General features: G+C 39.5%; 8 protein-coding genes across 9 annotated transcripts; 4 read left to right on the top strand and 4 right to left on the bottom strand.

The window, feature by feature from the left end:
- The first annotated feature begins 8,137 nt into the window (after positions 1-8,137).
- Positions 8,138-37,817, top strand: LOC109430495 (glycine N-methyltransferase). The gene is made up of 4 exons (XM_019706560.3): positions 8,138-8,331; positions 22,959-23,348; positions 37,092-37,348; positions 37,423-37,817. Exons 2-4 carry the CDS (start codon positions 23,009-23,011, stop codon positions 37,690-37,692), a joined length of 867 nt encoding a protein of 288 aa, XP_019562105.2. The 5' UTR covers positions 8,138-8,331; positions 22,959-23,008; the 3' UTR covers positions 37,693-37,817.
- A 36,497-nt stretch (positions 37,818-74,314) lies between these two features.
- Positions 74,315-108,880, top strand: LOC109430431 (uncharacterized). The gene is made up of 14 exons (XM_062857449.1): positions 74,315-74,906; positions 74,966-75,035; positions 75,095-75,633; positions 75,699-76,041; positions 84,600-84,778; positions 93,897-94,091; positions 94,179-94,364; positions 94,439-95,065; positions 99,745-100,082; positions 107,084-107,276; positions 107,341-107,532; positions 107,597-107,782; positions 107,842-108,450; positions 108,510-108,880. Exons 1-14 carry the CDS (start codon positions 74,366-74,368, stop codon positions 108,863-108,865), a joined length of 4,554 nt encoding a protein of 1,517 aa, XP_062713433.1. The 5' UTR covers positions 74,315-74,365; the 3' UTR covers positions 108,866-108,880.
- Positions 108,881-120,747: 11,867 nt separating this feature from the next.
- On the top strand, positions 120,748-122,777 carry LOC109405777 (probable cytochrome P450 313a4). The gene is made up of 5 exons (XM_029874779.2): positions 120,748-121,064; positions 121,131-121,322; positions 121,396-121,581; positions 121,648-122,256; positions 122,317-122,777. The coding sequence occupies exons 1-5, from the start codon at positions 120,899-120,901 to the stop codon at positions 122,661-122,663; spliced, it is 1,500 nt and encodes a 499-aa protein (XP_029730639.2). The 5' UTR covers positions 120,748-120,898; the 3' UTR covers positions 122,664-122,777.
- Positions 122,778-147,030: 24,253 nt separating this feature from the next.
- On the top strand, positions 147,031-192,422 carry LOC109413826 (uncharacterized). The gene is made up of 12 exons (XM_062857448.1): positions 147,031-147,474; positions 147,541-147,732; positions 165,101-165,286; positions 165,345-165,859; positions 166,676-166,769; positions 166,831-167,171; positions 167,388-167,395; positions 177,606-177,982; positions 190,948-191,200; positions 191,259-191,385; positions 191,451-191,603; positions 191,791-192,422. Exons 1-12 carry the CDS (start codon positions 147,309-147,311, stop codon positions 192,373-192,375), a joined length of 2,997 nt encoding a protein of 998 aa, XP_062713432.1. The 5' UTR covers positions 147,031-147,308; the 3' UTR covers positions 192,376-192,422.
- Positions 192,423-212,082: 19,660 nt separating this feature from the next.
- LOC115268656 (cytochrome P450 4c21) lies at positions 212,083-214,258 on the bottom strand. The gene is made up of 4 exons (XM_062860941.1): positions 213,395-214,258; positions 213,263-213,332; positions 212,663-213,204; positions 212,083-212,606 (listed from the first exon to the last, which is right to left on the bottom strand). The coding sequence occupies exons 1-4, from the start codon at positions 213,933-213,935 to the stop codon at positions 212,260-212,262; spliced, it is 1,500 nt and encodes a 499-aa protein (XP_062716925.1). The 5' UTR covers positions 213,936-214,258; the 3' UTR covers positions 212,083-212,259.
- Positions 214,259-218,198: 3,940 nt separating this feature from the next.
- On the bottom strand, positions 218,199-218,780 carry LOC134290332 (uncharacterized). The gene has a single exon (XM_062857447.1). It carries the CDS (start codon positions 218,778-218,780, stop codon positions 218,199-218,201), a length of 582 nt encoding a protein of 193 aa, XP_062713431.1.
- Positions 218,781-221,666: 2,886 nt separating this feature from the next.
- On the bottom strand, positions 221,667-224,381 carry LOC115267638 (cytochrome P450 4c21-like). The gene is made up of 4 exons (XM_019706488.3): positions 223,696-224,381; positions 223,564-223,633; positions 222,961-223,505; positions 221,667-222,899 (listed from the first exon to the last, which is right to left on the bottom strand). The coding sequence occupies exons 1-4, from the start codon at positions 224,234-224,236 to the stop codon at positions 222,553-222,555; spliced, it is 1,503 nt and encodes a 500-aa protein (XP_019562033.3). The 5' UTR covers positions 224,237-224,381; the 3' UTR covers positions 221,667-222,552.
- A 5,035-nt stretch (positions 224,382-229,416) lies between these two features.
- On the bottom strand, positions 229,417-282,925 carry LOC109413823 (cytochrome P450 4C1). Of its 2 annotated transcripts, none has more exons than XM_062860940.1 (5): positions 282,584-282,925; positions 272,138-272,332; positions 271,886-272,071; positions 271,198-271,827; positions 229,417-229,764 (listed from the first exon to the last, which is right to left on the bottom strand). In XM_062860940.1, the coding sequence occupies exons 1-5, from the start codon at positions 282,744-282,746 to the stop codon at positions 229,418-229,420; spliced, it is 1,521 nt and encodes a 506-aa protein (XP_062716924.1). In that variant the 5' UTR covers positions 282,747-282,925; the 3' UTR covers position 229,417. The 2 variants fall into 2 exon arrangements, with proteins under 2 accessions (XP_062716924.1, XP_062716923.1); XM_062860939.1 differs by lacking the exons at positions 271,198-271,827; positions 271,886-272,071; positions 272,138-272,332; positions 282,584-282,925 and adding exons at positions 229,821-230,450; positions 230,505-230,690; positions 230,767-230,961; positions 238,309-238,678.
- Between the last annotated feature and the right edge of the window lie 5,433 nt (positions 282,926-288,358).

Here is a 288,358-nt window from a genome sequence, read left to right as displayed (position 1 = left end):
CATATGAAATGTCAATTAACGTCGAGAAAGAATTTTTAAATTGTTTTTTTTTTTTCTAATTGAAATAAATACATTTCTTCACATTTTTTTGGGAATTTTGCTAAAATTTAAAGAGATCTTTCCAAAAACTCGCCCGTATCTTGAATTTTATCAATCTGACGCAAAACCTGTATTCAGATGATCGAATGGTATTGTATTCAGCTTTTAATTTATGGAAAAAGTTTTGAAATTGGTTGAAGAAAACGCAATATATTTGAATTTTAGTAAATTACATATTTTGAAAAGTTTGGTCGTTGACAGAAGTTCACGGCTTTCGTTTTATTTTGTCAACTAGTGTAATCAATAATGTAGCGCTAGCGCGAGAGGGGCGGTGAAAGTTGTGTGGGAAATCACACTTTGTCGTTTATAACTTCGAATAGTCTGCCAAACTTGAGTCATGAATTCAATCACTGAGAGGCAATAATTGTGTTTTTTTTTTTCGAATATTAAGTCGCATAAGATGCCATATTACATCGTAATTCGTAATACGCATACGGCACTTATTCTGAATCTACCGATAAAAGTACACATAATATGGCCAAAAATTTCATTTTACGTGCAAATTTTCAGCAGGAGTTCCTCCTGAGATTATCTCTAGAGTTCTAGGAGTTTTTTTTCTAGGAATAGCTCCTGGGATAAGCTATGAAAACCGATCATAGTCCCGGTACATACAACATATTTGGTAAATTGAACGAAAAACTCTGAAAACTGTTTGGAGAAATTCCGGGAGGAACTATGAGCGAATTCCCACGTGGATTTCAAATAGAAATCCCAGAAAACTTTGTAAAAGTAACTACTGGAAGAACATTTGCTGAAACCTCGCAGAAATCCTAGAAGAAACTGTTAAATAAAACTACTTAGGAAATTCCTGAAGAAACTTTCGATAAACTTTAAAAGGATTTCCGGCGAAAAACTCTGAAAGCAAACAGGGAAAACCTCCAGAAGAAATCTTGGAAGGTACAAACGTACCTGAAGAGACTTCGTGAAAAACTCCTGCAGAAATCATGAGAGAAACTCGGGAATTGGAATCTCAGGAACAACTCTCAGAAATCTCAGAAGGATCTCTCGGAGCAAATTCGGGAAATTCTCTGGATGGAATCTTTAGAGAAACGCTTGACGAAATTCTAAAAAGTTCAAGGAATAACTCCGGAAGAAATCGCAGGAATAATTTTGTGAAAAACTGCGAATGAATTTAAATAAGAAATTGTGGCGCAAATTCGAAGAGGAATTCTGGAAGGGATTTTAAAAAGAATTCTAGATAAAATTTTGAGTGAGAAGCCTATAGAAATTTTAGAACGAATTCTGGATAGATTTTCATCAAAATCCTGAAAAAAAATCTTTTAAAGGATTCCCACAACCTGAAAAAGTTATTGGGATGACAATTTTTTTTTTCAGAGTTTATCCATCCTAATGGCGAAAAAATTCAAAACAATTTTACACGAATTATTCTAGGGGAAATTGTGTATTTTCGGTAGTTTTGTTCTCTTCGTCATGGGGTTTTTCTTGGAAGCTGTTGAACTCAAAGTTGGACCCAAATCTTTCCCTACCTAGCTGAGTTATTCGACCAAGTTTCAGGAAATTTAATCTTAAGGGTGCGCTACATCAAACTGCAATAACGGATCAAACTGCAAAGATTTCAGGAAAATCCTAGAAAAACACATTGAAAAATACGTTACGTTTTTTTTTTTTTTTAAGAGTAATCTCAGAGGACTTGCAGAAGGAATCCCCAGAGTAATTTCTGGAGGAATGATTACTTGTGCAGGAATTTACAGGAGAAATTTTGAAAACATTTCCACAGAAATTTTTGGAGACATTCCGAAAAATCCTCTGTGGAATCATTGAGGAAACTTTAGGAGGATTTCACGGGTCAATATATGGAGCCATTGTTGGAGTAATTTCCGGAGGAAAAAAATAAATTCTTTTAACTTCTTTAAAAAATCTGGAGGGTTGCCTTAAATTATTTAAGGAAAATTTGTAGAGGAAAAAATGAAAAAAATCATCGCTGATTTTTATGAGAAAATTCTCAAAGGAGTCTCCAAAGGAATTTCTTCAGAATTCCTCGGATGAACTTCTGAAAAAGTTTTCGAATAACTTTCGTTAAAAATTTGAAGCACTTCTTAAAGGAAATTTATAAACGATGTTTTGGGTAAATTTTTGGGAGAAATTCTCAAAAAAAAAAATTAAAAAAATCTGCGCAGAATTTTTTTGAGAATTTCTAGGAGGAGCTTTTTGAGGAATGTTTGGAAGATTTCCAGAAAGATTATATTGAGGAATCTTTTTAAAAATCCCTTCACAGGAATGCCTGATAGCAATTTCGAAGGAATTTATAGGGGAATCCTAGGAGAAATGTATAAATTTATGTCCATATAGAAAATTCTGGAGCAATTTAGAACAACCCCCGGTGAGATTATTATTATTATTGAAGACATTTTTGGGAAATTCTTGGAGGAATAAAATGATAAAATAAGACTTTCATTGAGGATTTTTCGTACAACTTTGGAGGATGTTTCAGGAATTTCTGAGGGAATCCTCGGAGATTTTTTTTTTTTAAATCATTGGTAGAATCCACGACGTTTTTCAAAGCTATTTTTGGACATACATTCAGTGAACTTTCGGGTAGATTTTGTTAATGCATCCTCGGCTGAATTACTGAAGATTTTTAATAGAAAATCTCTAGAATGAAAAAATGCTACGAGAAACGTTTGAAGATTTTGTTGGGAAAATTTTGGGCAAATCCTCGAAGTAATCCATGTAGGTATTATCTAGAAATTCTTACTGCAATATTCGAAGTAACTTCTGGATGAAACCTTAAACCTCGAGCGATCGCGCTGTTGTATTTTTAACAACACGTTGGAAAAACCTCGCTTTATGTGTTCGGCATTAGCGTGGTGCTGGCGGTGGTGGCCAACCGCGTGAGTTACGGAAGACTAAAATAAAACCTTGGATGAACTCTTAAACAAATCTTTGAATGAATTACCAAAGACATCATCTATGCGTTTCCTTGAGTGAACCTTACAAATAAAATTGGAAATACTTATGGGGAAGTTCTTGGGAAAACCTCAACAGAGTTGGAAAAGGACATCTTGAGTAATCTCAAAGAAATTCTTGGTAAACAAAGCTTATACGAATTCCAAGGGAAATCTTAGCGGTCATTCTTAACCCTCTAATACCCAAATTTTTGATTTTGATCTAAATATCATGTTTCGTCATCTAAAATCGATTTAAACATGTTTTGGAAGATGATTCTTTTTAATTCTCGATTTTGTGAATTTCAGTTTTTGATTTTTCCAATTTTTATTTTTGAACACCCCCACACTTTTATATTTTTCCTGGAAGCCAATTTGGGGAACGGATTTTTTGAGATGAAAACATTTTGAGATTTTATGATTATTGTTGAAATATTATTATTTTAATTTTTTTTCATACAAAATTTTATTTTCCGTGTAATTTTAAGGAAAATAATTTTAAAGTGTATTCGATTCCCTTAAACTATTTAACAAGGATAGAATGATTTGGGAAAAAATTAAAATATGTTAATTGTAGCGATTCAATACAAAATAAACAATGACTTCTAAAAGGTGACTAAAACATCAATTTTTCAATGATTTTTATAAAATGTAAAAACGTCTTAAAATACACCAAAAACCATTTTGAGATATACAGAACAGTCCTTAATAACAGCCAAAAATATAAAAAAAACTGATTTTCCACGAAACAAAAATTACAAAAATGCTCAAACTATACCCCGTCTAAAGGCGGGATTGGGTATTAGAGGGTTAAAGAAACTTCAGCCAAATCTGCCGGAGTTACTGAGTCAAACTTGTGAAGTAATTCATGGGGTAAAATCTGAAGAAGTCCTGATTGGAGGAATTTCTACACAATATCGAAGAGAAATTAAAAAAAAAAAACAAAAAAGCTGATAATGAGATACTCGAATTTCTATAGGCAACTCAAACAAATTCTTAAAATAATAACTTTTAAAGTTGGAACAACAAAAATGAATAGAATGATAAATCTTTAGGATCAGTTACAGAATGTATCATTAACTGTTTTTAAAGTTCTCAAAAAAAGTTTTCGGGAATGACCCGAAAATGTTCCTTTATTTTTAGAAAAAAAAATCTTAAAAAATCTTAAAATTGTGATATTCTAGAATTTTAATAAAAGTCTCACATGAATCGGCAACAATCTGCCATATTCATGTGAAGAACCTTTTCAACCTTATTTATTAGGAGTTCATCATAGATTCATTTGCAATTAAGACATTGCCAAAGTCCTCAGTAGAAGCCCAGATAATCGAAAATTTCCACAAAAAAAAAAGATTGTGAAATATTAACAATGAGTTTACCGAATATATATTATCAAGAAAAAATTGCTTAAGTTCAAGGATTTCTTCAAATTTATCGATAAACCTGCAGTGAAACATATCAACGAAAAGTAAAAAGTTTGATAATATAAGAGAAATATAAGGAATTAGGTTGAATTTGTCAAAAGGTTTTATTAGGAGCTCCGCTTAAATCTGATCCATGAATCCAGTTTCCAGAATGTATAATTTTCCGAAAATCGGTTGCGCGAAATGTCATTTGTGCAGAAGTAAATATCTCTTATTTTGTTTGCTTAGATATCGCGGAGAATGATCTCCTCAGGATGTATTTGGGTAACGTTTCTCCGTGAAATGGAGCCCTTACAAGCAGAGTTCTGAGTAATCGAATTCTCGAAAATATGTCACTATTTTCCACTTAGGGACCATTCATAAACCACGTAGACTTTTTGGGGGGAGGGGGGGGTCTGGCCAAAGTCTACGCTCCATACAAATTTCAAAATTTTTGTATGGACGAAAGTCTACGAGGGGGGAGGGGGGGGGTCTGAGATGGCCAAAATTTGGTCTACGTGGTTTATGAACAGCCCCTTATACAATATTTAATTTGTTTTGCTCCCCTCCCTTCCAAAATCCCAAAATATTGAAGGTGTGGGGGAGGGTTAACAGCATGACTGTTTATGGATCTAGTTTCAATGGAAAAATAATTTACAAGCAATACTGTTTCAAAAGTGAATACAATTTTTCATTTTTCAATACTTTTCTTATTTAAAGTTTTAGTTCTTTATTGATATTTCTCGCCCTCCACCTCGTATCATATGAGAGGGCTGGGACATAATAAAAATTTATAAGCATCGGTCTTATAAATTATTTTTCAGACATTATTCTAAAAAAACTAGAAACTTCAGTTTTTGGAAAAAAACCTAAAAATTTCTCCATGGAGAAAAAAATTGGAAAATTCAGAAATTCTTAAATTTTGCAGAAAATACTAGAACAAATTCCACCAGATATTCCTCTAGATGATAGTGGATGATAGTGGAACTTCTTCAGGAATTCTTCTTCAAAATACCCAAGTATGTTTTTCCTAAGGCTATGAAATCTTTCATTTTTTTGTTGAGGAATATCTGCCCAAGTAACACACTTGTCACCGAAGAGTCACGGCGGCGCAGCTTTTTGTTGCGCAGAAGTTACTGTGACTTACTTCTAGCAAGTAAGTGTTTATTTGTTAGAAGTAAGTCACAATGACTTATGCGCAACAAAAACCTGCGCCGCCGTGACTCTTCGGTGACAAGTGTGTTACATGGGTGATTTATTCAGGATGTAATTATTAGAATTTATCCAAAATATTTCCCATAAAATTCAACAAAAAGTACCATCACTTACTGCAAAGATTGTCAGCATCTTTACCTCGTATTACCGAGTGAGTTTACAACAGATGTGTCTCAAATGATATTTAGCAAATTTGACATCCTCTAGAAAATGTTCGTTCTCATTGTGGTAAATCCATACATACTTCTCTCGAAGATTCTCTTGGAAGTTTCACAATTTCTTCAAAAGATATTTTTCAAAATTTCCGCAGCCAAACGCTTTGATGTTTTCAAAACATCCTCAGAAATGCGTATTTTGACGTATTGTACGTCGAATACCTTGTCGAATACTGCAACCCACTACTTCATATGCAAAAGCCTTAATCAACAGTAGTGAACAAAAATATTTTTTTGAGAAATCCATAGTTTTCATTGAGTAAACCTTTTCATTTGAAGATGTAGTCCTATCATCAAACTAGAGAGGGCCTAGATATGGAATAGCTTTCGATAGATGGTAATAGATCCTAGGTAAAAAAGGAAATATTTGAAACATTCGTGGTCGTACAACGATACGGTGTGCAGAGAATTAAACAGTAAGATCTTACCAAGTTCCATGTCATAGGACGATCAAGGGTGCCATTTCTTACCCAGAAAATGTACCCATTGCCACTGAATTAAATTCCAACCATCGTGCAACAATAATGAACAATGTCACAATCAGAATTTGTTATGACAACCCAAACAATGCGGCAAAGGTTTGTCGCAACCTAACATGATAATAATCGTGCACAGCGAGTGAAAAAAAAATCAAGACTTGGTAAACATTTGCTTCAAGTTACTAGAACATTTGAAGGACAAGTAATTTTCTGAAATCTTCAAAGATGGCGAAATTGATATTAAATCATTAAAGCAAGATTTTTCTTCTTCTTTATGGCTGGATTTTCGCATTGGAACTTGGCCTGCCTCCAAGAACACTAAGTTGTTCTTAGAGCACTTCCACAGTTATAAATTGAATTGAATTATTTATTTGCCTGCCATTGCATGAATTTGTGCATTGTGTGGGCAATTACAATGATACACTATGCCCAGGATGTCGAGAAAACTTTCTCGACCGGAACGGGAATCGAACCCGCCGTCTCTGGATTGGCGATCCATAGTCTTACCCACTAGGCCAACTGGAGACCCAAAGCAATATTTAATGGATCTGAATATTAAAGCTTGCTTTACAGGTTTAAATAATATTCATAAATTTTAAATATTCGTCATGTTCAAACTCGCTTCTCTTACAGTAATGTGCAATACAAAGTAACTTATCCGATGATTGAAATACTGCAACAAATCATATCCATATATGGAGAAACTCAACATACAACTATGCCATGATGTTAAACTTATTTGCAACTATACCAATTGACTTCACAAATAAACAGCAATAACAAACTTGTGTCTATTACATGAAAACAAAGTCCCAAGAAGGCAACCCCAGTAAAAATACCATCTACATTGATTATCGGACCGCTACTCGTAGCACTAGGCTTCAGTAAGTAAAACAAATCGAATCACCTTCGGTATTTTCGAAAAACAAACGGTGCAATAATAAACACCCAAGAATTCCGCAAAGACAACAAATGTGCAATCACACTAACCTGTTATAACAACCTAGTTGTAGTTGTAGCTGTAGCTGTAACTGTAACTGTAACGCTAGCTAATACGACACTAAACATGTATTTCTCCGGACGCGGAACAACACGTTCAACAACAAATTGCAATACTTTTTTTATGATTGACTAGAGTAAAATTTATTATGTAATAAAGGAAACCCCAAATGCAAATAAACTTAGAAACAGGTGTTTCATTTCATCATCTTTCCGGAGACGAGGTTCCTCCTTTCTGCATGAAGATGTGTTATCAACGCGTCTGGAGCAACTAGGTCTTGTATGTTTTTTTGGGAGATCGGTTGAAAATGAGATTAGCACTGCGAAAACAAGTTGCTGGGCGTGAGACGATTATAATAGGGTTGTGCGATATTTAGAAAGAGAAAAAAAAACGGAAAACCATTTCATTATTCTATTATTTTCTACGATAAGTAAAAGCAATTTTACCAATAGTTTTGAATTTTCCAAAACATCAATTTATAAGATTTTGTCCTCCTATTTATATTCGGCTCAACCCAACTTTCCTATCGCACATCCCTACGGTAAAGTGAACCAACTGATAAGAGAACAGCGATGACTCGGATGAAAACCAAGCCCCATCCTTCGGTTTAGGAATCCGTTCCTTAATCAGTTCCCGATTAATAACCGTCGAACAGCAAAACAGCCTTATCATCGTGATGGGGCGATACCGTGGAGTCAGCTTATTTGCCGATCCCATACACATGTATGGGATTTCAGGACACAAGCTCACTCGATCCTTCGAAACAGTTCAGCATCCAGCTACGGTTTTGCAGATAGTACAAAACGGCACATTTTGGTCGCCTGAAACGACAATAAGCCGGAGGCAATAGCCGTGAATCGAACGAGATTGGGCGCGTGCGATCATACAGCAGAGACGTTTGTGCGAATATATTGTAATTAAAATTTTCGGGAGCCACGCAGCCAGTTGACGATCGCGTTTCCGCAGGAACGGTAGTTCTCCTCCATCAGGACAAAGTTGAATTTTTAAAGTAAGGTGAGTTGTGGTTTTTGGGAAAGGTTAAACTTTCTAAAAAGTTAAAAGAAGATATAATAGTGAGGTGGGTAATACGAGTAAAATGAATAACAGTGAAAACTTGGAATGTTATTTGCGCGATAAATGTAGTGCGACTTTCGTATTTGAAGTAAGAATGATGTTTATACAACAAAACTGTACAAGTGTAATAGTGTAATGTAATAACATTTCTCAACCATATCTTCGGCCAGGTTGGGATATTGGATCTTCCATAGTTCGGGTCAAAAAGTAGCTGCGGATATGCTTAAAGTAACGTACGCTGAAGGCTTTCGGATCCAATTTCGAGAAAAGGATAGTAAATTTTCGAAAAACTGTTGTTTTACTACTACCGTAAACTGTGAAGCTGCTTCTTGTTCAGTAGACAAAAAGAATCAAAATTTCTATTATTACAATTAGGGTTTTGACCAACCCTTAATAGGGTCTTGTACCATTTGGGCAGGTGTACCTATTTTGGGCACTTGCAAACCGATTGATTTGAAATTTTGTACAAAATTAGGCACGCACAGTATCTAACACTGTACAAAAATTCAAATCAATCGGTTTGAAATTAACTTAGTTATAGCGGCAAATGCCCAAAATAGGAACACCTGCCCAAATGGTACAATACCCTAAATGCTGGAGTTTGGAACCTCATTTAAAAAAGCAAAGCTCATCAGTTTGATTTTTGTTTTTGGAAACTCGGTCGCCATTTTGTCATAATGAACAATAAGAGCTGGATTGTAGTACTTGACATGGTTGGGTTTAGATCGAAGTGATTTTGAGCATGAAGATGGTTGTATATTCACGACGCTACTTGGGAGCCGTTCATAAACCACGTGGACTTTTTGGGGGGAGGGGGGGCCTGACCAATGTCTACGCTCCATACAAATTTCAAATTTTTTGTATGGACAAAAGTCTACGAGGAAAGAGGGGGGTCTGAGATTGACAAATTTTGGTTTATGAACAGCCCCTTACTGCTTACTTCAGTCCTGCGCACCCACGGTGATGCAGAAAGCCGAAAAAGGATCTCCGTCCTGGACGGTTGCACGCCATCGCCATGACCTGTGGCCAGGTCAAACTTATATCGGCTTTCGTCATTTCCTTGTTGAGACTGCACCGCCATGAACTTTTGGACCCGCCTCTCCTACGACGTCCTGCTGGGTTCCAGTCCAACGCTTTCGATTATATCGACGGTCGAGCTAGGCGTTTGAGATCCAACTATGAGTCGACCGTGCACGAATTATGTACCACAGGCATACATTGATTAGGACCTGCAGCTCTTGAGTGTTCTCCGCTGATACACAGCAGGTTTCATTGGCATACAGCAGCACAAATTTTACGTTTGAGTTGAGCATTCGGTTTTTGATGCGTCGACTAATCTGATTGCTCTTCCGTACATTTCTTAAACTCGCAAGAGCAGCCCTTGATGATAGAACCTGCTGCCGAGGAGTGATCATCGAGCTTCCTCTGCATATCAGAGCGCCGTTGAGCTAGGAGAGCAACGTCATCAGCAAAGTCATTTAGGTGCTCCATGGTAATGGGTGCCACAGCAACCCACGATCTGGTTCCCGATCAATCGCATCTACCAAGATCTCGTCGATTACGATGCGGAACAGTAGCGATGATAGTATATATTTTTGCCTCACTCCTGCAACGACCCCGTTATGCAGTACTCTGCATGAAAATGCCTTGTTCTGTGCTTCAATGAGGCTGAGGATTTTCTCGGGGACAGCTTTGCGCCCGCCAATTATCGCATACAGTCAGGTCACCCTTTTTGGGCACCTTTACTAAGACGCCTTGCATCCAGTCGGCCGGAATCGTCGCGCCCAGCTAACACAAAGTCTTATTTATGATGTTACATAAGATGCTAAAGTTGAGGCCATACGCGTACATGCTCCCATTTACCTGCGTGTAAAGTGTACGTATATCGCCTCCACTTTAGCATCTTATAGAACATCATATACGATCGTGTGTTTGCTGGGCGGTTTCCCATATGTTGCAGAAAAAGTGATGCAGCAGTTGAGCAAAGATACTACAGGGTCAGCTTTGAGCATCTCGGCTGATATGCGATCAACCCCCGGGGTTCTGTTCGATGTCATGCTACGGATAGCAGTCAGCGTTAAACAGCCCTACCCTAGTTAAGGCTTTAAAGCATAAATCTTCCATAAAAGGCCGACGATAGGTTTACATTGCTTCACAAGCTGGAAATGTGAAATCAACGAAATGGTCCACACACAGTTACAAAATTGTTCTCACGTTGTACACGCAATAACACTCGGTACCAAATCAACTTAATCAATGAAGAACGAAACATGCGAACATACCGCTATTTCCCACCATTAAACGAGATAGATGACCATTGTGTGCTGAAACGATTATCCAATGCAATCATATCAAAATCTTAAACTATAGAGATTGATTTGTTCCAGATACCCGGACTGATGAACATTGATAATATGATCAAGAGCAGTCTATGCTGGCAGTTGTTACATAGTTGTGTAGTCAAAGTGTCGTGCGGATATTAAGCTTGAACATGCTGAGGGTGACTGGTTACGACTCCCGGTCGGTCCAGGAAATTTCCGTAATGGAAATTTCCTTGCTTTTCTGGGGTATAGAGTATCTTCGTGCCTGTCACACGATATACACATGCAAAATGGTCGTTGGCAGAGAAAGCTCAGTTAATAATTGGGGAAGTGGTAATGTAATAGAATACACATTGATAAGCAGGCGTAAGCCAGGAATTTATTTAATTGATTTATTGATCAACGGGATAACATTGATCTGAGTGGGCTTTCAAATAAAATGTTCAAACGAAGCTTATTCAATTAACCCTTATGTGGCCGACAGGGTACTCGGGTACCCAGCACCCATTTAAAATACACGGTGTAGAAAAAAGCAAAAAATTTGTCGGACACATAACGGTTAATTAGTTTCTGCACACGAATAGTTTTTTATCATCTGCTATGCTACGAAATGACAGAATTCATTTGGAAAAAATTGAATATCCTGTGTTTTGGATGACAACAAGATACATTTTCAAACAATTTTATTTGGCATGAATGCTAGAAACAGCATGTGGTTGGAAACAGGCGTTTTGCTCAAACAGCATCAAATTAGGTAAGGGGCCGTCCATATACCACGTGGACAACTTGGAGGGGGGAGGGGGTTCGAGAAAAGTCCACGCTTGTCCACGGAGAGGGGGGTAGGGGTTCGTCAAATGTCCACGTGGACAACATTGCCATAAGAATTAAGAAACAAAGATTTACAAACGAAATCAATTATGTCGCATTATTAATGAGATTTTCTTCAACAACAGTTCTTTGCATTTTATATTACTATACATTGTTTTTTATTTGGACGTGACTTCTTCAAGGAAAAAAATCATGGTATTGACTCATCGACTAATTTGTTTAAAATTATCACAACTTCTAATTACTTACTTTGTTCATCGAGGAATAATCCGGAGATTTAAAATGGAGTATAGACCATGCAAATCTTGGTGTTTCCGTCAGAGGGTTTTCATTGAAGTTCTGTGTGAATTTCTCGAAGTTTCATATCAAATTTTGTAAACTTCTCCGAAGTTTCAAAATACATGTGAAGATTTGCAGGTTTATCTTGATCATTTTTTTGAGCTTCCTTTAAAATTTAAGATGTTTCTATAGGTTATTGAAGTCTAAATCTCAGTAAAATAATTAAGTTTCGACTATACTCTATGCATTTTTGAAAAGTTGCTGTAATTCTTGTTTTTGTAAGATATTGAGAAACATAATCTTATCTCAACAAAAATTAAAAAAAAAACTTTATCTCAAGTTAAGTTAAGATTCTTAACACAAAAAAAAACCTTTTAAAAACCACCGTCTTCAACCAGAGATTGAACAGACTGAGCAATCACTTACATTAGGCGATGGACATCACACGAAACACCCAGTGGGGAATTTTCCGATTAACGAAAAAAATTTCACCAACTGGAGCGGGAATCGAACCCATACTCCCACAAACATTAAGCTCAATTAAAAACAATGTTGAAAACTTGTAGCTACCTATTTTGTTCCTCTTTGAGAAAGACTTTAAAATGAAATCACTCAAAAAGTTTTCTTCCTGTTTTTTTTTTATTTTTTGATGTTGTTTGTATTTTATGTAACTCTATAAAATATTCGTTATTCTTAAAGTAGTTAATTATTGGTATTTTAGGCAATGTTTACGAAGAAAAAAGAAAACATTATTCAAAAAAAAACTTCAAAATGAATTTTCCGTTTATTTTAGGAATATAACAAAAAATCATTTTTTTTTTCGGAAGTCCACGTGGACATTGGGGGAGGGGGGTAGGGGTCAATGAAAAGTCCACGCTTGTCCACGGGGAGGGGGGAGGGGATCAAAAACCATGAATTTTCTGTCCACGTGGTATATGGACGGCCCCTAAGGATGCTTTACTGCATCATTGCAGAACGGAGTACAATTCTACTGTGCTGTTAAAGAAACAAGAAATGGAGAAAACAAGAACACAATTTTCCAATGTTTTGCTCAAACAGCATCAAATTAGACAAGGAATCATAATACCCACGGTTTTTCTACCATTTCTTAGCAGAAACGGAGAATTCACCTTCTCACCATACTAAAATTCAGCTCATTACTACAAATCTAGTGCTTCACCGATCGTTTCCTATTGGGAATCGTGAAACTCGCTGTTTGACCATTTTCAGGTAGCTTGAAAATGGCTCTTCCAGTCTTGACAAAAATCAAATAGGGTCAAGTGGGGCAAGATGCCATTTTTCAAACTTTCATCGTTTTTAATGATATTTAGCCTCATATGTTAGGCTTTCAAAGTGGTAACAGAAACTAGACAATATTTGCTCAATACTTCAGCAAAACTATTCACTAAACTATTGCATTTTCATCAATTTTTAGCGATTTCAAAAACTGGTTTGAAAAACGGAAGTGGTGCAAAAAGACCATCTGCCATGGGGTAAGATGCCACTTCATGAAAACATTCAAAAATTACGTTCCTCAGTTTTCGGGCATTTCCTACTCCTTTTCTCCCCTCTGCCCCGCTTCTTTTATATACTCAATGAACGGAGTGTTACCACACTCCCCGCAAAACGATGACCGTCATATTTGAATGACCCCTAACATGGAAAGCGTAGTCATCAGCAACCATGCGCCCCCATGTGTGCCTCAATCTCGTTGGAAACACTTGGCTGGTAATAAAATCACTAGAAAACCTTAATTGCAAGCACGAAAAACCGGAAGTTGCCAATTTTCACTGGGAAATCAAGAGATTTTTCGTGGGTTTGGTGGCCTAGCTTCTAGAAGAATGTTCGATGCAACCATATCTTGACACCATTCACCTATAGTAATGATCAAGTCCCATTCAGGAATGATTTTATGAGTTGGGCCATTTTACCCCACCTTGGCATTTTGGGCTTTGTTCCCCTACAGCTATTTAATCAGGACATTTTCAAGCTAAAATCTATCACAGTCGAATCCAAAAAGTGACATTTTCAGGTAGAGCCGTAGCGTAGCTTCGTGGCATCCTTGGCTAGCACCCAAATAAACGCCCTACATCAACTGACCAGCGGTTCTCAAACATTTCCAGCTTGCGACCCACTTTTAATTATAATAAACCTTGGCGACATAAGTTACGTAGGAAAGTGTGGACAAAATTTTGAATGAATACTTTTGATCGCTTATCCAATATTTGGTTGGTATAAGCTGCTTTACATCGAACTTATTCTTAGAAAGGTTGACTTTTTATTTACAGCACTTTTTTCGTATTTTGAAACAAGTCAAAACTCGATTCAAAAAAGATCGAAAAAGCTAATAGGAAGAACACGCCGCGATATAGGCATACCCCTATGAACGGAGTGCGAATTCCGAAAAAGCTACTGATCGATAGAACTTGTGATGAAAACAGAACAATACATAGGGGGTGCCTGAAACTTTTGCCAGTCATGGTAAGGTGGTATGAACTACCAAACAAGCCGACCTGTTTAAAAGCACAGTTCGTACGGCAGAAGTTTCACGCATTCGATGTATTTGTTCAATACATGGCCTACTTGCCTAATTTCACCTTCTTGTTCGCAACCTAGCGAATACTATCATATCTATGTATCAATTCATTATCCACTTTGATCTCTACTACCTTATACTATGAATAGAAAAAGACCGATATAGCCATAAAATTATCAAGTTATTAATAGAATACGGTCGATAAAACAGAAAGTAATTTTCAAGTAATTAGATTTAGTGGCTTTTCTGTCACTAATAAAAATTAAACCATTTCGGATCCACTATAGCACAAACCAGATTTCAGAAATTCTTCCACAGTTTTATCACTTCAAGTCATGCTATTTTTTATTCTTTTTTTTCGTGCATAAGATTTAGGATTTATCAAAAAGATCCAGCCCAAAGTGGGAACATTTCAAAAAGAAGTTTTATAATTCTAATAATTATAATTTTTAAAATTATTTTATCTGTATTTTATTTGAGTTACCGATTCAGCTGCTACGATTTCGGTAAAAGTTCAGATTACCGAAATTTAACTAAGATTTTGTCAAGTTAACTTGTATCTATAATTCGATAAAACATACAGATAATTCCGTCGAGAACAAATACCAAAGTTTATTGTTTTTTTTTTGTCGAAAACTGGTGTGATTTTTTGGCTGATTTTTGATATTCTTAGATTTTTACTAAAAGTGTAGCTACTTGGCTTTGCATTATATTTTGACCGTGTAAATCCAACTTAAAATACTCACTGATAGCACCACCTTGAGCTTATATTTTTTGAACATATGGGGAAATCCTCAAAGCAGACTGTCTCTAGACTTAAACTCATAATAAAAAAAAAGTTCGGATAGAACCAAGGAGAAACCTCATTTCCAGAAACAATTCTGCTGACTCCCTAAGACAATATTTGTAAATTTTGAAAAGAGCTGACAATATAATTAAATATAAGTTAAAGAAGATTGTTAATCGCTCAAACCTTCGCGATCTACCAGGGGGTCATGACCCATAGTTTGAGAAACGCTGGACTAATGCTCATTTTTTAAAAGTGTTAACACATTTACCTTTTTAAGTTTGTTCAAAATTTGTTTATCTGTGTTGCAAAAAAAAACAATTTTCCGGACTATTCTTTTTCTTTTCTTTTCCTTATAATTTTGCACGGCACTCGTCTAAGAATTATTCAAGATTTCGTCTACAGGCTGTTCATATTCTTGCAATGCCAAATTTGCTTAGATTTTATCTGTAAGATGGTCTAAAAATTCTAAAGAAATAATCTATTTTGTAGTTCTTAATGAAATCTATACAAAAAAAATGAAACAGTGTTTGTATATCAATCTGCAGCAGGCGAATTTGCTGGTATGCTTTTACTAACAGAGTTCACCCAGGCTATATACATGTATAACTATAAATTAATAATAAATAAAGGTTAAATCAACGACTATTTTAATATTATGAAAACGCATGGTCATTCCAGACTAGGGTAGCCCGCATTTATATGAAAAACAAAAAAATCTAGAAATACTTACCTCCTGAATTAGTTGCTTGAGACTCCGTGAAGCTACGTTCAAAATTTAAGCAAAATCGGTTAAGTCTAAGGGGCGCTCGACGAGCTTTGATATTCTTATTGGTGACTACAGTGAGGACCCGATTTTGTCAGCCCTCGATTTCGTCTACCCCCGATTTTGTCAGCCATTTTTGAAGTAAAAAAATAAAAGTGTTTTTCACTCAGCATTGCCGTTTTATAATTAGTATTAAATAATTTGATGTCTTTTGGCGTCATACAAAAATTACGTAATGAACAAATCTCCTGTATCTTTTGAAAATGGTCAATTTTTTTTTGCAAACTAACACATTTATGCCGTTTTAGCGCCCAATCAACCAGTATCGTTTTAAATTTCTGAAAAGTTTTTGCCCTTTCTCTTTTCTTGCCGTAGCGTTCCCACTGGGGCACAGCCTGCTTGGTGTTTTATAAGAACTTTCTCAATTATTAACTGAGATCCCCCACTGCCTATTTTGCACATGTAGATCGTCCTGCACATGTATGGTAGTGGAAGGAAGTTAAGCAAATTTCCACGATAAAGCGTTTCTGGGCCAACCAGGAATTGAACCTACCACCTTAAGCATAGTTTTGTTGCTTGCCCGTGCGCAAGAACATACAATAATTGTTGCCTGTTGGCCCGGCATCTTTGGAATTCCTCCATCTTTACTTATTGGGATTATGATGAGATTTATGTTGTAGGTTTGCTTGGATTGCTTCAAGAACTGCTTCAAGAATTTCGCCAGAAAGTCTTCCAGGAATTCTTCGGGGATTCCATAACGATCCGATCCGATATTTTCCTATAATATTTCTTCAGGCATTCCTCCTATGATTCCTCCAGAAGCTTTTCTTGGAATTCTTCCAAGAGCTCCTGCTGGGATTCCTCCAGAAATTCTTGCTGTTCTCCTGTAGGACTTTTTTCCATAAAATTCTGTATGAGCTCTTACAGCGGTGTATCTAGTGGTTTCTCAAAAGATTTCTCCAATAATTCCTCCTGAAATTACTACGTGGATTTATCCAGAAAATTCTCTAGGAATTTTCCCAGAAATTCTTTCGAAAAATCCTGCTGGGATTCCTTCATATATATCTGCTCTGATTATTTCAGGAATTTCTACGGGAGTTTCTCCAAGAATTTTTCTGAGAATTTCTATACGAACCGCTTCAGATATTTAACTAAGAATTTTTCAAGCATTCTTCCTGCATTAATTCCTACAGGTACTCCTGCTGGGTTCCTTCAGAAATTCATGTTGGTATTCCTGCAGGACTTTATCCAGTAATTTCTACAGAAGCTCCTCGTGCGATGTATTAAGAGATTTCTGTAGATATTTCTGCAATAATTCCTTTATATTTTTTTCAGGAATTCCTCTTAGGATTCCTTCAGGGACCCTTCTAAGAATTTCTTAAAATGTTCCTCTATGAATGCCTTTATTTATTACTCACATATTATTCAGAATACCTCTAAATATTTCACTAGGATTCTTCAATGAGATTTCTCAATAACGCATCCTCTATGGATTTTCTGGAAGTCTCTCTTGAAATGTGTCCTATACGAAAATCATTTGGTATTGCTTCTGAAATTCCTTTAGAAAATCTTGCTGGAAATTCTCCTTGAATTTATGCTGGAATTTATCATCTCATTTCTGCTGTGATTTATCGTTAAACTGCTCCATATTTCCCCAGTACTTTTTTCAGGAATTCTTCCATGGACTCCTCAAGGAGATTTCCTGAGAAATTGCAATAGGGATACTTTCAATAGTTTCTCAGGAAATGCTCCAGGAATCCCTCCAGGGATGCCTCCAGGAAATTCTACGAAGATTGTTGTAAGGTTTTTTTTTTTCAGAAATTACTATTACGAATTTTTTTCGGAGATCCTGTGAAGGTTTTTGCAAAAACTACTTACTGGATTCCTTCAGGAATGCCTTGAGGGTTGCATCCCGTAGTTCCTCGTGCAATTTCTCCAGGAACTCTCCCAAAAAATTTTTAAAAGGTTTCTACAGATATTTTTTAGAGATTAGGCTCTGACAATTAAAGTGGAAAGGCAGCGGAAACTTAGCCGATTTGGGCAGTATGAGTGTCTATACTTGTCAATCAGATGTAGATTCATTTTCATTCGTTGACAGCTAATGTTGGAAGTTATGACTGAAACTGCGCTAACCAGTTCCGCTTCCACTAGGTCTTTTGTATATCACAACTGCAGCAAGCTGGGAGAAGGCTGTGTTCTAGTAGGAATGTTATGACGAGAAGAAAATGAAGTAAAAGATTCGATAGTTCTACTGTAAAATGCAAAAAAATCATTATGTCGAAGCACTGAATGTTAACTTTAAAATCCCACTTTTTCTGTGTCTCTACACCCATTCAATTATTTGCCATAAAAGATTCGTTCAAATATTACGTCACGCAAAATTTGGCAACTTTAGACCCCCTCCCTCCCCCGGCAAATGTTGAAATTTTGTATGAAGCGTAACACAGCGCTGGACGCACTCCCTCCCTCCCACAAGAATACCGAAGCATTTTTAAATTGAACTCTTACAGCGCCACCTAGCGGCAAAAATCGAAATCTTTAAGATTTCTGCATACATTTGGCCAAGTTTTTCCATACAAACATCAAGCTCGCTGAGTGCCCCCTTAGACTTAATCGATTTTACTCAAATTTTGAACGTAGCCCCTGGGAGAGTCAAAAGCAACTAATTCAGTAGGTAAGACTTGGCATTTTTTTTTCTTTTGTTTTTCATATAATTGTGGGCCACCCTATTCCAGACGCACACTAATTGTCATAAGTGTAGGCTCACAAAAAGTATTGCAACAATTTTGCATCGACTCACCTCAATATTTCCAAAACCTGAGGACTTCCAAAGGACCGACTTGGCTGAAATTTTGACAGTCGCCATGGAGTTGCGTGAATTTTGATTTGTGTTCAATTGATTGAATTCCGTTCACAACATCAGAAGTTACAGATATACAAGACGACAAAATAATAGGACCAGTTTCTGATTGCCAGTACCAAAGGATATAGTAGTACAAATTCGTTTAAACGCACCAGATTTTTGAACGGTAAATTTTGCTTAAAGGTCATCCGTACTTTAATTGTATATATTTTGATAGTCAATCACGTAATACAATATCTGCAAAAGGAACGAAGAATTATTTTTAATTCATTTTATTTTTATCAGGAAATAACTGTCTCGTTTTTGGTGGAAAATTCGTTTAAACGCACTTTTTTTCGTTTTTTACATAATTGTTATTGACAAACTATTTCACAATTTTTTATATCAATATGCATTTTTACAAGTACTATCACTAGTGATACTCAGAGCGGTATTATCATAAATTTTAATATACAGCAACATAAAGATAATGTTTTGAGAAGTAGGTGCGTTTAAACGAATTTGTACCACTGTATGAGAGTATCCGATGATTGATGATTGATAAACTAGTGCTAAAATTAAGGAAGCCATTTAAACTTGGGCACACTTTTATTGATTTGAACACAAATAACCATCATTAAAATCGGGTGTCAGGCCATTCGGCCGAAGGTCATTAGGCCGAATGGCCATTAGGCCGAATGGTCATTGGGCCTTCTTCTTGCCGTTATGACCCCACTGAGACAAAGCCTGCTTCTCAGCTTAGTGTTATATGAACATTTCCACAGTTATTACCTGAGAGCTTCCTCTACAAACGACCATTTTGCATGTGTGTATCGTGTGACAGGCACAAAGGTACTTTATCGATGCCGAATCTACTGATATTTTACTCATGCATTTTTCCTACTTTTAAATGTAGGCTGTTCTTTCTAGTATCATTGCTAAAATTGTGTTTTATTCAATTCATAAATTTTTCCTTCTTTAAAACATAGGCTCAGGCTTGTTATTTGCTCCCACAATGTGCCTCAAATGAACGGTTTTGCTCTCTTTAGCTTTGTGCGTTCCTACCGAAGTCGTTTGTGCGGGAGCGATGCACAAAGAGAGAACGAGAGCGAGACAAAGAGAAACTTCGAGCCACTTGAATCAACACAAAGTGTAACTTTTTTGTGCCTCATTTTTTGAGGAACCCGATAAGTTGGTGGACTATTTTTATGGTGTTGTTCGCAGTATGAGCTCGCCGATCGGGTGGTATGTTATAATTGCACATATAAATATTTGTGCAATTGTTAATAAATGATTTGTTATCACAAACATATTCATGTTTACTCCCGGCGTACACAAAGTGCCTCAACTTTGAGGAAACGCACTTTTTTGAGCAATCAATCCGCACGTTTTTTGGAGTCACAAGCTACAAGCAGAAAGCTGAAACAAAACAAGAGAAAACGCTCTAGCTTTGAATGCGGGAGCGCGGAGCAGATTTTTTGTTCTCTTGTTTTGCTCTGAGGAGGATTCCATGCCTGCATAGGCTATTCTTTCTAGTTTCATTGTTAAACTAGTTTTTGGCAAAAATTGTTGGAAAAGGTAAAAACAACGGCTAACTTTCAATTCGTCCTGATGACCATTCGGCCTAATGACCCAGCATCGTTTTTTCGCATCGTATATCCCTCACGGCAGAGTTTAAAATTTCCATTTTCAATGAGTGAATTTCAACGTGAATTTTGAAGATTGTCAACTGAGGGATCAAAATAAAATTCATTTTGGTGAATGAATTTTTTCACCTATTCATTCATTTTTCTGTCACTGACAATTTTCACTAAGAAATATAGCTGGACCGTAACTCCCTATTATACTTCCAATTACCTCAAAACTTTTGTATAGTAGTTAATTAGAATATTAATTATATTATTAATTCTCTATTTGCCCATTAAGTCGGATTGTGCGTCTGTTAACAGAAATTGGGCATTTTACGACGTGCGAAAAAATATTCCTGACAAAGAATTGAATGAAAAAAGAGAGGCATTCAGCTGACAATGAATGTGGCCAAACACGAATGAAAACATGAGAATGTCAATCTTCACTTTCAATCTTCGATTTTTTTACTCTCTCCTTACGTGACGAACCAACACAAATGTTCTGTAGAGCAATAACGGTGTTGCTTTTTTTTTTTTCAACTATTTAGTTTTTGTTTTATGTGTTGTGAACTGATTTAATAGATGAATTATTGATTATACTTGCATGAGTTTAAGCAAACTTTTGTTTACTTTGCGTGTGAGATTAATCACAACAAGTTTAACAAAGAGTGAGCAAAAATGGTAAAATAAGAAAAAGTTTTATCTGTCACAACTTTTTTTTTCCGATTTATTTACGCATGAGCATGAGCATGAGATGACCGTACAATTCGTAGTTGTTACTCTGTTACTGACCAGAACAGTCAACATTGCACATGGGACCAAAAGGATGGGGCCTGGGTGAAGCTTTCCATCCTCAATGTGTAATTTTGAAGGTTCAAAACTTTGCATTGTCAGTACCGGCGCCGGCCATGTCCTTACGGTCATTCGGGAAGGGAATGTTAGTGTGACATCCGTTGCTACTAGAGACCGTCTGTACCTCCGAATCCCCACGTTTTTTTCCGATTTATTTACGTGGGCAAAACTAGAAATCGAAAGATGAAGAGTAGGTCTTCTAAATGTCTGAAAGTCTAAAGTCTGAGAGTTCAGAATAGCCAAAGTTGAACCATTTCTATGGAGATTTAATTTTTTTGCGCTCCGTCCCGAAACAGATACCTGTAACATTTGAAGTGGTGAATGGAACTCAATTTGATACAAATTAAAATTCACGTAATTCCATGTCAAGTGCCAAACTTTCAGCCTAATCGGTTTACTATAAATTAAGTGCCATATCATCAAACTTGCCAGTTTTGTATAAATTAGGACCGGGGGACTTATTGTTTTGTCCGACACTGTAAAAATAGTTAAACTTTCGTAATACAAATTTGAAAAAATATAGTCGTTTTGGTCCCACATTGTGAAAATCTTAAAAACTAATATTTTAGTCATATTTGCATTTAAAATTTTACTAATTTTATTTCGCGATATGAATTTTTTTTTAATTTAGAAATGATAATCTTCTTATTTGTTAAAACAGATTGCAAATCAGTTCCAAAATTATGTAGGTTTGAAAATTAAAAAAATTAGGATAGTCGTTTTTTGGACCATCGAATTATCAAAATGGCCACTCTAATGGCGATACAAAATATACGGGTTCTAATTATTTTTGGTATAGACCATTCCTACCGAATTTGAGCAATATCGGAGCACTTTTATTTCCGAGTGTATATTTTTTTTTTGAATCTTTATTTATTTTTCTGTGCTCTGTATCTTGTCTGTATAGAAGGTCAAAACCTGTATAATACAGATGCATCTGTATATCTGGCATCTCTGTGTTCATAAAAATAACAATGAAAGCCGTTTTATAAACGCAGCTGTAAATAAAATTGTCTGAATGAGTCTCCTCATCAAAGAAACCTCAACGATAGAATGCAATGGTAAACTTTTATAAATGCAAAGTTTAATTGGCATTTTATACAAACAATACTATTAGTGTCATAATTATCTTCATTTATGAGTCATTTAGCTGTTAGGCCATTTGTTTCCAAGTAAACCGTAATCACCTTTGACGTAACATTCGTACCAGACATTGTCAAGGCCTTTTGATGATTTCCATCTCAATCGCAGGTTTCCTTCAACTTGACCGCCACGGCACAAGACCACATACTGGTGGACCAGACTGGTACAAGAATAAAGAAAAAGCATTTGAGTTTGACTCCAATACTCTTGCCAGTATTGAATATTAAAAACTGCTGCTAAACATTCGAGCTTAGTAGAAGAAAAATCGTAATCAATGAAGTCTAATGAACCCAACTAATGTCGTTACACATTGAGCTCAATGTATTTCAATTGGGTTTCACACCCAGTAAGAAGTAGCCAACAGCTCTATTATCTGATGAATCAGTCTAATGCATACGCGTGTCTTAGCAAAACAACTACCCACTGCATTACTTAATTCAACACACCCGAGTTAACTATAATCTCACGCAAAACTTGTTTCCAACTCGGTCTTGACCCTCCCCGAGTAATCTACCGTTCGCTTGCGCTTGTAGTAAAACAATTTCAACCTCTCTTATCTCTCCATGTTCACACTCGTTCTTACAGCTCAGCCGCCGCCACTGCCGTCGTCGTCAATTAACCTATAGTCCAGCAAAATGCCGCAAGCAGACACCGTGTTCCAATCGCGCTCGGATGGCATCTCAGCCGAGGGAGTCCGCGACCAGTACGCCGACGGGAAGGCCGCCAAGGTGTGGGAGATCTTCATCGGGGACAAAAAGTCCCGCACGGAGAACTACCGCAACTTTTTGGTGGAAAAACTCCGGGACAATGGCTGCAAGCGTATTCTGGACGTAGCCTGCGGAACCGGCGTGGACTCCATCATGCTGTTGGAGGAGGGCTTCGAGGTGGTTTCGATCGACGCCTCGGACAAGATGCTCAAGTACGCACTGAAGGAACGCTGGAACCGCCGCAAGGAAGTAACGTTTGACAAGTGGAGTAAGTATAGTTGCGGAGTCATTGTTCAAGGCATGATTGGGAGCACGTGAAAGCAAGCTTATTATGGGCGGAAAATAGTAGGTTTGACACGGGTGGTGCTCGAGCAGCTTGCTCAATTACCGGGGCTCTCATCAATCAAGCTATCATATTGTAGTCTGTAATGAATCTTAAGTAGCATGAGTCGGCATAATAGAGACGATCGTTGTAAAACAATTTGTGAAACATCGGTGCTCGCGTGTAGAAGAGTCGTAGAAGATCTGTGCTTAGTAAACTTCCTGAGTTTATGATGTTCGAATTAAAATATTTTTTTAGAAAGGTTCCCACATAGCCACAGCTTCAAAGGCGTGGGTATTTAGCATGATTACGATGAGGGTGCAATTCCCGGTCGGTCGAGGAACTTTTCGAAGAGTAAATTTCCTTTACTTCCTTGCGCATAGAGTATCTTTGTGCTTGCCACACGATATACACGTGCAAAATGATCATTGGCAGAGGAAGCTCTCAGTTAATACTTGTGGAAGTGCTTATAGAACACTGAGCTGAGAAGCAGGCTTTGTCCCAGTGAGGAAGTTAAACCAAAAAAGAATAAGAAGATAGTGATCTTAAAATTGATTAAATGGTATTACGGAGGTTTCTGGGACGTTTCAGGGTGATTTTATTGCTGTTCAGGGTAGAGGTCTCCAGCGTTTAATAACATTTCAGGGGTTCTTCAGGGTTTTCATGAAGGTTTTTGGGGGTTTCTAGAGCCTTTTTATGGCATTCCAAGAGGCATTTCAAATTGTTTGGATTTAAAGGGCGTTTCAATGGGATTAGGAAGCTTTCAGAGGTGCTTTAAGGCATTTACGGAACGTTTCAAGGGGATTTACGTTTTAAGGGCTCTATTGAGGTCGTTTCAAGGGGTTTCTGGGTATTTCAGAGGGTTTTAGGGAGTCTCATAAAATATTTGAATGCGTTCAGGAGGATTCAAAAAAAAATACGGGGATTTTAGGAGTTCTGAGGACTGTCAGGCAGGTCCCCTTCAAGCACCCTTGACAGCACCAGATACTCCTTGAGACACCCTGGAACGCTACAGAGACCTGCACTGCCGTTCTACGCATAGATGCCCCATGTACATAGGGATTCCCATATAACATGGGACAATTATGTGTAGAACGGTTGTCCAAATACCCCTGGAGCTCCCTGAAAACAGTCGAACCAGGTCGAGAGTGATTTGGCGAGTGGTGGAATTGTTGAATCAGTCTTGATGGCGCTCCATTGATCTTCCACGCTTCAACCTTCTGGAATATCCGCAGCACGGTTCTCTAGCTCCTCGACGAAGAACCTTTTCAGAGCAGCGTCTTCCAGTTGGCGTGTGTTGAACCGGCACCCGATTTTCTCCTCATGTCGATGGATCCAAGCAATGCGCAGTCGGATCTCGCCGATTAGGAGATGATGGTCGGTGAGGAAAGAGCGATCCCCCAATCACCATGTCATTGTTGCAACCCATGCCACCAAACTCTGCAAACAGCTCTCCGTTTTCGCTCATTTCTTCGAGACCATGGCGTCCCATGACGTGCTCATATTCCGAGTTGTCGGAATCAACCTTCGCGTTGAAGTCGCCCATGAGGATCTTGATATCACCATTCGGAATCTTGTCCACGACAGCATTCAGTTTACCGTAGAAGTTCTCTTTATCTTGCAATTCAGCAGCATCGGTTGGCACATAACATTGGATCATGGTAAGGTTTCGAACCCGTGTTCTGAATCTGGCTACAATATTGGTTGATTTTCGACCGTCTTGATAATACAATTATCCTCTCATTAATAGGTTCCCACTTCATGAGCGCAGCGTGGGCGTGAGCGCTTAGCAGGAAACCAACTCCACGGAGCGTGTTCACCTCGTGTTCACCTCGTAGGCCAGAATATAGCAGAATTTGACCCAACGCCAATCTGAGCTCTCCAAAGTTCGGCCAACGGAGTTCGCTCAGTCTTAGGATCTCAAGCTTCATACGACATGCCTTATTGGCTAGTTGTGCCAGTTTATCCTACTGGGCTAGGGTTAATGCATTCCAAGTTCCAATTCGCGCTAAAAGTCGATGCCGTTGAACCAGTTCGTAATCTTTCATTTTCGTTTTCTGTAACGGTTTTTGGGTATTGAGAACAGTAGCTTGTTGGCCTAATGTCCCCGGTGGCGTGGTAGGGCTGCCAGGTAAGTATAGTTTCCGGTGGAGGAGCATTTCATACTTTGCTGCAGGATGCCAGAACAGACGCTGTTTGAGAACATCCAGAAGGACAACAGTGCCCAGGCTGCACTACCAGCTAAGCACACAACTCTTAACTTGCGGTCTTTGTCATCGCTTGATCCGTGGAAGCATGAGGTAGGAACTTGTGAGGACCAGAGCTATGTTGAACGCTCTCCTTTTCGTCTCACCGTTTTGCAGCCCTTTAAAATGTTAATCCTTTTGTAATTGCCACACTTCAGTCTGTGCTCTTTCTTGTAAATTGGGCATATGAGGTCATCCAACCAGCTAGTAGTCAATTCATCATCCTCCGAAATCTTTACAATAATCTGGTGCATTGATTGATGTAACTGTTCACTTCCGTTCTTAAGTATTTAAACCGGGATCTCGTCCATCCCATCAGCCATGCTGTTTTCAGCTCCTTATGGGTCTTCTTAACCTCATCCAGTATTGGAAGTTCCACCTGCTTGGCCGTCATCCATTATGGTAATCCTGTTTCTTGGTGCTACCTTTCAACTAATCTTTATTTTTTTATCTGTATTAACGAGATTTTTAGCCCTAGGCTAGTTCATCTCGGGACCCACGTTTTACTTCCCTTCCGAAGGAAGAACTCACATTTTTTGCGAGTTTGTCGGGAGTGGGATTCGATCCCAGGTCCTCGGCGTGATAGTCTTTCAACTAATCTTTGGAGTGCTCCTTCCCCCTGACTGCCACCATAGTTTTGTCTATCAGCAAATTTCCTGCCCGGTTATTGCACAACAACTGGCACAGTCTTGTGCCGCGCACCATTGGCAATAGCATAAACCTCTGCATATCGTTCCTGTCCATGCAATAATAGCGTAGCTGGGAATTTGGGGGCCCGGTGCGGTACCAAATTTGTGGGCCCCATGATAATTGCAGATATACATATGTTACAATGTTAAATCTATTCTTCTAACTCTCAAATAATCACGCCGTTGTATTTTGTACAAAGCGTTAAAAAAAATCTCGACTTCTCAGCATTAGCGTGATGCTGGCAGTGGTGGCCAACTGACTGACTGAAGGTTAAAAAATATTTTCTGTAGTCCTTCAAGAATTTCTTCGAAGATTTCTGCAAGCATACATCCCGGGGTTCCATCAATGAACGTAAATTTTTTACTAAGAATTATGACGATTTTTTGACAATTTATTTTTGAATTGCATCAAGTAATCCTTTATGAATTCTTTCAAAAATTGCTTTATCATTTTGTTTGAAAAAATCTTACTTGAATAATAATTTGTCTTCAAGAATGTTTCAAGTAATTCATGAATGGGTGCCATTCAATACTTCTCTAAACACTCTTTCATGTATTCTTACAGTGTTGTCTCCGAGGATGTTTTCAAAAGTACTATACCCAAGCAACACGACTTATTTCAAAGCCAGTAACAGCAACCTTAGTGCAATTTATTCACTGTCCGTATTATAGACGATAGAACACAATTGCTTCTTCTTTGAAACCCAAAAAGCGCAGATTCTGAATCGTTATGCAACTTGAGTTAGAGGAAATGATAAAAAATGGAAAAAAGATTTAGTCCAGATTCGAACCATGGACACCAGGAGTATTAACTACTCACCTTACATGCTACACCAAACGCTCTATGAGAAAGTTGCTGCTCAACACACCATAAAAGCTACTAAAGTGACTTGTTACTTCATTGCACCTTCTTTGTCACAAGTTGGAGAACTGTCAAAATGATGTTGCATGACTGTAACATAGCACATTAAATGCAAGCTGACTGTTTTATCACTTGTGAGAAATATGTAAGCTCCGCCTCCACGAATCGATGTCAAACACGAGGCATTTGGTGATTTCTATGAAACAAAGCCGAAACTTTATGAAATTCGGAGTTTAAATGCAACTTAGTTGACAAGATGGAAGTTGCATGTGCTTTCAGTGCAAGTCAATTAGACCAAAGCATATAAAGCCACATTTTGGATGATGTTGCAGGTGCTGCTTGGGTAGACTACTTCAAAACAATCTTTTTTCAACCATTCCTCCATAGTTTCTATCAGGAGTTCCTCCAAATATCCCCTAAACGATTTTTCCACGGATGTAAATCATTTCTCCATTGATTTATCCAAGAAGTTATCTTGGAATTTCCTCAAGTATTCATTACTTATATAGGCGTTCCTTTGAAGATTTCTTAAGAATTTTTCCAAAGCTTCTTTTAGAAAGGATTCCTTCAGGAATTTTTGCTAGCATTTCTCTAAGAACTCTTCTAAAAATTTCTATTGTGACTTTTGATCAGACTCCTTAGGAATTCTTACAAAAAATCTCTCATTCTCATTCTAAAAAAAAATATTCGAAGTTACCTTCAAGCATCTCAGTCAAGCATTTCTCCAGGATTTATCATTGATTCCTCCAGAAGTTACTCTCAAATTTCGTCCAAAAAAATCTGCGCCGATTGAAAACGTAATTTTTGTTATCATTCGTGCTCACTTCTAACAAAAATATAAAAATGCGCTTCATTCCTTTGCTTTCAGTAGGATGAAAATAGGAGCGCATATGCTTACATAATAAATGATTTGATAAGATAAAATCAAATGATTTCTTCAGAAGTTTCTACAAGGATTCTTCCTATGACTGTTTTGCCACTTTCTTCGAGAATTCTTTAAGAATGCCTAGAAGCGTCTTTTAAGTAATTAATGCAAGTTTAAGAGAATTCTTCAGTAATCGCTTCAAAAATTCCTACGAGATTTTTTTAAATTTTTCTTCTAACAAATCTTTCGGAATTTCTTCAAATATGTTAATAGGAACCTCTGCGAAGGTTTTATCAATCGGATAAATTATTCTTTGCCAGAATTTCTCCAAGGGCTCTATAAAAGATTACTTTTGGGCTTTTTGCAGGGATTGCTTTAGGAATTATACCAAGGATTTATGGAAAATTCTAAAAGAATTCCTTCAAAGATGTTTTTTTTTTGTCTGTATTAAGGAGATTTTTAGCCCTAGGCTAGTTCATCTCGGGACCCACGTTTTTACTTCCCTTCCGAAGTAAGAACCCACATTTTTTGTGAGTATGTCGGGAGTGGGATTCGATCCCAAGTCCTAGGCGTGATAGTCAAGTATTCTAAACAAAACCGCTCCACTCAAAGATGCTTTAGAAATTCATCCCAAACTTTCTTCAGGAGTTTTTCCAAAGATTTATTTATTAGTTCATCCAATCAATTCTCTTGCGATTTCCTTAAAGATTCAACTGATTGAAATAAAAAAATGAAAGAATTCTTTCAAGATTTCTCTCAGAAATTCCCCAAAGAACAGTGGTAAATAAAAAAATCTACTGGTATTCCTTCAAAAAAAAATTGTGTTTTTTTTAGGAAATGGTTTGTGAACTTCCTTAGATTTTCGAAAATTTCTTAGATAATTCGTTGAGATTTTCTTCGGCCGTTCCATTGTAAAGGCTTGTTTTTTTATTTCGCAAGAGTTTATCTCATAAAATCTTATAAGTAACAATAGACGGAAATCCGTAAGGAATTACCAAAGAAATTTTTTGAAAAAATAATGGAGGAATTTTCTAAAATTGCCGCCTCAATTTACAAATTAACTAAGGAATTTTCAAAGTACCTGCCTAATGAATTCCGAAAGGAACTATTGAAAGAATTACAAAAGTCAAGTATATTAGCAAAGGGACTGCCAGTGAAACTTCCACAGAATTGCTGAAGGGGATATTGTAGGGTTTGCCTGATAAATTTCTAGAGCTATTACCCAAAGAATTTCGAAAAGATGTATCGTAGATATCTTGAAAAATTAAAAACCTAAATCAATTTCGAATATTATTGCCCAGAAGTTTTCGAATGAGATACTGAACCAAATTTCAAACGAACTGCCGATATAGTTTTCAAAAAAAAAACAAAAAAACCCCAAAAATAATCTTTTAGCAATTTAGGATCAAATCCAATAAAATATCTAGAAGGGTTTCCAAAAGCTTTGTCAAAACAAAAACTTCGCCAAAGGTAATATTAAAGATTTCCACGGGGTAGCTCACAGGAAATTCGCCGAATGCATTTCCAAAGCAAAGTTCCAATAAAAAATGTAAGAGTTCTTTCAGGAATTATCAATAAAATTCGTCCAAGAAATTTTTTTGGAATTTTTTTCATGAATTCTTAAGGCATTCTTCCGAGGTTTCCATTTATTGATACCATTAAAGATTTACTTAGCGATAACACCAATTTCGTTCGAATTTTCTTCACGAAGCTTCTAAGATTTTTTCTAAGGATTTCATCAAGCATTTGTTCCAAATGAGGAACTCCAAGAACTCTTTCTTAGATATCTTTTACGATTCATCTAGGAATAACTTCAAGGACTTCTTTAGAAATTTCTCCAAGATTCGTTTCGAAAGTTGCTACAGCGTTTCTGAAGGAATTTCTGTATTCCCAAGAATTCCCAAGAGTTTCTTAAATATATCAGCAAACGATTCCTTTGAGGCTACCCCTTGAGCAAATTTCCCAGAGAAATTCTTTAGAAATTCTTTTAATATTTGTTTTTAGAAATTTCTGCAAGAATTCTTTTTGCAATGCCACAACTGGTTTTTCTTGAAGTCCTTTCAAGGATTTCTTACGAAGCATTGTTCAAGCATTTCAAAGATTTCTTCAGAAGTCTTCCAATAATTGCTGTATGAAATCGTCCAAAGATTCCTTAGGCATTTTTTTTTCAATTACCCTTTCACGATTCAATCATGAGTCCTTTAAGAAATTCCAGAGAAGACTTCTTTTTCTCCAAGGATTTTTTCAAGCTACGTTAGTTTTTTTAAATTTCTTCAGGGATATCTCAACGTTTTCCTTCAGATAACTCTGCAAGGGTGAACACATTCATTTCCAAAGGATTCCAACACAAATTCCCTCAGGGGATCTTAAAGAGATTCCACCAAGGCTTCCATCAGAAATTTCTCCACGGAAATCTATAGAAATTGTTTTGCAAATCCACATCAACGAATTTGAGAGGAATTCTTTGGGGTTATGTCATAGATTTCTTTGAAAAATATTCTAGGCATTCTTCCAAACATTCCTTTGCCTTCAAAATTTCTTCAGGAATCCTTTACGCGATTCCTCATAGTATTTGTAGTAGTTCTACTACTACTTCACACTACTGTAGTAATCCGTCAAGAATGTCATCAAACATATCTCCAAAATCAACCCAATGATTCTTTCCGAATACATCTTAGAATTCATATAGAAGATTATTCGAGGATTCCTTTGAAATTCCTGCAAAACTTCCTGCATGCATTTTTACAAGGATTCTTTCGGGAATTCTTCCAAAATTCCTTCAGAAAATCTCACAAGAATCCATTCAAGAGCCATACCTGATCAAGCATGATCTCAGAAATTCATCAAAGGTATTTTCCATGAGGAACTCCTGCAAGATTCCTTCTTGGAGAAGTCTCTCAAAGAATCTTGGAGAAATCCCTTAAGGTTCATCTGCAGAGTTCGTTGAAGGACTTCATGACATAATCCTCTAAGGACTTTATGAAGGGATCCAAAGAGGTATTCCTGAAGGAATTCTTGGAGGTGTTCCTGAAGGAATCAATCCAAGCATTCCAAAATCAATGCTTAGAAGAATTCCTGAAGCAATCCATGAAAAAGGTCTGAAGTAAATCCTAGAGGAATTTTTGTAGAAGTCTTTGAAGTTACTGCTAGAGCTAGATAAATCGTAATACATATTCCCGAAGGCAATCTCGCAGAAATTCTTCAAGGAATACATGGTAAGAAATACTTTATGAAATCGTTGGATACATTGCATTGATTTCACTTATTTTTCATAAGAAAACAAAAAAAATCGACAAACTATTTTTATAATTGTTTTGACCTGACATGTGTTCAGAACTTAATTTTCATAACTGCGGCCCTTGAATTTCAGCTGCTACCTTAAGCTAAGTAAACAAATATGTTTGGTCCTGTAATTAGGATACCAGGGACGTTTTCGCAATGCTCATGAATTTTACTTCCATATCGATACTGAATTTCGTAAAATTCAATTTAAATCCTAACACATTTTTCTTTTAATTTTGGGGCCATCTGTGTGCCCCATTCCAAAAAACTCTAGATAATCACGAAGGGGCCCCCACATACCCATTAAAAGTTCTGCGAAGTGTTGAACTTATAGGAATCTTTCGCTATTTAAAGTACAGTCGAGTCTCTTACTAAACGAATTCCTATTAAACGGACTCCTATTAAACGAACTCCTACTAGACAGGGGTGAGCGTTATAGGAGACTAAGAGCTTATGGGATTTCGGCATTTTGGGGGTGTGGCCTATTATCACGGGTGTGTTACGAGTTAACGCAATACTTTCTTCGGCAAAGTTTAAGGGCTTCATAAGATCTACCATTTAGAACTTTGGTTCAGATGATTGGTTGGCAATTTGGCCGCTAGAGGGACCATCAACAATTTGATGCTAAATTGCAGTACAGGAACCATATCAGGTTGTCAAGCAAACGTTACGATATGCGACAGCTCAAAACCCTGATAATTTGGAAGGATAGTGTCTTCGGGAAAGTTGTTAGGTCCGCCAATAACTTACTGACGATGAGTTGCGAAGTTCGAAATTCCTCCACTGGGCGGCGCTAGTGAGCAAGTGAATTTTCAAAACCTCATATCTCAGAATCCCGATAACTTAGGAAGATGGTGTCTTCGGGAAAGTTGATCAGTATGAATTAAACTTACATAAAAATAAACACTTGTTTCACAATTCTGCCACTAGGCGGCGCTAGTGAACATGCAAATTTTAGAAATCTCATAGCTCAGAATCCTGATAACTTAGGAAGTTGGTGTTTTCGGAAAAGTTGATCAGTATGACATAAACTTACATAAAAATAAACATTTGTTTCGAATATGCCACTAGGCGGCGTTTACCGGTTTTTTCGTCTTTTTTCGACTTTTTTATCGGTTTTTCAGCTTAGCAAAACTAGTGTCGCTCCCTCGGAAACTTAGAAAGTTGGTGTCTTTGGAAAAGTTGATCAGAATGACATAAACTTACGTAAAAATAAACACTTGTTTCGCAATTCTGCCACTAGGCGGCGCTAGTGAACATGCAAATTTTAGAAATCTCATAGCTCAGAATCCTGATAACTTAAAAAGTTGGTGTCTTCGGCAAAGTTGATCAGTATGACATAAACTTACATAAAAATAAACACTTGTTCCAAAATTCTGCCACTAGGAGCCGCTAGTGAACTTGCAAATTTTAGAAATCTCATAGCTCAGAATTCTGATAACTTAGGAAGTTGGCGTATTCGGCAACGTTGATCAGTATGAATTAAACTTACATAAAAATAAACATTTGTATCGCAATTCTACCACTAGGTGGCGTTTACCGGGTTTTTTCGTCTTTTTTCGACTTTTTTGGCGGTTTTTCGGCTTAGCAAATTTAGTGTCGCTCTCCCCGATAACTTAGAAAGTTGGTGTCTTTGGAAAAGTTGAACAGAGTCACATAAACTTACATAAAAATAAACACTTGTTTCGCAATTCTTTATTTTTTTAATTCTTTTAATTCGTCTAGTAGTTTCAGTAGTTTAAAAATTCCACGGAGGATTCCTTTCGAGTCTGACTGAAATCAAGGTATACAACTAATAAAATATGCATGCTGCCCAGGGGCAGAATTTCAAACCAAGCATCTCATCAATGAAGAATACAGTCTCTCCAAGATTGCAGAATTTTGAGCTATGAGGTTTTCAAAATTTGCGTGATTACTGGTGCCACCTAGAGGCAGAATTCTGACACATGTATCCAATTTTGTGCAAGTCTATGTCATACTGATCAACTTTGCCAAAGACACCAACTTTCTAAGTTATCAGCATTCTGAGCTATGAGATTTCTAAAACTTGCATGTTCACTAGCGCCGCCTAGTGGCAGAATTGCGAAACAAGTGTTTATTTTTATGTAAGTTTATGTCATACTGACCAACTTTGCCGAAGACACCAACTTTCTAAGTTATCAGGATTATGAGCTATGAGATATCTAAAGTTTGTTTGTTCACTAGCGCCGCCTAGTGGCAGAATTGCGAAACAAGTGTTTATTTTTATGTAAGTTTATGTCACTCTGATCAACTTTTCCAAAGACACCATCTTTCTAAGTTTCCGAGGGAGCGACACTAGTTTTGCTAAGCTGAAAAACCGCCAAAAAAGTCGAAAAAAGACGAAAAAACCCGGTAAACGCCGCCTAGTGGCATATTCGAAACAAATGTTTATTTTTATGTAAGTTTATGTCATACTGATCAACTTTGCCGAAGACACCAACTTTCTAAGTTATCAGAATTCTGAGCTATGAGATTTCTAAAATTTTCATGTTCACTAGCGCCGCCTAGTGGCAGAATTGCGAAACAAGTGTTTATTTTTATGTAAGTTTATGTCACTCTGATCAACTTTGCCGAATACGCCAACTTCCTAAGTTATCAGAATTCTGAGCTATGAGATTTCTAAAATTTTCATGTTCCCTAGCGCCGCCTAGTGGCAGAATTGCGAAACAAGTGTTTATTTTTATGTAAGTTTATGTCATACTGACCAACTTTGCCGAAGACACCAACTTTCTAAGTTATCAGGATTATGAGCTATGAGATTTCTAAAATTTGTTTGTTCACTAGCGCCGCCTAGTGGCAGAATTGCGAAACAAGTGTTTATTTTTATGTAAGTTTATATCACTCTGATCAACTTTTCCAAAGACATCAACTTTCTAAGTTTCCGAGGGAGCGACACTAGTTTTGCTAAGCTGAAAAACCGCCAAAAAGTCGAAAAAAGACAAAAAAAAACCGGTAAACGCCGCCTAGTGGCAGAATTGCGAAACAAGTGTTTATTTTTATGTAAGTTTAATTCATACTGATCAACTTTCCCGAAGACACCATCTTCCTAAGTTATCGGGATTCTGAGATATGAGGTTTTGAAAATTCACTTGCTCACTAGCGCCGCCCAGTGGAGGAATTTCGAACTTCGCAACTCATCGTCAGTAAGTTGTTGGCGTACCCAACAACTTTCTCGAAGACACTATCCTTCCAAATGATCAGGGTCTTGAGCTGTCGCATATCGTAACGTTTGCTTGACAACCTGATATGGTTCCTGTACTGCAATTGGGTTCTTTAGGGGTATTCAGATTATTTCATAATCGGAATCTCCATCCGAAAATTAGTCGAAATCCAAAATTTCATAATTTTTGGGGTCCGGGAACTATTTTTAAAATGCATTTAAAGTTTGTATGGGGAAATTTTTTTGTTCGGGGCGAACTGTCATTTTATCGATTGAACTGTCATTCTATCCACGGAAATTAAATTTGTTTTGTTTATTGCCCGTTTTGAAGATTTATAGATTCCGACGCAAATAAATCATTAGGCTCATTTTCAGCGTAGGTGCGTTATAAATGTTTGTTTACAATGCAAACCTATCACCACATGTGTACCTAACAGCACAGCGTGAAATATTCACCAGGACGCGGTCTGGTTTTATATCTGTGCCCACGCAAGAAAAATCCACGCAACTAAGTTTCGCGCAGGTGTCTAAACAGGTGGAATCTCCGCAATATTTAACCATCAAAACAAAGGAATTGAACCGCAATAAAATCTCGTTATACGCAGAAAAATGAGCTCTTTCGATTAGGATATACAAATCAGCAATATTTCATTTATTAAACAACCCAATTTAGCATCAAATTGTTGATGGTCCCTCTAGCGGTCAAATTGCCAACCAATCATATGAACCAAAGTTCTAAATGGTAGATCTTATCAAGCCCTAAAACTTTGCCGAAGAAAGTATTGCATTAACTCGTAACACACCCGAGATAATAGGCCACACCCCCAAAATGCCGAAATCCCATAAGCTCTTAGTCTCCTATTAAGCGGATTCCTGTTGCGCCCCCCGACCAGTGATCTTATAAGAGTCTCGACTGTAGTTTATTCAAACTAGTGTTAAAAAACCTTCCTTGATTTGGAGGCCCTCTGAAATCGGGGGCCCGGTGCGGACCGCACCCATCGCACCCCCTTGCTACGCCACTGCGCCACGCTCTTTGTGCTGCTGTGGATTCGTTTCTCTGCTGCTATTACCACCCTGTACCGCTCTCTGTTGAGCCGGGTACCGACCACTAGCATTCGACTTCTGGCTGCACTGGTTGGTACTCCGCAACGAACCAACCATTGCACGTTGGCGTCATTGAGCGGCACCTAGGTATCACCTCTTGCGCTGTTGTTGTCACTGCTTCATGGATAAACTTTTGTCATCTCCAGATCCGTTGGTCTCTCCTATTCCCTCGTCCAGCTCCTGATGGTACTGTGCAGCAATTCCTTCGGCTGATAAGCGTTGGATATTGAAAAGCATCGTTCTGTTGTATCTTGAACTCGCAAAATAAAACGAAAGCCTTGAACTTCTATCACCGACCAGAATTTTTTATGCATAATTATGTGGTGATATCAAGATCGTGCTTCGTAAAACTTTAAATAAATAGAACCATTTTGAGTTTTTCCTGAAAATCCTGCAGAGCTCAGAAAAATATGGAAATTACTAAAATATAAATATCTTGCGGTGCGGTCAAACAAATTTCAAATTTTTTATATAAATCGACAGCTGAATATAATATGTTTCGACTATCAGAACATATTTTTTACAATAAATTAGTGGGATTCGAGATATTGGTGATTATTTTGGCTAATATCCTTAAATTTGAGCAAAATTTCCTGCATTTTTTTTCAGTAAGAAAAAATCAATTGAAAAATTATTTCTCGACGAACATTTGAAATATTATATGTTAGCAAGTTACAGTCAAAATTTCAGCTCAATCGGATAAAAGATATGTATGAAGGAAAAGCAACTTTACTTTAAAACAAAGCAAAATAGATTTCAAATCGGCAGCCTTTAATGGAAAGTACAAAAAAAAATCCGCTCTACTGTATGTTTTTCCTTCACGTTTTCGAACTCAGGGCATGATTCTACACTAAAAATGATTATCAGCTTACCGAGTTCAAAAATGCTGTAAACTACTGTAATCACGTCCGAATTTTTGCTGTGAAGATATTGTACTAAATAAATTGGATGAACCCTACAATTTATGTGGTCATGTGCAACATTTAGTGGAACAACCAGGAAGCGTAACCATTACCAAATCATTTACTTAAATCCATTCTACATATTGATTATTATAATAATTAGGGTGACAATGAATATTATCGGCAGGTTTGTTCTCTTCGTCATGGGGGGTTTTTGTCAGCCAAATTGCCTGAAACTTGGCCATATAATGCAGCTCAGTTGGGAAGGATTTGAGACCAACTCTGAGTTCAATAGGTTTCAAAAAACACCCAAAGACGAAGAGAACAAAACGGCCGAGAATAGGTAATTTCCTCTATTTGGAATAACAAGTTTCCAGGATATGTATTACTCTGGTTCTTATCGGTGGATTTCCCCATTTGTAGTTCACTTACATGTCAATCTTTCCCCCCAGAACCATCCCATTATCTTTATCACATAACATAAATCAATTTGTTTTACACACCTTGCCGGTACCTAACCCCCTAATCAAACCACACATCTCCTCATCTCCTTTGCAGTAATTGAGGAGGCCAATTGGTTGACGCTTTACGACGACATCGAGCACCTAATTGGCGAGGGCTTCGACGCCGTAATGTGCCTGGGAAACTCATTTGCCCATCTGCTGGATAACTACGGTGATCAGCGCGAACAGATCCAAGCTATCAACAACTTTGAGAAGTGCGTTAAACCCGGCGGTCTGCTGCTGATCGATCATAGGAACTACGATAACATCATGGATACGGGCGCAGCCCCCGCAAAGAGCATCTACTACAATGTAAGTCTGGTCGTAAAACAACGGCGCATATTAACGCCGCCACTGAACTCTTGCCTCTTCTCATTATCATACAGAGCAGCCACACGGCAGACATCAAAACATCGGTCCTGTACGTCGCCAGCAAACCCACTCTGGTGACGATGGATTACGTCATCAGCACCGGTAGGGGCGACACCAGCGAGTTCCGTCTCTCGTACTATCCCCACAAGCTGGCCGTGTTCGAGGATATCGTGAGGACGATTTTCAAGGGTCACACCTCCTACGAGAAGTACGGCGACTTTAAAACCATGGACAAGGTGACCAATCCGGCCTTCATCATCCACGTCGTACAGAAAGGCAAATAGACGGGGTGACGCTGGCTCGCGGGGATCGACTCAACGGCTGTCTCATGGCTCGAATATATCCGATAATTAACAGAAATAAATACCGACATTGATTTTTTAATTGCGTTTATGTATTACTCTGTCTACTGGTTCATAGATACTGTTTGAGAAAAGTTTTGCTGTAGAGAACGAAACCCGATCTCTCCTTCAAAGAATTTAGTCGTTGAAATGAAAACTAGGGCACCTTCTATGTCACGTTAGATTAATTGATTACGGGGTTCAAGAAACTCACCGTTTGTATAGTCAGCTCCCGAGTGGCAGTGATTACTAACTGGCTGCATACTTTTCGAGAAAAAATCACCATACTGGCCTGGAGGGGGCTATTAAACATTTAGTTATACCTGAAAGATGTCAAACGTCTGTCGCCTGTAAGCTCCCCAATGGTGCTAGATACTAGTCTGATCCAAAGTCATTCGCTTGAACTTGAACTCATTTCCACAAAGTACAGCTAAGGTACATACAGTACAGTATAGCTATATAGTCAGAATCTTAGGCGGGCGTGTGACCAATAGCACAATTTATGCTAATCGGATTGATTGTTTCACATCGCTAATATAAACAACTAATTATTATTGCTCACTTAATCACCTGGAGCGGCTACAAAGAAGTGGTGGGTGAAGCATTGGACAGTCCATAGTTAGTACGAGACGTTGAAAATGTAATGAATATCTCAATAACCCCTGATCGTTCATCATGCTCAATTATCGCTCACGACATCTTAATGTATATGGAGCCAAAGATTTATTTCATATTTCAGGATGATTTATTTTGTTTGTTTAGTGTGAAGTACTTGCTAGATATTAAAGCATAAAATTATGTAATGTTCATGGGGTCAAGAGCTCATATAAAATATATCGTGAGAGTAAATTTAGACTAAGGCTTGAGTGTAACTGTTTTGAACTGCGTTGCGTTTGAAGGCAGAAAGTAGAACCCAAAACTTCTTGGGTTAAAGAGTTGATGCCAGGCTCTGTGAACAGGATGAAAAATTATTACATTATCACATTATTCAGGATTGAAATTATTTTTTTTTGTCTTTTTAAGACAATAATTGAAGAATTATGCAAACCAATACCAACGTAAGCAACGACGACGTTTTAGCAACAAAAAGGAACTTAAAAGTGGAAGCTTGGTACGTGAATCTCGATGCAGCTTTCTCAGCGTTCAATTTGGCTGGAATACAATCAATGCCGCCATTAACGCGGCCAAAAACACTGTCGATTACGAAATTTTACGGATCGTTTGGCTCGACGAGGGCTGCAGAGTAGTTTCGAAAGAGAAAAAAGCAGCGCGGGTGGTAATGCTGCAGGATGGAACCCGACAGAATGTGGGACGGCACAAACAAAAACGGAAGCACAGATCCATAACTTTCGGGAGAAAAAAAAACACCGTTCAGTATTTATGCGAGTGCAATAAGATGAATTTGCGATGCAGTTCACAAGAGGTATGCAAAAGCTTCATGCTACAAACCGAAATATGCAAGGCTAAACACGAGAAAGATAAGAGGTCGATATATTCATATTCATTAAATGGCAGACAAAGAATTGCCCTTAAAAAACTGAGAAAGTGCCCAAAGAACACTAAGTTGAAGAAAGGTAAGCCAAGTTCCAGAGGAAAACGGGAATGAACAAACCTCCTACGTTGAGGGAAGTGAGGATGCTATCCATCAGCTCATAAAGAACAAAGTAGCTGGTAAAGATTGCATCGCAGCTAAACTCATCAATATTAACGAAAAAACGATGGATCTCACAGTCTGCATTGGTTAATAGTCAATATCTGGTAAACTGAACAGTTAACGGATAAGTGGATGAACGGGTAGTTTAACTCGTCCACAAAGTGGCCATTCAGAATGCCGCCTATTCCAGATTATCACCTGAAGCAATAAATTGTATTCACAAGCCTATGTATGGGTCCTATATTTTTCACCTGGGGTATCGATGAATTTCTTCTGAGAAATCCCTAAAGATTCTTGAAATGGTTCCGTGAAGAATACCTTCAAAATACAAACATATTTACAAATGTTACAAGAAATTCCCCAATGAACTCAACCAGAAAATTTTACTTCAATAAGTTCAGAAAAAGCATACGGAAATTTAATTCTGTCCGAGACTCCGAAACAATAATTTCGGCAGATTTTGTACCAGGTATTTTAGAAGGAATGAACTCTCATTAATACTCCATTGCAGCATACCCAACAAACTTTTTTGCTGTATAAGAGTGAAACAAACCACTCTTAAGCTAACTTTAGCTTAAGAAACTGCTTTTAAGCTCGTTCTGTTACTTGGGAAGTCAATCCCTTTCTTGTATGCTAGCATTACGTGCCAGCTAGAACAGAACTTGCTTTCCAGTTGAATGAAAACTGGCTTTCTCCCAACTAGCAGTTTCAATCTGTAGCTCATACGTTAGGTATGGCTGCAAACCATACATAGTGTTTGTTCATCTTATTTGTAAATGTTTAACAAATCGGCTGTACTGTCGTGAAGCATGACGAAGCCAAAGCAATATGGCGTGCAAAATGGCGATGCAGGATACCGAATATAATGACTGATCGGAAGTGAACCATCTTAAAATATAAGCGAGTTGGTGAGTGTTAGTGAGTTGGTAAATGCATGAGTTATTACACTACCCGTCATTAGTACGGACTCACAAAAAGTATTGCAACAATATTGCATCACCCTCACCTCGATATCTCCAAAACCTGAGGACTTACAAAGATGCTGTCTTGAGGAAAGTTATTCAGAAGACCAAAAGCAACAACTTTTCTGAAGGCGGCATTTTTGTAGGTGTTCTGGTTTTAGAGATATCGAGGTGATTCAGGGTGATGTAATATTGTTGCAATACTTTTTGTGAGTCCGTACTTATGACGGGTAGTGTACATTTCTTTGGGTGATTGGAATGCTTGATTGAGTTAGTATGTCGGTAAGTGAGTGGCTAGGTAATCGCCTATTCTAAACTTGCAGCTTTCAGTTATGACCAAATATAAAGTACACTCTTGGGCGGGACCTGAACATTAAAAAAAACATTTTCTAGCACACAAAAGACGTATTTCAGCAGATGAGAGAAGTGTCTCCGACAATTTATTTTTGTTTTATGCTTCATTTTAAGGTCAAATAGGCACCGATTTTTATTGTGATATTTTTAAGATAGCTGATTTTGTTTTGATGATAGTTAACTCTCTACATATGTGGTAATCATCTTTTGTAGATGTAGTTGTGAGACTTGTAGAAAAACATGTGCACTCTTACCCCGGTTGTTAGTTTTATCATTATTTAGCCGTTTTACCCAAATCAATTGGGTAATATTTGCATATGCTATCTGAATAGCCTTTGAATTAGCGTTCATTTTTGTGTATGGAAAAATTCACGCTAGTGTTCGTGTGTTGAAACTAAAACGAACGAGATCGCATCGAGATAGGGAGTTATAGAGATCAGGGATGGCGTTTCGCACTGAAAATGTGCACAGTGCAGCTCATTTTCATATTAAAACCGCGCACACAACATTCCTTCCTCCTTGCACAATACAAAAATAGAGTCGAGACCTGATTTGAGCAGTGAATGAGGTGATTTACAAGTAAGTTGATGAGTGAATGAACTGATAAGTAAGAATCCGAGTGAGTGAATAGGTGACTTGGTGAGTGACATTTTATGAGTGAGTATATGGTGATAAATGAGTAAGTTGATAAACGAGTAAATTGATAAACGTGATATTTAAGTTTGTGGTAAAGTTTATGCAAAAATAAGTTCAAGAAAAAGTGAGTGTTGGTGAGTTGGTGTATGACTGAGTGAGTGAGTGCGTAGATATTGGTAAATGATGGGGTTCAAAAGTGAGGAAGTTGGCAGGTAGGTGATATCGTAAATGAGCGTCTTGCTGTGATTTTGTTCGAGAAATGGTTAAACTAATAGATTTATTTATTTATTTATTTAGTTTGGTTAAAATCATCTGACAAAATGTCTTAATGAAGTAATAATATTAAAAGTAATTTTATGCAATTCAGCATTATAATTTACATTTTATATAACTCATTTTGGTATCATAATGGCTAATTTTTCCGAACTGGTTCATTATGCAACTGAAATGAGTTGCATAATGAAAAATAGTTGTATAATGTTCATAATGCAACTCATTTGAGTTGCATTATGAACATTATGCAACTCAAATGAGTTGCATTATGAAAAAATCATCGCATAAAATTTTGTATGGAACTCGTTGCAAAACTCGATTTTTTCAGCACTCTTCGTATTTATCCAACTCGGCAAGCCTCGTTGGATAAATGTACGACTCGTGCTGAAAAAATCAACTTTTTGCAACTCGTTACATAAATAACTATTACTAACACTTACAACAATGGTCAATGAAACAATAGACAACCTAACATAATGCACATAAAAGAAGATTCATAAAAATAACATAACTAATGCAGCTGTCTACCCTCTTCACGAAAACTCCTGGAAATCCGCTGTTTGAAAGTAGTTATATTGAAGTCGAAGGCGTAATGGAATTCATTGAATCGTGCTGCGACGTATCGTGAAGGGTCATGCTGTCCATATCCAGTTGATCGGAGAGGGAGATATAGGAAATTTCTGATCCGCGGATGTCTTTCTGGGGCGAAGATTGTAAGATTGGCAAAAATTTCCGGTGAATCGATTGCTCAGTGCTAATTATAAAGATTTATCATTCGATTTAACCTTCCGTAACTCGCGCGGTTGACTACCTGCGTCAGCACCACGCTAATGCTGAGTACAAAAAGCGAGATTTTTTCAACGTGTTGTACAAAATACAACAGCGCGATCACTCGAGGGTTAAAGTATCAAATTTTATTTAATACGCAAACTTAGAAAATAATAACGATCTCGGTTTAATTTTTAACAGAATTCACTCGGTAATCAAAAAAGAACCGAAGAAAAGCAGTTTATTATTGTATAAAACCGATATTTCGGTTTCGCCGAACCAAATAACTCGGTAAATCAGTGATGTTTACACGTTCGGTGCACGAAAACCGAAAAAGAAACTCTGGTGAAACAAACTGGTTTCTCTTGAAGTATAAACGTCAAGAACGCTGAACTTCACGCTGGCTATTTTAACAGCTAATAAACTCTCTAACTCACTTGCTCACCCGTTCACTTACTGACAAACTCACTCACTCATTTGCTTGTTAGTTCATTACATTATTCACTACATTACTCACTAACTCATTCACTCACTCACTCACTTTCTCACTCATCAATCACTTCCACTATAATATCAACTCACTACATCAGTCACTAACTCAATGTATTATTCACTCACCAACTCACTATATTACTCACTATCTCACTAACATTCTCACTCATTAAATTATTAGCTCACTACAAAATTCAGTTACTCACTATTTTTGTTTTTTTTTTGTTATCCGTGAATTTTAGCTTTATTGCTAATTCTTAACACCCACTTATTCACTCTGCAACACAATCACTCACCAAAAGACTCACTCCCCCTTCCCAACTCAATAAATCTCTAGCTTACTCACTCCATCACTCACTAGTTCACCACAAGACTCACTAACCCTAGTAGCATCTGTAACTAACGATTTTTTTAGTAAAACAATAAAGGTTGCATAGCAGTTTCTTCGATTTTCGCAAGCATATGGGATGGCCGCAAGCAAAATTCATATTTTCAGTGATGAAAACTATTGCAAGTGAAATTCAGAATACTGATAAAATCCTGCACTTTTTCGGTTAAACAGCTGCAGAGATCGATGTTGCAGTCATTTTGAATCGACTTTTGCATTTATCGCATAGGAATTACCGTGATTTAGTTGTAAAAAGTGTGCTGCTTGGGAATCACTATATGCCTTCCTTATTTACTAACTCAGTCAATTACTCACTAACAAATTCACTAATTTACTCAATAGGTCACAGGTACACTCACTCATTTACTCAACAACAGGCTCACTCACTCACAAACTCACTCACTTGCTCTCACTTACATAGTCACTATCTCTCTAGCTCGCTCACTTTCTCACTAATTTACCAACTCACTCATTTTCTCACACTCTCTCACTTATTAATATATAAACTCACTCGTTGAACAACTAATTCATTCATTAACACCCTAATTTATCATCTCAATTATTCGATAATTCACTCTTTGACGGGCTTGGTGGTCTAATGGCTACCGCTTCTGATTCGTATACAGAAGGTCATGGGTTCAATCCCTGGCCCGTCCTTTTCCTCCTACTTTGTATCTTTCTATCCACTTTCTCTCTCTTCTCTACATATTCAACTCATGTATATTCTTATGTTCATAGCCATCGCTAGAACCAGAAACGAATTGAAAAAAAAAGTAGTTTCCCTCCCTTCCAACTTCCACTCACAGCACAGTGTATATATAACGCCTATAAGTTATGCAACCGAAGCGTGCTGTGCCGCTTGACCTTATTCACCTTATTCACCACACAATCTATCACGAACACTATAAATAACCCCTATCCACGGATCGCATCACCGACCCAACGGTGACTCCCAGATCTCCCATACTTTCCGTCTAACAAATACCCTAGTCCGTGCGGGTTGTGGGGACGCAGAGTGCTCTCGGTCTCTAGTAGCAACAACCAGTACACTCTAACATTCCTTTCCCTTCCCAGCTGACTATAAGGACTTGGCCGGCGCCGTAATTGATCAAATATGCATGAACTGCTAAAATTGCACTTTGAGAATAAGTGGAATGTCCCAGCCCCTTATTCAGTTGGATCTCAGTACAATTGGTACCAGTTCAGATCAATCACGGAGGAGCAACCATTGACATGTATAGTCAGAATTGATCGTGATCGTGATCGATCAATTATTCGATAATTCACTCTTTGACTAACTAACTGGTTCACTACTACACTTACAGGGGATGGCCAAAATGTTTGGGATAGGCAACTTTTTTTCTCCCACAAAAAAATTCAACATGCTATAACTTTTCATAGAGTGCATCAAAAAATCTCAAATTTTAGATGTTTGTCAACCTATTATATGTGCATCATTGGTACAAATTTGGGCTCGATTGATTAATTTTTCGCGAAGTTAGAACCGTTCGGGTAAAACACTATTTTTTAGACAACTCATTTTTGAGCTGTCATATCTCGGAAACCAGTGAACCGATTTGAATGAATTTTTTAACGTTTATCAACAATATATTGATACTTAATACGACGTTATAAAATGTAATATTTTCTCACGGCGAAATGAGTTATACCGGATTGAAATTTTTATCCATATAGAGGAAAATAAGTCAAATTTACAATACCACACAAAAATTACTAAATATGTTCTTCCTTCAATCTAAGTAGGCTCTAATATATCTGATTAGAAATAACTTGTGAACAGAAGTGGAAAATCTTTGGATATCAACACTAAAATTTATTGACATTAATGTTAAAAAACCCAAATTAATCCACCTAGAGGTGATAGTGCCTTTCTCGTCGTATATGTTCTCACGATCTTTCCGTCGACGTAAGTCAAAGTGTTCCTGAATCCTGATATTTTTTAAGAAAAGCAAGCATTTTATCAATGCCATCATTGAATTGACTTAAAACTTATTGATGGCACATACTCCGACGCGCTCCGACGTTGTGTTCAGCGTAAAAGCAGAGCTGAATAATATCAGATTTCTCAGTTGACTGCTTGAATACCTTCACTAACATTGGGAGCTGATCAATATCAAGACGATACTAACAAGCTAAGATATAACTTTTTACACATTCACAGATCACTTTGCGGTCTTCGATAAAGTTTTTTCTGCACATTCTAGGTTATATTTTATTGACCGTTAAAAACAAGAACGTAGTGAGTATAGTGAGACGTCTGTTTGTATGTGGGTTTAATATGTCAAGATTTTGTTCTCTTACACATCGCTTGCATTGATTTTATTTACTTTCGTAGTTCCGGCGAAGCATCAAACGCTGGTTGTGCAACCCTACCAGTAGTCTCTAATGTGGTATGAGCCTATTTTCTAGTTAACCGTTCCTCAGGTTATTAAAAAAGCCGTGATGTGATGTGTCGCATGGTACATTTGGTTACTTTCCGGTTCCGGAGCACCACCGGATCTCCCAAATATAGTCTGAGGCAATATCATTGCTAACGTACATCAGGTTTACCCAAAAAAAAACACGATTTGATTTATCTTATGCATAGGTACAAATCACTTTTACATTTGACCACTTCCAGTGGGACACCCAGAACTAGTTTCGGGACACTACCGGTTGTCTAAAATATGGTCTGAGGCTGTGTTCTTACACTGAGGATACTGTTCGTATGTTTTTCATAGTTGACATCTTATGAATCAGTTATTTTTATTTTTTTCATCATTTCATATTGTTCGTGCAGTTGAAAATCGGAATTTTTGACACGCGAAAATCGATGTTTCTCCTAAACCGTGTGTCGGACGTACGTCGGGCACAGTGCGCTGGATACAGGGCCAGGTCCGCTGTCCAGCGCACTACGTCCGACGTTAGCTTTCATGAACGGATTTTGAGAAAATTCGATTGTCGGGTGTGGGGAAACTTCGGGTTTCAACCGCGACGACAATAGTTCTCGTATGCTTTTCATACATTGAAAAGCGAAATCCATAAGACTTGTCGTATGAAAAATCTCATAAGCAGCATCGTTTGAAAATCATAAGATGTATTATGAAACACCATTGGGGCCTGTCCATAAACTACGTAGACTCTAATGGGGGAAGGGGGGGTTCTGGCCAAAGTCTACGGTCCTTACAAATTTCAAAAAATTTGTATGGACGAAAGTCTACGAGGGGGAAGGGGGGGTCTGAGATTGCCAAATTTGAGTCTACGTAGTTTATGGACAGCGCCTTGCTAGAAAACAACAAAACCTTTTATTGGCTTTTAACCACTTCAACTTCCGAAGCGTCGATGGGCGAATGAGTAAAGCACGCACTCGCCAACCTTAACGTTCCTGGTTCGATTCCAGGTTGCGATTTTTTAAAATTTGTGCAAAATATTTCATAAAAATATGTATGATAATCATAAGATATACACACTTAATTTTGATTACCGAGTTCGGTAATTTTTTGACGAGATTAAAACTGCTGAGCACCGAACTCGTTCAGCAAAAATGCATTGTTTACCTTTTCCATACGATTTTGACAGTTGTTTTACTGAGCCTCAGTAAAATCGATTACCGAAACTACCGAGATCGTATTATGTTTCCAGTTCAAAACCGAATTAGCGACATTCTTTCTTTGACTTCCGCTGCTTTTGCCTTGCGTTAAACACAATGTCGGAAGTGGGGCGCTGTATTGTACTCCTGGTGCTCTATACAGCGCCCCACTTCCGACATTGTGTTTAACGCAAGGCAAAAGCAGCGGAAGTCAAAGAAAAAATGTCGCTAATTCGGTTTTGAACTGGAAACATAATACTGCTGTTATAATCTCGTCAAAAAAGTACCGAACAGGCAATTCAGAAATAAGTGTGTAGTTTCAGTTTTTGTACGTTATAGGTATGATTTTCATACGTGAGTGTTATGAAATTTATACAGTAACAGTATGACAATAATAGTTGGCGCTTTGAATCCAAAATCATAGTTCGTAACTATGATTTTTGCAAGAAATTCTTGTGTCAAAAAATCATAGTTGGTTCGTATGATTTTCGGAGTTGCGGTATCCTCAGTGTCGGAATAAACCAGGCCCCTGACACGGTCTACACGGTGTTCAATAAGTTCGGATACACAGTGAAATTGAATTTATTTCCCATCTGTAATTCAGATTTTCAAAGTGAATGTATTAATTGAAAGCTCACATAATACTGATCAAATACAGTATATGTTTTGAAACAAACTGTCCTTTATCCTTTTGTAATAATTGCAAATGTGTCTCAAGATCCTTTCAGCCGGCACGCACGTCTGTCATTGGTATTTCGTCTAGTTTTTATTGAGTAATGGTGTTAAGTTAAATCAAATTAGGTTGTTGTCTTAAGCATTAGTGGTAGCAACTATGGCCATACGAAATAATCTGTAAAATTCAGATTGGGTGAAGTACGGACTCATTTTATTTTGATCTTTAAAATTGCTGAAATTGCCGCTGTACCTGTTTTAATGATTTTTGTTTTGTCAAAAAGCAAGGCTGCGTTATATCTCAGTTTAATCTATCATTATCTTTTCCAAAACTTGATTATATCCCTATTGTGGCAAATTTTAACCAAAATTGGCTTTATATAATGTATTTATGCCTTTTTCATAGATTTAAGCACATTTTGACTAAACTTGCAAATTTATCACCATATCATCACTGAAATAACAGTGTAATGCTTTTGTCTATTAATCTAGTTATTCTAATTTAGTATAGTGAGATGTAAACTCAAAAATCAACGTTTTAGACTTCTGTAGCTTGTGCAACTTATCGAAAATTATTCCAGCGTGCCGGAACTAACAAACTTTAGATACATCTAAGGCTAATAAAAAAAAGTAGAAAAAGACTTTATTCAAAACCATATGCTATATTTGATCAGTGTTATATGACCTTTCAACAAATACATTTACTTTGAAAATTTGAATTACAGATGTGAAATTAATTCAAGTTATATGCTGTATCCGAACTTATTGAACACCCTGTATATCAATGCATTGGAATCATGGTAGACAGGATGTCCTGGGCGCTAATAAATAGCGCCCACTGTCAAATGCGAAAACATCAACAATTTTTTGTTTAACGTTTATTTTGGTTAGTTGATCAGTTTTTGGAATCATTTTTTCCACCTCTTATGATCACGAAACACTTCAAACTCGTTTTTATATTAATGTACGGTAAGAGGAGCATGCGATTAGTTGAATAAAGCAACCCAACAAACACGCATTGTGAATGTGATTTCGTGTGTGGCTCACAACATCAAACAAAAGCTGCGTTTGTTGATTACACGCGCGTTTCAATTTGCATGAATATGAGTATAAGGCAGTTAGATGTTGGCTACGATAAATTTCATTCATGCCAGGGGCCTGGAATAAACGCAAAATTAGGATTCTCGAATAAATTTGTTACGCAAAATTAGAGCTTTCCATACTGAAATTACATAAAAAAAACCTTATCACTAACTAAACGTCGAACTTTACATCCTTAATTGAAGAAATAGGAAAAATAATCAGACCTTTGGCGACTTTTGAGTATAATTTACCCAAAAAATATGAGTCTTGATGTTGCGTGTATACGCTTGCAACATTGCGTGCAACTTCGAAGTTGGTTGGAATAACTTACATTTGATTGGTTTCGCGTTTGCGTGTATACTGTGCATACGTCACTCATGACGCCAACGTAAACATAAATATTGACAAACCGCGTTCCGCTAGTTTTTTTCTTTTATTTATAGAAATGTCGTGCAATTCTGTGCGGCTGCGTGCGTGCTGTAAGTAGTGTGAAAATATTAAAACGAGCTTTGCAAGTGAAGTGAAAAGGATGTCTAACGTATCCGAAGTGAAGCGGAACAGATTGTTATTCGGACCAAATTACCAGCAAGCCCGGTGCTGTGCTGCTGAGATATTTTTGTCAGGCAGTCTGTTGTCAACTGGTTGGTGTGCTGCGGGCGAATTCGGAGTCATCTAGGATGAGCAGAGCTTTGTCCTTTTAGTGCGTGTTTAGTTGTGGATCTCTTGAGCCGACGTAGTTCGGAGAGTATATCGGGGGAACGCGCAACGATCCGTCACAGTGGCAAGTGAGGATCCGAAAATTTGCCGAATTGGGTTCAACTTCCGCTGAGAACGTAAGTACTTCATTTTCTTAGCGTGACGTCCCAACTGGGTCAATGTCTGCTACTCAGCTGAGTGCTCCATGAGCACTTCCACAGTTATTAATCTTTCAGGACGCGCGCCTGTTTGATCCTTGGTGTACAAGCGAAGTTTTGTGGTAGTTGTGTACTTTTTACAACGGCGCGCGCCCTGAAGGGTCAACGAGAGCTTCCTCTGTCAATGACCATTTTCACGTTCGTATATTAGTCCTGTTCAACGACACAGGTTGAACTTGCTCGAAGTTGCTGCATCTTGCTCTTACCCATTTGTCATCAAACAGGTAAGAGCGAAATGCAGCAGCTTCGAGCAAGTTCAACCTACGTCGTTGAACAGGACTATTGTGTGGCAGGTACGAAGCTATTCTTTCGAGGAAATCGAGGAAAATTCCATTACGAAAAGTTCCTCAACCGGTCGGGAATCGAACCCATCACAGTCCGCATGTTCATGCACGTTTACCGCTTCGGCCCTATGGGCCCTAAGAAAACGTAAGTACCAATATGGCATGTAATTCATCTAAATTTTCAAACAAATAGTGTTAATTGGGTTCTAATAATGAATACACGTACACTGCCCCTATTCGCATAACAGTCCCATGTTTGCTGGGTTTCCTATTCACATGGGACTGTTGTGCCAATGGGGGCAGTACACACGATTATTTTTTTTGCATGGGTCGAATTTTTGCTATAACTCAGCCAATTTTAAACCGATTCTCATGAAATTTTGTACACATATCGGCACGATTGGTACTATCTGTGCACGAAAAGTCAGGTCAATTGGTTCAAAGTTGGAAGAGTTATAGAAAAAAAAATCTGCCACTGAAAAAAAAATCGGATGTAGTCTCAGAATTCATCGGAAATTTTTTATTGGCAAACGTTTTCTTGGCATAAAAATAGTTGTTCGAAGTCGTGGGAAGTAAAGGGTTAACGACATTTTTGTTAAGTTTATAACATTAACGAATGTTACACATGATTTAACAACAAGAACAAGATAATAATATTTTAATAGAAAGCGATCGTAACATTTGATGTTAACAACCGAAAAAAAAAAATAAGTTTTACAACTTAATGGCTCCTGTTATCGCTAATAATTTTCCATAGAATCACATTTATTATAATTAAATTAATAACTTTCGTTTATTAAAGAACTTGGCGAATCCTGTTTTGTTAAAAAAATATACCTACAGCATATTTATCACAGCTTGTCCTGTACAGTTCCAGTGGGCATTCCATTGAGCCCTGCGTCGCAATGTCAGAAATGTTTTTTGTGAGCGTAATTTGAAGTACACTGACATAAAACATTGATGAAATGAAAGTTTTTGGATGTGACAATGTGTTGCATTTTCTTTTGTTATAGTTTACAATTACGATAGTTTAAAACCGTTTAGATAATTATTGTATGATTGACAAAAAGATAACGGTGAATGGCAACCTTACGGTATATCACCTATGCACCGGTTCATTGCGGAACCGGCTAGTTAATCTGACTGATTATGATTGTACTTTAGCGCATTAATCACAAATGCTCAATAAACTGAGGCATGTACAGGGCGAAATAAGGAATAATCTTTGGCAGTATCCATAAACTACGTAGAGTCATATTTTGACCATCTCAGTTTATTCTCAAAGCAATCAAAAATCATGCTGTTGATTAAAACAAATATAACAATAATTATTTTGTTGTTGCTGTAGCACAAAGAATTAATGAATTTGAAAAAGTTATGTTTTTTTAATTAGTCTATTACATTAAATGGACTCGATGCAGTCAAAATGACTAAGGTAATTTAAGAGTTTTTGATATATTTCTTTAAAAAGATTAGCTGTTAGGGGGCATCTATTTAGTACGTCACGCAAAATCTGAGAATTTTCGACCCCCCCCTCCCCCCTTCGTACGGGTTTCTCGTATATCTAATGCATTGCTTGTCACACTTTCCAGAACCCCCTTCCCCCTCTGAGCGTGACGTACTTAATGGAAGCCCCCTTACTGTAAACTTTTTTTATCCTATATTTATGTGTGATTGCTTTCTTGATTTTTTCTTTTATAATAGAAAAGTTATTTTATTTCATAAACAGAAACCTGTGATCCAATATGTTTCCAAATGGATGGCGTCAGAGATGGAAACACTCTCATCGTGAATCAACTCGCGAGTGTAAAAGCAACAAACGGTTTACTCACGGTGCCGAGAGTAAGCCGTGTGTGAGTTTATTCGCACCCGCTTGCTTCACGAGTATGAAGCAAAACAAAAACAAAAACACTCATGAACTTTTATTCGCGAAGAACAAGTGGAGATGCGGGAATTGCATTTTAGTGCAATTTTAATAGCAAAACAAGCAGTTATCCATCAGATAGTAGTGTTTTGTGCTTTATTGTTCCTGAAAAGTTAATCTGTCGGCCGTGTAAATTCGTTTTTTCACAAAATTGAAAAATGTTCAGAGCTGCTTCGCGAATCAATCATGAGTGCGACCAGCTTCGTTAGCTCGCGAGTGAAGGAAGTGCGAATATATTCTGGCTTCTGTTGTTCACGAGTAGGATAGCTTTGCGTTTGTGTCTACTCAGCTGCATTCCTCACTGTTTTCCATCACTGGATGGCGTAGTGGCATTATTACAACTAGAAAAATCGTCCAAGAGCCGCCGGTAACAGATTCCGAAAGAAAGCTTCAGAATGATCTGTTCAGAAGTGCTGGTCGACGTTACTGGAACGTTACAGCAGACAGATCATCAGGAAAGAAGCTTCAGCAAAGGCAGATTCCAGGAAATTCCAGATTTCAAACAATCCATCTTCGGATTGTTACTATAGTCCAGAGTCGATAACGCTCGCTGAGAGATGTCGTGGGGCTAAGGAAGAAAACGTACCTCAGGATTTAACGGGTGAGTATGGCATTTAAATGATCAAAAAGAACATACTTTTTCTGTTCTTCCCGTATTGCGTTTTAGCTGTTTGAACTGCAACCATTTGAACGGATTCGTTGGTAGTATTATTTAGAAATATTTTTCCCGAAGGAATGATACGGTAGTACTACCGTGGGGTGCCCTAATTTCGCGCGGGTCCAAATTTCGCTCACTGATAATATTTAGATATCATAATCATGAAACTAAAGTGACATTTAGACAATTCAACAACTAGTTATATGATTATGATCTCTAAATATTATCAGTGAGTGACATTTAGACAATTCAACAACTAGTTATATGATTATGATCTCTAAATATTATCAGTGAGCGAAATTTGGACCCGCGCGAAATTAGGGCACCCCACGGTACTAGAAATATAATTGGAGTCATGATGATTTTTGATCCAGAAACGTGATATCCTCGATTTAAATAAGCTGAAGGTTTACACTAATTGTTATCTAAAACCGAACTATCTAGTTATTTTTAGTTAAAATGGTAAATTCTAAAATTGTTGTAAATTATTCGTAAAATATACCACAAAATATGAATACTCTGCTAATAACTAATTAAGGTAATCCAAAATTCTCTAATTAATAACTAATTGCAATTTATTTAGCTGAGCATGAGCATGAGCATGAGCATAGATGACCGCACAATTCGTAGTTGCTACTCCGTGATTGACCAGAGCAATCGAAATTGCACAAGGAACCAATGAATAGGGCTTGGGACTAGCTTACTATTCTCAATGTACACAGGTCGAGAGCTCTCAACTTTAATAAGGTCAATAACGGCGCCGGCCACGTCCTTACGGTCATCGAGGATGGAAGGGAATGTTAGTAAGACAAACGTTGTTAAAAAGACCGCGAATCGCTGCATCTCCACGTTTGTCTCAGGAAGGAATTTTTTGTTAGTAGGGTAAGGTACATTGTCAGTCCGGGAGTCACCTATGGTTGGTGATATGATTTGACAATGGATCAATATACACAAACCGCCGTTAACAACCGACCATTTTTCGACGCAAGAACTAGCCAAAAAGAAAATTCTATCGCGCGTCTCCACTCCACTAGGGAGCAGAAACCTTTAGTCTATTCCACACAGAAATACACTGAACGCGACTCACTTGTCGGCGCCCGGATTTTTTTCTCGACCGGCGAACCCGAAGTAACATTTTTCACTCCTTTGTGTAAATGCAAAAATGAAAGAAAATATTTATTATCAACTAAAAGTGTATTGGAAACTAGCGCCGAAGGGAAGCGAAAAATTCGGAACCGACTCGAACCACGGCGCGCGCACACTCGTCCCGTCGTCGGAGCCCCGCAGGGAGAAGAGAAAAAAAAAATCGCAAAAATCTAGCAAAGCCAGCGCGCGAAACTTTGCTGCTGCCGAACTACCGCACACTACTAACTGCTTGGCGTCCCGTCGTCGGAGCCCCGCAGAGAGAAGGGGAAAGAAAATCGCAAAAATCTAGCAAAGCGAGCGCGCGAAACTTTGCTGCTGCCGAACTACCGCACACTACTGACTGCTTGGCGTCCCGTCGTCGGAGCCCCGCAGAGAGAAGGGGAAAGAAAATCGCAAAAATCTAGCAAAGCGAGCGCGCGAAACTTTGCTGCTGCCGAACTACCGCACACTACTGACTGCTTGGCGCCCCGTCGTCGGAGCCCCGCAGAGAGAAGGGGAAAGAAAATCGCAAAAATCTAGCAAAGCGAGCGCGCGAAACTTTGCTGCTGCCGAACTACCGCACACTACTGACTGCTTGGCGTCCCGTCGTCGGAGCCCCGCAGAGGGAAGAGGAAAATAAAATCGCAAAAATCTAGCAAAGCGAACGCGCGAAACTTTGCTGCTGCCGAACTACCGCACACTACTGACTGCTTGGCGTCCCGTCGTCGGAGCCCCGCAGAGAGAAGGGGAAAGAAAATCGCAAAAATCTAGCAAAGCGAGCGCGCGAAACTTTGCTGCTGCCGAACTACCGCACACTACAGACTGCTTGGCGTCCCGTCGTCGGAGCCCCGCAGAGGGAAGAGGAAAATAAAATCGCAAAAATATAGCAAAGCGAACGCGCGAAACTTTGCTGCTGCCGAACTACCGCACACTACTGACTGCTTGGCGTCCCGTCGTCGGAGCCCCGCAGAGGGAAGAGGGAAATAAAATTGCAAAAATCTAGCAAAGCGAACGCGCGAAACTTTGCTGCTGCCGAACTACCGCACACTACTGACTGCTTGGCGTCCCGTCGTCGGAGCCCCGCAGAGGGAAGAGGAAAATAAAATTGCAAAAATCTAGCAAAGCGAACGCGCGAAACTTTGCTGCTGCCGAACTACCGCACACTACTGACTGCTTGGCGTCCCGTCGTCGGAGCCCCGCAGAGGGAAGAGGAAAATAAAATTGCAAAAATCTAGCAAAGCGAACGCGCGAAACTTTGCTGCTGCCGAACTACCGCACACTACTGACTGCTTGGCGTCCCGTCGTCGGAGCCCCGCAGAGAGAAGGGGAAAGAAAATCGCAAAAATCTAGCAAAGCGAGCGCGCGAAACTTTGCTGCTGCCGAACTACCGCACACTACTGACTGCTTGGCGTCCCGTCGTCGGAGCCCCGCAGAGGGAAGAGGAAAATAAAATCGCAAAAATCTAGCAAAGCGAGCGCGCGAAACTTTGCTGCTGCCGAACTACCGCACACTACTGACTGCTTGGCGTCCCGTCGTCGGAGCCCCGCAGAGAGAAGGGGAAAGAAAATCGCAAAAATCTAGCAAAGCGAGCGCGCGAAACTTTGCTGCTGCCGAACTACCGCACACTACTGACTGCTTGGCGTCCCGTCGTCGGAGCCCCGCAGAGGGAAGAGGAAAATAAAATCGCAAAAATCTAGCAAAGCGAACACGCGAAACTTTGCTGCTGCCGAACTACCGCACACTACTGACTGCTTGGCGTCCCGTCGTCGGAGCCCCGCAGAGGGAAGAGGGAAATAAAATTGCAAAAATCTAGCAAAGCGAACGCGCGAAACTTTGCTGCTGCCGAACTACCGCACACTACTGACTGCTTGGCGTCCCGTCGTCGGAGCCCCGCAGAGGGAAGAGGAAAATAAAATTGCAAAAATCTAGCAAAGCGAACGCGCGAAACTTTGCTGCTGCCGAACTACCGCACACTACTGACTGCTTGGCGTCCCGTCGTCGGAGCCCCGCAGAGGGAAGAGGAAAATAAAATTGCAAAAATCTAGCAAAGCGAACGCGCGAAACTTTGCTGCTGCCGAACTACCGCACACTACTGACTGCTTGGCGTCCCGTCGTCGGAGCCCCGCAGAGAGAAGGGGAAAGAAAATCGCAAAAATCTAGCAAAGCGAGCGCGCGAAACTTTGCTGCTGCCGAACTACCGCACACTACTGACTGCTTGGCGTCCCGTCGTCGGAGCCCCGCAGAGAGAAGGGGAAAGAAAATCGCAAAAATCTAGCAAAGCGAGCGCGCGAAACTTTGCTGCTGCCGAACTACCGCACACTACTGACTGCTTGGCGTCCCGTCGTCGGAGCCCCGCAGAGAGAAGGGGAAAGAAAATCGCAAAAATCTAGCAAAGCGAGCGCGCGAAACTTTGCTGCTGCCGAACTACCGCACACTACTGACTGCTTGGCGTCCCGTCGTCGGAGCCCCGCAGAGGGAAGAGGAAAATAAAATCGCAAAAATCTAGCAAAGCGAACGCGCGAAACTTTGCTGCTGCCGAACTACCGCACACTACTGACTGCTTGGCGTCCCGTCGTCGGAGCCCCGCAGAGGGAAGAGGAAAATAAAATTGCAAAAATCTAGCAAAGCGAACGCGCGAAACTTTGCTGCTGCCGAACTACCGCACACTACTGACTGCTTGGCGTCCCGTCGTCGGAGCCCCGCAGAGGGAAGAGGAAAATAAAATTGCAAAAATCTAGCAAAGCGAACGCGCGAAACTTTGCTGCTGCCGAACTACCGCACACTACTGACTGCTTGGCGTCCCGTCGTCGGAGCCCCGCAGAGGGAAGAGGAAAATAAAATTGCAAAAATCTAGCAAAGCGAACGCGCGAAACTTTGCTGCTGCCGAACTACCGCACACTACTGACTGCTTGGCGTCCCGTCGTCGGAGCCCCGCAGAGAGAAGGGGAAAGAAAATCGCAAAAATCTAGCAAAGCGAGCGCGCGAAACTTTGCTGCTGCCGAACTACCGCACACTACAGACTGCTTGGCGTCCCGTCGTCGGAGCCCCGCAGAGGGAAGAGGGAAATAAAATTGCAAAAATCTAGCAAAGCGAACGCGCGAAACTTTGCTGCTGCCGAACTACCGCACACTACTGACTGCTTGGCGTCCCGTCGTCGGAGCCCCGCAGAGAGAAGGGGAAAGAAAATCGCAAAAATCTAGCAAAGCGAGCGCGCGAAACTTTGCTGCTGCCGAACTACCGCACACTACTGACTGCTTGGCGTCCCGTCGTCGGAGCCCCGCAGAGAGAAGGGGAAAGAAAATCGCAAAAATCTAGCAAAGCGAGCGCGCGAAACTTTGCTGCTGCCGAACTACCGCACACTACTGACTGCTTGGCGTCCCGTCGTCGGAGCCCCGCAGAGGGAAGAGGAAAATAAAATTGCAAAAATCTAGCAAAGCGAACGCGCGAAACTTTGCTGCTGCCGAACTACCGCACACTACTGACTGCTTGGCGTCCCGTCGTCGGAGCCCCGCAGAGGGAAGAGGAAAATAAAATTGCAAAAATCTAGCAAAGCGAACGCGCGAAACTTTGCTGCTGCCGAACTACCGCACACTACTGACTGCTTGGCGTCCCGTCGTCGGAGCCCCGCAGAGAGAAGGGGAAAGAAAATCGCAAAAATCTAGCAAAGCGAGCGCGCGAAACTTTGCTGCTGCCGAACTACCGCACACTACTGACTGCTTGGCGTCCCGTCGTCGGAGCCCCGCAGAGAGAAGGGGAAAGAAAATCGCAAAAATCTAGCAAAGCGAGCGCGCGAAACTTTGCTGCTGCCGAACTACCGCACACTACTGACTGCTTGGCGTCCCGTCGTCGGAGCCCCGCAGAGAGAAGGGGAAAGAAAATCGCAAAAATCTAGCAAAGCGAGCGCGCGAAACTTTGCTGCTGCCGAACTACCGCACACTACTGACTGCTTGGCGTCCCGTCGTCGGAGCCCCGCAGAGGGAAGAGGAAAATAAAATCGCAAAAATCTAGCAAAGCGAACGCGCGAAACTTTGCTGCTGCCGAACTACCGCACACTACTGACTGCTTGGCGTCCCGTCGTCGGAGCCCCGCAGAGGGAAGAGGAAAATAAAATTGCAAAAATCTAGCAAAGCGAACGCGCGAAACTTTGCTGCTGCCGAACTACCGCACACTACTGACTGCTTGGCGTCCCGTCGTCGGAGCCCCGCAGAGGGAAGAGGAAAATAAAATTGCAAAAATCTAGCAAAGCGAACGCGCGAAACTTTGCTGCTGCCGAACTACCGCACACTACTGACTGCTTGGCGTCCCGTCGTCGGAGCCCCGCAGAGAGAAGGGGAAAGAAAATCGCAAAAATCTAGCAAAGCGAGCGCGCGAAACTTTGCTGCTGCCGAACTACCGCACACTACAGACTGCTTGGCGTCCCGTCGTCGGAGCCCCGCAGAGGGAAGAGGGAAATAAAATTGCAAAAATCTAGCAAAGCGAACGCGCGAAACTTTGCTGCTGCCGAACTACCGCACACTACTCTAACTAATTGCAATTTATTTAGCTATCGATAAATATAAAATCCAATAATGAGATTTGTTATTTATTTGTTATGGCATACCTACTTGATAACAAATTCAGCTATCGAACTAATGTACAATTGAATAATACGAATTTTTATTTTTTTTTTATTATTCAATACCTTTTGAATAACAAATGCAGTACTTGGTAGTGTGTTGGAAATTTTAGGTATGCATTCATTATTGAAATAATAAAACTTGTTATTTTCAAGGTGTTATTCATACAAAATTATGGTATTCGTTTTTGTTATTTTGCCTCTTATTACCACCTAATGAAGGGCATATCGAGGTATGGTAGTATTTAATATAAAATACCTTGACGTGTTATTCAGTTGTTATTCTTTTCTGCTCGGGCCACGTATTCATCACTCTTTAATAAGACACTTTTTAACTTGTACCCCGCTCATTCGAAATTTGTTGAATTAAAAAAATGATCAAATGCAAATCAAATGTCACAGTGTAATACACTGTAAATACGAACGATACGATATTGTGATGTTACTTACACCCGCAGCGGCTCCTCGTGCAGCTGCTACTTCCGAAAGTTCTAATTTGGTGCATTCCGACACCTGATCCGTTTGGTGATCAACCGCAGGGAAGCCAACAATCGTAAAATGTACAAGCTATCAATACGTACCACCACAATATCTGTAAGATTTGTGTTCAAAAACAAATCATACAATCTAAGCAAAACTAAAATAGAGTTAGTTTATCGAATTGAAAGTTTACACAGGTAATTTAACAGCAATCATTGTCGAATTAGCGTGGTTTTATGGTACGACACGCATGGATTTGATTCAATTTCATATTGACAACTTTCGGTTCACATTTTAACACTTACCGATTGTCCCTGATGTGGTCTTAGACTAGTTTCATGCAAATTATTAATCAGTTCTCCTAAAAAGTCGCAAATTGATGTAATGCATGTGTGGGTTTGGTTCATTCGTGCATTTCGCCAGTTCCGGCGAGGCACTCGAATCTGGTTCCGGAACACTACTGACCTGAGACCTGGTTCCGGAACACTACTGACCTGAGACTGACCGTTCTTCGCGTTATCGAAGAAGCCGTTATTTAGTGTGCTGCGTGTATGCGTTTGTTTTTTTTTTCTACATTTGACCACTTCCGTCGGGGCACCTGGAACCGGTTTCGGCACACTATTGGTTTTCCAAAGTATGGTCTATGATTTTTTTTGTTACCCGTTCATCAGATTACCTAAAAAGTCATTAAATGTGCCGAATTTATTCTCCTTTACATTTGACCACTTCCGATGGGGCAACCGTAATCGGTTGCGGAACACTACCGGTTGCCCCCAATATGGCCGCAAACTTTTTTTTGTTAAATCAAGATGCTTTAAAATCCGCGATTTGATGTGTCGCTTGCATGGGTTTGGTTCCCTTTTATATTTGGCCATTTCCGGCGGGACACCTAGAACCGGTTCTGGATCACAACCGATTCAGATATGTTCTGAAAATATTTTCCTGCTTACTGTTCATCAGGATATCAAAAAAGCCACGATTTGATATGTCCCTTGCATGGGTTTAATTAACTTTAATACTATGCCACTTCCGGCGGAACATCTGGCTGGAACCGGTTCCGATTTGGTCTGAGAATGCTTTCCTGCTTACTGTTCATCAGGTTATCGAAAAAGCTGTGGTTTGATATGTCACATGCATAGTTTTATTTCAATTTTATATTTGGCCACTTCCGACGGGACACCCGGAACCGGTTCCGGGACACAACCGGTTAAGATATGGTCTGAGAATATTATCCTGCTTACTGTTAATCAGGATATCAAAACAGCCACTATTTGATATGTCGCATGCATGGGTTTGGTTAACTTTAATACTTGGCCACTTCCAGCGGGACATTTGCAACCGGTTCCGGAACACTACCGGCTCCGATATGGTCTAAGAATGTTTTCCTGCTTACTGTTCACCACGTTATCGAAAAAGCCGCGGTTTGATATGTCGCATGCATGGGTTTAGTTCACTTTTATGTTTGGTCACTTCCGGCGGGACACCCGGAACCGGTTCCGGGACACTACCGGTTCAGAAGTGCTCTGAGACTATTTTTCATCAAGTTATCGAAAATGTGCCGCATGGATGGGTTTGTAGCGTTTTCATATCTGGCCCCTTCCTGGGGTACCGTCCGGAACACCTAAATGGCCATAACTCCGGAACGGCTGGACCGATCTGAACCATTTTCAATAGGAAACAATGGGACCAGATTCCGCGTCAAATAAACCGTCGGTCAATAAAATCGGTTGAGGTTTACTGCCAAAAAGTGATGTGAGTTTTTTTGTACACACACATACACACACACACATACACACACACACACACATACACACACACACACACACACACATACACACACACAGACATCACCTCAATTCGTCGAGCTGAGTCGATTGGTATATAAGACTTGACCCCTCCGGAGGCTCTATCAAATTTTCGTTTTTGGAGTGAACATATAGCCTTTCGGTACACCTTGGTGTACGACACGGTGTGTCTGGTAGAACAAAATTATTTTAAAAAAATCGGTATCGCTAAAACACCCACCAAACGAAAGCTGAAGGTCCCCTCTTTCATTTGAGCCTAAAAGAAGAAAGTTCTATCGGCGGGTCTAGAACAATTTTTTTTTTTCAAATATTATTATCATTGAGGCTTGTGTTTTTTCTTTTTTCAACCTTGGCTTGTATGAGGTCGCCCATTAGTAACGTGTCCTTTTAAAAGAGTAAACGGGTCAAATCAAAAATTAAAAATTTTCCTTACAAAATATTGCTTAAACATAAAGTGAAAAAAAAAATATTTAAGGCAGTTGAATAGAATTTCAGCAGTATCTGAGCATACACGAGTTAACGCCGAGCCCGCGCAATTATCACCAACTTGCACATCAGCAGACAACGCACGTGGACCAGCACCAGCACCAGCACCAGCACCAGCACCGGCACCGAGGTCAAGTTACACCCGTGAGTCGACAACAGATAGGAATGCCAGGCTAGCAAGTCTGTTAGGTAGCTCAGGGAACGTTAGGCCTTTGTAATAATTAATATGAGAAAATAAAATCAGTCTTAGTTCAACAGTGAAACGAAATAGTCGTTTTTTAAAAACCCCTTCCGGGACGAGTAACTGATAGTTGGCGCAGCCGTGCCGGATTCGGTTCAGTGATAAGCGCGTGTTTCAAGTGTAAGCCACCGCTAAAGGAAAATTAGCGGCTTGTGTGAAAATCGACAGTTAAGTGTGAGTGTTTTCATCGGCAAGCGCATCCTGAGGGAACATCAGGAGGAACAGCACTGACCCACAGGACTGGATCCCGGCGAGACGAACCCTCCCAGATCATCGGAATCGAGGAACACGATCATCGGTGGTCAAAGGTTAGTCATAGCTTAAGTTTAATTTAATCCATATTAGTAGAGAAAGTGAATATTATTTAGTTGAATATTGAAGTGAATACTATTTTTTTAAGTGACTCCTATTTGTGCAGTGCAGTGTAAGAAGAAATAATGCCGACAAGACAATCTACCGTCTCCGACTTGCAGGAGCAGATAGATAATCTCCTACGAATTGTAGAAGATCAGAATGTTAGAGCAGAGCGCACGAATGAGCTGCTACAAGCCCTTCAGGCTGCAGCTCCTGCTCAGCCAACAGCCCCCGCACCATCCGTGCAGTTGGCTCCGGCATTTCCAAAGATTCCGGACCTAATTAGAATGGTCCCGGAATTTAGCGGAAACCCACGCGATCTACCACGGTGGATCGACTCCGTGGAAGAAAAATTAACAGAATCAAAAAAATTTATGCCGCCACAGGATATTCCTCAAATTCTGCCCATTTGGACGGGCATAATTAGAGATAAAATCAAGGAGAAAGCAAGCGATGCCCTCTCCGCGAGTCACACCCCTTTGGAGTGGGATTCAATAAAGAATACCCTAATAGAATATTTTGGAGATAAGTCCAGCTTATCTACTTTAGTGTCGAAAATGACAACCTTAAAACAAGGCGGACAAACAGTGACAGAATTTTATCAAACAACGAAGTCACTACTGGCAGAAATCAACGCCAAAATTTTAATTACCAACAACACGCCAAACGAAGCAAAGGCCATAATGGGTACCTACGAGACCCTTATAGTTAATGCGTTCGTTGACGGGTTGCACGACGCGACATCGGATCTAACAAGATCCACCCGTCCCAAATCTCTCGCTGATGCGTACCTCGTTGCTTCCGAGCACGAAGCAGCGGTAAACAGGAGACGCGAAAAGATTACTAAACAACCAATGAATGTTTTCAAAACATATAAAGCGCCTGTTGCTACTCAGAATAGGCAGCCTACGTATGTGCCGCCGGCACAACCGAGGCCCTTCTTTCCACACAATCAACGATTAGCAAGACCGTTTGTCCCCAACCAAGGCTTAGCGATCAAACAGGAACCAAAATCGCATACTGGACTAAGGCCGCCCTTTAGGCCCGGGCATATCAACGTGCACGAACAGTACATCGATGAAGAAGGGCAACCACCCACTTCGTCGCAATACAATCTTGCATACGAAGAGGAAGCAGAATACGAGCCTGGTCAAAGCTATTATGGCGCCAGCACCAAACCGAATAGCGACGTTTTGACTAGCGACACTTTTCGACTAGCGACACTTTTTTTCAGTACCGGGTGGGGTGCGCTGTGTGCGTTCAATGATGCACTATCATATACGTCACTTCCGATGTATGTTGTAAACAACTCAAAATTAGCAAAAATATTTTTCTCAAAAAAAGTTTTTTGATTTCCAGTCGAATTCATAATATAACTTTCAACAAGAAGAATTAGCCAATCATGAACATGACGCAAATTTTTCTCCAGACTTAGAACGAAACCCCCCGACGTGATTAACAATTTCCTTCCTTATTTAGAGCTCGACACCAGTCTCGGTAAAATTCGTCTTCTCATTGACACTGGTGCGAACAAAAATTATATCTCGCCCAACTTAATTGATCCAAAACATATTAAATGTTTCCAACATCAAGTTAGAAACATCAAGGGTACATTTGATGTCGACGGGTACATCGAATGGAATCCATTTGAAAGTATCATAAGAAACTATGCTCTTCCAAAGCAAACGTTTTTTCTTTTCCGTTTTCATAATTTTTTCGACGGACTTATAGGATATGAAACTTTGCGTAACCTAAATGCCATCATCAACACCGCAAATAATTCTTTATTTATCGATGACAATGAAATACAAATGCTAAAAAAGTTCCCGAAAAAGTTATACCAACCCTTCAGGTTGTGTACCGTAACTATTTCAGCCAACACAAAAATTTTAAAGTGAAAATTTCACAAAAACAGCTGATCGACATTACGGCCGATGAAGAACAGGATTTGCTCATTGAGCAAACCCACGAATGCTCTCATCGTGGAATTAACGAAAATTATGACGAAATTTTGAGAAGGTATTATTTCCCCAATTTGAAGAGGAAAATAAGACAATTCGTCATTATGTGTGACACATGCAACCGTAACAAATATGAAAGGAAACCATATAAAATTAAGTTTGGCGAAACTCCGTTGCCGAAAGCCCCTATGGAAATCGTACATACCGACATTTTCATAGCGCAACCGAATATCTTCTTATCGTTTGTAGATAAATTCTCAAAGTATGCTTCTCTCATAGCTATTAAGTCTAGATCAATACCCCATGTAAAGAAAGGTTTGATCAAATATTTTTCAATACACGGATTTCCCAAACTACTTATTTCAGATAACGAACCAGCGATAAAATCTATAGAAATAAGAAGTCTTCTTTGCGAACTAAACATCCAACAATTTTTCACCCCTGCCAACCATAGCGAAAGCAATGGCACGGTAGAGCGGTTTCACTCCACATTGAGTGAGATATTTCGTTGTAATCGTGATAGGTTCCAAAACGTTTGTCAAAAAGAAAAGTATCTTTTGGCATGCACCATGTACAACAATGCTATCCATTCTTCAACGAAATTAAAACCCAGAGAGATTTTTAGAGCCTGTAAGGATGGAGAAGAAAGGCCTCTCGACATGGAAAAAATAATTGAAGCCAGAGATCAACTTTTCGACGAGGTCGCTCTACGAGCAAAGATATGCCAACAGAAACAGCTAGAGTGGCACAATAAACGAAGAGAGGATCCACCTCCTCTTGATTCTGGTCAGGATGTGTTAAACAGACGACAAGGAATCAAACAAAAAACGAGAGATTTGTTCGAAAACGTGGTAGTAGATACAGATCGCCATCAAACCTATGTAGATGGTGCAAGACGCAAATTGCATAAAGACAAATTGCGCCGCGTTAGGAAATAGAACAGGTCTCTCTCACTTTTACATGATTGATTTATAATATGCTAATACGTTCTCCTATCTTCCTTTAGGGAAAATGGAAAAGAAAGAAAAATTCCCCAAATTCAACAGTAATAACAAAATGATTAACCGAAAGAGGATTTTCGGCACTTTAAGGAGGGAGGATGCACCCTCTACCATTTCCAACTTTTGCAAGAAAAAGAAGAACAACCATTTTTTGTAAATATTAAGAACACTTTCGCAAATTGTGTCATTTCAATTTATTAGCGTAAACGTGTAACTCAGTGCAAAACATTTACTTCTTCGATTATTGTAACGTTGTTCAACCAATCAAATCAATTTATAACGAAACACGATCAATATTTAATTTTTCATAGAGTTAAAACGATTATAACACAACTAACATTAGCCTTAATTTTACAGATGTTACGTCTCACATTCATGTTATTCATCGCGTTTTTTATGACATCATGCGAGCCGCTACTACACATCATAAACACTTTAAACAATCCTATTGTTCAAATCAAAATAAGTGATTGCAAAATTCAAACAGGATCCATAAAAATAATACATCCAGTTAATTTAGGCACAATAGAAGAAACCATTGAAAGTCTTACAAACTCATTTTATAACAAACTAACACCTACTAACCCATTACACGAGGTCATAAAGTTCAGGATAAAAAAGCTCTATTCGACTCTATACGGGCTGAAACCTCAGCAATCACGTCGACATCGAAGATGGGATTCCCTTGGCACCGCATGGAAATGGATCGCAGGAACGCCGGACGCTCAGGACCTCCAACTCATCAACTCCACAATGAACGACCTTATCAACCAAAATAATCATCAATACAGGATAAACGACAACATTAATAATAGGATTACCCAGCTGACACAAACAGTTAATAATATAGTAAATTCGATCAACGTAAACAAGGCCAGCATGGACACAACAGATGCAATCACCACGATGCTGAATATCGACGTCATCAATGAATTATTGGACAACATACAAGAGGCGATCACCCTTACGAGAATATCCATCGCAAATCACAAGATACTGTCTACGCGAGAGATAAACGTCATCAAATCTACGCTCCAAGACCAAGGAGTAACTATCAATTTTCCCGACGAAGCATTACAATTCGTCACCCCGAAAATTGCGGTGAAAAACGGAGACTTGCTGTATATTTTACAAGTCCCACAGCTTGAGGAAACCACATCGACCATAATCAGGATCTTCCCGCTCATCGTCAACAACCAAATCATCGAAGCACACCCAAACTATGTCATCCGACACGGTACGAAATTGTTCACTACGGATAAACCTGGAGACTTTGTACAAAAATCATCAAATATCAAAGAGTTTAAGGACAATTGCATCCAACCGATCATACTTGGAAAGCAGTCAAGTTGCAGCTCAATTCCAAAGAACGAAACAACACAGCAGTTGGCAAACGAGAATACCATCATTATCTCGAATGCCATAAACCATACATTACAAACTAATTGCGGACCAACCGACAGAGTCATCACCGGAAATTTCATCATAAGATTTCAAAATTGCACAGTTAGCTTCAATAATCAAACATTTCGGAACTTGGAAACCACCCTTATCAACACAGAAGTGCTACACGGAGCATTTCAAGGCAGTTTAATTAAGTGGAATTTAAGCAAACATCATGACATCGCAATAATTGGAAATACAGCCATCGAAAACCGGCGGAAATTGGATCACGTTTATTTGCGACAAGACAGTCTCCACTTCAAACTTTGGACAACGTTCGGAGGATTTTCGCTGACAACGGTAACTTGCTTCATCGTCATAATTCTACTAGTGAAGAGCATCAACCCTTGTTTGCGGCTAAGACATCAGGAACCATCAAACACCGATCCGAGACGGCTCGAACTTAAGGAGGGAGGAGTTAACGCCGAGCCCGCGCAATTATCACCAACTTGCACATCAGCAGACAACGCACGTGGACCAGCACCAGCACCAGCACCAGCACCAGCACCGGCACCGAGGTCAAGTTACACCCGTGAGTCGACAACAGATAGGAATGCCAGGCTAGCAAGTCTGTTAGGTAGCTCAGGGAACGTTAGGCCTTTGTAATAATTAATATGAGAAAATAAAATCAGTCTTAGTTCAACAGTGAAACGAAATAGTCGTTTTTTAAAAACCCCTTCCGGGACGAGTAACTGATAGTTCACGTATACAAATAAACTTCGCCTTTTATACATGTGGAAGTAGTTATTGCGGCTGCAATTTTCTTATTTTTTATTGACAGTGTCTTATGATTTAACAGTTTAACGATCAAAGTAGGCCGAGTAATGTCAACAAAAATAGAACATACATCAAAGTAGCTCGGATAACGGGGCACAACCTTTGGAAGGTAATCCATTTCGGAAAACTTAAAGTTTCTTGATGATGCAATTTAAATCGTTCAAAAGCATGAATAAAACGATCTAGAACTCCACATCAATTTTATCAATGTGATGGTATGTCTTATATCCTTGTATGCCGTGGTTCGGTTAGAATTATCACATGCCGGTATTTGTTCAATTTGTGCACCTTTATGGTACCTAAGACTTAAACATTTTTAGTTAATTGCAGTTAGGTATAGCTCCTGCAGTTATTGCAGTTAGGTATAGCTACTTACTTTTAAAGAAACAACTACGACAAGAACCCCCTAAGTGACGAGGAAAACCAAACCAAAGAGTACGTTTTGTGTTTGAAGAAATGTTTTTCCGCCACAATTATCATCGAAAGCAGTTGATGTTTACTGTTTTAGATTTGTTCAGTAAAAAATATTGGTAACAGTATACCTTTGTGAACAGGTAGCCTTACTCTACTGACAAAAACAGAATAATTAATGCTACATGTCTAACGGTATATGTAGTAAGAACAATGTGCTAATCTGTCGGTTATCAATAGTTTGTTTTTTTGCTATTTTTTTTAATCTGTATTAACGAGATTTTTAGCCCTTGGCTAGTTCATCTCGGGACCCACGCTTCACTTCCCTTCCGAAGGAAGAACTCACATTTTGCGAGTTTGTCGGGAGTGGGACTCGATCCCAGGTCCTCGGCGTGATAGTCAAGTGTTCTAACCATCACACCAGGTCCGCTCCACATCTTCTGCTAGCATCATGGCATAATAGACGAGTTAGCAACTTTTCATTCATTTCTACAGCTTTATTGACATATATACATGTTTTACATTAAAGTACATATGTCTGAGCACATACATATTAATCATAACGGATTGAAAATGTCATATCTTGTTCTTGTTTCTACTTGCAGGTTGTTGATATTATGAAAACTTTTTTTCTGAAAGATATCAGAGATAGCAGTTAGTACTACCCCACAAAAAAGTTCGGACTTGCTCTTTTAAATTTATCCCATTCAATGGTGGCGAATATACCCATTAGATTTACTCTCTATGAGCTTACATATTATTTGAAACCTTCTACATGGAGTTGCGGCCCTTATTTGTGAAATATGTAGCTCTGCAAGAACTACTACTTCTCATAATGGGCAAACGTGGCAGATCTAGCGCTACTACCGATGACGCAGAAAGAAATTTCTCGTTGCGGTTGTGTTCTAGATGCTACAGGAAAATGATCAAAGGCAAGCAGCTTGTTTGCACTGAAGCTGAAGTACATTGAAACAGGTTGAACATCATTCAGACTTCTCATAAAGTTGCTGCGGTTGCTGAATATTTGCGGGTTAAACCCAGAGATCAGGCAGATCAGATGAAGCTCTCAAATATTCTTGAACTACCATCCAGATAGAAACCGGCGTCAACAAGTGACCTGAACAGTAAACCGATTTTGTTCACCGATGATTTGTTTTTGATAACGAAAAGTGCCCATAAAGCCACATCTGCAAAGGCGTGAGTACCCAGCACAACCATGCTGAGGATGACGGGTTCGATTCCCGGTCAGTCCAGGACCTTTTCGTGAAGGAAATTTCCTCGACTTAAATGAGCATGTAGTATTTTCGAGCAAGTCACACAAAAGTAATTGGCAAAAGAAGTTTTTAGTTAAAAACTGTGAAAGTGCTTGTAGGAGATAAAATAAGAAAATTTCAAACAAATCAAACAATTTCATTTATTCTTATTACATCTCCTACAGTGCTCATAGAACAAGCTAAGAAGCATGCGTTGTCCCTGTAGGGACGTTTCGCCAAGAAGAAGAAGAAGAAGAAGAAGAAGAAGAAGAAGAAGAAGACGAAAGAAAACATGTGTCTTGAGTACCAGACGCGCATTGAAGTTGAGAAGCTGTTTTAGGAGCATATATGACGAAGTCACACCCCGAAATTTCAAGAGCACAAATCTGAAGAACCAAATGACGGTATATGCTGTAAAGGTGGTCGATTGGTGACCTGCTGGTGCCAGTCAAATACGAGACCCTAAAGACGTATATGCATCTGTCATAGGATGCAAACACATTATTGGAATCTAGATTGGAAATCAAAGGAACTGCATATCACTCGATTTTATACTCAATGTTCTAGTACTTTCACCACACTGTCCATAAACACAAAACTGTCATCGCCTGGATTTCCCATTCACATGGTACTATTGTGCTTTCATGTGAAGAAAAATAAACATAATATAAAAATATATCGTCGGAAAATCATGCTTGCAATGGAAAAACAGTGTTTTGTCATAAATGTGTTCTTCGAAAAAAATGAAAAAATATCAAATTTTTTTCAAAAAAAAAATTGTTCTAGACCCGCCGATAGAACTTTCTCCTTTAAGTCTCACATGAAAGGGGGGACCCTTAGCTTTCGTTTGGTGGGTGTCTTAGCGATACCGATTTTTTTAAATTAATGTTGTCCACCAGACACACCGTGACGAGAAAGGCAAAAATGACATTTTTTCGAGAAAAATCCAAAAAGTGTCAATCCTTGATAATTTTCTTCAACGTTTAAAAAGCACCTATGTTTTAATAGTTTGTGAAGCATTCGCATATTGTTAGTGTACGTTCAAAATTTCATTCAATTCGGTTGACTGGTTTCCGAGATATGACACCTCAAAAATGAGTTGTCTGAAAAATAGTGTTTTACCCGAAAGGTTCTAACATTGCGAAATATTAATCAATCGAGCCCAAATTTGTACCAATCATGCACACATAATAGGTTGACAAACAGTCAAAATTTGAGATTTTTTGATGCGCTCTATGAAAAGTTATAGCTTGTTGAACTGTTTTGTGAGAGAAAAAAAAGTTGCCTATCCCAAACATTTTGGCCATCCCCTGTACTCTCACGGAACAGATCTCGCATACTAATTATCCGTCCAACTCACTTACTGTGACACTCACTGATCCACTAACTCATTCATTCACAAGTTCTTTCAATCTTACTCCCCAATTCTCTTACTAACACACGCAAATTCACGCTACAGCTCTCTGCTCTAAGCTCTTCAACATTTTAGTGTAACTGGCTTACTCACCATCTCACTCAATCTTGGGGCAGCTTACACTCACCACCACCTCATCACGCTCATCACGCTCATCACACTCATCACCACCAATGCACTAACTGACTTACTCATTCACCCACCTGATTCCTACTTATCCGATCATTAAGAATGTGTTAAAGTGTGAAACAACTATGTTATGTTGTTTTCTAATTCTCGTCTAGCTAAGCACAGACAAATAATGATCGAGTATATTCCTCGCATAATGCCTCATAGCCATGTCATGATAAAAAAAGAAAAAACTACAATTTCCTAAAAATAATAATATTAAATAATTGTCCCTCGAATTCTGTTTTCGTGTAGTCCACATCTACATCGGACACAACCTGAATTCATCTCCTGGCACAAATCCCACGTGACACAATAGTGTTATGGTTCATAGGGTAGACAAAAGCTATGATTTGACCGTTGGTGTTTATTCGAAATCCCGTCGAATCCTTCGCAATCCAATCACAGCTCTTTTGAGCAGAAAGCTTTTGAATTGAGATACAGGGGATGGCCAAAATGTTTGGGATAGGCAACTTTTTTTTCTCTCACAAAAAAGTTCAACATGCTGTAACTTTTCACAGAGTGCATCAAATATTCTAAAATGTTGACTGTTTGTCAACCTTGGTACAAATTTGATCTCGATTGGTTAATCTTTCGCGAAGTTATAACCGTTTTGGTAAAACACTATTTTTAGACTACTAATTTTTGAGTTGTCATATCTCGGTGACCAGTGAACCGAAATGAATGAAATTTTGAATTTTTATCTACAATATATTAATGTTTGAAAATCATTTAAAACATGGATACTTTTTAAACGTTGAAAAAAGTTATGATGGATTGACACTTTTTGGATCTTTTTCGAAAAAATGATTTTATTTTTAAATCAATGTCATTAAATTTTATTTTTGATATCCAAATATTTTCTACTTCTGTTCATAAGATATCTATAAAAAGATATATTAGAGCCTATTTGGATTAAAGGAAGAACACATTTTGTAATTTTTGTGCAGCATTGTAAATTTGACTCATTTTCCTTTCAATGGGTGAAAATGTCAAACCATCATAACTTTTTTCAACGTTTCAAAATTATCTATGTTCTGATGAATTTTCAAGCATTATTATATTGTTGGTAATCGCTCAAAATTTCATTTAATTCAGTTCACTGGTCTCCGAGATATGACAGTTCAAAAATTGATAGTCTTAAATATAGTGTTTTATCAGATCGGTTATAACTTCGCGAAAGATTAACCAATCGAGCTCCAATTTGTACCACTGATGCACATATAATAGGTTAACAAACAGTCAAAATTTGAGATTATTCGATGCACTCTATGAAAAGTTACACCATATTGAACTTTTTTTGTGAGAGAAGAAAAGTTACCTATCCCAAACATTTTGGCCACCACCTGTAGATGTAGGCTTGAGAATAACGACCAAATGATTTCAAATAATATTTTTGCCCACCAGATAATAATACGCTTTCACAGTGCATCGATAAAATCTCTTTACGACGTTGTGAAATACGATGTTTCGTATACAGAAAATCCACGCACACAGCATCATCTCTAGACGAAAACAACTTACACTCATTGCAGAATTATGGGTCACTCAAGGAACAATCATTTCATAATATGAATCGTTTTTCATGGTTTTTCATGGCCAATGGCGTTACTACTATTAATTTCTTTTTTTAGAATTTAGCCTTTTTTCAAAGATAAGCTGTTCTTTCCAGTAATGCTTTTTGGCAGTTGTTGACATTATTACTATATATTTTTAAATATATTTTTGCCAATGCAATGAATTCAACAAATAAGCAAACTATTTCAAATCATATTTTTATGTTAATTTTTTTATTTACTTTTTGTAGTAACATATTTACATCTATTGGCGTGACTACCATTATTTTTTCCTATATAATTTAACCTTCTTTTGAACATAGGCTGTTCTTTCTAGTAATATTTCAGGCGTAAATCATCGCGCTGCAGGTACTTGAATAAATTTGAAATCCGCATTTCGTACCTAACGAATCCTGGCCTTTCAGTTTTATTACTAACTACAGCCTTCGTGCCTTTGACCTTCCAACCGTCTTCCTCTCGACATTTGGCCTTGTTATTGTTTTTTTTTGACCTTTCGACCTTTTGACCCTTCGACCTTTCGACATTTTGCCCTAGTTATTTATTTGTTATTTCGACCCTTCGACCTTTTGACCGCTTGTCATTTCGACCTTTCGACCTTTTGTCCTAGTTATTTTTTTATTTCGACTTTTCGACCTTTTGACCCTTCGACCTTTTGACCCTTCGACCTTTTGTCCTTTCGACCTTTCGACTTTCGACCTTATGACCTTCGACCTTTTGACCTTCGACCTTTTGTCATAGATCCGTTTTTCATACAAAAATAATACTTTCATTATTTTTATTTTATATTCTCTTCATTGAAACTCCTTTTTACTGTTTTATATAAAAATCTGCTTGTAAAATTCACTTTAGGAGGTGAAAATTACTAAAATGTTGGTGAATAATGAAAACCACAATAATGGGTCAAAATTGGCTGTGTAACAATTACACTAGTTTACAGCATTTTTGAACTCGGTAAGCTGATGATCGTTTTAGGTGTAGAATCATGCCCTGAGTTCGAAAACGCGAAGGAAAAAAATACAGTAGAGCGGAAATTTTTTCGACTTTCCATACAAGGTTGATGATTTGAAATCGATTTTTTTTTCTATTTTTAAGGACAAACATCTTGAAATACCGCTTCAACCGTGCATCAGAATTTCAGACGCACTAATCTCAAGAAGCAAGCTTCAAACAACAGTGCATTTTATTATTCTGTTCTTGCTCACTTGTAATAAGCTTAAAATAAGAATTGCCACAGAGTTTTGATGGTGTGTGTATTGAAGGATGATTCAATAAGTGGATCTGGCGAAGTCAAAATTGCAAAGTGATAAAGAACAATTCGACTAGCAGCTGCCTTGATGCGGTTATCTTTGTCATACGCAAAACGAGAAAAAAAATACAACTCGTAGGTGGAGTGAAATTGAAACATTTAATTTCCCGTCATTATTCGATTTGCAGTCTATAGAGGGTGCTTTTTGAAAGTGTACATCTTCTTGCCTCCATCTGATGAGCCATTGGTAAAGATACGTTGGAATATCTGCAATTGTTGGTTATTTTCCGCCTGATATGATGGGAATTGGCGCATAAGACAAAGTGAATTTCTGCCCTATGTTATAACAGAATCTAACCATTTTTTTTATTTAACAAAAATAGAAGAGTAAAACCAAAAACGTGCATCATCAAGCGTGAAAAGGACGAGCGATTTTTATGGGACTGATATGCGTATAAGTTCAGCACTACTTTGCAGAAAGAAAACAAAACCGTTTTGTAACGATTATCTCGTTATTCTCAATTTCAAGTTTTTCAACATAGAACAATTATGCGAAGAACGACGGTGAGTATTTGTTACACTTTTTTGTGGTCTGAAAAACATACACTTGTAAGCCGGTCTCACTCAATTTTATGTTGGTTTTTTTTTTATTCTTAATCACTTAACCTAATTTACAGCTCTATTGTCCACTGGGGCACTACGTGAGCAATTTCAATTGACAACTGCACTTACATTTTGTACAGCGCCTAGATTCTTATTCTACTTTATCGAACTGGTGCCTTTCTGCTGCTTTCACTTTTTCTACTTTATGCCTAGTAGAATGATGAGCACAAGGATGATGATGGATGGCCGTTGTTCCTTTCCAGTCCGATTGGGGGTCCATTATGAGTAGCAGTTCGCCGATGTCCAGGTATCCGGGTCCGTTTGAGCCATGGGGCTCAGAAGAGGGTCAGTGCCAGTTGCTCTCGGGGGAAAAGCAACTGACGAAAAATTGCAAGTGCCGGGGCTGGGAATCAAACCCATGACCATCCGCATATGAAGCGAACGTGCGACCAACTACGCCACGGGCCCCGGCTATTTTATGTTGGTTGATTTTGAAAACTTTGTGAAAATTTTGTCTCAACCTACAGCGAAAGTATCAATAACTGATCAATTGTTAAATACTACATTGACGACGACTGCTTAGAAGACTTTCGAATAGTTTGAACTATCTTATAGTTTATAGGTTACGAAAAAAAAGAAACGTGCCAAACAAAACGTGTCACTGATTGAGCCAAACGAACACCTTAGAAGCGTTATGATACGTTGGTCGGTGTGTCATTAGTATTATGCGTTTACTTGATCCACCTGCCATCATATCGGATGAAATGGCACTTTCCACTTGTAACCGGTTCTAATTCCACCGGGGGATGATCGACAGTTTCCCTCCGAACCGTTTGAAACCCACCAGACGCCATCAATATGATTTGTGATGGAAAAGTTGATTGTTCGAGTTCTAGTTATTGGATTCGAAAGGGTCACTCTGGTGACTCTCCCCTAGAGTTTATATAAAACCTTCAACCTCCATCCGATTGTCGCACTTTCAAAACCGAGATTGCCCAAACGATAATGTTCCAATCCGTGCTGATCCTTGTACTGTCGCCAATCGTGCTATATCTGATACTGCGATGGAAACATCGTCGTTTCTATCGGATATCGTCCGAACTGCCCGGACCGGTCAACTATCCGCTGATCGGGTGCGGCCATCTGTTCATTGGAAAGTCCAACGAGGAGCAGTTTGCCATCCTGAACGATATCACCAAAACGTACCCGTCACCGTGTCGGGCATGGTTGGGGCCCAAGCTGTTTGTGTTCATTGACAATCCGGAAGATATGCAGGTGGTTCTGAATTCGCCAAACTGCTTGGAGAAGGCTGATTTGTATAGGTTTTTCCGTTGTGAGAAGGGACTGTTTTCTTCGCCGGCTAGCGTTTGGAAGGTCCATCGGAAGTTGCTGTCGCCGTGTTTCAGTCCGGCAATTTTGGCAAGTTTCATGTCAATTTTCAATGTGAAGAGTGGAATTTTGGTGCAGAGGCTGGAGAAGAATTTGGGACAAGGAGCGTTCAATTTGTTTGGAGATATTTCGAGGTGTACCTTGGACATGATCTGTGGTATGTTGCTGGATGCTGGATAATGATTGATTGTGTTGATAAGGATTCGTGTATTATAGCAACTACTCTGGGGACAAACATGGATCTACAAAGCAATGAGGGCACAGAGTTTATCAAATCTATTGAAGAGTATGTGTACAAGATTTTTTTTATTCTTTGTGATTATTTGACAAGTTGTTTTCTTTCAGTGCCTGCGAATTGATCAACTGTCGTCTTTACAAGTTCTGGCTACATCCAGAATGGATTTATCAGAAAACCAAATACTATAAAGAAGAAAAAGAATGCTATGATAGAGCGTACAAGATGTCTCGTAAAATTTTGGAGATGAAGCAAGGAGCTAGGAGTAAATCCAGAATCGCTCAAAACGACGTCAATTCAAAGCTGCCACAGATCTACATAGACCAGATTCTTCGATTAGCCGAAGAAACGGACGTTTTCGATGACAAAGCCATTAAGGACGAGCTGGACACCATTATCGTTGGAGGAAACGAAACTTCAGCGTTGACTTTGTCGCATGTAATGTTGATGTTAGCCATACACCAGGACGTCCAGCAGAAGGTTTACAACGAAATTGTGAACGTGCTGGGAAGCTGTGACCCTTCGATTCCAGTTCACAATGAGCACCTCGCGAAGCTTGTTTACACTGAAATGGTGATGAAGGAAACGATGAGATTGTTCCCCGTAGGGCCAGTAGTGGCCAGAACTTGTACTGCCCCAACTCGCATATGTATACCTAATCAGCCAAGTTTGCCATAATTCTCATTCATTCTCACCCACCCCCAACCCTTTCAGCCAAAACCACCATCCCGGCCGGTACCAACATTGTTCTCGGGGTCTACAACGTACATCGAAACCCAAAATACTGGGGACCCCACGTGGACCGCTTCGATCCAGATCACTTCTTCCCGGAAAGGGTGGCCGAGCGGCATCCCTACTCGTTTCTGCCGTTCAGTGGAGGACCTCGGAACTGCATCGGCTACAAGTACGGTCTGATTTCGATGAAGATAATACTGTGTCATTTGTTGCGTGCCTATCGGTTCCGATCGCCGCTGAAAATGGACCAGCTGCAGCTGAAAATGAGTATCACGTTGAAGATTGCCAACCGGCACATGGTGACGGTGGAGAGGAGGAACGAGTGAGTGGGTTTGATTAAGTGGGTTGCTATAAACTGTTAAAGTAATTATAGGCTACTAATGATTGAGATGATTATAGTATCTACTACACAATGTCCTTATTTGTTATTCCGAACGGAACATGGCTAAAAAATACCTACCTTCTTCTTCTTATCGGCGATACGTTCCAACTGGGATAAAATCCGGGTATCAGCTTTCTTACATTCATTAGAGCTTCGTCTACCAATAACCTGGAGGAATCCTGGCAGGAATTCTTGGAACAATCTCTGGAGAAATTCAAAGAGGAAATCCTGAAGCAATCCCCCTAGAAAACAGCTTTTCCACGCAAAAACTGAGGGCTTCCTTGGCCAATTACCTGGAGGAATTCCTAAAATAATCCATTGAGGAATCTCTGGAGGAATCCCAGGAGAAATTATTGGTGGTAACCCTGCAGCAATCCCAGAAGACATTTCTGAAGGAATTCCTGGAAAATGAAACCCTGGAGGAAACTCTCTTACTTCTGGAAAAAGTCCTGCAGGCATTCTTGGAACAATCCCTGGAGCAATTCCTGGAACAATCCCTGGTGGAATTCCTGGGGCAATCTCAGGAGGAAGTCCTTGACTAGATGAATCCCTTGGAGAATTCTTTGAGGAATTAATGGAAGAATCACTGGATAAATTTCTGAATGAATCTCTGAAAAAAAAACAACTTCTCCACAGTTATTAACTGAGAGCTTCTTCCGCCAATAAACAGGAGGAATTTCTGGAGTAAACTCTGGACATGAATTCATGGAGGAATTCCAGGAAGAAATCTTGGAGGAATTCCTGGAAGAATGCCAGGAAGAGCTCCTGGAGGGATTTCAGGAGGACTTCCTAGAGAAATTCCTGGAAAAATTTCTGAAGAAGTTTTTGCAAGAATTCCTGAAGAAAATCCTGGTGAAATACCTGAAAAAATCCTAAAGGAAAATCTGAAGGAATTCTTGGATGCTCCTTGATAGAATTCCTGGAGAAATCCCTAAAGCGAGTCCGGACACCCTGGAAGAATTCTTGGAAAAAAAACCTTGAGAAATTCCTGGACGAATTCCTAAACGAATCCCTGGAGGAGTCCCTCCAAGAATCCCTGGAGGAATTCCTGGATAAATCCCTCGGGGCATCCTAGGATAAATCCCTGGAGGAATCACTCTTAGTCCAGCAATGATCTGTAGTTATCCTACTAGCGCCAATTGTAATGCATTTCCTCATAGCTCACATGCGTGCGGTGTTTGTTTTCCGATGAACTGCAGTTCTCCTTATCATTCAAATTAATTCACATTACACACATTGTATGCCGCCGACACGTGCTTCAGCCCCTAATTGGAAAGCACATCAGGTATACTTACGGTAATCAAAGAGAGTAATTTGTTACAACGTATGTTCTAGCGACACCGCCGAGACTCTGATAATATACACAAACGATCGAAACGATAATTTAGCCGATCTGCGCTGACTTATTATGGTGATCAGTGCGAGCAACTACTACGCGTAATGCGCTAGATCCGGTGATCTGCTGATCTTCTCTATCACAGAAATGGGCGTAGGAGATTTATATCGATTGATATCGATAAGTTATCGATATTATCGATAAGATAATTGTGATCAAAAAATCGATCAAACGCTCAAATTTGACTATACATGTCAATGGCTGCTCCCCCGTGATTGATCTGAGCTGGTATCAGTGCTGTCATGGTAAAATCAGAGCTGGTTACTCAAGGTTTCCAAATTTCAGCTCCCCCTACACCAGTCCGCCCTGAGGAAATGGCTTCATAATTGCGCCTAATTAAGAATTTTCCGGGAAAACCCCTTCATGCATCAATGATGGCAATGCATCATTATCCAACGAAATTTATCTGTAATTTTCGAGCAAGGAACATTGTTGCTGAAATTTCTGAATTTTTAAAGAATCTTTCTAAAAGTTTCAAGAAAACTCTTCCCCTGAAGAGTCATACATTTTTTTATTTTGGGATTCTTTGAGGATTTTGTGGAACAGAAAGAAGATTCTCGCAGGATATCTTGGAATAGTTTAAGCATGAGAGATGTTTAGTATCACTTCAAAATGCATTGCTATCGGATTTCTTTGAAAATTGCTCCAGAGATTCTTTCAGAAATTACCCCAAGAATTTTCTTTGGCACTTCTTCAGGAGTTTCTCGAGAAATTTCTCAAAAAAATAATATTGAAACTGGTAATAATAGGAAATTTTGGAGTATACTATCGGAAATTCCTTCATGGATTGATAAAAGTTCGTGCTTGAGTTCCGTCATGTATTTCTTCAAACATATCTGGAAGAATTCCTTCAGAAATATTGTCAGATGTTTTCCAATAGTTTTATGGGAATCTTCCGAAAAATTTTCCAGAAATTTCTCCAGAAGTTTCTCCAAGAATTCATCCAAATGTTTCTTAAAAAGATTATTTTACAGGGATCCGAAGATTCTTTCAAAAATTCCTCTAGGGTTTTTTTTAATTCAGAAATTTTTACAGAAGCTTTATCAGAAATTATTGCTTGAGTTAGGTACTTCAGAGGTTCCTTCAGGTGTTACTCCATTCATATAAGGATTTTCTCGGACATTTATATGGAAGTTATTCAAGAAAATTCTCAAAAGGTTATCCAGGAAGTTCCTCCAGGTGTTTATCCGACAGTACCCTCCAGGCATTGCATTGGATTTCAAACCTTCAAGCAAGGATTCTTTCAGATATTTTTTCAATGGTTCTCTTAACAGTTCCTGCAGAAATTACTGCAAATTAATTGCAAAGAATTTGTCAAGCAATTTTCACAGAAATTTATATATGTATATCTGCAGAGGGTCCTTCAGTTCGCTTAGGTGTCATTCCAAAGATTCCCTCAAAAATTCATTCCTTAGTGGTCCTCTAAAGTATTCCTCCTGGATTTTTTTAAAAATCCTCCAGAAATTTTATAAAAAAAATTTCTGAGAATATCTTTGGCAGTTTCTCTAGAAGTTCTTACAAGGATTCATTCAGAGCATTCTCCAGGGATCCCTCCGAAATTTATTGAGAGATTACTTCAAGAATTTCACCAGTACTTTTAACTGTATTTTCTGCAGTCATTTTTAGGAGATTCTTCAAAAAAAAATTCTATGATTTTTTCCAGTAGGAGGACAGGACGATCAGGCTAAGGCCGGGGTGGCCTCTGCTGTACATAGTAGCCGTCTCCATTCCATTCGGTCCATGGCTGTTTGTCTCCAGTTCCGCACTCTACGTAGGGTCCGCAGATCGTCCTCCACTTGGTCGACCCACCTAGCTCGCTGCGCTCCACGTCTTCTTGTACCGGTCGGATGACTCTCGAGAAGTCGGGTTGCTATTCGACATCCTGATAACGTGACCCGCCCACCATAGCCTTCCGATTTTCGCGGTATGGACGATGGTTGGTTCTCTTAACAGCTGATACAGCTCGTGGTTCATTCGCCTTCTCCAAGTCCCGTCTTCCATCTGCACTCCACCGTAGATTGTACGCAACAGCTTCCGTTCGAAAACTCCAAGGGCGCGTTAGTCCTCTGCACGTAGGGTCCCTGTTTCGTGCCCACAGAGGACGACCGGTCTAATCAGCGTTTTGTAGATGGTTAACTTCGTGTTACGGCGAACTTTATTCGATCGTAGAGTTCTGCGGAGTCCAAAGTAAGAACGATTTCCTGCCACAATGCGCCTCTGAATTTCTCTGCTGGTGTCGTTGTCGGCGGTCACCAGTGAGCCCAAGTACACGAATTCTTCAACCGCCTCGATTTCATCACCGTCGATATGAATTCGGGGCGGCGGGCGCGGTGATTCCTCCCTGGAGCCCTTTGCCATCATGTACTTCGTCTTCGACACATTAATGATTAATCCGATTCGCCTGGCTTCACTCTTTAGTCGGATGTACGTTTCCGCCATCGTCTCAAATTTACGAGCAATAATATCAATATCATCAGCGAAACCAAGCAGCTGAACGGACTTTGTGAAAATCGTTCCACTCATGTTTATCCCCGCTCTCCTAATTACACCCTCTAAAGCAATGTTGAACAGCAAGCACGAAAGACCATCACCTTGCCGTAACCCTCTGCGAGATTCGAAGGGACTCGAGAGTGTCCCTGATACTCGAACTACGCACATCACTCAATCCATCGTCGCCTTGATCAACCGTATCAGTTTATCCGGGAATCCGTATTCGTGCATAATCTGCCATAGCTGTTCTCGATCGATTGAATCATACGCCGATTTGAAATCGATGTACAAGTTATGTGTGGGCACGTTGTATTCGCGGCATTTCTGCAACACCTAGCGGATGGCGAACATCTGGTCCGTTGTAGCGCATTCACCCATAAATCCAGCCTGATATTGCCCCACTAACTCTCTAGCAATCGGTGATAGACGGCGGCATAAAATTTGAGAGAGTATCTTGTAGGCAGCGCTCAGTAATGTGATCGCGCGGTAGTTCCCGCAATCCAACTTGTCGCCCTTTTTGTAGATGGGACACACGATACCTTCCATCCATTCCTCCGGTAATACTTCCTCCTCCGAAATCTTGGTTATGACCCAGTGTAGTGCTCTCACCAGTGCTTCTCCACCGTATTTTAGAAGCTCGCTTGGTAGTTGATTTGCTCCAGCGGCTTTGTTGTTTTTCATCCGGCCAACCTCCTCCTCAATCTCCTGAAGGTTAGGGGCCGGAAGTCTTTCGTCCTGTGCACATACTCCTAGATCTGTTACCATGCCACCTTCGGTACTTGCAACGTCGCCATTGAGGTGCTCATCGTAATGCTGCCGCCACCTCTCGACCACCTCACGCTCGCTCGTGAGAATATTCCCGTGATTATCTCGGCACATGTCGGCTTGTGACACAAAGCCTCTGCGCGAGCGGTTCAGCTTGTCGTAGAACTTTCGTGTGTCCTTAGCGCGATACAGCTCTTCCATCGCTTCGCGATCTCGTTCTTCCTGCTGGCGCTTCTTCATCCGGAAGACTGAATTCTGCCTTTTCCGCGCCTCTTTGTAACGTGCCTCATTCGCTCTCGTACGGTGTTGCAGCATTCTCGCCCATGCTGCATTCTTCTCGTTTTTCAACTGTTCACATTCGCCGTCGTACCAGTCGTTTCTGTGATTCAGAGTCGCGAAGCTTAGTGCTGAAGCCTAGGTACTACCTATGGCGGATCGGATGTCCCTACTGCCATCTTCAAGTGTAGGTACGCCAAGCTGCTCTTCCGTTGGTAGGGCCACTGCTAACTGCTGCGCGTAGTCTTGAGCCACTTCTACGTTACGCAGCTGCTCGATGTTGAGCCGCGGCGTTCGACTTCGACGCGTCGTGGTGATAACTGTCGAAAGTTTTGAGCGCATGCATACAGCGACTAAGTAGTGATCCGAATCTATATTCGCACTGCGGTATGTGCGGACGTTGGTTATATCTGAGAAGAATTTACCGTCGATTAGAACGTGGTCGATTTGGTTTTCTGTTTGGTGGTCGGGTGATCTCCAGGTGGCTTTGTGAATATCTTTGCGGGGGAAGAAGGTGCTTCGGACTACCATACCACGGGAGGCTGCAAAGTTTACGCATCGCTGGCCGTTATCATTCGATACGGCGTGCAGGCTGTTTCGCCCGATTACCGGTCTGTACATTTCCTCCCTTCCTACCTGCGCGTTCATGTCGTCGACAACGATTTTCACGTCACGCGGCGAGCAACCATCGTATGTTTGCTCTAACTGCGCGTAGAACGCTTCTTTCTCGTCATCGGGTCTCCCATCGTGTGGTTGATGATGCTGTAGTTGAAAAAACGGTCCTTAACTCTCAACATGCACATCCTTGCGTTGATCGGCTGCCACCCGATCACACGTTGTCGCATCTTGCCCAACACTATAAATCCTGTTCCCAGTTCATTGGTGGTGCCACAGCTTTGGTAGAAGGTAGCCGCTCGATGCCCGCTTTTCCACACTTTCTGTCCAGTCCAACAAAGTTCCTGCAACGCCACGATGTCGAAGTTGCGGGGATGTAGTTCGTCGTAAATTATCCTGTCACATCCTGCGAAACCTAGTGACATGCAATTCCATGTTCCAAATTTCCAATCGTAGTCCTTATTTCGTCGCGTGGGTCTTTGCCGATTGTATCGAGTCGTATTTTCTCCTATGTTATTTGCAATGGGGATTTTTACGGGTGGCTTATTGGGCCTACGCCAACACTCCTGTCTCGCCGGAGGGCCATCGTGCCAGTTTTGTTTAACGTCCCAACCAACACTGGGACGACTACGCTGATGGGGCTACCACCTTGGATCTATCTGGGCGTGGTGCAGCGTTTCTTACTCAGCCGCTGGATGCCAGAACAGACGCTGTTTGAGCCGCACCTCCTTGGTGAACAGACGCTCGAATCGTACCTCCTCAATCTAGCTGAAGTCAGAAGGACAACAGTGCCCAGGCTGCACTACCAGCTAAGCACACAACTCCTAGCTGGCGGTCTTTGTTATCGTTTGACCCGTGGAAGCATGTGGTAGGAACTTGTGAAGGACCAGAGCTATGTTGGACGCTCTCCTTATCGACTCACCGTTTTGCAGCCCGTTGTGAACCAACACAATGTTTAAATTTTAACTTATTTGATGCTATATTGGAAAAATAATCTAATCATCATAAATAATCATCATAAATTTTCTTCTTGATGATAATTTTAAGTTGAGTCAAAAGCTCATTATTCGGTACAATAGAAATTCGCGGCAAAATTTCTCAATTTTCGCGGGCCCACATTGCAAATTTCGCGGCACCATTTATACGACCGTGTCGTTGAAGAAAACCCCAGTTTTGAATGCTAACGCTAAATGCTAATTCAGTTGGATTTTGTGAGGCATAATCATAAATTTATAGACGCAGTAACAAATCTGATGAAAAATCAGAAAAAATAGATCACTGTCCGCAGTCCACGGAAAACTAGTTAATAGCATCTTTGAGCTCGGTAAGCTGATGATCGTTTTTAGTGTAGGATCATGCCCTGAGTTCTAAAACGCGATGGAAAAAAAATACAGTAGAGCGGAATTTTTTTCGGCTTTCCATACAAGGTTGATGATTTGAAATCTATGTTTGTTCTATTTTTAAGCAAAGTCGCTCACTTCACACACTCATTCTCCGTAATCAATGCTCCGATTGAGCTGAATTTTTTACTGTAACACGCCTACATATGATATGTCAAATAAATGTTGAGAAAAACATTTTAAATTGTTTTTTTTTTCTTATTGAAAAACATACATTTCTTCATATATTTGAAGAAAATTTGCTAAAATTTAAGTAGATCGTCCCTAAAACTCGCAAATATCTTGAATTTTATCAAAATGACGCGAAACCTGCATTCAGATGATCGAATAATATTATAATTAGCTGTTAACTTATGGAAAAAGATTCAAAATTGGTTGAACAAAACGCAAGATATTTGAATTTTATTAAATTCCATATTTTAAAAGGTTGTAAAACTCGATATTCAGCTAAAACTTAAAAACTGTTCTACTTTAAATTTTTTGAAGCACGGTTTCGAAATCAGCGCTAAATTATGCTTCAAAAAATTTGGTCGTTGACATAAGTTCACGACTTTCGTTTTATTTTGTAAACTAGTGATATTGGTTCCAAAATTTAGCTAATTGAATGAAAAATGGCCGAACTATGGAAAGTTGAAATTACCGTTCCCACTGATAGGGAGGCATGACATATCAAATAAGTTCTAGTAACAGCTCAAAAAGTGATAGGGAAGTGGAACCATCTTGGCAGGGCTTCTATTTTGGGTATATTTCCGCTGTGACATAGTCATTTTTAAACCGATTGACACATTATTTTGAACGCGGTAAAGAACGTATATTTCTAGCCGTGCATGAAATTTAAAGTTAATTCATTTGAAATTGCCTGAGTGATAACGGAAAAGTACCCAAATTAAAATCCCTGCTCCATAGTTATTAAATCAAGACCAACAATTGAAAAGGCCACATCAACATTTTGTAAACAAACATGTTCTGTCAACTTGAGACCTTTTGAACTCCACCCACACACCTCACCACTACTAACAGAAAGCGCAAACATAAAGCATTCTGTTATGCTGATGAGATGCGTGGGTGGATTCCAGAAGGCCCTAAGTCGACAGAAACGTGTTTGTTTACGCAATTTTGATGCGGCCTTTTCAATCGTTGGTCTTGAAATGAGAGCTTCCTTTGCCAATGATCATTTTGCATGTGTATATCTTGTGACAGGAATGAAGATACTCTATGCTCGAAGGTGTCTAGGAAATTTCCTTCACTCTCCACTTTCGAATTAAGTTCTTTATTCCGTAAATCGTTTCCCCACATCGTCTTCTCACGCATAACAGTAACCGTTGTAGTCTACCAACACTCGTTAAAATGACACTGGCAACGCAAATAATATATGCATGATCTAACGCGGAAAAGACCACATGAAAATCAGCATTCTGCAAAACCTATAAAACATTTGCATCCCATCGTCCGACTCGTAATGATCGGAAAGTATTTGCTCTAGCGGCATTAGCCTCATCGCGTACAACAAACAGCATCGTCGATTTCGTCGCTATAGTTAAACGGTTGCATTCGTAAAACGGTCGCGCCATGTGGATTGCGGCGGGCGTGTTTCTCGCCATCGTGGTGATCGTTTCGCTGGGATACTATCGGTGGACGCGCCGGAAAGTGATCGCCATGCTGGCCAAAATGAATGGACCACCGTCGCTGCCGTTACTGGGGCATACGCATATGATAAACGTATTCGGAAGTGGAGGTGAATTGAACAAAAACACAGTTGAGTGACAAATTATAGGTGGAAGGAAATGTGAAATGCAGTGAAAAATTGTAGTGCTTGTGATAGTTTGCTTGTGCAAAAATGACGAAATATAAGGGATATGAATTGCAGTGGTGAACCGATTTTTTCTGCAGCCCATTTTGTTTGTCCTCGATTTGTCAGCTTTCTAAAACAAGACCAGGGCCGGATCTAAGGGGGGGCTGGGGGGGCCCGGGCACATTTTAGGGGCCCCCACAAAAACCTTTTTTGTAATTGCGTTGCATATTCCTGTACTTTTCACTCGCGGTAAGGGCAATATAACGGCCTACTTTTCTTCACTAAAACAAAAGTGGCAAGCCTCGTTGGATAAATGTACGACTCGTGCTGAAAAAATCATCATTTTGCAACTTGTTGCATAAATAACTATTTTGATTGATATCATTAGCTTTATTTTTCATATTGCCCAAGTACTGTTCGAAAATAAGGAAAAACATTTTTGGTCATCTCTTCGAGGGGCCTCCACATCCGCTCGGGCCCCGGGCCCCCACAATCCTTAATCCGGGCCTGAACAAGACACAAATGTTTTCACTCACCATAATCTTCAAAATATGAATTTTAGTTGATGTCTTTTGGCGCCATATACCAAACATAAAACGAACAAATGTTGGAATCTTCCCTGCACCCCTAGAGAATCTTATGTGGATTTCTCCAGGATTTTTTTCTGAGGATCCTATAGGAATTCCTCTAGACATCATATAACAACTCCGGGAATTCTTTCGAATTCTTCAAGAGATTTCTCAATGGACTTCTCCAGGGAGATCAGGAAGATTTCTTCAGCTATTCTCTATGTATTTTTTAGGGGGCTGGGTTTATCCAGGAACTCTCTAGGGATTTCTCCAAAGATTCTCCATTTTTTTTCAGGATATTTTTCAAGAATTCCTGCCGAAATTCCTTCAGAAGATTCTCCTAGGATTAACCTATTTAATTTTGGCAGCTACTCCAGGTTATTTTCGATAGTCTTCTCAGGTAATTTCTAAATGGATTCCTTTAGGAATTCTTTCAGGGATTTCTCCAGGTATTTTCTATTTATATTGCCTACATTTTGGCGTTTCCCAAGCAGGAAAAATAGCTGAAGAATACCAATCTTAGGAATAGAAAACGGAATACCTACAACCTGAATGAGGTATTAAGAAGGCCTGCATAAGTGCTAAAATAATAACTGGTATGTATTCTGTGCATAACACGTCAATAATGACATAAGGTATGCCAATACCTAAATAATAATCGGCGATACCTGGATAACCAACCAATACCTTGTCTTGGTGTGATACCTGATTTTGGTATGCTGCAGTTATGTATCAGTTATTCGTTTCTGCTCGAGTTACCACGGTTTAGAGGATTTAAATGCTAATAACTCAAAAAGTACATGATTTGCAATAACTTGGGCAACACATTTCAAATCAGAGACCCCGAATTGAGCAAGAAAGGAGGTTTTCAATGCCCACGAACATTCTTCACTTGGGTGATCAATGTTACCCCAAATCAACATAATCGAAAATTTTATTCTAAAATCTATGTCATTAAAACGTTTCGGAATACTTTTCAAAGTAGCTCGCGCGTACTAATGAGAGCAGGAAAAAATAGCTGCAGAATACCAAACTCAAGTATGCAAAACCCACTGCCTAAGGACTGTTCATTTTATAAAAAGGACAACTTTGCAAGGCTATAAAAAGAAAACGCGTAGTTCAAATTTGAGCAGCCTTGGTTAGTTGTTCAGTACATTATATTAGCAGATAATAACAATAAATAAATTGGGTTAAAATTATTGAACTTCATAGAAATGTGGCAAAGTGTTTCGAGAGATCAATTTTCCAATTCCCAAAAACTAAAGATAAACACAAAATTTCTGCAAAACATCGGTGTATCGTTTTTAATTGCATAAAAGTGTTTGCCATGCTGCAGCAGTTTGAGTGATACATATTCTGGCAAAATATAAACCTAATCGGAATAATGGTTGTTGAGATATTAAAGATACAAGTTGGACTCGATTTTCAGTATAAATTTATTTGTTAAACAAAAATGTATAAAAATATTAAATTTTGAATGTTTTCAATGGATCTAGTCGAAAGTACTTATAATACAATTTCAAATGCAGAAAACCGCTTCTTGATAGCATTGTTGGCTTGGTTACTGTGCTTCATGGCAGTTACCGGAGATAAGTAAAACCGCTTCGTTCTTTGAAGGTTCTTCTAATTAACGATGTACTCTATTGCAAATACAACTTAACAATGATATCGAAAATAAACATTAACATGTAGTTATTTTCAAATAAGGTATATAATCACGTAGGTGCGGACCTTGCTGAAAATAAATAATAATAAGCTTCTCTAGAATCAAAAACTTGCATTTATGGAGCAAAAAATATGCAATTTTTCATTATGGCCATCATTACGTATTAAATTTATGATGAAGAATGTACTTTAAAGCATATTTTTCTTCGGTATCATTTAGAATGCGGTTCTCTTCTATACTGGACAAATTTTGAACTGATTCCGTAGTGTTATTGCATCACTGGACCTTAATAAGTATTTTTTATCAATTTCATTGATAACAAGGCCACTTACTATATCAAGCTGTATAATGCCTCTCTCCTCTTCTTGGCGTAACGTCCTCACTGGGACAAAGCCTGCTTCTCAGCTTAGTGTTCAATGAGCACTTCCACAGTTTTTAACTGAGAGCTTCCTCTGCCAATGACCATTTTGCATGTGTATATCGTGTGTCATACATACCTTGATCCATACTCTACATGTGCTTCATTATTTAATAAAAAATCAAAAACCAAAAAAATGAGGAAATGCTTCCAGTTTCGCCTTAAGAAGCCCTGCATATAAGGTAAAACACTAAAAATAATAATTGGTGTGTATTCCATGAATACTATGTGAGGTATTGCAGTACCTCAATAATAATCGGCCATTCTTTCATACAAATAGTGCATTTTCATAATTATATAATACCTCTAGCAGTCCTCAATACCAAACCAATAACTCGTTCATGTATTTCATCAAATACTAAAATAAGCTATTTTGAGTATCAGTACCGAGCAATACCTTGTTTTGGTGTGATACCTGACTTTGGTATCCTGCAATTATGTGTAAGTTGTTCGTTCCTGCTCGGTAAGAGGGCCAGTAGTTGTTTTAAAAATATAGAACATGTAACGTTTGCTTGTGTAAGGAAACTATCAAAGGAAGATCGAAAAAAAAATGATCAATGATACCCCGGATTACGGTACGTACAAATCAAATTATCTGCGGTGCGATTAAGGGAAAAATGAAGAATGATCGGTGAAATTTGAATTTCTTTGTAACAACTAAAATGATGTGTCATTAATTAGCTCGGTAGCTTAGTTGGTAAAGTACTTGTCTAGCGTACAACAGTCATGAGTTCAAATCTCACCTGAGTTTTTTATTTTTTTTTAACACAAAGTCAACAAGAGGAGCGAATCCTTTATTTGAGATGTTTTGTGTGGGAAAATTTAAAAATCGTCAAATATTCGGGGTCAAACCATGCATGCCCCCAAACTTGGTACCTACGTCTGTACATATCGTACGATGAGCTAATCGAAAATCATTTTCGTATTTTGGTTCATACTGCATTCAGATGAACTCCTAGAGAAAAAAAAATGACAAAATTCCTAAAAAGTTCTAGCCCGATAACGGAAAGAACTCGACGCTATTGACAAAACCTCCGCGGTTTTTTGGTGACAGTCTTTTTTTTTTTGTAGAAATCATTTATTGTTAACTAAATTATTGGAAAACTGGAGGTTTAAGTGTTCGACTGTATGGATGCACTAGATGTTGAATTTCTCGGCTATGCAGTCACCAAACTCCTTGGAACGACAACGGTTTTAATTCGTGCCTACGTTTCGGTAATGTTTATTGCCATCTTCAGGGGAAAAAATCATTTGGTTCTGTGTCTGTAGTCTTTGCTAAGCAGAATGTCTGTTTGGGATTTTTTGGTAGTCTGTACATGTGATTAGGTTTTTTGAAAAATATTTTCACTTATTTTGTTGATACTGTACTGGAGTATTCAATTAGGAAGTTTTTTTTCTTTTTTTATATTGGGTTAATATCTACAACATTTTCTTTCGGGTACTGAACTCTTTTTTGACGGGAAACATATGTGATGGGCTCTGAGGAGGATTCAAAAGTGTTTTTGAAGAAATTCTGGTGGAACTCAAATAAGGGTCTTTTCATGCCAAGTGTATGGCCGCGTGCAACCGACCTTAATCACAAAACATTGGAGAATGTTATGCCGTTTTATGATATAGGGGTGTTCCAGACAAAAGCTATCAAAAATCAACTTTCAAGGTTTTTTTTCTGATTACAAATGTGATAATTGCATATGTATCCTTTAATTTTTTTGGCATACGTTGTTCGGAAAACTTGCAGCAAACAAATATATCTTTCATCTTGTTTTATGTATGGTAAGTTTCAGTTGATTTTTTGAAGTTGGAAAATGACCATGAGCATGGGCATGAGCATAGATGACCGCACAATTCGTAGTTGCTACTCCGTGATTGACCAGAACAATCAAAATTGCACAAGGAACCAATGAATAGGGTTTAGGACTAGCTTTCTATTCTCAATGTTCACAGTTCGAGAGCTCTCAACTTTGATAAGGTCAATAACGGCGCCGGCCACGTCCTTACGGTCATCGAGGATGTGAGGGAATGTTTGTAAGACAAACGTTGTTATAAAGACCGCGAATCGCTGCATCTCCACGATTGTCTCAGGAAGGATTTTTTTGTTAGTAGGGTAAGGTACATTGTCAGTCCGGGAGTCACCTATGGTTGGTGATATGATTTGACAATGGATCAATATACACAAGCCGCCGTTAACAACCGACCACTTTTCGACGCAAAAACTAGCCAAAAAGAAAATGCTATCGCGCGTCTCCATTCCACTAGGGAGCAGAAACCTTTAGTCTATTCCACAAAGAAATACACTGAACGCGACTCACTTCTCGGCGCCCGGATTTTTTTCGACCGGCGAGCCCGAACTAACACTTTTCACTCTTTTGTGTAAGTGCAAAAAATGAAAGAAAATATTTATTATCAACTAAAAGTGTATTGGAAACTAGCACGACGGGAAGCGAGAAATTCGGAACCGACTCGATCCACGACGCGTCCACCGCACACTCACCGCCGCCGAAATGCTCACTTCGGAATACAAAATAGAAAGAGAAAAAATCGAACCACCGAAGCAAACGCGCGCGAACTGGCACCCGGACGAAATTCTACCATACACTCTTGATTTTTTGAAGTTGGTAAAAAGACGAAAAACACTAAATTGATTTGATGCACCTCTCAATTTCATTGGATTTGGCTGAAATATTGACCAGTTACTTCTTTTAGGTCTTTGAGTCACCGACAAAACACCTTACCGAGTTATTGGTTTGGTATTCAGGACTGCTTGAGCTATTATTCAATTATGGAAAAATCACTATTTGTATGGGGGAATCGTCGATTACACTGCTATACAAAATAAAACGAAAGTCATGAACTACTATCCACGACTAAATGTTATATGCATTATTACGTGCTGACTTCAAGACCGTGCTGCAAGAACTTTTTTATTGTGTTTTTATAGGAAAATCTTTTACAATTATTAGAAAATAATAAAAAATAATGATGATTTGTATTTTTTTTCTACAATAAGAGAAAACGATATAGAAAACTCTTTCTCAACGTATATTTGAAATAAATGTAAGCGAGTAACAGTTAAAGGGTAAAAGTTTGAAATCAATCAGAGCATTGATTACTTAGAATGAGATGTATAAAGTGAGTAACTTGACAATTGGGTTCCAAATAAATGAATTAGTTCTATTCTTGCTTCGATTCTACTGTATTTTTCCCCCAACGTTCTCAAACTTGTGTTCAATATTTAGGAATTTCAATACCTGATGTCATCATTCACGTGGTTTTCATAGGATACACCAGTAATTATTTTTATTAATATGACACGAATCCCTCCTGAAGGTAAAGTGTTTACTAATAATAAATAATAATAACCTGTAATTATTTTAGGTATCTTACCTCTTATGCAGGGCTTTTTAACCCTAGTCGTACATTCGGGTCATTATGACCCATGCAGGCACGCTGAGCATGCATCACGTAAGCGGGATGAACGCGGTTAATACCCTATTCAGGTTATAGATATTGAGTTTTTCATAGCTGTCTTTGGTATTCCTCAGCTACTTTCTCTCATTCGGACTATAGGCGTCCTAAATATTCTGCAAAAAATTCCCATGTCATTTGCATACATTCATTTATTTGCTCAACATCACATTTAAGATAAAAGACATAGCCAACAATAGTACGCCACAAAACTCGGTTTAAAGCTGCCACTCTCGTTCCATGATTTTCCATAGCTCTGCGCGGTCGATACTGTCGCATGCCGCATTGAAGTCGATGAACAGGTGATGCGTTGAGACCTGGCATTCGCGGCATTTCTGGAGGATTTGCCGTAGGTAAATATCTGGTCCGTTGTCGACCGGCCGTCGATGAAGTCGGCTTGATAACTTCCCACGAACTCATTCGTTTTGGGTGACAGACGACGGAAGATGATCTGGGATAGCACTTTGTAGGCAGCATTCAAAATAGTGATCGCCCTGAAGTTCTCACATTCCAAATGGTCGCCTTTCTTATGAATGGGACAGATTACCCCTTCCTTCCACTCCTCCGGTAGCTGTTCGGTTTCCCAGATCCTGACTATAAGCCGTTACAGATAGGTGGCCAACTTTTGATGTTGATATATCCTTGGAGAATTTATTATAAAATCATTCATATATTTCTCACGAGACTTTTGGTGAATTTCTTTGGGTTCTGCATGATCAAGGGTAATCAAAACTAACCCACGGCAAGAACCTTGGAAATTTATGTATCGATCGTTCGGAACTTAATTTTGCAGTGGTATTTTCGGATATTTTTTCGTCAAAGTGATAGCAGGGCTTTGATATGTCTCGCGGTGCACTTGTCAAGACTTTGTGGTGCACCGATCGCATCGCGGTGTACGATCTGAAAGCCCCAGTGAGATCATATATCCTCTTGCGTGCGCAGCTTTTTCTTTTTTCTTACTCACTCTCGTAAAGAGACACGAGAAAAAGAAAGATAAAAGTGGGTGCACTTGCCACCTCTTTTATCTCGCTCTTTCTTGTGTTTAACGAAGAGAATGAGCGAGAAGAAAGAAAAAGCTGCGCACGCTAGTGCATACACGCAAAACTCGATGTACACAGCGCAACGAGTAACTTTCACGCAGCGACCGAAAAGACAAAAGAATTTTCACGCAGATTTGTGTAACACCGGATCAGCACATTTTTTGTGTTGATCCAGTCGTACACAAATATGAGTGAAAAATCCTTTGTCTATTTGCTCGCTGCGTGAAAGTTACTCGTGCGCTGTGTTGTTTCATTTAAGGGTGTATGTCTTACTTTTAGATTATATTATTTGCCCATACACGGGTGATTCATTCTCTTGCCAGCGATTAACCAGAGCACATGTTTATGCCCTTTTCAAATGTGAGGTAGGTAGCAAAAACGGTTATGTGGTGATGCAAAAGCAAATCATTCACAAAATCAGCGTTGAACAAAATGTCATCCAAATTGAAAAATATCAAGTCTTAACTAGCATTTTTTCGTGTTTTGGACTGGAAATGGTCTAGGTCTAGAGAATCACGTTGTTATTTATAATATTAAAGTATTCCAAATAAGCATCAAATTACAAAGCTCATCATTAATATTAGTGCAACCTAATCGTGATGTCTATCCCAGCTATTAATTGAACTATTACATTCAATTATCCACCGACACACCCTTACACCATCAACAGAGTCAGATTTAAAAAGATGTGCAGATCGTTCCAAATGTTCTCCCAACAATTTCCATGTCATTCACATAGAAAATAAATTTTTCGGATTTCGTAAAAATTGTACCTCGACTGGCAATATATCATCCATAATTTGCGTAATTTCATTCGGCTACATCATTTTCCAAAAATTATCACACTCACCATGTACACCCTGGTTGTCACCGGAAAGTGTCAACAAACCCATTCCAGCAGATACCTAGAAGCAGTATCATATTTATCATCTGCCTTCTAACTCGGTGCAATAGCCAAGAGGTAAGGGAAATGGCTCACAATCGGCAGATCAGTGTACGAAACTATGCCAATATTTTACTTATGTATGATTCATCTATCGACCCGGTTCTAGCGATTGCTAGACCCACTTTCAAGCTGTGGCGGCTGGTGTGCTGCGTGGAAAGGATGTAATTTGTACATCAGTTTTACGACGCAACTGATGTGCAGCGAAAATGATGTGATATCACAAGAATTTTTTTGCTGTATATCATATTATGTCTCTTATGATACATGAGAATAGCTGAATAGTGAAAAATATTTGCTTCCATTAAATGCTTATGATTTTCAAGAAATTGTTCCACCCAAGCAAGGATCGGTATATTCGCCTCACTCCATTCATATTCACTCCTCTTTGCTGAAGCGAATCGAGAAAGATGCAGCAAACGGATCGTCGTGATCAAACACGCAACCCCATCACCAGTGGGAAGCGATGAACCATCTGCTTGACATGAATATTCGTTGCCATTCGTCGCAGTTTGGATCGCAAGCGAATGAATGAATGGCGAATGGTGAAGAATACTGGTGAGCGATCGAAGCGGCTATTATCATAAGTAGAAGAGAATTTCTGCATGTAATGCATACATTTTTACTGTATTGTCGCTGAAATGCTAGATTAGCAAAGAAAATAATTCGAAAACATCAATAATTCGTATGCACAATATCAATCGCATCCCTCACGAATCGCATTCGCTTGCGATGCGAATGTGGACGAATGAAAAATTTCCCAAGTGTGGCTTCCCACCCTTCCCACCGTTCGCCGGAGTTTGCTGTCGTCGCTGACAAGCACACACACGAACTCAAGCGACAACCGTTCGCTGCTGACTGTCTTCGAATGGGGAAGAAGATGAAAAGTGGAAATCAGGAACCCTGCACCCAAGAACCTGAAAAATTTTAATTATTTTTATGTTTTTTTTTTCCTTCCAGACAATATGTTCAACACTTTATTACGGTATGGTGAATTATACAGCTCCCCAATAGCAGTGTCAATGGGGCCACTAGCGCACATTTTCATATATTCGCCGGAGCAGATCCAATTGATACTGAATTCACCTCACTGCCTAGGAAAACCCGTGCAGTATTCATTCTTTTGGCTTGACAGGGGGATTTTTGCGGCACCAGGTAACTAAACTTAGGTAGACCGATTTGGTAGCATTTTCCGTTACTGGTAATCAAATTATGAACCAATGATTTCTGACCTATTTTCAGCTGATCTTTGGAAAATCCAACGCAAACTATTCACGCCGTCATTTGGACCAGGATTGCTGGGAAGTTTTGTACCTATCTTCAATGAGAAAAGTGCAATTATGGTGGAAATGCTGGCAAAAAATGTTGGAAAACCTCAACGAGACTACTCTCATGAAATTGTTTTATGCGCAATGGATACCATTTGCAGTAAGTGTTCAATCATCCATTTGTGGAAAATATAAATTGTCAAGCTAGCCATTAAATAATTGCGTTATTTTCAGAGACAGCATTCGGAGTCGATGCTGACTTGCAGCGTTCACCAATTGGGGCAAAGTATGTGGAGGCTCAGGAAAAGTACGTGGAAGGTGCTACAAATAGATTCTTCAGACCATTACATTATTTGGACTATATTTATCGAATGACAAACGCATGCAAAGCATTCAAAAAAGACTATTCACAATACATGTCGCAACTGTTGAAAGTAACAGGAATGGACAGAATAGAAAATAAATTTGAGACAGCTCCGCCAACAAACCACCATTACGATGACGACGAAGGAACCAAGAAACCAAAGATGTATTTCGAGAAACTGATAGAGGAAATTCAGAAGCAGGACAACATCAAACGAGAGGACCTGGATGACAACGTGCTAACGATGTATTTCGCTGGAAACGAAACCACTGCCACCACTTTGGGCTCGATCCTGTTGATGATCGCCATGCATCCCGATGTTCAGGACCGTGTGTACCAGGAAATTATGCTCGTTTGTCCGGACAATGGTCAACATGTAACGATGGAAGATGCCGCCAAGCTGTCCTACACCGAAATGGTTTGCAAGGAAACGATGCGACATTTTCCAATCGGCCCCGTCATTGGTCGCGTACCTGCCCAGGATGTCAAATTAAACGGTATGTTCACAAAAGTTTGTCTCTCTCTCTTTCTCGGACATTAAGTGTACTAAAAAGGGTATATATTTACAAAAAAAAACAATTTTTCGATAGAAAGTTCGGAGAATCAACTCACATATACCAGTCAACTCATTTCGACAAAGTATAACGATGTCTGTATGTGTGTATGTATGTGAGTATGTATGTATGTCTGTGCGTAATAAAAATTAACTCTTTTTAAGGCACTTCCCATTGGTCGATTTTTTACGGATTTCGGCACGAATCGTACGGATTTGTAGCTAGTAAAAATAATCCGGATCAAGGCTTTCCGGAGTGATGACCATTTTAATAATCCGGACCAGCACCGGTGGAACTGTTCGTGGTCATACATAAAATTCAACCAAACCCCATAATTTGACACATCAAATTACGCCGACTGTTGTAACCTTTAGCATAGTTGCCGAAGTTTGTGCGGAAATAACCAGTGGAAACCAGAAAATCCACGAGCCAAAATTCAAGATGGCGACCAACAATTCAAAATGGTAACTGTTTTACAGAGTTTTAGGTTCCAAAGCCTTGCAAAATGGGTATATTTGGTATGGGTTAGAAGTCTGGAGTTCAAAAGCAGCAATCAGAATAATCTTGGTGGATGCAAATTCAAGATGGTGGCTATTTTATGGAGTTTCGACTTGATTTCTATTTTTTTTTACGACCTTACACATTTAATAAGAATTGATATATTTTTAAATTTTGTAAGAAAAGTTTTATATATGTTATTGGAAATTACTCTTTCGCATGTTAAATATAAGAAAACCGTCTATAACTTTTTACGCCCTCATATCTATAGAAAAAGATACCTTTGTGGGTTGTGTAAAAAATCTGTGATGTTGGGACTTCTTCCAGGATTGAAGGAAATATATCAAGGATTCTATCAAAAATTCGTCCCGGGATTTCTTTGGACAATTATGCAAAGATTACCCACAAATCCATCTAGATATTCTTCTACGAGCTGTTTAAAAATATTCTAAAGATTCATTCGAAAACTTTTCGATGGATATATATCTGGCCCACCTTGGGAATTTTAGTAGTTTTATCACGTAGGTAATATCTACAAGTCTTAGCAAATTATTATTGGAATCTTGGCAAATTATTGGAACTTCCAATAAAAAATTGTCAAGATTTTGTAGAGATTATTTGATAAAATTAATAAAATTCCCAAGGTGGGCCAAAATACCTGTCCTGGGCCAAAATACGTCCACTACCCTATTCCTACGAAATTTCCCAATAGATTATTCTGGAAAATCTTGCATGGATTGCTTCAAAAATTCCTGCATGAAATTCTACAGAAATCGTATGAAGATAAATTCAGACATTTTTTGAGAGATTCCTCAAAAAATTATCAAGAGATTCAGATAGAAAACGATCCATGGAATGCTCCCGATATTCCTCCACGGATTCCAGTAGAAAATCCTCTAGGTATCAGAAAATATTCCAAGGAATTCTTAAGAATTTCTGAGAATCAGAAACTCTTCCAGGCATTTTTTTAAAAATGTATAGTTTCCTTTCCAATTTTCTACAAAGTTCCTACATAAATTGCAAAGTTAGATAGATTGAGAAGTGGATAAAATTGTAAAGTTACATACATCGACATTGCTGATGTCGCTACGTCCTTGCGAGCATTTTTGTTTCAAAACTCCAATCAACAATTTAGAAAGAGCCCAAACCTTAAACACCTTTCACTAGATGAGAAGATATTAAATAGAATTTTCTCCAAAGTTCTTAAACCAAGAAATTCCCTCAAAAACCTTCCTTGGATACCTTCCGAAATTACTCCAAGGATTCCTTTAAAAAATCCTTCGGGAACTCCATTCAGAAAGCCTTTATTCTTTTACATATTCTTTAAGGACATCTTCCATGGATTGCTTCAGAAATTCCTCTAGAATTTTCCTCAGAGTTTCTTTCCGAATTTCCTCTTGAGGATCTTCCACAAATTTCACAAAGAATTCCTCTAGAAAAGCTTCCATGACTTTCTCAGAAGTTCCTCCAAAGATTCGTTCAGAAAACCGTACAAGAAAAAGTCCAGAAAATCATCCACGGATTCCTTTAGCAATGCTTTCAGTAACTGCTTCTGAAAATTCAACAAACCAGGATCCCTGAAGAAATTTCTCCAAGAATTTCTTTAGAAAGTCATCCAATGATTCATTCTGAAAATCTTCCAGAAGTTCTATTAAACATTGCCCCATAAATTTGATTAGAAATATTCTATGGATTCCTTCGAAAATTGCTTCATGAATTCCTTCAAAAATTACTTCAGGAGTTCGGTCTTGCAATCTTCCAAGATTTCTGCCAAAAACTCATTCAGTAGTATCTTCAGAAAATGTTCCAGACGTTCAGGGTTCAGGTCTTCAGATATTCCCTTGAGAATTTCTACAAGAATCCTTTGGATTTCTTCTGAAACTCCGAAAGGGATTACATTTCTATGGATTTATTCAAAAAATCCTTTGAAAATGTTTCCGGGGATACATTTAGAAATTTCTACAGTGATTCCTTCAGAAATTCTTTTCAAGATTTGATTTACGAATTTTTCTAGTGGTTTCTTGAGAAAATCTTCTAAAGATTGTACAGGTATTTTCTTCAAGAAGACAACCAGAGATTTGTTCAGGAATTTCTCTAGAGATTCCATTAAAAATTCCCACACGAGTGTGTCCAGGGTTTTTTGTTCAGTGATTCATTCAGAATATCCAGTGAGAATTCTTTAAGATTTTTTTTTCATTTTTTTTTTCAGCGATTTATGCAGGAATTTCTCCAAAAATTTCTGCGGGAGATCGTAGAAAGATTCCTTCATAATTTCCTCCAGATAATTTTTCATGTGTTTACCCAGAAATTTCTCAAGAGTTTCCTCTTTGAATTTTTCCATGGATTCTTAACGGAATTTATACCGTTATGTTTCCATGGAATTTCTTCAAAAATTCCTTTAGTAACATCTCAAGACATTTTTGTGGGGATCTCTACAGAAGCTCATCAAAGCGTTTCACCACACCGTTTCTCACAAATACGTTCACAAATTGCTACAGAAATGCTTTCAGAAAATCCTCAACGAATTCTATTTCTTCAAAAATTTTCCCAAATAATCCTCATTATCAAACCTTTCTAAGAATCCCACCAAAAGTTTCCGAAGGAGTTTCTACAAAAAAATCTTCGCAAACTCCTCCTGGGATTCCTTCAAGAATATCCCTGTAATTTATTCAGATTTTCCTCTAGAGACTACTACAGGGATTCTTCAGAAATTCCTGGTCAAATTGCTTCGGAAATTCTGAAAATGCTTCTGAAGTATTATTTCTAAAATATCTCCTCAGAGGCTTCTTCAGAATTATAGATATTTCTTCAGAAATATCAGCAAGGCATGTCTTCAATGTTCTTCCTCGGATATTTGAGTTTCTTCTAAAATTTTCTCTAAAATTCTGCAATGATTCCTCAGAAATTATACCAACTGTTCTCCAAAGAATTTCTTGAGGCATTCCTTTATGGATTATATTTAAAAATTGCTCCTGCAGTTTCGCCAGAAATATTTCCAAATATTCCTTCAGAAATTCCTGCAGGAATTGCTTCGATATTATCCGAGGTTTTTCCAAAAAACTGCACAAATAATATCGGATGAATTCTTTGAAGGTACTCCTGTGGGATTTTCTAAAGAAATCCCTATAGAATTATCTGAAGATAACACTACTTGAAGGCATTCTTATAAATTTTCTAAACAAAAAATCCTGAAGCAATTTCTGAATTTATTTATATTTGCTGAACGAATGTCTGGTAGGATACCTGAATAACAAGCTCCTTTAAAAAAAAACATCACGAAACTACTGGAAGTATTTCCGAAAATTTTCTTGAGAAGCTTTTAGAGAGATTCTTGGAAAAATCCGTAGAAGAATTTTTGAAGGATCCTCTTAAAAAATGTTATAAGGAATCCCAGGGGAAGTTTTATGAAATGGTACTGAGGAAATTCTGTAAAATAATCCTCTGTGAATTTCTGAAAGCTGCCTGGAGGATTTTCTGAATGCATCCTTGGAAGAACTCCTAGAGATACCTTTGGAAGAGTTCTTTCAAAAAAAAAATCCTTATACAATTTTTGAATGGAAGAGCATACAAAAATCCCTGGAGAGAGAAAATTCTGACGGAAATCCTGCTGAAACAAAAAAAAAACCTTTAAGATGGAACCACTCAAGGGACTCAGGTGTATTGCAGGGGATTTGAAGGGAATTAAGGGAGCTTATAGTTTTGAAAGCACATTCTGAATTGAGATGAGCTTCAGGAAGATTTCAAAGGCGTTTTGAAGTGTTTCAGGAGGTTTCAGAAGGGCTTCCAGACGTTCCAGACTGATTACGCGTGTAGGTACGATGACCATCTTCTCGTATCCCTGTACAACTTAGGGAGCGTCCATAAATGACGTAGCTCTTTAGGGGGGAGGGGGCAGCCTGCGATTGTGTGACTATAGTCATAAGGTATGGTAAAATATGCTACGAGAGAGAAGGGTGAGTAAAAAATCTGCCAAAATAGTTCCTAGAAGCACTTTGAATTGAATTTGGTGTATTTTTAGCGGATACGTTAGAACCATGGGCTCAGAAGGATTTATATTGTAAAAATAATATGAACTTCGTCGACATTATATTACATCATCGTTCTTCCCACATTCTTCCTTTCAGACGATATAACTCTCCCAACAGGTTCTACTCTGATATGCTGTATCTACAATGTGCACATGGATCGGAAAATCTGGGGCCCAGATTACAAAAAGTTCAACCCGGACAACTTCCTGCCGGACCTGGTGGCCAGCAGGCATCCGTACTCGTTCCTGCCGTTCAGCGGAGGACCCCGAAACTGTTTGGGCGTTCGGTACGCGTGGCTATCGATGAAGATACTGCTGGTTCACGTGCTGAGACGGTACCGTCTGAGGACAACCCTAACGATGGACACGATAACCGTAAAATTCAGAACGTTAATAAAAATTATGGATGGGTGTGCCATCAGCTTGGAGGAGAGATGACGGCCTCAAGGTCTGCCGAATTGATTAGTTCCTAAAGAATTGTATTTGTGTGTATTTTGATTAGTTTGTTAAGTTGGGTACTCCATTTAAATGCATAATCGCCCAAATAACATTGGTCATTAAGCCTTGTAGAGGTTTAAGGAACCGTCATAAAACCAACAACCCTTTATATTGGATTTTTGATGGTTCCAAGAACCTTATGTAGTCTATTCAACTAAAAAAAATAACTTGTTTCTAAGTTTGTAATGTCTAGAGAAGTTTAGTTTTAGGAAACATTAATCTAATGCAGGTTTAGTAGTCGAGAGAAAATAATAGTTAGGTATTTCTATTTGAAAGACCCGGGGTATAAAACACTTCAACTTCTTCTAACGCCTATCGTTGATTTACAGAAAAAAATATGAGTATTGAGCACCTTTATTGATGAGAGCTAGGGCCCATATAGCCGAGGTGGTAAACGCACGGGTATTCAGCATGACCATGCTGAGGGTGACGGGTTCGATTCCCGGTCGGTCCAGGATCTTTTCGTAAAGGAAATTTCCTTGACTTCCTTGGGCATAGAGTATCTTCGTACCTGCCACACGATATTCATACATACATACATACATTTATTTGTTCCACATGATTAAGACAAGACATAATCAACAATAGTACGCCACAATACTCGGTTTGTGGCTGCCGCTCTCCATCCTCGGTCGCGCCCAATGCTCGCCAAGTCACGCTCCACCTGGTCCGCCCATCGTGCTCTCTGCGCTCCACGCCTTCTTGTGCCAACCGGATCCGTTGCAAACACCAGCTTTGCAGGGTTGTTGTCCGGCATTCTTGCAACATGCCCTGCCCACCGTATCCTTCCGGCTTTGGCCACCTTCTGGATGCTGGGTTCGCCGTAAAGTGCAGCGAGCTCGTGGCAGTGTTGGGAATACTCACTTGCGAAAAGTTATACTCATTTGCTTCTATCTCAGTCCAGAAGCATGCTATCCAAAAATGATGTTTGAAGGGCCTTTAGATTGTAGCTTAATCTAAAAGTTTGCCGAACAAAGTAAAGGTCGCAGACGCATACCAAAACCGTGAGAGAGCTGTGAGCACAAGGTGAGTATAAATTACACGAATTTTACTCACCTCGTACTCACAGCTCTCTCACAACTTTGGTATGCGTCTGCGACCTTTGCTTTATTCGGCAAACTTTCTGATTAAACTACAATCTAAAAGTTCTTCGAACATCATTTTTTTGATAGCATGCTTCAGGACTGAGATAGAAGCAAGTGAGTATCACTTTTGCAAGTGAGTATTCCCAACACTGGCTCGTGGTTCATCCTTCTCCGCCACACACTGTTCTCCTGCACACCGCCGAAGATCGTTCTTAGCACGCGTCGCTCGAAAACTCCGAGTGCTTGTAGGTCCTCCTCGAGCATGGTCCATGTCTCGTGCCCGTAGAAGATCACCGGTCTTATTAGCGTTTTGTACATGGTGCATTTGGTGCGTGGGTGAATCTTTTCCGACCGCAGTTTTTTCTGGAGCCCGTAGTAGGCCCGACTTCCGCTGATGATGCGCCTCCGAATTTCACGGCTCACGTTGTTGTCAGCCGTCAGTAAGGATCCGAGGTAGACGAATTCCTCCACCACCTCGAAAGTATCCCCGTCTATCGTAACATTACTACCCAGACGGATCCGGTCTTGTTCGGTTCCGCCTACCAGCATGTACTTTGTTTTTGAGGCATTCACCACCAGTCCGACCTTTGCTGCTTCGCGTTTCAGGCGGGTGTACAATTCTGCTACCGTTCCAAATGTTCTAGCGATAATGTCCATGTCGTCCGCAAAGCACACAAATTGACCGGATTTTGTAAAAATCGTTCCCCGGCTGTTGAGCCCGGCTCGTCGCATCACACCTTCCAGCGCGATGTTGAACACGATATACGCATGCAAAATGGTCATTGGCAGAGGAAGCTCTCAGTTAATAACTGTGGAAGTGCGATCTATGAGCTAAGCTGAGAAGCAGGCTTTGTCCCAATGAGGACGTTACGCCAAGAAGAGAGAGATTCGTGAGAGCTTTGTTTGCGAACAGAAATCTTTTTTTATATGCTTATCTCCTAGTAGACTATAACAATAAGGATTCCTAGACCTCATGTTAAGTAACAACTAAAAGGAAATCGTTTGCAATAAAACAATCAATTACAAATTACAAAATTCTGTTGATTAGAGATCCATGATCAATCGAGAACTGAAACTGGTCATCATTATCATTGTCATGCCGAATATCTGCACATTCATTTCATTTGAGCCGATGCAAATATTAAATTTGTTTTCATGTTTTATGTTCAGGTGTAATGTTCTGGTGATAATGTCCATGTCGTTCGCAGAGTACACAAATTGACCGGATTTTGTGAAAATCGTACCATGGCTGTCGATCCCGGCCCAACGCATTACAACTCCCAGATCTATGTTGAAGAGTAGGCATGAGAGTCCATCACCTTGTCGCAGTCCCCGGCGAGATTCAAATGAACTGGATAGTTCTCCCGAAACTCACTCATACGCAGTTTTGCACACCGTCCATCGTTGCTTTAAACAGTCTAGTCAGCTTCCCAGGAAAGCCGTTTTCATCAATGACTTTCCAAAGCCCTGTACGGTCGATACTGTCGTATGCCGCTTTGAAGTCGATGAAGAGATGGTGCGTTGAGACCTGGTATACACGGCATTTCTGGAAGATTTTCCGTATGGTGAAGATCTGGTCCGTTTTCGACCAGCCGTCGATGAAACCGGCTTGATAACTTCCCACGAACTCATTCGTTTTAGATGATAGACGACGGAAGAAGATCTGGGCTAGCGCCTTGTAGGCAGTATTCAAAATGGTGGTCGCTCTGAAGTTCTCACATTCCAAATGGTCGCCTTTCTTGTGAATCGGTAGCTGTTCAGTTTCCAGATCCTGACTATCAACCGGCGCAGACTGGTGGCCAACTATTCTGAGCCCAGCTTGAGGAGTTCAGCTACGATACCATCCTTACCAGCTACTTTGTTGATTTTGAGCTGATGAATGGCATCCCTAACATCCCTCAGCATGGAGGCTGGTTCATTTCCGTCCTCCGCTGCACTGGGGTCTCCGTTGCCGTGGTCTCCTGTGCCTATACGTTCTTCACTCCATTCAGGTGCTGATCGAAGTGCTGCTTCCACCTTTCGATCACCTCACGTCAATCCGTCAGGGGGCCTCTGTCCTTATCTCTGCAAATTTCGGCTCGCGGCACGAAGCCGTTGCGGGATGCGTTATGCTTTTCGTAAGGCTTTCATGTTTCATGGGAACAACACAACAGTTCCATTTCCTCGCATTCCGTTTCTTCCAGGCGGGGCTTTATCCCTTTAAAGAGGAGGGTCTGCTGTTTCCGCTTCTGTTTGTAACGTCCCACGTTCTGCCGGGGTCATTGCTGCAGCATTACCGCCCGTGCTATGTTCTTCTCCTCCAAAATCGCTCAACCTTTCTCGTCGAACCATTCGTTTAGTCGACTTCTTTCCACGTACCCGTTAGTGCTCTCGGCTGCGTCGTTGATGACTGCTTTCACTGTACTCCAGCAGTCCTCCAGAGGGGCCGCATCTTGCTTGCTCTCGTCTAGAAACGCTGCCACGAGATTCTGTGCGTATATTGAGGCGACATCCGGTAGCTACAATCGCTCAACCTTGACCGTGGCGATTGCCGGTACCGTACATTATTGACGACGGGAAGTTTTGGGCGCAGTTTAACCATCACCTGATAGTGGTCGATGAAGTCAAAGTTATCGCCACGATAGGTTCTGTCGTAGATAATGTCAAGGAACTGCGATTTGCGATTCCGTCTGCTGTGGTGATCCTTATTTCTGAGAAACTCCTGGTAGAATTCCTGAGAATCTCCTGCAGAAATTTACAAGAAACTCTTTGAGGAATTCCCATGGAACTCTTGGAAGAATTCTCATGCATTTTTAAGGTATCTCGAGGATTTCCTGGAGAAGCTTCCGTGAAATTTCAGGAAGTATTCACAAGGAATTCCTGGATAATTTCCCGAGGAGCTCCTGCATGAATTTCCTGGAGATATTCACAGGAAACATGGATGAATTTCTTGTGAACTCCTGGTGGAATTCATAAAAAAATCCTGGGAGTCTTCCTGGAGAAATTCGAGCTTCTGAATGTATTCCCGAAAAACCACTGGAAAAGTTATCGAGAAACTATTGGAGGTATACCCATAGAACTCCTGTTGGAATTTTCAAAGAATTCCTGGAGAAATTTCCCAGGATTTCCTGGAGGTACTTCCAACGAACTCCTGGAGGTACTTCCAAGGAACTCCTGGACATATTTCCAGGGAAGCTATGGATGAATTCCTTAGGAACTCCTTATGGAATTTCAGAGCAAGTCCTGGAGGAATTTCCTTGGAACTCATGGAAAAACTTCCGAGCAACTCCTGCAGGAATTCTCTAGGAAATTCGGAAGGTATTCCCGAGGAAACCCTGGAGGAATTTACGATGAACTGCTGAAGGATTTTTTAAAGAACTCCTCGAGGAATTCCCTATGAACTCCTGGTAGAATTCCCGTAAGGCTTCTGGGATTCCTTGATAATGTCCATGGAATTTCCAAAGATCTCCTGCAGAAAATCTTGAGGAAATCTTGAAGGGATCTTACCTAGTACATTTGACTAAAAAATATAACTTCCCGATGAACTTTTGGATAAACCTTTGGAGAAATTCCTGAGCAAGTTCTGCAGGATTTCCCACTGAACTTCTGGAGGAATTCCTGAGCAACTTCAAGAAGAACTGCTGGAGTAACTCTCGAATAACTCCTAAAAAAATCACGAGAAACTCCTGGAGATTTTTTTTTCTGGGAATTCCTGAACTATTATTACCGTCGTTGGGGGTGAGAATGGGTCAAAAAGAGATACTCAAAGATTGTTTGTTAAATAACAAATGCAATTGAAGTCGGGATAACTTTTTATTTGGTATGTATACTCTTCTATGTGGTAATGATAGTTTAGCAAGAAAGTATCACGTTATATGAATTGCTTACTAAACTACAAATGGTTGAAAATTGACCCAATTTCACCCCTTAGAGGGGGTGAGAATGGGTCAAAGTATTCGAAATCGCAAATCTAAGAATATAAGTTAATTGTATTGATCATATCTAGTAAACCTACTTAAAACACAATGCTATCATGACGAATAAAAACTTAGGTAATTTTAAAATATGATTAATCCACCTAAAAGGCCCAATACAATCAAAAAAATGGTTGAAATTTGATAAAATAACGTTTCTATGCTGTATCGCCATTTTTAGCCACCATAATCATCCTCATTAAGAGTTTCAACCTCCATGAGAGGAGGGGGGATTACAATTAGGGAGTGGCGCAATGAAAGATTGATTTAAAAAAATCATGATAGTTTTAGTATATTGCATAAGAAATGTTTAACCAAATCCTCCGTTATAAACTCTTATGTACATGATCATTGTCCTCTATATTGCTAAAGCAAATCACTCCATCTCGACATAGAGGAACGCTATTAAGTCTATTTTGTGAGCTTACGATATTGCAGTACTTTAAAAATTAGCTGATGATAAGAGGAAGTGTCCAAACGCATGGGTGTATTGTTATTAATGATTTTAGGCACTAAACGTATTAACACATTCGTTTGACACTTCTCGACATATTTTCGAAAGAAAGCGTGCTTTTAAGAAGATACGGTAAACATGGCACCACTCTAACGTCAAATGGGGACTGGATAACAAGTTGCATTTTTAGTTAAGGTTATGTGCACTCGAGAACTTGCTTGACCCAATCTCACCCCCATTCTTAATATTTAGACATAGGGTCAAAAATATTGAATTTTTAAATAAAAAGAGCAATGACATCCCGCTTTTTTCATTGCATCAACCAGGTAATACCTACAGCTAATCACTTCCAAGAAATTTTATGGTTAGGTACTTGTGTTAAACATTACGAAGGAGAATTTTTTTCAGAGTGATTTACTAGTAGTTTTATCATATAAGTTTAGCCACAAATTTAACAAAAAACGATTATTGCTAAACATCTTATTCTGCATCATGACATGTAAAAACATTCCCTCTTTAAAATAATATTAAGTTTTCAATATAAATGAGCGATAGTTGATGAGCTATTTCAAATTTTATGTTTCTCCGTTTTGACCCAATCTCACCCCCCCAGACCCATTGTCACCCCCATCGACGGTATTACTATATATTTACCACATAAGTGGCATTCGTGTCTGAAGGGGAATTCCTGAATGATATCAGTCTCCAGTGTTGGTGAAGGTGCTCAAGCAGTCAACTGAGAAGTCTGATATTATTCAGCCCTGCAATTCAAAGATGGTTTTGATAAAATGCTTGCTTTTCTTTTAAAATATCCGGATTCAGGAACACTTTGACTAACGTCGACGAAAAGATTGTTAGGATATATTAGACGAAGAAGGCACTATCGTTACTAAGTGGATTAATTTGAGTTTTTGATTTGACACTTAGATTTTGTTAACAGTAATGAGCAATTGTATTCGTAGTTTGAAAATAGTGACGCAGCAAATTTTGGCTCTATGGGGGTTAACCCTAAAACCCCCTCCGTGGCTACGCCAGTGAACTCCCTTATTGCTGAGTCAAAATCTACAATCCATCTATTATTCCAGGAGTTCATTCAGTAGACAGCTAGTCTGATGGGGCATTTAAAACCTCACTTTTCTCTAATTACCAATTTGTTTAGCGATAATTGAATATCTTTCTTGTATGAGAATGAACTTTTAGTGAGAGGTACGCTAAACATCACGCATAATGCTATCGCATAAATTAACCACGCACTTCAGCATATAGCTTTGATAATTTCATATAATTTCCTTACGGTGCTAAGCCACGCCATTGCGAATTCCCACATTGAAAGTGATGCTTGATTTAAGAAATACAACCAAACCAGAATTCCAGTTTATTTCCATTCGAACAGTGTTTTCGAGCTGTTGCTGTTTCGCCCTAAAACAAATCGGAAACAAGTGTTGATCTCCGGCGTTTGTTCTTTTCGCGAACATGTGGTTGCTTTTATTGTTGGTGTTCATTCTGACGGGCCTGACTTTGGTGTATTCATACGTTCAGTGGACTCGAAGAAAAATGTACGCCATGTTGGCCACCATGTCCAGCCCCAAAACGTTGCCAGTGATTGGACATGCTCATAAATTTTACAACTTATCGCCCAGTAAGTTTCAACCGTTCCCGTCAACAAGCCAACCTCAAACCAATGATCAATCCTTGATTCCCAGAGGGCATTGTACATACTCTACGATATTTCGGAAACTTTGCGTCACCAGTTTGCATTCACATGGGACCGTTGCCTCACGTCGGCATTTTCGACCCCGAATCGTTGCAAGTTGTCCTCAACTCCCAGCACTGTCTTCAGAAATCTCATCACTACTCATTTTTCTGGATTCCTCGTACGGTATTCGTCGCACCCGGTAGTATCAAAAATTGAATAAGATTCCCGATAGATGACACATATTGGTTCTTCTTTTTTACTAGCTGAAATGTGGAAAGAGCAACGCAAAGCATTCAATCCTTCATTCGGACCAGCGATTCTCGGAAGTTTTGTTCCAATATTCAACAAAAAATGTGTCATCCTCATAGATATTCTTCGACAACACGTTGGAAAACCAGAAAGAGATTTTAGCCGTGACATTGTTAAATGTACTCTGGATCAAATCTATGGTACAGCTTCTGAAACTGCACATGTCAACCCTAAATTAACAGTGTTTGTTACATTCTAGAAACGGCTTTCGAATGCGAATTCAATATGCAGTTGTCACCGGATGGAGATAGATCGATGGATCTATTCGAAGGCTACATGAGACTAGCATCTGAACGGTTTTTCATTGTATGGAAGTATCCTGATTGCATATACCGCTGGACGAAAGCATACAGAGACCAAAAGAATATAATGGCTACCTATTTTGAAACTGTACTGGAAAAAATAGTTCAACATGTGGATATTGATAAGCGAATTGATGACAAGAGTGATGTTGCAAACTCCGAACAACATCAGAACTTTATCTATTGCCTTTCAAAATATTTACGGACACAAGGGCCTACCCCTAGGGAAGACATTTTAGCACATTTTGGTTTCATGCTGTTCGCGGGCAATGAAACAACTGCAAAAATTATCAACTCCACTTTGCTTATGCTGGCCATGCATCCAGAGATACAGGAACGATGCTACCAGGAAATAGCATTTGTCTGCTCTGAAGAACAGCAATCCATTTCTGCAGAAGATGTTGCGAAGCTTACGTACCTTGAAATGGTAATCAAGGAAACAATGCGGCTGTTTCCTGTTGCACCGTTGTTGGCGAGAATAGCATCTAGTGATATCAAAATCAACGGTAAAGTTACAATAGTTTCTCAATATGCCTCAAATTTCGAAATACCTTTAACTTTTCAGATCGCCAAACAATACCGGAAAACGCTAGAATTATAATAGGGACATACCAAATCCACCGTGATCCGAAAATCTGGGGACCAAATGCCGACCGATTCGATCCGGACAATTTCCTGCCGGAAAATGTCGCTGAACGTCATCCGTACTCGTTTATTCCCTTCAGCGGAGGTCCACGAAACTGTATGGGGATTCGCTATGCGTGGCTGTCTATGAAAATTTTGATTGCTTATGTCTTGCGACAATACCGTTTGAGTACTTCGCTCAAGTTCCACGAGATAAGGGTGACTTATGGAGCACTGCTGACTATAAAGAACGGATGTCCGATGACGATTGAAAGGAGAGTCGTTCGATGCCAATAAATAAACACCTAGAATGTCTTGCATTACTCAATCAAGGCGCAAAAAAGTAGGGAACGAATAAACAAAATTTAAACGATTGTGTACCTCATCCATATCATATCAAGTAACTTGCATAATGCTCTGCCTACACGGAGAAAAAAAGTCCCCAAATATGAGTTTATTTCACCCAACTTCGGGATTGCTTGCCCAATTATGAGTTCGTGCAAACGATGTTGAAGTGTGGTTTTAACATTTGATCCCGAGCGTCAAATTACCTATTGGCTAAGTTTTTTTCACCCAACTACTAGTTCAAAATACTCAAATTAGAGTTCAATGTTGTTTACTTGATTTTGGCTTCCCGCACCGAACTGTCAAAGTTGGGTTGTTTTACACTTTTGATTTCGTCCTTCTCTCGAGCATGGTACAAGGCTCGCACGGATATGAAGGACATCTGGTTTTAGAGTTATATGCATGGTACATTTGGTCCAGCGGTGAATCTCTTTCGATCAACTATTTCATGCCTTTGAATTTCACGATTCATTTTTTTGACAGCAAGGAACACGAGGTACGCGTAGCTTGTCTTGCCACGCTTAGTTCAGATGTGATGAGTTTCTAAGTCGAAGGGAACCGCCTTTAGTTGGTGGCAATGTGGGTGAAAACACAAATAAGTGCAAAGTGTTCTAGGTCAGAGTTTCCACGTTTGCGGACGGACTACAGTACTCGCTAGTGCGAGGATACTTCACAGCAACCCTCGGTAGCCCACATAAACCCGCCGGCACCGGTTTTCACGAAACGGAGTTCAACCAAAGACAAGGCCCCAGCTTACAGTCAAAGACAACCACGGACATTTCTTCGCTACTCGGCTCATCTTCCATCAATTCGTTCAGTCGGAATGCATCGACTGCCGGACCGTGACAAGCACACCTGTATCGGATAAAACGCGTAGTTCACGTGGGCTGTGATTCCCGTGCAGAGAGTAAAAAAATCGAAGATTGAAAGTCTCCTTAGTCTTTCGTTACCCAACTCGCTAATCCGCCGGGTCGACTCCGGACCATCAGCGATCACCGGCCACCTCCGACTGGTACCTCACACCAGCCCACCCAGCCCACGTAGAAAATTTCCACTCCATAAACCGCCTTTAGGGAACCTAAGGATAGGACTACTCGCGTCGGCTCTCTAGACGCCTGCGCCTGCGCCGCCTGGGGCGTGGATGAACAGTACACCCCTATCGCCTATCGGCATACCCTGGATATAACCTGCCGGCGACACGACGGGCCAGATTCATGTTCCGGCTCTCCAACAGCAAGCAGCTGTACGACGACCCATTCAGGAAGCCATAAATTTGGAAGGTGATACGAATTATATTTTTTATGACAACCCCCACCGAAACCTTTCGATACTGGGAATATTGAACGCTCCCTAAAAGCTTTCTTGAACATCATCGAATGCTGGTACATGCATAACTTGTTTGATTTGATAAAATTCATGCTTGTAGAGTAAGGTAGCCCAAACTTATATGAAAAACAAAAATTTCGAAAAATGTCAAGTCTTACCTCTTATATCAGTTGTTTTGGACTTCCAGAAGCTACGTTCAAAATTTGAGCAAAATCAATTAAGCCTAAGGGGGTGCTCAAAGCGCTTGAAGTTTGCATGGGAAAACTTGGCCAAATGTATGCAGAAATTTTACGTTTTCGAATTTTACCGCAAGGTGGCGCTGTAAGCGTTCAATAACTAAACCCTTTGGTATTATTGTAGGTGACTATATGCTAAACAACTTTGTCGAAGACCGCAAAGTGATCCAACGTCTGTGAAAAAAGTTATACCCTAGGTAAAGTGAGGATAAACTTTATTGTTGTTTTTCCAATACACGTAAAGGAATAATATCAATAATGAAATCTCAATACTTTGCCTTACTTTGCCTAGGGTATAACTTTTTTCACAGCCGTTGGATCACTTCGCAGTCTTCGCAGGTTTATTTATTTAACACTTACAGCGCCGCCTAGCGACAAAATTCGAAAACCTAAAATTTCTGCATACATTCTGCCTAGTTTTCCCATACAAACTTCAAGCATTTTGAGCGCCCCTCTTAGGCTCAACCGGTTTTGGGGAGTCCAAAACAACTGATTTAGGAGGTAAGACTTGGCATTTTTCGAAATTGTTTTCCATATAAGTGTGGGCCACCATATTGTATAGCCTCACGCAAAACTATCTAATATCACGTGGTGAGTTCAAATTGGTTTGGGAGTCTCAAAGAGCTCCCATGAGTATAGATGATCGGATCTAATCAGTCTGGAATAGCTCGAGTCTCTTATGAAACCGCCTAAGCCGTTTATGAAACGCTTCAAAACGCCTCTGGAATCCTCCTGAAGCTCACCCAAGAGGCTAAGAGCAAAGTTCTTCGAATCTACAAGTGCATTCAGTCTGAAACATCTTTAAGCCCATCTGAACTTCCTGATGCACACCTGAAACCCTATGAGAACACCTAAAACTCTCAGTATCTTCTCTAAACCGTATGAAGTACATTGCAACTGCTCTAAAACTCCTCTGTATCTCTCCTGAAGTTCTCCAAAAAGCTTCTGAAACCATTCGAAAAGGCCCTGAAACACCCATGAAACTTACCTGTTCCTAATATCACCTCTCTAAAACCCCTTGAATTCCCAAGTAACAGGACTAGTTGGATATCAGTTTTTTAAGCTAAAGTTTATTGTACAGTAAACATGTTTGTTGGTATGCTTTAAAACGCATTGAAACGACTTGAAAAACTCTGAAATTCACAGAATCAATAAATCTTCTGATCAAATACCCACGAGGTGATGTGGGGATCGACCCACTAAAACCTCAATATCTGTCTTACCTTACCTTCACGGTACGTCCGTTAGGGATGACTTCGAAAAGGGAATGGCCGTACATCAGTTCTCTCTAGTAGTAAGCATGTCAGCACATTGATGGCACAATAGAGGAGAACGTGCCTCTGGAGCCAACCTATTGAAGCTTTCATATTGCTACCGCGTTAAGTTGTCCTTTATTCCCTGGACGATTGGGTCCTGGCTAACAGAAATTGTGTCAAGTGAAAATTCTTGTTCCTGGGCATTTGATGTTAAGGCGGTTTTCAGAAAGTTCCTAGAGTGTCCAAAAAAGGGAGGTTCCAAGGGGCTTCAGGAACGTTTTAAAGGGTTGTTTCAGGCGATTTGAGGAGTCTTTTAATGGCGTTCTGTCAAGATTTTTTGGCGTTTTAATGGGATTTTAACTAGGATTTCAGGGGCATTTTAATAGTATTAAGAGGGTTTTAGGTAGGTTTCAGAAGGCTTTAAAGGCAATTCAAGAGATCTTAAAGAGACGTTAAAAGGCGTTGCTATGGGTTTTGAAAGGCGTTTCAAGGCATTTCAGAGTCATTTAAGAGAGTTTCAGGGTGTTTCAGGATCATTTTTAGGGCGTTTCTAGAGGTTCTGGGGGCGTTTGATAGCATTTCTGGTTGAAGGGGATTTCAGGTGAGTTCCAAGGGGGTCTATGGCGTCCAAAGGGATTTCAGAGCCATATCATATTGATTATGATGATTTCAATAAGATTAGGAGGTTTCAGGGACGTTCAGGCGTATTTTAGGTCAGGGTCGTATCAGGGGATTTCAAAAACACCTTTAAATCAAAGAGTATTTCAGGGGCGTTTTAAACGATATTGGGGTGAGATCTCTAAAAATCCTCTGAAGATCCTCCTGAACCAATGTAACGCACCTGAGATGGTCTGGAACCCCCAAAAACTCCTCCATAACGCTTCCGTAACGCATCTGAATCCCGCCGAAAACGCTCTGAAACTTCCTGAAACTTCCTTAAACGCCTCTAAAATCTCCTTTAACCCTTTGGAGCCGGAGGGGTCATATATGACCCCGGCGATGAAACCAAGCATAACAAACGTGTTCGACACCAGCGAGGTTGCGAAAAAAATCGGCTACAAAAGGTTAAACCCGCCCGGACCCCATGTAACGCATCGGAGACCCTCCGAAGCCCCCAAAAAAGCCTGCGTTACGCCTATGACTCCCGCCGAAAATGCCTTGAAGCTTCCTGAATTTATGCAGGGCATAGGTGCACAAATTAAAAGTTCATAAAAATAACATGCATAAAAAGAGGTGTAAGTGCAGTGGTGCTCATCCTGCGGCCCGCGGGCCGCATGCGGCCCTCCAAGCCTTAAGATGCGGCCCGCGGAGTACTTTAAGACGAATCGAAATTTTTGAACGATTATTCGAAATAACTCGTCAAATTTATTTAGAAATCAAACCAAAAAAAATGCTGGTCAATTTCAGTGTTGAACACAAATTAAATGATAAATAAACAAAAAGAACAATCCGTTCTGGTGAGATTCGAAATCGCAACTCCGAAATATTTCGGCATTTCAGCTAAGTCACGAAGCCAGCTTATAGTTATATAAGTGGTACGAATCAAATAAAAGTTTGTTAAAAATATAATCTTGAATCATTTAAAAATTAGTTGCAGTTTTTAAGCGCAGTCAATGCAACGCTGAGCAAATATTTCATATTTCGCCTTTCCGAAGAACATAAAAACACAAAGCACGAAGTTTTTGACAAAACTCTCAACAAATCTCAACTTGGTTGTTAATATTGTTTAATGTTCACCGTTTGTTTAAATTTCTATTATGAGACTCACACATTTTTCGAAACAAAACTTACGAATCCAATTTGAATTGTCCAAGCGAAACTCTTGAACGAACTTAAAGAAAAAAAAATCTCAGGCGAGATTCAAAAAGCGTCTCCTGTGCCCTTTAGGAGAAACTTTTGGATACACTTTTGAAGAAACTCCAGGAAACATTATTAGAGAAACATTTAAGCAACTCTAAGCGAAATATATGATGGAGAAATTCAAATCATCCTGGAGAAAATAAACCTGAAGAAATTCAATGAGAAAGTTGTGGCGATACTGCGTGGAAATTATATGAGCATCTCCTGGAAAAATGTTCTGGTGCCACTCTAACAGAAATTTCTTAAACAACTTTAGAATAAATTCCTCGAGCAACAAATAGGGAAATTTCAGGAGTAACTACAAACAAGATTCCAGGAACAACTGCATCAAGACACAAAATATGCCTAGAACGCCTGAGGAAAATTTGAAAAATAAATATGAAGCAACTTGTGCAGCAACTTTAGAAGATAATGTTGAAGAAACTTCCGGAAACAATTGTAGAAAAACTAATTTTTGAAGAAATTGAATGATGAAGTACTTCACCAACTTTAGAAAAGACTTATGGAAAGAATTTACTAAAATCTTCAAGAAAGTCCTGGAAAATTTTCCGTAAAATCCAAGAACTTCTTGGAAACGATGAATGAGGAATTCCTGAATTACTTCGGGGCAGTTTCAAAGGCAAATCTAAGAGGAGTTCTTGGGGCTATTCCAAGAGAATTCTAGAAGAACTAAAAGAAACTTCAAGAAATTTCTCGAAAATCTTCTGGAGCAACTCCACAAGAAATTTCAGGAGAAAATCCAGCAAACCTTTTTGGAGCGATTCAAAAGAAATTCTTGTAAAAGCTGCTTGACAAGTTCTTGAAGTGGCTTCAAGGCAATTCTAATGACAACTTATTACGAAAAAATAGTGAAGCACTACAAATGCACATTGAATATCACATGTTGTAGTGGAACCTTATAAATGCGTAATAAATTAGGACATTACATTTGGACAAACACAACACAACACAGAACATGAATTTTGCCCTGTTATCCTATTGAATAACAATTACCAATCGCAGGATGACGAGGTTTCATTAATGTTATTGGTCCATCAGTCAATCCTGTAATCGTATTTCTCTGGCATGTTGCCTTTTGTTCGCAGCATTAAGTTGCTTTCATAGCTTGGGTTTGGTGTAGGAATTTCTTATCCTAAGGGGCATCCTGATTCGGGTTTCATCACTAGAGTTCTATAACTTGAAGTCTGTGCCAGGGAAAGGTTTACATCTCTAGTACTTAATCACGGTCCGAAATGGCCTGAATGTTGGCAATCGAAATAAGATTGTCATTGTTGGCCTCTATTCTGCCAGAGCCCTATAAATGTGCATTAATTCTAGGGGAATATTAACAAGTTAAAATAGCACATTTAACACAAAAATAAAACTTGTAATAAACTCCTAAATTGTTTGTTTGAATTTCAATTTGAAGCTCAAACGTTTTTCTCAACCAAACTTATGAATCTAAATTGAACAGTTCAAATTTTTAATAAATATGCTTTAGAATTGTTCATTTTGTTGTTTTTTGCATCGATGTTTTATGCGGCCCGCAGGTCTATCCCGAATTGCAAATTTGGCCCGCGGTATCCTCCAGCCTGAGCACAGTGTATTCCACCTGCTTGAAGCACGCTTCGTCCTCTGCCACCACTAGTGCATTGTACGCGCCTAACGCGTGCAAGCGAAAATGCACGAGTCCCTTCTCGCCATCCATTCAAATTTGCAATGAGTCGTCGACGGCGGAACATTTGCAGCGACATGTGCTACAAGTGGGCGGAGCAAACAACGCAGCGCAGCGAACGCTGTCCGTTTTTTATCTTTTTTTTTTCTTGAAGGCAAGCATATTATACAAGGAATCCCAATATAAGAATTTCTATCAGTCTTAAATATACATTCAACGAAAGCGGATCGTAAAGAAGTAGTTTTTTTTTTCTAAACGTGAACCGAACTTTGGTACCCAACCTGGTCAACGAGGCGATCGGTTGGCTTTTTTCCCTCTTCATTCAACCCGAGTGTGGGTCAGCGTCGAGTGTGCAACTTTCATCGAGACGGCGTTGCGGTGGAACGGCGAACGTGTCGAGACCCGTTCGGCGTGGCCCTTCTTTGCGCTTACTCGACTGTTCGAGACGTTTGTGTGAGTGGTGCTGCTGCGGCGAAGGAGGCGAGCGTGTCGAGAGCTGTTCAGCGTTGCCAGCGATTGCTCGGCTATTCAATAAGCGGACCCCACACGACCATACATCATCAATATCGATACTTTTTGTTAGAATTTTCGTCAAATTCGTAGTTTTCCCAATGTATTTTTGGGAAATCTTTCGATTTAGCTCAAAGTTTGGTGGAAATTTCGTCAAAAAGTAGTGATATTGATGAAGTATTGATGCTCATGTGAGGTTCCCTATACGTGGTGTTGTTTGAGCGGTGCTGCGGCGGCGAAGGAGTTGGTTGCTTCAAAGGAAATTGTGCTTGCTGTGTTGCGGTGCCTAGGAGTATATGCCAAGAAGAGTTACAGAAATAATTCGACAATGATTTTTCTTAAGGGCCTAACGCCTAACTGACTTGATCGATTTCTCTTTGTCGACTCTCTCTTTCGCTAATAACTTCATCAAAACAAACAAAATCATTATTCTTTTTGTTTCTATAGCAACATGTAGTCGTCTTCTTCGTATTTCAACCAAAAAATCTTTGGAAAACTCAATACACATTCTGTGATAAGGGAACGTCCATAAATTACGTCACGCAAAAATCGTCCATTTTCAACCCCCCCCCCTCCCCCCTATGTCACACTTTTTGTATGGGACCTCTGAAATTTTTGTATGGGTCGTCACACTTTGCTGAACCCCCCCTCCCCCCTTAAAGCGTGACGTAATTTATGGACGTTCCCTAACACAAAGAGAGGATCGATGAAGAGAACTTGAAAATGTCAGTTAGGCCCAAATGAAAAATCAGTGTCGAATTTTCCCCTCAATAATTTTCCTTTATTGACATTGGGCGTCACTCCTGGCGTACCCGTTCACAACCAAGCAGCGGCGAGCCATAAGGCGAGGTTTTCGGCATTCCGGCCGTGGTCCTTCGAACGGTTAATTCGTCGGCTGGCAGCTGTGAGGCACGGCTACAGGCGAGTCGAGCGTGGTTCCTGTTGTAGCTGATAACCGTGGTGTGCACGGTCGTCGGCTGCGTGTGGCTGGTCGGCATTTCCCGTCATCGACTGGTGACCGTGTCTGGCACGGTCGTCGGCACCGGGTGACTGTCGGCTGCGACGAGCGTGACTGTCAGCATCGAGTGGTCCGGGTGTATCGGTGGTGCTGTGATCAGGTTAGTAACCTACCTCCTACCTCCATTGTTAGGTATTCAACAGGCATCGTGCCCGCTAGCACACATACCTATCGCGTTCTTTGAGACCGTGCAGTACTATCCGCTGACCACTCTAAGGTGCATCAGCCGGTGGGTACGATCGAGTTGCTTCACGTTGCGCACTCGACCACGCGGTAGTGAACCACTTCTGTTACGAACAGCTTACGCTTCCTCGAGACTGTTGCGAGCTATTTGACATTATCTTCGACAATGCCATAATCGCCATGCCTGATTTTTTGCGGCTTCCGAATTTCAGCTTATCGTCGAACCATGACCCCCAATTGCCTCAGTGAGCGTGGGGAGTTGATCGTAAATCTGCCTGTGGTGACCGCTGCCTGTTGTTCACACTCAGGCAAATGAACCTAAGATTATCATAAGGTCTTACTTATGAAATGGCCTTTAAAAAAATTATAACGGCTAGAACGATTTTCATAAGGTCGGTCTATGACGCAGAATCGACTCACAGTTTGGCTTTTATACACATTTAACGACAAGATATTCTCAAGCGTCGATAGCCGCGTGGGTTGGGCACGAGCTCGGTGATCTCGACGTTCATGGATTGATTCCAGTCTGCATCATTTTGTGATTTTTCATAAGTTTATCTAATGTAATTAGGTCATAATAAGCATGTTCAGTTTTCATAAGGTATTCTTATGGCATCCATACTTTACAGTTATGGCTAAATTGCATTAGGTATTTTGATGAATTTCGGTAGTTTACTTCGCTGAGTGCAGATTTGCGGTTGTTCACCACTACCACGTCCGTTTTATGGTACACGAGTGCCAGCTGTCTAGACTTCATCTAGTTCTCCACAATGGCAATTGCGTGCGCTGCTGTCAGTTCCACTTCCTCTATCGACTCGCCGTAAACCAAGACGGTAATATCATCGGCAAAGTCGACCAGTTTTACACCCGGTGGAAGTTTGAGCCTCAATACGCCACCATACGCCGTGTTCCATAATACCGGGCCCAGAATGGAACTCTTTGTTACCCCCGCGGAGATGTAGATCCTCTCGCTTTCCTCGGTGTCATGGATTAGCACCCCATTCTAGAAGCAGCTCTCCAGTATCCGGCATGGCATAGGCGATGACGGCCCAGCTGACGCTGTTGAACGCATTCTTTATGTCCAGCTTCCCTTTGATGACCCAGCTTTGATTACTGCGCAGTAGCATATTCCTCTTCGCTTTTTTTTTGGAGCGCTATTTCCGCCGTTTTGGTTACAGCCCTAGTGGCGCCCACCATCGACCTACCCTTCCGGAAGCCGAACTGGTTAACCGAGAGCCCTGAAAAATCGGGTTTTCCGGTAAAAACCAGCAGCCTCGACAAAATGCTCCACTCCAACAGTTTCCCGGTTGTGTTCAGAAAGCAGATAGGTCTACATAACCATTCTAAACATGTGAGGGCTAGCCTCGATGGCCGTATTGATGGCTACTGTCGAATTACCGTCCAGACCCGGAGCCTTGTTCAACTTAAGCGGCTTCGATACTTGCAATAAGCTCGTCGTTCGTCACCGGAGCGACCTCGTTTTGGCCGGTTTGGCCATAGGGAACGGGGGCTCATGGTCCTGTAGAACAATGTTTCCACGATCTTCTGCAGGGTGAGCGTTCTGGGGGTGCAGACGCGCTCTTTGTTTTAGCCATGACTACTCTGTAGGCATCACCCCAAGGGGTCGTGTTGGCTGCCGCACAGAGGTATTCAAAGCACGCCGGCTTATGCGACTTTGTTCAGTTACAGCTTAGCTGCCCTGTAGGCCTCACTTCGCTCTATTCTACCCTCATCGGTGCGAGCTCTTTTCATCCTCCTTCTAGTTCTTAGGCAGGATGCGCGGAGTTCAGCAATTTGTGGACACCACCAGTATACCGGTTTGCGTCCATTTCTGCAAAGGAATCGGCTTGAAATTGCGGCATCAAATGAACGGCTTAGGGTTCCGAGTCTGACTAGATCATCGCTGGATAGATCGTCGGTGTTACCCTCCGTAAGAAATCGCTTCTCAAATGTCGGCTTATCGAAGCTCGAGGTCATCCATTTACGATACTGTCGATGACCTTAGGCTGAAGCCGTCTTCCAGTCTGTATCGAACCGCCAGATTGTCGCTGTGCGTGCATCCATCGTCGTTTCTTCAGTCTGAGCTTAGGTTTAGACCCGGGCTCCAGAAGGTCACAATAATGATGGACTCTGCACCGTTCCTACTGTAGGTTTTTATTTCGCCTACGTTCGCGACATCCACGTTCAGTTTAGCCATAGCTTCGAGCATCGCCCAGCATCTTACGCTAGTCGAGCGACTGCCTCACTCAATTGTCCAGGCGTTGAAGTCTCCACCGATGACCACGTGACTCTGCTGAAAAGCAGGCTTTGTCCTAGTAAGGACGTTATGCCATGCAGAAGAAATAGTTATTGTCATGCTTGATCTTCAACCTGTACATCTGCAAAATATGTAGTATGATTGCCTCTGAAAGTGCCCTGTCCAACACTTCTCCTGCAGCGCTACGATTCCGAAGATCGCCAAGGTTTGCAAGTGTTCCCGATGAAGTTGAGAGATCAGCACTTTCTCGAACCGAGCATTTAACCACAATTATTTTTAATCGCATTTCCCTCTCGGTGGTTGTTTATTGCATTTAATTTTTTTACGGCTGGCTCGCAAGGCCAGAAACAAACTCCCAACTCTCCGGAGAACCATGGTGCACACTGGAGCTTAGAGCCCTTCACTGGCACTCGGGCGTCGATCAGCCACCCCTCACATGGGGAACAGTCGCTGTTGTGGGCCGCGGTTTTAACGTGAAGATGAGACGATACTGAGGTTTGCAGAAACAAAGGCAACTCTCCCCCTTACGCACAGCCAGCGAATGAAGTTCTCATCGAAATTGGTTAACCGGTTCTCCCAAAGATTACTCGTAGGCCGGCCGGTTACACGGGAAGTACCACAATATGTCACATAAATTTACATGTTCCTTTCAATTTGTGTTAAATTCATATTTTTCATTGATGGGAATGAGAAAGGAATATTTTTCAATGTGATCTGATATCATCGTTTGTTTCTACATGATCGTTTGCCGCTATTTGAATTGTGATTTCACAGCTACAGTTATAGTTGAATTGATTGCACTGGTCAACAGAAATGAAAACGTTAAATCTTAAATAGCTTGAGCATCATATTTAAGGACTGTCCATAAACCACGTGGTCATTTTTTTGGAACTTCTCAAGCCCCCACCCCCCGCGTGGTCATTAGTCCATACAAATTTTTTTATTCGTCCATACAAAATGATCATTGGCCGAACCAACCCACCCCCCTCCCACCCCTCATGACTACGTGGTTTATGGACAGCCCCTTATGGCCACACACATTAAATCAATCTTGTCCACAGTTTGATGGAACATTAATGAAATACTGAAAAATTGTTCATCTAACACGTTAGTCCAAGTGGCCATCAGCAACTGCCAGTGCAACCACATATGTACGTGCTGCGTAAAACCTGCAGCGCACTGCAGTGCACAGGTGAGATTCAGTCAACGTAGTGATTTTAAAAAGATGCGAGCAAATTTATTGTCAGAATTGATGTTCGAAGGCTTGGATCTGTTAAGTGTAGACCAGTGTTAGCATTTGTAGTTATTATACGTGCAATTATTTATGATTTCAATACAAATAAAATCTTAGAATCTACAGTTTCTTAGATCGTTCCGATCAAGATCACACTCCACGCAATTCAGCATACAGTTTCAATGGTTCCCATAGCTCTTCCCACGATGGGCAACCACGCGCAGGCAGCAATGAAAGTGCCTATTTCAAGATGAAAATCAGATTGCAGAATCGCAAGCGAATAACGCGTTTTGCTGTTACGTGTATCGGGTGCAATTAATATCTGGAATCGAATTCAAATTCGCGTTCATTTCGATTTGAGCAGTGCATCCGAGCTGTTGCAGCTAAATCGTGTTGCAGTTCCGAAACGAGTGTCGAGAGTCTATATCCTGTGGTTGTCCTAGTCGAGAAAATGTGGTGGCTTCTATTGGTACCGTACCTGTTGGTCGGTGTGATTTTGGTGTATTCATATGTCCAGTGGACCCGACGGAAAATGTATGCAATGTTGGCGACCATGTCCAGTCCAAAAGCGTTGCCAGTGATTGGACATGCTCATAAGTTCTATAATTCTACGCCAGGTGAGTTTCAAAAATTGCCGAAAACATACTATCTAAGTGCTTATGGGGAAATATCTTTATATCCAGAGGGACTTGCGGATACACTCAAGTATTTCGGCAGCTTTCCTTCGCCAGTCTGCATTCACATGGGTCCGTTGCCTCACGTCGGCGTTTTCGACCCCGAATCGTTACAGGTGATTCTCAACTCCCCGCACTGTCTGCAGAAATCACTGCAATATTCATTTCTTGGGATTTCCAGTTCGATATTTTCCTCACCATGTAAGTCCTAGATACACAGAAATTATCGTAGAATTTTTAATCAGAAATACTGATGCGCACGTTTCAATTCTAGCTGACATATGGAAAATTCAGCGCAAAGCTTTCAATCCTGCATTTGGGCCAGCGGTTCTTGCGAGTTTTGTTCCGACATTTAACAAAAAATGCAGTCTTCTGATGAACATTTTACAACAATATGAAGGAAAGCCAGAAAAAGATTTTAGCCGGGACCTTGTGAAATGTGCTTTGGATGAAATCTGTGGTACGACAACTCACTGATACAACATCATTAACCGTACTCGATCAACAGCATTTTATCTTTCCATAGAGACGACTTTTGGGTGCGAATTCAACATGCAGTTGTCTTCAGAGGGAGATTATGCGTTGGACATGAGTGAAGGCTTTGTGGACATGGTAGCTGAACGATGTTTCACCATATGGAAATATCCAGACTTCATATACCGCTGGACCAAATCGTACCGAGAACAAGTGAAATATGTGGATGCTTTCTACGATACCATAATGGGAAAGGTAGAGCGTCGTGAGGGAATTGAGAAAATTATGAACGATCTGAGCAACGCTGAAACATCAGAAAAGAGTCAGAACTTCCTTTATTGCCTTTCAAAATATCTAAGTTTACAAGGGCCCACTTCCAGAGATGACATTTTAGCACACTTTGGACTAAATATTGTCGCTGGCCTTGAAACGAAAGCAAGAACTATCAGTTCTACTTTGTTTATGCTGGCAATGCATCCAGAGATACAGGAACGATGTTACCAGGAAATAGTTTCCGTTTGCCCTGGAGAAAATCAGTTCATTTCGACGGAAGATGTGAGGAAACTTACCTATCTTGAAATGGTGATCAAGGAAACAATGAGACTGTTTCCGGCGGCAGCGCTAATGGCCCGAGTAGCCACCAGTGACATCAAAATCAGCGGTAAGTATTCTGTAGTCCCTCGAATCTCTTAAATCCCTAACCAAACGTTCAACGTTTCAGGCAACAAAACAATTCCAGAAAACACCACAATTATAATTGGAACATATCAAATACACCGTGACCCGAAAATCTGGGGACCGAAAGCCGACCAATTCGATCCAGACAACTTCCTGCCGGAGAATGTCGCTGACCGGCATCCGTACTCGTTCATTCCCTTCAGTGCAGGCCCACGAAACTGCATAGGGCTTCGCTATGCGTGGTTGTCTATGAAAATTTTAATTGCTTATATTTTGAGGCGATATCGTTTGAGTACTTCTGTTAAATACGACGAACTGAGAGTGGCATACGGGATATTTTTAAGCATCGTGAACGGAAATCCAATGAAAATTGAAAGGAGGGTCGTTTGATGACAATAAATGGTGTGACCGATAGTCCTATGGAATTTGGTCGAATGTCAATCTGCCGAATGTCGTTTGGCCGAAAAGAGATTGATGAAATAAAGTGATACTGTTCCCTACAGCCGTATAACTCGAAAGAACAACTATGATTGGAATAAGAAAACATCTCTGATGCAGCAAATGTAATTTTTATCCACCAATATTTTCATGTAATGATAACCTGACACTCAAATCAAGGCTCTCACGGTCACATGATGTTCCAGTTACCTGATTAATATACACTCCCGTTCAAAAGTTTGGGGTCACCCCCTCAAAAACATGTCATTTTTTTAGGCCCATATCTCCACCAATTTGCATCCGATTTCAAAACCCTAGGTTTCATTCAAAAGATAATAAGTCAAAGAAACTTTGAACATGATTTAAAAGAAACTTTTTCAAAAAAAATTGTATGTAAACTTAACCCAAAGTTGCCAAATTTTCTAAAAAATGAATAAAAACTTACGGCAGTGTCGCTAAAAATTGGGTCGACCAAATTTTAAGATGAGAGCGGTAATATGACCCATTTTCTATTAGCTTTCAACTGCTTTTTACAGAACTTAGCTAAAAAATCTAGAAAAAAAGTTATTAAGTAAATTAATCCTTGATGTCATCGACCAAAAGTTTGGGGTCACCCCTCAATATGATGTATCGGCCAAAAGTTTGGGGTCACTATCGTAAAACATGGAAAAGTGATTTGTTGATATCTTTGTCATCTTTCATTCAATTTCAATTCTTCTTGGCTTATTTGAAACAAAATGAATGATACTTACTGCATAGACATTAAACCACACATATTTGTTGAAATTTACATACTAAAACTTAACGTAAAGTTGCCTCATTTTTTGAAGCGTGGTAAAATGTGCTAACTTTACATAACATTTTTATATACAAAAATCGTTAAATACGTTAAGTTGAAGACATCAAACGTAAATTTAGTTAATTATCTTTGAAATGAGCCAAAAATAATTAAAATTGAACTATAGATGACGAAGATATCACCAAATTACTTTTCCATGTTTTACGAAAGTGACCCCAAACTTTTGGCCGATACATCATATTGAGGGGTGACCCCAAACTTTTGGTCGATGACATCAAGGATTAATTTACTTAATAACTTTTTTTCTAGATTTTTTAGTTAAGTTCTGTAAAAAGCAGTTGAAAGCTAATAGAAAATGGGTCATATTACCGCTCTCATCTTAAAATTTGGTCGACCCAATTTCCAGCGACACTGCCTTAAGTTTATATTCATTTTTTAGAAAATTTGGCAACTTTGGGTTAAGTTTACACACAAATTTTTTTGAAAAAGTTTCTTTTGAATCATGTTCAAAGTTTCTTTGACTTATTATCTTTTGAATAAAACCTAGGGTTTTGAAATCGGACGCAAATTGGCGGAGATATAGGCCTAAGAAATTGACATGTTTTTGAGGGGGTGACCCCAAACTTTTGAACGGGAGTGTACCTAGTAGTTTAAGCACTTTTACGCTTGCTTTCTATAGTTTTTTTGTTGATATCACCCCGTTCGTTTTCTACTATATGTTTACACTTTAGTGTTATTTCCCCTCAAAGAAGTTGACTCTTCTCCACTACACCACGAAACCTAGCATCAAAGTGTTTGACAATTCTCAGGTCATTTTGACAGATGGAACATGAGTAAGAAGAGGACGGCAACAATGTCGGTGAAGTAGAAGCATGTTTCTGTCTTTTTCTTGCATTTTTGTGGTCTGTCAAAGAAACCTGAGAATTGGCATAGCAGAAACAATAAAAACTAACTCGGCCATCGTCTTCAGCCAGCGGTTGTACAGACTAAAATGAAACTTAACACTAGACAACGGAAATAAAGAAGATTTTACAGGAGAGAAACCTTTCTCGCGAAAAGTTTCATCGCCCTGAGTGTGAATCGAATCCTCATCCCATAAGATGCGAGTAGAAGCTTGGTAACTCTAACCACACGACCAAGAGGCTGTACGCTTTATTGCGTGTGCGTAGTTTGAAAATTAAAACGAAAGACAGGAACATCCATCAACGATCAAAACTTTTCGGGCAAGATACTTACTTGATACTTGATGGGCTACAACTCGTAGCGGTGAGTCTACGCCGAATGAAGTATCCGCCTCCACTGGCCTCGGTCCTGGGCCAATCGCTTCCAGTCGCCCTGAACGTTTAGAGTCCTTAGGTCCTCCTCAACTGCAAAAAGCCAACATGTGCGCGGTCTTCCACGAAGCCGACGACTCCTCCTGGTTCTCTGCTGAATATAATTTTAGCTTGTCGTTCCTTCGGCATACGAGCTACGTGTCCAGCCCACCGCAGCCTGCAGTGTTGTATTCGCTTCACTATATCCATCTATTTATATACGTGGTACAATTCGTAGTTCATGCGCCGCCGCCATTCGCCGTCCTTCAGTTTACCGCCGAGTATTGTTCGCAACACTTTACGTTCGAAAACTCCAAAGGCTCTCCGATCAACTTCTTTCAACGTCCAGCGACCGGGAGAATCAGAGACTTGTACAACACGAGTTTTGTCTTTCGGGCAAGATACTGTACTAGTTTCTTACAGTTCTTAAGTTACATCTGATCATTTATTTATGAATTAGGAATTTACCAAAGCTCCAATTTATTGCGTTATGGAGAATACATTTCCAATCTTTTAGCTAGAAGCTCCCAGAGAGTCCAAAAAAGTCCTCAAAGGGGTTTCAGGGTTTGGGGGAAGTTGAAGTCAATATGATCCAGTCAGGAACGCTGAACGTGCACTACTACATCGTGGTGTAAAGATCCTAATATTTTACGAGATTTAATGGAGCTTTCGGGACGTTTCAAGGGGTTTTAAGGGCAAGTCAGAAGAGGAAGTCTCAAAAGCCTTTAAAAAGCGTTACAAGAAATGTTAGAAGCGATTCAAGGCATTTCAGGGGCATTTAAGAAAGTTTCAGGGGGTTTCATGAACGTTTTAAGGGCGAGAGTTTGATAAAATTTCAGGGGCGATTCAAAAGGCTTTCAGGTGCGTTCTAGAAGCTTTCAGTAGCCTTTGAAAGGCGTTCTAAGGGGTTTCAGAGGTATTTCATATTGATTATGATGATTTCAAGGGTGTTTCAATGGGATTACGGAGGTTCCAGGAGCGAGGATCGTATTTCAGGGGAGGGTCGTATCAGGGGGCTTCGGTAACACCCTTAACCCGTTAACACCCAAGGTGTCTCACAATTGTAATCGTGATAAAAAATTGTCAACAGTCCAGCTGCAATAAAATAAACATAGTTTCACAAACAAAATGAAAGTCTATAGTGTAGTTTAAAAAAAATCTTCAGTGAGAAAATGACTGTCAGATGACGTCATGTTTCCAACAGATATCTAAGAGCATCCAAAAGCATATTTCTCTCTGTTTCTCTGTTTTTCTCCCAATTCATTAGCTTAAACTCATGCTGGAGAAAATTTTCCTGTACACACCTATTTCTGAATTGCCCGTTCGGTACATTTTTGACAAGATTATAACAGCAGTACGATCTCGGTAGTTTCGGTAATCGATTTTACTGAGGTTCAGTAAAACAACTGTCAAAATCGTATGGATAAGGTAAACAATGCATTTTTGCTGAACGAGTTTGGTGCTCAGCAGTTTTAATCTAGTCAAAAAATTACCGAACTCGGTAATCAAAATTATGTGTGTAGAAATCCCATGAAAAAAATCTCTGAAAGTCACAAAGGAAATTCCGTATAGAATCCCTGATGGGCTCCTTAAAGATATTAATGAAGAAAATCCGACTGGAAGCTCGGCAGGACATCCTGCAAGAATTATTGAAAAAATCCTCCCAAGTAACAATGACAGTTGAATAACAGCTTATTCAGCCTAAATTTTCATAATCAAGCTTAAAAACGGCTTATTCATCTATTGTACAGCGATAATGTTTGTTGGGCTGGAAAGAAACGTAGGAAAAATCCCTTAAGGAATATCAAAAAACCAAGAATAATCTTTGAAGAAACCCCAGCAAAAATCCTGACATTAATACCTGGAAGACTTCCTGAAGGAATCTATAATGGAGTACAAGGTGGAATCTCTGAAGTAATCTTAGTACGAATCCCTAATCCCGGGAGGAATTACTGGAGAAAGCCTGGGAGAAATCCCGAGAGTAATCCCTGAAAAAAAAAATCGAGAAGAATACCAGCACGAATCCCACCTGAAAGAATTACACTTACAAATATGTGAAAGAATACCAGAAGGAATCTGTAAAGTAACTTCGCCAGGAATTCCTGAAGGAATGCCGGCTAGAAATTCTGAAAAAATCCAATCAAAACTTTGTTAAGCAATGATTAATTTATTTATTTATATGGTAGGAATCCCTGCTGGAAGCTCATCAGGAATCTCTGAAAGAACCATAGAAGAAATCCCGAAACAAGTTATTCCAGAATTCCCTGAGAAAACTTGTGAAGAATTTTTGAAGAAATCCCATTAGAAACTCCGGCACGAATACCTCAAAAATTTAGAATTGCCTGAAGAAATCTCGGTACACATCTATATTCTACCATATTTCTTTTCGGAAGGAATCCCTAATGGAATTACAACAGCTATCTCGGATAAAAATCTTTTAAGGGGTCAAACAAAATAACTAAAAGAATCCTTTTCTAAAGCAATACCCTACCGAAATAGTTCTCAGGAGCAATCTCTACAGCATTTCCGGAAAGAACATCAGCAGGAATCCCGGGAGGAATTCCTGGAAGATTATCTGAAGGTATCTCGAAAAAATCTCACCTTATCTAATTCTAATTCTGTGCCCTCTATCCCGAAACTCTATCCTACGATCTATCCAAACCCTCAATCCTATCGTCTGCCTTACCCTCTACCCTAATTCTATCCTAATCCTTCATCATACCCTCTACAAAAATCTCCATCCTACACAGCAAATAATTTTGTAATATCCAGGCGCGTAATTTCTAGCGACGTATCCAATTTTGAACGTAAATTCACTCGGTTACATCGTTTTCCAACAATAATCACACTCACCATGTACACTCCAGTCAACCAGTCATCGTATAAGATGTTGTATAAGATGATAAAGTGGAGGCGATATGCGTACATTTTACATGCGCCTAAATGGAGACATGCACGCATATGGCCTCCACTTTATCATCTTATACAACATCTTATACGATGACTGGTTGTCTGAGACCCTAGTTGCCACCGAAAAGTGTCAACAAACCCATTCCAGCAAATATCTAGAAACAGTATGATATTTATCAGCCACCTTCCAACTCGGTGAAATAGTCGAGAGGTAAGGGATATGCCTCACAATCAACGGATCAGTGTACGAATCCATGCCAATACTTTAAATATATGATTAATCTATCGTTCCGGTTCTAGCGATTGCTAGACCCTCTGTCAAGCTGCGGCGGCTAATTAGCTGCGTAGAAGGGATGTAATATGTACATCACTTTTACGACGTGACTGATGTGCACCGAAAATGATGTGATATCACAAGATTTTTTTTTTTTTTGCTGTGTACCGTCTACTGAGTAGACTCTACTCTAACCCTCTACCCTACCACCCAAGTAACACACTTGTCACAGAAGAGTTACGGCGGCGCAGGATTTTGTCGTGCAAAAGTCACTGCGACTTACTTCTAGCAAACAAGCATTAGTTGTTGCGTCAAAGTGACTTCTGTGCAATAAAAACCAGCGCCGCCGAGACTCTTCTGTAACAAATGTGTTCTTTAGGCATCTACCCAGCCTCCATTCTCTTACTCAAGCCCGATCAGAGCTTCAGGGGGTCGCAGAGGCGTTTCAGCCGGTCTGAAAGGCATTTCATGGGTTCTCAGGGGGTTTAAATAGGAACTTCAGGGGTCTCGGGGGCGTTTCAGGGGTTTCTGGGGTTCTGAAAGGATTCCAGAGGGGTCCATGGGGTCCAGGGGGTCATTTCAGGAAATTTTAGGGGATCTCAGGGGGTTTGAGGGAGATCTCAAGAAGCCTCATGATTGCTTCAGAGGGACGAGGGACATATATATGGCCAAAAATTGATCTACGTGGTTTATGAACAGACTCATATTAGATTACTCTAGACCATTACCTCAGCATGGGAACCACTCAGCTTTGTAACAGCCCCATTATTGTAAGAAGTGATCCTTGGGACGCCTACGACTTTCGGCTTTTGAGAAATAAGTCCGTGACGCCAGATTAGAAACCTCTAAGCTTTACAACACCACTTTATTGCAATTGGTGCTCCTTGAGATCCAGAATCCAAAAAGCATTCACACCTTCTCTTTGGAGTTTCGGTTCTTGCGAAATTAGCATGGCCCGTAATTCAAGCTTGGAAACCACTGAGCTTTGCAACACCAATATATTGTATTAGGCGCTCTTTGAGACGCACAATCTTAAAAACACGGACTTTCGATTCTTGCGAAATCAGCATGGCTCGTGACCCCAGCTTGGGAACCAGTGAAGTTTGCAATACCACTATACCGTGATAAATGCTCCTTGAGACGCAGAAACTGACAAGCTTTTTTTATTTTTTTAATCGCACTCTCGGTACTTAAGATGGCACCAATTTCCCAAATGGAGGAGAACGTGCATCTGGAGCCGACCTACTGATGGCCCGTGGTCTCTGCTTGGGAACTACTGCTCTGCGCAACACCACTTCATTGCAGTACACGTACTGTACATGCTCCTTTAGATGCAGAATCCGACAAATTTTTCACCCGCTCCAAGAATTCTTTCGGATCTTGAGAATTTCACGTGTCCCATCACTCAAGATTGGGGACCACTGAATTATCCCTCTAATACCCAATCCCGCCTTTAGACGGGGTATAGTTTGAGCATTTTTGTAATTTTTGTTTCGTGGAAAATCATTTTTTTTTTTTATATTTTTGGCTGATATTTAGGACTGTTCTGTATATCTTAAAATGGTTTTTGGTGTATTTTAATGCGTATTTACATTTTTTTTAATTATTGAAAAATTAATGTTTTAGTCACCTTTTAGAAGTCATTGTTTATTTTGTATATTTTAAATTTTTCCCAAATCATTCTATCCTTGTTCAATAGTTTAAGGGAATCAATACACTCTAAAATTATTTTCCTTAAAATTACACGGAAAATAAAATTTTCTGTGAAAAAAATTTAAAATAATAATATTTCAACAATAATCATAAAATCTCAAAATGTTTTCATCTCAAAAAATCCGTTCCCCAAATTGGCTTCCAGGAAAAACATAAAAGTGTGGGGATGTTCAAAAATAAAAATTAGAAAAATCAAAAACTGAAATTCACGAAATCGAGAATTAAAAAGAATCATCTTCCAAAACATGTTTAAATCGATTTTAGATGATGAAAAATGATATTTAGATCAAAATCAAAAATTTGGGTATTAGAGGGTTATGCAACACTGCTGGTGGAAGTGTTCCTTTAGACGGACAATTGTGTTCTGTTATTATTGATGTTATTATTGTTTTAATCGCCGCGATTTGATGTGCCGTGACGGACAATTTGAGAAACAACTCCAAAATTTTATTACACTGAAATAAATTTTGTTGTAATTTCTACCGAATCCATGGTAAAATTAAGAACTGTACCAACAATTTTCAACCGAATGCAAAATTCTGTTAATTGTACTGAAACATTGTCAATATTACCATGCGTGCAGTACCGTTGACTGAAAATATTCTTGGTTCTACTATTTGGGCATTGTAATTTCGGCCATGCGGACTTGAATGTTGCGCGTCTCAGATAAAACATGGTCGAAATTACATTACCCATATAGTAGAACCAAGAATATTTTCAGTCATCGGTACTGCACCCATGGTAATATTGACAATGTTTCAGTACAATTAACAGAATTTTGCATTCGGTTGAAAATTGTTGGTACAGTTCTTAATTTTACCATGGATTCGGTGGAAACTACAACAAAATTTATTTCAGTGTACCCATATGTATGTATCAAATGTAGTTGTTCCCGAATAGCTAGAGCCCCAATTTACACCTTAGAAGCGTAAATTGGGGAATCGCTACTTAGGAAATAGTGCGTAAATGAGGGGCGTAAACTGAGTTTGGCGCAAATAAAGTGTAATTGAGAATAATAGAGCGAGCAATGGCGCTTAAGCCTTGGCTTGTTAGCCAGGACACAGTGTAAATGCCTGTGCCCCATCTCTGAAGAAAAATGGCCCAAGGAGTGACAAAACCTTTTAGCTACGTCACTCCCAACGTTGGTGTTTTTTTTCTTTGTGGGGTCTGTTGTCAGACACGGCTAAGACCGATAACGGTCCATCTCGCCAACGTTGGTGTTTAAACATACTAAAACGCTTACAGTCACATCAACACATCTACATGTACTACTCAAATACACTCATACAATCTGAATCTTGCCGCATCAATCGCTTATAGTGATTCCCAAATGAACCCATTCCAAATATCCAACTCCTTCACACCTATGGGGGCGCCGGTGAGTCACAGACTCACAGGCCTTTCATAAAGTAGGTGTCATATCAACACATCCTTTCCTATCCTCGTAACGGAGAAGATGGGTGTGGCCGGCAGCGGAAGTTTTTATGTCTTTTTTACTTCAACCTCTTATTGGATAGCTATTCCCTCCCAAATAGCATTCCATAAGCAATTAGAATAGAAGTATTAAAGTTTTAACATGACAACTTTCAGTATGCAATCTACGAATTACTCCGTTACCGCGTAACGCAACGCAACGCAAATCATTTTAGGAGCAATCCCTGGAAGACTTCCTGCATAAATCCCCGAAGAAACACCTGGATGAATCCCTGAAGAAATTCCTACAGTAATGCCTGTAGGAAGCCCTGTAGAATCCCTGGAGGAATTCCCGGAGTAATCCTTGGAAGAATTTCTGACAGTATAGGTGAACCCAAGCAACACACATGTTATATAAAAGTTACGACAGCGCAAGTTTTGGTTGTATAAAAGTTTATTTTACGTTATTTCAACACCATGTTAGAATTACGTGAGATAAACTTCTATACAACCAAAACTTGCGCTGTCGTAACTGTATTATAACATGTGTGTTGCTTGGGAAGGAATTTCTGTATAGGTTATGAGAGAAATACCTAGAGAAATATCTGAAGAGATCTCATGAGGAAATGCTAGAAGAAATCCTAGATGAATTTCTGGAGGATTCCTTGGAGGAAATTCTTTAGAAATTCCCGGAGGAATTCTGGGAGGAATGCCTAGAAAAATTTCGGAAGAAATCGCTTGAGGAATTTCTAGAAGAAATCTTAGAGAAATTTCAGAAGGTATCCTTGGAGATATTCTTTGAGAAATCCCTGATGGAATTCCTGGAGGAATCCCTGAAGCAATTTCTGGGGAAATCTCTAGAGAGAATCCTGGAGAAATGCCTGGAGACACTTCTGGAAAAATCCTGGCGTAATTCCTGGAAGAATTTCTGGATGAATTCTAAGAGCAATCCGTGGAAAAAATCGTGGAGGTATTCCTGGAAAAAAATTCGGAAAAATTTAATTGCTGGAGAAATTTCTGAAAAAAAAAATTCTTGAGAAATTCCAGGAGATATTCCTGGAAGAACTCCTGAAGCAATTCCTGATCAAATGTCTTTAGGAATCCCTGAAAAAATCCTGAAAGTATTCCTTGAGAATTTCCTGGAAGGATCTCTGAAGAAACTCCTAGAGGATTTCCTAAAGAAACTCCTGGAGGAATTGCTGACGTAATTTCTGAGAGATGTCCTGGAGCAATTCCTGTACAAATTCCTTGATAAAATCCATTGAGAAATTCCTGGAGGAATTTCTGGATGAATATCTTGCGGAATTTCTGGAGCAATTTCTTGTGGAATTTCTGGAGGAATTCCTGGAGAAATCCTCGAAGGAATTCCTGAAGAAAACCCCGGGGGAATCCTTGAAGAAATTTGTGGAGAAATCCTTGGAGGAATTCCTGGAGGAACACCTGGGGCAATCCCTGAAAAATTACTGATGTTATTCCTGGAAGAATGTCTTAAGAAATCTCTAAAGGATTCCTGGAAGTATCCTTGGTGAAATTTTTGAAGGATTTCCTGGAGGAAGCCATGGAAAAATCCCTGGAGAAATTCGGGGAGAAATCTCTGGAAAATTCCTGAAGCAATTCCTCATGGAATCTCAGGAGAAATTCATGTAGAAAGGCCTGGAGGACTCACTAGAGGAATTGTTGTTGCTTCTGATGGATATCCAGGAGTAATTCCTGAAGAAATTCCTGAAATAATTACTGGAGGAATTCCTGGAAGAGTTGCTGGAGAAATTCCTGGATAAAATCCTGGAGGAATGCCCGGAGGAATTCCTAGAGGGATTTCTGTGGGATTGTTGGAGGAATCAATGATGAAATTCCTGGAGAAATCGACGAATTTATGAAACAATTACTGGATAAGTTACTAGAGGAGTTCTATTATTTTTCTATTTCTGAAAAAAATCTTTTGATAAAATCCTGGAGGAATTTCTAGTGGAACTTCTGGAAGCGTTTCTGGAGAAATCCTTGAAGAAATTTGTGAAGAAATCCCTGGAGGAATCTCTAGAGGAATTCCCAGAGGAATACCTAGAGGAATCCCTAGAAAAAATCCTGAAGGTTATCAAATGTTTTGCCAATTTTAATTACCCTAAATACTCCAAATTAACGTATCATTAAAATTTGCCTCCTGAAGGGTGGTTGTTGGTACCGATTTATGTAAAATCCCATAAACAGTGAAGTGAAGTGAAATTTTTGAAAATGTACACCACGTGGGTGGTGGTAATAATCACATTAACCATTCTACATGGTCATTTTGAAAAAAAAAATTAAGCTTGTTAGTCGTCGACTAACCGTGACTAAGGAGGACGACAGGGCTCGGTATTCCTGGAGAATTTCCTGGAAGAGTTTTTGAAGAAATCCCTAGAGGGTTTGCTGGAAGAACCTTAGAGAAACTTCTGGAGAATTTCCTTGAGGAATTATCGAAGGATCTCCTGGAGGAATCCATGGAAAAATCCATGGAGAAATTCATGGAAAATTTCCTGGAATAATTTCAAAAAAAAAATCCTCAGAAGATTTTCTGGAAAAAATCCTGGTGAAATTGCTGACATAATTTCTAAAGGATTTCCAGGAGCGTTTCTTGGATCAATTCCTAGAGAAATTGCTGGAGGAATTCCTGAAGAAATTCTTGGAGGTTTTATTTTGGGAATTTCTGGAGGAATCTTTGGAATTCTTGCAGGAAGTCTGGACAAAATTTCTGAAAAAATCTCCTGAGAAATTCCTGGAGGAATTTCTAGAAAAAAAAACCTGAAGAAATCCTCGAAGGAATCCTTGGAGAAATTCGTGGAGAAATCGCAGGAAAAATTGCTGAAGAAGTTCCTGCAGGAATTTTAAAATCAACGCACTTTCTGTAATAGCACGATCGATGAAGATTAATCGATAATGTGAGGTACGTCTAATACGTAAAATATAGTAGTCATTTTGATAAGTACGAGAAGAATTCGGTGGGTTCAATAAGATTTTTGAGCTTGGAACTGGGCCATGTTGGAAACTGATTTATTATAGTCAAAACAACGCTATTCTGAGTTCAAGCAAATTTGCCAACCGTTTCAGAAACTTCTGCCTATTCTCAGCATTAGATGACATTTATACGGGGTACTCTCTATGTCAAGAGAAACCGGACAAGTAAATAATGTTTAACCAAACTGCCCATAATCGCATAATTGACTTAAGCATCATTGCACTTTTCAGCACACTCTAGCTAGTCTAACATAAAAATACGCACTTGCTGGTGGTTACCTCAACTATGCAATCATGGGCACCGAACGAAGCTGCCGAATCCGGTTGTTATGGTTTTATCAATGCCCTTTTTGCGTGGTATTCGCCAATCCATTCGCGATCCATTCATTCATGCCTACTAAACTTATGACTGGCAATGAATTAACAAGTGTTTATGTGCTGATACCGGTGCTGCACACTGGGGCAAAATCTGAAACTTGATTCAAAATTCAATGAGTATTGATATAATAAAAAAAATGTATGATAAAAATTGAAAAGTCTCATTACGTTCAATTTCACCAAAAAACATTTAAATAATAAGGAACAACAGCTCTACTTCTACCCACTGTGCAGATACAGTTCTCCCATAAATAAGCGCCATGAGTTTACGTTCGCCAGCCAACATCAAACGCGTGCAATTCATTGACCTACATACGGTACATCAGCTGGCCTAAGATAGCCGGTAGCTATCTGGTGTTACAAGCAAGTCGTAGCACTAACCAAAACGCGCGATCAACGTTCAATATCTTGCACGAGATGATAAAGTATTGCATTGCAAGCGGATTTATCGTCATTTTGTTTGAGACCTGCAAAGGGTTCGATATTGATTTCTGTTTCAATCACCGTGGAAAAATCGATTCAGCAAAAGGTAGTCAGTGATTATTACGCACATCTTACGTACGTGTCTTTCGTATGTTCGAAGAACTTCGTGTAACTTTGTTAAGCGTGACCCAAAAAAGTTAAAGTTTAAGGTCATGCAATGTGACGTAGAGTGAATGGCTAGTGATGAAAAAATCATCTGTTTGCGAGATTTTATACAAAGCAGTTTAAGTAGTTTCTATCTCGTAACAGTAATGATTTCGCATTCATCGTTAACTCAGTTAAGTGGTAACATTATTGTATTGTTCAATTAACGATTGCTGAACTACTATGATGTTTGCTCTAATCTCGACAAGCCTTGTTGCATAAATGTACGACTCGTTCTGAATAAAAACATCAATTTGTAACTTACATTGCAACGGTACAAATCATGAAACAATTCTGTGAAATCTGTAGTGAAACAGCTTCTGAATGGTGGAATACTGCCGATTGTATCGTGTTCGTGTTCTTGTACTTTGTTACTCTGTTGCATCTATAAGAACGTAAAGTTGTCGGAAACCTACACGTGAAAACATAACAAAAATGTGGAGTGAGCTTTTCTTGTTAGCGGAAAACAACAGCCAGAATCCATATTCGCCCAGCGTCCTATTCCTAAATGAATATAGGAAAACATACTAGTCCTGTTCAACAATGTTCAGCCTACTTCATTGAACAGGGCTACTGTCTTCGGAGAAGTTGTTCAGAATATCCCATTAGACATGACAAATATTTATCAAAACAAGCCCAACAAATGACCAACATAACGTGAATCATATCAACCTTGGATGAATGTTGGACTTCGATGGCAAATATTTGGCATAATTACAAACAGTCTAACGGCCTTGCATCCAGTTGGCCGGAAATGTCGGAGTTATAGAATAATTGATGCAGTAGTGTAGTGCAAGTACTATGGAGTCAGCTTCGCCCATCTCGACCCATCTTGCGATCGATCCCCGGGGCTCTGTTCAGTATCATGCTACGGATAGCTGTCCCGTCTACAATAGCTTTTCACTTTCCTATCAAGAGCCGAATAACGCTATCGGACTGTGGCTTTGTCTCCGCGTATTTTCGCTCGCTCTATTGCAGCTTTGGCGTTTCTTCGTTTCTCTATATTCCTCCAGGTGTTTCCATCTGATTCACTCTGGGTGCGTAGCTTCCCCAAATTATTCTCGCTTGTAGCGATGAAGGTATTATCGATGGTTCTCCATTAATCTTCTACGTTTCCATTTTCCGGAATATCCGAAGCACGGTTTTCAAGCTCCTCGACGAAGGGCCTTTCAGTCGGCATGTGTTGAACCGGTGCCCAATTTCGCCTCCCGTCGATAAATCCTGGCAATGTGCATATCTCGCCGATTAGAAGATGATGCTCAAAGGCAATGTCAGCGCTACATTTTGAGTGATGCATATTTACATAGGGTATTTGTTCCCTTCTTAAGCATGTGGCTCCCATTTTCATCCTACGAAAAACAAAGGATTGAAGCGTTGTTTGTTTTGTTTCATATTTTTGTATTTTTTTGTTAGAAGTGAGCACGCATGAAAACAAAAAGAACGGAATCAATCGGTGCCGTAATCGCTTGTTTTCGAATAAGATGAATATGGGAACGTGAGATTAATGATGGCACACGTACCCTACATATTGCGACATATGCACCCATTTAGACTCGCCCCGAATTCATTATTATCACAGTCGAATTTCGCACACGATTTCGCAGCGGATCACGTTCACAACTTTGCTTGAGTTAATGACAGGGTCATCGGTTGCACAACTGGTAAACAAATTGAGTTTGATTAGTGTGAAATATCGCTAGGAAATAAAAATTCAGTGGATTTTCAAATTGGCTTCTTTAGCGATGTTGAGATAATTCCATTTTCAGAATCTGCATGCAAAACTGAGCCGAAATCCAAATTTTCATGAATTTTGGTGCCTGGGAACCTATTTAAAAATCAGTTTAAAGTTTGCATGGGAGCGATTTGTCGAATAACCCCTCGTCGCTTTTGCACTGGGCGGAGCTGTCAAGCAGTTGGCCAGCTGTCAAAAGGTGATTTCGAAAAATCTCTTCGAAAGCGATTTTAGGTACCAAAATGAAGTTCTAAAAATCTGAAAAAAATAATGGTGGTTCAGAAAAAGGTGCTCTTTCGTATAAAATCAAAAAATCAATATTTTTTTCTTAATTTAAAAACCCAATTACCACAGAAGTCTAAACAATACCAAGAAACCCAACACATTTCAATTGTTCAACATCACATTTTAGATAAGATATAATCAACAATAGTACGCCACTATACTCGGTTTGTGGCAGCTACCTTGCTCCATCCTCGGTTACATTCAATGCTGCTCAACTCACGCTCCAACCCATCGTACACTCTGCGCTTCTCGCCTTCTGGTGCCAACCTAATCGCGCTACTGATTTGCAGGGTTGTAACCCGGCAATCTTGCAATATGCTCTGCCCAACTTATCCTTCCGGCTTTGGATATCTTCTGGATGCCGAGATCGCCCTAAAGTAAAGCGTTCATCATCCTCCGCCACACACCATTCTTCTAAACACAGCCGAAGATCATCCCTAGCACGCGACGCTCGAAAACACCGAGTTCTTGCAGGTCCTCCTCGGACAAGGTTCATGTCTCGTGTCCGTAGAGATCCATCAGTCTTATAAGCGTTGGTGCATTTAATGCGGGGTGCATCAATTTCCGCAGCTTCTTCTGATCCTGCAGTAGGCACGACTGCCACTGATGATGCGCACAAACTCCTCCACCACCTCGAAGGTATTCCCGTCTATCGTCACATTACAACCTAGACGGCACCTACTGGGCCTATCTTTATGATTTCAGCTGCGATACCATCCATTCCAGCTGCCTTGTTGATTTTGAGCTGATGAATGGCATCCTGAACTTCCCTCAGCGTGGGATTTGGTTCATTTCCGTCCTCTGCTGCAATGGGGTAATCATTCCCTGCATTGTTATCGTGGTCTCTCATGCCTACGATATCCACGTTATGCAGGTGCTCTTCGATGAGCTACTTTCACCTTTCGATCATCCCATGTCCATCCGTCAAGAGGCCCCCGTCCTTATCCCTGCATATTTTGGCTTGCTACCCGAAACTGTTGCGGAATGCGTTGAGAATCTGGTAGAACATCCGTATTTCTTTGTACTTCGCTGCTGCCTGGCGGCGCTTTTTTTCCAGAAAAAGGCACGTTTTCTGCTTCCGCTACTGTTGATAACGTTGCACGTTCTGCCGGGTTCCTTGCTGCAGCATTATCGCCCGCGCTGCGTTCTTTTTCTTCAAAATCGCTCTACACTCCTTATCGAACCATTCGTTTCGTCGTCTCATTTCCTTATCACCGGGTACGTGATGGTGCACTTGGCTGCGTCGTTGATGGCTTCTTTCACTATTCTCCAGCAGTCTTCTAGAGGGGCCACAAAGAGCTCGCCCTTATCTGGCAACTTTCCGATCATCGGTCTGAATTCCTCCTCCTGTCCTTCCTGAGCATTTAGATCTCCTATGATGATCTTGAGGATCTCTTCAAGGAATCCTCCAGAAGTTTCTGTATATTTTTTCAGGGACTCTTTCCGATATCCTGTCAGGCATTTCTTCCGGGATTTTCCTGAAATCCTCTAGAGAAAGCCTTGGATATGTAGTAAATTTCGCCCACGATTCCTTCATTATCTCAAGGCATCCCTTTAGTGAATCCTTTCAAAATGTCTCCTCGGTTTCCATCAGAAATTCCTCGTGGAATTCCTTCTAAGACTGCTCCCGGGATTTCTTACTGAATTTTTCAGGGATTTCTTTCAGCATTTTCACCAGGATTGCTTTATTTACTTCCTTCAGAGATATATCCTGGCATTCCAACAGAGATTTATCCAAGGATACCTTCATTCATTCCTCCTGGAATTCCACTACGGAGTCCTTTCGGGTCTCAGAGACGAATGCCCCAGAGGTAAAGTCTCTCTAAACAAAAAAAAAAGTCCTTTCGGGATTCTTTCACAGATTATTTTCTGGACTATTTCTAATTTATTTTCGGGATCTTGTACCGACTTTTTGAACCCTCTAAGCAGTTTCGTACCTTTTAATTCCGCCCTAATTTCCGGGAATTATTCCCAAATATCCTTCATTGATATCTTCCCATATTTCGCAATTAATTTTACGTGTTTTTTTTGGAATTCCTCCCAATTATTTTTTCAAGAATTCCGTCATAGATTTCTCCACGAATAACGGGATTCCTTTGAAGTCTTCTTCTGGGACTCCTTCCAGCACTTTTTTCAGGTACTCTTCTGAGATTCCGTGGAGATTACTCCAGGGAACTCTCCATGGATTTCTCCCGTGATTTTTAATGGATTTTTTAGCATTTTTTCCCGGATTTCCTCACGACCAGTCACGTTCAGTATTTTTTACCGAAATCTCAAATGCTGAGCCTTCGGTAACGAATTTTTAACGAAACTCTGTAAAAAATACCAAATTTCTGTGAAATGTTACCTTTATCTGTTAAACACTCACGAAGTTCGGTAAAAGTTGATAACGTTGACGAATTTTTAAAACAAACTTAAATGTTGATCTTGTACCGACTTTTTCGAACCCTCTAAGCAGAATACCCTCTTCGAATGAGTGTAATCAGTTTCGTACCTTTCAATTCCACCCTAATTGCTTATCCTTTGACAGATGCGCGTATTTCGACTACCACTTGTAATCTTCCTTAGTGTCAGTTATCCACTCCATCCACGCTGGATAACTGACACTGAGGAAGATTACAAGTGGTAGTCGAAGTACGCGTATCTGTCAAAGAATAAGCAATTAGGGCGGAATTAAAAGGTACGAAACTGATTAAATGTTGAGATTTTGATAAAACATTACCAAAATAGGTGATTTTTTCTTACTGTATTCGGAATTCTTTCAGAGAAATTTAACAACATTCTTTCAAAAGTTTCTTCTCGGGATTCCTTCATTGATTCCTCCTGGAATTCTTTTGAGAAATTCTTTCGTGATTTCCTCCGGGATTTTTAATGGGTTATGCTCAACCCTGCATCATGAATGCCTTCAGGATTTTCCTATTTTTTTCAGAGATTCTTCAAGGTATTTCTCCCGGGATTCCTGTATTGATTTCTCCCGGGATTTTTGTCATAGTTTTCTCCAATGTTTTCTTAGCAACTCCTCCCGTGATGCAATCAGGCATTCTTTTTGGAATTTCTTATGAAAATCCATTCCAGAATTCCTTCAAAAATTCGTCAACTAATTTTTTTATATCTGAGTTTTTCTGGCAGGTATCCCTCCAAAAATTTATTTAGAGATTCTATTGCGATTCATCCTGGATCCAAGAAATCAGGGAAAGGTTCAATTTTTTTTACGTGCTTCCTTCGCTGAACCTTCTCAGTTTTTGGTTTAGGAATTTATCCCACTGCCCTGCCATGACACTTCTGACAAGGGGTTTGTGACAGAAACTGAATTTCGTAAGTACTCCAATTGAAATTATTTGTCCTAGAGAATTTTTAATTGTTAAAAATAATTCAGAAAGAGCTTTGCTCCCGCAACAGATCCTTTCAGGGACTCCTCGCTTCCATTAGAAGATCCTTCAATTCCCGAGCAAAGTCCAACAACAAAATTACAGCATATCGAAAACAAGATTTGTATTCAGCAACACATAGATATCACATTTTGATATCAGTTTATCTTTACTTAAATTGATTTCAAGTTTTGTTTTCGTTTTGCATTAATATAAATATTTAGTGTTAGAATATTTTCAAATCTTGGTAAAGTAATTCTAGGGATATATAATTAGTGCAATTATATTACAGTGGCGTTTCGGTTTTATCACTAGTCGTTTTACTCACTACTCGCCAAAATTCACGGTTTTCTATTCGATTTTATCACGATTTTTGTTTCGTTTTTATCACACTTGTTCTAAAACATCCTTAACCCTCAAGAGGATACCTTAAATGAAGGTCCGTTTTGGGACCCTGGGGTCCATTGGACCCCAACATTATATTCTCGCGTATCTCGTGATCCTTACTTTTTGAAAGGGTGATGTTTTCAGCAAAGATGTTAGGAAAGTCAAGGCCTATCTAGTGATGAACAATTTAGTTCGGGAAGTTTCCGCTAGGTGGTGCTAGTGAGCATTGAAAAATGCCCCTGATCTACAGGATATAACGTACCTAAACAAGCGGACAAGGACAAGACGTACCGAAACAATAGGGTAAATCGCACTGCTGTAGACGAGTAGACATATATGTCCAGCGGGTCAAAAGGGGTCATTCAAATATTACACAACGCAAAGAAGTGGGAGGTGTTCTAGCGCTGTGTTACGTTTCATTCAAAATTTTCCATACAAAGGTTGTTGCACGGAGAAGGGAGGAGCCCTTAAGTTGTCAAATTTTGCGTTTCGTAATATTTGAATAAACCCAAGAGGAATCAGAGACAAACAGACGTAACACTATTAAAATTTAAATCTCATATATCTCAGGATCCTGATTACTTATATAGTTGATGTCTTCGGCAAAGTTGTTTGGTTTGTCAAGAACTTATAGATTATGGACCGTTTGATTCGATATTCCACCACTAGGCAGTGCTAGATAGCATGCAAATTTGTTATCTCATAATATCTCAGGATCCTGATTTCTTAGAAAAATGGTGTCTTAGTTGTTGAGTAGGTCAAAAATGTTCAGTTGATGAGCCATTTGATACTCTCTCTCCTTTTGAGAGACGCTGGTGCGGGATGCTTATTATTTATAGAGATGGTGTCAACAGCTGTTATTTGGCAGGACATGGACCTACCGAATATAGACACTATAGAATCTACAGACTTGGGGAGAAATAGTTGAATTACGCAATTTAAAAGTGTTTATAGTGAATTTAGTGCGTACAAATAGAAAATGACGTCACACAACCCACAGTTTTTATCGTTCCGTAAATCTCGTTTAGCTAAACGAATTGATAGATCGCTTGGTTAGGGGCCATCCATAAATGGCGTAGCATTTTTTTGACGATTTTTGACACCCCCCTTCTCCCCCTATTTTCCCATACCTAATACATGGCTCGTAGCATAATCAGAAACTCTCCCCACCACCCTAAAATGCCACTTCATCTATGGACGGCCCCTTACAGTTGTCTGCACCTTGGAAAGCATATGGAATCTATAGTGTCTATATTACAGATTATGGGATATATACAATTATACTTTGATCATAATCTACACAATGACCATTTTGTATGGACAAATAAAAAAAATTTTATGGATTAATGACCACGCGGGGGGGGGGGGGGGGGGGTTGGTTGAAAAGTCCCAAAAAAATGACCACGTAGTTTATGGACAGCCCCTATGCGTACTCACCACGCTGTTGTCGGTAGTGAATATAAAACTTATGTAGATATGCGTACTCACCACTAATTGTAGCAACTTGCCGCATAGGTGACGCTAGTATTGTCAACGCTAAAAAAATTGAATCCTTGCACAGCTTTCGAGACAATTTTCTATAGGCTAGGATGTCTGTGCTCTGTGATACAAAATATATTTTCATGAAAAATCTAATAAAATGGAATGTAAATTTCAACGTTTCCTCCCCGTAACCGGAAGGAACTCCTGTAGAGAAATTCTTGGAGGAATCCCGTGAGGAGTTCCTGGAGGAATCCTGGAAGAAATTCCTAGGGGAATCTCGAGAGCAACTCCTAGAGGAATCCCGGGAGAAATTTCTGGAGAATCCCGGGCGAAATTCCTAAATGAATCCTGAGAGGAATTCCTGGAGGAATGCCAGGAAGAATTCTTGGAGGAATCCCAGGAGAAATTCGTTGAGAAATACCGGTAAGAATTCCTGGAGAAATCCCAGGAGGAATTCCTGAAGCAACCCCCGGAGGAATTCCTAAGGAAATCCCAGGAGGAATTTCAAGTGGATTTCCTAGAAAAACTCATGCAGGAAACCCGGGAGGAAATTCTGGAGAAAACCCGCGAGCAATTCGGTCACAAATGCCTGAAGAAATTCTGGGAGGATTTCGTGGAGGAATCTCGGAAAGCATTTGTGGAAGAATCCTTTTATGAATTCCTAGTTGAATCCCTGGTGGAATTCCTGATGTAGTTTTGGGAGTCATTTCCGGAGGGCTTCTAAGTGGATTTCCCAGATGAAATCGTAGAGGAACCTCGGAAAGAATTACTGAAAGAATCCCTGTATTAATTTCTGGAAAAATCCTGGTAGGAGTTCCTTCAGAAAATTTGGGAGGAATTCCTGGAGGTATCCGGGTGAGTCAATTCTGAAGTAAATTATCCACCAAATTGGAAGTATCGATATTGTGAACAGAGTGTAATTATATTGTGTTATTCTCAAGATATTCACTTCAAAAGAAGCGTACTTATTTGAGGACGCTTGCCACTCGGTAATCTAGGATGCTGGGCATATACGAACTAATTAGCGCCATTTTGCAGAAAAACTTTAAAATAATTTTCGTTACCAAATAATCTTTGATGTATTGAACACTTTTGCTGAAGACACAAACTTTCTATACATTCCGAATCTCAAGATATTCAAGCTAAGTTTAACTTTCAATCCATAATTTGAATAAACAATAGCGCCACCTACTGGGCTAATTCCAATTCAATTTGTTCGTCACAAGATTGCCCTTGGTCTATTGAACAATTTTGTCGAAGACAGCATTATTCTAGGAAGTGACGATCACAAGATATAATCTTTCGTGTCGTGGGGTCCAATGGACCCCAGGGGACCAAAATCGCCCGGTTCAACTTTGACATAAAAAATATTCTATAGTACGCCATGAAATATTTGTTATTTTTGCACAAATAACTCATCGTGGTGTGGTTTGAAGGTACTGTGAAAACGGGACCGATGTGTCAATCCAAACTTTTTTGCGACCACTTCAAAGTGGCTCTGGGGTGCAATGGACCCCAGGTATCCATTAGAGGGTTAAATGAATATAAAATCAGTACAGCACTGCCCGGTACACCAAAACTGTTAAAAATGTGAACTGCGACTCATACATTTTGCAGCTGAACGATTTTGAATAAAAAATTTACATTTTTTTTCTCGTTTCACCAAATTCACGGTTTCGTTTATGTCACGGTAAAATTTTTTTTGATCGTGATAAAACCGAAAAACCACTGTATTGCATTTATGATTTGATATCAATCGAAAAACTCTACATTTAACGATTTTTCATTTTTCTTGCGCTGATAACAAAAACAGTTATTAATTTGCTATCATTGGAATTGTGTTCAATTTGCTGTCACGGGAGCATTTTTCTGCTCTCACTTTTGATGTTTCAACCGATAAAACAACCAAAACGACAACAACCTGAGTTATCAAAATTTACAATATCACAACATCAAAATTAGTTTTCAATTTGCTATCAGACTTTTCTCGGGTTGTTCCTACACTGATACATCTTTAATTTTGTCATTTTTTACATAGGGAAGTGGAACCATCTCGGCAGGGGTCCTATATTGGGCACATTTCTACTATAACTCAGTCAATTTTGAACTAATTGTCACAATTTTTGGAACGCGATGAGATACGCATAGTATCTAGCCGTGTACAAAGTTTCAAGTCAATTGGTTTAGAATTGACTGAGTTATAGCGAAGAGTGTCCAAAATACCGGCCACTGCCCAAGTGGTTCGCTACCCTAATTTCTTTTTCAATACCGGGTTTCTTTCCTTTAGAGATTTTCTTTCATTAATGTCTCCCAGGACTCCTTCTAGCATTTTTTCAGTTTTTTCTCTTGAGATTCTTGAGTTTGCTTCAGGGGTTCGTCTAGGATTTATCCAAAAGGACTTCTTTTGAAATTCTTTCAGGAAACGCTTCCATATTTTCTTAGGGATTTCTTCAGAAATTCCACTTTCAGTATACTTTCAGATATTTCTCCCAATGTTCATTAAGGTCATTAGTTTCTCTACTATTTTTTATGGATTCTTCACGGATTTACTTTAGGAATTTTGCTCAGGATGCATTCTTCCAAGATTCTTTCAGGAAATCCTTCTGAAATTATTTTAATGATTTCACGAGAAATCCTTTCATGGTTCGTTCATGGCAGTGTTTGGAGTTTTATCGGGCGTTACTGAATATTCTGTACTCTGTTTGTTTTGCACTCGGCGAATGTACCAATATGTGAAGCAACATGCTCCCGTATAATCACAGTATACTCCACGACAACGATGCTCTATCAGAAAGTGTTACACATGGCTTACCGCCGCAGCTTGTCTATATCTGTGCATCTTCTTTGTATTCCTTTGTCAACTATGCTATTCGACAAGAGAACATAGATTCACCTGGTGATTGGAACAGAACCAACAGAAAAGAAGAAAAACTACTCAGTGGTTCGTTGATCACTTCGGCTTCCAAACACTTCATGAAGAATTCTCGGGATTTCTTCCTAGGTTTGATTTTGGGTTTCCTTCCAATATTTCTTCAGGATATGCTTTGAAACTCCACATGAGATTCTTTCAGAGATTATGTCATGGAATGCTCCCGGGATTCCTTTCGGGATTTCAGCTGGGATTCCTGCTGGATTCATTCAAGCATTTATCCAGTGGTTCCTCCCGGGAATCTTCCTGGAATACCTCAAGGGATTTCTTCCAGGATTCATCCTAAGATTTATACCGGGATTCTTCAGTACAACCGGGAATCGAACCGAGATCATCAAATAAAAGTGGGAGCGTAAGAGCAATATAAGAAAAGATAAAGACAGTTATGTAGTTGTAGGGGGAGAACAAAGGTTAGTGTCATTCCCCTTGCGTGTTCTTCCCCTAGCAAGCATCAGAGACAGCAAGCATCATAACGGGGTCGTGAGTGAGGTGTTTCCGCCAAGTCGAGGTATGAGATCTCATGTCATGCCAAGTGATTCTACTGTAGTTTTTGAAGATGGCCGGAAACAGATTGTTTCAGATTGCTACGTAATGTAATGTGACAGTTCACTTTCATTCATTTCGCTCGTTTGGAGCTGCATTTATCTACACGGATCAGAAAGTAATGATAGTATAAAAGTTGCGCTGATATCGAACATGACAAAATTAGCAGATGTTGAGGACATAGGAGAGATTTTTTTGGAACTCGGCAAGCCTCGTTGCATAAATGTTCAACTCCTGCTGAAATCATCAACTTTTTTGCAATACGTTACACAAATAACTATTTCAATTGTGTTTTTCTCGCTAAAAAATGCATGGAATAATGTTTGAAAAATATGCAAACAAAATTAAAAAGATAGCCTCACATATCCGTTATAAACAAGGCTTTCTTCAATCTGACACGAAAACCTGTATTAAGATGATCGAACGTATTATATTTAACTTTCAATTCATGTTAAAATATTTAAAACTGAATCACGTCAATGCAAGATTTTAAAATTTTAGTCAATTCAAAATATTTCAACAGTGTGATACTCGTTATAACTGAAACTTAAAAAACTTAATTTCTTTTGGTCCACAATTCAAAAAAAACAGCACGTGATTATGGATGAAAAATGTTGGTCGGCAGAAGTTCATCGCTTTTGTTTAATTTTATAAACTAGTGTTATGTGCACTTTCTGCCACAAAAATGTACACGTTAACACAAGCAAATCGGATTGAAGTTTAAACCCTGAAAAATGTAAGAGATTATCTTTAATTGTGCTTCCCTGGTTCAACCAAATTACAGAGCATCGATTCATTCATTAAAACTAATCACCAGGAACATAGAATATGATAACTAAATCATTTGGCCTATTAGAACTTCAGAAATGCCACTACTGTAGCCGAATCAATTACACAGCCCAGCCTAGGGCTGAAAGCTTTATAAAATAACCAATAATGATAATAGTAATTTATACGGGACAAAAACTGAAGATTGTTTCATGTTTCCAAATCAAGGGCAGGTTTATTAAAAAAATATTAAATTTGTAATGTAATAAAAAGTAATGGTAATAGCAAGCGCAAATATAGTGAAGTGCAACCAATTATTTACATCCCTGCTTCCAAGCTTAGAACTGCCTCAACACTTTTTCACTATGAGGCAGTGTCATCATTAGCAAACAATTGTATATGATTGTTGTTCATTCATGCATTGCACGCATTTCCGCATCTATCTAATTTTTTGGTTCCAACCAATCTTCCCACCATAGACATTAGGCAACCACACCACGCATGTGCTACAAGGTGCAAATTAAATTCCTACGTCATACGTGATTACCGCTCATAATGTGTAGCTAATAGAACTAATATTAGGAGTAAAATTGAATTTCCGGTTCATTTCGAATCGTGCGGTGCATCCGAGCTGTTGCAGCTGATCGTGTTACATTCCCGACACAAGTGTTGATCCCCTGCTGGGAAAATGTGGTGGCTTCTATTGGTACCGTACCTCTTGGCCGGTGTCGTTGTGGTGTACTCGTATATCCAGTGGACCCGACGAAAAATGTATTCAATGTTGGCCACCATGTCCGGTCCCAAAACGCTGCCCGTGATTGGACATGCTCATGAGTTCTACAATGTCACGCCAGGTGAGTTTCGAAACCAACCGAATTCAAAATGTCCCAGAACTTATACGCAAATCTCTTTATATCCAGAGGGACTTGCTGATACGCTACGGTATTTCGGAAGCTTTCCATCGCCGGTCTGCATTCACATGGGCCCGTTGCCTCACGTTGGCGTTTTCGACCCCGAATCGGTGCAGGCGGTTCTCAACTCCCAGCACTGTCTGCAGAAATCACACCAGTACTCATTTCTTTGGATTCCCCATACGATAATTGCTTCACCAGGTAAGCGTAATACGGATTAAACTCTCGTGGACTTGAACATCGAAGATACTGATCAGCATATTTCCTTCTAGTTCACATGTGGAAAGGCCAGCGCAAAGCAATGAATCCATCATTTGGGCCATCAAATCTTGGGAGTTATGTTCCAATATTTAACAACAAATGCGTTCTCCTGATGGACATTCTTCAGCAACATGTTGGAAAACCAGAGAGAGACTTTACCCGGGACATTATGAAATGTACTCTGGATCAAATCTATGGTACGGCTTATGAAACAGTACATCAACCTGTATCAACAGTCTCAGAGCAACTGTATTTGTTACATTTCAGAAACGGCCTATGAGTGTGAGTTCAACATGCAGCTGTCACCAGATGGAGATAAATCGATGGACTTATTCGAAAACTTCATGGCACTTGTAGCCGAGCGATTTTTCACAGTCTGGAAGTATCCCGATTTCATATATAGATGGACCAAAGCGTACAGGGATCAAAAGAAGTATATAACAACGTACTTCGACACCGTATTGGAAAAAATAGAACGTCATGTGGATATGGCTTCAAAAATTAACGATATGGGCGACGCTTCGAGCTCTGGAAAGCGTCAAAACTATGTTAATTGCCTTGCAAAATATCTACGATCGCAAGGGCCTATTCCTAGAGAAGAGCTTCTAGCCCATTTAGGTCTCATGGTTTTCGCAGGCAATGAAACAACAGCAAAAACCATCAATGCCGCTTTGCTTCTTCTCGCTATACATCCAGAGATACAAGAGAGGTGCTACCAGGAAATAACATCCGTCTGCCCCGGAGAAAATGAGTATATCTCTGCAGAAGACGCTGCCAAACTAACGTATCTTGAAATGGTGATCAAGGAATCGATGAGACTGTTTCCCGTTGCTGCGATATTGGCGCGATTTGCCACCGATGATGTCAAGATCAACGGTAAGTGATTATTGAACTCTCGAATTGCTCAGGAATTAAGCACATTCTCACCGTTTCAGACCATCAAACAATTCCCAAAAACACCAGAATCATAATTGGCACATATCAAATACACCGTGACCCAAAAATCTGGGGACCAAACGCCGACCAATTCGATCCGGACCACTTCCTGCCGGAAAACGTCGCTGGACGACATCCGTACTCGTTCATTCCCTTCAGCGGAGGTCCACGAAACTGTATGGGGATTCGCTACGCGTGGTTGTCCATGAAAATTTTGATTGCTTTTGTTTTGCGACAATATCGTTTGAGTACTACTGTCAAATACGACGAGCTGAGGGTGGCTTACGGAGTGCTATTATCCATCTCAAACGGATGTCCCATGACGATTGAAAAGAGGGCTGTTGGATGACAAGTCTTATGGTGATATGATACCTAGTATGATACCAATTATAAAAATATACGTGCACTGTGATACTAGACCTACATAACGCCAGTTTTTAATGAAATTCGAAAAGCATCCTTGGTGTTTACGGGTACATGCGCTCAAAAATTAGAATGTATGGAGTGCATAGCAATATTCAAATTGTCCATTAACTACGTAGACTGATTTTAGATTTCCAATCGACCCACAGAAACCTTCCGTCATCCTCCGTAGATTATTACCATACAAAACATAGGAAATGTGTATAGCAGACGTGCGATAACTGCAACATGTTTACGTTTCACTTAGCGAACGGAATTCAATAACTGCAACTACTAGAACGAGTGGTGCTCACTCTCATCTTCTTCTTTCTATTTTCTGGTTCCAAGGTTGCTTCAGAAAGCCTTCGGAGGATTTCAGAAGGTTTCGCAGAATCACTTTCAGTGGAGAATACTCCACTGAACTGAAGATTCAGGAGATTTAAAGGATTTTAAGAGGGGATTAAGTCATGTCTCCGGGTGTCTCAGAAAAGTTTCAGATGGGTACCATGGATTTTTCCAGGAAGTTCCTCGAGGTTTCAAAGCGTTCCAGGGCATTTGAAGAATGGGGTATCGAAGGAGTTTACAAGGGATTCAAGGGGGCTACATGTCACGTTCAGGAAGATTTCATAGCGATTTCTGCTGAAACGACAAATTACACAGAGTGGGCTTCTGTTCTAAGGGGTTTCTGAGGGAATCTGACAATTCAAAGGTTTCCTGAAGAGTTTAGGAGGTATATCAACGTGCTTTAGTGGGACTTCCGTGGGTTTTAGTAAACTTCAGGAGCTTTCATGCAAGCTGTACATAATTTAAAGAGCGCTTCAATAAGTTTCAGGGGCATCTGAGGCTTTATCTGCGTTTCAATGCATTTCATATGGTTTCAGTGGGGTATCAGAGGGATTCATGGGATTTAAGAGGGTCTGCGGAGGCTTGAAAGAAGTTTTTGGATATCTCAAGGGATTTTAGATCATTTCTCAAGATTCTAGAGAGGTTTGAGAGGGCTTTTTTGTATTGAGTATAAATCTTATTCGTGATCACTAGGTACTTAAGTATAATTTATTTAAATGGATACTACTTGTATAGAGGTTCGAGTGTAATTAGGTACCTCAGATATTATTAGAAACTCCTTTCGCCAGCTTGATCCCAGTCTCCCTCAACCTTCCGTGGTGCGGAGATTGCACGGGTATGAAGAACCGCTCCACACGTCTATTACTAAGAAAGTCGTTGACCTCCTCGCAGAGTTCGATCAAGTCGATCTATTGGTTGAGTTTATGGACTATTGTTATCAATAACCGGAGATTCACAGCTGTCGTTGTCCAAGCACAACTTGCTATGTAGCTACTGCATACCTACCAAGCACGGGTACGGTAAAGGCTGGGTATTTTGCGATTCAGATCCCACTGAGACCCTTTACTTTCTGCACAGCAACTCCTACCCTCACTTCAGCGTGGCAACGGTCAGCGAGCAACCTTAGGAAAGATCCGGTAACTGACCTCGATGGAAACTTTCAAGCCTAACTTTACCAAACACCGTATGTAACATTGTAACATATGTAAACAAAAAAGAGATTTTCACATGGGGCGCTGAATTTCGTTAAAGATTTCTTGTATCACTCACCTTTGGGGGTGAGTTGTAAAAAAAATACCCGGATTTTTCACGGTTCTGGAATGCTCAATGTATGAGTTGCTATGGGAACAGCGAACTTCCCCTTCGATTTTCCCCGCTCGTGGATTTTGTTAGATACGGTGTTTGGTAAAGTTAGGCTGGCTTTGGCCGTAGGCTTACAGGGAAAGAGAGAGCCAGGGTTGTATCTGTAAACCCGAGTGTATGTTCTTCAGGAGGAGCGGTTCACAACAGTGTCTGATCCCCATGTTAGGGGCGTCCGAGTACCAGGCTGGCCCTGCCAGCCAGCCGTTAAATAGCTTTACAACAAAATAATTCGCACCGAAAGCAATGGCAACGACCCCAATGAATAAAAAGGACTTGCGATTGAAAACTCGGTAAGGTTTAACTGTCGGTATCTCAACTTCATTTGGAGCATGTCCGAGCTTCGGCTGGACATATACTACTTCATTGGGAACATCCGCATACTCGTTGAAGGACCTGAAGGACCGCGGGTTCGGCATCGGAACGCTGCAGAAGGTATGTTGGGTGCGCTTTCATCGTTATGGGAGATATACAGAGGCGCGTGATTGGTTGCTGGCCAATCGATGAAAGAATGTGCAGATTGAGGATCAAGGATCGATTAGACCGGCCCAAATACAAAAATGTCGAAAAATTCCACGGGGCACCCTCTAGAATCGTGCCTTTGGATGAGAAGAACAATCTGTGAAAGATTCAGCTCAATCGGTTTGAAACTGAGAAGGCGCAAATGAGTTGAAGGTTTGTATGGGATTTTCAGTCCAAATATATGGGGAATTAGATGACCTCCAGTCTCTCACTCAGTACGCCGGTTCAGCGAGTTCGATTTAGCCCAGAATTGAAAGAATGGTAGTTGATACCCTAAGGAACAACTTTGTAGAAGACCATATCATGATAAAACTTAATTTAGTTGAGGTTTCAGCTAACGAAAGCAGGATGAGGACATCTTCCCCTGTTTACTCTCGGTTGTTACATGCAGCACGTGTTTTCTGTTCGAAACTTGCGCTCAACATCATAGGCGGCTATGTTGTCCTTCATTTCAATTGCTCACGCACGTGGGCGGGTATCGAAACAATGAAGAATTACATAGCTGCCTATGATGTAGTGCGCAAGCTTCGACCGAAAACACGTGCTGCATGAAACAACCGATAGTAAACAGGGGAAGATGTTCTCATCCTGCTTTCGTTAGCTGAAACCGCAACTAAATTAAGTTTTATCATGATATGGTCTTCTACAAAGTTGTTCCTTAGGGTATCAACTACCATTCTTTCAATTCTGAGCTAAATCGAACTCGCTGAACCGGCGTACTGAGTGAGAAACTGGAGGTCATCCAATTCCCCATATATTTGGACTGAAAATCCCATACAAACCTTCAACTCATTTGCGCCAGCTCAGTTTTAAACTGATTGAGCTGAATCTTTCACAGATTGTTCTTCTCATCCAAAGGCACGATTCTAGAGGGTGCCCCGTAAATTTTTCCAACTTTTCTTTCTCGCCATACAAATGTGGGCCGGTCTAAGGATCGATTCTTCAACATCAGCATAATCAAAGTACACAGCTTCCCTCACTTCGGAAGCACTGATGGTGACAAAGACGCATCTGAAACATAAGTACAAACGTTGTCCAAGCCAGTCCAGTACGCACAGTATGTGCGCACAGGTAAGCCAATAGGAGAAATTCAGATCGACGATCGGAAAGTTCAGCGCTCACCAGATGACAAGTAAACGTATAAGTAAATTTATGCGTTGTGGATTTTGAAGTGTCGCTCGTGCAACAGGAGAGCGATTCCACGAACAAGTGGGAAATTTTTCCAGTTTTTATTTTTTGTATTTTTTGATTTGCATGAAACCATGCATACAAGTTTTTGGGGAACAAAAACGCCGTTTTGCATACTTGGTTCGCCATTTTGAATCTAGCCTTACTTATGAGAAGGGCCTATGAAAAATGCACATGATATCTTCAAAAAATTGTATCTCGAAAACGGTTTGTCCGATCGGTTTGGTGTCTTCGGCAAAGTTTTAGACAATTGTTGGTGCTACATGGAGAAAATATGCACAGTAAAAAAAATGTTTGGTTTTTGTGATTTGAACTAAAATATAGATTTTCCCTCAAAAGTGACATGTCAATATTTTTTTAATTATCCTTATGTTATAGCTGACTGAAAATGCTATCTAGTGCACAGTGGGTTGTTCTGGAGAAAATAGGTTACAATGATAAAAAAATGTTTTAAAAAATTACGGTTTTCAAAAAAAGCTATTAAGTAAAGTCAAAAAAGTTTGTCGCCCTAATTTTATGAAAGTACATCAAATTTGCAAAAAAAAAGTGCTTCGGTAACATTTTTCTAAGATGCACCGTTTAGAAGATATTACTAATTTAATATTGATTTTTTTGATAACTTAATAAGTTTTAGCCCTTTTCGGATGTACTCCGTGTTTCTCCAGTTTCAAAAGTATTTTTTTCGGAAAGATTGGAAAATGTTGAGTTAAAATGACACTGACAGCTTAAAGATTTGAGTGAAATTCTCTGCCTTAAAAGTATTTTGAAAAACAAGTTACAAAATCCCACTATCAGGAACAATGATTTCTTCCAGTGGTTTTTGGCGTATTGTGTTGAAAATGTGCATTCAACTCTTGCATATCGCACGCTCCTCAATTAGCAAGATTCAAAAGAGCGAATAAGGCTTATTTTTCAGCAGTGGTATTTGTGCGCAATAAAAAATAACATTATATTTTGTACATCAGTTTATTTTTATCCCTGTATTTTTATCAAATTATTGTAAAGAAAGTTGTGTATTCTTAACAATATCGAATATTTTGGCATCATTGTCAGGGCAGTTTGAATAAAGCTTTGCCTTTATTGTATTTTCTGATAGAGGAAGAAATGAGTGGAATTTTTGAGTTCCTTGAATTGTTTTTGCATTATTATATTGATTATGCAAAGACATATTTCCGTGTTCTTCTGTAGTAGAATAACACAATGACAACTGTGTAAGTTCTTCTTCTTTTCGTTTGTTTGCCCAATTAAACAACTCTCTTGCAGTCTTTATCGGGTGTTCGCGTTCTTTGGCTAGCCATGCGTTTTATCGTACCTCCAATAGCATCGCATGGACCTTTTCCGTGCGATGTTGCGAAGAAATGCCATTCAGCGTCAATACCATACTTTCACTTAAACTTACAAAGGCTAGAAAAGTTTGTTCGGTTTTTATACTGTGAAGCAGCACCATCTGACATAAAATATTTTTTTTTTCATGTTTTTATTTTGATCAATTTGTAAAAAGTTTATCACTTTATCAATTAACAAATTAACAGCGACTGAATCATGTCTTAGTTCTTCTGAAATTATAATGAAGCTAACATTTTTAATTTGCATATTTTCAGTATAATATATTACGAAAGGATTTCCCATAAAGAGAGCTGTTTTGGATAAATGTATGTGTCGTAATCGATTTATCACACACAAATAAACTAATATTATACCAATCTTAATCAAAATTGGCTGAAATCTTGCGAAAAGCTGGAATTAGACTAAAGTCATCGTGTCAGACGACGTTGATTTGATCCACTTTTTTGTTTATTGATCTTTGTTCTGCCGCTTGTGTTGTGTGTAAGAGGTAGCGGTCGCGCTCGAATGAAACAAAGCAAGCTGACACCCGACCGCGACAACGAAACGAAGGTAGTGAAAAGTGTCGAATGTTTACAAGCCTGGGCCAGCGTGGCCATGGTGGACTAGTTCCAACAACGACCATGTTTACAATCACCAACTGTTCGTAGTACAGCTAACTGGTATCTAATTACCTGTATCTATTACTTATTAGCACGTTTTCAGCAGAAGGCACCAAAAACCACTGGAAGAAATCATTGTTCCTGATAGTGGGATTTTGTAACTTGTTTCAAAATACTTTTAAGGCAGAGAATTTCACTCAAATCTTTAAGCTGTCAGTGTCATTTTAACTCAAAATTTTCCAATCTTTCCGAAAAAAATACTTTTGAAACTGGAGAAACACGGAGTACATCCGAAAAGGGCTAAAACTTAAAAAAATCAATATTAAATTAGGCTAAAAAAAATCAATATTAAATTAGTAATATCTTCTAAACGGTGCATCTTAGAAAAATGTTACCGAAGTACTTTTTTCTTGCAAATTTGATGTACTTTTATAAAATTAGGGCGACAAACTCTTTTGCCTTTTCTTAATAGCTTTTTTTGAAAACCGTAATTTTTTAAAACATTTTTTTTTTCATTGTAACCTATTTTTCTCCAGAACAACCCATTGTGCACTAGATAGCATTTTCAGTCAGCTATAACATAAGGATAATTAAAAAAAATATTGACATGTCACTTTTGAGGGAAAATCTATATTTTAGTTCAAATCACAAAAACCAAACTTTTTTTTTACCGTGCATATTTTCTCCATATAGCACCAACAATTGTCTAAAACTTCGCCGAAGACACCAAACCGATCGAACAAACCGTTTTCGAGATACAATTTTTTGAAGATATCATGTGCATTTTTCATAGGCCCTTCTCATAAGTAATGGGTGGTACGCACCTGATAAGAACTGTGGAAAAGAATAGGCCAAGAAACGATCAAGAAATGATTTCGCTGTTAAAATTTCTTGAGCGGTCCGCAGCTGGAAAGAAATGAAAATTGTGTAACGCTCGTAACGCCTGCCGTGCAAATCAAATAGAGCTGTCACTTTTCCTCGCGGAAAAATATTCCGTTCAATTATTCCTCACGGAAAAGTGACATTTCGTCCCATACTAATCAGTTGTCAAAATTCCTTTGGTAATTAGAGCGATTTTTTCTTGAGTGCTTTTCTCACCATCTGCGTACTAGACTTAAGGCTAGATTCAAAATGGCGAACCAAATATGCAAAACGGCGTTTTTCTCCCCCAAAGACTTGTATGCAAGGTTTCATCCAAATAAACATATATGAAAATTACTCGTTACTGAAATGATATGGAACCGCTCAGGAGTAGTGGACCTCCCACCTGATTGGCGCTATTTACTTGGATTCGTCGTCCAACAACAACGGTCCAACGGGCGGCAAAAACACACTTGCTGAAGCTTCAATGGGTTCAGTACCGTTGTCTTCGGATCGCGTTAGGTTGCATGAACTCGACTGACACAATGAGGGTATAGTTATTTGTCGGTGCCTTTGACAGACCGCTTTGCGGAATTGTCGTTCCGGTTCCTCATCTGATGCGAGATTGAAAATCCGTTGGTCATAGAAAACTTCGAAAAGTTGCGTGAACAGAATCCTTAAACTCCTTTTATGAGTATGTATTACTGGTACATGACACTGGAAGCAAGCCCATCTTCGGTTAACACCAATCGTGACAACTTCTCAGACTTCGACAGTTCCTCTGTGGACTTGGATCTGTCCATGAAGGATGAGATCACCGGTATACCAGAATCTTTTCGTTCCGTAGGTATTCCACAAATTTTTGTAAGTAAGTTCGGGCATGTTAGCGGTGACAGACAGTTCAAAAACCGATGATTCAACTGAATTCGGTGTCTACTTACAACGAATTTCATAGCGCCACCTTCATGCTTCAAAAGCCCTGTTCTGTATACGTTGCCGAGCAAGCTGCTATATACTAGGGGAATTGCGGCCATTACGCCCATAGGGGGCAAGTTGCGCCACCCTTGTTTTAGGCAAACCACGTTATTTTTAGTGATTTTTTCAACTGCAATCGTTAAAATAAGAATAAAAAAGCTTTTTTACATTTGAGTTTGCATATTTTTAATTTAAAAAAATTGTACAAAAACTTCAAAAAAAAATGTTTGATACCTTTGATGTAATTTTGGCTTGTCATTTTTTTCCACTTTTTTACATCGTTTAAAAGATTATTTTCTCACGGAGTATCGAATTTGACCCTTATAACATTTTTACAAGGGTCCAAACTTCTGAGGCATGTGTGGGGTAAAATGCCCACCCCTAGTTAATTACATTAAAATAGCCATTTAGATCCCAATTCTGGCATAAATTAGTAGAATACAAGTTGGAACCAAGCATTAGCACATTTCTACTATAAATAAGTTCACTAACCACATAGCTGTTTGTTATTTTGTAGTCATTATTGATAAAACAGCTCACTATGCCGTTAATTGACCCATAATTACAGGTGATCCATAATTATGTAATGACTGTATACCATTCCCGAACAATAACAGTTGACAATAAAGCAGGCGTGCAAGTATAAGTACACAATTTGGCATCCAGGCGTTAGCTGTGCCTAGTGTGCATTATGAAGTGTTTCGTGGTTATAATTGGACTCTTCTTTAACGTGGGCATCTTACCCCCAGTTCCCCTACACCTCAGAGTACATTAACACTCTTCTTCGCTTCTGATGAAGTACTCAGCGTACTTCCTGGAAGGAATACGACAAGTTTTTGTCCAAATGCTCATACATCATCACCATAGCTAGGGTTCCTTCACATTGCTCGATTCCGGGCAATGAGAAAGCGGATTCTCTGGCTAAGGTGGGCGCTAGCGAAGGCGATATTTACGAGCGTCAAATAACCTACGACGATTTTTTTTTGCATTGGCCGTCAGGAGACCTTGATCAGTTGCCAACACAAATGGAAAGATGGGTAGATGGTTCCACTCTATCATCCCACAGATGTCAAAGAAGCCATGGTTCAAAGGGTTGGATTCAGGCCGTGATTCCATTCGTGTAATGTGTCGGCTGATGTCCAACCACTATTTGTTTAACGCACATACCTTCCGTATCGGGTTCTTAGAAAGCAATCTCTGTGTCTGCGGCATGGTTTACCAGGATTTCGAACATGTCGTGTGGAGATGAAGTCAGATCTGAGCTGCATGAAATTCTCCGGGTTCAAGGAAAACAACAGAAACCCGTTAGAGAAGTGTTGGCAGGCCTTGATTTGGAATACATGAATCTGATTTATCAGTTTTTGAACAGTGTTGATCTCAGAGTTTGATGTAGTTGGTTTTGTTGTTCGCCACTGTCTGTCGCCATCCCCTTCCGTTTGTCCTCTTTTTGTCGTATACCGATTAAGTCCCTTTCTTTTTGGTCCCGTTACAGATCAGGACATTTTGTCAAATCAATGTTTTTAGTGCTAATAATTTAGTATAATTTCCATTTTTTGTAATCCCTAACCTCAAAACTACCGCGAGTACTTCGGCTTCCCAAACAAACATAGTATTTAAGGCAGTTAAAAAATGTTAAATGTAAAATCAATGTAAGAAAAATGAACACATAATTTCGGCTCAGTTATGGCCCTGTGGCACCCGAACCTTCCAAATAAAAGAATAAATAAAAAAAAAATCCTTCGTTAGCTTACTTTTGATACGGAAAGTACATGAGCTTCGTGGCCGTGCGGTTCACGGCGTCAGTCATCTAGTCATTTCGTAAGCCTCGGAGTGTGGTTCGATTCCCGCTCGAGTCGGTGACAACTTTTCGTCAAACGTTAAATTCTCCACTGTACCACTGCCCGAGCAGAAGAAAATAACAAGAGAATAACATATCAAAGTATTTATCTTAAACTAGCTGTCCCGGCAAACTTTGTCTTGCCAAGCTGTGGTTGTTTGACAACTGTTGAGGTAATTGCAGCAACGCACTCTAGATTGGTTTCATTTCAATCGTGTTGATTTCCTTCCCAGCTCACGAAAATCAGTACTTTATCAATTTTATAACTTTTGGAGTTGATTTTCGTAACTCTTTATACATATGAACACAGCCACCATGAATACGAATCGAACCGTGCAAGGGTCATGCTGATCGGTTCATCCGTTATTGAGTTTTGTTGCCTCAAAGGGACTTCAAACTCATTTTTATATATATAGATACTACAATACCTTGATATGCCCTTCATTAGGTGGTTATAAAAGGCAAAATAACAAAAACGAATACCAAAATTTTGTATAAATAACACCTAGAAAATAACAAGTCTTGTTATTTCAATAATGAATGCATACCTAAAATGTCAAGTACTGTATTTGTTATTCCAAAGTTAGTAACTAATAACTAATAACATTTCTTGTAATTTGTTCGTTGACTTCATGATGTAATAGCAAATCCTGTTCTTCGGTTATTTTCACTGCTAAACCAGCAAATACTACATCAATACCAAATTCTGCTCAAATACCTCCAACTGTTATTGTGATGATGTTCTCATAACATTTTGTAGAATAACGCAGCAATAACAATTTTAGATTGCATGGTATTTGTAAGGTATGCCCTTCTGCTCGGGTGGGTGTTTCGTGTTTTGTACGTAGTCTTATGTCGCATGTGTTCAAGAAATCTTCCGCAATTTTTTTCAAGATTTGTTCTTGGAGTCATTTTAACTATTTCAAGAGGTCATCCTTCGGCAGTTGCCTAAGAAGTTCCTTTGAGAATTCCTTCGGGAGTTCTTTGAAAAGCTCATCCGAAACCATTTTTCCAGGATTTCCACCGGCAATGTATTTAGAAGTATCTCCGGGATTTCTTGAGATGTTCTTTTATGAACTTCCTTAGGAAATTTGTTGAGGAATTTCTTCGGGAACACTTTCCGGAGATCCGAAGGGAACTTCTTCAGGAATCCATCTGGAAAGCAAGTCAGTAGCTACTTTGGATTTTTTAGCCTTCCCGGACGCGTGCCATCAAGAAACCGAAACTGCACCGCGCTCGCGCTGTATACGAAAAGCGAGGTATTTTGGTAGTGTTGTACTTTTTACAACAGCGCGCGCGCTGAAGGGTTAAATGAGTTTCTTTATGCACTCCTTCAGAAGTTCCTCCGAGAAGTTTTCTGAAAATTTATCTGGAAATTAGTCCAGGAATTCTTCTGGGAATTATTTCAGAATTTCCTTCGAGTTTTTAAGATTGAGGTTTTCATATCGTGCATGGCGATGCACTTAGTGCACTGTCCAAACTTTTTGAAGAAACCACAGTGGAATACTTCCAGAAATATCCAGATGAACTGATAAAGAAATTACTACAGTACTAGGAAAAATCTTGGATGAATTCCCAGCGAAAATTCTAAAGAAATTTTTAGTCGAACTCCCACAGGAACAGCACTTAGAGCAATTTTGCGATGGTATTTGTAAAGAAACTCCTGAACGAATTCTTGGAGTAACTCATCATAAATTTCCAGTGAAACTCTTAGAAGAATTTTCAGCAGCACTACTAGAAACAATCCCAGTGAAGCTCTTGAGGAATTTCCAATGCAATTCTTGGAGAAATACCCGGTGAAATTGCTGAAGCATTTTCTACTGAAAACCTTAGAGCAGGGGTTCTCAAACTTTTTCAGCTTGCGACCCACTTTTGATTTTTATTAGAGTTGGTGGAGAAAATGCGTACTGATTTTCAAAAAAAAATACGTCATTTTTCTTCAAATTTTACCCTTGATTCGACCTGACTTTTTAAATAAATACAATTAATCACTTTCATACGTTTGTTATGTAACAATCAAACTTAAATAATATGTATTTTTTTTTTAATTTACAGTGCTTTTTTGTTTTTGTTCATTTTTTTAGAATAGTCTGAGTAAGAGTAAGGTACTCAAATCTTCAGCCTCAGTAAACAACAACAACAAATTTGAGATTAGTTTACAAGTTTCTAATATATTTAACCAGTCTGGCTTCAATGCAACACTACACAACAGGTCTTAGTTCACACATTCTAGAAAAAAAAACAACATTTTTTACAAAGTCTTTGAAGATATAGTGGCAGTTTTATGCTTCTGTAGAATTTCAAAGTTTTTAGAATTATAGCGTTGCTGTATGGTCAGATGAATCTTCATGAAATTTCTATTCTTATTCTTCATACACACTTATTTTATTTGTTTTTTGTTGAAGTCACTTTTCAGTTGTTCCGTAAAAATTATTTTTGATATTCAGCAGAATTTTACCGAAGTTTAGCTTTACTGTAGGTCGGTAAAAGTAAGGTTTCTTGTCGAAGTTTGATATTTTTTTTTCCTTTTGCTGATTTTTGGTATTTTTTTTACTTATTCGAAAAGGGTATTCTGCGTAGAGGTTTCGAAAAGTCAGTAACAAGTCAGTACAAGAATGTGAATCTAACTCAAAACACAAACTGCAAGCAAAAACTTGAACTTTTTTTCCAGCACACGAGTTAACATCTGAAATGTTACCCAGATCTCAATCTTTTTGGTTAAAAACTCATAGGTTCAGAATCAATTTTAAATGCAGACAATTCAATATTCAAAGTACTCCAGACTAAGACCTATAATACAAAAGTTTGAACAGAATTAAGAAGAAACCGAATTCCTAGAAACTCTGACGCTTCTCCAAGGGAGTATTTTCATATTAAAAAATTGCTAGCAATATTATTTGACATAAGTTAACTAAGACATTTACTGCCATGAATCGCATATCAGTCCCATCTTTGCTGGATTTCCTATGCAAATGGGACAGATATGCGATTCACGACAGTTTATTACAATATCACCCAAGCCTTCGCGACCCACCAAAAATCAACCCGCGACCCACCAGTGGGTCGCGATCCATAGTTTGAGAAACGCTGCCTTAGAGCACTGTCTAGAAAAAATCCTAGAGAAACTTCCAGGTCAACCTAGATAGAAATTTGCGATGTAAATCCTGAAGGAACTCTCAGAAGTACTCCTGGTGGAATTCGGGGGGTAATTTTCGAATGTAACTCTTGGAGAAAGTTTTGAAGTAACTCTTAAAAGAATTCCCGGAGCAACTCCTGGAGCAATTTTGTGACGAAATTCTTGAGCAATTCCTTGAGGAAGTCCTGGGGAAATTCCTGAAGAAACTTCCGGAGAAATCCCCGAAGAAACTCCTGGAGTGATGGATTAACTCCTGGAGGAAATGCCGGAGGAACTCCTGGAGAAATTCCCGGTGAAACTTCTGTAGGATTTTCTAGTGAAACTCCTAGAGCACCGTCCAGAAAAATTCTTAGAGATATTCCCAGGTCAACTCCTGGAAGAAATTCTATTGCAATTCATTGAGATATTGCAATATCCAAAAGAGTAATTTGCTATGAAACCCCTGAAGGAACTGACTGAGATACTCCTGGAGGCATTACAGGAGGAATCCGTGGAGCAATTCTTGGATGTAACTCTTGGAGAAACTTTTAAGTAACTCTTAGAGGAATACCAGAATGAATTCCTGGAGAAATGCCCGTAGTAACTTCTGGAGTAATCCTGGACGACTTCCCGGAGGAACAATTCCCGAGGTACTCTTTTAGCGATTTCCAAACTCCTTTGAAAAAATTTGGAAAAGCGCTCCTGGAAGAATGCTCAAAGGTACTCCTCTAGTAATTGTCCGAAGGAATTCTCGTTGGATTTCCTAGAAGAATTTCCGAAACCGCAGAAATACCAGCAGGAGCTTTTGGAGGACCTCCTGGAGGAACAAGTAGAGATATTCACTGTGGAACACCTAGAAAAGCTTGCAGTCAAATTTCAAGAGAAATTCCCGTCGGAAAACTTAGTGGGATTTGCTACGAAACTTCTGAACATATTTCCAGTATCCACAGCGGAATCCTGGAGGATTTCACAAAAGAATTTCTTATGGAACTTCCGACGGAACTCTTTGAAAAAATCCCTTCGAAACTCCTGAAGGAATCCTGTAAAGAGCTTCCAAAGAAAATTCCTGTCTTCTTGAGGTTTTTAAACATTTATTTTCGGGTTTTGTTTCCGGAATCACTAGCATTTTCTTGAATCTCGTGAACATTACCATACACCAGGAACTGACTGTTTCCTGCGGAATCTCTAGATACTTTCCTTAATCATGGGTTATCTTCAGGAACTTCGGTATCTTCATGAATGCAATTTATTTCAGTTGAAAAAATCTTCCATTTTCAAAATATCATTGATGAGACATGCATCATGTACAATACAAACAGATACCTACCGGTGGAACTTAGCAGAATTTGGTATATTTTCCAAAAACTGTTTTAAATTTGGACCAAAAAATGGTTCGCCGCTGATAACGACCTAAGGAAAATACTGTTAAATGCAAAAATATTAAGGAAATATGCTGAAAAACTATCAAAGTTACCCCACTTTACGGTACTTCGAATGTTAATAATAACATTTTTTATGAAGCTCGAGACAGCTAAAAGTGTAAACAAAGTGTAGATACAATTTAACAATGTTTCGTCAAGTGTCGTCGGTGCTTAACAAATTCCTTTGTATCCAACGGTCACTTTACAGAATAAATCATTTCAAACTAATGGAGCCTTGCAAAAAGCACGGATATGCTTCTGACCCAGACGCCCATGTTGCTTAGTGCATAAAAATCGTTGGCATCAACCCTGATTGCTGCTGTTGATCTGTTTCGTCATTTTGGTCACAACACGCACTTTTCGCCACAATAGCTCAGCCAAATGTAATGCCAATTGACATGAACGTTTGCAAACGGCTAGTTGCTGATCATCAAAACCATAGATTATGACTAAGTACTTAATCATTTGCCCTGATTATTGCTTCAGCAATAGTGATGTGTATCATTTAAAGACCAATCAATTACACTGGTCAACAAAACTGACAAGTGTTGAATTGGGAATGACTGAAATTGAGTGCTATTTGGAATGAGTCAAACCATCTGCGGCGCTCTTTGATTCATTTCGGTAATGGAGATCCACTGTCAGTTAGTAGCGCGTGGCCAACATTGGACACTGTGCATTCAATCAGCAATGGAAGGGTGCACACTTAAAAATTCTTAATTTTAATGGAGACATAATACAGGGAATTGACGTAATCAACCATGACACAAACTAAAATATGATTTATTTTTACGTCTCTGAACACGTGCTCACAAAAACAATCATCGCCAAATTCGTTTAAGATATGTTTAACCTATTTTTATGTGTGCGCCAGTAGCATTGGAACATAACACTTATTTTTCAGTTTCATGTGCCAAAATTTTACATGAATCATAACGCAAACTAACCAGACAATGTTTGTTTACAATAAAACGTCAAACGACGTCGTCTGGCTGTGGCTTGTGGAACCTTTTCCGCGATACATTTTTAACTGTAAAAAGTAAACTTATCATCTATTTGTGCAGTGGTTTAGGTGCGAATAAACATGGAAAGAGAGGCGGCATGCAGTGCAGTGCACGGGTGTTTGTACGGATGCGGCGGGCAACGGGAGGAAAGTGTACTTTGCTGTGTGCAAGCGCAGGAAGAGAACTTCCGAGTGTTTGGTGCGGGAGAGTGGAAAACTATGATGTTAATAAACTTTTATATCCAAAATGAAATAATTGAATAAAATATGTTGAAATAAGATACCTAGTCTTTATTGCATTTTACACGAGAAAAACCTGGGGAGAGGAACTGTGATAAACAACTGAAAGGAATGAGGTTATGTTACTGACAAAAGGCACATGCAGTAAAATTACAAACACGCTTGAATCAGGCTCTTGTAAAAATAAGATCAAACTTAATTTTATGTCATTCAATTCGCTGCAATATGTCGGAGTAAAATGACACAAAATTACACGAGTTTTTCGAAGTGTGTGCAATCAACTTACATGATCTGGAACTTTGCATGCATTGCAAATATGTTCTTAAATTCGCTCTCACTGTTAACCAGTTTCATCATTAGCAAATAACTTTCTATGATTATACATCGTCACGCATTTCAGCATCTAATTTCCCTAGAACTGACAAATCTTCCCACGATAAGCAATCACGCTAAATTTATATTATGAAGTGAAAATCAGTTCCCGCGTCATAAGTGATTAACGCATATCTGCTGTATAATTCGTAACAGCGAGATGTAATATTGGGAACTTAATTAAGTTTCCGGTTCATTTCGAATCGAACGGTGCTTCCAAGCTGTTGCAGCTGATCGTGTTACCGTTCCGAAACAAGTATTGATCTCCTGCGGTTGTTCTAGTTTGGGATAATGGGGCTTTATTTGGTATCGTACCTCTTGGCCGGCGTGGTTTTGCTGTACTCTTATGTTCAATGGACCCGACGAAAAATGTATGCAATGTTGGCCACCATGTCCGGACCCAAAACACTGCCAGTGCTAGGACATGCTCATAAGTTCTACAATGTCACGCCAGGTGAGTTTCCATCCAAATTCAAACTGTCCCAAAAGAACTTATGTTCGAATCTTTTTATACCCAGAGGGACTGGCGGATACGCTACGATATTTCGGCAGCTTTCCATCGCCGGTCTGCATTCACATGGGCCCGTTGCCCCACGTTGGCGTTTTCGACCCCGAATCGTTACAGGTGATTCTCAACTCGCCGCACTGTCTTCAGAAAGCACACCAGTACACATTTTTTTGGATTAACAATACGGTATTCACCGCACCGGGTAAGCGAAACACGAGGATTCAAAAATATCGTGGATTTGAACGTTGAAGATACTGATCTGGATGCTTATATTCTAGTTCACATGTGGAAAAGTCAGCGCAAAGCATTGAACCCATCATTCGGGCCATCAATTCTTGGGAGCTTCGTTCCCATATTTAACAACAAATGTATTGTCCTGATGAACATTCTTCAGCAACATGTTGGAAAGCCAGAAAGAGACTTTACTCGAGACATTATGAAATGTACTCTGGATCAAATTTATGGTACGGCATATAAAACAGCACATTAACCTATAAAAAATAAGTGTTTTATTCATTTCAGAAACGGCTTTTGAGTGCGAATTCAATATGCAGCAGTCACCGGATGGAGATAAATCAATGGACTTGTTTGAAAGCTTCATGGCACTTTTAGCCGAGCGACTTTTCACCATCTGGATGTATCCCGATTTCATCTATCGTTGGACTAAAACGTACAGGGATCAAAAGAAATGTTTATCGGCGTACTACAACACCGTAGTGGCAAAAATAGAACGTCATGTGGATATGGATAAAAGAATTAACGCTACAAGCAATGCTTCAAATTCTGATAAACCTCCAAACTACATTGATTGTCTTTCAAAATATCTAAGATCGCAAGGACCTACTCCCAGAGAAGATATTTTAGCCCATTTATGTCTCATGGTTTTCGCAGGCAATGAAACAACAGCAAAAACGGTCAATGCCGCTTTGCTTCTTCTCGCCATGCATCCAGAGATACAGGAGAGATGTTACAAGGAAATAGTATCTGTCTGTCCTGGAGAAAACGAGTATATTTCTGCAGAAGATGCGGCAAAGCTACACACTTCGAAAAACTCGTGTAATTTTGTGTCATTTTACTCCGACATATTGCAGCGAATTGAATGACATAAAATTAAGTTTGATCTTATTTTTACAAGAGCCTGATTCAAGCGTGTTTGTAATTTTACTGCATGTGCCTTTTGTCAGTAACATAACCTCATTCCTTTCAGTTGTTTATCACAGTTCCTCTCCCCAGGTTTTTCTCGTGTAAAATGCAATAAAGACTAGGTATCTTATTTCAACATATTTTATTCAATTATTTCATTTTGGATATAAAAGTTTATTAACATCATAGTTTTCCACTCTCCCGCACCAAACACTCGGAAGTTCTCTTCCTGCGCTTGCACACAGCAAAGTACACTTTCCTCCCGTTGCCCGCCGCATCCGTACAAACACCCGTGCACTGCACTGCATGCCGCCTCTCTTTCCATGTTTATTCGCACCTAAACCACTGCACAAATAGATGATAAGTTTACTTTTTACAGTTAAAAATGTATCGCGGAAAAGGTTCCACAAGCCACAGCCAGACGACGTCGTTTGACGTTTTATTGTAAACAAACATTGTCTGGTTAGTTTGCGTTATGATTCATGTAAAATTTTGGCACATGAAACTGAAAAATAAGTGTTATGTTCCAATGCTACTGGCGCACACATAAAAATAGGTTAAACATATCTTAAACGAATTTGGCGATGATTGTTTTTGTGAGCACGTGTTCAGAGACGTAAAAATAAATCATATTTTAGTTTGTGTCATGGTTGATTACGTCAATTCCCTGTATTATGTCTCCATTAAAATTAAGAATTTTTAAGTGTGTAACGTATCTCGAAATGGTAATCAAGGAATCGATGAGACTGTTTCCCGTTGCTGCGATAATGGCACGAGTTACCAGCAGCGATGTCAAGATCAACGGTAAGTGATCAATGAATTCTCGAATCACTCAGCAATTAAAAACACATCCGCACCGTTTCAGATCATCAAACTATTCCCAAAGACACCAGAATTATAATTGGCACATTCCAAATCCATCGTGACCCAAAAATCTGGGGACCGAACGCAGAACAATTCGATCCGGACCACTTCCTGCCGGAAAACGTCGCTGGACGACATCCGTACTCGTTTATTCCCTTCAGCGGAGGTCCACGCAATTGTATGGGGATTCGCTACGCGTGGCTGTCCATGAAAATTATGCTTGCATTTGTTTTGCGACAATACCGTTTGAGTACTTCTGTTAAATACGACGAGCTGAGGGTGGCATACGGAGTGCTATTATCTATCTCAAACGGATGCCCACTGACGATTGAAAAGAGGGCGGTAGGATGACAAGAAACTCTGTCGATATGATAATGGAAGTATATTAGCACTGTGATACCAAAGCTATGTAATACCGGTGGTGTTCAATAAAATACGAAAAACTTCCTATGCTGTGTGTGGGCCTTGACGCATGATAAACATGCATGTGTTTAGAAAATCGATGTCCTATCCCTCAACCCCATTTATATCCAAAAGAACTCGCTTTAATCGTTACAGGACATCAGGTATCAGAAGGCCGGCTGCAGATGCACGTTATCCTCCATTTGCCACAGTTGTGCCATCGTCCAATAATAAAGGCCTATTTCATCATCTACCAGAGGTAAAAGGAAGAAAATTGGGATTGGTATGGGGACAGGGACAGGTAGCGAAATAGGAAAAAATACCCTGCAAGAGGGTACTAACAACGCATAAGAGTACCACAATGGGTTTAAACAGCGCCCTGAAAAGGGAACTGAAATAACACATTAATAAGCATAGAGAAAACCTATAGGTCTTTACCACAACGGAACATCCTGAAGATTCAGGTTTCTGAAATCAGTTTCACTTAATCAGTGTTTACCGATTACTCGGAAACCCAGTTGCGAAATACTGGACAATTACATATCAAGTTATTTGAAGATCCATAATCGGATTCACAGCTATCACATACAAACGAATTAGCTTGCTGAATATTTGTCGTGTGATAGCTGAGTCGGCAGTGACCAGTCAATGCTTTGACCAGCATGCTGCAATTCTGCTTTGACAGATTAGTTAGGTACTTCGCGACCAGTAATAATACAATTTTGTTTGACGACATGACTCCAAACTATTCCAGTATTATTTGTGTTAAGTGGCAGCCCAGGTGTAAATCTAAAGCTTTTTCCAACACTTCGATATCGAAATAGCTGGCTCAGGGCTGATGATGTCATGTAGTATTGTCTATCCAGTTGGAATCCAGACAGCCATTCAATCAAAAATTTTCATTTTTTTGGTCCACAAATGTCGCAACTGTTTCGGGACAACGGAAAGGATGCGCACTACTTTTCACATGATTCAAAAACGTCGCAAGTTGGGTCGCGTCGCGACGTGATTGTGCGACGTCCGGTTTGGTGGCGGCCCGACAATATGCTCCAGTACGAACTAACTCATCAATCATTTCATTTTCAGTGGTGGAAAAAATGGCCAGGTACCCATTTAAGGTAAACAGCATTTGCTGAATTCAGCTGCTCGATTTGAGTTGGACAAGCGGTAACTATCTTCGATCTAGAGTTGGCAGAAGCAAATGCTTTAATAGCAGCCTAGCTATCTGAACAGTATATTTTTTTCCATTACGTGCTGCTGAAGTGTCGATTTCACTCCGCACATAAGAGCAAAGATTTGGGGCTGAAAAACGGTGCAGTGTCTACCAAGTGAGTAAGACTGATACAGCCTTAGCTCACGAGAATAAACACCAGCACCTGCTCGACCTTCGAGAAGGGAGCCATCAGTGTAACACATGATACAGTCTGCAATACTTCTCTCCAAATATCCAAATAGCCACTCTTCCAGGGAAAGGAATTTCGTGGAAAATATCCTATATGGGAAATTACAAGCAATTGCAAGATCACTTGTAGCAAGGACAATTTTGTCTCAATTCACCAAAAGTGGAAACAACGAGGTGTGTGTTGATGTGCGATTCACAGGAGTTTCCTCTAATAGACCGAGTACTCATAGGCGGTGAGAAAGTGCTTCTTGTTTGAGATGAATGTTAGTGGGGCAACGCCAAAGAGAACTTCGAGCGCTGCCGTGGGAGTTGAAGAGAACGCTTCAAGCACGTCCTTTGGAGATGGCCTAATTTTGATTGGATCATTTTGACTTCGCCCTTCTGCGACCACACAAGACATCCATACGTCATATTGGTCGAACAACAGTTGTGTCAATCCATTTGATGTATTTGGGCTTTAGACTCCAAGTTGTACCGAAGGTTCGCCGGCATTGCCCGAAGGCCATACAAGCTTTCTTGATTCAGAACTCAATGTGAGGTGTCCAGAAAAGCTTGGAATCAATAATGAGTTCAACGTACTTTACCTGTTCAGTCACATTGATTCCAGAATCAAAGAGACGCAGAGGTCGAGCACTATTACGGTTTCGCTTTTCCGTAAAGATGTTTTACTCGGATGACCCCAAAGGACATATTGGCGACCCAACCCTCAACTAAGGACTGTTCATTTTATAAAGAGAACACCTTATTTGTGTGATATCTTTTTTATTTTTCAATAAAATCATTATCGGTTTTTTGCATAAATTTCCATAGCTATTCTACAGTGTAGGAAAAATGTAACATTATACAAATTGTCCTTAGTTATGGAACTGAAGCGGTTTTCGTTTAAACTCAATAAAACCCCATTTCTCAAAATTCTACACAGCTTTCCACATACATAACTTTTAATAATAATTTGCCTTGTTATCAATGAAATTGATAAAAAATACTTATTTAAGTCCAGTGATGCTATAACACTACGGAATCAGTTCAAAATTTGTCCAGTATAGAAGAGAATCGCATTCTAAATGATACCGAAGAAAAATATGCTTTAAAGTACATTCTTCATCATAAATGTAATACTTAATGATGGCCATAATGGAAAATTGCATACTTTTTGCTCCATAAATGTAAATTTCTGATTCTAGAGAAGCTTATTATTATTATTTATTTTCAGCAAGGTCTGACCCTATGTGATAATATACTTTATTTGAAAATAACTACATGTTAATTTTTATTTTCGACATCATAGTTAAGTTGTATTTGCAATAGAGTACATCGTTATTTAGAAGAAACTTCAAAAAACGAAGCGTTTTTATCTCCGGTAACTGCCATGAAGCACAGTAACCAAGCCAACAATGCTATCAAGAAGCGGTTTTCTGCATTTAAAATTGCATTATTAGTACTTTCGACTAGATCCTTTGAAAAAATTCAAAATTTAATATTTTTTATACATTTTTGTTTAACAAATAAATTTTATTCTGAAAATCGAGTCCAACTTGTAACTTTAATATCACAACAACCATTATTCCGATTAGGTTTATATTTTGCCAGAATATGTATCACTCAAACTGCTGCAGCATGGCAAACACTTTTATGCAATTAAAAACGATACACCGATGTTTTACAGAAATTTTGTGTTTATCTTTAGTTTTTGGGAATTGAAAAATTGATCTCTCGAAACACTTTGCCACATTTCTATGAAGTTCAATAATTTTAACCCAATTTATTTATACTTATTATCTGCTAATATAATGTACTGAACAACTAACCAAGGCTGATCGAATTTGAACTACGCGTTTTCTTTTTATAGCCTTGCAAAGTTGTCCTCTTTATAAAATGAACAGTCCTTACCTGAAGGGCGCTTTGCATCAAGTCGAAAAGGGTGCTGATGCACATACCGACTAACAATGTTAGTGTTGGTTACTGACCAACGGTACTTTAAGGGTCAATTCCGCAATTACAATCCCCGTATTAAAACACGTCAACAGAGTGTAGTTTAACGATTGATTGTAATTTTCCTGTTTAACGATAACAAATGTACATGAAATTGGATGTTTTAGCATGTTGTATAGTAAATTAGCATAAGTTGTGTTGTGTTGCATGTTTGTTTTGTACATAGCTATAGTCATGTCAATTCTTGTGTTTTTCGTATCGTTAACTTACGTTTAGTGCCTTAGATAGTCGGTTGTCGGATTGTCTACCTTCGGTTGTAGTTTAGTCGCTAGAATTCATAGGTTTTATGTAATTTAGAAGAAATTCAATTAATAGTTTTCTTACCGTGATTATGCACAATTCTAATTCAAGGTTCACGGCAGTTGTAGGTTATACCTGTAGGTATTTCAATTACAAACCTAGTTGCAAGCACGAATTCATTATTATAAATGCGCATGATACAAGTAATTCACTCAAGATTTAAGTATTTACCTAGGAGATAGTTTAGATGTGAGAAATATCACTTAATTTAGGAATAATTGTTCAGCAATACGCTACACGTTTGTCTACTTTGTTTATCGTCTATTTTTTCCTTCTACTCGCCGGTTGACAGTCAGTGAGCGCTACATGTCATCGCAATGAACGCTGATGGTGTTTGTGGTCCACGGTGTACATATTAAAGGTACGCGCTGGCAGTGCCAACAGTTAGGTCGTCGGCAAAACCATAAGTAGGAAAACCACTATTATTGAGTTGCCTCAATAGCGTATCTGCTACGAGATTCCACAAAAGCTGTGATAAGACTCCCCCTTGAGGGCATCCACAAACACTCAATTTCCTAATCGTCGTTTGACGCAATGTCGAGAAAAGATGTCGGTTTTTGAGCATTTGGTGAATCCAATTGGAAATCATTGGACATATACCATGACCCCGTGCGGCTTCCAATTGGCATCGAAAAGCACGTTGTCAAAGGCACCCTCGATATCTAAGAAAACACCCAAGCAGGATTGCTTTTCAGCGAATGCCTTCTCGATATCGTAAACAACTTTGTGTAAAAGAGTCACAGTGGACTTATCAGATTGGTAGGCATGTTGGTTCACATGAAGAGGCACGTTGGCCAGATGAACATGACGGATGTGATGATCCACAATGCGTTCAAAGCATTTCAGAAGAAAAGAGGTCAAACTGATAGATCTGAAACTCTTTGCTTCTTCATACGACGCACGACCCACTTTCGGAATAAACTTCACAGTGATATCCCGCCAAGATTTGGGTATATACCCTATAGCAAAACAGCACACAAGTAGTTGTTTCAAAACAGGTTTGAAATGATCAAATCTCTTCTTTAGCAAAATAGGATAAATCCCATCTGCCCCAGTAGATTTGAAAGGAGCAAAGCTATTAAGTGCCCATTCAATCGATTCTAAAGTTATGATACTCCGAGCCGAAGCTAAAGAATCATAACTACAAGAAAAGACATCAGGTTCATCCGAAGATGTAATATCCACACATCCGGGGAAGTGTGTACTGAATAAACATTCCAAAACTTCCTCATCAGAGGAAGTGAAATCACCATTTGGTAAACAAAGTTCGTTCACTTGAAAATCCTTAGATTTTGCAAGGATTTTGTTCAACCGACTGGCTTCACTCAGACTGGAAACATTTGTACAAATGTTTTTCCAGCCGGATCGTTCAGCAGACCGAAGAGCTTTCTGGTAGGCCTTGCGAGCCGACCTGAAAGCTTCCGATCCAGCCGAACGTCGTCTGTTCCAACTCTTTCTACATTGCTTCCTGAGCTTCGCCAGATCAGAGTTCCACCAAGGGGTTCCTCTTGTAGTCTTCACAGACCACAGAGGGCAAGCTTCTTCAAAAGCTTCCATGATGAAGGCTGTTGTAGTATCAACGGCATCATCTAAATCACTTGGATTGTCAATGGATGGTGAGTATCCATGAAATTTGGCTGCAACCAAATCGGTAAAGAGATCCCAGTTGGTTGACCGGGGGTTTCTGAAACGCAAAGTTTGCGAAGTAACATTCACATGTTCAAATAAGATGTAGCGATGGTCAGATAAAGATTCTTAATCTGACACATGCCAATTGGTCAGCTCGTGACTAATTCTGCTAGAGCAAAGCGTTATGTCTAACACTTCCTCTCTAGCAGATACCATGGAGGCTAGGCGGTTGCCTATGTTAAGTAATCCAAGATCTGTACTACTTAAGTATTCCACCAAACTGGAGCCTCTCAAGTTAATGTCTGAGCTGCCCAGATGATATGGTGAGCATTAGCATCACTGCCAAAAATTAGCGAAAGACCTTTTGAAGTGCAGTATGCGATGACTTGTTTGAAAGCATCCGTAGGAGATGGTTCATCATGCGGTAAATAAACCGATCAATAGACGTATTTCCTGTTGTGGTTTCCAACAGTTACATCAATTTGATAGCATATACATCTTTGGTGGTTAGTTCAGAGATGAGTGTAGCAACGATTGCGTTGTTGACGAGCACACAGGCTCGAGGCATGACACGCGAGTTTGCCATTTCATTTTTACTGAAAGTAGCAAACACCGGGTTCCCAAGGTTTCCTAGATAGATTCCTGGACCAAAGCCACTTGGGCTGTACCGTTTTGCATATGACTACAAAGATTGATCGTTGCTGTTCTTTTATGCTGAAGATTGATCTAAGCTATCTTAGCCGTAGCCACTACCCGAACTAGGCAAGATTAAACTCTTCGCAATAACAGCACAGCAAAGTACAGCAGCAATAAAAACAGATCGGTATCGATTGGGAAACGCTGAAGGCGAGGATACACAGAATACACTGTGTAAATTGCATAATGCGGAACCATATAGATGAAAATTTAAGCTAATTAACAACATTGATTGATTGATTTATCTTTATTTGAGAGACTTTCAGCCCTTGGCTGATTCGTCTCTTAATTAACAACATCTTTATAACCCCGCCCTAATTTAGCCTTAAGTGAGACTAAAGAAGGGCAACTGATTATCTCGGAGAAACTCAAGGTCCACTGCACCATTGCTTCGGTTAACGCAGTAAGGGCAAAATACTGTGGAGGGCGCCCTGGTGCTCCACAGGCTCCATTACGGGCTCGAACAGCCGACAAGCAAATCCGTATATTGAGATAAATTTCCAAAGGAAACCCAGAAAAAAATAATTAAAAATTACGAGAGACATATCCGAACGAATCTCTGAAAGTATTCAGGAGCTGGAACAGTCCCAATAGAAATCCCCAAATAAATTTTAGAAGGAATACCTGAAAGAATGCAAGAAAAAAAATCCTAGAAAGAATACCTGAGTGAATATCAGGAGCAGGGATGCCAGATATACGGATTTATCTGTACTTCTGTGTACTGTATAGTGTATACCGATTTCGTTTTACATGAAATACAGATTTTTGAGCTAGAGAGGCCATTTTTTTGGTATGGGATACAGATTTTTCTCACATATTTTGTATGGCACACAGATTTTTAAAAATGATTTAAAAAAATCATCTGGCATTCCTGATTAGGGGGAATCTTTGAATTAAACTTTGAGAAAACCAATGGAGAAATACAAGAAAGAATGTATGAAGATATATCGGAAAAACTACTTAAAGGAATCCTGGAGGAATCTATGATGCAGACTTAGGAGAAATCCGTGAAAAATCTCTGAAGGAATCGCGGAAGAAATCCCTAAAATAATCCCGAAGTCCCAATAATCCCAATGAAGTAATTACGGGAGGAGTTGAAAGCAAAATTATACTAAAAAATCCAGAAAGAATCCATGACACAATCTTGGAAAAGTTTCTAAATGTATCTTAGGAGAAACGCTAAAAGAAATTCTTGGAAGAATCAATCAGAGTGTAAACAAATCGAAGATTCAAAGTGAAGATTGACGTTCTCATTTTTTCATTCGTGTTTGGCCAAATTCATTGTCAACTGAATGCCTCTATTTTTTATATTCAATTCTATGTCATGAGTTTTTCTGTTAACAGACGCACAATTCGACTTAATTGATAAATAGAACAAATAGTATTCTAATTAACTACTATTCACAAGTTTTGAGGTGATTGGAAGTACAATTGGAAGTTACGGTCTAGTTATATTTCTCAGTGAAAATTGTCAGTAACAAAAAAATTAATGAATAAGTCAGACAGTTCATTCACCCAAATGAATTTTATTTTGATTCCTCAGTTGAGAATTTTCGAAATTCACGTTGGTTGTACCTACTCATTGGAAATGAAAATTTTAAACTCTGGCATCAATAAATGAATCCCAGCAAGAATCCTTTAGGGAACCGCTGAGGAATTCCCGCTAAAAATGTCGAAAGAAATCCATAAAGAAACTCAGGGGAAATCAATGAGAACCTCTGAAGGAATTTTTGCACATTCATATTCAAGGAGGAATACCTTAAGGAATCATCAGGAGAAATTTCCAAATAAATTCCGAGAGAAATTAATGAAGGAACTCCGGAAGTAATTTCTGAAAATGTACTGGAGCAATCCCTAAATGAATCTAAGGGGAAGTACCTGGAAGAATACCGGTACGAATTCGGTGAGCAATCCCTACAGGAATCCCGGGAGAAATCAAGCCAAGCAGCACTGAATTTCCGGAAGGAGCCAATGAAGAAATCCCTGATGGAATCCAAAGAGAAACCAATTGAAGAATCCCAAGAGGAATTTCCTACTGAATTCCAAAAAGAACTTGACCAAATCCTGAAGGAATCCCTGTTGGAATCGCTAAAGAAATCTCCAAGGCAAACCCGGGGGCGACCAATGGAGGAATCACGGAAAAAATCCCGAAAGGAATCCCAAAAGAAATCGTCGAAGGGATCCATTAAAAATTCCGAAAAAAAACAATGAAGAAATCCTGGGAGCAATATCAGAAGGAATTCCGCGAGGAATCCCTGATAGGAACCCAGGAGACATTTTTGAAGAAATCTTTGAAGCAATCCCATAAAAACCAATCGACGGATCTGTGTAAGGATTCTCGGGAGAAATACATAAAAAAAATCCTGGGAGAAATCACTCAAAGAACTCTGAAGGAACCTCTGATAGAATCCAAGATAGAATCCCAGGAAGAATAATATTCTATGAAGAATGAGCTCGCATATAAATCAAAAGGGCACGGCTGTGCGATCACGTAAAAGACAGTACATTTTCAGTTACAAGTCAATATTTTAACTGTTAATTTTTTTTCAATCGGCGTTTGTCCAATCAATAATGCACCCAAGGATGGGAAATGTCACGGAATTTCATAAAAAAAAATCATGAAACAATTTCTTGACATTTCTCAATTTCCACCATTTGCGGTGTAGTTTTCCATCTGTTTACTTTACTAATTCATAATGGTGATTAGTTATGAAAAATTAACTATGTCATCGATAAACATTTCTTACAATGAGCAAAGAAATTAGCAATAACAAAATGACATTTTTATGTCATTTCCCATTCCAGCATAAATATGAGCCAATGGAGTATGAGTTAAAAACTAAGTGATTTTGCTAATGTATTTGGGAAGTTGACTCCAAACTTTTGATCGAGAGTTTAAGGTTTATTAAAAATAATTAAAAATAATTAAGTCCATCGCCTTTTTAATGAAAATGTCTCCACTACGCATGTGGTAACCCTATTTCACAAAATATAGGATACACAAATACATTATTTACAATATGTTGAATTCTAAAACATGATGGCTTTACCCTGGGTGGCCTCCACCGGTCGGCCGTCAGAATCGTGTGAAACAATGTCATCCAACCTAGACACATCGCCAATGTACAGCGGACCTGGTGTTATGGTTAGAACACTTGACTATCACGCCGAGGACCTGGGATCGAATCCCACTCCCGACAAACTCACAAAATGTGATTTCTTCCTTCAGAAGGGAAGTAAAGCGTGGGTCACGAGATGAACTAGCCAAGGGCTAAAAATCTCGTTAATCCAAAAAAATAAAAAAAAAACATCGCCAATAATTTTCATCTGTAGCTATCGAACACTAATGCCTCAAGATGAATGATTACAAAGTTCATTCAAAGTAATCGTTTCATTCAAGTGCCAAGCCGTTTTAAAGAGTATTCCGTCTTACCATCATCAATCCTACATGTTTACAAGTCAACAACCGATCGAGAAAGCGATTGATTGATTTGTCTTTATTAGAGAGACTTTCAGCCCTTGGCTGGTTCGTCTCTTTGACAGTGAATCAAAATTCAACCATCGTGCAACAATAATGACAATGTCGCAACCTGTATTTGTTGCGACAAACAAACCCATGCGACATAAGTTTGTCCCAACTTGAAAATAATGGGATTAACATCGTACACCACGAGTTTAGAGATTTTTAAGCCTTGCATTGCGATTTTCGAACGGTAACTTCGAGTCGCTAAACACTGAAACTCTGGTGAAGCTCTATCATCAAACAGTTTCGACTTTGGGTTAGCAATAATTGATTATTCACGAGTTGAAAAGTGTGCAACAAATTCAGCTTCCGTTTTGTCTGCAACAAAAAATTTCGAGATCATGTCATTATCTGTTACCAGTAGGGATAAAGAGTAATCGTCGCACCTTCTTTGTTGTTTGTTTTGTGCCTCTTTTGTCTGACAATTCTCTTCACTGCTCTTTGATCGAGAAAGCGTAGGTATGTACAATGAAGAAATATCGTCACTTGTTTTATAGACTTTTACACGTGATTGGATGTAACTTCATATGCGTGTGAACATTAATTTCCATAATTCTTCAAATCACTTAGCAGCAGATACAAATGTTCAAAATTGTTTTATTTCCTAGAAAGCATGCGACAGTAAAACCAATTTTATCTGTTAGACATTTTGCACTTTTTAGAGATTACATATGTACCATCGACATGCGATTTTGCGTGGCATTTGCATACATGACCGCGCATGCAACAACAAAGTTCCCGTGTGATTGATTTCGTGGATGATTGGCGTGATTGCTCCGCAATAAAATGCTCCACCCAGCTATTTTAGTTGCACATTCCGGACAAGTTGAAGTAGCAGAATGTTGGTCTCTTTGCTAACATTGTTCGTATGTCTCCTTATCCTAGCCCTTGTGATAGTAAATTTCCTGAACACATTGCACACCAAGTACGCTTTCGCGAAGAATCTTCCCAGTGTCACACGAACGGACGAATCAGTGCTAAAACTCTTATGGCGACTGGTGTGTACTTCGGATGTGGGCAAGTTCAACCGGGTAGTGGAGGCTTTCTCCCTGCCGTATCGTTTGTGGAAAGTGTGGCTCGGGCCGGTAGTGTGCCTTGGCGTTTGCCATCCTGATTTGGTGCAGATCGTGCTAACGCACCCGGATTGTCTGGAGAAGCCGTTTTTCTATCGGTTCATACGCATCAATCGAGGACTGTTGGTGGCAGAAGGTAGGGATTGTGGTTCTCTCGGTTTCCGGAAAAAAATCAGTGTTCGATATGCTTTGGTGTTCCAATCCTCCAATGTGTAATGTGTAAAGTACTGACCGAGTAAAGCGACTCAAAGTCACGGACGTATCCAGAGGAGGCAGGAAGCGCACTGGCTCCAACTCCATCCTGACCGGTCACATGGTTATGAACTCAGCTCAAAAATATCAAAAACAAAAAACACGAAAACCGACGTTTTTTCCACGCCGCCGCCGCCAGTTAAAATCTGCAGAAATCCGTCCGAAAAATATTTCGGAAGGGATTCCTAGAGAATGATCTGCAACAAATCCTGGAATAACTCCTAGAGTTGCTTCTGGAAGAATTCTTCAAAGAATAGAAGATATTTTCCTAGAGGAATTTTCGGAGGAAAATTTAGCATCAGAAATTAAAATCAAATCTGGAAGAATTCTTGAAGTGCTCATGACAAAAAAGCTAAGAATGTTTTTCTGAAGGAATCTTTAAAGCCTGGAAAACTGGAGAAAGCTCTACATTTTTTTTCCAAGAATTTCTTGAAATATTTGGGAAGAAAATCCCAAAGTGATTTCTGAAGAAGCTCCTGAAAGAATCTCTGAGGATCTCTGAACAAATTTCTCTAAAAATCCCCGAAGAAAGGTTTAAATAAATAAGTTAGTTTATGATGAAACCCCTGCAGAAATATCTGAGCATCTTCTTGGAAACCCCCGGAGCAACTTCTAGAAGAATCTCTTGAGAATTTTCTGGAGAAATTTCTGGTTTTTTTAAGAAAAACCAGAGAGAATCTCTGGAGGAATTTCTGAAAAGAATCCTAAGGGGACATACAAAGAAGTTTATGGAGGAACCTCTCTGTAGGAACTCCTTCAAAAATTTCAGAATTACTGAAAAATAACTTAAGGAAACATTGATAAAACTTCTGAAGACATCACTAGAGCAACTCCTCTCCAATCTATAAATGCATTTGCGTTGCGTTGCGTTGTGTTACGTGGTAACGGAGTAATTCGTAGATTGCATACTGAAAGTTGTCATGTTAAAACTTTAAAACTCCTATTCTAATTGCTTATGGAATGCTATTTGAGAAGGAAAAGCTATCCAATTAGAGGTTGAAGTAAAAAAGACATGAGTACCATTGCCGGCCACGCACATCTTCTCCGTTACGAGGATAGGAAGGGATGTGATGATATGACACCTACTTTATGAAAGTTCAGCGACTCACCGACACCCCCATAGATGTCAAGGAGTTGGATATTTGGAAAGGGGTGATTTGGGATTCACTATAAGCGAGTGATGCGACAAGATTCAGATTGTGTAAGTGTATTTGAGTAAATCATAGGTTCCCAAACTTTAAGGTTGCGCGACACCCTTTTGCCAGCAGTAGTTTTCGCGACCCCCCATAGAAATTCCCTCATTTGTTGTCTGTTGACAGTAAAATATTTTACTGTCCCTCGCGACCCCCTGGATGAAGGCCGGCGACCCCCTTGGGGGGTCGCGACCCACAGTTTGGGAAACCATGGAGTAAATCATGTAGATGTGTTATAGTGAGTGAAAGTGTTTTGGTATAGTTAAACACCAACGTTGGGAGTGACATAAATAGCTAAGAAATTTTGTCACTCCATGGGCCTTTTTGATTCCGGGATGCAAGGATGGGAACACTCACTTGGAAAGAGTTACACTCACTTGCATTTTTCTCTGCTCAGAAGCGTGCAATCAAGAAACGATGTATTGACGACTTTTGCCTTGTGATTTTGTCTAAAAGTTTTCCGAATTGAGCCGTACACGCATACCGAAGTTGTGAGGGAGCTTCGAAGGCAACTCTCCACGAGGTGAATGTAAATTACACTCACCTCGTGGAGAGTCGCTTTCACAGCTTTGTCATGACTTTAGGATTCGTGTGCGACCTCTACTCTATTCGGCAAAGTTTTAGACAAAACCACAAGGCAAAAGTCGTCCATACATCGGTTCTTGATTGCACGCTTCTGAGCTGAGAAAACAGCAAGTGAGTGTAACTCTTTGCAAGTGAGTGTTCCCATCCCTGCCGGGATGGGGCACAGGCATTTACACTGTGTCCTGGCTAAAAAGCCTAGGCTTAAGCGTCATTGACCGCTCTCTGAAACGATAAGAAACACGCATGGGAAGGGGTAGTAGGGAAGGGATGATATCTATTTATCGAGATGCCAGCGACTCACCGACGCTCTCGTAAATAGAAAGGAGATGAATTTTTTTGTAAGAGAATTGTTAGGAATTCAGTATGATTAAGATATGCGATTGGATTATTATGAAACTTTATACATATAATAATTCATACAGGAACGAACTCATCGGGAAATCACATGGAATGTCTACACCGTTCTTCCATTGAATTGAGATTCCTCAATTTGTTTGTTGTAAACGTAATCACGCAGATTTATTTGCAATCACGATTATTTCTGCTTATCAGGTGGCAGCGTCGTATCATCCATCGTTTTTCACACTGCTTCCATTGCTGACAGCTGCAGCTTCATTTGGGATGATGGGAGTCCATTTCCGCAGGGCCATGGTGGCCGATAGAAAAAAAAAAACTTCGGCTAGTGAAATGTTCACAAAATTTTCAAACCAAAGCATGTGGGTTTCTTCTGTACACAAACTTCAACGCAGTAAGCCGATAGCTGATGAAAATAGCTTTCGACACGGTGACACTTTTCTGGTTGCACCCATTTGACATGCTAACATTTCGACACTGATTTTTCATTTGGGCCTAACTGAGTTTTCGAGTTCTCTTCATCGATCCTCTCTTCGTATTATCACAGAATGTGTATTGAGGTTTCCAAAATTTTTTTGGATGAAATGCGAAGAAGACGACTACATGTTGCTATAGAAACAAAAAGAATAATGATTTTGTTTGTTTTGATCAAGTTATTAGCGAAAGAGAGAGTCGACGAAGAGAAATCGATCATTGATTGACCACCGAAATGATTTACGAAAATGCCGAGTTTTTCTCACTGCATCATCACTACTACATTGCATTCTATGCGCAAAATGATTATTTCAAAAGCCTTTGTGTCCCATCATCGATCCAAACCAACCAAATTGCACCAGGAATTTTTCTTCAAACGTTTCTACTTCTTGTTCTTCTTTCAAATTCTACCGTACCGACGAATTGAAATTATCATTTATACACTTCCACAAGAAAACCAACTGAACCACAGAGTTTCTCAATCAAAAATATTAGGAGCCGAAATTCGACAAATCGATGAAAAGCGCATAAAAACACGAGGAGCTAAAACTTTTTCCCTCTCCAATCTATAAATGCATTTCTACAGAAACTAATTGTTTTAAGGGATAACTGATAAAATGTTGAAGGAATTTCTTAAAAAAAAACATAACAAATTATTATGATGTCAATTTGTTGATTTTCTTTGGATGACCACCAAGCCATGTGAAACTTACACTGTTGCACATGGCTGTCAAATGATTCCATATTCACGAAAATAAAAATAAAAAAAGTTCGCGCCGATAACGCCGCTGCCGCCGCCAAATAGGTTGTACTGCGTGACGCCTGCATCGCCGCGACCGCTGCCTTAAATTACCATATACGCCGCCGCCGGTGAAATCTGCTTCGGCGCACACGTCTAGTTACACAAATATTCACTGAAGATACTTTCAAGCAATATATATTTCTTCGAAGATTTCTACCCCAGGGTTTTTATTGATACATTGAAGAATTTAATATTCATATTCTTTGGATGTTTTTAAAAGCTTTGCATAAACTTTCCATGAAATCCTTAATCTCTAGCGAGATTTATTCAACAGTAAAGTTATTTATATGATTATTTTTTAGAAATTTTCTAAAATTTAGCTTTTAAAAATTGTATCAAATGTGTCGCAATAAATTCTCTCATAACAAATATTCAAATAGTTCTACTAGAAGGTTTACTTGCAAATAGATTACAGTTTAGATAGAAACTTCGTTCTAAAAAATTATTAATGTTTTTACGGACTTCCTGGAGTTTTGACTTGTAACAAATTTTCATTTATGAATCCAAGAAACTACTGCATAAAAGTATTTTTTTTCCAGCACGAGTCGTACAACGAGGCTCGCCGAGTTGTATAAATACGAAGAATGCTGAAAAATCGAGTTTTGCAACGAGTTCCATACAAAATTTTACGCAATGATTTTTTTCATTATACAACTCATTTGAGTTGCATAATGTTCATAATGCAACTCAAATGCGTTGTATAATGAACATTATGCAACTTTTTTTCATTATGCAACTCATTTCAGTTGCATAATGAACCGGTACAGAAAAGTAGGTCATTGTGATACTGAAATGAGTAGTATGAAATAGAAATTAAGATACTGAATTGCATAAAATTACTATTCTTTTCTGAAAAACAAAAACAGTGAATCAGGAAACTTTCCAGTATGAGAATTTCTTTCAAAATTATCCAAATACTGAAAGCGATTATTTTACAACAATTGTTTAAAAAAAATTGTCCGCACATATTATAGGACTCAACAAATTATGCACTATGGCATTGGCATAATTGTCAACATTAAAAAAAAATCTTTAAAAATAAAGATTCTGAATTCCTTATGGACATCTCTTTAAAAAAATATCAGGTATTCAGGTGTAATATTCCAGCAAAAATCATATAGAGTTTTGGAGCCAAATTTACTAGTAGATCAGGGTTATAAGTTCAAGTTCAATAGGAAATTATATTTCGAAAATTCACTATTAATTTCACAAGAATTCTTATTGATACCTGCTAAACGATTTTTTCAACTGATAGAATTATAGATCTACTACTTTTACAAGAAATTCCGCGCGAAATAATTTCAGAAATACAACATGGCATCTACAACAGTTTTGTTTACCCAATATGGACCTGCTTAAGGATATTGAATTAGTATGTATAAAGACATTAGGGGTACTCACGAAACAGATTAAATTGCTGCGTAAGTCATGATTTTCGGCTTATTTGAAATGTTTCATGATTTTTCGAATGAAATAATCAAAGATTGCCTTGGTGATCGCGACGTTTTATCAGTTTAATCAGTTTACGCTGTTTAGTGAATCCCCCTATTGCTAGATTTTTTAAAGAAAATTTTACAGAATTCCAAGAGTTAGTTTTGCAGATTTTTTTTCTGTTTGGATGAGCCACTGCGACCAGAACAGAAAAAAAAATCTGCAAAACTAACTCTTGGAATTCTGTAAGAGTTTCTTTTAAAAAAATCTAGCAATGTCTTTATAGATACTAATTTATTATCCTTAAGCAGTTTTGCAGATTCCCGAGAGATGTTTTCGATTGAAGTGTTGGAGAAAGTTTTAAAGGGGTTCCTCAAAGCATTCCTTTTTTGTTATTGATCCTTTTTTGTTTTTTTTTTTAATTTCTTGTAGGCCTTGATCATATTTTCAACATAATATGGCGTAAGAGTTGATACAACTGCTCACTACCGTGCACGAGAAGCTTGGCCAGGAGTTCGTACTTCACTTTCCTATTAAGTACAGTACGCTAAAAAATCAGCTTATAAAACTGCTGATTAAGTTCTACTGCATTCCTTTAAAGCGTTTGAAAAGTTCTCAGGCATATTCGGCGAACTGCCATATGAGAGTTTTTACATAATTTAGCTGTATTTGCAATTATACTTTTGAAGCATTTCTCACATTTGTCCATGCAAATTTTCTCGTAAAATTATACATGCTTTCAGTGTTTTTGGTCGATTTTTTTCTAGACTCAACTCATAAGAATCTTGAATGAATTTTATGTGAAATTTTGAAGTAATTAAATGGCCTTTTCTTGTATGAGATTTTCTTTGTTTCACATGTCTTGTAATTATTATTATTATTATTATTATTATTTATTTATGACACTTTACACTACGGCAGTGCATTCGTGTCAGGCAATAAAAAACTAATTACAATACTTTCTTATGAATTTATCAGTTCGCTTTGTTCGCTTATTGCATTTAATTATCCACCCATCTACGTCATCTGGAGCTGGATCAGGGCCTGAATCGAAATCGCTATCCACGTCTATAACGATGTTAACAACAGGTTCGGTCATCATAGCATCATCAATCGCGACGGTCGCATCGGTCGATGTAGTTGCTCCGACAGTGTCTGCTTTCCGATCTGCTTTTTTCTGTGGCGCTGGGTTGATCTCGGGTGAACAAAGTCGACGAACACTACGTTTCACAGCATTCGTGTTTGATTCGCGGCTACTCACTTCGGTTGCGGTGCTGGTCATTCGAGTGTGGTTGTCGGCCGGATTGGATAGGAGGACATCGTTTGAAGGTTGCTTTTGTTGCGCTTGTTGGACATCGCGTTGTAAAGTCGGTTTTGCTGCTACGGCTTCTTGTTCTTTTGCTGCAGCTTCACTGCACTTTTGTTTTGGGTGCGCTCTTCTGTCGCACTGGCGGCACGTACGAATTTGAGTACGATAAGATACTGTAGCTACGTCATCGCAAATTTTGATATACGATGGTATATTTTTACCAAGTTCTATCCGCACCACACGGACGCCATTTGGTATACCGGGAAAATGTTTCTTCCACAGTTCCCTTGCAACAGATTTCACTTTTCCATATCGTTTCATATAATCTGCAACTACTTCATTCGGTATATCTGGCGGGAGGTCATGGATACGGACATTTGTTGCGTTGTCTTCCATGAACACTGGAATGTTGAACTTTTTGTCCGCTGCCATCATGAAGTGCTTAAGATGATGAGAAGCGGCTATGCGTTCGGCTGTCTCTAAGTTGCGCATCTCCAGGAGTGCGCAATTTCGAGTGGAGTGTAACTGGACATTTTTGACGAAAGATAAATCGATTTCCAGTTTTTCGTTGAGGAATTTTGCGATGTTCCCCGCACTTGGTCGTACGGGAAGCACACTGAAATCGATGACCAATGTGTTCTTCCGTGTGGTGGCCATTGTTAATAGCGATACCACAGCGATAATCGAACCGAACCGAACGAAAGACGACCGGCTCGATTGAACGTCGGCTGACAACTGTTGTCTTGTAATGTCTAAGAATTAGCATAATAGTTACACTCCCGATCAAAAGTTTGGCGGGTCACCCCCCCAAACATGTCATCTTTTTAGGCCCATTGCGCCAATTTGCGTCCGATTTCAAAACCCTAGATCCCATTCAAAAGATAATAAGTTGAGGAAACTTTACACATGATATAAATAAAAAAAAATCTAAAATTTTTGTATGGAAACTTAAGCCAAAGTTGCCAAATTTTCTAAAAAAAATGAATATAAATTTACGACAGTGTCGCTGGAAATTAGGTTGACCAAATTTTAAGATAAGAGCGGTAATATAACCTTTTATTTCTATTAGCTTTCAACTGCTTTTTACCGAACTTGGCTAAAAAATCTAGGGAAAAAGTTATTAAGTAAATCAACTCTTGATGTCATCGTTTGGGGTCTTATCATGGGACTACAGTTGACGTTCGCTCGGTGCAAACAGTTTAATTGCAATGCTTTTTAACTGCAAGTCTGGTAAGTGCAACAATTTTGCAGTTATTCCATCCCTACAGAAAAACTTGTAATTAGAAGTTTCTAATTAACGAATTGAGAGATGAATTTTTGAAAAAAAAAAACGCGTTCTGGTGGGATTCGAACCCACGACCCCGTATTCAATAGACCGGTGCTTTAAACAACTAAGCCACAGAATATGTAATAATTCTGCGGAATAGAAAGCCAAACTGAACCCGAGCGCTTACCATGAACATTCATTTTTTCAAGAACCATCTCTCTTTCGGAGTCTCCAGTTAGCCTAGTGGTTAAGGCTTTGGATCGCCAATCCGGAGACAACGGGTTCGATTCCCGTTCCGGTCGGGAAAATTTTTTCGACTCCCTGGGCATAGTGTATCATTGTACTTGCCTCACAGTATACAAATTCATGCAATGGTAGGCAAAGAAAGCCCTTCAATTAATAACTGTGGAAGTGCTCAAAGAACACTAAGTTGAAGCGAGGCAGGCCAAGTCACAGTGGGGACGTAGAGCCATAAAAAAGAAGAAGAAGACTCTCTTTCGGCTTAGATGTCAATCCACAACACACCCACGTTTCAGTGAATTACATTCACTAACTGAAACGTAAACACGTTGCACTTATCGAACGTCTACTGTATATGGAAAACGTATGCACTATATAAGAAAGTTGCATTTCACAATTCATTTGAAAATTAAAACTTCAAATCAATTATCTCAAACAGAACATTTTATGGTAAGATTGCTGAATCTCGACAACGGTAGCAAAATTTAGTCGTAGGGAAATTGTTCCCTTCGTTGTGGTAGTACCTAATGTTGCGGTAGTGGCAATTGAGCACTTTTTCGACTGAAATGTTACCAAAAGGCATTTTTAATAGATGTATTATGCTTAAATTATGATATTGCACAATTTGTGTGCTTAAGATTTGCCCAAAAACCTATTTTAAAAACATATTTTCCTTAAAATTTTTGCTGCTGTGTTCCTATTGTTGCGGTAGTGTTCCTAATGTTGCGGTATCCCATATGATTTCAATGGGAAACCGCAACAATAGGAACCCAAATTAAATTTTACCTCCACAATAGGAACAGTGTGCCTAATGTTGTGGTAAGCGATTTATGATCAAAAACAGAGAGAAACGATAGTTTTTATATATTTCCAAGCAAATTTGGATAGAAAACTACCAACTAACGTTTTGCAACCCTTCATTAGATGGTACGATCATTGTTTTTAAAATGAATTTACCTTAATACCACAACGATGGGCACACTTACCCTACACCTTTTTTATTATAAACTAGCTGTCCCGGCAAATTTTGTCTTGCCAAGATGTGTTCGTTTGACAACTGTTGAGGTCATTGCTGCAGCGCACTCTAGATTGGTTTATTTTCCATTGTGATGATTTTCTTCCCAGCTCATAAAACATCGATACTTTCTCAAATTGTCTTACTTTTTAGTTGTTTTTTTGTAACTTTATTCAGTTATAAACACAGCCACCATGAAAACGAAACGAAACGTGCAAGAGTCATGCCGATCGGTTCATCCGTTCGTAAGTTTTGTTGCCTCAAAGGGACTTCGAACTCATTTTTATATACAGTGCATCAAACAATTGTCCGAACAGCAATTTTTTGGTCAAAATATTTTTTATTCAAATGTTCATAACTTTTTTATACGTCAATCAAAAACGCTGAATCATGAATCATATATTAATGCTCCATTGGTAAAATTTTGAACGAGATCGAATAAGTTTTCTGAAAGTTATAGAACTTTTAGAAAAACTTATAACATTTTTGAACACATTTTTAAAACATTGTTTCTCAGTATGTACTCGATGAAACTTTTTCAATTTTTTGTGTATTACAGCTGATACCTAAGGTTTTCATATGCAGCTACTTTTCAGGTTTTATATTCACTACAAAAAATATGAAAAATGTGCTTATGTAGTTGAAAATGTTTAAAAAATTACCTTATTTTGCACACATAATCTGCCAAACGTTTTCCACCAATAAAAGTGCATTAACTGAACGAAAAATACATAGGACCTACTCTTCATATGTAATTTGTGGGTCCTGTATAAAAATATTACATAAGAGAAGTTAAAAACGTTGAAAACACTTGACTCTTTTATTGATCAAAATATGATAAATTACCAAATGACACTCTGAACATATAAAGATTTTTCATATTTTTTGTAGTGAATAGAAAACCTCAAACGAAGCTGCATATGAAAGCCTTAGGTATAAGCTGCATCACAAAAAAATGGAAAAGGTTTCATCGAGTACATATTGAGATAAAATGTTTTAGAAATGTGTTCAAAAATCTTATAAGTTTTACTAAAAGTTTTATAACTTTCAGAAAACTTATTCGATCTCGCTCAAAATTTTACCAATGGAACTTTAATATATGGTTAATGATTGACAAAAATTTCAGCGTATTTGATTGACGTATAAAAAGTTATGATCATTTGAATGAAAAATTATTTTGACCAAAAAAATCCTGTGCGGACAATTGTTTGATACACTGTATAAAGATAATGCGGACTTTCATAAGATCGGGTCGAAAAGTTTTTGAAACGTATTTCAACAATTTTCAAAACTTCATATTTTGAACAAAAAAATAACTTTTTGTCGATAATTCTTCCATCTCGACCCATAGGGCAATAAACAGCATTATATGTCCGCTATAATAATTAGAAAAATTTATATAGTCAACCTTATGGTAATTGTCACAATAGATCTAAAAACTGGTCGCAGTGACTTATATACCCAACAAGGATAATATGGTGCAAATGGTTCGTTTTGATCATAAAAAAAAGCTTGTGTAAATAGAAATAAATCGAAACAATATAAATATTAAAAAAAATCGTTGTTTGCGATGAAAACGATCATAAACACAATAAATAAATAAACTATAAAATATAAAATTTGGGTTGATTCCTAGGTTGACTTTCAAAGCTCACTTTTACAAAATTCAGGCTTTCATTAGAACAGAACTAATTTTTGAAGGGTTTTTGTATTCAGAATGTTTGAAATGAAAAAAAAAACAACATTTTGCTCCTGTAAAAACTACTTTTTACGATCATGCCAAATACACTCATACGTAACTGATTTTTGACATCTCTTGATATAGTCACTTTAACAACATGTTTCGTGAGATGCATGATTCACATTTTTTATAAGACAATTCACTTCTTCTATGTCTAAGTAACACAGACATTCAAGTTTTTAAACATTTTTTTCTTTTTCTTAGGCCATCTGTCTCTTTTTATTCTTTCAATCACTTAACCTAATTTAGAGCTCTTTTGTCCACTAGGGACTGGAAGCTGTACTTACACTTTGCACAATGCCTAAAGGCATTCTATTCTAATTAAATTCTACTTTATAGAACTGGTTGCCGTTGTGCTGATTTCATTTTCTACCCTATCATGGTAGAATGATGAGCACGAGGATATTGATGTGTGGCAGTTGGTTGTTCTTTTTTTTCAGTCCGATTGGGGGTCCATTATGAGTCGCCGATGTCCTAGTATCCGGGTCCATTTGAGCCACGAGCTCAGAAGAGGGTAAGTGTCAGCTGCTCTCATGGGGAAAGAGCAACTGACGAAAGTGCCGGGGCTGGGATCGAACCCATGACCATCTGCTTATGAAGCAAACATGTGCAATTGCACACCGGCCCCGGCATCTTGAAATTAAATCATAGTTTACTGAATGCTGTAGTAATTTGGGAGCTTGTGCTCGACTATTGGAAAAGCATTAAAAAAAACTATTTATGAATTGAGTTCAATTTTTAGATTCAAATCGGAGGTTTGGGATTTAGTCGTTTTTATGTAGGTCGCACTTTGTTTTTTTTTTATTATTTATTTTTTATTTAATAACGAAGCCATGTTTTCGGAATCAGTTTCCATAAATATTGAGAGGGAGGATCAAATGGTTTTTTAGAAAACTGAAACAAAATTCGGAAGATACCCTAACTCTTCTTGCAAATATGCATGGAAACCGGTTTCAAAATGCCGCTTCGTTCTTCTTCTTCTTCTTGGCGTAACGTCCTCACTGGGACAAAGCCTGCTTCTCAGCTTAGTGTTCTATGAGCACTTCCACAGTTATTAACTGAGAGCTTCCTCTGCCAATGACCATTTTGCATGTGTATATCGTGTGGCAGGCAGGAAGATACTCTATGCCCAAGGAAGTCAAGGAAATTTCCTTTACGGAAAGATCCTGGACCGACCGGGAATCGAACCCGTCACCCTCAGCATGGTCATGCTGAATACCCGTGCGTTTACCGCCTCGGTTATATGGGCCCTAACCGCTTCGTTATTTAATTTAAAAAAAAAATATTTAAACAAAAAGATGAAAAAAAATCAAGTTTTCTCTAAAGATGCTAGTACACGGGTCCAAAATTTTATACCATATATAAATCAATGCTGAAACATCTGGTTTGAATCGATGGGATTTTCATTAGTGTAAAACAGATGTCATTCCTTGTTAAATATTTTACCCCATGTACTAGTACTAGGCTTTGGAATTATTAGCGTGCTTGGTTACGATGTCTTCAATTCAGCCTATAAATAATGTTGGTGGTATGCCTAGAGGAATCCTTCGATAAATTTCAGAAGTCTCTATAATATCTACTGCATCATTGTTGTGGAGATATTATTTTCCATTTTGTAAGAACTATCAGTTAAAATTCAAAAAAAATAAACAAATTGCGATCACATCGATTTTGCCACCGCCGCTGCTGCTGCCGAATATGGTGTACGACGTAACGCCTTCGCCACCACTGTCACCCTTGAATCTAGACCAATATGTCAAAAAGGCGGTACAACCATCGCAAACACCCTCTTCTTCCGTGTCTCCTAGCCGTATTTCAATCAATATATCAACACTTGCTCTGAAGAGTTATCTCTGTCTATTACTAGTAGTCTATTACTAGAAGTCGCGAACTTCTATCAACGACCAAAATGTTTAATGCTGATATCAAGTATCGTGCTACAAAAAAATTGAGTCGGAGCATCGGAGCATTGTTTAAGAAGACTTCATAGGCTCTCAAGAGAGCTTCACTGAAGTTTCAGGGGGATTCAGAGATCTTTTAGGCCGTTTTTAGACGTTTCTGATGATTTTAAAAGTGGTTTTATGAGGCATCATAGGCTCTCAGGTGAGCATCTCGGGGGATTCAGGTAATTTCAATGGGTTTCAGCGGCGTTTCTATGCGTTTCAATGTGTTTCAGGCTTTTCAGGAGGTTTCTTGTGAGGTATGACAGTGAATTTTAGGGACTTTGGAAAACATTCAGGTTCATGGGCGTTCGAGGCGGTTCCAGAAGGGCTTTAAGACGTTTTAAGACGAGTCCGACCGACAAAATAACTATGAAGCCAATTGAGTCAAAGATCTTCGCATTTCTTTTCAAATATTGACTTTTGCGGATACCCTATGTAGACACCCACTTTCGGACCCAATCTTATTATGTTGTACACATTCTTCCCTCGGATCAGCGGACTTATGGAAACGGCTTAGGAAAACATTGAATTCGGCATTCAATTTGAGAATACTCCACGGTTTTATTCCGATCTTCGAAACGTGCTGCCAAAGGATGATCGACGATTTGCAGCGGATCCCGGAGGGCGAAACCTTTGATGTGATGCCTTACACGGCCCGCTGCACCCTGGAGATGGTATTCGAAACGAGCTTGGGGACCGGCTGCTTGCCGCCGACTGAGAGTGATTGCCTCATTCGGCATATCAAAAGGTAATGTTGGTTACTTGTGGTCCTTGTTAATGTGCTCAATAACTTTTGTTTCCTTCAGATTTTTCAATATTGCTTCAAATCGGTTCCTAAACGTTCATTTGCATTATGAGTCTGTTTTTAAATTAACACAGAGATCCAAAAAGGAAGCAGAATCTTTGGAGTACTGCAACACCGTTGCTAGTCAGGTGCGTTCCGAAAAGGTTTTTGTTTACATAATCGTTTTATTTGTATCGCATTTGCACCATTTTAGCTGTTAGCTGAAAAGAGACTAAAAATGAGTCAGTCTAAAACTACGGATGACGAGTATGAAAAACCTCGGATTTTTGTGGACCAATTGCTGAGGTTGGGTAACTCATTCAGTGAAACGGACATCATTCACAACATTTTCACAATGATTATTGCGGTAAGTCAGGAGTTTTCGCAATAATCATAACTCTTTATTCAAGGAAATTTTATTCAAAGAATTGTCATCTAATCTTGATAAAATCATGAGATGTGTTAGCTTCCATTAACAGGACTCCCTTAACTATTAAAGCATAAAAGTGCTAAATTGTAGAAAAAACATTATTTTTATATTTTACTTTCAACAGGGTAACGACACATCTGGTCAGCTAATGGCCTACGCCTGTTTGTTCCTCGGGATGTATCCCGATCACCAGCAAAAAGTTTATACCGAAATAAACGATCTCATCCCGCGCCATCACAGCGAACCCATCTCGCCGGACAAACTCAAATGCCTCACCTACACAGATATGTTCCTGAACGAGTGTCTGCGCTTGTGCCCGACCGCTCCGAACATCCTGCGCCAAAACATGGCTCCAATAGTGCTGGATCAAACGAACATTCCAGCGGGAAACATCCTGGCAATATCGATCTTCGCCTACCACCGTCGCAAGGACATTTGGGGCCCGGATGCGGACCAGTTCGATCCGAATCGATTCTCGGCGGAACGGTCCGTCGGGAGGCATCCCTATGCGTTTCTACCGTTTAGTGGAGGTTCGCGGAATTGCATCGGATGGCGCTACGCTATGATAAGCATGAAGCTGATGTTGGTGTATCTGCTACGGGAATTTGAAGTCAAGACCGACATTCGGTACGAAGACATGACATTTAGGTTCAATGCGGCGTTGGTCCTGGCTGGTAAGCACTTGGTGAGATTAGAAAGGAGGATGTAAATGGTTTGAAAGTAAAAAAGATAAAATGAAGTAAAATCATAACTCTCGTTTTCATTTATCAAATAATTTACTTTTCTGTTGTAAAGTTTCATGTGTAAATGCAGTTCATCTCCAGAAAATCCAGTCTCTGTATCTATCCGCAAACATGTATTGACTTAGTATTGGTCGAGTTTATTTTTAATCCAATCCTCACTGTCTCCCGCTTTTGAAGATCATAAGCTGCCTTCACTGTCTTCGATCGATGCCGATGAGATCAACATCATACCCATCCACATAACATAGGAGCATGAGCTCCTTCGAATGCAGTGCTGAATAGTAAGTAAATTTCGAATAGCATCATCCTACTTTAATCCATCCAAGGTATTGTGCCATGCACCATTGACAGTTGCATCACAGGCAAACAGACGTAACTCTTAGAGGAAATTCATCAAAAACTTTTGTCTGGTGTGTTTTTTATGAGCACACTGCCACCTGTTAATAGAACCCCGCAAGACACTGTTGGCTATGATGAATTTCGATTTGACGTTTACTTAATACGCACACTACTACACAAATCGCCTGTAAATTTCGTTTTCATCTTTCAGCTATGTGTACACTGGCAAACGTCAAAGCGATCGAACACTACCGCCTCTGGTGGAATGATCGCAGAGATCAAATGAAATTTAAATTGATCGTTAAATGCGTGTGCCAAGCTGTTTTGAAGAGTGCTACGTCTGTTTGTCTGTGGTTGCATAAAACCTTCGCATATCATACCGATCCTTGTTTTCCTGCGCTCCATCAATCACAGTCTCTTCGTGTTTCCGTTTCTTATTGCTGCGGTGGACAATTTTGACATCTTGTTTTGGGTACTCTCCATGAGTCTTATCAAGGCTTTCATAACACTCATCCTTAAAGTTAAAGATCTCATTGTTCGTTGACGCAAAGATGCTGATTTGACTGCATTTGAAGAACATAACATAAATATTCGGTCGCCTATCGGCATTCACCAAATAATTCGCTTCACCTACATCCCGATCACTGTCAACCCAAGTCCACGTTCTGGATTATCGCCACTATGTCAAGGACGACAAACCAATCGTAGTAGTTGGTGGAAGAAAGAAGATTTTTTTCACCGAAGAAAATGCAAGCGGAAACGAAGCCATATCTTTTTGACGGCAAAAACTTCCCGAATCGGAGTTTCCGGATGGAGACGTTTCTGAAGCAGCGGCAGCTGATCGATTGCATTCGGAGGGATGCAGACGAAATCCAGGAAGACAAAACGGATACGGCGCAGGAAAAGGCTCGAAAGGAGACGAAACTGGCGGAGCGGAAACTTCTAGAAGCACGTTGCAAATCGTTACTGGTTTAGAAGATCGCGGATTCGCAGCTGGAGTATATCAAAGGCAAGTCCACTCCGAAGGCGATCTGGGCAACGTTGGAGAACGTGTTTGCGAAGAAGGGAATTTCCGGCCAGCTTTATCTACTGAAGCAACTGGCGTGATGAAGTACAGCGAAGCGGAACCGATGGAAAAGCACCTGCTACGGTTCGAGCGGATCATTCGAGAATTGGCCTCAGTGGACATCGTGATGTATGAGCGGCTGGTGGTATTCAATCTGCTTCAAACACTGCTAAAAGTGTTCCAGCAACTGGTAACAGTCCTCGAAACCCTACCGGCGAAACAATGCACGCTCGACTTCGTGAAGGCCAGGCTACTCAGTGAAAACGCCAAGCGGAGAAACACCTGCGGTGGAGCAGAAGGTACGGCGGATGACGAATCAGCGTTCTTTGGAGAGCAGCCGAGGTTCAAGTGTTTTTCCTGTGGAAAAGTGGGTCACAAGCTGCACAATCGTCCCATGAAGAAGGCACGCGGAAGGACGTCATCCCAGAAGCCAAAGAAGGGAAGAGCAAACGCTGCAGGTTCTGGAGTGGCATTCATTTCGAAGTCGGATGGTGTGAAGAATGAAGGTAAGAGCTCGAGTCAGTTCCGATGGATCCTTGATTCGGGCGCATCTGAGCATATGGTGCACACAGCGGATTGCCTTCAGGACGTTGTGAAGTTGGATGAACCGATCCCAATCGTGGTCGCTTCCGGAAAGGTCGTGTATGGTCGACATGCTGGAACCGTCAAGATGATATCGCTGGTCGGTGGACGACGAGTCGACTGCGTGGTGAACGACGTGCTATGCGGACCGGAACTTCAGTATAATCTGTTTTCCATTCGGTGCGTGGACAAGCTTGAGATGCGTGTGACGTTTGAAGACGAAGCAGTGGAAATCAAGCGCGGTGGCGAGGTCGTTGCCACCGGTAAGTTGTCCGGCAAGCTGCACTAGCGTGCACAGGGGGGGGGGCAAGGGGGGGCACTTGCCCCCCCTTCTATAAAAAAATATATGCACCATTTTTGCAATTCTTGCACATTGGATCTTACCACGCAATGTTGAGAATCACTGAGCCATGGTGCACCATTGACACATACAATTTCTTAGTATCTCATGCACAACCATGATGTTCTCAGAATAATCTAGGCTAAACTCACGCACCATCTTCTAACTAATCAGTGATGTCAGCACCATATTCGAATAACATGCACCATTTTGGCATTTCGTATTCCAAAACTGTATTCCATGTACGTGAACCATGGTGACTTCGGCACCACATTGAATTCTAAGCACCATTTTTGCAATTCGTGCACCAAGCCATACAAAATAACGAGTTATCACTGAATAACAGTGACGACTAATACAGCACACTAACATCATGCACCTTCTTCAAAGCTTTCAATACACCATCATGATGTCCACAGAATGATCTAGGTATCCACGTATTATGATAATCGCATGAAATGTCTTTTTATCAATTAAGTATCTAATATGTACCTCATACTGATATGCACCATCATGAAACTTCATGCACCATCACAGCTCTTCAAGCACCATTTCAGCGTTTATCATATCATCTAGGCATCTAAAGCACCGTAATGCCGTGAGCATCACATAAAATACATTTTTTTTTGTATGCTATGCACCATTTTTGCAATTCGTGCACCTAACCATATTGATAAGCTTTGAAAAACAGTTATAACTAATGCATCATCTAGCATCATGCACCTTCTTCAAAGCTTTCCAACCACCATTTTGGCATTCACTATATCATCTACGCATCTTATGCACCATTATGATGTGGTTCACAAGTGAATTTGATGCACCATTTTGAAATTTCGCATACAAAATAGCATCCTTTTTCCTGGTCTATGTTGATTTCTGTGCCGTATTGAGTTTCCTGCACAATTTTTGCAATTCGTGCACCTACATATGGAATTTGTTGAGTATAACTGAATCATGGTAAAACTAATGCACCATACAAACATCATGTAGCTCCTTTACATTCCATACACCACCATGATGATCACATAAATATCTAAGCACCATCTCACGCGTCATTTAAGCATTTAATTCACATTGAATTTCATTAGCTCCATTTTGCCATATCGTACATCAAATTGTATTCCATGTACCTGATCCATGTTGACTTCCGCCGACTTTGGATCTAATCACCCAATGTTGAGAATCACTGAATCATGGTGGCAACAAATGCACCCCTGATACATACAATTTCTTAGTATCTCATGCACACCCATGATGTTCTCAGAATCATTTTTAGGCTAATCTCACGCACCATCATTTAACTAATCAGTGATGTCAGCACCATATTCAAATAACATGCACCATTTTGGCATTTCGTATTCCAAAACTGTATTCCATGTACGTGAACCATGGTGACTTCGGCACCACATTGAATTCCAAGCACCATTTTTGCAAATCGTACACCTAGCCATACACAATGTCGAGTGTCACTGAATAACGGTGACAACTAATACAGCACACTAACATCATGTACCTTCTTCAAAGCGTCCACAGAATGAACTAGGTATCCACGCATTATGCTGATCTCATGCACTATCTTTTAATCAACTAGAAATCAAATGCATCATACTGATATGCACCATCGTTAAATTTCATGCACCATCAAAGCTGCTGAGAGTAGAATTAGCATCTACGTTAAAATACACAAAAATAAAAAAAAAACCATCAAAGCTTTCCAAGCACCATTTCAGCGTTTATTATATCATCTAGGCATCTGATGCACCATTTTTGCAATTCGTGCACCTAACCATGCAACATGTTGATAATCTTGGAATAACGGCGACGACTAATGCAGCACACTAGCATCATACGCCTTCTTCAAAGCTTTTCATGCACCATTTTGGCATTCATTATACCATCTAGGTGTCTTTCCAGTCAACCAGTGATCGTATAAGATGTTGAATTGGATGTTAAAGAGGAGGCGATATGCGAACATTTTACATGCGCCTAAATAGAGGCATGCACGCATATGGCCTCCACATTATCATCTTATGCAACATCTTATACGATTACTGGTTGTCTGGGTTATGCACCATTATTATGTGGTTTACATTTGAATTTGATGCACCATTTTGGCATTTCGCATACAAAACAGTATTCCACGTACTGGAACATGTTGATTTCTGTGTTTGAGTTTCCTGCATCTTTGCACGAATTGCATGTGCACCTTAATATGAAACATGACGAGTATAACAGAATCATAGCTAATGCACCATACATACATCATTCATTCCATGCACCACCATGATGTTCACAGAATCATCCAGGCACCATCTCACGCACCATCTTTGAATCGAATATGTGTCTAATTGCGAAATAATGCACCATCGTTAAATTTTATGCATTACTAAAGCTTTCAATGCGTAATCGTGGCGTATATCTGTTGTAATCCGTGAAGGCATTCCAGGAGAAATCCCTGGAGAAATTTCAGGAGGAATCCTTGAAGGACTTTCTGGAGGAATCCCTGAAGGCATTACTAAAGAAGTGCTTGAAAAAATTCTTTCAAAAACTGGAAGAGGAGTCTAGAGAAATTCCTGTAGAATTTGCAGGAGGAACTACTAAAGGAATTGCTGGAAAAATTATTGAAGGAATTCCCTGGAGGCATTTCTAAAGGAATCCTTGAAGAATTTCCTGGGGGAATCCGTAGAGGAATTCGTGAAAGAATTCATGGAGGAATTTGTGGAGAAATATTTCGAAAAACTCCTGGACAAATTTCTAGCAGAGTTCCAGCATTAACGAACCCCTGAGTAAACTCTGGAGGCATTCCTGGAACAAACCCTGGAGAAATTCCTGGAAGAATTTCTGGAGGATTCTCTGAAGGCATTCCTGAAGGAATCCTTGGGAGATCCTTGTAAGAATTCCTGGAGGTACTTCTGGAGGAATGTCCGTAGGAATTTCTGCAGGAATCCCTGAGGAAATTTCTGGAGGGACATTTGGAGGAGTTTCTAGAAGAATTCCTGGAGGAAGCTATGAGAAATTCCTGGAGAAATCCCTGATGTAATTCCTGGAGGAATTCCTGAACGAATCCGTGAAGGAATAACAGGTTGAAACACTGGAAGGGTAACAGAAGGAATCCATGAAGGAATTCATGATTTAATTCATGGAGGAATTCCAGGATGAATTGCTGGAGGAATTTCTGAAGGATTTTTTGGAAAAATTCCTGCATCAATTTGTGGAAGAATTACTCGAGGAATTCAATGACGAATCCTTGCAGAAATAACTGGAAAAATCTCTGGAGGAATTTGTGGCGCAATTTCTGGAGGAATCAGTGGAATCATTCCTGAAGAAATTTTTGGAAGAATCCGCGAAAAAATTCTTGGAGGAATTTCTGGAGGCATGCTTTCAAGAATCATTGGAAGAATTTCAGGAGGATTTTCAGGAGGAATACTTGGAGGAATCCCTGGAGACATTCATAGAGAAAATCCTAGAGAAAGCTTTGGAAAAATTCCAAGAGAAATCCCTGCTGTAATCCTAGGAGGAATTCCTGAAGGAATCCGTAAAGCAATTTAAGGATGAATCCCCGGAGAATTATTAGAGAAACTTCTGGAAGAATCCCTAGAGGTTTTTCTGGAGAAATTCCTATAAATATGTAGGAATTCCTGGGAAAATTTCTGGAGGAATTCTTTGAAAAATTTCTGGAAAAATATTTGCGGCTTCCTGAAGGAAAAAAGCAATAGAATTCCTAGAGGGATTTTTGAGGAATATCTAAAAAAATCATTGATGAATCCCTGGAGGAATTCCTGGAGAAATTCCTGGCGAAATCTATGGGGGAATACCTGATGAAATTTTTCGAAGAATTTCTGGAACAGTTCCAGGAGAAGTTTTTTTTCTGGAGAAAACCGTGGATAAATTCTTGTAGGAATACCTAGAGGAATCCATGAAGAATTTTTAAATGATTTTCTGGAGCAAATTATAGAATTTTTTTTATAGTTGTCCCAGTAGAAATTTCTGGAGAGATTCCTTGAAAACATCCAGAAAAAAATCCTGAAAAAATGTCTGTAGAAATCCCTGGAGAAATTTCTCGAGGAATTCCTGGAAGAATTCTGGGAGAAAATTCTTCAGGATTTTCTGGAGAAATCCGAGCAGGAATTTATTTAGGGATACTTGCAGAAATTCCTGGAGGAATCTCTGTAGAAATTCCCGAAGGTATTCAAGATGGAATTAACGAAGGAATTTTTGCAGGAATAATGGAGGAGTTCCTGGGGAAATTTCCGAAAGAATTTTTTTGCGAAACATTCCTGGAGAAATTCCTGGATGATTTTCTTGAGGAATTTCTGGGGAAACTCCTGGAGGAATCCATGTTTGGAGGTATTTCTGGAAAAATTCCTGAAGAATTTTTTGGTGGAATAACTAGAAAAATTTCTGGATAAATTCTTTAAGAAATTTCTGGACAAACATTTAAGGCTTCCCGGAGGAATGTCTAGAGGAACTCCTCGAGGAATTTGAGAAGGATTTTTTTGAGTTATTCCTGAAGAAACTCATGGATGGACTCCTGGATGAATTCCCGACGAAATTCCTGGAGGAATCCATGAAGAAATCCCTAAAGGAATTCCTAGAGCAATTCCCAGAAAAGATCCGGGAAAAATCCCTGCTGTAATCCTAGGAGGGATTCCTGAATGAATCTGTGAAGGAATTCAAGGATGCATCCCTGGAGAATTCCTAGAAAAAAATCTGGAAGAATCCTTAAAGATTTTTTCTGGAGAAATGCCTGAAAAAATGAAGTAATTCCTGGAAAAAAATCTGGAGGATTTCCTGAAGAAATTATTTGAAAAATTTCTGGAACAGTTTCGAGAGAAGTTTTTTTCTTGAAAAATCCGTGGATGGACTCTTGGAGGAATACCTAGAGGAATTCTTGGGGGTATCCATGAAGATTTTTTCAGAGAATTTTCTGGAGCAAAAATTAGAGAAATTTTTATAGTTCTTCCAGGAGATTCATGGAAAAATTCCAGAAAAAAAATCCTGAAAAAAAATTCTTTAGAAATGACTGGAAAAATTTCACGAGGAATTCCAGGAAGAGTTCCGGGACAAATTCCTTCAGGATTTTCTGGAGAAATCCGAGCAGGTATCCTTGCAGAAATTCCTGGAGGAATCCCTGTAGAAATTGAAGATAAAATTACTGAAGAAATTTTTGAAGGAATGAATGGAGGAATTTCTGGAGGATTTCCCGGAAGAATTCTTTGTGGTATTTTTTGCGAAACATTCGTGGAGGAGTTCCTGGAGAAATTCCTGAATGATTTTCTTCAGGAATCTCAGGAGAAATTTCTGGGAGAATCCATGTTTGCATTCCGGGATGTACTTCTGGATAAATTCCTCCAGATTTTTTTGGAGGAATTCATTTATGAATTCTTAGAGGAATAACTAGAGAAATTCCTGGATGACTTCTTTAAGGAATTTCTAGACAAATATTTAAAGCTTCCTGGAAGAATGTCCTCGAGGAATTAATAAAGGATTTTTTTGAGAAATTTCTGAAGAAACTCATGGATGAATTCCCGAAGAAATTTTGGAGGGATCCATGAAGAAATCTCTGGAGGAATTCCTAGAGAAATTACCGGAAAAGATCCGGAAAAAATATTTTAGGATTTTCTGGAGGAATTAGCCGAGGAATTTCTGGAAGATACCCTGGAGACAATATTGAAGGACTTCTGGCAGAAATTCTTAGAGAACTTTCTGTAGGAATTCTGGCAGCAATCCCTGGAGGTATTTCATGAGGGTTCCATGGAAGTATCCCTGGGGGAATTCCTAGAAGAGTTCTAGGAGAAATTGATTTAGGATTATGTTGAGGATTCCGTGAAGGATTTCCTGGAAAAATCCCTGGATGAATGTCTTGAGAAATTTCTGGTGGAATCCATGGAGGGAGCAATTTCTGAAGGAATTCCTGAAAAAAATCCTGGAGAAATTCCTGGAGGAATCCATGGAGGTATCCCTGAAGGAATTCTTGGAAGGGTTCCGGGAAACATTCCTTTAAGATTCTCTGGAGGAATTCTGACAGAAATTCCTAGAGGATTTTGTGGAGTAATTCCTGGAGGTATTTCTGGATGAATTTTTGAAGAAATTCATGAATAAATCGTTGAAGGAATGAATCCCTGAAGAAGTCCTTGAGAATTTCCTGTAGAATGTCCTGGAGGAATCCATGGAAGAATTGCTCGAGAAATTCCAGGAGGAATTTCTGGAAGAGTTCCGGGAGAAATTCCGTTAAAATTTTCTGGAGGAATTTGTAGAGCAATTCCTTGAAAAATCCCGGGAGGAAATATTGAGGAAATTCTGGCAGACATTCCTAAAGGATTTTTTCTAGAAGAAATTTCATTAGGAATCTCTGGAGGAATTCCTGGGGGTAATTCTGGAGGAATTCCTGGAGGTAATTCTGAAAAAATTTCTGGAGTATTTACTGGAGGAGTTATTTGGGGAAATTCTGGAGAAATATATAAGGCTCCATGGAGAAATTTCTGAAGGAACTCTTCGAGAAATTTCTGAAAAAAAATTCTGGAGGAATTTCTGCAGGATTTTTTTTAAGAATTTCTGAAGAAATTTTTTAACGAATCCCTGCAGGAACTCCTTGAGAAACTCCTAGAAAAAGTTCTTGAGGAATTCTTTGAGGAATGCAAGGAGAAATCCCTGTAGTTATGGTGAAAATTCCCAGAGGATTTTTTAGAGGATTCCCTGGAGGAGTTCCTGGTAGAATTTCTGGCGCTCTTCCTTAAGAAATTTCTGAAAGAATTTTTGCGGAGGTATTTTTGAGGAATTTCTGAAGAAATTCATGAATGAATCCACGGTCGAATACCTGAAGAAATGCCTTGAGAAATTCCTGGAGGAATCCATGGGGGAATTTTTCGAGGAATTCTAGGAGGAATTCCTGGAAGAGTTCCGTTTCATTTAGGATTATCTGGAGGAATGCGAGGGTCAATTCTTGGAGGAATCCCTAGATGAAATATTGTAGGAATTCTGACAGTCATTCCTAAAAGAAAATTTCAGGAGGAATCTCTGGAGGAATTATTGGAGTATTTACCAAAGGAATTATTTGAGGAATTTCTGGGGAAATATATGAGGCTTCCTGGAAAATTAATGGAAGAATGCCTGAAGGAACTTCTCGAAGAATTTTTGAAGGAATATCTGGAGTAATTCCTGAAGAAATTTCAGGAAAAAAAAATCCTGGAGAAGTTCCTAGGGGATTCCGTGGAGGATTCCCTGGTGGAATTTCTCGCGGAATCATTCCAGGAACTCCCGGAATTCCTGGACGAGTTTCGGGTGAAATTACTTTAGGATTTTCTTGTGGAATCCATGGATGAATTTCGGGGAGAAATCTCTGGAGACATCTCGGAGGAATTTGTGGAGGAATGTCTGAAGGAACTACTCGGGCAAATTCTGAACGAATACCTAGTGGAATTTTTTGAGGAATTTCTGAAGAAATTTATGAATGAATTCTGCAGGAATTCTTGGATAAATTCCTGGACAACTTCCTTGCGGAATTCCTCGAGGAATTCTTGGAATTCCGGGAGACATTCTTGGGGAACTCAGGCAGAAATTCCTAGAGGATTTTCTGGAGGAATGCCTGGAGGAACTGCTGGAGGAATTTCAGGAGTTCTTCCTCGACAAATTTCTGAAAGAATTCCAGGTGGAATTTCTGGAGGATTTTTTGTGGAATTTCTGAAGAAATCCATGAAGGAATTTCTGATGAAATTGTTTGAGAATTCCCTGAAGGAATCCATGGAAAAATCCTTGGAGAAATTTCTTGAGGAATACCTGGAAGAATTCCATGAGAAATTACTTTAGCATGTTATGGAGGCATCCGTGGAGGAAATATTGGGGGAATTCTGACAGACAGACAGACATTCAGGAGTTTTCCTATAAAAATGTCAGGAGGGATCTCTGGAGGAATTTTAGGAGTATTTACTGGAGGAATTCTGGAGGATTTTTTTGAAGAATTTCTGGAGAAATATATGAGGCTTCCTGGAGAAATGTCTGAAAGAACTCCTCGAGGAATTTCTGAAGGAATTCCTGGAGGAATTTCTGGAAGAAGTTTCTGAGGAATTTCTGAAGAAATTCAGTAATGAATCGCTGGAGAAATTCCTTAAGAATTTTTTTGAAAAAATCCTAAAGAAATTCCTAGAGGATTGCTTGGAGGTATGCCTGGAAGAGTTTTGGAAGAAATCCCTTTAGGATTTTCTGCAGGAATCCGTGGAGGGATTCCTGAAAGAAATAACTGGTTGCATATTGGAGGAATTTCTAAAAAAAATGTCTGAAGGAACCCCTTGAGGAATTTCTAAAGGAATATCTGGAGGAATTTCAGAAGAAATTCATTATTGAATCCCTGAAAGAATTCCTGAAAAAAATCCGGGAAAAAATCCGGGAAAAAATCCTGGAGAAACTACTGGAGGAATCTGTGGAGGATTTCCTGTAGAGATTCCTCGCGAAATTTTTGGAAGATTTCCGGGAGACATTCTTTTAGGATTCTCTGGAGAAATTCTGGCTGAAATTCCTAGAGGATTTTCTGGAGAAATCCCTGGAGGAATTTCATTAGGAATTCTTGGAGGATTTTTTTTTTTGAGGAATTCCTGTAGGAATTTCTGGCGTTATTTTTCGAGAAATTTCTGGAGGAATTTGTTGAGGAATTTAAGAAGGATTTTTTGAAATGATTCATGGATGAATCCCTGAAGGAATTCCTGAAGAAATTCGTTGAGAATTTCCTGGATAATTTTCTGAAGGAACTCCTGGAGGAATTTCTCAAGGAATTCCAGGAAAATATTCTTCAGAAATTCCTTTAGGATTTTCTGGGGGATTCCGTGGGGCAACTCCTAGAGGAATCCCTGGAGGAAATATTGGGGGCAGACATTTCTAGTGGATTTTTCATAGAAGAAATTTCAGGCGGAATTCCTGGAGGTAATTTTGGAAGAATTCCTGGAGTATTTACTGGAGGAATTCCTGGAGGAATTATTTGAGGAATTTGAGAAATACATGAGACTTCCTGGAGGAATTTCTGAAGGAATTATTGGAAGATTTTTTGAGGGAATTCCTGGAGGAACTCATGCACGAATCTTTGGAGAAATCCTGGAGGAATCTCTGTAGATTGCAATAAGGATTCCGATCAAAATGTTCTATCTAGGAGTTCAAACATTCTCCTAGCATCATTAATTGTCTAGGATCAAAATTCTTTCACAACGACAATATTTTTTTTCTATAATTGATAATTTTCTAGATATTCTCCATTGTATTTGATACGTTTATAAAATTTTATGAGAGTCGAGATAATGACTTCATATTTAAGTTTCGTATTGCCTTGAAATCATTACCATCCGAAGCCTTCTCTAGAATCCCAATATGAAGTACTTGGTGATATTGGCACCACAACATGTTGAAACCCCTACTTGGGAATTCATATTACGTGTAACACCATCATTATATTTTGCACCACGATCATACATATATTGCACTGGTGGTCATTACTATAGTGCCCCCCCTAAGCAAGAACCCTGCGCACGCTAGTGGCAAGCTGTACTGAACGCAATTGTGGAGCGCGGATCGGTGGACGAAGCACTGGTCTCCCTACCGGTAGACGAATACGAGCTGTGGCATCGGAGATTCGGCCATGTAGTAGGCTGTGCTGAGGGTGACATTAGATCAACAGGAAAAAAACATCACTTCTGGATCAGACCTCAAGCTACTAACAGTGTTTTTATAAATGTTACATTGGCAACAAGGATGGGATCCGACGATATGGTCAGCGGCATGGCGTTGAAGAAGGAAGCGTTCCGGGGAAACGAAGTCTGTGAACCTTGTGTGCTAGGCAAGCATGCGAGACAGCCCTTTGGAGACGTCCCGGTTCCGAGATCCAATAGACCGTTGGAACTGGTGCACAGCGACGTGTGCGGCTTCCTAATGCCGACGGCCTGGAATGGAAAAAATATTTCGTTACATTTACTGAAGACTTTACTCATTTCAGTGCCGCATACATCCTTGCGGCAAAAGATGAGGTAGGGTATTGTATCATTTGGGCAGGTGTACCTGTTTTGGGCACTTGCCGCTATAACTTAGTAAATTTCTAACGGATTGATTGGATTTTTTGTATAGAGTTAAGCACGTACAATATCTAACTCTATACAAAGTGCCCAAAATAGGTACACCTGCCCAACTGGTACAGGACCATACTGGATGCGTTCAAGGAATACGCGAGCATGGCGGAGGGCCACTTCGATCGAAAAATTCGTCGCCTGAGGAATTCCACGGAGTCATGTCAGTCGATCCTGAGCGACCATTTCAAAAATATCTGAAACTTTGCACAGTTTTTCAATTTCATATAAATCGCCATTTTTTGATATTAAACCTTCATATTCACTCACGACTAACTTTTCAAAAGGGTGTATGCGAAAATAGTTCTAAAATATTCTAAAAGCTGTTCAGCAAAAACGGATTGTTCGATTGTTATAAATTTTTCAGCAAAGTTAGATAACTAAATGATGATTCCTTAGAAAATATACACTGTAAAAAATTTCTTTTTCTACTTTGAAAAAATATGATATTTGTCACAAAAACTCAAATATCTCAAAACCCTATCTTTTTACCAACTTCAATTTTTTAGGGGAAATGGCCCATTATATCAGCTATCTACCATAAAATTTTGGTGATGGTAAACTGATAAACAAAAAAGTTATGACATTTCAAACATTTCACAATTTTTACATTTAGTAACAAAAAAAAAATTTTTCTGTGTAAATTATTTCGAGAATTATATTTTGATGCTGATTTTATTGTAAAGGCTACCGCCTGAATTAAACAAGTTGTTTTCATGATACTTTAGTTTGATTATTCGTAATTACTATAGTATCTATTTGAAACTTAGACGCGATCCAGTGTTGTGATCAAAAATATTGAGATTGTCATACTTTTTATTGTACGTGACTGGTGAAAAAATCCCTTGATAGTGTTGAAAAGCTGTTGATTATAAGAAAAATGGAATTGAATTTATTTTTAAGACAAAAGCTGTATAATAAAAGTTTTTTTATACGCGTATAGATCTAGTTTATCCGCAAAAAAAAATCCCTCTTACACACTTATTTCTGAATTGCCTGTTCGGTACTTTTTTGACGAGATTATAACAGCAGTACGATCTCGGTAGTTTCGGTAATCGATTTTACTGAGGCTCAGTAAAACAACTGTCAAAGTCGTATGGAAAAGGTAAACAATGCATTTTTGCTGAACGAGTTCGGTGCTCAGCAGTTTTAATCTCGTCAAAAAATTACCGAACTCGGTAATCAAAATTAAGTGTGTAGAGAACAGACTTTATGATCGGAAGAATGCGAGTAACTTCAACAACAACAAATGCATAAGAGGTACATACCACAGACAAACAGACGAAACGCCTAGAACAATTTTAGTGAAAATTCATCGCCCAGTTCACACTATCACCACCTGGTGGAAATGTTTCACGAAACACTGCGTTGTGCAATATCGTCATCAGAAGGCGCTAGTGTGAAACGTCAAACGCAAAGAAAAACGATGGGCGCTCTTCTTGTTATGAAAGCCACAACCAAGATTCAAAATGATCGTTGAAGGCGTGGTCAATGAAAATTTCGCCAGTGTTACGTTTGTTTGTCTGTATACATACCTGACAATGCTCACGAAAAAAACAAAAAAATACTACCGCTATGAATATTAAAAATTGTATAGTATTTTTTTTCTTCAGCCACCAACACCAAACAAGTAAGTTAAAATTAATAAGTGATTTTGTTTATTATAATCTAACGAACAAGATGAACAGTCGCTTTCTCAAAGGTCTTCAACTCAACGCTCTCTTGTAGACCGTTTGATGAAAAAAAATGTTCAAAAGAGTTACGAAATCTCACCGAAAGCACCATAGATAAACTGAAAGAGACTGGTTATGCCCAAATGTCCACATTGTGTACAAAATTACGCATTTGCACGTCCTGCCGTCTAGAATTTGACAAACGAGCCATCTGTATATCATCGGTAAAGCAGGGCGCAGGAAGTTCGAAAACGACAACAACTGAGAAATTGCCATCAGCGACATCTGTTTAAACAATTTAATTACGCCCCTTTTCAAAAATGCCCTGTAATATTCTTCAACATCTATACCCATTTCAATATTTTTAACGTTGCAAAACACGCTTTCAACATTCATCTTGAAGAAGAGGGAAAACACTTGTCCTCAAATGTAACAGCAAATAAATGAATAAACGACTAATGCGCGGAGGGCGTGATAAAATCGGAACATTACGGTACATAGTATATTATATTATATGTATATATAATATATAATAAAAACAACTTGTTTCACTCACGCAAGGCCATTAACAATAAATTCAGCATCAAACTTCAATTTCCGGCCGAAATAATTTACACTAAAAAAAATTATTACTAAATGTGAAAATTGTGAAATGTTTGAATTGTCATAACTTTTTTGTTTATTTTCATGGTAGATTGCTAATACAATGGACCGTTTTCTCTAAAAAATTACGTTGGTAAAAAGATAGGGTTTTGAGATATTTGAGTTTTTGTGACAAAAATGATATGTTTTAATGTTAAAAAAGATTTTTTTCACAGTGTATATTTTCTTAGGAATCGCCATTTAGTTATCTAACTTTGCTGAACAATAAAATCAGCATCAAATCGCGATTCCCGGCCGAAATAATTTACACAGAAAAATTTTTTTTACTAAATGTAAAAATTGTGAAATTTTTGAAATGTTATAACTTTTTTGTTTATTAGTTTATCATCACCAAATTTTTATGGTAGATTGCTAATACAATGGACCGTTTTCCCTAAAAAATTACATTGGTAAAAAGATAGGGTTTTGAGATATTTGAGTTTTTGTGACAAAAATGATATTTTTTAATGTTAAAAAAAGATTTTTTTTTTCACAGTGTACATTTTCTTAGGAATCACCATTTAGTTATCTAACTTTGCTGAACAATAAAATCTGCATGTAACTGCGATTTCTGATCGAAATAATTTACACAGAAAAAAATATTTACCAAATGTGAAAATTGTGAAATGTTTGAAATGTTATAACTTTTTTGTTTATTAGTTTACCATCACCAAATTTTTATGGTAGATTGCTAATACAATGGACCGTCTTCCCTAAAAAAATTACGTTGGTAAAAAGATAGGGTTTTGAGATATTTGAGTTTTTGTGACAAAAATGATATTTTTTAATGTTAAAAAAGATGTTTTTTCACAGTGTATATTTTCTTAGGAATCACCATTTAGTTATCTAACTTTGCTGAAAAATTTATTGCAATCGAACGAACCATTTTGGCTGTGCAGATTTTTGAATATTTTTGAACCATTTTCACATACACCCTTTTGAAAAGTTAGTCGTGATTCAAAATAAAAATTTGATATCGGAAAATGACGATTTAGATGGAACTTAAAAACTGTGCAAAGTTTCAGTTCAATAGAAAATCATGAATTAAAAAATTTCCTTAATTTTGATGCTGTTGCTTGGAATCGCTCCGCCTGCGGTGTGACAACGGAGGTGAATACGTTGGAAAGGATTTCTGGCATTACTGCAGAGACCATAGGCGCCAACTTAGGGGGGCAAGGATAGGTTTGCGGATAGGTCGCGGTTGAACGGCATCGCGCGATCATAGCAACAACGATAACATTTTGTCGTCAAGCGTCCTAACAAACTACGGTCCGAGAAGAATGATTCGCTCGGCATGTGCGGGCGCGATGCGATCGTTATCATGAAGTCGAAATGATAAATTCGTGATTTCATTCACTTTTTGAGCATTCTTGCTGCTTTAACTTTCAGATATGCTTATGAATTTACTATTTCGAACCATGAATGCGGTTTACGGGTGCATAAGTGGCATACATTGTGATGAATAAAATTTATCATGACTTGTAACATGATCCGATAACGGGTTATCACGCGATAAAGCGTGCATCAGATGCTTTGATTGCTCTGTGATTCGAGCACGGTTTGAGGCGTCGACATCATGTGACTGTAAGAACAAGGCTATCTTGGATTATTCGTATCCTGTATCATTTATCGCTTGAAGTGATTTTCTTCCATCCTTGGTCCGAGCTACAGAAAGTCCCGGAAGTGCCGGCAGCTGAAACTGAGCCAGATAACGAAGTTGATCAGCCGATCGACACACAGGACGATTGAAATTATAGCTTTGCTTCACTGGAAGAAGAAGAAGAAGAATAAGAAGAAGACGAAGAGGCGTACGCGTTGAACGCCGAAAACTATGTTGAAATCCTACCGGATATCATTGAAGAAATGAAGACGAGGGAAGATTGGCCGCAGTGGCGTGGAGCCATCGAGGATGAGATGAAATCGCTGGCGACGAACACCACCTGGGACCTGGTAGACCCACCGGAAGGACGAAAACCGGTGGATTGCAAATGGGTGTTCAAGCTGAAGTTGAAACCGGATGGCACCATCGACAAATACAAACCAAGATTAGTTGCCAGAGGATTCACGCAGCGGTGCGGGTACGACTACATGGAGACCTACGCTCCGGTGGTCAAGATGTCCATGGTTCGAATGATTGGCAAACCAGGAAATTGGAATTGGGTCTGCCGACTGAATAAATCCATCTATGGTTTGAAGCAAGCATCGAAGGCGTGGAATGATCGATTTCACGTGTTTGTGACCCGGATTGGTTTTCGACAGTGCCAGAGCGACAGTTCTCTCTACGTTCGGAAGCGTGGTAGCGAAAAAGTATTTCTGCTGCTGTACGTGGATGACATCCTCATCATATCTCGTACCCTCGAGATAATTGGTGCTATCAAAAAGATGATGAAGACGGTTTGAAGATTAGCCGCCACGTACTGCTAGAGCAAATGACGTTGAGCCAAGAACATTATACCCGATCCATTCTGAAGCGTTTCGGGATGGAGCAGTGCAGATTCGCGCCAACCCCGATGGAAGCAGGTCTGCAACTACTGAAGAGTGAGAAGCTGGATAAGCCGTATCGAAAGCTGTTAGGATGTCTAACCTATCTAATGGTCACCTCCCGACCGGATCTCAGCGCGTCGGTAAGTTACTTCAGTCAGTTTCAGAGCAATCCGACAGAAGAGCACAGGGTTTATGCGAAAAGGATTTTGCGGTACCTGCAGGGGACAACCAATCACGGACTGGTGTACCAAAGGTCCACCGCATCCAACCGTCAGGTAATTGGTTTCGCTGATGGAAACTGGGCGACTGATGTCAACGACAGACGGCCGGTTTCTGGAGTCCTCTTCAAGCTGTATGGAGCCACAGTTTGTTGGAGCACGAAGAAGTAGAGCACCGTATCTCTATCGTCGACTGAAACGGAGTGTTCCGCTCTCGCAGAAGCATCATGTGAGGCCATCTGGATCCAAAAGGTCTTGGGTGAGTTGGGTGAACAAGAGGGGCAACCGCCACTTTTGTACGAGGACAACCAATCGACTATTGCCATCATGGAGACAACTGATTCTTCGAAGCGACTGAAGCACACTGACGTCAAACTCCATTTTGTACGCGAGTGTGTAGCTATGAAGAAACTGAAGATTAGCTAGGGTGCCTGTACCAGTTATCGCACTACTTAAGCAATACTATTTCTACAAAAATAAGAAGATGATCGAAGAATGTCATCGATATATGTCTAATGATAGATAAGTTTTCATACTTTACATGAAAAATATAGAAACCGAGCCAAAACTACACACTTAATTTATAATGCCGAATCTCGGTTTACATATGCCGAGATTTTCACAGCCGAGTAATCAGCTAAATGTTATCATGAGATCTCAGATAATAAATGCCGAGAATCAGTATAACGTGCCTCGTTACCAAGCAACCTACCAGTTTGTTAGCTGAATCTCGGTTAAAATTCAGAAACCGAGATCCGCACAGCCGAGCTCGGAAATGAAACTAAGTGTGTACTTTTAGTATTTATTACGGCGTGTGCCAATGATAGGAACCCTGTACCAGTTATGGACATAATTGTTAATTTGGGTTCCACTTCGCACTATTTACATGTATTCCTTATGGGATTAGCCATAACTGGTACACTATGGCGAAATAGGGTGCAAGGAAGCGGAAAATTGAATTATTTCTATCACAATTTCTGCAAATTGTGAAGTTTGAATGATTGCAGCCATCTTTAGTGATCGTGAACGATTCTGAATTTTCGTTCCTGAGTTATGGCAAATTTTGTGAAAAATGACCATATAATATAGGCTTACATGGTCATTTTCACATAATTGACCATAGCTCAGTAACGAGAAAAAAGTACATTCCAAAAATTTCAGTGATCAAAGCTTATAAAATTACATTCCCAAAAAAAATTTTTTGAAAATTTTCCACGAGTTCGGACATAGTTTATCCGGCTTCTCTTTATGAATTTTTTCAACGGTGAAAAATTTTGTGGAAAACTTTTTCCACTTCATATTTTTTTGGATTCCTGAGAAAATTTGCTTTCATTTTCCTTAAAAAACTTTGTTTCTACGATGCTTCGTTCTTGAGCTACGATTTTTCAAAGAAAAGGCTGTTATGGCACATTTGGACATTTTTCAACAAAATTGGCCATAACTCAAAACGAAAAAAAAGTGCATTCCAAAAATTTCAGTGATTAAAGCTTATAAAATAACCTTTTCAAAAATATTTTTTCGAAAATTTTCCATAAGTTCGGGCATAGTTTTTCCGGCTTTTCTTTACGAATTTTCTCAACTGTGGAAAGTTTTGTGGGAAACTTTTTCCAGTTCATATTTTTTTTGGATTTCTGAAAAAAAAAAATGCTTTCATTTCCTTAAAAAACTTTGTTTCTACGATGCTTCGTTCTTGAGTTATGATTTTTCAAAGTAAGTAGTGTCAAGGGAAAACAAAAAAAATCCGAAAAAATAAGCGACCCTAAATTTTCCTCAATTTTTTTTTTTTTTTTTGTTCATATATCCATGAGCCCTGCCTGTGGAAAAAGTTTCATGAAAATATGAGACCCTTCGGCCCAATTTGTACGATAATAAAAAAAAAATGCCCAGGAGGAAATCTTGTTTGGTGTTGCAGCTGGAACTTGTGAGTTTTGTTTATGTTCTCGACGATGGAACGGGTGTTGTAGAAATAAATATGTTAGTGATTTAGTTTTGAAAATTTAAATTTAAGTTTCAAATATTTTATCAGTTTACCGAATAAACATGAATATTTTTGTTTCAAACGAACGAAATTTGTCTCCGTGAATTTTAGGCCCAAAAGTTTGAAGACAGGATAAATAAATTGGGATATTGCAAAACGAATTAGTAAATTTTTAGGATGAATGCGGATTTTTTAAAGTTTTTTACTTATTTACGGTTATGGTGTTTCTCTATGACTAAAATCGCTACAGAGTGAATTTTGTTTTCCCGGAGCTGGTGAAATAAATAATTTATTTCCAATACATTACCGGCACATTCATTACTCAACAACCTCCTGGTTAAGCTTTGACCCATTCCCACCTAGCTGACCCATTATCGCCCGCACCTCAATGGTGTGCAAAATCTGTTCTGGTAAGCGTTACACAACGCTTAATTGCTCCTTCTCTCCACCGTCATCATGTTCCTGTTCGTAATTTTTAAAGTAATATTCATTGACAGCTGCAGCTGATTTAATCTCAACGGCGATCGGAATCGATACGCGCGCAACAAATAACATAGCATTATCTTCATCGCCATAAAGGCATACTTGTAGCCAATGCAGTTACGTGGTCCGCCACTAAACGGCAAGAACGAGTATGGATGGCGCTCCGCAACTAGGTCGGGATGAAAATTATTGGGATCAAATTGGTCCGCGTTGGGGCCCCAGTATTTGGGGTTTCGGTGTAGGTTGAAAGCTCCCAGAACAAGGTTGGCACCGTCCGGAATGGTGGTTTTTGCTGAAATAATATGATGTATTAGAAACAATTAGGACCACTTGAAGTAGTATACATACATATGCGAGTCGGTGCCGTGCATTTTCGACCGAACACTGCTGCGATAGGGAGCACTCTCATGGATTCTTTTAACGCCATCTCCATGTAGCTTAGCTTGGAAAGGTGTTCGTTGTTAACGGGAATTGATGGGTCAGAGCTCCCTAAAACGTTCACAATTTCGTTGTACACTTTTTCCTGCACATCTTGGTGCATGGCAAACAATAGTATCGCATGGGTTAGGGTCAATGCCGAGGTTTCGTTTCCTCCTACTATTATGGTACTGAGTTCATCTAGGACATCAACATCGTCAAATACTCGAGCTTCTTCGGATAGTTTTTGAACTTGATCGATGAAAATCAGTGGCTTCTTTAGGCTCACATTTTCGTTGTTTTCAGAACTTTTCTCTTTTCGAAATGTTTTTCGTTCCGACAAAATTTTGTTCAATATTTTGTAGAACTTGTCAAAGTATTTCTTCTCTTCCTGGAAGTATTTGGTTTTTTGATAAATCCATTCCGGGTGCAACCAAACGGTATAAATACGATGATTAATCAGCTCACAACAACTAAAACAGTAAAGCTCAGCCATTATAAACAGTTAAATCACTTCTAAAACGCTCTTACTTTTCAACAATTTTTATGAACTCTGTTCCATCGCTGTTTTGTAAATTCATTTTAGTTCCAAAAAACGTCGCTAACAAATATGCACATTAGTAGACAAACAAAACTTATCATAATAAGCATTCAATCACCCACCACAAATCATATCCAAGGTACATCTCGAAACGTCGGCATACGGATCGTATTCTGCTAGTTCTGTATTCTTCCCAACGCATTCCACCAATACTTTACACTTTTCGTTAAAAATTGGCATAAAACTGGACAAAATCGACGGACTGAAACACGGCGCCAGTAATTTTCGGTGAACCTTCCAAACACTAACCGGCGAGGTGAGCAGTCCTCTCAGACTTCTTATAAATCGATAAGCGTCGGCCTTCTCCAAGCAATTTGGTGAATTCAATACCACTTGCAAGTCCTCTGGATTATCGATGAAAACGAAAAGTTCAGGACCGAGCCATCCTCGACACGGCGACGAATATTGTCTGGTGATACTGTTCAGGAAAGCAAACTGCTGCTCTTTGGACTTTCCAATAAGCAGATGACCGGATCCGATGAGTGGATAGTTTGTGGGTCCCGGCAGCTCGGAAGATATCCGATTGAAACGGCGTAGCCTCCATCGTTGCACCAGATACACGATGACCGGGAGGAGCAGCAGAACGATCACAGGTTGTACCATTTTGCCAGGGCTATGAGTAGCAAGTGAGTCAATGGGACGCCATCAAGGTTCTATTTAAATATAAGTTGTGATGAATTAATTGATGCACTCACTCATCGGCGGCTAATATGTGCTGATGTTGTGCGTGGTTGTACGTTCACTCGTCGTTGATTCCTAAAGACAATGTTACTAGAATAATTTATAGAGTTTTAATAGGTTGTTGGTAGAATATTAACCATCTGATAGGGTTGGTGAACCAGATTTTACCACGCTGAACCAAAAATGATGTACAGTACCGATCAAAAGTTTGGGGTCACCCCCTCAATAACATGTCATTTTTTTTAGGTCCATATCACCGCCAATTTGCGTCCGATTTCAAAACCCTAGGTCTCATTCAAAAGATAATAAGTCAAAGTAACTTTGAACATGATTTATGTGAAACTTACGGCAGTGTCGCTGGAAATTGGGTCGACCAAATTGTGACAGACAGCAAATGAGGGAATTTCTATGGGGGGTAGCGAAAACTACGTCTGGTGGCAAAAGGGGGACGAGAAAGTTTAGGGACCTATGATTCAGTAAATTACCTCTTGATGTCATCGACCAAAAGTTTGAGGTCACCCCTCAATATGATGTATCAGCCAAAAGTTTGGGGTCACTATCGTAAAACAAGGAAAAGTGATTTTGTGATATCTTCGTCATCTATAGCTCAATTTTAAATCTTATTGACTCATTTTAGTGATAATTAACTATATTTATGTCTGATGTGTATAATTTAACGTATTCAACTATTTTTATACATAAAAATACTATGTGAAGTTAACACATTTCATAACAAATATGTTCGAATATATAATAAGTATCATTCATTATGTTTCAAATAAGCCAAGAAGAATTACAATTGAATGAAAGATGATAAAGATATCAACAAATCACTTTTTCATTTTTTATGGTAGTGACCCCAAACTTCTAGCCGATACATCATTTTGAGGGGTGACCCCAAACTTTTGGTCGATGACATCAACAGGTAATTTACTTAATAACTTTTTTCCCAGATTGTTTAGCCAAGTTCGGCAAAAAGCAGTTGAAAGCTAATAGAAAAAAGGGTTATATTATCGCTCTCATCTTAATATTTGGTCCAATCTCCAGCGACACTGCCGTTAGATTGAATTCATTTTTTTTGGAAAATTTGGCGATTTTAGCTTAAGTTTACATAGGTACAAACATTTTTGAAAATTGTTTTATTTAAATCATGTTCAAAGTTTCTTTGGCTTATAATCTTTTGAATGAAACCTAAGGTTTTGGAATCTGACACAAATTGATGGATACAGACCTAAAAAATGAGATGTTTTTGTGGGGGTGACCCCAAACTTTTGATCGGGAGTGTAAATCAACATTAGTGGTGGAAAGAATAATGCGCTTGACGTGATTTTTGGCTCACATCGAACACAAACTTTGTACACGTTCTCGCGAACTCAAAAAGCGAGAGCGGTTCACGGTTTTCCGAAGCAAAGAACCAACACAAAACAAATTTCAAACGAGCCGGATCGCAGGCCGACCGACGTTTTATTTGACGGGGAATCTGATCCCATTGTTTCCTATTGAAAATGGATCATTCAGCTCTCGGATGAAGACGAGTTTACCGACCCCGATTTGCACCGGTGGCTTCCAGCGTTTATTACTCCCCTGAAGCTAACACAAATACTCACGCCTCCATCTCCAGTCTTGGAGGATTTTCTGTACTAGTTGAAAACGGTCGAGACGGCTCATGTGAACGCCTTCAAAATCTGGATCCGGAAGGGTTTGAAAGCTTGATCCAATAAAAAAAATGAGAAGGTATTAACGGCTCCAAGTCGTTGGGATCGTCTGACATAGGCGTCAATGGACGGGAATTGAGGCAACCCTCGATCTGCACGAGCAGCGTGATGAAGTCCTCCGGAGACAGTGTTGTTTCTCCTGCTACTTTAAGTAGGTGAACCTTAGCGGAACGCACTGCTGCTTCCCAAAGGCCCCCAAAATGCGGAGCACTCGGTGGGTTGAAGTGCCATTGCGTACCGTCTTCCAAACTATGTTTGACAATCCTTTCCTGCTGCTCCTGACTTCTTACTAGCTCGTACAGACCCCGAAGTCCCAAATGTGCGCATATCACCTCCACTTCAACATCCTATTCAACATCTTATACGATCACTGGTTGACTGGAGTTTGTTCCTTGCTCCTACGAAGTTGGTTCCATTGTCGGAGTACATGTCCTTGGCCTTTCCTCTCCGAGACGTGAACCGACGCAGAGTTTGAATGAACCTGTCCGTAGAAAAATATGTACGGACTAAACCACCGCAGTGGTGACTTCCTTGGAACTGCTTCTTCTTTCGCCAGCGCCTTCCATTCATCCACGAAGAATTCCTTCTGTACCATCCGCACTACGGTAAACTCCGCTCCTTGTAATTCCGCTGTCGTCAGAAACTTCGGTGGATTTCGCTGTTCCTTCGGAGTACGTGGCAGTTTGAAATACCGTAACCAGTAGGCCATCTGTCTAACGAGCTCGATATACGATGATGATCGTCACAGATACCAGTCGTTGAATTCTGCGGCGGGGGAACTAGTACAAACAACGACTGTGCGCCGCTTCTCCTTATCTGCTTCAACCGCATTTAATGATTCTGGTGTGTTCGGCGATTTTCCAGAGTCTCCTTCTAACTATCGCGGTCCACACCACCAGAGTTCGTTTTGGATTGTGTCTTCCGGCATGATACCCCTGGAAATCAAGTCGGTCGGATTCTCCTTGCCAGGTACGTGTCTCCACTGTTCCGGATTGGTGATCTTCACCACTCGGTTAGCTACATAAGTGGTCCATGTTGTCGGAACAGCCTGAATCCAACGCAGGACACAGGTGGAATCCGTCCAGAAATATGACTGCTTCGGGAATTTAAGAGATTCTTGCACTTTCTCGAAGAGTTGCGCTGATAGTACAGCGCCGCAAAGTTCTAGACGCGGAATCGTTAGGTATTTCAAAGGGTCTACTCTTGATTTTGACGAAAGTAACCGCACCTTAATCCTTTCTGCTGCATCTACACTTCTCAAATAAATACAGCATCCATACGCTTTCTCAGAGGCGTCCCAGAAGCAATGGATTTCCGTGGCAACTGCGTTGGAAATGACGACGCAACGATCGATCAGCAGAGGAAGTTGTGTGAGGTACCTCCTCCAAACCTCACCCACAATCGAAGGTATCGGCTGGTCCCAGTTCAACGCATGGTCATCATCGTCTCGAAATTTCCAGAAAAGCTGCATCACGATTTTCGCAGTTGTGATTGTTGCTCCTAGCAGCCCTAGGGGGTCGAAGAGCGTCGCGATTATGGGCAGCACTTCCCATTTGGTGAACTGTCGGCATTGTGTCACAGTCGGAATGTTGAAATTAAACTTCAGCTGATCACTCCTCGGCATACAGGTAAGTCCGAAGGTATTCACGGACGGATCTGGGCCACAATTGATTCCGTCCACCTCTCGGATCACTAGGTTGTCCTCAGTAAGTCCTTCCAAGGCCTTGGGGCAATTGGGAGCCCACTTCCTGAGACTAAATTCACCTCATTCCGTCATTTCGCTCAGTTGTTTACGAAGCACCGAATCTGCCCCCGTGATGACATCATCCATGTTCACCAAGGGGGTATGTCGCCTCTTCGTCCATCGCTAGCTGTTTGAGGGTCCTTGTGGCTAGGTATAGTGCCGGTTTCGTTCCGTACGTAACGGTTTTGAGCTTGTATACGTTGATCTCGTCCTGAGGGTTGGCGCGCCACAAAACGCATTGGAGAGGTCTGTCGTCCGGATGCACTCATATTTACCGGAACATCTGCTCGACGTCTGAGACGAGCATTATCTGCTTGGTACGACTCCGCAAGATGATTTACCTCAAGTTATCCTGTATTACCGGTCCTATCAGTAACACATTGTTGAGCGATACGCCAGATAATGCCGCACAGGAAGCGTCGAACACCACCCTGACCTTCGTGGTAGTGCAGTCCTCTTTCAAAACAGGATGATGAGCAAACAACGCCATTGTGATGCTAAAGCTGCTCCTTCCACCTTCACCATATGTCCCATCGACTCATATTCATCCATAAAGTCGTGATGTCTTTCGTGGAGATTTGCATTTCTGTCCAATCTACGCTCGGTACCTTGAAGACGCCGGATAGCGATTTCTTTGGACTCGCCCAGCCGTGAAACAGCGTCTCCTCCCTTTGAGAGTGTGACAGTATACCTGCCTATGGTATTCCTTTGGACTGTATTTTGGGATTAGTCCTCACATCGTTTTTCCTCCGGTGGTAGTACCTTGACCGGACCAACCTCTTCACTGGACCAGAACCGGGCAACCAGAGACTCCAGATTCTCTGTTGCTGAAGCGTTACAAATGATGCGCAGATCCTGGCTTGAGTTGGATAAGCCTCCACACACCACCCATCCAAAAACCGATTCGTTGAGCGTATCGAAGAACGACTCCATACCGAGCACCATATCCACTCTACCAGACTCGAAAAAGGCGGGATCAGCCAGTTTAATCCCCGGGGGTATCGACCAACCATCCGTATTGATTGTAGCAGTTGGAAGATTCACCGATACGCTAGGTAGAACAAGGATGCTCATAGATTGCGAGAATTGAGAAACTCGCGAGCGAACCACCACCGCCTGGATTTTTTGCCTGACTTTGGTCCCTGACTGACCAATCCCACGCACCGATATGTCTACCTTTTCTCTGTGGGTCTTCATCCGTTGACTAAGCCGCTCCGTGATGAAATTGCTGAGGTGGGTTTTGTCATACCTATCCGACCGTACCGCGTATGTAGTGGTTAACTCGACCGAATCTCGCATGGTTTCCATTACGTCCGGAGTCCCACAGGGAAGTGTGCTTGGACCGCTGATTTTTAACATAGGGTATGTGTTCCATCAGTAATCTCACGCTCCCATATTCATCCTATTCGAAAACAAGCGATTACGGCACCGATTGATTCCGTTCTTTTTGTTTTCATGCGTGCTCACTCCTAACAAAAAATACAAAAATAAGAAACAAAACAAACAACGCTTCAATCCTTTGTTTTTCGTAGGATGAAAATGGGAGCCACATGCTTAATAAGGGAACCAGTACCCTATTTGTTAACGATTGGTGTTTGCTGCTTTCGTCTTTTAAACTTTCGTTTGCTGACGACCTTAAATTCTTCCGTGTGGTGTGTTCACCGCTAGACTCTGCCGACCTTCAAGAGGACATCAACACCGTGTTGGTTTGGTGTAGCGATAACGGCATGCGTGTGAATAGTCAAAAATGTAAAATCATATCGTTTACTCGCTCTTACAATCCCCATCACTATCGTTACAATATGGATGGAGAACAATTGGAACGCGTAACGTCAATCTGCGACCTTGGAGTCATCGTGGACGAAAAGCTGAACTTCAACGAACATGTGGGAACTGTAACAGCGAAAGCGTTTTCTGTGCTAGGGTTCATACACCGGCATGGTTCGGAATTCACCGACGACGTGTACGCCCTAAAAACACTTTATTGTTCGTTAGTGCGAAACATACTAGAGTATGCATCACAGGTTTGGTCTCCATACTATGTACATCATATCGCCAGCGTAGAACGTGTGCAGAAGAAATTTCTCCGTTTTGCACTGCGGCTACTACCGTGGAACGATCCAGTTAATCTTCCTCCTTATTCGGCAAGATGCAAACTGATATGGTTGGAACCACTATCGACCAGGCGAGAGAACATGCAGCGTTTATTCGTCTTCGACATAATCACGGGAGCAACCGACTGCTCTTCGCTTCTTGAGCAGATACCGTTTAATATTCCACCTCGGCGGTTCCGGTACTCTTCTCTCTTGGCTGTCCCCTATCACCGAACAAATTACGGATACAATAACCCACTTGACTCTTGCATTCGCTTGTTTAATAATGTTTGTGAAGTGTTCGATTTTAATATGTCCGAATCTGTTTTTAAAACCCGACTGAAGAGAATTGTTTAGATCCTAAGATAATTTAATTGTGTTAGTTTATAAGTTCAGTCTGTACGATTTATATCGAAGACGGTGTAATAAATAAATAAATAAATAAATAAATAAATCATGCTTCAATAGACCGTTGAAGAATTCTTAGAGAACTACATGCAAAACCTGAAACTCCAGGAAGAGTTTCTGAAAATGAAATCCCGCTGAAGTTGTGTTAAAAAGGAACAGAGAAAGATCCCGTTATAAAAAAAATAAAGATCAGTTTTGTAAAGAACCTAAAATGTTATTTCCGAGAATACGCCGATGAAGTTTTTGAAGTACAAAAAATGGATAAATATCTTTGAAAAGTTTAGAAAATGCAACAGATAGAATTCCAAATTATTTAGCTGGGGTGGCGGAGTCTTCCAAATTCATTCTATTCAAAAACATTTTTTCGCTCTACCGAACAGATGGATCGGTCTTATTATATTCAAAATTAAGCCACAGTTTTCAACAGAAATTTCGGAAATTTTTCTAGAGGAACACTTACCATTCAAATTTCAAAAAAATACAAATGCAAACAAACACTAAGAATGTTTTAAGAATCCTTCGAAATAGCTGTAGGAGTACGATGAAAGCAAATGGGAATGATATTCTTCCGAACATGTGGGACCTATTAGAGAGGCTAGTGGTGTCACTTCTAAATATAACGGCCGCCTTGAATTCATGGAGATTTCAATTAAACCCTAAGCTAACTGCCCACTCTGTCAAATATATGAAAGAAGAAACATTAGATACTGCTGTTATGTCACTTGTACATATGCCGGATTCCCCAGGTTGCCAATAATGTCTCAAATGTAATCACTATTTTTTTTTTTTTTTTGTCTCTAAGAAGCAAATCTACAACAATCCAAGAACTGTGTTCACTTTTATTGACTGTGGGATTTTATGAAATACAGATATCCGGCCTCCTACCCCGTAACGTGGGTAGATCACCTTAGAATGGTGCGTTGCGATGTAAGATCTACCAAATCGAATTTTGATCTTGATATTTACCGTATTTGTAAATATTCCAAGATCAAAGTTTGATGCACTTTTTCGTGTTTTGTAGTTTATTTTGTGTCAATGTACTGCTAATTAATATTTTATTTCAGCAGGATTCTGGTAAATTTATCGTATGATATTATAAAAATATGTAACTGTGGCGAACGTATCACTAATAATGTAGCTTATTTGACGTACGATGTTAATATTCTTTTATATTTCAGATTATCAACCGAAGAATCTAGTAATTCAACCAAATGCCATCAAGATGACGAGGATACCAGGATAATTCGGGCAGACAACTGATTCTAAGAAGTCCAACTACGGTGCGCCTGAACGTTGACCAAGCGTATCCTTTGGAGTTTACCCTTCCACTAACAACATCCAAATTCCCGTGACACCTAGGCCTGAGAGATCGTAGAGCTGTCTACATCTTTCATAGGTGTCCAAAACTAACCATCCTTTCCCTTTCCTCGGCAGTCGCAAGGACGTGGCCAGGACAGTTCTCGACTATTGGAGGATTGCGTCAATCTTGTCAGTCAGAGATTAGTCCCAAATCTTTGTGCTTTGGTTCGGACGGGAAGGAGGCAACACTCATAACAGCGGTCTTGGACTGTACCACCTATGAATTTATGCGACTCGCATAATGCTAATGCTAATGCTACAGATATCCGGCCTCCTAAGAGTCAAGGCAGGATAAACAAAGTGTGATATAGTTACATGAAGCTCAAAGTTATCAAGATGAATGCTGATTTTTGGAAGTTTTATTTTTTTCTTTGGTGTTGTGCGCAATGGGTGTTTACCTATAAATAAAATCACTAAAGAGTGGATATTGTTTTCTTAGAACGGATGAAAAAATAAACTATAATGCATTTTTATGCGGCATATTTACTTCCCGTAACGTGCGTAGATCACCTTGGAATAGTACGATACGGGTCAGATCTTCCACATCAAATTTTTATCTTGCTCTTTTCCTAACATATGTAGCCAGGCTCCTATATGAATCAGGATCAGGATTTGATGCAGTTTATTTTCTGTATTGCTGTTTGTGTGTATAGTGTGAACTGATAATGAATATTTTGTTCACGCAGATAATGAGCATTCAGTTCACGCAGTCCCACAGCGATCAAGATGGAAAAACAAACCAGATGCATTATTCAGGCAACTGTCTCAACATAACCAAATCATATTTTGTGAGCCTGAACGTTTACCAAACATATCTACCAACGAGTTCCCGTGACTTATACGCCTGAGAGATCGTAGAGATGTCTACATCTTTCATAGGTGTCATCCTTTCCCATCGCTCAGTAGTCGCAAGGACGTGGCCAGGACAATTCTCCACCATTGAAGGATTGCGTCAGTCTTGTCTGAGAGTCAGAGATTAGTCCCAAATCTTTGTGCTTTGGTTCGGACGGTAAGAAGGCAACCATTTAGCGATCTAGGACTGTGCCACCTAGGAATTTGTGCGACTCGCTTAATGCTAATGCTAATACTGTATCGGCATATTTACTACAGAACAACCTCCAGGTTAAGCTTTGACCTATGTCCACCTAGTTGACCCATTATCGCCCGCAACAATGGTACGCAAAACCGGTTGTGGGTAATACTCCAGCATTACACAACAACTACATGCTCCTTCTCTCCACCGTCATCATGTTCCTGTTCGTAATTTTTAAAGTGAGGCTCATTGACAGCTGCAGCTGATTTAATCTCAACGGTGATCGAAACCGATACGCGCGCAACAAATAACATAGCATTATCTTCATCGACATCATAGCGTACTTGTAGCCGATGCAGTTACGAGGTCCGCCACTGAATGGCAAAAACGAGTATGGATGCCGCTCCGCAACTCGGTCGGGAAGAAAATGATTGGGATCAAATTGGTCTGCGTGGGGGCCCCAGTATTTGGGGTTTCGGTGTAGGTTGAAAGCTCCCAGAATAAGGTTGGCACCCTCCGGAATGGTGGTTTTTGCTGAAATTATATGATGGATTACAAACGATTAGGACCACTCGAAGTAGTATACAATACATACATATGCGGGTCGGTGCAGTGCATTTTCGACCGAAAACTGCTGCGATAGGAAGCAATCTCATAGATTCTTTTATCACCATTTCCATGTAGCTCAGCTTAGAAAGGTGCTCGTTGTCAACCGTAATCGATGGGTCAGTGCTCCCCAAAACGTTCACAATTTCATCGTACACTTTTTCCTGTATATCCTGGTGCATAGCAAGCAATAGTATCACGTGGGTTAGGGTCAACGCCGAGGTCTCGTTTCCTCCTATGATTATGGTACTAAGTTCATGAAGGACATCAGTGTCGTCGAATACTTGAGCTTCTTCGGATAGTTTTTGAACTTGATCGATGAAAATCAGTGGCTTATTCAGGCTTGCATTTTCGTTGATTTCAGAAGTTTTCAAATCTTTTCGCAATGTTTGTCGTTCCGACAAAATTTTGTTCAATATTTTGTAGAATTTGTCAAAGTATTTCTTCTCTTCTTGGTAATATTTGGTTTTTTGATAAATCCATTCCGGGTGCAACCAAACGCTGTAAATACGATGATTGATCAGCTCACAACCACTAAAACAGTAAAGCACAGCGGTTATTAACAGTTAAACCATTTTTAAAACACTCTTACTTTTGGACAATATTTATGAACTCTGTTCCATCGCTGTTTTGAAAAATCATTTTTGTTCCAAAAAACGTCCGTTACAAATATGCACATTAGTAGACAAACAAAACTTATCATAATAAGCATTCAATCACCCACCACAAATCATATCCAAGGTACATTTCGACACGTCTGCGTACGGATCGTATTCTGCTAGTTCTGTATTCCTCCCAACGCATTCCACCAATACTCTACACTTTTCGTTAAAAATTGGCATAAAACTGGACAAAATCGACGGACTGAAACACGGCGCCAGTAATTTCCGGTGATCCTTCCAAACACTAACTGGCGAGGTAAGCAGTCCTCTTAGGCTTCTTATAAATCGATAAACGTCAGCCTTCTCCAAGCAATTTGATGAGTTCAACACCACTTGCAAGTCCTCTGGATTGTCGATGAAAACAAACAGTTCAGGACCGAGCCACCCTCGACACGGCGACGAATACGTTTTGGTGATACTGTTTAGAAAGGCGAACAGCTGCGCTTTGGACTTTCCAATAAGCAGATGACTGCATCCGATGAGCGGATAGTTAACGGGTCCCGGCAGCTCGGAAGATATCTGATTGAAACGGCGTAGCCTCCATCGTTGCACCAGATACACAATAACCGGGAGTAGCAGTAGAACGATCACAGTTTGCACCATTTTGCTAGGGGTATGATTGGTAACTGAGTCGGTGGGACGCTATCAAGGTTCTATTTAAATAAATTGCAATGCACCCAGTTATTAACGGCCAGCATGGGCTGAGATATGTGGCTGTACTTTCACTCGTCGTTGATTCTTAAGAAATAGTTATTCGGATTTTAATAGATTATTGATAGAATTTGTTCAGTTGACAATATAGGGTGACTGTACCAATTATGGCACTACCTAAGGAAAACTATTTGTACAAAAACAACAAGAAGACCAACGAATGCCACCAATATGTTAAAAGATAGTTTAGTGTCCATACTTTGCAGGAAAAATATAAAAACGGAGCCAAAACTACTTTTAGTATTTATTACAGCGTGTGCCAATGATAGGAACCCTGTACCAGTTATGGCTACATTTTTTAACTTCGGTTCCTTTTCGCACTATTTGCATGCATTTTTTATGGGATTAGCCATATTTGGTACACTATGGCGAAAAAGGGTGCAAGGAAGCCGCAATTTTAAGGAAAATGATTTATTTCTACCATAATTTGAGCAAAATGTGTACTTTAAATGAGTGCAACCATCTTTTGTGAACGTGATCTGTTGTTCACATTTTTTTTTATTGTTGATATATATCGTTAAAGGGTGAAAATCAACTATGGCGAAGAATTGGTACTATAGCCATAATTGGTACACTTACAAATAATATGAGTATTGAAAATACTTCTTGAATTGGTTGAAAAGTTTATAAAAAAAAGTATTTTTTTCCAAAACTTCAAGCTTCTATTTACCAGTATCGACCATAAGGATGTACTTGTTTTTGATAACCGAATACTGCAAAAGGTGAAAAGGTTGGGGAAACATCCTAGATCACTTCGAAAATGCTTTGAATTGTAACAATGAAGAAGTACTCAGCTGGCTCTCTACTATACGCTCGCAGTGAATTGTAAGCTTTTATTTGATATAGGGTCTTGTACCATTTGGGCAGGTGTACCTATTTTGGGCACTTGCCGTTATAACTAAGTCAATTTCAAACCAATTGATTTGAGCTTTTGTATAGAGTTAGATACTGTACGTGCCTAACTCTATACAAAAATTAAAATCAATCCGTTTGAAATTGACTTAGTTATGGCAGCAAGTGCCCAAAATAGGTACACCTGCCCAAATGGTACAAGACCCTATTGGAAGCTCTCATGTTTTCTTCAATTGTAATTTAAAAAAAGTTTTCTCGGAGAAGCCAAAACTGGTACAAGCACCCTACCAGGTTCATTCGTTGCCGGTTGTATGTCAGCAGTTGAACAATGCATTGTTTGTTAAGAGCATTTCATAGCATAACGCTAATTTACACTACGTGGCCAATAGGGATTTTTTCTATTATCGTACAAATTGGGCCGAAGGGTCTCAGATTTTTATAAAACTTTTTCTACAGGCAGGGCTCATCGATATATGAACAAAAAAAATTTAAGAAAAATTCAGGGTCGCCTATTTTTCCGGAAAACTCGGGTGGATTTTTTTTTTGTTTTCCCCTAACACTATTATCAATTTAGTTGAAAATCGGAGTTTTCGACTAGCGAAGTTGGATTTTTCTCCAAATCCATGCGTCGGACCTAACTTCGGAAGTGGTGCGCTGTATAGTAAACCTGGTCCGCTATACAGCGCACCACTTCCGAAGTTAGGTCCGACGCACGGATTTGGAGAAAAATCCAACTTCGCTAGTCGAAAATTCCAGGTTTCAACTGCATGGAGAATAGTTATTTTGAAAAATCATAACTAAAGAAAGAAGCATTGTAAAAACAAAGTTTATTTTAGAAAAGGAAAGCAAATTTTCTCAGAAATCCATATAAAAATTTTTCCACAAAATTTTCCACAGTTGAGAATATTCGTAAAGAAAAGCCGAAAGACTATGCCCAAAAAAGTTTTCCACAAAAATTTCCACCGTTAAGAAAATTCAAAAAGAAAAGCCGGAAAAAACTATGCCCGAACTCGCGGAAAATTTTCAAAAAATATTTTTGAGAAGGTGGTTTTATAAGCTCTGATCGCTGAAATTTTTTTTTTCTTTCCTGAGTTATGGTCAATTTTGTGAAAAGTGACCATGTACCCATATATTATATGGTCATTTTCCACAAAATTGACCATAACTCAAGTCGAGTCAAGTACAAGACACTGAAGACGACCTTACAGTTGAGGTCGAAATACGTATCTGTCAAAAGATGCAAATTCTTAGTGGAATTCAAAGGAACAGTACTTAACGCGATTTTCTTTTTATTTAATTATTTGTGGTACAGTTATTATTCCACGAACCAACTTCTTATGATACGCATGATACTGTGAATTGTATTTTTCTATGCGGGAGGGATATTAACATAAGGCTGAATTACAAAAGGCTGAATTCATAAAAGGCTGAACACGAAAGGCTGAAACTATTGAATCGTAAAATAAGGCTGAAATCACACAAGGCTGAAAACAAAAAAAAGGCTGAAAGTACATAAACGCATGAAATCACCTCCATCTATCTATAACGCCTAAACTAGAACAATGCCCACTTCTCAGATTAGTATTCTATGACCACTTCCACAGTTATTAATTGAGCGCTTACTTTGTCAATGACTATTTTGCATTCTATGTGGCGGGCAAAAAGACACTATATGCCCAACAAAGCCGGGAAAGTTTCCTGGACTGACCCGGAATGGAACCGGTCACCCTTAGCGAGGTCTTTCTGGATTCCCACGCACTTACCACTCTGGCTGTTTGGGTGACACAATTACACAAAATTTGACTGGTGTTACTCTAAACGGTAGTTTCTTATTCTTTAAACAAGGGCTTTTCTTCCGAGTTTAGCTATTGTAGTGATTGTTGACATTATAGTTGTCACAATAATATCATCAAAGATTTTCTTTACTTTTAAAAGCAGTCTATTTTTTTAGAAATATTGCCATACTCATATGGCTGATTAATAAAGCATACCATGGACTTGATATGATTAGGAACGACTGTTCTTGAATTGATGGTGTCAAATAATCATTTCAGCCTTTTGATATTTTCATTTTTTTTTTTTTTTTTAGTTTTTAATTTTGTGTATTTTAACTTGGATGCTAATTCTACACTCATTGATATTTTCAGCCTTTTGATATTTTCAGCCTTTTGAGTTTCAGCCTTTTGTTATTCAGCTTATTGTTCTTCCATCTGAGATAAAGCCTGCTTCTCAGCTTTGGTATATCGTGTAACAGGCACGAAGATACCCAATACCAAAGAAAGTCAAGGAAATTTCCATAATGGAAAGCTCATGGCACGAACGCGAATCGAACGTGTAACCCTCAGCATAGGCCTTAGTTTTGAAAATGAACTTAGTGAAGAAGCTGTTTTGAAAATGAACTTAGTGAAGTACCAACGAATACAAAAAAATACTGATAATTATTATATCGTTAATTTTTCCTTCTTTAAACAAGATCATCTCGAGTCATGTTGCTTTGGAGATTGATGTCATTACAATTACTAACAATATCGTCAGAGATTTTCCCTTCTTTGAAATATATTACATTCTTTTGAGAAATACTGTCTTAGGACTTAGTTTGGCCAACTATGAAGTGTTGGACGGTTGGAGTAGGACGGGCAAACGTCAAGCTCAAGCAAAATTATTACGAGTGCAACGGCTTTGTAAACGACCAATCAGCAAATTTTCAAAAAGACCGTTAAAGCAGTGTATGTATGTAATTATTCTCAATTAGAGTGATACATCTGTATGTTTGAGTTGTTAGTGTTGAGGTTAGGCTTTTGGCTGTTGCCGTATGAAAACTAGTCGAATCACTATTTCAGCCTTTTGATGCATTCAGCCTTTTGTAATTTCAGCCTTTCGTAATTCAGCCATTTGTATGTAACCCCCAAAAACTTCTTATAAATGCCGCTATATTGTATTGTGAGCCGTCATCTTGGGTTTTAGACCACCATGTGTGTCCGGATCACTGAAATGGCCATAACATCGGAACGCCTCGATCATTTTCAATAGCAAACAATGCGGTGAAATTCCGATTCAATTTTAGAATCCGTAAAATCGGCCAATGAATAGTGCCTTAAAAGGGAGTGATTTTTTGTACACAGAAAAACATACACACATGCACACACACACACACATGTACACACACATACATACATCCAGACACTTGCTGAAATCGTCTAACTGAGTTGATTGGTATATGTGACTTGACCCTCCGAGCCTTCTATCGAAATTCATTTTTTAAATGAACAGATAACCAGTATACTTGGTGTACGAGAAAGGCAAAAAGCAGTATAGTAAAATAAAAATGTGTAACACTTCAGTGTGGTCGATAGTTTGGCGTACACTGGTTTATACAGAGCCTTATTACACAAGACACTCACTTTGAACTGTTGAATATTAATTGGCAAAGTATATCTGAATGAGTAACTCACGGAGTAACCAGTCACCTTTTTTGCTCTTACTAATCATTAGCGGCCCACTGATTATAGTCCACTGTTGAATAAGAAACCAGACAATATAGGGCTGCACCAAATACTGATCATAGAGTATTGGTTAGATACTTTATCTTCTTGGCGTTACATTTCAACACAGGTTTATTCAGATTCTTAGCTTAGTATTCTCCATGAACACTTCCACAGTTGTTGTGTGCACATTAGCGTATGTGTGCCATGCACGTCATACATTTTTTCACTAGTAATTCAAGTGTTGCTATTATAATGGAATTACACCAAGGAATCATCACAGTGGTAATAGAATAGATTTCTCCCAATGGCTACGACTCCGTCCGCTTTACAAATAAGCTGTTATGGATTGGATTTCGCAGTTATTGAACTCATAGAATCAGCACAAACTTTCTTTATCTGCGCCATTTGGTTGACCTTAGCTTCGTCAACCAACGCTCTTTGGTTTCCAAGATATTTGATATCTTCGACCTTCCCTGCTACTTGTCCAGCTTCTGAAACATTCAACAATTTAGTCTCATAGGCATCGCGTCTAGGTCTGAATACCGCTGCCATGCCTTTAGTTCTTGTCCGCTTTATCACGGCAGTTGTATCTTTATGCTTTTTAATCTCGTCTACCTTCTTCTGCTTTCCTACGCCCTCACCTAAGATCAGAAAAAAAAAACTTAAATATAGAGAGGGATCATACAATGTTAAACTGCAAATACAAAAAAGACATCGACTATTATACTATATTATACTATTTATTTCTTTCCTCTACACTAATCCAACAACCGTTCGCTATTTTAAGTAGTATACAATAGTGAAGCGTAATTTGGTCCATCGTGAGTGACGTCTTCAGGCGATACTTCCTCAGTATGTGAACAATCATGATTTTCATAGAAACCCACGCGTACCGTATACCGATGCAATTCCGAATTCCACCACTGAACGGTAAATACGCATAAGGATGAATCTTTTCGATGTTCTCCGGCAAAAAACGGTCCGGGTCGAATTCATCCGCATTTTGACCCCATATGCTGCGATCCTTATGAACCATATAGATGGCACAGCCGACTTGAGTGCCTGCTGGAATCATGTGTTCATCTGAAACAGAAATATGTTAATGCAACCATAAGCAGCGGTTACTCAGCTTCTCATACCGTCCAGTTTGATGTCTGCTTCAGCAATTCGTCCAATGAGTGGGCCCACTGGAAACAGCCTCATCGTTTCCTTGCATACCAATTCCGTATAGGTGAGTTTTGCCGTATCCTCCATGGATACAGACTGGTCAATGTCCGGACAAGCTTCCATCACTTCTTGATAAACTCGTTCCTGAACGTCCGGATGCATAGCCAACATCAACAGCAGGTTGCTCATGGTAGTGGCGGTTGTATCGTTGCCGGCAAAAATGATTGTGTCTAAATGTTCTGGAATGTCATCCTTGGAAAGTTGCTGCTTGTTCTCCACGGCAAGTTCGAGAAGTTTATCTAAGAATATTTGTGGCTTTTTACCGTCTGTTTCTTCAGCCTTAACTGATGGTAATCCAATCGCTCCCGAGAGTATTTCATCAGCGTTCTTAGCACGCATAATTCTATTAGTTAACAATCGTACATAGCTTAACAGTTCCTGTTCTCTTTTGTACTCTTTTGTCAGTCGGTAGATCCTTTCACTGTAATTTATGGCGCAAAAAATCCGTTTTAATACCAAGTCTATGAACTCCTCCTGCACCTCAAGATATTTGTCTCCCTCAGGAGCTTCTTGCAAACCAAAGTTGAGTCCAAAAGCCGTTGCTGAAATATAACCAATTAGTGAAAATATTCTATATATTTATATTCACTACGTACAATAAATTGTATCCAGAGCAGCTTTGCCCATTTCTCGACCAAAATCACGTTCTCCTCGTCCGACATGAGCGCCCATCATCTTGGTGAGAATGGCACTCTTTTCATTGAATATCGACACGAAACTGTTCAGGATACCCGGTCCAAAGGAATGGTTCAGCACCTTTCGTTGACCTTTCCAGATGTGAGCTGAAACCATAAAACTGATTTAGAACGTTTCTTGAATCCTCAAAAAGCAAAGAAAAAAAAATGGAGAATACATTACCTGGCGAAGAGAAAATTCCCCGGCTGACCCGGAAGAAATCGTACCAAAATGGCCGGCTTATGCAATGTGGTGAAGCTAGGACCGCTTGAAGGTGATCGGGTCGATAAATTATAACTAAGTCGATGGGTCCCAGTTGGATGCCCAATGGTGAGGGGTAGGTGTTACCAATCTTGATGAGAAAATGAAAAAGTTTCTCTGCAATGGAAAAAAAAATATTTGAACTGTTTGTTTGTTTGTTTACCACATGAAAAAAACCTAAGCACGCCACCAGATTATAGAACATATTGCTTAGCGTAGTTTTATCCAGGCTTGACAGAAACTCCCTCGCGAGAAAATGAGGAAGCGATTTCGGCGATTTTCTGAGGAGTGAAAATAAAACTCAGAAATCACAACGCAAATCCTCAACAGCAGCGAGCGCGAGCTTGCCGCGCAGCGAGGAGTTCGTCCAACACTCATAATTGTGTTTCTCACGTCCACTCACACTCAAAAAGCTCTCGCGAGTTCCACTCCCATACAAAGAAAGACTCTCGAGGCGAAAATCGCACTTTTCGAGGAGGATTATCAAGCCTGGTTTTATCCAGCTTTTGGTTCGCTAGTGTGTGTATACTTTATAGCCTTTCTGTGTATCACGTTTCATATATATGTATCATAAAATGTAAATTTTCTGGCGATTCGTCCCGAAAGAGCCAGAGTTAGAGCCTGCCCAAACGGAAAGCCCTTCCAGCAATAAGGATTCTATAATCGAAATTGCAATTTAATTAGCCACACATAAGGCAGCGTCAATTTATTACGTAACGCTAAAATCGACATTTTTTTTACCCAAGCAAAGTTGTGGTCCCTGTTTCGCTCGCTCTACAATTTGTTCTTTGACACCTAAGTTCTAGATCTTGTTGTTTTCTTGCAACAAATTTACAACCGCAAATGTCGCAGGTACCCTAGTTTTTTCACACTGTGCCACTCGAGTTGTCGCGCTGCTGTTGGATTATTTGCCATGGTATTCGCGGTTCCCGTGATCTTGAGAGTCTCATGATGATTTCTGTAGTGCAATGGTGATTTCTAGTTCGTGTTGAGTATCCCTGGTGGTTAACCATTCGTCCTGATTTAGCAAGGCATATGTAAAGTCTTCCAAAACTTTGCTAGATTTTTTTAGGAGTTCTCCTAGAAACTTTCTCAGGAGTTTGCCAAAAATTCTTCCAGCAATATTACTAGGAATTTATGCCAGAGTTCTTCCAGAACCTTCTGCAAGAGTTTCTCTATTTTTAGAGTTCCTTTTTTTTTGTTTTGTCAGAAGATACCTTGATACCTAATTCTACACTCTTTATTCAGAATTCGTATATGAATTCTTTTTGGAGTTCCTCCGCGATTTTTTTTTAGTTCTCTAAGGACTGCTCCAAAAACTCCTCCTAGAAACCCAAACTACCAAATTGGAATACCAATGATTTTCCCAAGGCCTCATAAATGCATTTCTGCAGAAGTTTCTTCAAGAATTTTCCAAAATTTGATGTTTCTGTATGAATTTTTTCACAGATTCTTTCAGATATTTGCCCAACCAACTTTTTTTTTAAATTCCTTCATAATATTTTCCGATGTTTTCTCCAACGATTTATTTCAGTATTTCTTCGATAATTTACTATCCAAGGGCTGCCCAACAAATTGCTCGAGGATTTCATCTGCAATATCTCCAATTCGTGCAAGAATTTTGCTGGAATTACCTCAAGTGTCCCTCTAAACATTTTCGATGAACTCCTCCAGGAATTTTCTCCGAGAATGCTTCAAACATCATCCAGGTTATTCTCCATGAACCCTCCCAAGGAATCCTTTTGGAATGCTTCCCAAGACTTCTCCAGGAAATCTTCCAAGGATTTCCATGAAACTCTCGCATTTTTTTTTCGTGAGTTCTTTGAAGAAATCATCCGGGAATTCTTCCAGGCTTCTTATAGAAAATCTTCGAAGTCTCCTTCAGAAACTCCTCAAGGAAACCTTAAAACACTTCTTCACGAATTCTTCCAATGATTTCTCCGGAACTTCTTTAAAAGGTTTATCCGAGTATTTTCAGGGATACCTCCAAACAATCTTCCAATGAATTCTCCAGAAAGACTTAAAAAAATCTTTTAAGAATTCCTACAAGTATTATTACTGGGATCCATCCAGAGTTTTTTACCACTTTCTCCAGGAATTCAAATTCTTTCAAGATGAAAGTGAAAGCTCTTCAGGAATTCTTCCTGAAAGTACCCAAAAATATACTCCTTAATTTCTTCATATGGGAATTCTAGCTGTTTTCCTTTTGAATTTATTCCAAGAATTCCTCAGTGAATTTCTCCAACAACTTTACTAAGGATTACTACGAATTTCCTCGAAAATTTCTCCAGGAATAGCTCCAATTGTTTCTTTTTATGCTTTCTCCCAGTGTTTCTTCAAGAGTTCTCCAATGGATTGCACCAAGAATGCCTCCAGGGGATCTTCCACAAGTTTCCTCTAAGATTACAAAAATAATTACCCTGAAACCTCCATTTAAGTCGATGCATGGCTGATCGAAAATAAATTTTACCGTACAAGCAATGACAAAACTAAAGACTTTTTGTGGAAATCTTTGTCCAGTTCATTTTTATTAAATTTCTTACGATGCTTCGTTCTTGAGTTATGATTTTTCAAAAAAAAAAGTAGTGTCAGGGAAAACAACAAATTTCCACCTAAGTTTTCCGGGAAAACAGGCGACCCCACATTTTTCTCAATTTTTTTAAACATTTATCCATGAGCCCTGCCTGTGGAAAAAGTTTCGTGAAAATCTGGGACCCTTCGGCCCAATCCCGTACGGTAATAAAAAAAAAAACCCTTTTATATTTTTTAACACTTTGCATGACATAGAAGATTTGTCAAAAATATAAAGCTGTAGTGTTTAGTCATTGCTTGCACGGTAAAAATTGTTTCCGATCAGTCATGCATCGACTTAAATGGAGGTTTCAATGTATATGAATACGTCCACGTATATAACCTGAAAACTCTCCACTAATTCTTGCAAAGGATTTCTTCAAAAATCCCTAGAGAAATACTTTCCAAGAATCATCCATAAGTTCACCCAAGAACACTTCTAGAAATTCTTACAAAAAAATTCTCTTGTGACCGAAAATTTCTGGAGAAATCATAAGGAAAATTTGAAAAAATATATAAAAGAAATCCCAGAGATGATCCTCGTAAGAGTTTCTGAAAAAATCTTTAAAGAATTCCTGAGGAAATCCTTGGTAGAATTCTTGCAAGTATTAAAAAAGTTTTCAAAGAAAGCCTTGGAAAATTACATGATTAATTAAACGAGATATTTCTGGAGAAATCGGTCTATTATTTTGGATGAATTCTTGGCTGAATTACTAGGCGAGCTCATAATCGATTTCATGGAAGAGTTTTTTGAAGTACGGCTACAGAAATTCTTTGTAGTTCTTCGAACAAAATCGAGGACGAAGGCTTAAAAGATTTCCTGGAGAAGACTTTGGAAGGATTCTTGAAGAAATTCTTGCTAGAATTTACAGAATAATCTTTAAATGAATTGCTGAATCAATCCTTGAAATAACTACTGATTTGATCGACAAAATTTCTTGAGAAACCCATAGAAGAGTTTTTAGAAGAATTGCAAGAAATTCTTAGAAAACCCTGGAAATATTCGAATGTGTTCCTGGAAGTATTTCTGGTCAAAGTCTTAAAAGAATTATTGAACTAGGCAACAGTAAAATTATACAATTCATTAATTAAATAATTGCTAATTGTTAAAGTAGACAACAGAGCAGTAAATTAGTACTAGTAATTGTATTATCAACCAATATTCCGATTATGTTTATAGTTTGCCATAATATGTATCACTCATACTTCTGCAGTACAGTAAACACTTTTATAAAACGATATACCCATGTTTCACAGTAATTTTGTTTTAATTTTTAGTATTTGGCTATCGAAAAATTGACCTTTCCTAACATTTTGCCACATTTCTTTGAAATTCAACTATTTTAACTCAATTTAGTTATTATTATCATCTATTAATATAATGTGCCAACCGAGCCGGGCCCGTGGTGCAATTGATCACACGTTTACTTCATAAGCAGATAATCATGGGTCATGGGTCAGCCCCGGTAATTTCGTCAGTTGCTTTTTCCCCCCTGAGAGCAGCTGACACTGTGACCCTCTTCTGAGGCCATTGTTCAAATGGGCCCGAATACTCCCAAGTAACCAAAAGTTCAGATAAAAGGGTACTTTATAAGCTAAGCAGCTTGTTCGGGGTTGCTCATTAGCCTTCTGAGCAGCTTTATTTTTAAGTAATTTTGGAACTTAAAAATTCACATAAGCACGCTGCATAGCCTTCTAAGCAGCTTCTGACAGAACTTTGACAAAACTGATGCAGAAACAAAAATGTGTTTTGCAGAATCACAACCCTGTTGGTGAGTTTGTGATTCACGTCTGGAAATTGCTTCTGATAATTATATTTTCACACAAGTCGCTGTTATTTGGATTTGAACTGGATCCTCCTGCGTGATAGCCTACCGACTTACCGCTGCGCTGCTGAAGGCACTTGACAAAGTCAAGCTAACTTCACTACTGTACAAATGTGCAAAACTAGCTGCCGACAGAAAATAGATTCAAGTCAGACTTTACCTGGTGTCCACTCAATCGCAGCTATTAGTAGGGTCAAGTGGGGTAAAATGCCATTTTTTAAACTTTCATCGTTTTCAATGATAATTAGCCTCATTTGTTAGGCTTTCAAAGTGGTAACAGCAACTAGACAATATTTGCTCGATACTTCAGCAAAACTATTCACTAAACTATTGCATTTTCATCGATTTTTAGCGATTTTAAAAACTGATTCGTAAAACGGAAATGGTGAAAAAAGACCACCTGCCATGGGGTAAGATGCCACTTAATGAAAACATTCAAAAATTACGTCCAACATTTGTTGGGCATTTCCGACTCCCTTTCTCCCTTCTGTTCTGCTTTTTTCGTATACTCAATAAAGGGAGTGGTACCCCCCTCCCCGTAAAACGATGATCGTAATATTTGAATGACCCCTAACATGGAAAGCGTAGACTTCAACAACCATGCGTCTCCATGTGCGCCTCAATCTCGTTGAAAACACTTGGCTGGTAATAAAATCACCAGAAAACCTTAATTGCAAGCACGAAAAACCGGAAGTTGCCCATTTTCATTGGGAAATCAAAAGATTTTTCGAGGGTTTGGTGGCCTAGCTTCTAGAAGAATGTTCGTTGCAAACATATCTTGAGAGCATTCAGCTATAGTAATGATCAAGTCCCATTCAGGAATGATTTTATGAGTTGGGCCATTTTACCCCATCTTGGCATTTTGGGCTTTGTTCCCCTACTGTGGTAGAGCCTAGGGTTCTCACGCAGCGACTATCGGATCGAATCCGATGGGTGGTAACTTTTTTTGCTCAAACCTAGTATTCAATGGTTTGATAAATTCATATTTGTTTTTTTTATTCGTGTATGCTTAAACGGTTGTTTTCTGTAAAAGAAATAAATTTAATCTTCATTGAAACACAATGCTACTGAACTTCTATGAACTTGAAAGTTCCGACAAAGTTCCGAGTAGCACTTAAGCAGCTTTAAAGTTTCGCGAAGCTCAGATAAAGTTCCGAATGGAACTTTCTGGCTGCAGTCCCTTAATGGAACCCCAATCGGACTGAAAAAAGGAACAATCAACAGCCACACATCAACATCCTCATGCTCATCATTCTACCATGATGGGGTAGAAAGTTAAAACAGCGCAACGGCAACCAGTTCGATATAGGGAATCGCGCTACTTGGGCGGTGGCTTCTATATTCGTCTGTTTTCCACTAGAACTCAGTCAAATTTGAATCAATTGACACAACTTTTGGGATATGGTGAGATAGATATAGTATCTACCAGTGTACAACATTTCAAGTCAATTGGTTCAAAATTGACTGAGTTATAGTGGAAAACAGACGAATATAGAAGCCACCGCCCAAGTGGCGCGATACCCTAGTAGAATTATAATAGAACACATTTAGGCGCTGTACAAAGTGTAGTACAGCTTCAAATTGGAATCGCTCACGCAGTGCCCTAGTGGACAAAAGTGCTGTAAATTTAGTGAAGCAGTGATTGAAGAATTTAAAAAAACTGTACCAATCAAGGATGCTACAATTTGACCTACGCGTTTCCTTTTTTACCCTTGCAAACTTGTCCTCTTTATAGAATGAACAGTCGTTATGAAATCCATCACCAGGAAGCGGTTGCTGTTCTGAACAACTTTGGCCAAGACAGAATGTTGCTATCTTGCCGAGGTTCCGAGAGAACTCGCTATAAAGCCATAGTACAAATAACCAATCTGGGAACAAAACGGCACCGGTAGAAGTTAAAAATGAAGAATTAATATGTATTTGCTGCTTTCTCAGCGGAATCTGCATGAAATTCCAATCAGCATTCACAACACATTTCCAGGATAGTTCAAGATTACGATGATCCAAAAAATGAATTTTATGCAATTCAGTATCATAATTTACATTTTATATAACTCATTTTAATATCATAATGGCCAATTTTTCCGAACTGGCTCATTATACAACTGAAATGAGTTGCATAATGAAAAATAGTTGTATAATGTTCATAATGCAACTCATTTGAGTTGCATTATGAACATTATGCAACTCAAATGGGTTGCATTATGAAAAAAATCATTGCATAAAATTTTGTATGGAATTCGTTGCAAAACTCGATTTTTTCAGCACTCTTCGTATTTATCCAACTCCGCAAGCCTCGTTGGATAAATGTACAACTCGTGCTGAAAAAATTAACTTTTTGCAACTCGTTACATAAATAACTATTTTGACTTAGTAACTGCTGAGATATTTCAATGCAAGTTAATAGTTCCACGTTTTTTGTCCGGTCGGTACTTAACGTTGAAAACACCCTGTTCTTATAAGCAATGTTAATGTTGCTCTTCACTTATTTGAACACACGTAAACCATGTAAACAACATCGTTATGCAAAACCAACACATGTTTTCCGGAGATAGAAAAAAAAAGGATTTTCAAGATTCTCTTCCACTTATTTGTTGTTGCATCTCAACTCGGACAGGGATTGTTTCTCAGCTAAGAGCTGCCTTGACCGATGACCATTTTTGCATTTGTCATTGTGTGCGCTTCTTCTAACACGATTTATTCACAATACTGTCATTTATTTAATCAAAAATCGCACAAAGTTTGTCGAATTGCCTTGGGGTTATTATAAATTCAAGTTCGTAACACACTGTCCAAAACATAGCTTATCACAATTCTCACATGTTTTCACAGAAAATGTCATTTTTCACTTTGTTTTCCTTTTTTTAATTTTCAATACTCGAAAAAGTTCGATAAACCTTGTTTAGTAAAAAATAGAATTCATGGAATCTTTAGCATAAGTAGCGAAAACAGTTCCAGAGAGTCACTAATAAACACATCTTTCATAATAAAGTTTATACTGATATCACAATATCTGTCACTTTTACCAGCTTATTATATGCATCAACTAAAATCATCCAAAATGCACCTTGCGACGTGTACTTCACCAAATAAAGATGTCCCAGCAGAGGCAGCTTCGGTGGTCCATTCATTTTCGCCAGGGCAGCTATCGCCTTCCGCCGTGTCCATCGGTAGTAGACGAAGAGCAAAACAAGGGCACTCAAACCATACACGAGCACAAAACTCCACATCCTAACGGTAAAACCGCGCTGCTCTGTTACAGAAACCGTTTACAACGCGTATCGTGCGATCACGTACAATATCGAATCCTCGCGCGATGTCACCCTAGGCTAGATCGAACCGACACCACCGTACATAGAAAGTGAATGGCAATGAATGATCACGGCGCTCGACATTTATTGCCGTAGGTATTGTTCCCGAAGCAAGCATCTTTCAGCAGACGCGAGAACGGAACTAGCTGCAAGATAGTAATCAACACAGAGTTCCATCAGTAGTTCCTAAATTATCCATTGTCTTGTCTTGTCTGGTCATCAGAGTACACCAGCTTACTTTTACTTACTGGATAACAGGCACTAAGGAAGATTACAAGTGGTAATCGAAATACGCGTATCTGTCACAAAGGACAAGCATAACAGGGTGCAATTAAATGGTACAAAATTTATTACACTCACTCGTACAATTTCGAAGGTTTCGACAAAAACAGGAATGTCAATTTCGCCCCGGGTGTTATTATGCTCCAAACTCCCCTATTTATGAGCTCAAGATAATGCAACCTTTTTTTGATTGCAAACTTTTAGGCTATTTCGGGCAACGTATATCTATTCACTTGAGATACCTACAAAACGTTTCCTAACACGGACATCAAACTATTGAGCTCTAGTAGTGAAGGCCCGATTAGCATTAGTATTCCTAGACAAAAATAAGCTATAAAGGCAACAGTTATGATTGTGAACTAATACCAAGGCGAACTGCCAAATAAAATACAATTCAAGGATTGACTGATGGAGCCAAACCAATAAATGAAACCTCGTCATCCTGTGATTGAGAGTGATTATCCGTCTGTTTTGGGCAAATTTTATGCTTTGTGTTGTGTGTTGTTGATTTGTGATGTTGTTTGAATGCGCATTTGTAGTGTTCTGTTAAAATCTTCGTTGTATGGCGCTCAATGTGGGCCGAAGTATAAAAATAGTGCATTTATACTGTTTCATGTCTCATAAATAAATTTTCTTTTGATTTTGTAACAAACCATTTGCTCAGTGTTATCCAATGCAATTTAAAAATTGCAATTTTTAACCTGTATTCATCGGGTGAATTTTGAAATTTGGTCATATTTCAATATTTGAGCTATTGGTATTTGGAACATTTATTTTGTTGAATTGGTTTTCTTGGAATCCATATAAATAAGTAAAGAAATTTTTACGTTTATTAATTATTTCCACTGAAAAGTGATTGCTTGATAGTTACTTCACCCCACAACCGTTTTCGAAAGGCTGTCCACGAGACACGTGTAGTACGACCTAAGCCAAATAGATTCATGCCTTGATCACAATCCAAGTCAGATCCAGAAATATTATTTGAAATTAGTAACATATGCAAAAAATATTCCATTAAAACTTTGGTGACGCAACTCCGCTAGTTGTTCTCTACTTTTTCTTCATTTTCTTCTTTAACAATAGTTGACAAACGTTGGAAATGGCTTTCGGATACTTCTAGAAACACGTTTTCTTGTGACGCTGTTAACGTTCTGATACCTACATTGTCATTTTACCAATTTTGTTGGCTGGTTCCAATTTTTGATCCAAACATGTTGCTTTATGCTTTCCTTTCACGCAGGAAAATTTTGAGTTATCTTTTCTAAATTTTTCTTTTGCTCTTGGTAGTTGACGTACAAACATGTCTTTCACAATTTTATGTTCTACATCAGAAATGTAAATATGAATTATGTGATCATCAATTCTTATTTTACCTGATTCCACAGTAAGGCATTCTTCAATATTATTCTTAAGAACCCCTTCAAAAGGATAGTTGTTCGTGGTTTTAATGTTAGTAATATCCGGATATTCTTTGTATGTTAGCAAAGAAGTCCGAAACGGTAAATTGGTAACATATCTTTTGTAGAAGCGAATTTATGTAGAGCGACTAGTGACATTTCTGCTTCAGGCAGCGTTGCCATTCATCCAGATTTATGAGCTTGAGCTTGATTGACCGACCGTAGAAGCTACTCCAGTATCGCCGACCAGCTACACTCACACAAGGAACCAATGAGATTAGGGGCCGTTCATAAACCACGTAGACTTTTTGAAGGGAGGGAGGGCTCTGGCCAAAGTCTACGCTCCATACAAATTTTAAAATTTTTGTACGGACAAAACTCTACGAGGGGGGAGGGGGGTCTGAGATGGTCAAAATTTGGTCTACGTGGTTTATGAGCAGCCCCTTATCTGCCGGAGACTAGTAGGCATCTTCAGTGTGTGAGCGTTGGTGATCTTGTATTTTTAGGCGACAATGGCGTTTGCCACGTCAGGTTGCAGGTCTATGTGGGGAAGGGAAGGGAAGGGAAGTGATGATTGCTATCGTTTGTATCCACATCAGGCCGAACATACATCAGCATCATGTGGATGTTGGAGTGTTGGTGGGATATGGTTGACAGAGGATTCACACATTGGTGTGTGGATGCCAGACGTAAGGTGATAAAATTGTGTGTTGATTATTCTGAAGATATGCGACACAGTTCACTTGATTGCATAATCGTAGGCGTTATCTGATAGATTGACACTGTGCTGTGAAAGTTGGAAGGAAGGAGAACGGCTTTTCAACCATTTTTGTTCTAGCGATGGCTATGAACATATCAATATACATGAGTTGTATATATAGAGAGAGGAAAGTATGGAGAAAGTGAATAGAAAGATGCAAAGTAGAAGGAAAGGGACGGGCCAAGGATTGAACCCAGGACCTTCTGCATATGAATCAGACGTGGTAGCCACTAGACCACCAAGCCCGTCAATTACCAATCATCCAAAAACAAAAATTTGGAAGTTCCATTGAATATCTACAGATATTTGTTATCCGGAATTTGTATGGTTTTGACCGGAAATAGTAAGGTTTGTCCGGGATTTGTAAGGTTTCCCACACGATCCAGAAACAAAACTGCTTAAATCACCCATACTTTTCAAAAATTGACCTGGTTTCCCTATAACTTGGTGAGATTGTTCCTGTACATCGTTTTGGTTTCTAAACGTTGACTAAACGTATCCTTTGGACTTGATCCTTGACTAGCAACACCATACCATACTAGCAACTACATACCATTCTTAGGTGTCCAACTAATTTTCCTTTCCCATCATCCAGCTGTCGCAAGGACGTGGCCAGGACAGCTTTCGTCCTTAAGAGGATTGCGGCAATCTTGTTTTAGAGTCAGTTATTAACCCAAAAGCTCTGTGCTTTGGTAACGGACGGGAAGGAAGCCATTCTCATTACCGCGGTATGGGACTGTACCATCTACGAATTTGTGCGACGTGCTGCTAATGCCAATTTCTCTAACATTCATGTTGTACCGTCAGTCGGAATAACTTTGAGCCAATAATCAAGGAAAGATATATCGCTAAAAAAAACTAACATTCATTAAAATAATTATCAAAAGTGGACGTATACGGTATATGTAATTTGCGTTGACAATCTGGTGTAAAAAAAAGACATATTTCGTTGATTTTCCATTAAGAAAAAGTGGTGTGAATTTTATTGTAAGGCGTACTATTGCAGAGATTCCATCTGATTTCAAAACTTCTCATACAAAAGTTGTTACGTGGGGGAGGGAGGGGGTCCAAAATTGGCAAATTTTGCGTTACGTAATATTTGAATGGACCCTAAACTTTTCAGTTCCGGTACGACGTTTACGACATCGAACGCTGTTCATTTTGAGAGTGACTTTGGGCCATATCATATATATACAGGGTGTTTGGTTCCGGGTTTGGGATATTTTCAGGGCTGATAGGTCTTGATGAGAGATAAAAAAGTTCCCATGGAACATAGGGCCGGAAATCACTGCTAAGTGAGTTAATCACATTTTAAGTTTTTAATTTTTGGTTATCTTTGAAGTCCTATATCTACTAAACTATCAATCGTACAAACTTTCTCAGCGCACGAATTGAAAGCTAATTACTTCTACTTTCTTAGTCTCTTGGACGTAAACTTTGTAAAAATAGTTTAAAAGGCCTTAAATTGAAAAATAATGCTAAATTGGTCGAAAAAATCGACTCTTTTTTGGACATTTTTGATGATTTGAATATGAAAATAAAGCTTTTGTTAAAAAAGTTCTTCTACAAAACATGCACGAACTTGTTCCCTAAAAATGTTTCTTTGGCACCAAAACTCTATCTTTTGTAGTTAAGCCAAAAAATGGTTTTGAAAATAACGTTCCAAATTGCATTAACTTCATGCCAAAACAATGGTCATCACCCTATCCGTCGTGCGTTCGTGTGCTGTTGCTCCACGGCATGAGGACGACTACTGCTGCTGGCTTGGCTGCTGGTGATGTCATCGCATACAGAAAACGAGCTCGCTCTTTGTCGCGTCACATCTCCGCCTGTGTAATCATTCGAGACGGAGTTTGGATTTGCGCATACTAAGTGCGACGTGCAGTTAACTTGTTTTTCGACGGAGCGAAAGGAAAGCGCCGACGAAAGTGTATTTACAAGAGCAACCATTTAAATCCTTCGCACTCGTAGCTCTGCTGCGGTGCTGTTCAGATGGGGGGGGGGTCTGTGCGTGCGGCAATTTAGAGCATGCACTTATTTGATGCATTTCATTTTTTTGTATGATGTGCAAGGATAATGATTCTTCTTATTTCTTGTATAACATTCCCACTGGGACAGAGCCTGTTTCTCAGCTCAGTTGTAAAACATACAGCAATAAATTCCTTTGGAACCAATCATGGGGGATCCTTGGGAAATGATACCTTTGGGGAATCTAATCAACAAGTTGGACATTTTAGGAGAAGTTGGGGATTCTTAATGGACACTTGGGGTTTTTAGGAGATATTGGGGATTTTTAAGGAACATTGGGGATTTTTAGGAGATATTGGGGCGGGTAGAGGGAACTTAGGAACCATGATGGTCTTCGGGAAATGATACCTTTGGGGAAACTAATCAACAAGTTGGACATTTTAGGAGAAGTTGGGGATTCTTAATGGACATTGGGGATTTTAGGAGATATTGGGGATTTTTAAGGAACATTGGGGATTTTTAGGAGATATTGGGGAGGGTAAAGGGATCTAAGGAATCATGGGGGATCCTTGGGAAATGATACCTTTGGGGAATTTAATCAACAAGTTGGACATTTTAGGAGAAGTTGGGGATTCTTAATGGACACTTGGGGTTTTTAGGAGATATTGGGGATTTTTAAGGAACATTGGGGATTTTTAGGAGATATTGGGGCGGGTAAAGGGAACTTAGGAACCATCATGGTCTTCGGGAAATGATACCTTTGGGGAAACTAATCAACAAGTTGGACATTTTAGGAGAAGTTGGGGATTCTTAATGGACATTGGGGATTTTAGGAGATATTGGGGATTTTTAAGGAACATTGGGGATTTTTAGGAGATATTGGGGAGGGTAAAGGGATCTAAGGAATCATGGCGGTCCTCGGGAAATGATACCTTTGGGGAATCTAATCAACAAGTTGGACATTTTAGGAGAAGTTGGGGATTCTTAATGGACACTGGGGATTTTTAGGAGATATTGGGGATTTTTAAGGAACATTGGGGATTTTTAGGAGATATTGGGGCGGGTAAAGGGAACTTAGGAACCATGGGGGTCTTCGGGAAATGATACCTTTGGGGAAACTAATCAACAAGTTGGACATTTTAGGAGAAGTTGGGGATTCTTAATGGACATTGGGGATTTTAGGAGATATTGGGGATTTTTAAGGAACATTGGGGATTTTTAGGAGATATTGGGGAGGGTAAAGGGATCTAAGGAATCATGGCGGTCCTCGGGAAATGATACCTTTGGGGAATCTAATCAACAAGTTGGACATTTTAGGAGAAGTTGGGGATTCTTAATGGACACTGGGGATTTTTAGGAGATATTGGGGATTTTTAAGGAACATTGGGGATTTTTAGGAGATATTGGGGCGGGTAAAGGGAACTTAGGAACCATGGGGGTCTTCGGGAAATGATACCTTTGGGGAAACTAATCAACAAGTTGGACATTTTAGGAGAAGTTGGGGATTCTTAATGGACACTTGGGATTTTTAGGAGATATTGGGGATTTTTAAGGAACATTGGGGATTTTTAGGAGATATTGGGGCGGGTAAAGGGAACTTAGGAACCATGGGGGTCTTCGGGAAATGATACCTTTGGGGAAACTAATCAACAAGTTGGACATTTTAGGAGAAGTTGGGGATTCTTAATGGACACTTGGGATTTTTAGGAGATATTGGGGATTTTTAAGGAACATTGGGGATTTTTAGGAGATATTGGGGCGGGTAAAGGGAACTTAGGAACGATGGGGGTCTTCGGGAAATGATACCTTTGGGGAAATTAATCAACAAGTTGGACATTTTAGGAGAAGTTGGGGATTCTTAATGGACACATGGGATTTTTAGGAGATATTGGGGATTTTTAAGGAACACTGGGGATTTGTAGGAGATATTGGGGCGGGTAAAGGGAACTTAGGAACCATGGGGGTCTTCGGGAAATGATACCTTTGGGGAAACTAATCAACAAGTTGGACATTTTAGGAGAAGTTGGGGATTCTTAATGAACACTTGGGATTTTTAGGAGATATTGGGGATTTTTAAGGAACATTGGGGATTTTTAGGAGATATTGGGGCGGGTAAAGGGAACTTAGGAACCATGGGGGTCTTCGGGAAATGATACCTTTGGGGAAACTAATCAACAAGTTGGACATTTTAGGAGAAGTTGGGGATTCTTAATGGACACTTGGGATTTTTAGGAGATATTGGGGATTTTTAAGGAACATTGGGGATTTTTAGGAGATATTGGGGCGGGTAAAGGGAACTTAGGAACCATGGGGGTCTTCGGGAAATGATACCTTTGGGGAAACTAATCAACAAGTTGGACATTTTAGGAGAAGTTGGGGATTCTTAATGGACACTTGGGATTTTTAGGAGATATTGGGGATTTTTAAGGAACATTGGGGATTTTTAGGAGCTATTGGGGCGGGTAAAGAGAACTTAGGAATCATGGCGGTCCTTGAGAAATGATACCTTTGGGGAATCTAATCAACAAGTTGGACATTTTAGGAGAAGTTGGGGATTCTTAATGAACACTGGGGATTTTTAGGAGATATTGGGGATTTTTAAGGAACATTGGGGATTTTTAGGAGATATTGGGGCGGGTAAAGGGAACTTAGGAACCATAGGGGTCCTTGGGAAATGATACCTTTGGGGAATCTAATCAACAAGTTGGACATTTTAGGAGAAGTTGGGGATTCTTAAAGGACATTGGGGATTTTTAGGAGATATTGGGGATTTTTAAGGAACATTGGGGATTTTTAGGAGATATTGGGAAGGGTAAAGGGATCTAAGGAATCATGGCGGTCCTCGGGAAATGATACCTTTGGGGAAACTAATCAACAAGTTGGACATTTTAGGAGAAGTTGGGGATTCTTAAGGGACATTGGGGATTTTTAGGAGATATTTGGAATTTTTAAGGAACATTGGGGATTTTTAGGAGATATTGGGGCGGGTAAAGAGAACTTAGGAAGTTGGACATTTTAGGAGAAGTTGGGGATTCTTAATGGACACTGGGGATTTTTAGGAGATATTGGGGATTTTTAAGGAACATTGGGGATTTTTAGGAGATATTGGGGTGGGTTAAGGGAACTTAGGAACCATGGGGTTCTTCGGGAAATGATACCTTTGAGGAAACTAATCAACAAGTTGGACATTTTAGGAGAAGTTGGGGATTCTTAATGGACACTTGGGATTTTTAGGAGATATTGGGGATTTTTAAGGAACATTGGGGATTTTTAGGAGATATTGGGGCGGGTAAAGGGAACTTAGGAACCATGGGGGTCTTCGGGAAATGATACCTTTGGGGAAACTAATCAACAAGTTGGACATTTTAGGAGAAGTTGGGGATTCTTAATGGACACTTGGGATTTTTGGGAGATATTGGGGATTTTTAAGGAACATTGGGGATTTTTAGGAGATATTGGGGCGGGTAAAGAGAACTTAGGAATCATGGCGGTCCTTGAGAAATGATACCTTTGGGGAATCTAATCAACATGTTGGACATTTTAGGAGAAGTTGGGGATTCTTAAGGGACATTGGGGATTTTTAGGAGATATTTGGAATTTTTAAGGAACATTGGGGTTTTTTAGGAGATATTGGGGCGGGTAAAGAGAACTTAGGAATCATGGCGGTCCTTGAGAAATGATACCTTTGGGGAATCTAATCAACAAGTTGGACATTTTAGGAGAAGTTGGGGATTCTTAAGGGACATTGGGGATTTTTAGGAGATATTTGGAATTTTTAAGGAACATTGGGGATTTTTAGGAGATATTGGGGCGGGTAAAGAGAACTTAGGAATCATGGCGGTCCTTGAGAAATAATACCTTTGGGGAATCTAATCAACAAGTTGGACATTTTAGGAGAAGTTGGGGATTCTTAATGAACACTGGGGATTTTTAGGAGATATTGGGGATTTTTAAGGAACATTGGGGATTTTTAGGAGATATTGGGGCGGGTAAAGGGAACTTAGGAACCATGGGGGTCCTTGGGAAATGATACCTTTGGGGAATCTAATCAACAAGTTGGACATTTTAGGAGAAGTTGGGGATTCTTAATGGACATTGGGGATTTTTAGGAGATATTGGGGATTTTTAAGGAACATTGGGGATTTTTAGGAGATATTGGGGAGGGTAAAGAGATCTAAGGAATCATGGCGGTCCTCGGGAAATGATACCTTTGGGGAAACTAATCAACAAGTTGGACATTTTAGAAGAAGTTGGGGATTCTTAAGGGACATTGGGGATTTTTAGGAGATATTTGGAATTTTTAAGGAACATTGGGGATTTTAGGAGATATTGGGGCGGGTAAAGAGAACTTAGGAATCATGGCGGACGGCGGTCCTTGAGAAATGATACCTTTGGGGAATCTAATCAACAAGTTGGACATTTTAGGAGAAGTTGGGGATTCTTAATGGTTACTGGGGATTTTTAGGAGATATTGGGGATTTTTAAGGAACATTGGGGATTTTTAGGAGATATTGGGGCGGGTAAAGGGAACTTAGGAACCATGGGGGTCCTTGGGTAATGATACCTTTGGGGAATCAACAAGTTGGACATTTTAGGAGAAGTTGGGGATTCTTAATGGACATTGGGGATTTTTAGGAGATATTGGGGATTTTTAAGGAACATTGGGGATTTTTAGGAGATATTGGGGCGGGTAAAGAGAACTTAGGAATCATGGCGGTCCTTGAGAAATAATACCTTTGGGGAATCTTATCAACAAGTTGGACATTTTAGGAGAAGTTGGGGATTCTTAATGAACACTGGGGATTTTTAGGAGATATTGGGGATTTTTAAGGAACATTGGGGATTTTTAGGAGATATTGGGGCGGGTAAAGGGAACTTAGGAACCATGGGGGTCCTTGGGAAATGATACCTTTGGGGAATCTAATCAACAAGTTGGACATTTTAGGAGAAGTTGGGGATTCTTAATGGACACTAGGGATTTTTGGGAGATATTGGGGATTTTTAAGGAACATTGGGGATTTTTAGGAGATATTGGGGTGGGTATAGGGAACTGAGGATCCATGGGGGTCCTTGGGAAATGATACCTTTGCGGAATCTAATCGACAAGTCGGACATTTTAGGAGAAGTTTGGGATTCTTAAGGGACATTGGGGATTTTCAGGAGATATTGAGGAACACTGGGGATTTTAAGGAACATTGGGGAATTTTAGGCGATATTGGAGAGGGTAAAGGGAACTAAGGAATCATGGGGTTCTTGAGAAATGATAGCTTTGGGGAATCTAATCAACAAGTTGGATATTTTAGGAGAAGTTGGGTATTCATAAGGAACATTGGGGATTTTAAGGAGATATTCGAGAGGGTAAAGGGAACTTAGGAATCATGGCGGTCCTTGAGAAATGATACCTTTGGGGAATCTAATCAACAAGTTGGACATTTTAGGAGAAATTGGGGATTCTTAAGGAACATTGGGGATTTTTAGGAGATATTGGGGATTTTTAACGAACATTGGGGATTTTTAGGAGATATTGGGGATTTTTGAGGAACATTGGGGAATTTTAGGAGATATTGGGAAGAAGAAAAGAGAACTTAGAAATCATGGGGGTCCTCTTAGGAGAAGTTTGGGATTCATAAGGAACATTGAGAATTTTTACGAGATATTGGAGAGGTTAAAGGGAACTTAGGAATCAAGGGGGTCCTTAAGGAACATTGGGGATTTTTAGGAGATATTGGGGATTTTTAAGGAACATAGGGGGTTTTTAAGGAACATTGGGGAATTTTAGGAGATATTGGGAAGGCGAAAAGGGAACTTAGGAATCATGGGAGTCCTCTTAGGAGAAGTTGGGGATTCTTAAGGGGCATTGGGGATTTTTAGGCGATATTGGGGAGGGTAAAGAGAACTTAGGAGTCATGTGGTCCTTGAGAAATGATACCTTCGCGGAATCTATTCAACAAGTTGGCCATTTAAGGAGATATTGATGATTTTTAAGGAACATTGGGGATTTTTACGAGATATTGGGTAGGGTAAACGGAACTAAGGAATCATGGGGGTCCTTGGGAAATGATACCTTTGGGGAATCTATTCGACAAGTCCGACATTTTAGGAGAAGTTGGGGATTCTTAAGGAACATTGGGGATTTTTAGGAGATATTGGGGATTTTTAAGGAACATTGGGGATTTTTAAGGATCATTGGGGATTTTTAGGAGATATTATGAAGGGGAAAAGGGAACTTAGGAATCATGGGGGTCCTCTTAGGAGAAATTGGGTATTCATAAGGATCATTGGCGATTTTAAGGAGATATTGGGAGGGTAAAGGGATTTTAGGAATCATGGGGATCCTTGAGAAATGATACCTTTGAGGAATCTAATGAACAAGTTGGACATTTTAGGAGAAGTTTGGGATTCTTAAGGGACATTGGGGATTTTCAGGAGATATTGAGGAACACTGGGGATTTTAAGGAACATTGGGGAATTTTAGGCGATATTGGGAAGGAGAAAAGGGAACTTAGGAGTCATGGGGGTCCTTGGGAAATGATACCTTTGTGGAATCTAATCGACAAGTCGGACATTTTAGGAGAAGTTGGGGATTCTTAAGGAACACTGGGGATTTTTAGGAGATATTGAGGGTTTCTAAGAAACATTGGGGATTTTTAGGAGATATTGGGAAGGGGGAAAGCGAACTTGGGAATCATGGGGGTCCTCTTAGGAGAAATTGGGGGTTCTTAAGGGACATTGGGGATTTCTAGGCGATATTGGGGAGGGTAAAGGGAACTTAAGAATCATGGGGGTCCTTGAGAAATGATACTTTTGCGGAATCTAAACAACAAGTTGGACCAGCGATGCCAGATTATTTCCTCCAAAAATCTGTATCAATACAGATTTTTCTGTGTCGCCGTTTTTAAGGGTATAGCAGACACCTAGATTTCAAAAGAAACTTATAAAAATGTACTACATTATGACGGTTTAACATTTTTACTGGTTTTTATTTCTCTAAAATATGTGTGAAAATGTACAAATATTTAATCATTTTTAACGAATAATCAGAAATTTATAAAGTTTCCATTGAATTTATCGAAAATAACTTCAATTTTTATGCTTTCTGGAGTAATCTTTATCTAATTTCAAAAATCTGTATTTTTCTGTACTCTGTATCTTGTCTGTAGATAATGTAAATACAGAAAAATCTGTATATCTGGCATCTCTGAGTTGGACATTTTAGGAGAAGTTGGGGATTCTAAAGGGACAATGGGGATTTTTAGGTTATATTGGAAATTTTTAAGGAACATTGGGGATTTTTAGGAGATGTTGGGGAGGGTAAAAAGAACTTAGAAATCATGGGGGTCCTTGGGAAATGATACCTTTGGGAAATCTAATCAACAAGTTGGACATTTAAGGAGATATTGGGGATTTTTAAGGAACATTGGGGATTTTTAAGGAACATTGGGGGATTTTAGGAGATATTGTGGCGGGTAAAGGATACTTATGAATCATGGGGGTCCTTGGCAAATGATACCTTTTGGGAATCTAATCGACAAGTCGGACATTTTAGGAGAAGTTGGGGATTCTTAAGGGACATTGGGGATTATTAGGTGATATTGGTGAGGGTAAAGAGAACTTAGGAATCATGGGGGTCCTTGGGAAATGATACCTTTGGGGAATCTAATCAACAAGTTGGACAGTTTAGGAGATTTTGGGGATTTTAAGGAACGTTGGGGATTTTGAGAAGATATTGGGGATTTTTAGAGAACATTGGGGATTTTTAGGAGATATTGGAGATTTTTAAGAAACTTTGGAGATTTTCAGGAAATATTGGAGATTTTTCATGACGTTGGGGATTTTTAGGAGATATTGGGAACTTTTCAAGGAGCGTTGGGAATTGTGAAAGATATTGGGAAGGGTAATTGAAAATTAAGAATCAGGGGGGTCCTTGGGAAATGATACCTTTGGGATTCGTTAGATTTAGTTGGACATTTTAGGAGAAGTGTGGGATGCTTCAAGAACATTGGAAATTTTGAGGAGATATTGGAGATTTTTAAGGAATGTTGGTGCTTTTTAGAAGATATCGGGGATTTTTTAAAGAATTTTGGGACTTTTGAGAAGATATTGGAGATTTTTTGAGGAACGATTGGGATTTAAGGAGATATTGGGGAGGGTAAGGGGAACTTAGGAATCATGGGGGTCTGCATGGGAAATGATACCTTTGGGGAACTTTAGCAACAAGTTGATCATTTTAGCAGAAGTAGGGGATTTTTTAAGAATCATTGGTAATTTTTAGGAGATATTGGAGAGGGTGAAGGAAACATAGGAATCATCATCCCCAATGTCCCTTAAGAATCCCCAACTTCTCCTAAAATGGCCAACTTGTTGATTAGATTCCTCATAAGGTATCATTTCCCAAGGACCCCTATGATTCCTTAGTTCCCTTTGCCCTCCCCAATATCTCCTAAAAATCTCCAATGTTCCTTATGAATCCCCAACTTCTCCTAAAATGTCCAACTTGTTGATAAGATTTCCCAAAGGTATCATTTCCCGAGGACCGCCATGATTCCAAAGTTCCCTTTACCCTTCCCAATGTCGCCTAAAAATCCCCAATGTCCCTTAAGAATCCCCAACTTCTCCTAAAATGTCCAACTTGTTGATTAGATTCCCCAAAGGTATCATTTCCCAAAGACCCCCTTGATTCCTAAGTTCCCTTTACCCTCCCCGATATCTCCTAAAAATCCCCAATATTCCTTAAGAATCCCCAACTTCATTTATAAAGTCCAACTTGTCGATTAAATTCCCCAAAGGAATCATTTCCCAAGGACCCCTATGATTCCTAAATTCCCTTTACCCTCCCCAATATCGCCTAAAAATCCCCAATGTCCCTTAAGAATCCCCAAATTCTCCTAAGAGGACCCGCATGATACCTAAGTTCCCTTTTTCCCTTCCCAATATCTCCTCAAAATCACCAATGTTCCTTAAGAATCCCAAAACTTCTCCTCCCTCCAATGTTCCTTTAAAATCACCAATATCTCCTAAAAATCCCCAATATTCCTTAAGAATCCCCAACTTCATTTAAAATGTCCAACTTGTCGATTAGATTCCCCAAAGGTATCATTTCCCAAGGACCCCCATGGTTCCTAAGTTCCCTTTACCCGCCCCAATATCTCCTAAAAATCCCCAATGTTCCTTAAAAATCCCCAATATCTCCTAAAAATCCCCAGTGTCCATTAAGAATCCCCAACTTCTCCTAAAATTACCAACTTGTTGATCAGATTCCCAAAAGGTATCATTTCTAAAGGACCGCCATGATTCCTAAGTTCTCTTCACCCTACCCAATATCTCGTAAAAATCCCCAATGTTCCTTAAAAATCCCCAGTATCTTCTCAAATGTCCAACATGTTGATAAGATGCCCCAAAGGTATCATTTCCCAAAGACCTCCATGATTTCCAAGTTTCCTTTAACCTCTTCAAAATCGCCTAAAAATCCCAATAGCTCCTAAAAATCCACAATGTCCCTTAAGAATCCCCAACTTCTCCTAAAATGTCCAACTTGTTGATTAGATTCCGCAAAGGTATCATTTCCCGAGGACCGCCATGATTCCTTAGTTCCCTTTACCCTACCCAATATCTCGTAAAAACCCCATTGTTCCTTAAAAATCCCCAATATCTCCTAAAAATCCCCAATGTCCATTAAGAATCCCCAACTTCTCCTAAAATTACCAACTTGTTGATCAGATTCCCCAAAGGTATCATTTCTCAAGGACCGCCATGATTCCTTAGTTCCCTTTACCCTACCCAATATCTCTTAAAAATCCCCATTGTTCCTTAAAAATCCCCAGTAACTCCTAAAATGTCCGACTTGTTGATTAGATTCCCCAAAGCTATAATTTCCCAAGGACCTCCATGATTTCTAAGTTCCCTTTAACTTCCCCAATATCGCCTGAAAATCCCCAATGTCCCTTAAGAATCCCCAACATTTCCTAAGAGGACCCCCATGGTTCCTAAGTTCCCTTTACCCGCCCCAATATCTCCTAAAAAATCCCAATAGCTCCCAAAAATCCACAATTTCCCTTAAGAATCCCCAACTTCTCCTAAAATGTCCAACTTGTTGATTAGATTCCCCAAAGGTATCATTTCCCAAGGACCCCCATGATTCCTAAGTTCCCTTTACCCTCCCCAATTTCGCCTAAAAATCCCCAATGTCCCTTAAAAATCCCCAACTTCTTCTAAAATATCCAATTTGTTGATTAGATTCCCAAAGGTATCATTTCTCAAGGACCGCCATGATTTCTAAGATCCCTTTAACCTCCCCAATATCTCCTAAAAATCCCCAATGTTTCTTAAAAATTCCCAATATCTCCTAAAAATCCCCAATGTCCCTTAAGAATCCCCAATATCTCCTTAAATGGCCAACATGTTGATTAGATTCCCCAAAGGTATCATTTCTCAAGGACCACCATGATTCCTAAGTTCCCTTTACCCGCCCCAATATCTCCTAAAAATCTCCAACGTTCCTTAAAAATCCTAAATGTTCCTTAAAAATCCTCAATATCTCCTAAAAATACCCAATGTTCCTTAAGAATCCCCAACTTCTCCTAAAATTATCAACTTGTTGATCAGATTCCCCAAAGGTATCATTTCTCAAGGACCGCCATGATTCCTAAGTTCTCTTTAATCGCCCCAATATCTCCTAAAAATCCCCAATGTTCCTTAAAAATTCCAAATATCTCCTAAAAATCCCCAATGTCCCTTAAGAATCCCCAACTTCTCCTAAAATGTCCAACTTGTTGATTAGTTTCCCCAAAGGTATCATTTCCCGAGGACCGTCATGATTCCTTAGATCCCTTTACCCTCCCCAATATCTCCTAAAAATCCCCAATGTCCATTAAGAATCCCCAACTTCTCCTAAAATTACCAACTTGTTGATCAGATTCCCCAAAGGTATCATTTCTCAAGGACCGCCATGATTCTCAAGTTCCCTTTAACCTCCCCAATATCACCTAAAAATCCCCAATGTCCCTTAAGAATCCCCAACTTCTCCTAAAATGTCCAACTTGTTGATTAGATTCCCCAAAGGTATCATTTCCCGAGGACCTCCATGATTCCTTAGATCCCTTTACCCTCCCCAATATCTCCTAAAAATCCCCAATATCTCCTAAAAATCTAAAATATCTCCTAAAAATCCCCAATATCTCCTAAAAATCCCAAGTGTCCTTTAAGAATCCCCAACTTCTCCTAAAATGTCCAACTTGTTGATTAGATTCCCCAAAGGTATCATTTCCCAAGGACCCCCATGGTTCCTAAGTTCCCTTTACCCGCCCCAATATCTCCTAAAAATCCCCAATGTTCCTTAAAAATCCCCAATATCTCCTAAAAATCCCCAGTGTTCATTAAGAATCCCCAACTTCTCCTAAAATGTCCAACTTGTTCATTAGATTCCCCAAAGGTATCATATCTCAAGGACCGCCATGATTCCTAAGTTCTCTTTACCCGCCCCAATATCTCCTAAAAATCCCCAATGTTCCTTAAAAATCCCCAATATCTCCTAAAAATCCCAAGTGTCCATTAAGAATCCCCAACTTCTCCTAAAATGTCCAACTTGTTGATTAGTTTCCCCAAAGGTATCATTTCCCGAAGACCCCCATGGTTCCTAAGTTCCCTTTACCCGCCCCAATATCTCCTAAAAATCCCCAATGTTCCTTAAAAATCCCCAATATCTCCTAAAAATCCCAAGTGTCCATTAAGAATCCCCAACTTCTCCTAAAATGTCCAACTTGTTGATTAGTTTCCCCAAAGGTATCATTTCCCGAAGACCATCATGGTTCCTAAGTTCCCTTTACCCGCCCCAATATCTCCTAAAAACCCCCAATGTTCCTTAAAAATCCCCAATATCTCCCAAAAATCCCCAGTGTCCATTAAGAATCCCCAACTTCTCCTAAAATGTCCAACTTGTTGATTAGATTCCCCAAAGGTATCATTTCTCAAGGACCGCCATGATCCCTAAGTTCTTTTTACCCGCCCCAATATCTCCTAAAAATCCCCAATGTTCCTTAAAAATCCCCAATATCTCCTAAAAATCCCAAGTGTCCATTAAGAATCCCCAACTTCTCCTAAAATGTCCAACTTGTTGATAAGTTTCCCCAAAGGTATCATTTCCCGAAGACCATCATGGTTCCTAAGTTCCCTTTACCCGCCCCAATATCTCCTAAAAATCCCCAATGTTCCTTAAAAATCCCCAATATCTCCCAAAAATCCCCAGTGTCCATTAAGAATCCCCAACTTCTCCTAAAATGTCCAACTTGTTGATTAGATTCCCCAAAGGTATCATTTCTCAAGGACCGCCATGATCCCTAAGTTCTTTTTACCCGCCCCAATATCTCCTAAAAATCCCCAATGTTCCTTAAAAATCCCCAATATCTCCTAAAAATCCCAAGTGTCCATTAAGAATCCCCAACTTCTCCTAAAATGTCCAACTTGTTGATTAGATTCCCCAAAGGTATCATTTCTCAAGGACCGCCATGATCCCTAAGTTCTTTTTACCCGCCCCAATATCTCCTAAAAATCCCCAATGTTCCTTAAAAATTCCAAATATCTCCTAAAAATCCCCAATGTCCCTTAAGAATCCCCAACTTCTCCTAAAATGTCCAACTTGTTGATTAGTTTCCCCAAAGGTATCATTTCCCGAGGACCGCCATGATTCCTTAGATCCCTTTACCCTCCCCAATATCTCCTAAAAATCCCCAATGTTCCTTAAAAATCCCCAATATCTCCTAAAATCCCCTATGTCCATCAAGAATCCCCAACTTCTCCTAAAATGTCCAACTTGTTGATTAGATTCCCCAAAGGTATCATTTCCCAAGGACCCCTATGGTTCCTAAGTTCCCTTTACCCACCCCAATATCTCCTAAAAATCCCCAATGTTCCTTAAAAATCCCCAATATCTCCTAAAAATCCCCAGTGTCCATTAAGAATCCCCAACTTCTCCTAAAATGTCCAACTTGTTGATTAGATTCCCCAAAGGTATCATATCTCAAGGACCGCCATGATTCCTAAGTTCTCTTTACCCGCCCCAATATCTCCTAAAAATCCCCAATGTTCCTTAAAAATCCCCAATATCTCCTAAACATCCCAAGTGTCCATTAAGAATCCCCAACTTCTCCTAAAATGTCCAACTTGTTGATTAGTTTCCCCAAAGGTATCATTTCCCGAAGACCCCCATGGTTCCTAAGTTCCCTTTACCCGCCCCAATATCTCCTAAAAATCCCCAATGTTCCTTAAAAATCCCCAATATCTCCTAAAAATCCCAAGTGTCCATTAAGAATCCCCAACTTCTCCTAAAATGTCCAACTTGTTGATTAGATTCCCCAAAGGTATCATTTCCCGAAGACCCCCATGGTTCCTAAGTTCCCTTTACCCGCCCCAATATCTCCTAAAAATCCCCAATGTTCCTTAAAAATCCCCAATATCTCCTAAAAATCCCAAGTGTCCATTAAGAATCCCCAACTTCTCCTAAAATGTCCAACTTGTTGATTAGTTTCCCCAAAGGTATCATTTCTCAAGGACCGCCATGATCCCTAAGTTCTTTTTACCCGCCCCAATATCTCCTAAAAATCCCCAATGTCCCTTAAGAATCCCCAACTTCTCCTAAAATGTCCAACTTGTTGATTAGTTTCCCCAAAGGTATCATTTCCCGAGGACCGCCATGATTCCTTAGATCCCTTTACCCTCCCCAATATCTCCTAAAAATCCCCAATGTTCCTTAAAAATCCCCAATATCTCCTAAAATCCCCAATGTCCATCAAGAATCCCCAACTTCTCCTAAAATGTCCAACTTGTTGATTAGATTCCCCAAAGGTATCATTTCCCAAGGACCCCTATGGTTCCTAAGTTCCCTTTACCCACCCCAATATCTCCTAAAAATCCCCAGTGTTCATTAAGAATCCCCAACTTCTCCTAAAATGTCCAAAGGAATTTATTGCTGTATGTTTTACAACTGAGCTGAGAAACAGGCTCTGTCCCAGTGGGAATGTTATACAAGAAATAAGAAGAATCATTATCCTTGCACATCATACAAAAAAATGAAATGCATCAAATAAGTGCATGCTCTAAATTGCCGCACGCACAGACCCCCCCCCCCCCATCTGAACAGCACCGCAGCAGAGCTACGAGTGCGAAGGATTTAAATGGTTGCTCTTGTAAATACACTTTCGTCGGCGCTTTCCTTTCGCTCCGTCGAAAAACAAGTTAACTGCACGTCGCACTTAGTATGCGCAAATCCAAACTCCGCCTCGAATGATTACACAGGCGGAGATGTGACGCGACAAAGAGCGAGCTCGTTTTCTGTATGCGATGACATCACCAGCAGCCAAGCCAGCAGCAGTAGTCGTCCTCATGCCGTGGAGCAACAGCACACGAACGCACGACGGATAGGGTGATGACCATTGTTTTGGCATGAAGTTAATGCAATTTGGAACGTTATTTTCAAAACCATTTTTTGGCTTAACTACAAAAGATAGAGTTTTGGTGCCAAAGAAACATTTTTAGGGAACAAGTTCGTGCATGTTTTGTAGAAGAACTTTTTTAACAAAAGCTTTATTTTCATATTCAAATCATCAAAAATGTCCAAAAAAGAGTCGATTTTTTCGACCAATTTAGCATTATTTTTCAATTTAAGGCCTTTTAATTTTTTTTTACAAAGTTTACGTCCAAGAGACTAAGAAAGTAGAAGTAATTAGCTTTCAATTCGTGCGCTGAGGAAGTTTGTACGATTGATAGTTTAGTAGATATAGGACTTCAAAGATAACCAAAAATTAAAAACTTAAAATGTGATTAACTCACTTAGCAGTGATTTCCGACCCTATGTTCCATGGGAACTTTTTTATCTCTCATCAAGACCTATCAGCCCTGAAAATATCCAAAACCCGGAACCAAACACCCTGTATATAATCCCAGAGTTGTCTGTCCTAACGAGTCTGGAATAACAAAGAGGAGAAACGTCAAAATTGGAACAGCCGATTTGCTGTCATCCCCATAGTTCCAATCGAGCAGGAGACCTGTCAAAACGACCAGGATTCGCCACTTTGGTATACTCGAGACACTTTAGTCTGTCCTTCCGTCACGCTTTGAAATATTTCATTGAAATGCTTCACACAGTATGAAAGATACACAACTCATTGCATTGTTGCATCGGTGCATTGGTTGCATCATTGTATTAGTTGCAAAAGATTCGTAAAGCAATGTATTGCTGTATCAATCCTGTAGAATGTTCTAAAAGTTTCTTTCATTCCATGAATAAGAACCCTACAACAGTCGTTTATGAACCAAGATTGGTTACATAGTATACCTTCTGGCGCTTCTCAATGAGATGCCCAATGCTGAGTGAATTGTTTCACACATGAATTGATTCAAAAGCTTCTAAGGAAACTTCCTTCCACAAGATTCTAGGATCTTCTTGATTAGATGAAAAACCTAATATAATTTGAAAAAATCTTCAAATTAAGCACACAATCTCTATCTTCAAAGAAAGATAATTGTCAAAATGATAAAAAAAATAAGCATTTTTTTAGAGCGTGGCTAGCCACGTTGGGTCTGCTAGTAATTGCAATAATGTAATCAGTGCGAGAACCCTATAAATGCGAATTAAAATAACTGAGGGTATTCACATTATCTTATGCATAATTCGATATTAAAGTTTCGGAGAAATTGTAAGATTTGCGCAAAATTAAAAATTTACGGGGTTAAGCTTAAGCTTAAAGAATATTGCTTTCGTCTTTTGAGAATGCTAGTTGGAGTTATATTTAAGCGATAGCGGATGTATTGTATATTTACGTGAATTTAAACTTAGGCTTATTCTACACTTGAATGTATTGCATTGGATCATCGATCGTTGACTGTGAATGTGGTCAAACTTCCATGTTTGTATGTCTGTGATGTTATTTTAAAATGTCTAGATTCTGATAGGTTGTGCGCATGTAGGTATCTCAATAGTTTCGATTTGCAATCGATATCTCTTTCATTGAAATAATTTGTTTGAATTTTTGTGTTTGGCCCTCATCTTTAGAAGGGGTGAAATTAAATAGACCAATTTCAATTAGGCTATATCATTGTCAAAATTAAAGTTGAAGTATGTATACTGCAATCAATCCTAAATCATATAAAAATGGGTGTCTACCGAATTGATTTAGAGCTAAAATATCGTTGAGGGGTGGACTAGCAATTTTGACCCAATGGCACCCCTACTTACGGTAACATGTACGAAGCTTCACATTTCTACCGAGGTAAAGTACGTACCATTCATTTGCAGTTGGCAGCAATTATACAGCAGCACCTGCAACATCATCCTAAATGTGGATTTCTATGCTTTGGTCTAAAAGAGTTGCAATAAAAGCGCACGCAACTTCCATCTTGTCAGTTGAGTTGCATTTAAACTCCAAATATCGTTAAGTTTCAGCTTTGCTCAGGCCCCTGGCATGAATGAAATTTATCGTAGCCAACATCTAACTGCCTTATACTCATATTCATGCAAATTGAAACGCGCGTGTAATCAACAAACGCAGCTTTTGTTTGATGTTGTGAGCCACACACGAAATCACATTCACAATGCGTGTTTGTTGGGTTGCTTTATTCAACTAATCGCATGCTCCTCTTACCGTACATTAATATAAAAACGAGTTTGAAGTGTTTCGTGATCATAAGAGGTGGAAAAAATGATTCCAAAAACTGATCAACTAACCAAAATAAACGTTAAACAAAAAATTGTTGATGTTTTCGCATTTGACAGTGGGCGCTATTTATTAGCGCCCAGGACATCCTGTCTACCATGATTCCAATGCATTGATATAGGCCGTGTCAGGGGCCTGGCTTTGCTTCATAGAAATTACAAATAACATCGTATTCAACATCGATTTATGGAGGCGGAGCTTACACACTTAATTTTGATTACCGAGTTCGGTATTTTTTTGGCGAGTTTAAAACTGCTGAGCACCGAACTCGTTCAGTGCATTTTTGTTTACCTTTGCCATACGATTTTGACAGTTGTTTTACTGAACCTCAGTAAAATCGATTACCGAGACTACCGAGATCGTACTGCTGTTATAATCTCGTCAAAAAAGTAACGAACAGGCAATTCAGAAATAAGTGTGACAATACAGTCAGCTTGCATTAAATGTGTTATGAAACATCTTACTCTGGTTTGTTTGTTCAGATTAGGTTCCAAATGTGTTGCGGAGAACATGCGCTTCTTTTCATTTTGACAGCTTTCTAACTTGTGGCAAAAACGGTACAATGAAGTAACGCGTAACTTCAGTAGCTTTTATGGTGCATTGAGCAGCAAATCTTTCACAGAGCTTCTGGTGTAGTATGTAAGGTGAGTGGTTAATACTCCTGGTGTCCATGGTTCGAATCTGAATATATTTTTTCATTTTTTTATCATTCCCCCTCGCTCAAGTTGCATAACGATTTAAAATTTGCGCTTTTTGCGTTTCAAAGAAGAAGCAACTGTGTTCTGTTGTCCTTAATTTGAACAGTGAATAAATTGCACTGATGTTGCTGGTACTACTGGCTTTGAAACAAGTCGTGTTGCTTGGGTATGAATTTGGCCGTAATTTCAAATGTTATCATTCAATCGAGATTTTCGATACGTTTGCCATAGCTGATTTCAAATCTGAACTCACCATAAGGAAGCTGAAAGGCTAAGCTTTTCAAAACATTAAAAAATAAATAAGTGAGCATTAAACGGTAACAATAAGATATTGATGAAACCTTAAGCCAATCCCATTTTCCAGCAACTCCATCAGGCAAGGGTGGGAACACTCATTTGCATTTTTCTCAACTCAGAAGCATGCAATCAAGAAACGATGTATGAACGACTTTTACCTTGTGATTTCGTCTAAAACTTTGTCGAATAGAGTAGGGGTCGCACACGCATACCGAAGTCGTGAGGGAGCTGCAAAGCCAACTCTCCACAAGGTAAGTGTAATTTACAGTCGCTGTCACAGCTCTGTCACTACCTTGGGATTCGTGTGCGACCCTTACTCTATTCGACAAAGTTTTAGACGAAATCACAAGGCAAAAGTCGCCCATACATCGTTTCTTGATTGCACGCTTCTGAGCTGAGAAAATAGCAAGTGAATGTAACTCTTTGCAAGTGAGTGTTCCCATCCCTGCCATCAGGAATTCTTCCAAGGCTTTCTCGAAGAATTCTTCCAGAATCCCTTCAGATATTTCCATACGTAATTTTCCAGACATTCCTAATGTGATACTTACAGGAACTTTGGCAGGGATTCCTCCAGAAATTATAGATGGTATTCCTTCAGAACTCAAGCAAAATATCCAGTAATTTCAATACAGATTTCCTCAACAACACCTCCTAGAATTACTCCGTGAATTTATCCAGGAATTTACCTACCCAAGTAACACACTTGTCACCGAAGAGTCACGGCGGCGCAGGTTTTTGTTGCGCACAAGTCACTGTGACTTACTTCTACCATGTAAGTGTTTATTTGTTAGAAGTAAGTAACAGTGACTTCTGCGCAACAAAAACCTAGGGTAGATTTCCTAAGTATTATATTGAGAATTCCACTAATGATTCCTTCAGAAACTCCTGCTGAGATTTCTGCTTCAGATTTCATAAAACCAAACGGGAGTTTATTCAGGGTTGACCCGGGGATCCTTCACAACATGGATGCCTTCAGTTAAGTTATTTCTCCAGAAATTGCTCAAGTAAGGTATCCAAGAATTCCTCTGTGGATTTTTCCTTCTACGATTTCCCCTTAGTATTCCTACTGGAACATATCTTGGTATTGCTGCAGGAATTTAATTTGTAAGTTCTTCCGAAATCTCTCTAGAGATGCTTCTAGAAATTCCCCTGGAATTTATGTTAGAATTGGTCAAGCCATTTCTGCTGAGATTCCTCCAGCAATTGCTGCATCAGATATTCCCTCAGCACTTCCTTAGGAATTCATCCGTGAAATTCTCCTGTCCATCTGGAACAGTGATATCTTCAGAGATTTCAATCGGAATTCTATGAAAGATTTTTCTAGGATTCACTCCAGATATTAATTCAGAAATTCATGTACGGATACCTCTAGGGATTGACTCTGAGATTGCAATAGGATTTTCTCCAAAAATTACTCTAGGGCTACATGTTGGTTCAATTGTTAAAATCAATTTAATCTTACAACTTCAGTGGAACTTGATAACCCTCTAGTACCTACCTAAACATTATTCGCCATCTCAAAGTGATAATCTTTGACACATGCGACGACACACTTTAGTCAGTGGTGGGAGAATTGCTAACCTCAGATCACAATCTAACAACCAGGAAAATTATAGCCACAACGAATCTCTCGCAAGTCACTCTGTGCGAACGAAGACGATATTTACAACTGTTACCTCTCGTCGAGGCTTCAAATAACAGTTCTTTCGCGTGATGACACGTGCCATTTGTGGAATGTGGGCTTGTTAATCATGTTAATGCTTGTGTTCATGCAAATTAGCGCTAACGATCGATCGTAACATAACACACTGAGTGATGATGTGCTCGATTCATGACAACCGCTAATTTGATCTCACGAAACCCACAACGGTTTCGGAGTTTGAGTTTTGTAATCTAAAACATCTACGCTAAATAGTACCAGTTATGGCTATAGTACCGCAAATTAATCACAGTTGATTTTGAACCTTTTACGATGCAAATCAACATGAAAAAATGATCACATTTATTTGACATTACAAACACTCATTTAAACTTGAAAGCTTATCCAAACAATCCAATAATAAAAATAAATCATTTTACTAAAAGTTTCAACTCTCTTGCACCGTAGCTATGGCTAATCCTATAACAATAGCATGTAAATAAAAGCATGATACCGAAATTAAAAAGTTATCTGATACACGCCATAATGAATACTTAAAGTAGTTTTTCCTTCGTTTCCACATTTTCGTAGATTCTCTCACCATTATATTGTAGAAAATTCAAAGCTCAATTCATAAAAAGTAACATGTAGGATGTCTTGAAGAAATTTCCGGAGCAAATCCAGAAAAATCCCCACAGGAATGCCTGGACGAATCTCTAAAGGAGTTATACTAATCCACTACATGCATTTTTGGAAGAATCTCTTCTGGAGAAATATCTGCATCAATTCCCGAAGAAATCTCTTGTGGAATTCCTGAAGAAAATCCTGGAGGAGTCGAAGAAGGAATCTCTGGAGAAGTTCTTGAAGGAATTCATGTGAATATTCTTCAGGCATTGCTCTGAGAGAATTTTTAGAGTGATTCCTGGATGCGGTTTTTGAGAACCCCCTGAAAGCATATCTGATTTTATAAAAATTCCTTTAGGTATCCCTAAGAGTTTTTTTTTCTCAATATTTCCTCCTGTGGTATCTCCAGACAGGGATGGGAACACTCACTTGCAAAGAGTTACACTCACTTGTTATTTTCTCAGCTCAGAAGCATGCAATCAAGATACGATGTATGGACGACTTTTGCCTTGTGGTTTTGTCTAAAAGTTTGCCGAATAGAGTAGGGGTCGCACACGCATACCAAAGTCGTGACAGAGCTGTGAAAGCGACTCTCCACGACGCGAGTGTAATTTACATTCACCTTGTGGAGAGTTGTTTGCAGCTCCACACGACTTCGGTATGCGTGTGCGACCCCGGCAAACTTTAAGACAAAACTACAAGGCAAAAGTCGTCCATACATCATTTCTTGATTGCTCGCTTATGAGCTGAGAAAACAGCAAGTGAGTGTAACTCTTTGCAAGTGAGTGTTCCCATCCCTGCTTCCAGAAGTTGTTCTTGGGATTCCTTCAGAATTTCTTGCTGGTATTCTGAAAGGACTTTTCCTACGGATTTCTAAAGAAGCTCATTTGGGGATATATTAAGAAATTTCTCAAGGGATTTCTAAATTATTTTTTCCTAGAATTACTCCGTGGAATAGGGCACAGGGAACAATTTTTTTCTTAGGATTCCTTCAGAAATTTCAGATGTTTCAGAAATTCTACCGGAGATTCATCCAGGCATTATTATTGGGATCTCTCTGGGTTATTTTTTAAGAAATGCCCATCAATGCCTTCAGTTATTTCTACAGAAATAACTCCAATAGCGTGTCTATGAATTTCACGGGAGATTTATAAAGGTGTCTCTATAGATATCCCTATAGCACTTCTTCTCTTTAATTCCTGGGGAGGGAGGTTTCTTGGAATTCCTCCAGGACTACTCAAGGTATTCCTATTGGATTACTCCCGGAACTCCTGCAGATATTCTTCAAGAATTTCTTGAAGCCTCCTAGAATTCATGCTAAAATATCTCAAGCCATTTTTGCGAGGATTCCTCCGGGAATTGCTCCAGATATTCCACCAGAACTTTTTAAATAGGAATTCATAAAACAATTATTTTAGGAATTATTTCAGATGTTTCTTCAGGAAATCCTCTAGGAATGACTCTAGAAATGACTCTAGGAATGCCTCTACGGAATCCTTGGGTGATTACAATATGGATTCCTTCAGAAATCACTCCTAGAATTTATACGGAAATTCGTCTAGAAGTTTCTACAGAAATTCCCTCAGGAATTCATGCAGAGTTTTGTCCTGTAACTGCTGGCGGAATGCTTCAGGAGGATTTCTCCAGAAATTTCACCTGGAATTTATTCAAGGATACCTATTGGGAATTTTAGATATTTCTCTAGACTATATTTTTTCGAGGATTTCTCCAAGAATTTCTCCAGGAATGAACCAAATGTAAATCTAACGGTAACTATGGCAGAGGCGACCAGGGTATCCCATGGCCGTCTCAGGAAGTTTTAACAGATTCCACGGGGTCGCAGGGGCGTATCATGAGATTCAAGGCGGTTTCAGGGGGTATCTTGAGATCTCAGAAACATATTACAGGGGTTCCGGGGGGTCTTTAAGACAATTCAGGGGTTCTAATGAGCACTTCAGAGGATTTTTGGGGTGATTGCAGGTGTCTCAGGTCTCAGGTTAGAGGGATTTCGGAAACATTTCTGGATGTTCCAGAGATTTTTCGGTGGGTTACAGAGGCATTACGCAGGCGTTTTTGGTAGATTCGGAGAGTCTCAGGTGCATATATTTGGTCTGAGGGATTCTGGAGACAGTGGAAGCTTCAGTGGATTTTTGACAGGTTTCAAAGACGTTACGCAGGCATTTTAGAAGTTTCTAAGGGTCTCAGGTGCGTTGCATGTAGTTCGAGGGGGATTTCGGATGCATTTTAGCAAGTTTCAGAGGGTTTTTGGCGAGTTTCAGAGTCCTAATGCAAGAGTTTTGGGAAGTTTCAGAAGATCTTGAGTGCGTTACATGGAGGGCTTAGGGTGACTTCGGAGGCATTTTAGAAAGCTTCAGAGGACTTTTGGCGGGTTTCAGAATCGTTACGCATGCGTTTTCGAGACTTCCGGAGTGTGTCAGGTGCGTTGCATGGGGTCCGAGGGGAATTTCGTATGCGTATTAGGAAGTTTCAGACGATTTTTGGCGGGTTTCAGAGGCGTCATATGCGTCCAGAATGTCAGAGGCGTTACATGGTGTCCAAGGCGGTTTCAGGGGGTATTTTGAGCTCTCAGGCGCATATTAGAGGGGTTCCGGGGAGACTTTGATTCGATTCAGGGGATCTCAGGGGCGTTCCAGGGAGTCTCAGGGGCCCATGGCTCCAGGGGGTTTTAGTAGCGTTTTAGGAGGTCGTTTAAGGGGGGTTTCGGAGACATTTCAGGATGTTCCAGAGAATTTTCGGCGTGTTTCTGAGGTGTTACGCAGGCGTTTCTGGGAAATTCGGAGGGTCATTACATGGGGTCCGAGGGGGTATTAGGGGGATTCCGGAGGAATTTCTGGGAGCTTCAGATGATTTTTGGCAGGCGTTGCGCAGAGGGAGGGTCGCAGGTGGATTGCATGGGGTCCGAGGAGCCGTTTTATTGAGTATCATAGGGTTTTCGGTGGGTTTCAAAGGCGTTATGCAGGTGTTTTGGGGAATTTCGGAGGATTTCTGGTACGTTATATGGGGCTCGAAAGGGTCTCAGGGAGATTTCGAAAGCATTTCAGGATTTTTATCGGGTTTTAGAGGCGTTGCGCAGCCGTCTTCGGTGGTTTCGGAGGTTCTCAAGTGCGTTACATGAGGTCTGAGAACGTTTTAGGGAGACTTCAAGGGCATTTCAGGAAGTATCAGAGGATTTTCGGCGGGTTTCAGAAGTGTCACGCAGGCGTTTGCGTGGGTTTCGGAGGCTCTTAGCTGCATGGGGTCTGAGGGGGTTTAAGGATGTTTTCCGGCGAGTTTCAGAGACGTTACGCAGCCGATTTCCGGGATGGTGTCAGGTGCGTTCAAGTTCGTCGGGATTTCCGGAGGATTTCAGAGGCGTTTCAAGAATTTTCAGGGGATTTTCAGACACCCCTTCACAAAAAAAACTAAAACTTCCATAACACCATTGAAATGCCCTTAAAATCTCCGTGATCTTTTTGAAATGCTCCTGAAAAACCTTGGATTTGAAGGTGTTCCTGAAACCCCCTGATACCTCCTGATCTGAAATGACTTGATATGCCTTGAAATGCCCTTGAAACCCTTTGTAACGCACCTGAGACCTCCCTAAATCGCCCTTAAGGCCCCTGGAAACGTCCCTGAAGCCCCCTTATTACTATTGAAACATCCTTGAAACCACCGCTATCCCATTGAAACGCTAACGAAACTTGACGGAAGTCCCTCAAAAGGCTCCTGAAATCCCCTGAAACAACCCCCTGAAACGCCCCTAAAGTCCTTTAGAGCCCCCGTTTTTAAGCTTTCTGGGAACTTCCTGAAAACCTCCGTCTTCCTGGAAACCTCTTAGCCTATAAGCAAGAGCTGTTCTCGTGAACCAGATTCCATCATTAAAGCCCTGACTAACTGGCCAATTTTGGCGTTATGATATTTGTGAATGAACCCAAATGTATGTACATATATTTTTCTCTTTTTAGGTCCTTTTAAATTTATGCAGCCCCCGCCAATAATGGCATAAATGGATAATCTAGTGCATGGTATACATACACATGATCAAAAAAGAGAGAACAGCTTATCATCTGGACTGAAGTAGGTATAGTGTCCCGCACAATGTGTACGTTTGCGTGGGCGTGAAAGTTATTTGACAGATAATATTCCATGAGAACTTAAAAAATTCCATGAGAACTTAAAAAAACCGCAAAACCTCAACAGAACGGACGCTATGTGTGTCAGGCTTATGGGAAGTATGCAAGTCGCAAGAAATGTGTTGGCCTATCTCGATGCGTCGAAAACTCAGGCAACGAATTGCTCAAATAATGAGCATGCGCTAGAGCATGCGTTTGAGTTTTCTTTACTGAGAACAATCGTTAAATCGAATGAAGCTTGCTGTGTTAAATTTCTTGAAAATGCCAGTCAAGGAAAAATAATTCACTGAACGGATATAACTTGAGCGATTCCGTTTGAAGTTCATACAAGTAAAACTCCTTTAGGCACCAGAGTTTGGGAACCACTGATCAATACGAAGCGTAATGCACAACCTGCACTAATTCGAATGAACTACCTACTCTTGAATGCTAATGAACAAATTATTTCTGAATAAGCAACCAAACAAGTTACCTTGAAGCCCTTACTGAATCACACGAATGGTGGCTCAATGATAATAATTACATGTTGGATGAGAAACAAGAAAATAATGCATGGCTACGCTCAGTCTAGTCTAGTCTAGTATAATCTACACATACACAGCCAACCAATGAAAGAATCCTGGAAAATATTATAATCGACCGCTTCTATCGTTTTTCTTGTCATTATTAATGTTTTCAGTGCATCAAAAATAAATAGATACATTATAAAGCGGCCAGCAATACTGTGCAGCTTTATTTATTTTACAGTAAAACAATTTAGTGGGGGCATTTTGTATCGACCGCTCAGATATAATAAAGTGGAAAATCGGTGTGAGTGACGTAGCTGAGAAGTTTAATGTCACTCCTTCGGTAGCGAATGAGAGGATAATTGTAGCCTGATTCAGAACACGGGTTTGAAACCTTACCATGATCCAATGTTACGCGTTACGCGCCTACCGGATGCTACCGAAATGCAAGACAAAGAGAACTTTTACAACCAACTGAATGCTGTCGTGGATAAAATTCCAAAAGGTGATATCAAGATCCTCATGAGAGACTTCAGCGCGAAGGTTGGTTCCGACAATTTGGATTTAGATGTCATGGGACGCCATGGTTTCGGAGAAATGAGCGAGAACGGTGAGCTGTTTGCAGAGTTTTGCGATAACAAAGACATGGTGATTCCCGAGCAGAAGAAAATATCAACAGTATAATGAAATATGTTATTTTGGCTTAATAACTGAATAATGGAATCAGTAATTTAAATGTCATTAGTATAACATATTATGTTATAAACTTACCTGTCATAAGCGGCAAAATAACAAATATCATAACAAAAAAATGTTCCTGGAAGACTAACTAAATAACATGTTTTGTTAGATCAATCACAACTTAATAACAGGAAATTTGTGAACTCGTGATTGTTGTGTTATTGTTCATCACATATTTGTACATTCTCTATAGTAGAATAATAACTAAACTTGTTCTGTAACAAAATATATTATTGAAATGTTATCTTGTGGATATATCCCAATAACTTGAACATAAGAAAACAAGATTGCCCAACAAAACATGTTATTCAAAAGATATATTTTGATAAGTTAACAATAACAAATTATGATATAAAAACAGGCTATTTGATTCTGTTGTTATCAATTTGCTATTTTCATCTGCTCGGGTTGGGGGATCGATCTTTCCCCAGTGCACAAAGTGACATGAGTTTCGTAGGGCCGACATTGCGTCCAATCATCATCTCCTAATCGGAGAGTTCCGGCTGCACATTGCGAGGATCCATCGACAGGAGGAGAAAATCGAGCTTGTTCAACACCCACCGAATGGAAGTCGCTGCGATGAAAGGGTCTATCGTCGAGTAGCTTGAGAACTGGGTATTCCGGAAGGTGTAAGCGTAGAAGATCAAAGAAGCTCCAACAAGAACACTTTCATCGCTACCGGCGAGAATAATTTTGGTGAACTACGAACCCTGAGAAAGCAGCAGATCACAGATGACACCTGGAGGAAGATAAAGGAGTGAAGGAACGCCAAAACCGCGATAGAGTGAGCGAAAACACGAGGAGCCAAAGCCGTAGCCCGTCAGCGCTATTCGGCTCTCGAAAAGGAAGTGAAATAGTATGTACCGTCAAGGCACCATTCACCGTGGATCTAAGAGGATTCGGGGCAAATAAGGGCTGTCATTTGACACCAGTCTTATAAACATTGTTGGTGCCGCTTTTAATTGGGTTTTTAAATTAACAAAAATGTATCGATTTTTTGATTTTATACGAAAGAGCACCTTTTTCTGAGCCACTATGATTTTTTTCAGATTTTTAGAACTTTATTTTGATACCTAAAATCAATTTCAAAGAGATTTTTTGAAATCACCTTTTGACAGCTGGGTAACTGTTTGACAGCTCCACCCAGTACAAAATGCGATGAGGGGTGATTCGACAAATCGCTCCCATACAAACTTCAAATTGATTTTTAAATAGGTTCCCGGGCACCAAAATTCATGAAAATTTGGATTTCGGCTCAGTTTTGCATGTAGATTCAGAATATGGAATTATCTCAACACCGCTAAAGAAGCCAATTGGCTTCTTTAGCGGTGTTGAGATAATTCCATATTCTGAATCTACATGCAAAACTGAGCCGAAATCCAAATTTTCATGAATTTTGGTGCCCGGGAACCTATTTAAAAATCAATTTGAAGTTTGTATGGGAGCGATTTGTCGAATCACCCCTCATCGCATTTTGTACTGGGTGGAGCTGTCAAACAGTTACCCAGCTGTCAAAAGGTGATTTCAAAAAATCTCTTTGAAATTGATTTTAGGTATCAAAATAAAGTTCTAAAAATCTGAAAAAAATCATAGTGGCTCAGAAAAAGGTGCTCTTTCGTATAAAATCAAAAAATCGATACATTTTTGTTAATTTAAAAACCCAATTGCCTTCATTATAGGTTAAAATTAAAGCAATATCCACAGAAGTAGAAAATTTTTCACAAAATTTGGTGATATAGTACAATTAGTAAAGGGTAGTAGGGTCGCCTAATTCCGTGGTAGGTCACCATTCACCGTGGTAGTAGGGACCCATTCACCGTGTATGGGAAATTTTATTCTACTTTGTTTAAAAATGATCAAAACAACCCAGCCAAGGGAATTTTCTTCGTTTAAATTCATTTCAAGTAATAACTTGCAAGATTTTATCAGAAAAACGAATGTTCAAATTTTCGATTTTTTCTAGACATATGGGACAAAAGGGGGCACGGTAAATGGAGACCATTGATTTTTAAGGGTACCCATTTACCGTGTCTTTTTGTTTCAATTAAAAAGTACGAGTAATCGTACTTTCTTGTTAAAATTACGTCGGTAATGCAAAATACATACCAGATATGTGAATTTAATTGCTTCTTGGTGGAATAAAAACGTTACTACATTTAGTTTATCGCTTAAATCACCTTAGCGCAGTTTTCGTTTTTTCACTATGAATGCAGTGAACGAGCAGAAACCCGCTTCATGTAAACACACTTTAGTGTCAAAATGATACTTTTAAATGTTTCTAATGAGCGTTTTGGCATGGTAACAATACATTAGTGTTGTATTGGTGAAATTGGAGGGAAATTGTCGTATCATTCAATCATAATATGGAAATAATGAAAAAATATTCGAAGGCACACGGTGAATGGAGCCCCCACGGTGAATGGCGACTTGACGGTACGTTGAATGTTCGGATGATTTCTCGGTGCAATCGTATCGAATTTTTATTATTTACTATGTGTTTCTGTTTTCTACACTGATCCTGCAACCGTTCGCTATTTTAAGTAGTATACAATAGTGAAGCCTAATCTGATCCATTGTGAGTGACGGCTTCAGGCGATACTTCCTCAGTATGTGAACAATCATGATTTTCATAGACATCCACGCATAACGTATACCGATGCAGTTCCGAATTCCTCCACTGAATGGTAAATACGCATAGGGATGTATCTTATCGAAATTCTCCGGCAGGAAATGGTCCGGGTTGAATTCATCCACCTTTGGACCCCATATTCCGCGATCCTTGTGGACCATATAGATGGCACAGCCGATTTGAGATCCCGCAGGAATCATGTGTTCATCTGAAATAGATATATATGTTGCAGAAGATAGCTCGATAAGTAGCAGGTTACTCAGGTTACCGTCTAGTTTGATGTCTGCTTCAGCTATCCGTCCAATGAGCGGTCCCACTGGGAACAGTCGCATCGTTTCCTTGCACACCATTTCCGTAAAGGTGAGTTTGGCAATGTCTTCCATGGATACTGGCTGGTCAACGTCCGGACATACTTCCATCACTTCTTGATAAACTCGTTCCTGAATGTCCGGATGCATGGCCAACATCAACAGCAAGTTGCTCATGGTTGTGGCGGTTGTATCGTTGCCGGCAAAAATTATTGTGTCTAAATGTTCTGGAATGTCATCCTTGGAAAGTTGCTGCTTGTTCTCCACGGCAAGTTCGAGAAGTTTATCCAAGAATATTTGTGGCTTTTTACCATCTGTTTCGTCAGCCTTAACTGATGGTAATCCAATCGCTCCCGAGAGTATTTCATCAGCGTTCTTAGCGCGCATAATTCGGTTCGTTACAACTCGTGCATAGTTCAAGATCTCCTGTTCTCTTTTGTAATATTTTGTTAGCCGGTAGATCTTTTCAATGTAATATATTACAGCAAAACATCGTTTTAATACCAAATTTATGAATTCCTCCTGTGAATCAAGATGCTTGTCTCCCTCAGGGTCTTCTTGAAACCCAAAATTAAGCCCAAAAGCCGTTGCTGGAATGTGGACAATTAGAATAAGTTATTATCTGTCTCAAATTTCACGTCTACGTACAATAAATCGTATCCAGAGCAGCTTTGCCCATTTCGCGACTAAAATCACGTTCTCCTCGTCCGGCATGGGCGGCCATCATCTTGGTTAGAATGGCGCTCTTCTCATTGAATATCGACACAAAACTGTTCAGGATACCCGGTCCAAAGGATTGGTTCAGCACCTTTCGTTGACCTTTCCAGATGTGAGCTAAAATCATGAAACTACATTAGAACAATTCTCGAATCTAAAAAAAAAATACAAAAAGTACATTACCTGGCGAGGAGAAAATTCCTCGACTGACCCGGAAGAAGTGGTACCATATTGGGCGGCTTATGCAGTGCGGCGAACTTAGGACCGCTTGCAGGTGATCGGGCCGGTAAACTATAACGAAGTCGATGGGTCCCAATTGGATACCCAGTGGCGATGGGTAGGCGTTGCCAAGGTTGATGAAAAAATCGAAAATTTTCTCTGCGAAAGGGAAAAGACGAAAGTTCTTACAGTACTAGGGAACCGAACCATTTGGATAGGGCTTCTATTTTGAGGAATTTTTCCGCTATAACTAAGTCAATTTCAAACCAATCGACTTGATTTTTTGTACACGGTTAGATACACGAAGATAATCTATGCCCAGGGAAGTTCCTCAAATGTTCCGATTTTTTTTTATTCCAGCGACGACGACTTTAGTCCACTAGGGCACTCCGTGAGCGATTCCAAATGGCAGCTGCACTTACACTTTGTACAGCGCCTAAATGTATTCTATTCTAATTCTACTATATCGATCTGGTTGCCTTTGCGCTGCTGTCACTTTTCTACCTTGTCCATGGAAATAATGGACACGAGCTTGTTGATGTGTGGGACTTGTTCCTTTTCCTGTCCGGTTGGGGGTCCATTATGAGTTGTCGTTAGTCGATATCCAAGTTTACGAGTCCGTTAGAGCACATGCTCAGAAGAAGGTCAGGTGTCAGCCGCTCTCGGGAGAAGAGCAACTGACGAGAAATGGCAATTGCCGGGACTGGGATCAAACCCATGACCCATGAAGTGATCGTGTGACCACTACGCCATGGGCCCCGGCATCTGTACGATAATGTTGTGCAGAAAATTCGGTGTGAAGGATATGTAGTTCGACGTGTTGTCGCATGCGTCGGACCTTGCTTCTGGAAAATTCCTGAAGGAACTTCTGGAAGTATCTTCTAAGGAGGTTCTGGAGAAAACCCTGGAAAAACTTCAAGGGGAATCACTGAACGAATTTCAGGAGAAACTCCTCACAAAAAGTACTTCCGGTGGAGAAAGCCTCGAAGGAAGCTGTTTTGACGTTTCTGTAAGCGTCGGAGTTTATTTCTATGTATTGCAAAGAATATCAACCATTGAATGACCGAATGCTACATGCAAGCATGGCTAACCTAGAGAAATCCCGATGAAAATATCGTAGTAAATCCCGAAGGAGTCGAAGGAATCTATGAATGGACTCCTGCAACAATCCCTAAAAAATGCTCCTGGGTGAACTCCTGGAAGAATCTCTAAAGAAATCCTTGAAGAAACTTCTTGAGAAATCGCAGAAGGAGCTGGTCGAGGAACCCCTGCTAGAACTCGTAGAGAAATCACAACAGTAATTTTCGATTAAATCACTGGATGAGAATCATGAGGAATTTCAGAAGGAACTTCTGAAAAAAAACAGAATAAGTTTTTGAAATGAGTCACTTCGTGGAGCGGACCTGGTGTGGTCCGATACGTAACTATCGCGCCAACAATGAGCCTCTAAAGGAATCTCTGAAGAAGTTCTTGGAAAAATCATTAAAGCAGCTGCAAGAGAAATTTCTCTGAAAGTATTTCCGTGGGAATCTCTGAACAAACATCTAGTGAAATGCATGTAGGAAGACCTATATCAATTCCTGAGGAAATTTCTGATGAATTTCAAGAAGATATTCCTTGAAGAATCGCTGAAAGAGCTCCTATAGGAATCGAAGAAGGTGTTTCTGGAGGAAACCCTGAATGAGTTGCTGAAGGAGTTCCTGTAAAAATCTCTCCCTCAATTCCAGGAGAAATTTCTCAAATAATACAAAATCCCTGAAGGTATTCATGGAAAAACATGTAAAAGAATCCTTGAATAAACTCCAAGATAAACCTGCGGATTTTCTAGAGGGATTCCTGAAGAAATTCCTGAAAGGTTTAAAAGAGAAATTCCTTGAGAAATCTCTGAAGAAATTCGTGAAGAAATCCATGAAAAACTTGTAACCATCCATGTAACTTCTGGAGAAATCGTAGAAGTAGTTTCTGGAGGAATTTCTCGAGGAATTACACGAGAAATCGCTCAAGAAACATCAGAAGAAATCTCTTCAAGAATTTCAGTGGGAGTCCCTGAAAATATTCCTGGAGAAATCCCTCAACAAATTTCTGGAGGAATCCCTGAAGAAATTTCTGGATGAATTCATGAATTTCTGTAGGTTTTTCTGAAGTTTCTGGCGATATCCCCGAAGGAGTTCCTGGAAAAGTTTATGAAGGATTTTCCCTGGATTTGTTTCTGAATAAACCCCTAACGACATTTCTGAAGATATTCCTAAAGGAATTTCTGGAAAAGTTTTTGAAAATTTTTTGGAGAAATTCCTGGGTAAATCCCGCAGTTTCAGAAAACAATCCTCAATTAATTCCACATACAAGCGAGACAAAAAAAAAACGTGTATGAATTCCTAGAGAACTCTCTTGTAATATTCACTGTTATGATCAGTATTCGGAAGATTTATACTAAAGAACACTGAGACACAATTGCCCCTAATGTACCATCTATATTTATATCGTTCTTGTATCTCCAACTGACACTGACCGACTTCTCTTATCTGTCATACTAATGGCCTTATATGATAGTCCGATACTACATCCCTGAAGAGTTTCTGAAAAATAATCTTGGAACTCCTGAAGAAATCCATGAAGGAGTTCCTGGAGTACTCCCTGAAGGACCTCCCTGAAGAAATCTCTGAAGGAATTTGAGAAGAAGTTCATGAAGGTGTTCCTGGAGATCCTGGAGAAATGTATGCAGTAATACCAAAAGATGACCTTCATAGATTTCCAGAAAAAAAAACCTAAAGGATTTCAAGCAGGAGGAATCCAGAAAAGAGTTCCTGGAGGAAACTTCGTAGGAGTTTATGAAGAAATCCCTGGAGGAATTCCAGTTAAAATTCTGAGAGAAATTCCTGCAGGAATCCATGGAGATCAGAGCATTCCTTAAGAAATCCATGAAGGAGTTCCTAGAAAACTCTCTGAAGAAGTTTGAAGGAACTTGAAAAGAAATTCCTGAAGGAGTTCCTGGAGAAATCTTTCCAGCAATTTCAAGAGAAATTTCTCAAAGATTTCCGGAAAAATTTCTGGAGGAATTCAAGAGAAAATTCATAAAGGAATCCTCGAAGAAACCCAGAAGAAGTCACTTCAGTAGTAACTGGAGAAATCCACAGAGAATTCTTGAAGTTCCTGGAAAAATCTCTGAAAAAGTTTCTGGAGGAATCCCTGAATAAATTTCTGGAGAAGTCCTTCAAGAAATGCCAGAAGAATCTTATCAAAGAATTAAAGGAGAATTTTTTGAAGAAATTCCTGGAGGCATTCCAGAAGGAGTTCCTAGAGAAATCCCTCAAGGACTTCCTGGAGAACTCCCTGAAGGACCTCCTGAAGAATTTGAGGAATTTTGAGTAAGTTCCCGATCAGAAAGGCATAACAAAATTATAACCGGTTGAGTTATTTATTTCAAAGATTTTTCATAACAGAATAAGTTATAAAATTCGCCGGTTAGGTGTTAAAATAACAAAAAATATAACTAAAATTGCTCTAGTCATAACATAATTATAACAGGTGTTGATACAATTTTAACAAATTTATAACAACGTGAGATATAATAAATATTGGAATGTTCAATAAATTATAACACATGTTGTTATAAATTAGATATAAATATATTGGGTAAAAAATAGGTTGGGTAAAATTTAACTCATTTTTTGGGTAATTTTTATTAAGAGTGTTATTTATTTTTAGCGAAAAGTTTTTTGTATAAAAAACTTTCCCCACGTAGTATGTAAAAAACCCACACCCAGACGGGAATCGAACCAAGGACGCCAGCCTTCAACTGCAGTCCGGCACCTTTATCAATGAGGCCATTGCAGCACTTAAAGTGAAGGGTGGTATATGATCAAGTGGTTCTTCGTTTTGGCGGCTGGTCTATAAATAGACTCATTTCTCCAACGTACAGGGGAGAGAAAATATGACGTCACATAAAAGTGTTGCTGATACAATTGATCGCAATTACGTCATCTTAGGATATATTAACAAAAGTGGATATAATTTAGTTATAATTGTAACTCAAGAATTTGCTCTGCGTTTTGGCATGCTTTATCTCATGATTCAGATCAGAAATAAACAGCGTATCTTCATCAAAGTTGTAAAGATAGTTAGGCTGACACAAATTACGATTTTCTCTTATGTCAGCCTCGCCACGCCACCCCCCCCCCCCCCTCCCTTGGAAAATTTTGGTCGGAATTCAACATTTTGAGGGGAGAACAAATAAATTATTCAAAAAAAATAAAATTTTAAGGTGTAATTTGAGTTGCCCAGAATATGTCTTAACAAATCCGATGAGTTTTGTGATTTTGCCTAATTGTTTGGGTATTTTTTTTTCAGGAAATGCGTTTATTATTTATCCCCCCCCCATGTGTTTTTAAATAATTATCTAATGTTCCTCGCCATCAAGGAAGTTCCTGCCTATGGCAAAGTTATGCACTAGTCTTGTGGTTGGAAATTTCACCGTTTCGTGGCGTTAGTATGCATTTCTGGATATTGGCAGATTTAGATGGCTTGCTAACAAAAAATGAAGTGTTTAAAGCACAATTTTCACATTACATGGTACAAGAATTAACATTCTAAAGCAATTCTCGTGATCTCATATAATGTTTTTGTTTTCAAGATGCATGACGATGTCCATCAACATATCGGTAAAAAAGAAATAGCCTTCTGCTATTGATTGGTTTTTCAAAAGCTTTTAACAGAGTTTCTCATTTTGAACTACTGCACAGATTATCACATCTAGTTGAGATTCTGTTTCATTGAGTAAATCCTATTTGAATAACCACTTTCAAATTGTGGAAATTAAAGAAAATCATTGAAGCCCAATCGGTACTCTATCGGGAGTGCCACAAGGATCGGTTTCAGGACCATTGATGTTAGCCTTATTTATCAATGGCCTTCCTTCATCTTTGAAAGTATGTAGGCCAGATGTTTCCAGATGATAAGAAACTGTTTTTCTACTGAATTAATATGGACGTTCATTGCATGGCAATGAAACGTGACTAACGACATGACGTGACGAAATTAGATATACATTTCAAAGCTCCAAAAATAATTTGTTATCAATAAATTCTTCAAAAACTAAGGTGATTTTCATTTGTTGGCGACTAATTTATCCAGTTGTATCATGTTAATTCAAAAACAATGATAAAACTTCTAATTTCAGAATAATTTATTAAAATAATTTTGAATGAGACTACAAACTGCAAAACCTATGGAGGATTGTGAAATCTCAAACATACTTCAGGAATGTAAACAGTTTTAATGAAAGTCATCTTTTTCATATCCATTTTGTTGACTAGATAATCTAGTGTGGCTCACGTACAATGACAACTGCTGGGATACTCATTTCCTATTTTGCCTAAATATTGTGACCTCATCACTAAGATACTGATGTTCTTAAGGCTTAAACATCCGTCATCATTTTTCGGAAAATAAAAAGCAGTTTTCTCGCTGTAAATCAAAACATCGACCATGAAAATATATTCACTGCATTCTATTCCTCATGTGGAGTACAGTGAATATATTTTCATAGCAAAGACTTTTGTTTTGATTGGAAAATCAGTTTATCGCGGAAAAATTGCGCCCGTTTGATTTGTACAAGGTGGCTGATTATATGTGACAGCTTTCACCCGGCGGCTGCAAAAACAGTTTTAGCCAAGGTGCACTGCACACCGTATACAAACCATATACGTGCGCGGTCTGGCGCAATCTGATGCTGCGCGTTTCGAACGCAGCTGGCTGAGAATCTAAGACAAGCGCGACAATATCTATCTGAGCCTTCTGAAAGGTTTGGATCATGATTCAAACATGTCAAAAATACTGCATTAGTTTATTTAAGGTTTGAATTTCAATTTGCGTTAGTGAATTTGAAACAAGATAATCAAGAAATCGATCGTGAACTTCCAAAAAGGCATAACCCTCAAACTACAAGTATGTCAATAAATAAATTAATGTATAACCTGAACTTTCTTAAAGGTCTGGAACAATATTCAAACTTGTCTAAACTACTGTATTTTACAAGCACAGTAGCACTATACAGCGGCGTAACTGCGTACTAAACACCACTTGTAAAATGTTCATTCGACATAAACTGCATTTTCAAAACTATAACTGAGTTTGTTATAATGCTCATATAAAGATGATCAAAATGAATTTATTTGTATTATAACTGACCTTGTTATAATTCTGATATAATTAAATCAGGGTTTCAAATACTTTTTTGTCAAATATATCTAAATATAACAGACGTTGATATATCTATCAACCGATGATATAATTTTGTTACATTTTTGTTATGCCTTTCTGATCGGGTTCATGGAGGAGTTATGGAAAAACCCTAGATGGAGATCCTGGAGAAATATATCCAGTAATTCCAAAAGATGTCCTTCATAGATTTCCAGAAAAATAAAACTAAAGGAATTCAAGGAGGAGGCATCTCCAAAGAATCCTGAAGAAATCACTCAAAGAGTTTCTGGAGGAAACTTCGAAGGAGATTATAAAGAAATCCTTGGAGGAATTCCAGTTAAAATTCTAGGAGAATTTTTTGCAGTAATTCATGGAGAAAGCTCTGAAGCAATCCCTTAAGAAATCCATGAAGGAGTTCCTAGAGAACTCTCTGAAGAAGTTCCTAGAGATATCTCTGAAGGATTCCTGAGGGAGTTCCTGGAACAATCTTTCCAGCAATTTCAAGAGAAATTTCTCAAAGATTTCCGGGAAAATCCCTGAAGCAATTTCTGGAGGAATTCAAAAGAAAATTCATAAAGGAATCCTCGAAGAAACCCGGGAGAAACCACTTCATACTGGAGAAATCCATGAAAGAGTTAATGAATAATTCCTCAAGGAATTCGTGAGAACCACACAGAAAGTTCTTGAAATTTCTGGAGAAATCTCTGAAAAAAATCTGGAGGAATCCCCGAAGAAATTTCTGGAGAAGTCCTTCAATGAATGCCGGAAGAATCTCATCAAGGAATTAAAGGAGAATTTTTTGAAGAAATTCCTGAACACATTCCAGAAGGAGTTCCTGGAGATATCCCTCAAGGACTTCCTGGTAAACTCCCCGAGGACCTCCTGGAGAATTTGAGAAATTTTTAAGAAGTTTATGAAGGAGTTTATGGAAAAATCCTAGATGGAGATCCTGGATAAATATATCCAGTAATTCCAAAAGATGTCCTTCATAGATTTCCAGAAAAAAAAACTAAAGGAATTCAAGAAGGAGGAATGCCCAAAGAATCCTGAAGAAATCACTCGAAGAGTTCCTCGAGGAAACACTGTAGGAGTTTATGAAGAAATCCCTGGAGGAATTCAGTTAAAATTCTAGGAGAAATTCCTGCAGGATTTCATGGAAGAAGCCCTGAAGCAGTTCCTTAAGAAATTCATGAAAAAGTTCCTAGAAAATTATCTGAAGGAGTTCCTGGAGACATATTTGAAGGAATTTGAAAAGAATTTCCTGAAGGAGTTTCTAGAGAAATCTTTCCAGCAGTTTCAAGAGAAATTTCTGAAAGATTTCCAGAAAAATCCCTGAAGCAATTTCTGGAGGAATTCAAGAGGAAATTCACAAAGCAATACTCGAAGAATCCCAGAAAAAATCACTTCAGGAGTTTCTGGAGAAATCCTCAAGGAATTCGAAAAAAATCCCACAGAGAGTTCGAGCAGAAATTCCGATAAAAATCCGTGCAGGAATTCTTTAAGTTCCTGGAGAAATATCTGAAGAAGTTTCTGGAGGAATCCCTGAAGAAATTTCCGGAGAAGTCTTTCAAGTAATGCCGGAATAATCTCAACAAGGAATTAAAGGAGAAATTTTTGAAGACATTTCTGGAGGCATTCTAAAAAGAGTATCTGGAGAAATCCCTCAAAGACTTCCTGGAAAACTCCCTGAGGACCTCCTCGAGGAATTGAGGAATTTTGAAGAAGTTCATGGAGGAGTTTATGGAAAAACGCTAGATGAAGATCCTGCAGAAATATATCCAGTAATTCCAAAAAATGTCCTTCATGGATTTCCAGGAAAAAAAAAGAAATTCAAGAAGGACAAATCCCCGAAGAATCCTGAAGAAATCACTCAAAGAGTTCCTGAAAGAAACTCCGCAGGAGTTTATGAAGAAATTCCTGGAGGAATTCCAGTTAAAATTCTAGGAGAAATTCCTGCAGGAATCCATGGTAGAAGCTCTGAAGCAGTTCCTTAAGAAATTCATGAAAAAGTTCCTAGAAAATTATCTGAAGGAGTTCCTGGAGACATATTTGAAGGAATTTGAAAATGATTTCCTGAAGGAGTTTCTGGAGAAATCTTTCCAGCAATTTCGAGAGAAATTTCTGAAAGATTTCCAGGAAAATTGTGGAGGAATTCAAGAGGAAATTTATAAAGGAATCCTCGAAAAATCCCAGGAGAAATCACTTCAGGAGTTTATGGAGGAATTCATGAAAGAGTTAATGAATAATTCCTCAAGGAATTCATGAGAAACCACATAGAGAGTTCGAGCAGAAATTCCGATAAATATCCGTGCAGGAAATCTTGAAGTTCCTGGAGAAATCTCTGAAAAAGTTTCTGGAGGAATCCCTGAAGAAATTTCTGAAGAAGTCCTTCAAGGAATGCCGCAAGAATCTCATCAAAGAATTAAAGGATAAATTTTTGTAGAAATTCTTGGAGGCATTCCAGAAAGAATTCCTGGAGAAATCCCTCGAGGACTTCCTGGAGAACTCCCTAAGGACTTCCTGGAGAATTTGAGGAATTTTGAAGAAGTTCATGGAGGATTTAATAGAAAAACCCTAGATGGAGATCCTGGCGAAATATATCCAGTAATTCCAAAAGATGTCCTTCATAGTTTTCCAGGAAAAAAAACTAAAGGAATTCAAGGAGGAGGCATCCCTATAGAATCCTGAAAAAAGCATTCAAAGAGTTCCTGGAGGAAACTCCGTAGGAGATTGTGAAGAAATCCCTGGAGGAATTCCAGTTAAAATTCCAGGATAAATTCCTGCAGGAATCCATGGAGAAAGCTCTGAAGCAGTTCCTTAAGAAATCCATAAAGTAGTTCCTAGAGAACTCTCTGAAGAAGTTCCTGGAGATATCACTGAAGCATTTCTGAAGAAGTTCCTGGAGAAATCTGTCCAGCAATTTCAAGAGAATTTTTTCAAAGATTTCCGGGATAATTCCTGAAGCAATTTCTGGAGGAATTCAAGAGAAAATTCATGCAGGAATCCTCGAAGAAACCCAGGAGAAATCACTTCAGGAGTTTCTGAAGAAATCCATGAAAGAGTTAATGAATGCATTCCTCAAGAAATTCGTAAGAAATCCTACAGAGAGTTCGAGGAGAAATTTCGATAAAAATTCCTTCAGGAATCCCTGAAGAGTTCCTGGAGAAATCTCTGAAGGAGTTCCTGGAGAAATCTCTGAAGAAATTCCTGGGGAAGTCCCTGAATGCCGGAAGAAATTCCTGGAGGAATCACAGAAGGAATTCCCGAAGGAATCCCTCACGGACTTCCTGGAGAAATCCCTCAAGTAACTTCAAGAGAAATTCAAGAAAATTCCAATTTTCTGGAAGAAATCTCTAAAGAAATTTCTGGAAGAATCCCTGAAAAAAAATCCTTAGTAATCCCTAGAGTAATTCCTGGAGGAACCCGTGAAGAAATTTTTGAATGATTGGAGCACTTTCGGTAGGAGTTTCTGAACGAACTCCAGGAGAAACCCTTGACGGGGCTTAAAAGGAACCCCAGAAGGAAAGCATGGAGGAATCTCTGAAGAAACTGCTAGAAAAACCCTTCAACTGGAGAAATTCAAGAAGGAATTCTTGAAAAATAGGCAGATTTTCTTCTGGAGAAGCACCACTCTGCGGACGAGCGTTGCAGCCAGCCAATTTGCTGAGCATACCACATCCATGAATATCTAGGGTGACAATGGGTATAATCGGCAGGTTTGTTCTCTTCGTCATGGGGCGTTTTTATCAGCCAAATTTCCTGAAACTTGGCCATATAATTCAGCTTAGTTGGGAAGGATTTGAGACCAACTCTGAGTTCAATACCTAGGTTTCGAAAAAAAAACCAAAGACGAAGAGAACAAAACGGCCAAGAATAGGTAATTTCCCCTATGTGCAATGTGAAATTTTAACAAAGCTTGCCACGACAAATATTTGGCCAAACAAGCTTAACAAATGACCAACACAACGTGAATCATGACAACCTTGGATAAATGTCGGACTACAATGACAAATATATTTGTCCGTCTAATGGACTCTTAACTCGTCTAAGAACTCCACATAATGCAGACGCTTATTTCTCAACACTTGGTTTCTGAGTCTTCCGAAGCATTTTACTGCTGCGGCTATATGGGTTTTAGTTTATCACTTTTATCACTTGTGTTCTTTAACAACATAATATTGTCCATTCATAATTAATGAAAACAACAATCACCTTGCGACGTGTATTTTATCAAAAACACATGTCCCAGTAGAGGCAGCTTGGGCGGTCCATTCATTTTCGCCAAAGCAGCTATCGCCTTTCGCCGTGTCCATCGGTAGTAGACGGCAAGCAAAACAAGTGCACTCAAACCATACACGATTACAAAATTCCACATCCTAACGGTAGAACCACTGGTTATCCGTTAACAACGCGTATCGCGACCACGCACAATTACAAATCTTCGCAACGTCACCCAGATCGAACCGACACCGTGCATAAAAAGTGAATGGCGATGGATGACCATGGTGTCCTAGATTTATCGTGATATCGTTCCTGAATCAAGCCTCTTTCCATCGCTCGTGTAGGCTGAGCACAAGACAACCGATAAGATAGTAATCAACGCAGTTCTAACAGTAGTTTCTAAATTATCCATTGTTTTATCTATTCCTCAGTGCGAACCAGCTTACTTTGTACCTAACGGTGGGTATACACGTGGCAAACAAATCCATCACATCTCTAACAAAACGTAACTATTTCCAAGCCTTCAATACCTAAGTCTGAGTCACATCTATTCCGAGCTTTACTGATGGCGCGATCTCGTAGCCGTGACTTTAATTGTCTCCACTCAAATTAGGTGGCACACTTGCCACCATGCATATTAAGATCAGTATTCCGGTACGATCATTGATTACCGTAGCGCAGCGCGCGCACTCGGTGGAACTCGTTGCAATTCCTCTTGATGTGCAGCGCGGGAACATTTCCCGTCCGCCCCAGCAGCCAGCAGCGTGCATTTACAGTCCAGGTGTAGGTAAAAGTTAGAGAACACACTTACTTTGCAGTTTGTAGGAATTTGTAAACCTGTTGATCCTGGAAGGCGGGAGTAGCAATTTGCGATGACTTCGTGTCTCCGCTCCGGATATTTCCACAGTCATCAACTATCAATTAGCCAAGTTACGACGCGATAACACGTGCTTTTCACGTATGGCCTGGAACTGCTTGTATAGAGTTACCATACAAGGTGGCCGGTTTTTGTTAAAGAGAAAATGTTCATGAAGATTGGACATTCATAAGATATTCTGAACTGATAATCGTTCCTCAAAATTGGCTATCACAAAGAAGATACTTTTAAGAAGCACATACACGGGGATACCTTCGAGTTGGGGGAAGAGTTCGTCTTCCTTGGATCCTTACTGACTGACGACTGACAACAATGTCAATCGTGCAATTTGAAGGAGCATGGGATAATTTGAGTCGTAAATATTCTCACGATATCATTTTATACAAGCTTGGTATTTCGACATAATCGTTAGCTTGGTCATAAGCTGTCCAGGTCTGGCCCAAATCTTTAGCCAATCAACCACTAGGATGCATACCTCTAGATAGATCATTGAAGTCACTCGCTATTACCACCGGCCTTCGCCCTGTCAGCTCGATCGTCACACAGTCCAGCATCTGTGTGAATTGCTCGTAGAGGCGCATAGCAGCTACAGAAATGGGGGCTTCCGTTTACCTTGGCAACCACGAAGCCCTCGTAAGAAGTAGACACCAACTCCTGGACAGGATATTTACCCGTCGTCCATATCGCCACCATTTTCCTGGACTCATCCGCGACCTAGTTGCCGGCCCGTTACCAAAGGGGTGATCGGTATGGATCCGCTATAATAACGATATCCATCCACACAGCAGTTGCTGAGTTGCTCCACAATCATTCAGTAACAAATTTTGAAAACGACGTATAATCAATGGTGTAGCATTGATTATAGGGGAAATTACCTATTCTCGGCCGTTTTGTTCTCTTCGTCTTTGGGGGTTTTTTGAAACCTATTGAACTCAGAGTTGGGCTCCAATCCTTCCCAACTAAGCTGAATTATATGGCCAAGTTTCAGGCAATTTGGCTGACAAAAACCCCCCATGACGAAGAGAACAAACCTGCCGATAATACCCATTGTCACCCTACGTCGTTTTCAAAATTTGTTACTGAATTCAGGTTCAGCTGCGTTACCTACAGCGTGACTTGTAAGCTGTGGCTCTTCTGAAGGCCGAGCACTTGGGAGGGTTTGGGTAGCCTTGTGCCTTATGAACTTCATCTTCGCATCACCTGTCAGGGCCTTTACAGTCCCATGACTTGTGTCCTGGTTCCTGTAAACCTCCGGTGGCTCGTGTTTGGTCAGTTTGGTCAGTGAAAACCGAACAGCCCACCACGAGACTTTAACGGACTTGTTATCGTCCGCCACATGTAGCTGTACCAGGGCCACCTATGTCCTCGCCGGGCATTTCCGTAGCCGAATGACTGCGGTGGTTATCTGCATCTCGGACTCTTGCCGCAGTGTCATGAGGGTTCATTCAAATATTACGTAACGCATAATTTGACAATTTTAGACCCCCTCCCTCCCCCACGTAACAACTTTTGTATGAGAAATTTCGAAATTTTGTATGAAGCGTAACGCAACGCTAGACCCCCTCCCCCCCCCCTTTGCGTTACGTAATATTTGAACGAACTCTGAAAAACTCTTCCGTGTCCTTGATCTCGTCTAGATTTTTAACCTTCAGAGTCGCTTCAGCTGTAAGAGTCCTAACTTCGACCCCCAAGGGCCTCTTTCTCCACATACTTTTAGGCGGCGCCCTAAAAGTATAGGTCACTGCATGAAATTCTCTCCTTCTCTTTCACTCTTTAAGAAATTTTGAAAACAACAAGGCCAAGAAACGTCAAAACCCCACACACAATCAAAACAGTGCAGTGCCCTATTGTCGCACTTGAGCTCAGGCATTATTTCGACCATACACACTAAGATTTTTTTGCCGAATCTCGGCAAAACAATTTCCGAGGATGGCACCGCTGAGTGCTCGGCAACCAGCTCGGCAAAAAGTTAATTTGCCGGGATGTCGGCAATCGCAAATTTGACGTTTGCCCTGAAATTTGCTGAGAATCTCGGCAAAAAAAATCTACTGAACTTTGCCATGTGGGTGTGTTTTTATTGTATGCATAAAAGCAAAATGAAAAAAAAACAAAATCAAAATTCGAATCAGGACAAAAACAATGCAAATTTTATTGTTTTATTCATCAAATGTAGCACTTTGAAGAACCAGTTTTGCCTTTCTCGTACACCAAGGTGTACCGAAAGGCTATATGTTCACTCCAAAAATGAAATTTCGATAGAGGCCCCAGAGGGGCAAGTTTCATATACCAATCGACTCAGCTCGACGAGTTGAGATGATGTCTGTGTGTGAGTATGTGTGTGTATGTGTACAAAAAAAGGTCACCTCACTTTTAGATAGTAAATATCAACCGATTTTAACGATCGACTGCTCATTCGACGCGGAATCTGGTCCCATTGTTTCCTATTGAAAATGGTTCGGATCGGTCCAGCCGTTCCAGAGTTATGGCCATTTAGGTGTTCCGGAACCGGTACCCCTCGAAGGGGCCAGACATGAAAATGCACCAAACCCATGCATGCGACCCATCAAATCACGGCATTCACGATTATCTGATAAACGGTAAGCAGGAAAATAGTCTCAGACCATATCTGAACTGGTAGTGTTCCGGAACCGGTTCTGGGTGTCCAGCCGGAAGTGGCCAAAAATCAAATTGAACATAACTCATGCATGCGACACATCAAACAGCGGCTTTTTCGATAATCCGATAAACGGTTAGCAAGAAAACAGTATCAGACCACATCTGAGCCGGTAGTGCGCCGGAACCGGTTCCGGATGTCCCACCGGAAGTGGTCAAATATAAAAGAGAACCAAATCCATGCATGCGACACATCAAACAGCGGCATTTTCGATAACCTGATGAACGGTTAGCAGGAAAACAGTATCAGACCATATCTGAACCGGTAGTTGTCAGGAACCGGTTCCGGGGGTCTCGACGGATGTGGCCAAATATAAAAGAGTACCAAACCCATACATGCGATACAACAAATAACGGCTTTTTTGATAACCTAATGACTGATTATAAAAGAAATAGGTTAGGACCACATTAGGGACAGCCGGTAGTGCCGTAACCAGTTCCGGGTGTCCCTCCGAAAGCGGCTAAATATAAAATTGAACTGATCCTATGTATTCGACACAGCAAGGCTAGGATTTTTTGAAAACCTTATGAACGTTAGCAAGCAAACAGGTTCCGACCGGTGAAAACAAAATTTTTTTACGCATGTGGTCAAATCTCAACCGTTACGTAGTAATTGAACATTACATGTTTTTGACTTTGCTTGTCTCAAGCTGGCTATAACTTGAAAATGGTCAAACTTATCGCATTTGAAAGATCATTAAATTTACTACCAAAAAGATCTTGGAATCTATTGGTGTAGTTAAGGACTGTATTGGAAATTAACTATAAACGTTCAAAATACTCTATCTCGAAGCACGGTTGGTCTTTTTATTCCGGTTCTTCTATGAAATCTTCACAATATAGTTAAGTTTAGAACAACTTGAAGAAATTTGGAAAATGTTTAGTATTATTGGAAATATGGATCGATGAGTACACCGCACAAAATAACAATCTGCACATAATGCAAGTTTTTTGATTTTTTTTTAGCGTTTGAATAATTTGTAGCGAAAAAAATTGTACGGTGTAAAATCTGGAAATTAATGATTATTACTGGCACTTATGTACACATAACCTATCACTCAATACCAGCTTTTAAAATTATTATTTTGGATAGAAAAACCTCCAACATTTAGAAAATGGTATATCCCAAAAAAGCACTTGCTTTTTTGTCGAACTTTAAAATATCTTCAGAGGTTATAAAATTCCATTCTCTGGTAAAAGTACCTCTTCAATAAATTTAAATACATGCCCAATGGAAAAAAATGCGAATTTTCAACTTTATCTTTTTTTCATTTGCGTAATGGTTCTTTGAAGACGCATAAAAAAAAAGAGCTCCTCAAAAAATGGCCTTTTTTGCCTTTCTCGTACACTAAGTGTACTGGAAAGGCTATATGTTCACTCCAAAAATGACTTTTTGATAGAAGGCCCGGAGGGTCAAATCACATATACCAATCGACTCAGCTCGACGAATTGAGGTGATGTCTGTGTGTGTGTATGTGTGTGTGTATGTGTGTGCGTGTGTGTGTGTGTCTGTATGTGTGTGTACAAAAAAAACTCACATCACTTTTTGGCAGTAAACCTCATCCGATTTCAATGACCGACGGTTCATCCGACGCGGAATCTGGTCCCATTGTTTCCTATTGAAAATGGTTCGGATCGGTTCAGCCGTTCCGGAGATATGGCCATTTAGGTGTTCCGGAACGGTACCCAAGGAAGGGACCAGATATGAAAATGCATCAAACCTATGCATGCGACACATCAAACCACGGCATTTTCGATAACCTGATGAGCGGTAAGCAGAAAAATAGTCTAAGACTATATCTGAACCGGTAGTGATCCGGAACCGGTTCCGGGTGTCCCGCCGGAAGTGGCAAATATCAAAGTGAACCAAACCCATGCATGAGACACATCAAACCACGGCATTTTCGATAACCTGATGAGCGGTGAGCAGGAAAATAGTCTCAGACCATATCTGAACCGGTAGTGTTCCGAAACCGGTTCTAGGCGTCCCGCTGGAGGTGCCCAAACATACAATTGAACCAAACCCATGCATGCGGCACATCAAACCACGGCATTTTCGATGCCTGATGGATAATGAGCAGAAAAACCATCTCAGACCATATCTGAACCGGTAGTGTTCTGGAACCGGTTCTAGGCGTCCCGCTGGAGGTGGCCAAATATACAATTGAACCAAACCCATACATGCGACACATCAAACCACGGCATTTTCGATGACC

Source organism: Aedes albopictus, chromosome 3 (genome assembly GCF_035046485.1).
Source record: "Aedes albopictus strain Foshan chromosome 3, AalbF5, whole genome shotgun sequence".
Lineage (NCBI taxonomy): Eukaryota > Metazoa > Arthropoda > Insecta > Diptera > Culicidae > Aedes > Aedes albopictus.
The sequence above is the reverse complement of the archived record's forward strand: the minus strand, read 5'-3'. Positions and strand labels throughout refer to the sequence as shown.

Coding starts and splice junctions, on each gene's coding strand:
- LOC109430431 (XM_062857449.1), top strand. CDS start 74,366: ATGTTCCAATCCGTGCTGATCCTTGTACTGTCGCCAATCGTGCTATAT. Junction 84,779..93,896: donor AAACGTATTCGGAAGTGGAG/GTGAATTGAACA, acceptor TTTTCCTTCCAG/ACAATATGTTCAACACTTTA. Junction 108,451..108,509: donor TAGTGATATCAAAATCAACG/GTAAAGTTACAA, acceptor TTAACTTTTCAG/ATCGCCAAACAATACCGGAA.
- LOC109430495 (XM_019706560.3), top strand. CDS start 23,009: ATGCCGCAAGCAGACACCGTGTTCCAATCGCGCTCGGATGGCATCTCA. Junction 23,349..37,091: donor AGTAACGTTTGACAAGTGGA/GTAAGTATAGTT, acceptor TCTCCTTTGCAG/TAATTGAGGAGGCCAATTGG. Junction 37,349..37,422: donor CAAAGAGCATCTACTACAAT/GTAAGTCTGGTC, acceptor ATTATCATACAG/AGCAGCCACACGGCAGACAT.
- LOC109405777 (XM_029874779.2), top strand. CDS start 120,899: ATGTGGTGGCTTCTATTGGTACCGTACCTGTTGGTCGGTGTGATTTTG. Junction 121,065..121,130: donor GTTCTATAATTCTACGCCAG/GTGAGTTTCAAA, acceptor CTTTATATCCAG/AGGGACTTGCGGATACACTC. Junction 122,257..122,316: donor CAGTGACATCAAAATCAGCG/GTAAGTATTCTG, acceptor TCAACGTTTCAG/GCAACAAAACAATTCCAGAA.
- LOC109413826 (XM_062857448.1), top strand. CDS start 147,309: ATGTGGTGGCTTCTATTGGTACCGTACCTCTTGGCCGGTGTCGTTGTG. Junction 165,287..165,344: donor TACTCTGGATCAAATTTATG/GTACGGCATATA, acceptor TATTCATTTCAG/AAACGGCTTTTGAGTGCGAA. Junction 191,386..191,450: donor GCAACACCGTTGCTAGTCAG/GTGCGTTCCGAA, acceptor GCACCATTTTAG/CTGTTAGCTGAAAAGAGACT.
- LOC109413823 (XM_062860940.1), bottom strand. CDS start 282,746: ATGTGGAATTTTGTAATCGTGTATGGTTTGAGTGCACTTGTTTTGCTT. Junction 272,072..272,137: donor AGGAATTTTCTCCTCGCCAG/GTAATGTACTTT, acceptor TCATGATTTTAG/CTCACATCTGGAAAGGTCAA. Junction 229,765..271,197: donor AGCAGACATCAAACTAGACG/GTAACCTGAGTA, acceptor TTTCTGTTTCAG/ATGAACACATGATTCCAGCA.
- LOC115267638 (XM_019706488.3), bottom strand. CDS start 224,236: ATGGTGCAAACTGTGATCGTTCTACTGCTACTCCCGGTTATTGTGTAT. Junction 223,506..223,563: donor TTCATAAATATTGTCCAAAA/GTAAGAGTGTTT, acceptor TTACTGTTTTAG/TGGTTGTGAGCTGATCAATC. Junction 222,900..222,960: donor CACTGCACCGACCCGCATAT/GTATGTATTGTA, acceptor ATATAATTTCAG/CAAAAACCACCATTCCGGAG.
- LOC134290332 (XM_062857447.1), bottom strand. CDS start 218,780: ATGGAAACCATGCGAGATTCGGTCGAGTTAACCACTACATACGCGGTA.
- LOC115268656 (XM_062860941.1), bottom strand. CDS start 213,935: ATGGTACAACCTGTGATCGTTCTGCTGCTCCTCCCGGTCATCGTGTAT. Junction 213,205..213,262: donor TTCATAAAAATTGTTGAAAA/GTAAGAGCGTTT, acceptor TTACTGTTTTAG/TTGTTGTGAGCTGATTAATC. Junction 212,607..212,662: donor CACGGCACCGACTCGCATAT/GTATGTATACTA, acceptor ATATTATTTCAG/CAAAAACCACCATTCCGGAC.